The sequence below is a fragment of the Salvelinus fontinalis genome, chromosome 26 (assembly GCF_029448725.1).
Source record: "Salvelinus fontinalis isolate EN_2023a chromosome 26, ASM2944872v1, whole genome shotgun sequence".
In the NCBI taxonomy this organism is placed as follows: domain Eukaryota; kingdom Metazoa; phylum Chordata; class Actinopteri; order Salmoniformes; family Salmonidae; genus Salvelinus; species Salvelinus fontinalis.
Genome location: NC_074690.1, coordinates 39520931 through 39809288, shown reverse-complemented (window position 1 = coordinate 39809288; position 288358 = coordinate 39520931). Strand labels below are relative to the sequence as shown.

At 44.4% G+C, this 288358-nt stretch overlaps 8 protein-coding genes across 23 annotated transcripts in view; 1 reads left to right on the top strand and 7 right to left on the bottom strand.

Annotated features, from left to right (window-relative positions):
• LOC129824326 (semaphorin-6B-like) overlaps positions 1-10336 on the bottom strand; it is a 55248-nt gene extending 44912 nt beyond the window's left edge. For 2 of the 4 annotated variants that reach the window (XM_055883895.1, XM_055883897.1), the window contains exon 1: positions 10014-10336. Coding sequence is in view for 1 of the 4 variants with exons in the window: in XM_055883894.1 (XP_055739869.1) it covers positions 9499-9501 (3 nt within the window). In the remaining 3 variants the exon portion in view is untranslated. Of the gene's footprint in view, positions 1-9460; positions 9584-10013 lie in introns of those variants that run through there. The other 2 variants (XM_055883894.1, XM_055883896.1) reach the window with 2 other exon arrangements.
• On the top strand, positions 9741-26451 carry LOC129824327 (alpha/beta hydrolase domain-containing protein 17A-like). 5 transcript variants are annotated; one of them, XM_055883902.1, is made up of 6 exons: positions 9741-9843; positions 16917-16994; positions 17108-17502; positions 17969-18163; positions 22584-22763; positions 22983-26451. In XM_055883902.1, the coding sequence occupies exons 3-6, from the start codon at positions 17114-17116 to the stop codon at positions 23206-23208; spliced, it is 990 nt and encodes a 329-aa protein (XP_055739877.1). In that variant the 5' UTR covers positions 9741-9843; positions 16917-16994; positions 17108-17113; the 3' UTR covers positions 23209-26451. The 5 variants fall into 5 exon arrangements, with proteins under 5 accessions (XP_055739877.1, XP_055739876.1, XP_055739875.1 ...); XM_055883901.1 differs by lacking the exon at positions 9741-9843 and adding an exon at positions 15963-16112 and having other exon boundaries at positions 17111-17502; XM_055883900.1 differs by lacking the exon at positions 9741-9843 and adding an exon at positions 15963-16112.
• An 8041-nt stretch (positions 26452-34492) lies between these two features.
• Positions 34493-46835, bottom strand: LOC129824325 (GRAM domain-containing protein 2A-like). Its single transcript, XM_055883892.1, has 13 exons — positions 46629-46835; positions 43876-44037; positions 43701-43761; positions 43459-43531; positions 42991-43094; positions 41466-41555; positions 41294-41359; positions 40983-41081; positions 40621-40702; positions 40408-40488; positions 40072-40171; positions 35374-35484; positions 34493-34959 (listed from the first exon to the last, which is right to left on the bottom strand). Exons 1-13 carry the CDS (start codon positions 46667-46669, stop codon positions 34938-34940), a joined length of 1092 nt encoding a protein of 363 aa, XP_055739867.1. The 5' UTR covers positions 46670-46835; the 3' UTR covers positions 34493-34937.
• An 8847-nt stretch (positions 46836-55682) lies between these two features.
• Positions 55683-162028, bottom strand: LOC129824322 (receptor-type tyrosine-protein phosphatase S-like). Of its 8 annotated transcripts, XM_055883889.1 has the most exons (38): positions 161690-162028; positions 147986-148069; positions 140301-140507; positions 137157-137302; positions 136725-136866; positions 105227-105415; positions 93473-93583; positions 92502-92513; positions 89549-89563; positions 87949-88218; positions 87340-87719; positions 86470-86671; positions 85933-86069; positions 85246-85390; positions 82249-82569; positions 80065-80258; positions 79696-79722; positions 79298-79415; positions 78888-79112; positions 77108-77202; positions 76681-76934; positions 76492-76579; positions 76125-76340; positions 75701-75858; positions 75298-75312; positions 74923-75035; positions 72582-72679; positions 72162-72297; positions 71281-71456; positions 70456-70575; positions 66520-66674; positions 65893-66178; positions 65514-65692; positions 65162-65288; positions 64946-65071; positions 63655-63809; positions 59592-59727; positions 55683-58497 (listed from the first exon to the last, which is right to left on the bottom strand). In XM_055883889.1, the coding sequence occupies exons 3-38, from the start codon at positions 140437-140439 to the stop codon at positions 58429-58431; spliced, it is 5475 nt and encodes a 1824-aa protein (XP_055739864.1). In that variant the 5' UTR covers positions 140440-140507; positions 147986-148069; positions 161690-162028; the 3' UTR covers positions 55683-58428. The 8 variants fall into 8 exon arrangements, with proteins under 8 accessions (XP_055739864.1, XP_055739857.1, XP_055739859.1 ...); XM_055883882.1 differs by lacking the exons at positions 78888-79112; positions 79298-79415; positions 79696-79722; positions 80065-80258; positions 82249-82569 and having other exon boundaries at positions 161690-162023; XM_055883884.1 differs by lacking the exons at positions 78888-79112; positions 79298-79415; positions 79696-79722; positions 80065-80258; positions 82249-82569 and having other exon boundaries at positions 75298-75309; positions 161690-162023.
• On the bottom strand, positions 77196-78881 carry LOC129824324 (receptor-type tyrosine-protein phosphatase S-like). Its single transcript, XM_055883891.1, has one exon. It carries the CDS (start codon positions 78811-78813, stop codon positions 78412-78414), a length of 402 nt encoding a protein of 133 aa, XP_055739866.1. The 5' UTR covers positions 78814-78881; the 3' UTR covers positions 77196-78411.
• An 8566-nt stretch (positions 162029-170594) lies between the features above and the next one.
• Positions 170595-174250, bottom strand: LOC129824321 (protein fem-1 homolog A). The gene has a single exon (XM_055883881.1). The coding sequence runs from the start codon at positions 173998-174000 to the stop codon at positions 172147-172149; it is 1854 nt and encodes a 617-aa protein (XP_055739856.1). The 5' UTR covers positions 174001-174250; the 3' UTR covers positions 170595-172146.
• Positions 174251-175136: 886 nt separating this feature from the next.
• LOC129824320 (CUGBP Elav-like family member 5) lies at positions 175137-227952 on the bottom strand. Of its 2 annotated transcripts, none has more exons than XM_055883879.1 (12): positions 227510-227952; positions 226524-226606; positions 205536-205584; positions 189265-189393; positions 184118-184197; positions 183774-183923; positions 183496-183643; positions 181012-181218; positions 180589-180678; positions 180258-180401; positions 180017-180159; positions 175137-179764 (listed from the first exon to the last, which is right to left on the bottom strand). In XM_055883879.1, the coding sequence occupies exons 1-11, from the start codon at positions 227865-227867 to the stop codon at positions 180032-180034; spliced, it is 1566 nt and encodes a 521-aa protein (XP_055739854.1). In that variant the 5' UTR covers positions 227868-227952; the 3' UTR covers positions 175137-179764; positions 180017-180031. The 2 variants fall into 2 exon arrangements, with proteins under 2 accessions (XP_055739854.1, XP_055739855.1); XM_055883880.1 differs by having other exon boundaries at positions 180595-180678.
• Positions 227953-252050: 24098 nt separating this feature from the next.
• LOC129824319 (C2 calcium-dependent domain-containing protein 4C-like) lies at positions 252051-256590 on the bottom strand. The gene is made up of 2 exons (XM_055883877.1): positions 255638-256590; positions 252051-255508 (listed from the first exon to the last, which is right to left on the bottom strand). The coding sequence occupies exons 1-2, from the start codon at positions 256373-256375 to the stop codon at positions 254939-254941; spliced, it is 1308 nt and encodes a 435-aa protein (XP_055739852.1). The 5' UTR covers positions 256376-256590; the 3' UTR covers positions 252051-254938.
• Positions 256591-288358: the final 31768 nt, after the last annotated feature.

The following is a 288358-nucleotide window of genomic DNA, read 5'->3' as shown; positions in this document are numbered from 1 at the left end:
AAAGGAAAGGATGACTGTAATCCTGAATGGGGATGAGTAAATGACAGGAAGTTAGCTGATGAGAAATAACATGTTTACAATGTGATAAATTGTGCCATTTTAAATCCACTTTAAAAACACAGCCACAGATGAGTCCACTAATGAGTTTGATATTCAGACTTCTACCAGCAAAGGAAGTGGATATGAATAGATTACTGCCTCGCTCTTTTGCGGATTACCAATAATTATGGCTCTGATTCCGCTCCTAGCCTGTCATTCATGAGGTGTTCCATTGTGCTTTGGTCTAAGTGGTCCGTAGCATTATCTAGATTGTAGTGGACACTGAGCAGTTCTCTGAAATCACAGGCTTTTAGGGAACACAACATGTTCCAACTCTATACAACGTCAGTGTCCTGTCAGGTTGACTGAGAGAGATGGAAAGATATACAGGAAGCAAACAATCACCCGACACTATTTCTTTCTGAAATGTTTTCTTTCTTTCTTTCTTTCTTTCTTTCTTTCTTTCTTTCTTTCTTTCTTTCTTTCTTTCTTTCTTTCTTTCTCTCTACTCTCTCATCACACTCTTACAATGCTCTTTCTTTTTCTCTCTACTCTCTCTCTCTCCCTTTCTCCCTTTCTTTCTTTCTTTCTTTCTTTCTTTCTTTCTTTCTTTCTTTCTTTCTTTCTTTCTTTCTTTCTTTCTTTCTTTCTTTCTCTCTACTCTCTCATCACACTCTTACAATGCTCTTTCTTTTTCTCTCTACTCTCTCTCTCTCTCCCTCTCGATCTCTTTCATCACACTCTTCCTTCAAGAGCCCATATGCAGGTTAAAAATCCCTGAATAAAGTGGCGGGGCCTGAGGCGATGGGGGATAAACTGGGATAACTGGGTCACCTTCACCATCAAAGTGTCTACAGTACACTACATTCACTGGTTACATTAATGGACTGACACTGACAATGATAACGGTTGAGTGTTACGGCACAGGTAATGGAGGTAGATGGCGAAAGGGCAGGCAAATTAGTTATGAATGTACTCAGACAAACACACTAACACACACACTAACACACAGATATAAGCATAGAAATCAATGAGATAAGGTCTTTATCTAATCAAGGAGGGTGTGTTATTGGATACCACAGCCTTCCCTTAAGTGTGTAACTGTCTGGGGGCCAATCCCAGTTAAGGGAATATGGCATTTTCTCTGTTAAATATCCTAATGCACTTTTCAATCTGCAGAGTAATTTATATGCTAATGCCCAGGTTATGTCTGCATTAGATTCCCTGGCAGAGTGCTGAACGTTATCATGGAGAGGGGTGGAGGGAGGAAGGGATAGAGAGAGTGAAAAAGAGAAGAAAGAGAGAGAGAATTTCCCCCTGGGTCTATTATGCTAGTATGTAATTATAAAGAAGCTGGTCAGACCTGGAGAGTAGCCAACCAGAGTGCACCTCTCTCCCCCTCTATCCCTCCCTCACAGGTCCCACTCTCTGGAGGTCCAGTGTTGGGTGAACATGTCTACATGCAACTCCTCTGAAAACTGTCACATATAGAACTAATCAAACTATTCAGCATCTCTGAAATAAACGTTTTGGTAAATAAAAATAAATGGTGTACTTTTAAGAGTTGCTGTCTTTTAGGGGACAGCTGATCTAAAAACAGTTATAAGGAGAGTTGTTCTGATCATCGAGGAGCCCTAGGAGTGGTTAGACAGCCTATCCTAGGTCAGTTGTTAAGACCATAGGAGTGGTAAGACAGCTGATCCAGGTGATGAAGGGGCAGATAAGAGCTAGAAGAGGTCACACAGCCGAGATCTCTATTCTTATTAACATAATACCTTAGCTTCTAATTGCCTTTTTTGCATATTCATCCTCAACTTGGACCGATCTCATGCTCTCTCTCTCTCCCTCCCTGGTTCAAAGGGGTTGGATTAAATGCGAAAGACACATTTCAGTTGAATGCATTCAGTCTTCTCTCTCTCTCCTTCTCTCTCTCTCTCTCCTTCTCTCTCTCTCTCTCTCTCTCTCTCTCTCCCTCCCGACCTCCCTGCAATCCCCCCCCACCCCCTCTCTCAGACAGTACATGTTATTCTGGTCTAACTAATGGGGAGTGTTTAGTAGTACCCTTGGCTTGTCTTTGAGTCCTGAGTGAAATATCTCCCCAAGCAACAGAAAGCCGCAGCCCAAACACACACACATAGGGAGACACACACGCACGAATACACACACACACCCACATAGGCAGACACCCACGCCCACATGCACACCGAACACATGCACATGTTCGACTGCATCGCACACACATTTTATAACTTGGAGCTGGGTCTGCGGCAGATGTGTGTGTTTATTTATAGTGCATTAGGACGCTACAGCCGGATTAGACACACACGCACACGCACAGTACTGAGCTGCAGCAAGGGCAAACGTTAGCTACTACACAGTACTGAGCTGCAGCAAGGGCAAACGTTAGCTACTACACAGTACTGAGCTGCAGCAAGCCCATACGCATTCACAGCACAACACTGGGATGTCGAGAACACAGAGCAGGGGTCATCAACTAGATTTAGCCGTGGGATGATTTTTTTCTTGAGCGAAAGGTCCGGTGGCCGGAACATAATTACAAATAATTTGTAGACCGAAACTTGACCGGAAGAAGCCCAAACAGATATAACACTTGACTAAAATATACCATTCAAACTTTGCTTACATTCTTATACGATCATATACACTGAGCATACAAAACATTAAGAATACCTGCTCTTTCCATGACATAGACGGAACAGGTGAATTCAGTTGAAAGCTACGATCCCTTATTGACGTCCTTTATAATCCACATCAATCAGTGTAGATGAAGGGGAGGAGACAGATTAATGAAGGATTTTTAAGCTTTGGGACAATTGAGACTTGGATTGTGTATGTGTGCCATTCAGAGCATGAATGGGCAAGACAAAAGATTTAAGTGCCTTTGAACGGGGTATGGTAGTAGCTGCCAGGTGCACCGGTTTGAGTGTGTCAAGAACTGCAATGCTGCTGGGTTTTTCACACATCAACAGTTTCCTGTGTCTATTAAGAATGGTCCACCACCCAATGGACATCCAGCCAACTTGACACAACTGTGGGAAGCATTGGTGTCAACATGGGCCAGCATCCCTGTGGAACGCTTTTGACACCTTGTAGCTCAACGGTAACTCAACGGTTCTGTCACGCCCTGACCATAGTTTGCGTTGTTTGTTTCTATGTTTTTTTTGGTCAGGGTGTGATATGAGTGGGCATTCTATGTTGTATGTCTAGTTTGTCTGTTTCTATGTGTTTGGCCTGATATGGTTCTCAATCAGAGGCAGGTGTTTCTCGTTGTCTCTGATTGGGAACCATATTTAGGTAGCCTGTTTTGTATTGTGGGTTGTGGGTGATTGTTCCTGTTTCTGTGTCTTTGTGTATGTCACCATACGGGACGGTTGCGTTTTCGTTTGTTTGTCCACTTATTGTTTAGTAAGTTTATTCAGTGTTCTTCGTTAATAAACGTAACGATGTATTCATATCACGCTGGGCATTGGTCCTCCGATCCTTCTTACTACTCCTCCTCAGATGAGGAGGACGACGAACGTGACAGGTTCCGAATGGTTGGTATACTCAGCTTGTGTATCTCTCTATTAAGTGTGGGAATACTTTAAAACAGATTTCAAAGATGTAAATCACTTGAAGCTAATTTGCCGGTGTTTTTGTCTTTCATGTCCAAAAATGTATTATATAGTGCATTCATGAAAGTATTCACCTATTGACCTTTTCCACATTAAAGCCTTATTCTAAATTCAATTAAATATTTTTTTTTACTCATCAATCTACAGTATACCTATACAGTATAGAACATGGCATAACCTGTGTTTGATTGCTTGTAATTATGATAAATATAGTCTTGCCATAGCAGAGCAGAGATGATTGCTGTACACTAGGACCATATGGGGTCTGTACAGGTATTGCATGTGCACCAGTCTACACGTGTGTAAAGACACACTCAAAACATGTACACACACACACACACACACACACACACACACACACACACACACACACACACACACACACACACACACACACACACACACACACACACACACACACACACACACACACACACAAACAAACACACAAACACACACACACACCCTTTCCACTGAACGTGCTCCCGTCCTCTCTCTCAGATATAATTGTGTTGCTGCTCTACTCCTTTGCATCCCTCTCAATTTTGACTCTCCCCTGATGAAAATACATAATTAAGAGAGAACCTTGGTGTCTGAAACTGGAGGAGAGAGGGAGGAGGAGAGAGGTGGAGAGAGGGAGGAGGAGGGTGGAGGCGAGAGGGAGGAGGAGAGAGGAGTAGAGAGGTAGGAGGAGAGAGGAGGAGAGGGAGATTATCTCCAGCAAAAACAACATCTGAATATAACTAGAATCTCCAGAAGTCAAGACAAAAGACTCTACTGTGCCTCTGTCTGCCAATAAAAAACTCATCCAGCTTTTTCTTTTTGCTACGATGCCTTTTAAATGGCTTTCTTTGGCTTACAGGCTCTGTGAACTCTTTCTCTTGGACGGGTAAAGCAGCAAATGCTTCAACAAAAAGAGTGTACTTCCAAGAAACTCCCAGCTACTCTACATAAGAAGTAAGAAGTCAAGGGGAGCAGACAAACTAGGATTTTGAAAAGGTTGTTTGAGTCAGTGTGAGGCACACAAAGTGGACGGCCGCTTTAATGCAAATGAGCACAAGAGACAAGACACAGACATAGGAATAAACGTCATCTTTCTAGAGGGCAGAAAAGGCAAAGATAAAGTTATCGTATTCCAACTCACAGTATAGCAACAATTGTTCACTGTCTGTATATATTTGCATTATTGTGCTGTAATGGAGTTACAGTAAACTAGATAAGAAAGCAAATAGGCCGTGAAAGTGACCTAAAGGCTACATACTGTAAATCCTAAAACAAAAGTGGTTTACAAAAAGAGTAATCTAACTCTCCTTCCTATGTCTAGAAGTGTTAATAAGAACCTCCCCCTGTTCTATATTAGAGTTCTCACTCCTCTCCTGTCATTTACAGCAGGCCCTACACATCAACTTTGATTTAATATTCAAGTGCAGGTCCTAGATCAGCTGTTCCCAGACTATTCTGGTGCTATGATGACCTGCCACTCTCAAGATGAACACCCAATTTCCCCAGCCACAGCCCATTAAGCCACACCTCAAATAGGACCTAACTGTCACTCATCAATGGGTTCAGACACACCATTTGGGAAGAAGTGCCCTAGATTGATTCCAATCAGAATCTCATCCTGAAAGGATAACAATTTCCCATAAACTCTAGTTAATATGGCAACATGTGGGAAACATGAAAGGGTTCAGCATCAAATATCCACAAAACACATGCTCTGTACACACGCACATGCTCACACGCACACACACACACCCGTCTTGAACCTACGTGCTATTAGGTCCCTGGTTCGTTTTAATACGAGTGTAGCAAAGGCTTCGCTACACTAGGGGATACAGGACTAAGGGATCTGAGAGGCATGTGTTGCAGAAGTGAACACACATGTTAGCATCACTCGACGGTTGTGTGAGACCTCATGCTGGGCATCAGACTCTCTTTATAATGAGCAGAGCTCAGGGGAGACGTTATTGATGAAAGAGGAGCATACAACTTAAAACATAAATACTCAAATACGTTCCTAATGTGTAATAAATCACTGCACAGAGCCTTTTTATCCAAAGCAATATATATAGAAGCACTTATCTATACGTGACCCATGCAGGAATCAGATTCCACCCATTCAGGTCGGTGAACACCAGAGCAAGCAACCTAAATGGAACTGGGCCAAATAGTGTTTTTTTTTCTTTTCGGTGTGAGCTGGTTTGTTTTTGGTACCTCCTCTCCTCACAACAAGATCTACATTCTGATGGGCAGTACAATGGCCTGCCTCCGGGAGGCCAGCACCTCTGCCCTCTTTATGCTGAAGAATGGCTCCCTGACGTCCTTGCTCCCAGGACCCCAGCTGGTATAGGTCACCGAGCAGATGCCTGCACAGCCAGGGCCCTCTGATCCTATAGACCCTGGGGTATACAGAGGCTTCACAGGGTTGCTTTGAGAGTGTTGATGAAGTGCTGAGGAAGTGAAAGACCGGGCTTTCTGGGCGGTGAGGAGGACTTCGGGACACACTCCATACTGCTCCATCGAACAGAAGAACATCAGCATGCACCATATAAGTTATGGAGCCTCAGTAGCCTACATATCCTTTTTGTGTCACATCTGGATATTTCAAACGTGGATCATAAATTCTGATTTACACCTGCACTGCCACATAGTACTATCGGGTTGGGGAAGGTCTAGGAGCTAACACGAGCCTTCAGGTCTCAGGGAAAGCTACTCGTCATGCACGACTGGATCACTGGCCAACCTCTGTTACTCGTGGATTGAACGAGAGCAAACGGAATGTGTGAGAAATCCTCACCTACTCTAGTAGGAAATGGAGGTACTGGACTATAAAAAAGTGCAATTTTATTATTCATGTTTAAATAATGAAGCAGTTTAAATAATTAAGCAGCACTTTTAACTCAACCTCCATTTTCCTCCCAAATAGGCATTTAGGAAGAATAACAAAGGCAAATGGTGTTTACTCATTTTACAGCTAAAAGTGAAACCGCATTTCTCACACTCAATCAATGTTTACCAGTGTAAAAGAAACATGGCTGTGGGAAGATGTTATGGGGTGGGGGTGATGCATTTGCCCAAATTTTTCTCCCTGCGCAGCTGGCGAGTATGTCTGTTTTTATTTATTTATTTCAGAAGTAAACAAGAACAAATAGTTTACAATTGCCATCTTGGTCATAGAGGAACAGAATGAAGAGTCTACAGGTCTGTTACCAAGACTTAATTAGTACATGAACCGGTTGGGCGCCGTCTAAAGAGCGCCTAAGGGAAACACTAGCTGCACATGTTGTTCCTGTAGTGGGGTGAGCACCTGCTCACAGGGCTGCTGTGTGGCTGCCTGTGTCCAAAGCAGGGAAAACAGGGAAACCATTCACACTCCCTTAGACTGCACGCCTCCCCCTCTCTCTTTTTTCATACTCTGCCTCTCCATTTCTATCTCTCGATTCTTTCTACTTTCTGTCTCACTCTCTCCTCCTTGCTCTTACCCTTTTCTCTCCCTCCCTTTTCTCTCTCAGCCCCTCTCCCCCCATCTCTCTCTCTGCACTTCTCTCCATGTCCCTTTACCACCCCCCCCCCTCTCTATGACCAGAGGCGTTTCTTTGCCTTGACAAACTTGGTGTGAACATTACCCAACAAGTAATTCTCCCTCCATGAATTCGCCTATACATGCTGGTCTTTATATAATGCATGGCTAGAATCGTAGAGGTGCAGGTACTTCTGTACCTCCTAGGACCAAGTGATGCTCAAAGTTGTCATTCGCCATGTTGAATCCACACTGAGTTTCGGGCTGAATCGGGAAGAACCAATCACCAACGAAGGGGTGTAGACTTCGGCTACCGAACTTCGGCTTGCCTCGAGAAAAAACGTTGTGTGCACGAATAGCCGGAAAAACCTTTGCCAAATACCAAAACGCACAAAAGCATCACAAAATGTCGGCATAATATATGCACAATTTGTTCGGATGCCTTTAAAGTCCTCTACTGGAACTCGCCTGCCTTGAACATGAAGTGGGAAGTTGAAAACAATAAATGATAAATAACGGGTAAATCAATCTGCCAGCCCCAGAAAGTCCAGCAGTAAGTGAGCAGCGTTGGGTTCTTAAGGAAGCCGCAGTGGGCTGTAAGTCTGATGGACACACACATTGAGAGAGTGGGTGGTGTGTTGGCAGCCCAGGCTTTAGTGTACAGTATATTCAGCCTGCCTGTGGGATTTAGCCCAAATAAGCTCCCTGAAGTTGATCCCTCTTCTCTGAAGCCTCCCTTTGGTCATACTACTTGGCCCTGCTAGAAAGGACATAAATACAACTTTATCTTGTCATAAATGTGATTATAAGCACTAACCTTAACCTTACCCCTAATAAAGACCACAAAGCTCCTCCAATTGTCCATTCAATGTCCCTTCAAGCATGGCCATCTGGTGTCTACTCCTCCTTCTCCTTCACACTTTCAGCTCTATATGGGAATGCTCTGACCCTGCTAACTTCCCTTAGAGACATCAGTGTCACCTCCCACTCACAGTCAGAGATATAGAGTTCAGCAAACCCTGTCACCTCACCTCAAGTTCCAAAGCCATTACATTCCAGCAAGTGTACACAATAAAATACGCAGCAGAATGTCATGTTTTACAAGTCTTACACGAGTCTTGCTAGTCTTACAAGTGTTGGAAAGCACATTGGGTGTGGATACGGTGGGAACATGTGGGTCTGAGCAAGTGTGATGTCAATGATGTTTGTGTATATGTGTTGTATGTACGTGACTGTTAAGTCGTTTCTTGTTTTTGCCTGTGCATGTTGGGTTTTCTTTTGCTGTCGAGGAAAAGCAGCGTGAATAGGTGAAATAAAATAGATATTTTTTAAAGAATGTCATGTTTGCTGCACTCTGTATGCATGTTTTTGCTCCTGCTCCCATCGAAAACCCTACGGACCAATCACAGGCAATCCAGAGGCCATGTGGAATGAACAAGGTAACAACAGGGGGCGGCAGTCTGGGCATACTTGTTTTACTACCAATAAAATGTGTCTAGTTAAAAGTACAGGCCAGTGTTTTACATTATACTACACTTAGACCATAAACCATGGCACTACTGTAATTCCATCACTGAAAGAATAATGAGCCAATCAATGAAGTGACAGAAGTCAAATCACCATGTCTGACCTTTGGTCGAAATCACTGAAAACCTTGAGAAAACATCATTATTCAATGTCACTCTTTCATGCCAATTACTTACCTCAGGTCATTCCCCAGGTTCAGAGTCACACTGTACAAGAATGACCCGAGGAATTAAACAAAACTATCATCATGTGCCTCATGCATATGGGTGAATAAGAGAGCTGTGGTTCCATATAGGATCAGTATGCCTATGTAGACTAGTTGACAACATGATTAAACCCATCCTCTTCACTATATTGTCATCCTTATGATCAGACCTCTTGCTGTGGTTGCATGTTGACATTGAAAGCAGTTATAAACATTTACGATCATATACCAATAGGCCCACATCCAACTAATGGACGACATCAAGTGATGCAAAACATGACAAAATAATACAAAATCAATGAATCCATCATGAAAACAATGATACATTGAATAACACAAAGAACACAGGGCCCAGACAGTAGCAACCCCGGGAGACAGATACGTCAAATGAATATGCCACACGAGTATTTTGTCATTATCAGCATTCAATGGCAGGCAGCTAATTAAACATACATGTATTCAAAGCATGCACATCCAAACCAGCAACATAAGGTGCGGCCGCGACAAAAACGCTTCTACGGTCGAACGCAATACCTGTTCACCATCTTCGCCATACCGCTTAGCTCACTCACCATTGACTGTACGAGACCGACAGGTATGCGGGCTACGTCTGGCTGGGTACCAGGCGTCTTCTCGTAACCTATACCGACCGGGTTTTCTACAACTCTCAAATCAAGACAAAGGGTGAAGCACAGCACCGAGCTCTCTCCGGGGGTCTTGAATCACAATGCCTTGTTGAGAACCGTTATCCCCGCAGCTAGCCTAATATCAAGCCTCTCCATCGCACCTGTCTCTTCATCGAGTGGCTTCTACGCGTAACCGTGGCATCTCCGTTATCTTTCAGAGAATGAGCCCAGACCAGACCGGACCTTTCCAATAAACCTTTCCCGGTTGAACGCGAAATACGGTACATGCAGGTGCAGTGGTTTTTATTGTCTACATTCCAGTGCCTTGGCTGAAAATGTGAATATTTTGCGAGCACCCCTGCAAATCACAAAATTAAAGTAGAATCGGTGTAGACGGGTTAGCAAGCATCACCATCAAATTACAAGAAAGCTTAGGCTACATGTGCAGGCAAAATACTCACCAGTCTTTCAATTCAGTCTTAATTCATTCACACAGTTGTGCAGTCTTTCCAGGACTGTCAGCCGGAGAGAGACAACGGCTCTCCTCCCTGATTTGAGTCGGCACTGGTCAAGCTCTTATCACAGGCTGTATTGCATATATATATTCCTAGACAATACTTGGTTCAGGAAGAACACCAACGCAGAATGTCTCCATAGCCAATAATACATCAAAATAGCAAACCAAGACCGAGACAGAAATATTCACGGCAGGGGCCCATTGCAAAACGACACAGCACCCCACAGTGCATGAATGGGGACGTCCTTGCTCTCTTGCTCTCTTCCTTTCTTACTCGCTCGCGCTCTCTCTCTCTCACACAATTCAATTCAATTCAAATGGCTTTATTGGCATGGGAAACATATGTTAACAATGCCAAAGCAAGTGGAGTAGATAATATACAAAAGTGAAATAAACAATAAAAACGAACAGTAAACATGACACTCACAGAAGTTCCAAAATAATTAAGACATTACAAATGCCATATTATGTATATATACAGTGTTGTAAGGATGTACAACTGGTTAAAGTACAAAAGGGAAAATAAATAAGTAGATATGGGAGTTTATCAAAATCGGGTTTGTTTTCGAATTCTTTGTGGATCTGTGTAATCTGAGGAAAATAGGTGCCTCTAATATGGTCATACATTGGGCAGGAGGTTAGGAAGTGCAACTCATTTTCCACCTCATTTTTTGGGCAGTGTGCACATAGCCTGTCTTCTCTTGAGAGCTATGGTAGCCTTTCTCAATAGCAAGGCTATGCTCACTGAGTCTGTACATAGTCAAAGCTTTCCTTAAGTTTTGGTCAGTCACAGTGGTCAGGTATTCTGACACTGTGTACTCTCTGTTTAGGGCCAAATAGCATTCTAGTTTGCTGTTTTTTTGTTAATTCTTTCCAATGTGTCAAGTAGTTATCATTTAGTTTTCTCATGATTTGGTTGGGTCTAATTTTGTTGCTGTCCTGGAGCTCTGTGGGGTGTGTTTGTGTTTGTGAACTGAGTCCCAGGATCAGCTTACTTATGGGACTCTTCTCCAGGTTCATCTCTCTGTAGGTGATGGCTTTGTTATGGAAGGTTTGGGAATCGCTTCCTTTGAGGTGGTTGTAGAATTTTAACAGTTATTTTCTGGATTTTGATCATTAGCGCGTATGGGCCTAATTCTGCTCTGCATGCATTATTTGGTGTTCTACGGTGTACACAGGGGATATTTTTGCAGAATTCTGCATGCAGAGTCTCATTTTGGTGTTTGTCCCATTTTGTGAATTCTGATTCAAGTATTTTTTGCCAGATCCTAATTGGTATGCCACATTTTATGTTCCTTTTGATGGCATAGACGGCCCTTCTTGCCTTGTCTCTCAGATCGTTCACAGCTTCGTGGAAGTTACCTGTGGCGCTGATGTTGAGGCTAATGTAGTTTTTTGTGCTCTCTCTCTCTCTCTCTCTCTCTCTCTCTCTCTCTCTCTCTCTCTCTCTCTCTCTCCTTCTCTCTCTCTCTCTCTCCTTCTCTCTCTCTCTCTCTCCTTCTCTCTCTCTCTCTCTCCTTCTCTCTCTCTCTCTCTCTCTCTCCTTCTCTCTCTCTCTCTCTCTCTCTCCTTCTCTCTCTCTCTCTCTCTCTCCTTCTCTCTCTCTCTCTCTCTCTCTCTCTCTCTCTCTCTCTCCTTCTCTCTCTCTCTCTCTCCTTCTCTCTCTCTCTCTCTCCTTCTCTCTCTCTCTCTCTCCTTCTCTCTCTCTCTCTCTCCTTCTCTCTCTCTCTCTCTCCTTCTCTCCTTCTCTCTCTCCTTCTCTCTCTCCTTCTCTCTCTCTCTCTCTCTCTCTCTCTCTCTCTCTCTCTCTCCTTCTCTCTCTCTCTCTCTCCTTCTCTCTCTCTCTCTCTCCTTCTCTCTCTCTCTCTCTCCTTCTCTCCTTCTCTCTCTCCTTCTCTCTCTCCTCTCTCTCTCTCTCTCTCCTTCTCTCTCTCTCTCTCTCCTTCTCTCTCTCTCTCTCTCCTTCTCTCTCTCTCTCTCTCCTTCTCTCTCTCTCTCTCTCTCTCTCTCCTTCTCTCTCTCTCTCCTTCTCTCTCTCTCTCTCTCTCTCTCTCTCTCTCTCTCTCCTTCTCTCTCTCTCTCTCTCTCTCTCCTCTCTCTCTCTCTCTCTCTCTCTCTCTCTCTCTCTCTCTCTCTCCTTCTCTCTCTCTCTCTCTCCTTCTCTCTCTCTCTCTCGCTTGCTCTCTCTTTTTCACTCGCACCCATAGAGCTATGTTTTTTTTTCTTGCATATTCAAATCAATCACTTATTTTCATCATGAAAAATCTAACAAACAAAAAAGAATGACAAAATTATTTTTAAAATATATGTTTTTGTCTTTGAACACTGCAGCATATCATTAGGCTAGAAATATGGAACAAACTGCAAATGTCTATTTTGAAGAAAGAATGACATTCAGATTAGGATCCAATAAAAATGTAATCTAATTAAAACATGACATAACCCATGAGGGACAGATCTGCGTGTGAAAATGTCAAAGGTAGGTTAAAACACTGCATAATAAAGGAACCACTGCTGTAGGAATGAACAATGAGAGAGGAAAGATGAGTGTGATCATTTTCCACAGGGAAATAGGTGATGTTGCTGTCATCGACTTCCATGCCATCAGTGGAAGCTGTCAAAAGTAAAGAAATAAGACAAAAGGGGGGGCTGAGTGGCAGATGTTTCCAGAGAAGGATCTCAACAAATAAGAGCAGGGTATCTCTATAATTGTGTACAGTAATTATATGTTCACTCAATCAAATGTGTTATAGCCTATTCATACTATCCTGTGAGGTAGGACAGACAAGGCCAGTGTTGTAAATTATGGTTTTCCTAATGACGTAAATAGTCTTCTCCATCTGTAAAATCTATTGGTATCACATGTTCTAGGTCCATAAACACAGCCAGAGGCAGATGCAGTATAAAAAATAAGCAACGTTTATTGAAGGAATAAAGGTTTAAGTTTGCTTGTTTTACATAGGCTACAGTGAAACACAACACTACGGTAATGACATGAATGTCTGTAGTGCTGCAGTGCTTTCAAAGACTACTAGTTGACCAAGTTCACAACTGAACAAAAACAGACCAAAAACAGTGACAATTAGAACTACCTAATGAAAGACAGAGAAAACAGTTAGTCACATTTAAACATAAACAGTAAATATTTTAGAAATACAAATACATAGCTTAATTGAAAGACAATTACCTCAGTGGAGTAAGGGTTCAATATACTGCTTGGACCCCCCCCCACCCCTCATCAAAATCTCTCCAAATCTGATACCCATCTGATCTTTTCCCTAATGTGTAAACAGCAAAAAAATACATGGAATCTGATCTTTTGACATCCGAAATACAGTACCAGTCAAAAGTTTGGACACACCTATTCATTCAATGGTTTTTCAATATTTTTACTATTTTCTACATTGTAGAATAATAGTGAAGACATTAAAACAATGAAATAACAAATATGGAATCATGTAGTAACCAAAAAAGTGTTAAACAAATCAAAATATATTTAAGATTTTAGATTCTTCAAAGTAGCCACCCTTTGCCTTGATGACAGCTTTTCACACTCTTGGAATTCTCTCAACCAGCTTCACCTGGACTGCTTTCCTAACAGTCTTGAAGGAGTTCCCACATATGCTGAGCACTTGTTGGCTGCTTTTCCTTCATTCTGCGGTCCAATACATCTGAAACCATCTCAATTGGGTTGAGGTCGGGGGATTGTGGAGGCCAGGTCATCTGATGTAGCACTGCATCCCTCTCCTTCTCGGTCAATTAGCCCTTACACAGCCTGGAGGTGTATTTTGGGTCATTGTCCTGTTCAAAACCAATTGATAGTTCCACTAAGTGCAAACTAAATGGGATGGTGTATCGCTGCAGAATTCTGTGGTAGCCATGCTGGTTAAGTGTGCCATGAACTCTAAATAAATCACTGACAGTGTCACTAGCAAAGCACCCCCACACCATCACAACTCCTCCTCTATGCTTCACGGTGGGAACCACACATGCACATCCGTTCACCTACTCTGCGTCTCAAAAAGAAACAGAGGTTGGAACCAAAAATCTCAAATTTTGACTCATCAGACCAAAATACAGATTTCCACCAGTCTAATGTCCATTGCTCATATTTCTTGGCCCAAGCAAGTCTTTTCTTCTTATTTGTGTCCTTTAGTAGTGGTTTCTTTGCAACAATTCAACCATGAAGGCCGGATTCACACAGTCTCCTCTGCACAGTTAATGTTGAGATGTGTCTGTTACTTGAACTCTGTGAAGCATTCATTTGGGCTGGAATTTCTGAGGCTGGTAACTCTAATTAACTTATTCTCTGCAGCAGAGGTAACTCTGGGTCTTCCTTTCCTGTGGCAGTCCTCATGAGAGCCAGTTTCATCATGGCGCTTGATGGTTATTGCAACTGCACTTGAAGAAACGTAAAAAAATATTGAAATGTTTCGCATTGACTAACTTTCATGTCTTAAAGTAATGATGGACTGTCATTTCTCTTTGCTTATTTGAGCTGTTCTTGCCATGATATGAACCAAATATGGCTATCATCTGTATACTACCCCTACCTTGTCACAACACAACTGATGGGCTCAAATGTATTAAGACGGAAATAAATTCCACAAATGAACTTTTATCAAGGCACACCTGTTAATTGAAATGGATTCCAGGTGACTAACTCATGAAGCTGGTTGAGAGAATGCCAAGAGTGTGCAAAGCTGTCATCAAGGTAAAGGGTGGCTACTTTGAAGAATCTCAAATATAAATATATTTGTTTTAAAACTTTTTTGCTTTCTACATGATTCTATATGTTTTTTTAAATAGTTTTGATGTCTTCAATATTATTATACAATGTAGAAAATTGTAAAAAATTAAGTAAAACCCTTGAATGAGTAGGTGTGTCCAAACATTTGACTGGTGCTGTATACCACATCCATACGGATCTCAATCATGATACAATTCTGATGTTCCATATGTAACTTCATGCAGTATGGACACTGACACCGGATTTGTTTTGTTCTGAAGTGTTTTTTGTTTGTTACACATGACCCTTCATTAGTATAACGACCACCCCAAAATGTAAAGGAACAGTGACAGGAAATGAGCGTCTTAAACGGCACTTCAGAGGCTACATCAGTGTGAATGTGCACATTTGATAGTGGGTCGGTCACATATAAAACGGAGTGTTGATAGTCAGAAGAAAAGATTGGATATGGAAAAAACCCAATTGGGTTATTTGGGGTCTCCAACAGACACAGCAAAGCAATGACACCACACACTTCGGGAAAAATGCTCTGATCCACACTCACATTTCTAGATGGGAAACAGCTTTTAAATTTGAAGTCAAAAGCAGATAACTTTTTGTGCACTTTAGCTTACACTAAATATTTTCCTAACCTTAACCTAATTCTCCTAACCTGCTGTGTGTTCTAAACCTGCTACAAAAGTTAATTTTGACAAATACTGAACCCTTCTAGGCAAATAGGGGCAGTTTTATACTTTTTGACCTGTCCCTCTCTAATTAAGGTCCCAGAGGAAACACACTGACCAAACCTAAGGTTCTTACCCTCTCGCTCTCTCTCACACCTAATTCCTAACCCTGACCCTAACTATAACCCCTTACCCGTACACTAACCATAATTCTAACCCTAACTCTAACCCCTGATCTTAAAATAGCCATTATCCTCATGGGGATGTGGGAAAATACCACATTAGGGAAAATATTCCTTGTTTTTCTAACCCCAACAGTCCCACAAGGATAGTAAAACAAGGAAAATTCCCACGCACACACACACGGTATGCTCTTTTCCAGTGCAAATATATAGTATCACAATGTAATCAGTGAAAACGACAAGTTTGTGAAATGTAACATTGTAAGCGCTAAATGAATGCAATGGGCTACGCCCTCTCCTCCGTCACTTCCGGGTCTAGTCGGCCAGGGTTGTGGAAAAAATAAGTAGTAGTCATGATATTTATCTAGCCAATCTACAAATGACAGACACATATCAAATTATACATAGTACATTACCCATGTCAGGGCTCAAGAAGAATTTTCGAGGTATTGTGCAGCTCTTTTTTGATAGACAGGAATATTTTATCTTGTCCGCAAACCCATCGTGAAGAGGTAAATTAACCTTAAGCTAGCTAACGTTAGCTAGCTAATTGATGTTTTGACATAGCTAGCTAGCTTAACCAACTAGCATTAGCTACACCACCTAGCAAGTTATTTACCGATAACTAGCTAACGTTATTGCATTAACATTAGCCACAGATTTAGCTGGCTAAATATCGTCTCGTTTCCCAAGCTATATTTTTCGACAGATAACGTTAACTCTATGTACCGGTAGCTATCTAGCAGGGTTAGCTAGGGTACATCACAATCAATATAGCTAGCTAATTCGCTAGTTAGCTAACGTTAACTAGCTTTAACTATCCTCATTATTGAACATCACTGTTACTGAGTGATTCACCATAATATGCAGTATGATATCGAAGTTAAAGTTACCTAGATATGATCTTTCCTTTCCTGGTAGCTGTGGCTTACTAGTTAACGTGAATACACACAATATGTGAATTTTTAGAACATTGTAAATGAGCTACTATAGTTAGTTAACGTTAGCTTGTGAATTCTGAAATTGTATTGCATTGTTAACTAAATAGTAGCTACGGCTTCCTATGTATGCAAGGCTGGCATACGTCTCAGCCAAGACTGAGGTCAGAACCGTATAACATGTATCCACAGGGTCACTGGTTCAAATCTCAATTTGATTGTCCCACCTTACAGAATAATGTGGTAGTAAGCTAGCCAACTGAGCAGGTCTGTACTCTGTGTTCATTGTACTCTTTTTGCCCACTGATCCAGCCTGGTGAGTGACCTGATCAAGGGGTGTTGGCACCTTTGTGCCATCTCATTCCAAGTCCCTGAGGAACTTTAATACAGGTAGAATATTTTCTCTTCACCATCAGATGCTTCATCCATCAGTGTGTCATATATACGGCTAGGCAAGCTGTTTAGTACACTCACCCCCCACACACTTTCCCCTCTCCCCCCAGTAGAAGATGAACGGCCTGTCCATTAGAGAGCTATGCTGCCTGTTCTGCTGCCCTCCTTGCCCCAGCCGCATTGCAGCCAAGCTGGCCTTCCTCCCTCCAGAGCCCACCTACTCAATGCTGCCAGACCCAGAGGCTACAGCTGCGGCAGCAGCCGGGACCACGCCTGGGGGTGCACCCCCCTCTCTGGGGGCTCCGGGCCTGCGCTCCCGGCTGGGTGGCGGAGGGGGAGACAGAGGAGGGGGAGGAGGAGAGGGCAGGTGGAAGCTCCACCTGACAGAGAGGGCAGAGTTCCAGTACACTCAGAGAGAGCTGGACATGACGGACGTGTTCCTGACAAGGTCTAGCCGGGGGAACAGGGTGGGCTGCATGTACATCCGCTGTGCCCCCAATGCCAGGTGAGTGAGTGAGTGGAGGGGAGGAAGAAAAATGTAGGACAGTGTTAATCAATTGGTGGGCTGTGACATTTCTCTTGTTTATTTTCAAAGAGATGGCATTTGTTTCTCTCTGTGCATAGTGTCTATCCCTAAAAATAGACATCTGTGCAGGTTGTTCTATTTATAGAAATGCATTAAGTATGATAGTGTTCTATTAATTTCTATGGTTCTATTGTACAGTACATCACCCTTCTATTTTACGTTCTCTTAAATTGTACCTTTTTTTCTCCCTCCCTCCCTCCCTCCCTCCCTCCCTCCCTCCCTCCCTCCCTCCCTCCCTCCCTCCCTCCCTCCCTCCCTCCCTCCCTCCCTCACTCCCTCCCCCCATCACCTTCCTCCCTCCCCCCATCACCTTCCTCCCTCCCCCCATCACCTTCCTCCCTCCCCCCATCACCTTCCTCCCTCCCCCCATCTCCTTCTCTCCTAGGTTCACATTGCTATTCTCCCATGGTAATGCAGTAGACTTGGGTCAGATGAGTAGCTTCTACATTGGCCTGGGCACGCGTATCAACTGTAACATCTTCTCCTACGACTACTCTGGCTATGGTGTCAGCACTGGCAAACCCTCAGAGAAGAACCTCTACGCTGACATAGACGCTGCCTGGCACGCCCTACGCTCCCGGTAAACAGCTGTTACACACACACACACACACACACACAAACACACCCGCTCGTCGACTAATCATCAAGACCTTTGATCAGCTGAATTAGGGGTCTTTCACACCGAATTTGTTTGGAATGTTTTTTTTTTCAAACTCTGTTGCGTTTTCCCCCTTAATTTTATTTGTTTGGACTGGTGTGAACACACTACCCGTACTCCGGAGCGCACTAAGCAACACACTGTGGTTTGCTCAAAAAGGGTGGTCTTGGTCCGTTTCAATTCGTACCATGATGCGGTTCGCTGCAGGTGAGAACGCAGTCCGGACCAAACAAAGGAAAGGAACCAGAGTCGCACGGTATTATTGGTTGTTTCACTGCGAGCGTTTGATGAAATGCAGCCTGCAGCATCATGACTTGATATCTCTGAAACATTCTGTGAGAATATGTAGATTAGGGGAGACGGCGACTATAACGGGGATAGGCTATTGAATATAGCCTGTTCACGCCGCAGTTAGAGGGGCTTTTGCGCTGTTTCATCCCGCATGTTTTTTGAAAGACCAAAGCGTAAGTAATATGAAGATTGGGTCTCACAAGTGATGGTTCAGGAAAAACATACAGTGCCTTTGGAAAGTATTCAGAGCCCTTGAGTCTTTCCAAATTTTGTTACGTTACAGCCTTATTCTAAAATGGATGATAACTAAAAATCCTAAGCAATCTACACACAATACCCCATAATGATGAAGCAAAAACAAGTTTTTAGCAGAAATAGAAATACCTTATTTACATAAATATTGGCCCTTCGCTATGAGAATTGAAATTGAGCTCAGGTGCATCTTGTTTCCATTGATCATCTTTGAGATGCTTCTACAACTGGATTGGAGTCCACCTGTGGTAAATTCAATTGATTGGACATGATTTGGAAAGGCACACACCTGTCTATATAAGGTCCCACAGTTGACAGTGCATGTCAGAGCAAAAACCAAGCCATGAGGTTGAAGGAATTGTCCGTAGAGCTCAGAGACAGGATTGTGTCGCGACACAGATCTTGGGAAGGGTACCAAAAAATGTCTGCAGCATTGATGGTCCCCAAGAACACAGTGGCCTCCATTATTCTTAAATGGAAGAAGTTTAGAACCACCAAGACTCTTAATTGAGCTGGTCGCCCGACCAAACTGAGCAATTGGGGGAGAAGGGCCTTGGTCAGGGAGGTGACCAAGAACCCAATGGTCACTCTGACAGAGCTCCAGAGTTCCTCTGTGGAGATGGGAGAACCTTCCAGAAGGACAACCATCTCTGCAGCACTCCACCAATCGGCCCTTTATGGCAGAGTGGCCAGACGGAAACCACTCCTCAGTAAAAGGCACATGACAGTCCGCTTGGAGTTTGCCAAAAGGCATTTAAAGTCTCTCAGACCATGAGAAACAAGATTCTCTGGTCTGATGAAACCAAGATTGAACTATTTGGCCTGAATGCCAAGCGTCACTTCTGGAGGAAACCTGGCACCATCTCTATGGTGGTGGCAGCATCATGTTGTGGGGACATCTTTCAGTGGCAGGGACTGGGAGACTAGTCAGGATCGACTGAAAAATGAACGGAGCAAAGTACAGAGAGATCCTTGACGAACCTGCTCCAGAGCGCTCAGGACCTCAGACTGGGGCGAAGGTTCACCTTCCAACAGGACAACGACCGTAAGCACAGTCAAGACAAGGCAGGAGTGGCTTCGGGACAAGTCTCTGAATGTTCTTGATTTGCCCAGCCAGAGTCCAGATGAACCCAAACAAACATCTCAAGGAGATCTGAAAATAGCTGTGCAGCAACACTCCCCATCTAACCTGACACAAATTGAGAGGATATGCGGAGAAGAATGGGTGAAACTCCCCAAATACACGTGTGCCAAGCTTGTCGCGTCATACCTAAGACTCGAGGCTGTAATCACTGCCAAAGGTGGTTCAACAAAGTACTGAGTAATATTGATATTAGTTTTTTTCTACAACCTGTTTTTTGGTTTGACATTATGGGGTATTGTGTGTAGATTGATCAGAAAAAATGTACGATGTAATCAATTTTAGAATAAGGCTGTAACCTAACAATGTGGAAAAAGTCTGAATAATTTCCGAAGGCACTGTAGATGGATTTAACGTGAGCGTTTTTGTCAAATAAACAAATGACTTGCGTTGACATATGGTTTTGTTTAGGATTTTTTGTTTGGAATTTGGCAATGTGAAATGAACTGGACCAAATGGAAGGCAAAAAATGCAATGTAACAAATAATCAAACTCTGAATCAAACTGTAGCTCAAAATTGTGTGAAACTTCCTTATATAGTGCTGGGCTGAGGCTGCACACACTAGGGCTGACCCCATTTCGTCAACTGGTCGATTGTTTGGTCGATAGGCTGTTGGTCTGAGATTTGAGATTTCTTTCGTCGAGCAGTAGCAAAAAGAAACACTTTTTTTCATGGTGTATAAGACAACTGTCTAATTCTCGTCTGCCTGAGTTAACTAATCCATTGTGGAGGCCGTGGGGATGGCACAGTCCATCACTCTAAGACGTGCTACTGAAGTTGTATATGGTTATGTTACGTAAGAACAATGGTGCAACACAAAAAAATTATAGAATTTTATTACAAATGCGCTTTCTTCCACGTTGGGTAGCGGTCGCTGTCCGCTGTTCTGAAACATCAGTGCGCTGTCGAATTGGCGCCTTTTCCTAGACCATGTTGCTATGCGGATAATAGCGAAGTTACCCAGCATATGGCTGGGTGTTGAGAACGGTGCGGCGGATGCAGCAGCAGAGTTAGGAGAAGAGTAAACAGCCCTTGACTTAATTGTCTAAGAACAGTGAGGAGAGGGGAAACCCCAACTTAATTAGGTCTGTAATCAACAGCCTAACTGTTAAATGTGCCTGGCTTTATAAATTATCATTATATCTACAGAAATCTGACAGATCCTGCTTCTGTTGCCTGTTTGAGTGTTTGTTTTAACAGCCTACTGATCCCGTGAGCACCGAGCCTCACGCAACCACAAGATGTCGGATAAACAATTTCACAAATTTGACTGTTTTTAGTCTTTGCTGTGCTCTAATAAAGGCTTTGCACTTTGTTTTCATTTGAACAGCCTCTCTGGCATTACTTCATTTATTTAGCGTTGTTTACACTGTTCCAAATTGCCAGAAAAACAATATTTATAATAATGATATTTCCTTGATCACCTTATTGTTATTATTACTAGTATGATCATCATTATAATATTAAGTGATGTCATTATCATTAGCGGGCTTATTAGAGCAGCCTTGTATACCCACCATCAAGGTGTAGACCTAAGAGCGCTTCCTGTTTAGGCTTAATGCCATAACTTACTCAGGCCCATATTTCAATACTTATGTAGACTACTGTGTCAATCATTCTTTCGTTCATGACATCACACAGCACAGTCATTCATGATTTGAAATGCAATCGAGCATATTTTTTTTTTAGGTTTCAAATTAAAATGTCAAAGCGATCTTTGAATAATTAGTGTAAACAATAAATATATCGTTCCATGTCGGCGATTGCATTCACAAACGCATGTGTCTGTTTTTAGTCTTTGCTGTAATAAAGGCTTTCCCCCCAAAAAATAACCTTACAACAGACTCTCTGGTACGTTTTTCATTTATTTAGTGTATATATTGTTCTAAACGGTCCATAAATGGTATTGTAATCTAACAGCACTTGTTTGGTACACATCTGACTTCCCCGTTACCTCCTGAGCAACCATACATTCCCCCTGTCCAAGTTTGTCATCTGAGTTTCTGAGCCCGCCACAATCAAATCAATTGCTGTTGGACTCCCTCTATTCATTCATCTGTGTGACTTAATTATTTCATTAAGCAGTGCGCTTAAAGCATCAGACAAGCATATAGTTGATTTGATTAAAACACATAGGATGTGTCTATATATGGAAAAATATACTTACATCTTTCTTCGAACAATCCGATTGGTCGAAATAATGGTTGATGATTCTCGGTCAACCAATATTATTTTTTGTCGGGGACAGCCTTAGCAAGCACTGTGAATACCACAGCCATGTCACCCGTGATACAGGTCAGTATTCGACATCCATCCATGTCTGAGGATGTTAAGAGATGACTTGGGAACTGGCCACTTCAAGTAGGTTTTGCTTGAGCATTGAGGAAGGGGATGGCGGATGGGCGTAAGCATCTGCATTTGATTCCAAATGTTGCAAGTTCGAATCCAGCGATAGAATCTTGTTAAAACCTACCTTAACCCTTACCTTAACCATTTGGAGTTAATGCTTAACCTTAACCCTGACGTTTAAGAAACATGGATGAACGTCTAATTCCGATGTCAGACTGTGAGAGCTTGTTGGAAAAACAAGTAGACCTATTTTGGTTCTCTCTGTATTTGTTTACTCATTTCTCTGTCTCTGTGCATGTGTGTGTCAGGTATGGCATCAGCCCAGAGAACATCATCCTGTATGGGCAGAGTATTGGCACGGTACCCACGGTGGACCTGGCGTCCAGGTTTGAGTGTGCTGCTGTGGTGCTCCACTCCCCTCTCACCTCTGGCATGAGGGTGGCCTTCCCTGACACCAAGAAGACCTACTGCTTTGATGCCTTCCCCAAGTAAGACACACATGCACACAAAAAACCCATTAGAATGCTTCATTTAGATCCAGAACAAAATAAAGTGTCATAAAGGCACACGTGTTTTGGATTAAATAAATATTTGGACTCCTCACCCAAAATCCACATTACAAAACAATCATACACAAATGCAATCGCAGAAACAAGGACAAGGTCTCGTAGACTGCTTACTAACTGATTATAACCGATGTATTGCAGCATAGAGAAGGTGTCTAAGATCCCATCCCCGGTGCTGATCATCCACGGGACGGAGGACGAGGTGATCGACTTCTCCCACGGCCTGGCTCTGTTTGAGCGCTGTCCCAAGGCCGTGGAGCCACTTTGGGTGGAGGGGGCGGGACACAACGACATAGAGCTCTACAGCCAATACCTGGAGAGACTACGACGCTTCATCAACCAAGACCTGGCTGCAGCACACGCCTGAGAGAGGAGGAGAGGGGGTGTGTCTGTGTGTGTTTTAGCTCTGTGTGTGTGTCTGTAAGGAGCTATACAAAGTCATCAACCTACAGTACCTGAAGAGGAGCATCCAGTATGCTGTAAATCTGTGAGTGCGTTGAGAGTATGTGTGTTGACTCATGGAAATGAATGACCTCTTGATCTGGACACGACTGTCCGACTTTGGGTACGTGTTCCTTGAGACTTCCTGAGGCTGAATATGTGTGCGCACCTACAAACTGTCTTCTCTGTGTACATACAAGTAACTGGCGAAATAAAGGAAACATCAACAACGTGTCTTAATAGGGCTTGGGCCGCCAGAACAGCTTCAATGCGCCTTGGCCGAGATTCTACAAGTGTCTGGAACACACAACCACAACCCCTTTTTAAATGTGTTTTGTCCAATATAATATTATTTTTTTTATCCCAGGCCCCGTCCCCGCAGGAGCCCTTTTATCTTTTGATAGGCCGTCATTGTAAATAAGGATTTCTTCTTAACTGACTTGCCTAGTTACATTTAAAAAAACTATGCTTCTTTGAGACCCCTCTTTCAAAGTCACTGAGATCTCATCTTGCTATGGTAGCCAAAATAATGGGCAACTGGGCATTTTTATACAACTCTAAGCATGATGGGATGTTAATTGCTTAATTAACTCAGGAACCACACCTGTGTGGAAGCACCTGCTTTCAAAATACTTTGTATCCCTCGTTTACTAAAGTGTTTCCTTTCTTTTGACAGTTACATTGAATGAATGTATGTATGTACAACTCTGAGTTGAAGATGCTGTCTGTATGGACCTGAGTTGACATCACTCCTCCCTGTGTCTACAGTGGACAGCTGTCTGTCTGCTTTTGTTTGTATTTCTCCCCGTCGCTCTTAAAAGAGACATCTCCCTCTCTGGATTGCTGTCACCAATCCAGAGAGGGAGAGAACTGGCCTTTTGAGAGTCATTTGAGAAATAATAATTTCTCAAATGCCAGTTACTTTCTGTCCGCTTGCTAAGAAGTTAAAACAGACTCGCAGGAGAGAAGACGTTCTCATATTATGAGGAAGTCTTCTCTCCTGTGAGTTTGTGTTTTAACTTCTTAGTTTAAGGTTATGATAACTGAGTGAGGGCAAGGAATGAAGATGTACTGCAGTATTAATCTTACTATTTGTTTGACTATTGCCCGTCCATATTATCCAATGTGTCTGCGGGTAGTGGAGACTTTGATGTCTCCGAAGCCTTAGATGAACATAGATTTGTAGTCACAAACACATCTGGAATCAGGCTAGAGAATACTAGCAACAACAAAAAAAAGTTTGTTTTTGTAAGGAGACCTCTCTGTCTGTCTTGATAGATTGCAAATGTGAATGAAGATCAATCAAGCCTATACAACAAAACAGGTTTGAGGGGTCTTTGGAAAATCTCTTTCGTTTTCATTTTAGAAACAGTCTTCTCTGTAGCTCTTGAGAAGATGGTTCAGTTTACTGTTTTGAGGATGGAGAGAGCAGGACTGATGATCAATTGCAGTGGGTGATATCCGCGAAGCCATCTAAACTGTCATTTTCTGTCAAAGTAACATGTTATTTCACGCGTCTTACATTTTACATCGTACATGTACGAAATGGTTGTTCGGTTTGCTGCTACTTATCTGTATCAAACACAGGACGACAGACCTTTTCTATTCCTGATGGTAAAGAAATTGTGTTATAGCGTCTTATAAATATAACCCTTTTACTGACTTTCTGAGATTTTGAAAGGATTACACATTCCTTAATTCACACTTATCCTCAATCTTTGCTCATGCATTTTCTCTCAAAGTAATAACATTTTATAGTGCAGAGCCACAGATAGACACAGAGTTGGGGCCTGATTCAAGCCTTATCACCGGGGTGCAGCGCTGTAGCGCGGTTGAAATGTGAAGGTCATTTCCCGATTTGAGCCGACATATGCAGCGTTTACCGTGAATGCGGTCTCCGCAAGCGCAGGGACATTACTTGGACGTTTCTATCGCGCTGTAACGCAGGTCTCCGGCACTACGGATTGAGTCGAGCCATTACGCAAACTCTGTTTGAAACGTCGAATCATAAATAGGTTCCATAACATGGATGGAGCCAGCATGAATGCCAGTTTCATGAACTGATGGTATGATATCTGTGGTGTATAGGAGCTCTTCTATGGTGACAGAATTATTCACGTCTGATACAAGCCGTAAACGAGCTTCTCACTGTTAGTGTGGTGCAGGTTCCACCACATCAGTCCACAAACAACCACATGGCACAAGCAAGCATGATAAGCAGGTCTTAAGTTCAGGACTATTGTACAAAGCATCCAAAGTGTAGTTAAATATAATATGTACATATGTGTCTATTTTAGTATTGTTGACTAACTGACCCCCCCCCAGAAAGACCTGAAGCAAGGACTCTAGGAATGATCTAGTCATAGAATACTGCAGTTACTGTCTATAATAGTACCTCTCTATTGAAGGGACAAAGGCTAGTGTATGCTGAACAACACTACAGTCATCCTGGGTGAAAGTGGCACTTTGTATGTGGGCTGTTTTTCCATGATCATTTTGAACAAGGATCTATTCCATTTTCACTGTATGCTGTGTGTCACCCAACCTAAGGTGGTGGAAGTTCCTCAGCCTCCTTTGCCAGGGTTCTAGGCTCACCGGGGTTCTAGACTTGCCAGGGTTCTAGGATGAGACTAGATCTGTTCCGGTTTTCATTATTTTACCCTGGGTGGTTCTTGCAAAGAATGTGTCTGAATATAAGGGGGAATAATTAATACCGTGGTTCATTGAGACTTGAGACTGAATAGAGAATAGTCTCTCTTGACCTTGTGATAATGAAAGTGAGGTAGCGATACCTTGACGACTGTATGCATGTCTATTATTTGTGTTTTGCTGGGCAAATGTTTGGGTGGGGAATATAACTTTGTGTGTGATGCCAGAGGTCAAAGTAGAGCTCAAGGCATTTCATGATATAGTGCTTTTTAAACTGGGGTATTGATTGTTTTTTATTACTGAAACTAAAGTATTGATTTGAGTTTTGTGCTAGAGTTTGGATAGGGAAAAAGCTGGGTGGGGTTAGAACATGTGGGAGTGGTTTATACATGGATATTGTACTTACCTATTCTATGTTTGTTATGATTTGTAATTTTATCTTTTCTTTTTTTGAAATTGAAAATATGTAATGATGTTAACTAATGGGACTGAACCTTGACCTTTTTATTGACAATGAGGGGGGGGGGGGGGGGGGGGGGGGGGGACAATAAAGAACAATTATGTACAAAAATATGAACCTGCGTTGATCATTTGTTGACTCTAGGTTGTAAAAACAAATCACATAATTTGTGAATTAATGTAGTAATTACAGTGCATTGTTCATTAACAAGTACTAGACTGTTCTCTCTGCTGAGTGTGGAACCAACAGATTCTACCCCCAAGCCATACGTCGGCTAAATAGTTAGTGGCGGTAGCTGTTTGGGTAACTCTTTAACTATCTCCATTGACCCTTTTTGCACCAACTTTTTTTGACTCATCACATATGCTGCTGCTACTGTTTATCTATCCTGTTGCCTAGTCACTTTATTCCTAGTTATATGTACAGTTGAAGTCGGAGAGTTACATACACCTTAGCCAAACACATTTAAACCCAGTTTTTCACAATTCCTGACATTTAATCCTAGTAAAAATTCCCTGTTTTAGGTCAGTTAGGATCACCACTTTATTGTAAATCTTGATGGGAAAAACTCATTTTTTTTTTTAGATGCATCCCATCAAAGCCACCACACTGTTAAGGCTGTCGCTTTCCTCATCCTCGGAAGAGGTGAGGAGAGAAGGATCTTCAGACCAAAATGCGGTTTCAGGGAAATAAGCCATCTTTTATTTTATAACAACGAAAACTGATGATGATGGCAACACGAAAACAAACACTTTAACAAACTTACAAAATAACAAAACGACGTAGAACGAAACCTGAACATAAACTCACATCACTAAACGTAAACTCACGGACAGGAACGTTACATCAAAACACACGAACAGCCAAACAGCTCCGAAAGTAAATAACATCGACAACGACGAAGACATCACAGGAGACAATCACCCACAAACAAACAGTGAGAATGCCCTACCTAAATATGACTCTTGATTAGAGGAAAACGCAAACCACCTGCCTCTAATCAAGAGCCATACCAGGCAAACCAAAACCAACATAGAAACAAATAACATAGACTGCCCACCCAAAACTAACGCCCTGACCATAAACACATAAAAACAACATAAAACAGGTCAGGACTGTTACAGTACCCCCCCCTCAAGGTGTGAACACGGGCGCACCAGCACAAAGTCCAGGGGAGGGTCCGGGTGGGCAGTTGACCACGGTGGTGGTTCCGGCTCAGGACGCTGTCCCCACACCACCATAGTCACTCCCCTCTTCTGTCTACCCCTTCCACTGACCACCCTAAAACTACTTTCCCCAAAATAAACAGCCAGCACCGGGACAAGGGGCAGCACCGAGACAAGGGGTAGCACCGGGACAAGGGGTAGCACCGGGACAAGGGGCAGCACCGGGACAAGGGGCAGCACCGGGACAAGGGGCAGCACCGGGACAAGGGGCAGCACCGGGACAAGGGGCAGCACCGGGACAAGGGGCAGCACCGGGACAAGGGGCAGCACCGGGACAAGGGGCAGCACCGGGACAAGGGGCAACACCGGGACAAGGGGCAGATCCCGGCTGAAGGACTCTGGCAGGTCCTGTTTAGACGGCTCTGGCAGGTCCATGCAGGCTGACGGCTCTCGACACTCATGGCAGACTGACGGCTCTCTACGCTCATGGCAGGCTGACGGCTCTCGACACTCAGGGCAGGCTGACGGCTCTCGACGCTCATGGCAGGCTGACGGCTCTCGACGCTCATGGCAGGCTGACGGCTCTGGCTGCTCATGGCTCTCTGACAGCTCTGGCTGCTCATGGCTCTCTGACGGCTCTGGCTGCTCATGGCTCTCTGACGGCTCTGGCTGCTCATGGCTCTCTGACGGCTCTGGCTGCTCATGGCTCTCTGACGGCTCTGGCTGCTCATGGCTCTCTGACGGCTCTGGCTGCTCATGGCTCTCTGACGGCTCTGGCTGCTCATGGCCCTCTGACGGCTCTGGCTGCTCATGGCTCGCTGGCGGCTCTGGCTGCTCATGGCTCGCTGGCGGCTCTGGCTGCTCATGGCTCGCTGGCGGCTCTGGCTGCTCATGGCTCGCTGGCGGCTCTGGCAGATCCTGTCTGGTTGGCGGCTCTGGCAGATCCTGTCTGGTTGGCGGCTCTGGCAGATCCTGTCTGGTTGGCGGCTCTGGCAGATCCTGTCTGGTTGGCGGCTCTGGCAGATCCTGTCTGGCGGGCGGCTCTAGCTGCTCCTGTCTGGTTGGCGGCTCTGGCGGATCCTGTCTGGCTGACGGCTCTAGCGGCTCCTGTCTGGCTGACGGCTCTAGCGGCTCCTGTCTGGCTGACGGCTCTGTAGGCTCATGGCAGACGGGCGGCTTTGCAGGCTCATGGCAGACGGGCGGCTTTGCAGGCTCCTGGCAGACGGATGGCTCAGATGGCGCTGGGGAGACGGATGGCTCAGATGGCGCTGGGGAGACGGATGGCTCAGATGGCGCTGGGGAGACGGATGGCTCTGGCCGGATACGGTACACTGTAGACCTGGTGCGTGGTGCCGGAACTGGAGGCACCGTGCTAATGACAAGCACCTTCCTACTAGTGCGGGGAGCAGGGACAGGGCACACTGTATTCTCAAAGCCTACTCTATCCCTGATGCGTGGTACCGGCACTGGTGACGCCGGGCTGAGGACAAGCACATCAGGATTAGTAGGGGGAGAAGATACAGTTTGTACAGGGCTCTGGAGACGCACTGGTAGCTTAGTGCGTGGGCCCGGAACTGGAGGCACCGGGCTAGATACACGCACTACAGGGAGAGTGCGTGGAGGAGGAACAGGGCTCAGGATACGCACTGGTAGCCTAGTGCGTAGTGTAGACACTGTAGGTACTAGGCTGGGGCGGGGAGGTGGTGCCGGAAATACCGGACCGTGGAGGCGTACTGGCACTCTTGAGCATTGAGCTTGCCCAACCTTACCTGGTTGAATACTCCCGGTTGCCCGACCAGTGCGGGGAGGTGGAATAACCCGCACCGGGCTATGTAGGCGAACCGGGGAAACCATGCGTAAGGCAGGTGCCATGTATGCCGGCCCGAGGAGACGCACTGGAGACCAGACGCGTTGAGCCGGCCTCATGACACCTGGCTCAATACTCAATCTAGCCCTACCAGTGCGGGGAGGTGGAATAACCCGCACTGGGCTATGCACTCGTACAGGAGACACCGTGCGCTCTACTGCGTAACACGGCGCCTGCCCGTACTCCCGCTCTCCACGGTAAGCCTGGGAAGTGGGCGCAGGTCTCCTACCTGCCCTTGGCCCACTACCTCCTAGCCCCCCCCCAAGAAATTTTTGGGAATTACTTACGGGCTTTTTTGGCTTCCGTGCCAGACGCGTTCCCTCATAGCTCCGGTTCCTCTCTCCGGTAGCCTCCGCTCTCCTCAGTGCCTCCAGCTGTTCCCATGGGAGGCGATCTCTACCAGCTAGGATCTCCTCCCATGTGTAGACACCTTTTCCATCCAATAAATCCTCCCATGTCCATTGCTCCTTCTTCTGTCCCTTACTCCGTTTATTTTTCCCTGGCCGCTTGGTCTTAGCGTGGTGGGTGATTCTGTAACGTCTTGTGCTCTCCTCATCCTCAGATGAGGTGAGGAGAGAAGGATCTTCAGACCAAAATGCGGTTTCAGGGAAATAAGCCATCTTTTATTTTATAACAATGAAAACTGATGATGATGGCAACACGAAAACAAACACTTTAACAAACTTACAAAATAACAAAACGACGTAGAACGGAACCTGAACATAAACTCACATCACTAAACGTAAACTCACGGACAGGAACGTTACATCAAAACACACGAACAGCCAAACAGCTCCGAAAGTGAATAACATCGACAACGACGAAGACATCACAGGAGACAATCACCCACAAACAAACAGTGAGAATGCCCTACCTAAATATGACTCTTGATTAGAGGAAAACGCAAACCACCTGCCTCTAATCAAGAGCCATACCAGGCAAACCAAAACCAACATAGAAACAAATAACATAGACTGCCCACCCAAAACTAACGCCCTGACCATAAACACATAAAAACAACATAAAACAGGTCAGGACTGTTACACACACAACACTAAACAATACATAATTGCACTATCATGGTGACACTATAACTGAAACAGTTAATTCAGCCTCATTTACTGCCTTTTTAAAAAAACATAGCTGATATGGCTGACTTGCTTAAACAAATGTGGTTTCTACTGACAACTGAGGTGTACAAACTATGGCATAAGGGAACGACGAGTGGATAAGAGGCAATCTGTCATTTCGATTAAGACAACGAGCGAGCTAGGACGGACGTAATCAATATAACTATTTGTTCAGCACTTTTGAAATGTACAGCGACAGAATTCAGAACATGGGCTGTTCTTACAGTGTTCTCCCAGTACACCAAGTCAGAACTGTAGGATAAATAAAGAGGGCATATAAACAGACAATGAAAGCTCTTTCAATATTCAATGATTGCATTTCTCTAAAACAGGCTATAGGCTAAGTTATGAGTGGGAAAAATACCAAATTATTAGGGTGAGGCACATGGGCTACTAACAGATTACTACACAACATACACTTAGTGTTACTTTCTTAGCTACGGTATACATATCTCCCTGGCATATTAAATAATTTATACAGCAGCATACAATACATTTTTGGACTCACCTTGTTGTGCTGTGCTCACTTGAACAGGAAGGTGGCACAGTGGTCCTTCTTGTGGTAAAATATTCTCTGGCATTCTCTGGATTTATGGTGCTTTCAAGACAACTGGGAACTCTGAAAAAAAGAAGGTCAAATCATCACGTCAGTGATCTTCAGATCGGAGCTCTAGAAAGAGGCCTGAGTTCCCAACTTGGAATTCCGAGTTGGATGACCGTTCAAAACGTATTTTCCCAGTCAGCTATTTTATTATTGAGTTCCCAGCTTTCTTGAACTCACTGAAGTCTGAGATTTCCCAGTTCCGAGTTTCTAGTTGTTTTGAACACGGCAGAAGTCATGCTGGATTAACAGCATGGACAATGTATTCAACCTTTTCTGGCCCATGGCATGTAAATGTTTATCCTTTTAAGCTTGGAAAAGAGACCCTTAAACCCAGACTTGAACCACACACCCAGTCCACTGAATAGCATGCTAGTGATTGCTTTGCAACTCTTGCAGTTAGTCACTAATTCCTTCCAAACACTGAGCCAATCACGATGCAACTAGAGAACATTACCAACCCCAATGCTCTGTATTATCCACTGGATGCCCCACCACCACAGAAAACATTGAGCTACGCTGAAACACCTGCATTTTGGGGCTGCCTTACTCAAGAAAACAAAAACTAGACCATACATTTTACTCATTTAGCAGACACTCTTATCCAGAGCGACTTACAGTAGAGTGCATACATTTTATTACATTTTATATACTGAGACAAGGATATCCCTACCGGCCAAACCCTCCCTAACGACGCTATGCCAATTGTGCGTCGCCCCACGGACCTCCCGGTTGCGGCCGGCTGCGACAGAGCCTGGGCGCGAACCCAGAGACTCTGGTGGCGCAGCTAGCACTGCGATGCAGTGCCCTAGACCACTGCGCCACCTGGGAGGCCCTACCCGGAAGGCCCGCCACCCGGGAGGACCATGTTTGTATGCAGCTTTATTAAGGGTTTTTCTTTATTTTTTAGTATTTTCTACATTGTAGAATATTAGTGAAGACATCAAAACTATGAAATAAGTAGTAACCAAGAAAGTGTTAAACAATATATTTTATATTTGAGATTCTTCAAAGTAGCCACCCTTTGCCTTGATGACAGCTCTGCACACTCTTGGCATTCTCTCAACCAGGTCCATCAGGTAGTCACCTGGAATGCATTTCAATTAACAGGTGTGCCTTCTTAAAAGTTAATTTGTGGAATTTTTTCCTTCTTAATGCATTTGAGCCAATCAGTTGTGTTGTGACAAGGTAGAGGTGTATACAGAAGATAGCCTTTATTGGTAAAAGACCAAGTCCATGTTATGGCAAGAACAGCTCAAATAAGCAAAGAGAAATGACAGTCAATCATTACTTTAAGACATAAAGGTCACTCAATACGGAAAATTTAAAGAACTTTGAAAGTTTCTTCAAGTGCAGTCGCAAAAACCATCAAGAGCTATGATGAAACTGGCTCTCATGAGGACCGCCACAGGAAAGGAAGACCCAGAGTTACCTCTGCTGCAGAGGATAAGTTCATTAGAGTTACCAGCATCAAATTGCAGCCCCAAAAAATGCTTTACAGTTCAAGTAACAGACACATCTCAACATCAACTGTTCAAAGGCGACTGTGTGAATCAGGCCTTCATGGTCAAATTGTTGCAAAGAAACCACTATTAAAAGACACCAATAAAGAAGAGAATTGCTTGGCCAAGAAACATGAGCAATGGACATTATACCGGTGGAAATCTGTCCTTTTGTCTGGTGAGTCCAAATGTGAGATTTTTGGTTCCAACCGCCGTGTCTTTGTGAGACGCAGAGTAGGTGAACGGATGAACTCTGCATGTGTGGTTCCCACCGTGAAGCATGGAGGAGGAGGTATGATGGTGTCGAGGTGCTTTGCTGGTGACACTGTCAGTGATTTACTTAGAATTCCAGGGAACACATAACCAGAATGACTACCACAGCATTCTGCAGCAATACGCCATCCCATCTGGTTTGTGCTTATTGGGACTATAATTTGTTTTTCAACAGGACAATGACCCAACACACCTCCAGGCTGTGTAAGGGCTATTTGACCAAGAAGGAGAATGATGGAGTGCTGCATCAGATGACCTGGCCTCCACAATCACCTGACCTCAACCCAATTGAGATGTTTTGGGATGAGTTGGACCGCAGAGTGAAGGAAAAACAGCCAACAAGTGCTCAGCCAGGAATGAACATTTGTGGCCTGCTGGAGGTCATTTTGCAGGGCTCTGGCAGTGCTCCTCCTTGCACAAAGGCGGAGGTAGCGGTCCTGCTGCTGGGTTGTTGCCCTCCTACGGCCTCCTCCACGTCTCCTGATGTACTGGCCTGTCTCCTGGTAGCGCCTCCATGCTCTGGACACTACGCTGACAGACACAGCAAACCTTCTTGCCACAGCTCGCATTGATGTGCCATCCTGGATGAGCTGCACTACCTGAGCCACTTGTGTGGGTTATAGACTCCGTCTCATGCCACCACTAGAGTGAGAGCACCGCCAGCATTCAAAAGTGACCAAAACATCAGTCAGGAAGCATAGGAACTGAGAAGTGGTCTGTGGTCACCACCTGCAGAATCACTCCTTTATTGGGGGTGTCTTGCTAATTGCCTATAATTTCCACCTTTTGTCTATTCCATTTGCACAACAGCATGTGGAATTTATTGTCAATCAGTGTTGCTTCCTAAGTGGACAGTTTGATTTCACAGAAGTGTGATTGACTTGGAGTTACATTGTGTTGTTTAAGTGTTCCCTTTATTTTTTTGAGCAGTGTACATTATAGCCGCCAACAGACACATTATTGCCTCCAGACAACAGACACCATGTAGGAGGCTATAGCTTCATAAAATGTTTAGGCTTAGTTTGAGAAAATGACGACCAAATAGGACTAACAATAATCATTTATCCATTAGCTAAAGCAAAGCTCTAGGCAACATGCCCTGGCACCTCAGAAAGCCTAGAATCGATTCAAATAGACAGCCGCATAGACATGTTGAAATTTCAGCACCATGGACAGCAATCAGTAGTGTATACTTTGTGAGTGGCTGGCTGGCTGATGCATTCTATTTTATTTTACGAAGGGGAGGGGCGGGGCGGAACTCCGACCTTGCAGGGGTCCAGAGAAACTGCTTTATGCCAGTGATCAATCCATTTTAGTTAATAGGGTGACATTCAAGAACGGTATTAAGAAGAAAACATATATTTTGAATGTTTAGAAGTAGCCTTTTTTCAAATACATGATTTTATAGATTGGAAGTATACTACACTAATAATTGTGTACAGTAGGTTTTATTTGGTTTTGAGGAGAATGTGCCCCCTGCTGGCCTGTATGTGCCACTGATAGTTAGACAAGTTCGATAAAATGATTTGCAAGGAAATTTGAGATTAAAGTAATTGCTGACTTTAATTACTTTAAAGAATAACACAATTTACAGCAAGACAATAAAACAGGCATAACCAGTTGAGCTGAGACAAACAAATAGAGCAGGAAGACAATTTATTTTAGGAGTGGACTGCGACAGCCTGAAATCAAATTCTACAAAATATAGGCTACCAAGAAAAAGATAAAAAGGCATGTTGCTTTGTGTGAAGTCAACACTTTCCACATTTCTGAGAAACACCACTAGGGGGTGCTAGAGTCGTAGATTCTAAGTGATATGTCTCTTCAACAGATCGGGAGGATCGACAAATACATACTGAATATATTAAGAATGGTCCATCTTACGAGTCACAAGACGACGTGAAATTGAGACCCTTTATACAGTAAGTGGATCTGCGTAGTTTGTTGTACTGTGGCTTTGGACAAACAGTCTTGCTCTTTATTCTTCTTGCTGTATGTCTCTGCAGACTACGTTTCCTTGTACCTGTATCTGTGAATGAGGAAGGAGCAGCGAGAGGACACATATTAGTAAAGTGAAGATTCAAATTTCCACAAGGGGTGTTCCTGTAGTTAGGGGTATGTATAATAATAGTGGAGTGAATTCTGGAAAAACAAGTGACATTCCTCCGGGGGCGTTTATCTTCTAACCTCCTGCGATTGCTGCTGCTGATGTACTGTAGACATGATGTCTGAGAACACTCTGTCTACACAACCGGTTTGAGCTAGCTGGCCTTATCCTCATGCATGCATGCTTCACCATAAATAGTTGAATGGTTTTTCATTTGAGAAGTGGCTTCCTTTTTTCATGTAAAAGTTTGGAGTTTTTTTAAGGTGCTTGATAGTATCACAATGGGGAACAGTGATCTGTGGAAAACTACCCCGTGATGCGTGCGTGTTTGCTCACTCTCTGTGGTGTATGGAGAACTCAGGCAGGGCCCCTAGGGAACTCAGCTGCTCCTCCAGCGCTAAGATCCGCAGGCCGATGTACCCTGACGACAGCAGTAGAAACACCACCCTACGCACACACACACACACACACACACACACACACACACACACACACACACACACACACACACACACACACACACACACACACACACACACACACACACACACACACACACACACACACACACACACACACACACACACACACACACTTATGTACTGTACACAAAGCAAAATAACTAAGGAACTGTTTCCTCCCTAATCTTTATTGTTTATACTGTTGAATACTGTTTTATCGCACATGAAAGGTAATCTCTCTACAGTGATAAGTGTGATATAAAATCTAACACAGTCTATATAAATCTATCACCATTAGGTGTAATTCAATATGAATTGATTAATCCCCTGAAAGGCAAATAGAAAATATTGTCAGAGCACAAACACACAATTACATGTATCCTTCACAGTTCACAGGCAACTAATGAAAGAGAAACCAAAGGAGGAAGTTGCAAGGAAAACCTATCTACTATTGGCCTTGGAGGTTGGATAAAATAAAAAGAAGAAGAAACTGGGAGAGGAACCAGACTCTAAAGGGAGAGCCCATTATTTTGTTCACAGTACATACAGTATGAATGAAGTTCACAGTACATACAGTATGAAAGAAGTTCACAGTACATACAGTATGAAAGAAGTTCACAGTACATACAGTATGAATGAAGTTCACAGTACATACAGTATGAATGAAGTTCACAGTACATACAGTATGAATGAAGTTCACAGTACATACAGTATGAATGAAGTTCACAGTACATACAGTATGAAAGAAGTTCACAGTACATACAGTATGAAAGAAGTTCACAGTACATACAGTATGAAAGAAGTTCACAGTACATACAGTATGAAAGAAGTTCACAGTACATACAGTATGAAAGAAGTTCACAGTACATACAGTATGAATGAAGTTCACAGTACATACAGTATTAATGAAGTTCACAGTACATACAGTATGAATGAAGTTCACAGTACATACAGTATGAAAGAAGTTCACAGTACATACAGTATGAAAGAAGCTCACAGTACATACAGTATGACAATCTGGAGAACATATTGTGCTTCGAAAACCAGATCCATCTACATTGCCTTCCTATTCATACACCTTGACTTACTCCACATTTTGTTGTGATACAGCCTTAACTCAAAATTGATTCAATATTAGTTTTTCTCACCCATCTACACACAGTACCCCATAATGACAAAGTGAAAACATGTTTTTAGAAATGTTAGCATATTTATTGAAAATATAATACAGAAATATCTAATTAACATAAGTATTCACGCCCCTGAGTCAATATTTTGTAGAAGCACATTTGGCAGCAATTACAGCTGAGAGTCTTTCTGGGTAAGTCTCTAAGAGCTTTCCACACCTGGATTGTGCAACATTTGCCCAGTATTCTTTTAAACTCTGTCAAATTGGTTGTTGATCATTGCTAGACAACCATTTTCAGGCCTTGCCATAGATTTTCAGGTAGATTTAATTCAAAACAGTAACTCAGCCACTCAGGAACATTCACTGTCTTCTTGGTAAGCAACTCCAGTTTAGATTTGCCCTTGTCTTTTACGTTTTTTATTTAACCTATATTTAACTGAGCAAGTTAGTTAGGAACAAATTCTTATTTACAATAAAGGCTTACCCTAACCCAGATGACGCTGGGCCAAAGATGACGGGAGCTCAAAGATGAATTCATCTCCCAGTGTCTGTTGGAAAGCAGTCTGAACCAGGTTTTCCTTTAGGATTTTGCCTTAGCTCCATTCTGTTTCTGACATTATTTAGAGTGGTACTCAGTAATGTGTTGTATTGGATTTGCCCCAAACGTAACACTTTGTTTTCAGGACTAAAATTGAATTGCTTTGCCACATTTTTTGCAGTATTACTTTAGTGCCTTGCTGCAAACAGGATGCACATTTTGTAATATTGTTTACACTCTGTACAGTTTTTCATTACAGGTTAGTATTGTGGAGTAACTACAATGTTGTTGATCCATCCTAATTTTTCACCTATCACAGCCATTAAACTCTGTAACTGTTTCAAAGTTACCATTGGCCTCCTGGTGAAATTCCTGAATGGTTTCCTTCCTCTCCGGCAACTGAGTTAGGAAGGACGCCTGTATCTTTGACTGGGTTTATTGATACACCATCCAAAGTGTAATTATACTGAACAAAAATATAAATGTAACATGCAACAATTTCATTAATTTGACTGAGTTACAGTTCATGTGAGGAAATCAGTCAATTAAAATAAATGCATTATTTATGGGGCCCTAATCTATGGATTCCACATGAGTGGGAATATAGATATGCATATGTTGGTCACAGACACCTTAAAAAACATGCACCTCCCATTGGGCCTCAGGATTTGGTCACAGTAGTTTTGTGCATTCAAATTGCTATTGAAAAAATGCAATTGTGTTTGTTGTCTCAAGCTTATGCCTGCCCACACCATAACCCCACCGCCACCATGGGGCACTCTGTTGACAACCGCTTGCCACAAGACGCCATACACTGGTCTGCGGTTGTGAGGTTGGTTGGACGTACTGCCAAATTCTCTAAAACGACGTTGGAGGTGGCTTATGGTAGAGAAATTGACATTAAATTCTCTGGCAACAGCTCTGGTGGACATTCCTGCAGTCAGCATGCCATTTGCATGCTCCCTCAACTTGAGACATCTGTGGTGTTGTGTGACAAAACTGCACATTTTAGAGTGGCCTTTTATTGTCCCAAGCACAAGGTGCACCTGTGTAATGATCATGCTGTTTATATCAGCTTCTTGATATGCCACACTTGTCAGTTGGATGGATTATTTTCGCAAAGGAGAAATGCTCACTAACATGGATGTAAATAAAATTGTGCACAACATTTTAGAGAAATAAGCTTTTTGTGCATATGGAAAATGTATTTCAGCTCATGAAACATGGGACCAAGACTTTACATGTTGTGTTAATATTTTTGTTCAGTGTATTAACTTCACCATGCTCAAAGGGATATTCAATGTCTGCTTTTTTACCCACTTACCAATAGGTGCCCTTATTTGCGTGGCATTGGAAAGCTCCCTGGTCTTTGTGGTTGAACCTGTGTTTGAAATTCACTGCTTGACCTAAGGAACCTTACAGATAATTGTATGTGTGGGGTACAGAGATGAGGTAGTCATTCATAAATCATGTTATTGCACACAGAGTGAGTCCATGCAACCTATTATGTGACTTGGTGAGCACATTTGTACATATTTTTACATAACAAAGGGGTTGAATACTTATTGACTCAAGACATTTCAGCTTTACATTTTTTATTCATTTGTAAAAAATGTGAAAAACATAATTCCACTTTGACATTATGGGGTATTGCAATTTAATCCATTGTAAATTCCGGCTGTAACACAACAAAATGTGGAAAGAGTCAAGGGGTGTGAATACATTCTGAAGGTACTGTATCTAACCATCTCTCCAGGAATTAACCTCATATAAACATCAGATGGCTCCTAACCAATCCAGAAAGACAACATACCTAGGCAGACAGACTGTTAGGCAGACACCTGCATTTCCTTGAAAAGGTGATTATATAGCCAAAGGGACCAGGAAATCTGGCCACAATGCGTATACGATGGACAGATAAGAGACCCATTTGAAAATCACGTGTAGACGCACGTCTGGAAATGGACAAAATCAGAACAAAGCACTCATGAGAGCGCTAGATAAATGTAATAAAATCAAATCAAACTGTATTTGTCACATGCGCCGAATACACCACCTTAACGTGAAAAAGCTTACTTACACGCCCTTAGCCAACAATGCAGTTAAGAAAATTAAGAGCTAGCAAAATATTTACTAATTAAACTAAAGTAAAACAACTAAGAATTACACAATAAAATAACAATAACGAGGCTATACAGTGCATTCGGAAAGTATTCAGACCCCTTCCCTTTTTCCACATGTTGTTACGTTACAGTCTTATTCTAAAATTGATTAAATTAAACCATTTCTTCTCAATCGGCACACAATACCCCATAATGACGAAGCAAAAACAGGTTTTTAGAAAGTTTTGCAAATTTGAAAAAAACAAAAAACAGAAACACCTTATTTACATAAGTATTCAGACCCTATGCTATGAAACTTGAAATTGAGCTCAGGTGCATCCTGTTTCCATTGATTATCCTTGAGATATTTTCTACAACTTGATTGGAGTCCACCTGAGGTAAATTCAATTGATTGGACATGATTTTGAAAGGCACACTCCTGTTTATACAAGGTCCCACAGTTGACAATGCATGTCAGAGCAAAAACCAACCATGAGATCGAAGAAATTGTCCGTAGAGCTCAGAGACAGGATTGTGTCGTTGCACAAATCTGGGGAAGGGTACCAAAACATTTCTGTAGCATTGAAAGTCCCCCAAAAACACGTTGGCCTCCATCATTCTTCAATGGAAGAAGTTTAGAACCACCAAGACTCTTCCTAGAGCTGGTCGCCCATCAGCCCTCGTGGCAGTGTGTGGATAAGATAAGAGGTGAGGGAAGGGCTTCAGTATCTAGGTCTAGACATTGAGAGGATGGAGAGGTAGAGAGACGGTGGAGAGAAAGACAGAGAGGTGGATGGTACTCACAGAAACAGATAGATGGAGAGGAGGACGTTGAGGTTGCTCATCTCTCTGATGAGGAGGAGGGATTTAATCCTTTCAGTGACTCTCCAAAAACACGAGTTAGCTGATCCAGAGAAGAAAAAATGGATGAAATGGATTGCTTGCCGTTTGGGGTTTTAGGCTGGGTTTCTGTACAGCACTTTGTGACATCAGCTGATGTAAGAAGGGCTTTATAAATACATTTGATTGATTTGATTGATTATTCAAACATTTAAGTGTGTGTGTGGTATATGTGCACGTGTGTGTGGTTGCACGTATGTGGGTGTGTGTGTTTGTGGTTGTCAGTGTGTGTTTAACTACCCGAGTCTTCCTCCTCTGTGAATGTGAACTGATCGTCCTGGTCTTTGCTGATGCTGCTTCTAGGAGTGGAGCTGTCCCTCCCTGAGGAAGATGAGCATGCATTTATTAATCATTGTTCTATTACAACGTAACATAATATTCTCTTTTATGTCCTCTGTTATTCCTATTTTCCCTCCTTTCTTTCTCCTGTCTCTTCCAGAAACATCCTAATACCTCTGCTGGGCAGGTCAGAGTAGACGGTCTCTTTAGGAAGGCTTTGCTCCATACTGTTCTCCAGGCTAGAGTGGCTGGATATCTGTGGGCAGGGAAGGGTTCAAATGAAAAGGAAATGATGCTTGTGTGTCTGATCATGACAAGCCCACGATTTATCTTAGTGGTGTCTTAATTAATTCCACACAAAATCAAATTGAAAGTGAGTTCTGGAAAGTGAAAGTGAATTCTTTGACATCACTAAGTGCACAGTGCGGATCAACCATGAGGAACCATAGATAGGTGTGTCAACAAAGGACAGACATTTGTCATAACCAGTCAAAGTAGAACTGGGCAGTACATGGTGGGACATGATGGGGTCTTACCGTGTCTATGTCCTGATTCACGTCGTCAACACCGTTCTCTCCTGGCGAGACGTGGGAACTGCTGTTACCATTCTCCCCCTGCTGCTGTGTAAACACAGTCTGACACACAATGCAGTGTGTTAAAGAATATTCATCTTTGGTGAAAAGAGAACAAAGAAAGTAGAGGACAATTGCAGATGATGGATAAGGAGATAGAAATGGGGTGAATAAGACGGGAGAGAGAACGACGGGAGATAGTTATATAGCAAAAGGAAGAGAGAGAGCGAGAGAGCGAGCGAGAGAGAGAGAGGTCAGAGATCATGTGGGCATACCTGTGCACACACAGACTGCAGGATTTTGTAACACACTTGCCGGTTCCGCAAAGACACCAACAAATACTGAAAACATAGACAAAACAGAATAAGGGACTACACAACAACCCACATGCACAGACAAATGCACTCAAACAAAGACTAACAGGGCCACTGTGGGTTTGTTTCCGACCTTGTCTCCATCCGTAGTGTGGATGGAGAGCATAGACAAGGCTGAGTTCTGCTTTTTCACTTCCTTAATGCTGGACACGTGAACCACCACCTACAACAAGAAACAGGTACCACATCAACATCACACAACACAGAAAGAAACAGGTACAATATCAACTTCACACAACACAGAAAGAAACAGGTACCACATCAACTTCACACATAACACAGAAAGAAACAGGTACAACATCAACTTCACACAGAAAGACACAGGTAACACATCAACTTCACACACAACACAGAAAGAAACAGGTACAATATCAACTTCACACATAACACAGAAAGAAACAGGTACCACATCAACTTCACACATAACACAGAAAGAAACAGGTACAACATCAACTTCACACACAACACAGAAAGAAACAGGTACAATATCAACTTCACACAACACAGAAAGAAACAGGTACCACATCAACTTCACACATAACACAGAAAGAAACAGGTACAACATCAACTTCACACACAACACAGAAAGAAACAGGTACAATATCAACTTCACACAACACAGAAAGAAACAGGTACCACATCAACTTCACACACAACACAGAAAGAAACAAGTACAACATCAACTTCACACAGAAAGACACAGGTAACACATCAACTTCACACACAACACAGACCACGTCTGTACATCTACTTCTACTTACAGTGTCCTCCTAATTATTGGAACAGTGATGCCTTTTCTCTTCTTTTGGCTCTATATTCTAAAAGTCTGGATTTGAAATCAAACAATGACTATGACGTTAAAGTGCAGACTGTCACCTTTCATTTGAGGGTATTCTCATCCATTTTTGTTGGAAGCATTTGCTCTTTGTTTTAGTTGTGTTTCAGATAATTCTGTGCCCAACTGTAATTAATGGTAAATAATGTATTGTGTCATTTTGGAGTCACTTTTTTTAATCTTAAATAAGAATAGAATATGTTTCTAAATACTTCAAAATAACTGCATTAATTACGAATAATCCTGAATTAAATTGTGAAACAAAGTTACAGATCCCAAAATAACATACCCCTAAGACGTACTAACCTCTCCCCATTACAAATAAGGGAAGTTAGCATTTTTTTGGAGGGGGGTTGATATTTATGGGTCTGTAACTTTCTCACTCATCAACAAATTTGTAGTGTCACAAGCTTGATGTTGTCATTGTGTACTATGCATATGGCCCCAAATACTTCACTTTTTACTACTTTAATACACATTTAAGTGAATTTGTCCGAATACTGTTGTTCCCTTAAAATGCAGGCACTATGTATGTACAAAAAGTGCTGTAATATCTAAACGGTTAACCCGATCTGGATGAAATACCCTCAAATTGAAGGTGACAGTCTGCACTTTAACCTCATAGTCATTGTTTGGAGTATAGAATATAGAGTATAGAGCCAAAAGAAGAAAAAATTATTCACTGTCCAAATAATTATGGAGGTACTGTATGTTAGCAAACTTGGCGTTTTCCACTCTACTCTACTATATTTGAGCCTCTTACCTTGGTGTCTTTGAGGAGTACGGAGGAGTAGAAACACACATAGTTGACAGACACAAATAGCTTCCCATGATACAACACTTCCTTCTGCAGGGCACAGGTGAACGCTGAAAACACAAGCAGAGAACAGTGCCAAATGAGAGAGACACAGAGAGTTTCTGAATGAAACGTCCCTTTTCCCAGAATACAGTGTGATGTTCTGTATGCCGGCCTAAGCAGCTGAGGGCACATGTTAACATATTGTGCAAAGTGAGTGAATAAGTATTTTAATGTAATTAGTTGTTAGCAAGGAGCACAATGCACAGGTTGTGGAATGAATTATATTGAATGTCCCAATGCATTCATTATTACGTCGACTCCATAAGCAAACATGCAAGACATGAATCCACACGCAGCCCAGACAAACAATCAATGGACAACGACAAGGTCATAAATAAGTTACACACTCCCCATGTACTGATATCAACTCACCATGAGTTAGTTTCTCCTCTGCAGGAATTTCCTCGAAGAGTTTGTGAAAGGTTTTGTTGTACTTCACAAAGCTCTACAAGAGAGAGAGGAAATGGAATGAATCAATCAATCAACCAATTCATGAATCAATCAATCATTCAATCAGGACATATTTCCGAGACAGATCCAAGAACCCAAACAGGTAGTGGAGAAGGAGCAATAGTATCTGCAGGGTGTTGTACTCTACATTTAAATGTGCTTACGTTTTTGGTGATGATGACGCCATCAGGCCGATGGAAGCTCACCTCCTCTATGGTCTGTGACCTGTGTATAGGGAGATCACAATTACACACGCACATATGGACTTCGAGGGTTTCGTTTCCCCCAGTCCGAGTCCTGTTCTAGTCATTGTACTTGCTTTCATAAGTAACCTCTGACCTGAGTGAGTTGTTCCTGTTCAGGCTGCATCCCAGCTCCTGTGTTTCTAGCTGTGCCTCCTCTAGACTGTGGCTTTTCCTCCTCTCTCCACTCTTCTTAGGCCTACTGCGGCTGCCTCTCCTCTGGTCCAGCAGACTACCTCCATCACCATCCTCCAGGGACCTGGAGGAACAGGACACTAAACGGTCATAGAGTGTCGCCACCTGGGTCTGTAAACACTTTCTGTTTAGAGGTCATACTTAGCTATTTGCATATTTACCTAAGGTATAGGTCTTACTTTGTAATTAACATCAAGTTGTGGTTTGAATTTAAATTCACCTACCCATGGGCATAGTTTTGTCTTCTGGTGAAAGCTGCTCTAACAATTTAATACAGAAGCAATTAGGGTTAAGTGCCTTGCTCAAGGGCACACTGACAGATTGTTCACCTAGTTGACTCGGGCATTCGAACCAGCATCATTGTGGTTACTGGCCCAATGCTCTTAACCAATAGGCTACCTGCCACCTGTTACTTACATTCACATCATCTACTTGATACCATCAGACAAGCATAAAGAAGAGTTCAACGGTTGGCAGAGCAGTTCTAGCTCATAGTCGATAAGATAGTCAACAACGCCTTAACGGTTAAATGAGTGGTCTAAAACATATGTGGCATCCAGGTCAAAGGAAGATTTGCTATTATTTGCATTTTAAATGAGCAAAACATGTCCCATGCAAAGTGTGTGTTATAGGATGTTTAAGTTCCCCCACCTGAGGCTGGGAGAAAGAAAACAATGGAAATTGAATATACATGTATCTTTGTTAATCCTGTTCCATCACTATACATTAATTATTGTGCCACTCCTTACAGACAATATAGGCCTAATAGAAACAAAAGCTACTACCTTTACAGCTCAAAAAGTCAAACTTCAATGTGAATGTGCAAATAAAATGCACTAAATCATCACAGAATTAAAGAGTCCTCAAAACAATCTTTATGCAAAAAAGGCTTGAGTATGTACATCTCCACTACAGAAAGCGGATTCACCTCCTCCCGAAAAGACTAGCCTGTCATTTCTGAGTTTGGACAAGGACCAACAAATGTAAGTATTTGTTTGAAACGTGTGCCTTTTATTAGGCTTGTCAAAAATATATTGTCAAGTCATGAATTGGATTAATTATTGATTGAAAATCTATGGTTACGCTATATATATACAAAATAAAGATTATATTAAAACTACAACAAACAAAGCAATAAGATATAATATAAAACAACCTGTTTGTATCTCATAAATGACTAAAGAAATAGAAAGTTGTTAATTTTCACCTAATCTTAAAAAATTACAAATAAATAAAGACAAGGGCCCTGAAGGGTATGGCTGCAACGCATTTTGGTGGAACGTAAACAAAACAGCCTGGTCTGATAGAACAGATGTAACATAGTAAACGAAAATCCAGGACATTGAAATTAATATGATATGTTACATTTGGTATGGTTACATAGGAAGGTTGCTTAATTTTACTGCAGTGGGCTAAATCAGGGTCACAGAGAGTGTTTCTTGGTAGTCTTTAAAAAATCTCACACACATGGTTATGGTCTTAAAATAAATAAGTCACCTGTACCATGTCAGCTATAGATTTGAAAGGTATTATATTATTATATTATATTAAGGTATTATATACATCACAGAAGACTGAAATATAACAAAACCGGTCGACATAAAAACTTCAGATTTTCAGCAGGTTTTTGAAATAATGTTTATTACAAATATTAATAACATTCCACCCAGGAGGCCACTAGGTCATTTGATTGCAGGAAAGGGATTTATTAAGTCAAAAACGAAAGGTGGGTGGTTGGTCGGGGTGGATGGGTTGGCATACAATGCAAACGTCTAGCAACCCAAAGGTTGCTTGTTTGAATCTCATCACGGACAACTTGAGCATTTTAGCTAATAAGCAACTTTGCAACTACTTACTACTTTTTAGCTACTTTGCAACTACTTAGCATGTTAGCTAACCATTCCCCTAACCTTAACCCTTTAAGATAACACCTGACCATAACCCTAACCTTAACCTCAACCCTAACCTTAACTCCTAGTCTAGCTAACATTAGCCACCTAGCTAACGTTAGTGTAAGCCACCTAGCTAATGTTAGCCACAACAAATTGGAATTCTTAACATATCAGACATGTTGCAAATTCATAACATATTAAACAAATTGAAAATCATTACAAACATATCATACAAATTGTAATTTGTAACATATCATACAAAATGGATGATGGACATCCAAAAATGTATATGTTACATACCAATCTTAAACTTATCATACTAATTTTAGTGTCCTGGCTTTTCGTTTACTAAGTTACATCCACCCCTGAGTCCAAATTATAGCAACACACATGTTCCCTTCCTTCCCTCTCTTTCTCTTTCACTTTCTCTTTCTCCACCCAGGTGAATACACCATTCAGATTAACCCACTTGTGAAACTGCAATAAATACAAGCTGAATTGCCCAAACCCCATATGGGTGTGTTCTAATCTATGTGGTATGTACTACTGTATGTTTGAGGACTGTACAGTATTCAATATTGTAATATCCTATTAGAAAATCCAATAAGATTAAGTTAAGGGACATTCCAACTTCCTAATGTAAACATAAACATTGGAGACGGTCTCTACAGCTGGAGTTTAACTGAGCCTGTCAATAACTGTACAGAAACAATGCATAATAATAAATCACTTATTTAAAAAAGTTTGATTGGTTGATACTCACACTGAGCTGTCAAGGGAGAACCTCCGGTGCTTCATGTTCATGGTCTGGAGTGGTTAAATGTCTCACACACTCCCCCACGCACACTCCCACTCCCACTGAGCTCCTCTCCACGCCACCCTTCTGTACTTCACTGACTGTGTCGGTGTGAACCGACTCTCTCACACACACTTAGCCACCAATGTGATGCAGTATACGCCCAGCCTGTCTCTCTAGTGTCCTACCTGGCTTTAGCCCACAGAGAGAAGCAGCTGATAGATGGCTAGAGGCAGAGACAGCCTTCTCCTGTTACCAGCCTATCCTCTTCAAGCTTATTGTTGGCATCATCTATCAATTTCTGGGGGCGGGAATACCATTCAAGCTTAACCAATCAACTTTGGAGGCCCGAGCCTGCTGCGGGTGCTACTTGCACACACCTCTGCTGCTTGTGGAAACTGTTGCTACAGGTGTTGTAACAATCCTACTCCCACCCACAGGTTAGTGCTGGGTAAATCATACACATAATGCATGAATCAAAATACAAACGCAAACACATGTACACACATGTCACGTACACTACACACACTCTCACACACAGCTGTTTGACCCAGTGGGTGTGTAAACTTGGTTTGAGCTTTTTCTAGTTGTCCGTTTGCGTTTTACTCAGTTTGTTCAGAACCCAACGTTACAATGCAGATTCTTAAAAATTGCGGGTGCATTCTTGTTTGATGTTTGATAGAGGCGGATACATGTTTTCCCTGAAAAACACTTTATCATCATGACAAAGACATTTTTGAGTTTGAGGAAATTCAGCCAAAGCTGTATCTGTCTGGCCATGATAATAAATAATGCTCTATAGCAGGGGTTCTTAAACTTGTTCAGCCTGGGACCCAAATGAGAAATGCAGTGTTTTCCTGGGTCCCAAGCTTAGGAAAATATGCAACTATTGTTAAGGCTGTCGCTCTCCTCATCCTCAGACGAGGAGAGGAGAGAAGGATCATCAGACCAAAATGCAGCTTCAGGGAAATAAGCCATCTTTATTATAAATACGACGATGGCAACACGAAACACAAAACACTTTCAAATTTACAAAACAAGAAAACGACGTTGACGAAACCTGAACATAAACTTACATAACTACACGTAAACTCACGGACAGGAAACAGACGACATCGAAACGAAAACGAACAGCCAAACAGTCCCGTATGGTACATAAATCGACACGACACAGGAGACAATCACCCACAAACAAACAGTGAGAACGCCCTACCTAAATATGACTCTTAATTAGAGGAAAACGCAAACCACCTGCCTCTAATCAAGAGCCATACCAGGCAACCCAAAACCAACATAGAAACAGATAACATAGACTGCCCACCCAAAACACATGCCCTGACCATAAACACATAAAAAACAGCATAAAACAGGTCAGGACTGTTACAGAACCCCCCCCTCAAGGTGCGAACGCCGGGCGCACCAGCACAAAGTCCAGGGGAGGGTCTGGGTGGGCAGTTGACCACGGTGGTGGCTCCGGCTCTGGACGCTGTCCCCACACCACCATAGTCACCCAACGCTTCTGTCTACCCCTCCTAATGACCACCCTAAAACTCACATCCCCTAAATAAACATCCAGCACCAGGAGAAGGGGCAGCACCGGGACAAGGGGCAGCACCGGGACAAGGGGCAGCACCGGGACAAGGGGCAGCACCGGGACAAGGGGCAGCACCGGGACAAGGGGCAGCACCAGGATAAAGACCAGCACCGGGATAAGGGGCAGCACCGGGACAAGGGGCAGCACCGGGACAAGGGGCAGCACCGGGACAAGGGGCAGCACCGGGACAAGGGGCAGCACCGGGACAAGGGGCAGCACCGGGACAAGGGGCAGCACCGGGACAAGGGGCAGCACCGGGACAAGGGGCAGCACCGGGACAAGGGGCAGCACCGGGACAAGGGGCAACACCGGGACAAGGGGCAACACCGGGACAAGGGGCAGGTCCCGGCTGATATACTCTGGCAGATCCTGGCTGAGGGACTCTGGCAGGTCTATGCAGGCTGACGGCTCTCGACGCTCATGGCAGGCTGACGGCTCTCGACGCTCATGGCAGGCTGACGGCTCTCGACGCTCATGGCAGGCTGACGGCTCTCGACGCTCATGGCAGGCTGACGGCTCTCGACGCTCATGGCAGGCTGACGGCTCTGGCTGCTCATGGCTCTCTGACGGCTCTGGCTGCTCATGGCTCTCTGACGGCTCTGGCTGCTCATGGCTCTCTGACGGCTCTGGCTGCTCATGGCTCTCTGACGGCTCTGGCTGCTCATGGCTCTCTGACGGCTCTGGCTGCTCATGGCTCTCTGACGGCTCTGGCAGATCCTGTCTGGTTGGCGGCTCTGGCAGATCCTGTCTGGTTGGCGGCTCTGCCAGATCCTGTCTGGTTGGCGGCTCTGGCAGATCCTGTCTGGTTGGCGGCTCTGGCAGATCCTGTCTGGTTGGCGCTCTGGCAGATCCTGTCTGGTTGGCGGCTCTGGCAGATCCTGTCTGGCTGACGGCTCTAGCGGCTCCTGTCTGGCTGACGGCTCTAGCGGCTCCTGTCTGGCGGATGGCTCTGTAGGCTCATGGCAGACGGGCGGCTTTGCAGGCTCAGATGGCGCTGGGGAGACGGATGGCTCTGGCCGGATACGGCGCACTGTAGACCTGGTGCGTGGTGCCGGAACTGGAGGCACCGTGCTAAGGATAAGCACCTTCCTACTAGTGCGGGGAGCAGGGACAGGGCACACTGTACTCTCAAAGCCTACTCTATCCCTGATGCGAGGTACCGGCACTGGTGACACCGGGCTGAGGACAAGCACATCAGGATTAGTAGGGGGAGAAGATACAGTGTGTTCAGGGCTCTGGAGACGCACAGGTGGCTTAGTGCGTGGTGCCGGAACTGGAGGCACCGGGCTAGATACACGCACTACAGGGAGAGTGCGTGGAGGAGGAACAGGGCTCAGGATACGCACTGGTAGCCTAGTGCGTAGTGTAGACACTGTAGGTACTAGGCTGGAGCGGGGAGGTGGTGCCGGAAATACCGGACCGTGGAGGCGTACTGGCACTCTTGAGCATTGAGCCTGCCCAACCTTACCTGGTTGAATACTCCCGGTTGCCCGACCAGTGCGGGGAGGTGGAATAACCCGCACCGGGCTATGTAGGCGAACCGGAGAAACCATGCGTAAGGCAGGTGCCATGTATGCCGGCCCGAGGAGACGCACTGGAGACCAGACGCGTTGAGCCGGCCTCATGACACCTGGCTCAATACCCAATCTAGCCCTCCCAGTGCGGGGAGGTGGAATAACCCGCACTGGGCTATGCACTCGTACAGGAGACACCGTGCGCTCTACTGCGTAACACGGCGCCTGCCCGTACTCCCGCTCTCCACGGTAAGCCTGGGAAGTGGGCGCAGGTCTCCTACCTGCCCTTGGCCCACTACCTCCTAGCCCCCCCCCAAGAAATTTTTGGGAATTACTTACGGGCTTTTTTGGCTTCCGTGCCAGACGCGTTCCCTCATAGCTCCGGTTCCTCTCTCCGGTAGCCTCTGCTCTCCTCAGTGCCTCCAGCTGTTCCCATGGGAGGCGATCCCTACCAGCCAGGATCTCCTCCCAAGTGTAGCAACCCTTTCCGTCCAATACATCGTCCCATGTCCATTGCTCCTTTCTCTCCTGTCCCTTACTCCGTTTAGTTTTCCCTTGCCGCTTGGTCTTAGCGTGGTGGGTGATTCTGTTAAGGCTGTCGCTCTCCTCATCCTCAGACGAGGAGAGGAGAGAAGGATCATCAGACCAAAATGCAGCTTCAGGGAAATAAGCTATCTTTATTATAAATACGACGATGGCAACACGAAACACAAAACACTTTCAAATTTACAAAACAAGAAAACGACGTTGACGAAACCTGAACATAAACTTACATAACTACACGTAAACTCACGGACAGGAAACAGACGACATCGAAACGAAAACGAACAGCCAAACAGTCCCGTATGGTACATAAATCGACACGACACAGGAGACAATCACCCACAAACAAACAGTGAGAACGCCCTACCTAAATATGACTCTTAATTAGAGGAAAACGCAAACCACCTGCCTCTAATCAAGAGCCATACCAGGCAACCCAAAACCAACATAGAAACAGATAACATAGACTGCCCACCCAAAACACATGCCCTGACCATAAACACATAAAAAACAACATAAAACAGGTCAGGACTGTTACAACTATACATAAATATCGGTACATTTCATTGCCCTTAAGCTTAAAACAAATGCAATATAGACAAAAACAAATAACAATGAAATGAAATATCTATATTTTCTGATCTATTATCTAATATCTATTAATGTTTATTTTCCCCCATTAAAAACACTCCTACATATCTGTCTAGGTTGGAACTGTTGCTGTTAAAAATACAATACATAATTTTCATTCTGAACTGGAATAAACTGATTGATCACATCACACAGATGTAGACCAGAAACAAACACACACACACACACAGTAATAATGAGAGCATGTCTATTCTGGGCTCAGATTTTGACAGTACAACACTGAGGTGATGCTCAGCCTTGAAATTGTTTCTGTACTTGTTTTTTAAGTATGTCAGAGTTGAGAACCCTGACTCACACAGGTATGTGGTGCCAAACTGAACCAGAAAATCTACTGCTTTCTCAGTCAGGCAGGAGACCACTTCCTGTGTCACGACTTCCGCCGAAGTCGGTCCCTCTCCTTGTTCGGGCGGCGTTTGGCGGTCGACGTCGCCGGGTCTTCTAGCCATCGCCGATCCACTTTTCATTTTCCATTTGTTTTGTCTTTGTCTTACACACCTGGTTTCAATCACCCAATTACCTGTTCATTATTTAACCCTCTGTTCCCCCATGTTTGGTTGTGATTAATTGTTTGTCTTGTATACGGTCCGTTATTGTGGGCTCGGTATATTGTATTGTATTGTATTTGTGAATACTCTAGTAAATAGGTTGATTACTCATATCTGCTGTCCTGCACCTGACTCTCTACACCAGCTACACACAGGCCGATTACATCCTACTCTAGATGAACAACCCAGAACTGTGTGAGTCTGTTTGCCTCAAAAAGCATCTTGCTTCAATCAGTTTATTCCAGTTAAGAATAAAAATGGTATTTTAACAGCAACAGTTCAAACCTAGACTAGTTTTCAACAATCATTTCTACAGTAAGATGTACAGTGGGCCCGATCATTTTTCATCTTCATCTGTACTGTTACTAGGGTTGCACTATTAGTAGCTAGTTTGATTTGGCGAATGTTACTCTATTAGCTGTGTACACCACGGGATTGTTTGAAAGAGAAACGCACATCTACTACTATGACAGTTAGTTAGTGCTCCCTTATTTCTGCTGATCATCACCTGTTAAAATGACAACAATGCCTCGCTAGCTGATGTACTTTTTAACTGTCGAAACACTGTTTCCTGAAGCATTCTGCAGCGGTTCTGAAAGAACTCCCTGGGTTTACCATCGTTTGTTCGTTATGAGAGACTCATTACTAAGCACATCCCGGCACAAAACACATTGTGGGAGCTCCTCGTTATAAGTTTGTATGAAAGAGAGAGAAACTCATCTCTGTATATGCATTTCATGACAATTGAGCTCAGTCAGAACTTGTTGCTAGCATGAGTTCATTTCATGACAGCGGTGAGTGATGGCTAGTGAGAATGACAAGTCAGTGGCAGACAGAGCATCATCTGCTGCTGAATGACAGCGCTGCATTGTGTGTATTGATCTTCAAGAAAACTGCAGAAAAAAGATCCGGGAAACCGCGAAGCACACGGGCGTCTCCCTCCCACTCGCGCAGCTGCCAAACTGAGCACAGACCGCAGATGCACTTGGCCAAGTCAATTCCAGTAATTCATGAACTAATTATACATTTACTCTGAGACGTCGTGACCCACTTTGCGACAATGTATGGATATAGCCTATATCTTCTTATATATTCCTATATATTATAGGCTATACATTTCAATTCAATGCAGACGTTCTACATCACTCACTAATTCCTTTACAGGACATTTATGTTCCGCTAATATAGACTGGGAAAAAACATCGGGGCTCAATTCAATCCGTATCGCGGAAGATCACCGTTACAGCTTGATTGACATTTTTAGGCCTAGGCTTAGTCCTAGATTCAATCAGATCCAGCATTAACCGTCGATAGCACTGCGTAGCAGAGGTTGAACTGCATTGGAGCTGTCAAATCGGTGAGTAGCTCTTGCATTCATTGTCACAAAATCACACCTGCCCCAGTCACGTTAGAAGTTCAGCGGGAGAAAGTGTAGTCTCTTTAAGCAATAAGGCCTGAGGGGGTGTGGTATATGGCCAATAAACCATAGCTAAGGGCTGTTCTTACATACAACGCGATGCGGAGTGCTAGGACACAGCCCTTAGCCGTGGTATATTGGCCATATATGTTTTGTCATACCCATGGTATATGGTCTGACATATCACGGCTCAAACCACAATGGGTATGACAGAACATGTATTTTTACTCTTCTAATTCCGTTGGTAACCAGTTTATAATCGCAACAAGGCTCATCGGGGGTTTGTGGTACAGTATATGACTAATATACCACGGCTAATGGCTGTAATGGCGTTGCGTTGTGCATAAGAACAGCCCTAAACCTTGGTATATCGACCATATACCACACTTCCTTAGGCCTTATTGTTTAATTACAAACTGTTTACCAACGTAATTAGAAGAGTAAAAATAAATGTTTTGTCACCCATTGGGTACGGTCTGATATACCGTGGCTTTCAGCCAATCAGCAGTTTGGCTCAAACCACCCAGTTTATAAATCAAAATAATGAGGATTTTTCTATCAGCATAAATCAAGGTGTAGATTACATCTCAATTTCCAGTGTTTGAATTTGTAAACGCTGCTGCTTTGGATTTCTCGAAATGGAACTCGGTGCAGCCAAGGGCAATGTCCGCTTTAGGTAGGCTATAAGCTACTACAGGCTACTACAGTTCCACCTCTGGCACTGTCAAAACAACTGCTGTGCTGGTGTCGGCTAGCCCAGATCTGATAGAACCCAAGAAGGCAATGTTCCTGCGTTAGCTGAGACTGCATTCATGGTAAACACTGCATATGTCAGCTCAATTGGAAATGACATGGTTGTTTTGATATGGACTGTATGCAATGCATTAACAATCCCTTTACCCAGTGTTTGACTCGGGCAGAAGCTCAGCTGAGTACCAACACCTCAAATGTTCTACTGCTTGAGCTCCCGTTTCTCTTATAGAATATTAGCGCAAAAGTATTTAGCTTCTGCACCTAAATATAAACAGTACGTACCGGCACCCAAAATTAGTACCGGAACCTATTTCACTCCTACTCAAGGACTGCCTTTACCCCAAGGTACATAGGACTCTATTTAATATGTACTGTATCATTGAAGCGTTACTGATACCTACTAGGTGCCTTGGGGTAAAGGGATTGTTAATGCATTTCATACAGTCCATATCAAAACAACCCTGTTAGCCAGCCTGATGAATAAGCTACAGCGTGAGATATTCATACGTTTATAAGCTTGTAATTAACATATCATCTATACCTCTCCATTCTGTATTAACAAATGATTCTACCACCCTCTGACCAACCAACCCGGTACTTCTACAGACATTCGGTCAACCTGAGAGCATCTCCTACTAACAGAGACAGACAGATTGGGTAGCTGTATACGTTTATATGGCCCCGTTTACTGCGCTGTAGCTGTATGTTTTTGGCGTCAGAGCGCCGAGGTGTAGTGTTACGCCCTCCCTCAGCGGCCTCGCTGTGCGGGCACGTCTGGGGTTGTGAGATACTGTGTTGGGACAGAGGGTTAGGGTTACTGGGCCGGTCACAGCAGAGATCTCCACAAGGAAATGTGACACCTCTGACTGATAGAGTTACATCCAATAGAACATTAGTTTAATGACAACGTGCTTCACTGTAAATGCTTGACCCCAATTGGTTTGCACCATGGACGCAATTGCGCTCACATTTCGCTCACATTTAAACAGATCTTCCCCTGTATATAATATCGTGCACGTTTGAGGGGAAAGATAGTCAAGCAGAGGTTAGGGAGGGATAAGGCGTACATTCGGAGCTGAGCAAAAAGTGCCATAGATTGTATCATCTAGGTGCATCAGAATGAGAGGTGATAGGATCTGCAGCACCTCACAGTGTGTGTGTGTGTGTGTGTGTGTGTGTGTGTGTGTGTGTGTGTGTGTGTGTGTGTGTGTGTGTGTGTGTGTGTGTGTGTGTGTGTGTGTGCGCCCTGCTATTGCGGAAGTTTCCTGTAACTCAAACCCTACTATGGTCAGGGCACACCATTCTTTGTGTCCTATCACTGTATCACACTACACGATAGGGGAGAAGCTTGTGACAATCTCTGTAGTGCATAATGGTATTGCAACTGTGTTTTAGAATTCAGATGACAAATAGACATTTTCCATCCATTACAACATTCCAAAGAAAACCATTTGGTTGGTCCAAATACTAAATACAAGGAAATGTTACACAACCTGAATGTTGAGGGATCGTAGCTAGGAACACTTTCTTGTATAATGATAGATTAGATGGACTTTGACTGGTTAAATGGGAGCCATGTTTAGGCGGCATGTAGCCTACATGTTGGGGCGGCAGGTAGCCTAGTGGTTAGAGTGTTGGGCCAGTAACCGAAAGGTTGCTTGATTGATTCTCCGAGCTGACAATGTAAAAATCTGTCGTTCTGCCCCTGAACAAGGCAGTTAACCCACTGTTCCTAGGCCGTCATTGTAAATAAGATTTTTTTCTTTAACTGACTTGCCTAGTAAAATAAATGGACATTTTCTTTCTAGATAGGTGGTTGGACACCACCTAGTGGATAAAGATACACTTCACACCTTTCTTCTTGAAATGTACCTCATCACAAAGGCTTCCTCCCTTGCTTCTGCTGTGTTACATTCCTATACTTTTACAGTGCATCATTTGCAGCCAGTTGTCAGACAATCACAAACAATGACTGAGGAACCAAATGACTCATTATGCTGTATCTCCAATCATCCTGCTTTTAATACAAAGTCAACATACAATACTATCTACAACCAGGGTTGAAAGAAAATAACAGTTACCAGGTAACAGGATATATGTGATGCCATAGAAACTGGCCCTTACTTGATGTCACATGTTTAGTCTGTGGGTCTTTCATTTCAGGTGTATTTATATTTTAATTATTAACATTTTAAGTCAAACCAGATAAACGTTTGGACCACACTTAAATTGCATTATCCGGATAACTTAATTGTTAAATACTTTCCCCACCATTTGTCCGAAAATGTTATCATATACTCCTTCGATCTATAGTAGCACACTATATTTGAACAGTGTAGCATAGACTTTAAACAACTACTGTACTTTCCTCGACCCGTTTAATCTCTCTATCTATGCCGCCGTATTGGCGATCGGATCGTACCACTTTAACTATGATAATGGGAGCGGGGGGAGTCACTGAACTGAAACTAGGTCTGGCTCTAAGTATCTATCTATGAGGACATCAGTATCAAATAGCACTCTACACAGAGTGCTGTACACATTGTACTAAAGCAAATAAAAAAGACAATTAAAAAAACATTGACGATATCATACAGTAAAATTGGCTTGCCAAGTAAACAACATCTCATTGGTTATATTCGGTTATTTTCCCAAATAAAACTATAAATAAACAAATCAACCAATAGTAAAAAATCAAGTCTTAATAACAGTAACAAAATAGAATGATAATAAATATTTAAAAAATCATATCAAATAAATATTTGACAAAGTCAACAATAACAATAAGGCTCTTTTTTTTGGATAATAAATAATTATGCGTGTTGTACTGCATGTACGCCTTATGCTCAGGCCTATGTACTGGACTATAAAGAACTCTATACGTCAGACGGTATGTACAGTTCAAGTTCATGTACGATAAACCATACTGTGCTCTACAATCACGACGTATCTGGGGAAGCAGATTATAGTACATCAAATGAATAAGAGAAGAGGACAACATCTCAAGGGCTGGTGGGGGGACGTCGGAGTGGACTTGAGGGAAAGCATTGGGTTGTGTCGTTCGTTTTTTTGTTGTCTGCACAATAAGACTACGAGCAGAGAGAAACCGGAGAGAAGCAGTGAAGAGCCACTGTGAGCCGAGGGAGGGACTGAGAGGAAGAGAGTGGGTTGAGTTTGAGTTCAAACCTCTTTCTTCTACTCTCAACCCGTTGGGATTTACATTGTTTAACAAGCAAAGCTCATTTCATCCAAAGCGACTCGCAGTTAACACACATATTCAGTACCGTATACGTAGCCCCAAGCAGGGATTTAACCCACAACCTTAATGCTGTCAGAACCAGGCTCCAACCCACTGAGCCATCAGGACCATTCCAATGTATGGGGACAGAATTCAAATAGGTGTAAGCTACATCATGGCACTCAATGCTTAGCTCAGGTAGATGGGATACAGCCTAAGCAGCAGATAACCAACATGGTGAAACATAAGGCAAAGACACTGAACCACAATGAATAGGATCCTTACAATTATTTCTGCAGAAGCTGGAAATTTACCCCCCCCCCCCCCCCCCCCCAAAAAAAAGACCATTATTTGAAATTCTGTTCATTCATCGAAATGGTCCTCCAAGAAAAATATAGACAACATTCATTTCATACATGGAATCTCCTGAAATGACTGACTGGGGTTGAAATGGAATTGCCTGAACTGTGTTTAACCTTTACTGTCATTAGGTTATGAAATATGATGTCAGCAATAGCAAGTAGGCATGGATGACTAAACTTTAACTTGTAATAATATTGATCCCCACTTGGAGTAGGGTGAAGTTGCCCCCAGACACTGATCAAGGTCAGTTTAGCTTTTTCACCCAAATGGTTTAGGTTACAATTTAAGGAGGGTAAACTGGTTCTAGATCTGTGAGTTTACCGCTCATGTATTGTAAGCTGGATGTACAGATAGTAGGGCACCATTCCTCCTCATCAGAGGTCAAAGTACATTTTCCATCTGCCCAGGAACAGCGTGGTTTCTCTTGGCACTGTGGGTAGGAGAGCCTGGCGTCCAATCACAGACATGCAGCTCAAACCGTCCCTCTAGTCCTACTTTGATGTCTAGGACTAGGTTTAGTCCTCTGTCTAAAACTGTGCTCAGGTTAAGCCAGGACTAGCTGTGGCAGCAACAGACACCAGAATGCAAAACGACAGACACATGAAAACGTTCACCTTTGCACTTTCACCCCTCATACACTTAACCCATAGATAGAAAGGTAATAACATAAAAACCCATTTAGGGTGCAGCAAATATCCAGGCTTTTTGTGTCCTTGTATTTTTTTACACATACATATCATAACTCCTGTTTCTGAAGCAGTTTTGTTTTTCACTGGTTTCGTTTTTGAAATAGCTGACCACAACACACACAGGTATTATAAGTCCTCCACATTTTGAACACTGAGGTAAGAAGAATAAGCAGGATTACACATGTAATAGTCTGTCTCCGACTCCCAACACACCCTTTCCAGGTCTTTCCTGAGAGCGCAGGTTTTCTTTGACATTCATCTAGTTGTTGTTGTTGTTGTTGTTGTTTGTTGCTGATGTTCTTGTATGATTACTCCTTGTTAGTAGTGTCGTCCCTCAGGTGGGATTTAAGGTTCATTGTTTTGTCGTTTTCCAGCCTGCTTCTCTCGTTGGTTGTTCCTTGTTTCTCTGTGGACCTCTATCTGAGCAGAAGGAAGGAGGGATGACAGTTCCTCTCCTCTCTTAGGTTGCATAGTGGTCAAAACTCCCCAGGTACTCCAGGGCAGCCTGGTAGGAGAACTGGTACTCATCCTGAACAAGAAGAAAGAATATAGACAGATTTTTGTCTAGTGCAGTATATTGATAACTGAGATGGACATGTGTAGCTAGTAAGGTGGTCTGCTATCTCTACGAATGAATGGGAAAAAAACATCTAGCAATATCTGTCCATTTCTAGACAAACCATTTTATAATTGGAGAGGTCAGCAAAGTGTCTGTGAAGCCTACCTCCGCCTGCACCATGGCAGGGCGCTGTGTCTGTGAAGCCTACCTCCTGCACCATGTCAGGGTCGCTGTGTCTGTGAAGCCTACCTCCGTCTGCACCATGGCAGGGCGCTGTGTCTGTGAAGCCTACCTCCGTCTGCACCATGGCAGGGCGCTGTGTCTGTGAAGCCTACCTCCGTCTGCACCATGGCAGGGCGTTGTGTCTGTGAAGCCTACCTCCGTCTCCACCATGGCAGGGCATTGTGTCTGTGAAGCCTACCTCCGTCTGCACCATGGCAGGGCATTGTGTCTGTGAAGCCTACCTCCGTCTGCACCATGGCAGGGCGCTGTGTCTGTGAAGCCTACCTCCGTCTGCACCATGGCAGGGCGTTGTGTCTGTGAAGCCTACCTCCGTCTGCACCACGGCAGGGCGCTGTGTCTGTGAAGCCTACCTCCGTCTGCACCATGGCAGGGCGTTGTGTCTGTGAAGCCTACCTCCGTCTGCACCATGGCAGGGCGCTGTGTCTGTGAAGCCTACCTCCTGCACCATGTCAGGGTCGCTGTGTCTGTGAAGCCTACCTCCGTCTGCACCATGGCAGGGCGCTGTGTCTGTGAAGCCTACCTCCGTTTGCACCATGGCAGGGCGCTGTGTCTGTGAAGCCTACCTCCGTCTGCACCATGGCAGGGCATTGTGTCTGTGAAGCCTACCTCCGTCTGCACCATGGCAGGGCGCTGTGTCTGTGAAGCCTACCTCCGTCTGCACCATGGCAGGGCGCTGTATCTGTGAAGCCCTTCTCCGTCTGCACCATGGCAGGGCGTTGTGTCTGTGAAGCCTACCTCCGTCTGCACCATGGCAGGGCGTTGTGTCTGTGAAGCCTACCTCCGTCTGCACCATGGCAGGGCGCTGTGTCTGTGAAGCCTACCTCCGTCTGCACCATGGCAGGGCGTTGTGTCCTCAGCATCTTGACTGTCTGGAAGATGTCCACAGCTCCCTCGTAACGCATCCTCTCCAGAACAATGCTCAGAGTGATGAAGACTCCAGTTCGCCCTACACCCGCACTGCACACACACACACACACACACACACACACACACACACACACACACACACACACACACACACACACACACACACACACACACACACACACACACACACACACACACACACACACACACACGGGTCAAACGAATACCAGCTCTGACCTTACCAATATGACGGCCAGACTAATATTTTGTATTTTATTTCACCTTTATTTAACCAGGTAGGCCAGTTGAGAACAAGTTCTCATTTACAACTGCAACCTGGCCAAGATAAAGCAAAGCAGTGCGACAAAAACAACAACACAGAGTTACACATAAACAAACGTACAGTCAATTACACAGTAGAAAAAGCTATGTACAGTGTGTGCAAATGTAGAAGATTAGGGAGGTAAGGCAATAAATAGGCCACAGACAAAACGGATGGCACTGTGATAGACTACATCCAGTTTGCTGAGTAGAGTGTTAGAGGCTATTTTGTAAATGACATCGCCGAATTCAAGGTTGGATAGGATAGTCAGTTTTACGAGGGTATGTTTGGCAGCATGAGTGAAGGATGCTTTGTTGTGAAATAGGAAGCCAATTTTAGATTCAATTTTGGATTGGAGATGCTTAGTGTGAGTCTGGACGGAGAGTTTACAGTCTAACCAGACACCTAGATATTTGTAGTTGTCCACATATTCTAAGTCAGAACCGTCCAGAGTAGTGATACTAGTCGGGTGTACGGGTGCGGGCAGCAATCAGTTGAAGAGCATGCATTTAGTTTTACTAGTATTTAAAAGCAGTTGGAGGCCACGGAAGGAGTGTTGTATGGCATTGAAGCTCTTTTGGAGGTTTGTTAACACAGTGTCCAAAGAAGGGCCAGATGTATACAGAATGGTGTTGTCTGCGGAGAGGTGGATCAGAGAATCACCAGCAGCAAGAGCGACATCATTGATATATACAGAGAAAAGAGTCGGCCCGAGAACTGAACCCTGTGGCATCCCCATAGAGACTGCCAAAGGTCCGGACAACAGGCCCTCCGATTTGACACACTGAACTCTATCTGAGAAGTAGTTTGTGAACCAGGCGAGGCAGTCATTTGAGAAACCAAGGCTATCGAGTCTGCCGATTAGAATGCAGTGATTGATAGAGTCGAAAGCCTTGGCCAGGTCGATGAAGACGGCTGCACAGTACTGTCTTTTATCGATGGCGGTTATGATATCGTTTAGGACCTTGAGCGTGGATGAGGTGCACCCATGACCAGCTCGGAAACCAGATTGCATAGTGGAGAAGGTTCGGAGGGATTCGAAATGGTCGGTGATCTGTTTGTTAACTTGGCTTTCAAAGATTTTAGAAAGGCAGGATGGATATACAGTTGAAGTCGGAAGTTTCATACACTTAGGTTGGAGTCATTAAAACTTGTTTTTCAACCACTCCACAAATGTCTTGTTAACAAACTATAGTATTGGCAAGTCGGTTATGACATCTACTTTGTGCATGACACAAGTCATTTTTCCAACAATTGTTTGCAGACAGATGATTTCACTTCTAATTCACTGTATCACAATTCCAGTGGGTCAGAAGTTTACATACACTAAGTTGACTGTGCCATTAAATAGCTTGGAAAATTCCAGAAAATTATGTCATGGCTTTAGAAGCTTCTGTTAGGATAATTGACATCATCTGAGTCAATTGGAGGTGTACCTGTGGATGCATTTCAAGGCCTACCTTCAAATTCTGTGCCTCTCTGCTTGACATCATGGTAAAATCAAAAGAAATCAGCCAAGACCTCAGAAAAATAATTGTAGACCTCCACAAGTCTGATTCATCCTTGGGAGCAATTTCCAAATGCCTGAAGGTACCACCTTCATCTGTACAAACAATAGTACGCAAGTATAAACACCATGGGACCACGCAACCGTCATACCGCTCAGGAAGGAGACGCATTCTGTCTCCTAGAGATGAACGTACTTTGGTGCGAAAAGGGCAAATCAATCCCAGAACAACAGCAAAGGAGCTTGTGAAGATGCTGGAGGAAACAGGTACAAAAGTATCTATATCCACAGTAAAAGGAGTCCTATATCGACATAACCTGAAAGGCCGCCCCGCAAGGAAGAAGGCACTGCTTCTCCACACCATCCCAACCGTGAAGCACAGGGGTGGCAGCATCATGTTGTGGAGTTGCTTTGCTGCAGGAGGGACTGGTGCACTTCACAAAACAGATGGCATCATGAGGATGGAAAATTATCTGTATATATTGAAGCAACATCTCAAGACATCAGTCAGGAAGTTCAAGCTTGGTTGCAAATGGGTCTTCCAAATGGACAGTGACCCCAAGCATGCTTCCAAAGTTGTGGCAAAATGGCTTAAGGACAACAAAGTCAAGGTATTGGAGTGGCCATCACAAAGCCCACAAAGCCCTCAACCCTCTAGAAAAAATATGAGCAGAACTGAAAAAGTGTGTGCGAGCAAGGAGGCCTACAAACCTGACTCCGTTCCACAGTTCTGTTAGGAGGAATGGGCCAAAATTCACCCATCTTCCTAAGACAGGATTCAGACATGGCTAGGACATCAGGGTTGGTGGAGTGTGCTAAAGCAGTGAATAAAACAAGCTTAGGGAGGAGGCTTCTGATTTAACATGCATGAAACCAAGGCTTTTACGGTTACAGAAGTCAACAAATGAGAGCACCTGGGGAATAGGAGTGGTGCTGGGGGCTGCAGGGCCTGGGTTAACCTTTACATCCCCAGAGGAACAGAGGAGGAGTAGGATAAGAGTACGGCTAAAGGCTACAAGAACTGGTCGTCCAGTGCGTTCGGAACAGAGAGTAAAAGGAGCAGATTTTTGAGCGTGGTAGAGTAGATTCAAGGAATAATGTACAGACAAGGGTATGGTAGGATGTGAGTACACTGGAGGTAAACCTAGGCCATTGAGTGACGTTGAGAGGTTTTGTCTCTACAGGCACCAGTTAAGCCAGGTGTGGTCACCGCATGTGTGGGGGGTGGGACAAAAGGGCTATCTAAGGCATGTTGGGCAGGGCTGGGAGCTCTACAGTGAAATAAGACAATAATAACTAACCAAAACAGAAGAAAACAAGGCATATTGACATTAGAGAGAGGCATGTGTAGCCGGGTGATCATAGGGTCCAATGAGCAGCAACAGGTGAGTTAGGGAGCCGTTCAGTAGTCGCTAGTACGCTAGGCGAGCTGGAGACACAGCAATTCAGACAGCTAGTGGGACAGGGCTAGCAGATGGGCCTTCGGCGATGTCACAACGGAAGCCACCTCGGACGATTATGTCGGCAGACCAGTCGTGATGGATCAGCGGGGCTCTGTGTCGGCAATAAAGGGTCCTGGCCAATTGGTAAAAGAGGTATTGTAGCCCAATAATTAGCTGGTAGACCTCTTCGGTTAGCCGGGAGATGAGCCTAGCTCGAGGCTAGCTCAAGACTAACTGGTGCTTGCTTTGGGACAGAGGCGTTAGCCAGCAGTAGCCACTCAAATGCAGCTAGCTAGCTGCGATGATCCGATGTAATGGACCAGGGCTTGTGGCAGGAATCCGGTGATGAGGTAGAGAAAAAGCTGTCCGATATGCTCTGGGTTGATATCGCACTGGGCAGACTGGCAGGTATTGACCGAGCTGAAGCTGAATGGTTTCCGAGTTAACGGTGAAGACCGCTAGCAGTGGCTAACTGACTACTAGCTAGTTAGCTGGCTAACTTCTGATGGGGGTTCCGATTCTAAAGTATAAAAATAGCAGATCCGTACAACATTGGGTGAGATTAAAATATATACGAAATATACGGGGGAAAAATGGAAAACGACTATGTACAAGATGGGACAAGAGAAATACACGTCCGTCTGCTACGCCATCTTGGAAAACCTTTATACAGCAGTAATGGGGAATAAGAGATGTGTGAAGTCTATAAGGGCAATGCATTGTTAATCAAAACCTATAGCTATTACCTGCAGTGGACACTGATTGGGCCGTCCTGACCAAACTGCTCCTTGGTTTTGTGCACCTGGCCAATGAAGTCGATGAAGCCCTCTCCAGATTTCGGAACTCCCTGCTCTGGCCAATCAGTGAACTGGAACTGACGAACTGTCCGCGATTGGCCATCCTAATGGGAGAGTGGAAGGAAGAAGAAGTGACATACACCCTTCCTTCCTCCTTATTGTTACCGGTAAACACTGCTCTCTGTACGTGATTGGAAAAGTGAAAGCAAGATTTCCCTCCTACTGCTTTTACCAATCAAACTATTCTACTATCTATTCAGAAAGAGTTATGTTTTCTAGTAAGGTTGCAGGTCTGGTTATGGTTTTTGACCACCTACCCTCCTCATCTTCTCTCCGTCTGATCTATGTGTGTATAAATCCTGTCTGCCTGGCTCTGGAGCCTGTCTGTCTGTAGCCAATTACATATTTTCTCTGCTCAGACAACCTGACTCCACAGAGATCAATACAACATCTGTTAATGGGCCGTCAGGACAGGCTTATCAACGGCACACACGCACGCACGCACGCACGCACGCACGCACGCACGCACGCACGCACGCACGCACGCACACACACACACACACACACACACACACACACACACACACACACACACACACACACACACACACACACACACACACACACACACACACACACACACACACACACACACACACACACACACACACACAGAGGAAGGCAAGCATGCACACACACACACAGGAATGCAAGCATGCACACGCACACACCACACACACAGGAATGCAAGCATGCACACGCACACACCACACACACACACAGGAATGCAAGCATGCGCACGCACACGCACCCGCACTGCACACACACACACCCGCACTGCACACACACACACACACACACACACACACACACACACACACACACACACACACACACACACACACACACACACACACACACACACACACACTCACACACTCACACGTTCAGGGCGTTAGGAGAGGACAGGGTTGACTAGAGTAATCTACGGTGGGTCGATTGAACATGCTAGCTGCCAGGGCCCTCACAAACTCCCCTGATAGATGGACGATAAGGGGGAGAGGTGACTGATTACAATATAAAATACCCTACAAAAGGGATAAGTAATTCACAGTTACATTTACAACACACACACAAGCATGAATAGTCACGCGTCATTAACCTTGACTTGTCTGAAGAGGATAGAGAGTACTGTGGAAATGTTGCACACACAAAAACACTCTCACACACACACACTCACCCTTGCGTCAGTGACTTTGAACTCTCTGAGGATGTACTGGGGCATGTTGTATTCAGCCATGGGATCCACTACAAAGTACTGGTATCTGGCTGAACGCTCCGCAGGCCAGTACTGATGGCACTTCTCCTGTAGAGACACACAAAGGAACAGAGATGGCACGTGTGTGTATGTGTGTGAGTAGGTGGGTGTTGCGTGCATGTGTGTGCGTAACCTTACCCGTCCCATCTCTCTCAGTTTAGTGAGCATGACAACGATGGTAGAGTTGTGTTCCCACAGCATTCTCCAGAAGTCTTCTGTGGTCTCAGCCAGTGGACCCTGGGTGGCGATGTAACCTCTCTGCTGCCTATAACCACACGGACACAATCCTTAATTAATAGACCATAAAGATAAAACTAGCAAGTATAAAATAGCTTATCAGACCTGGTCCTTGTCAAGATGGTGGACAGTTTGTGGCACAGATTCAAACTTCCTAGGGTTTTATATCTATGCAAAAGCAATTTAGTAATGGAACATTGTCTTGAATTGGGATGTCTATTCTACTATTTATATTTCTATGGTTGAGACGTACCTGTATCCATCAATGTAGCTGGCGTTGATGTAGTCTGAGCCCTCCAGGCCTCTGATTGGCTGCAGACAGACACGGGTGGTCTCGTAGGGCATGATGTTGACCAGGCGGTTCTTGAACTTGTTACACGGCAGGTTGGCACTGACGAACCGAGACGTGTGGGCTTTTGTGTTGGCCAGACGCTGAAGGAGAGAGAGGAAAATAGAGAGGGAGAGATACAGAGAGGATTGCTTTTTGAAGCATTGTACTACACCAAAACAAATTTCTGATTGTGAACCTATTTCTGACTGGCATATCGCTGTATTTGAACTATATTTCTACATGTCTCTATTCCATCCATTATATTTCTATGCTACAGTATCCACTGTGTTTATATGTTCACCTTGAACTCCAGCTCCATGCCGGTGACGTGCTCTCCATTCTCCACCTGGCCCAGCTTCTGCATGTAGGAGAACAGGCTCCTGGCCGCCACCTCCGTGTTCCCACAAGCCACTGCTTCCAGCAGCGCCTCGTGGATGAAGCCGTACTGGTCCTCCGTCTGCACCATGTAGTTCCGCTGTGACCTCATCAGGGTCACGTGACCGTAGACGTCAGCCGTGCGCTCGTGTCTGATTCTCTCCAGCATGGCGTCGATCACGATGAAACAGCCGGTGCGGCCCACCCCCGCACTGAGAGAGAGAAATAGGGATGGGGGGAGGGGGGTCTGAGCTATCAGTGGTCATTCGTCAGGACAGCCTGTCATGTATGGGTGGATCCAGGGTGTGTGTGTGTGTGTGTGTGCGTGCGTGTCACAAGTGTGTGGTATATGGTCCCGTGTGGCTCAGTTGGTAGAGCATGGCGCTTGCAACGCCAGGGTTGTGGGTTCGATTCCCACGGGGGGCCAGTACAAAAAAGTATGAATGTATGTACTTGTAAGTCGCTCTGGATAAGAGCGTCTGCTAAATGACTTAAATGTAAATGTAAATGTATATGTGTGTGTGGGTATATGTGTGCTTGTGTGTCCTCCTACCTGCAGTGTGCGATGACAGGACCTGCGTCAGGGGGGTTGCAGGCTTTAACCCTGCGTAGGAAGGCAAGGAACGGGGTGGGGTACTCTGGTACTCCGTGGTCCGGCCAGGCAGTGAACTGGAACTGACGCACCTCCCTCCGTTCACTACTACCACTCTGAGAGAAGGGAGAGGAGAGCATTATTAGTGCCATCGCCATTACTACTGTACGAGACACAGCAGAAGGGAGAGAGGGGTACTTTCAGAAACCAAACAAAAGAATCTGTGTTCTCCCCATGTACTTGATAATTATTATGCTTCCAAACATTACATAACATATGAATTGACATACAGTGTGTTTGGAAAGTATTCGGACTCCTTCCCCTTTTCTACATTTTGTGACGTTACAGCCTTACTCGAAATGGATTAAATACATGTTTTCACTCATCAATCTACGTACAATACCCCATAATGACAAAGAGAAAACACGTTTTTATATTTTTTTGCACATTAAATACAAATAAAAAACATAAAGTCGGAAGTTTACATACACCTTAGCCAAATACATTTGAACTCAGTTTTTCACAATTCCTGACTAATTTAATCCTAGTAAAAATTCCCTGTCTTAGGTCAGTTAGGATCACCACTTTATTTTAAGAATGTGAAATGTCAGAATAATAGTAGAGAATTATTTATTTAAGCTTTTATATCTTTCATCACATTCCCAGTGTGTCAGAAGTTTACATACACTCAATTAGTATTTGGTAGCATTGCCTTTGAATTGTTTAACTTGGGTCAAATGTTTTGGGTAGCCTTCCACAAGCTTCCCACAATAGGATGGGTGAATTTTGGCCCATTCCTCCTGACAGATATGGTGTAACTGAGTCAGGTTTGTAGGCCTCCTTACTCGCACATGCTTTTTCAGTTCTGCCCACAAATGTTCTATAGGATTGAGGTCAGGGCTTTGTGGTGGCCACTCCAATACCTTGAATTTGTTGTCCTTAAGCCATTTTGCCACAATTTTGGAAGTATGCTTGGGGTCATTGTCCATTTGGAAGACCCATTTGCAACCAAGCTTTAACTTCCTGACTGATGTCTTGAGATGTTGCTTCAATATATCCACATAATTTTCCACAATTATGATGCCATCTGTTTTGTGAAGTGCACCAGTCCCTCCTGCAGCAAAGCACCCACACAACATGATGCTGCCACCCCTGTGCTTCACGGTTGGGATGGTGTTCTTCGGCTTTCAAGCGTCTCCCTTTTTCCTCCAAACATAACAATGGTCATTATGGCCAAAAAGTTATATTTTTGTTTCATCAGACCAGAGGACATTTCTCCAAAAAGCATGATCTTTGTGCAGTTGAAAAACGAGTTTTAATGACTCCAACCTAAAAGTATCTAAACTTCTGACTTCAACTGTAAGTATTCAGACCCTTTGCTATGAGACTCGAAATTGAGCTCAAGTGCATCCTGTTTCCATTGATCATCCTTGAGATGTTTCTACAACTTGATTGGAGTTCACCTGTGGTAAATTCAATTGATTGGACATGATTTGGAAAGGCACACACGTGTCTATATAAGATCCCATAGTTGAAGGAGCCTGAAGAACGGAGTGGCCTCGATATTATTCTTTTTTTTTTTTTTTTTTTTTTTTTTTTATCCCATTTTCTCCCCAATTTTCGTGGTATCCAATCGCTAGTAATTACTACCTTGTCTCATTGCTACAACTCCCGTACGGGCTCGGGAGAGACGAAGGTCGAAAGCCATGCGTCCTCCGAAGCACAACCCAACCAGCCGTACTGCTTCTTAACACAGTGCGCCTCCAACCCGGAAGCCAGCCGCACCAATGTGTCGGAGGAAACACCGTGTACCTGGCCCCCTTGGCTGGCGCGCACTGCGCCCGGCCCGCCACAGGAGTCGCTGGAGCGCGATGAGACAAGGATATCCCTACCGGCCAAACCCTCCCTACCCCGGACGACGCTATGCCAATTGTGCGTCGCCGCACGGACCTCCCGGTCGCGGCCGGCTGCGACAGAGCCTGGGCGCGAACCCAGAGACTCTGGTGGCGCAGTTAGCACTGCGATGCAGTGCCCTAGACCACTGCGCCACCCGGGAGGCTCGATATTATTCTTAAATGGAAGAAGTTTCAAACTACCAAGACTCTTCCTAGAGCTGGCCGCCCGGCCAAACTGAGCAATCGGGGGAGAAGGACCTTGGACAGGGAGGTGACCAAGAACCCAATGGTCACTCAGAGCTCCAGAGTTCCTCTGTGGAGATGGGAGAACCTTCCAGAAGGACAACCATCTCTGCAGCACTTCACTAATCAGGCCTTTAATTTAGAGTGGCCAGACGGATGCCACTCCCCAGTAAAAAGCACATGACAGCCTGCTTGGAGTTTGCCAAAAGGCACCTAAAGGACTCTCAGACCATGAGGAACAAGATTGTCTGGTCTGATGAAACCAAGATGAAACTCTTTGGCCTGAATGCCAAGTATCACATCTGGAAGAAACCTGGCACCTTGCCTACGGTGAAGCAAGATGGTGGCAGTATCATGCTGTGGGGATGTTTTTCAGGGGCAGGAACTGGGAGACTAGTCAGGATCAAGGGAAAGATAAATGGAGCAAAGTACAGAGAGATCCTTGATGAAAACCTGCTCCAGAGCGCTCAGGACCTCAGACTGGGGCGAAGGTTCACCTTCCAACAGGACAACGACCCTAAGCACACAGCCAAGACAACACAGGAGTGGCTTCGGGACAAGTCTCTGAATGTCCTTGAGTGGACCAGCCAGAGCCCGGACTTGAACACAATCAAACATCTCTGGAGAGACCTGAAAATAGCTGTGCAGCAACGCTCCTCATCCAACCTGACAGAGTTTGAAAGGATCTGCAGAGAAAAATGGCGGAAACTCCCCATATACAGGTGTGCCAAGCTTGTAGCGTCATACCCAAGAAGACTTGAGGCTGTAATCGCTGCAAAAGGTGCTTCAACGAATTACTGAGTAAAGGGTCTGAATACTTATGTAATGTGATATATCAGTTTTTAGCTTTGTCATTATGGGGTATTTTGAGTAGATTGATGAGGGGAAAAAAACGTTTAAATTCATTTTAGAAAAAGGAAAAAGTCAAGGGGTCTGAATACTTTCCCGAAACCACTGTATGTACTCTATATTCATAACTGATATATTAATAATGTACCTCAAAGCACTTAAAAGTCAACTGGCCTAGTTTCGGTGTGTTTTGAGACACTGCCTGGTGGGGCTCTAGTTCCTAGATTAGTGTGATTCTAACAGTGATAATCTCTCTGTAACAGTGCATCATGACAGGTTCAGGCTGAATTGCTGACTGGATAGAACCAATGCTCCATTAACTGCAGTATAATCACCTTCCCCTTTGCTCTCTGCTGTTTTCTCACAGGGTGACAGTCGAGATTTGAATTCAAATCCCTTTAAATTGTTTCTGGTTCATTAGCTGGCTGAGAGTGTAGAAGTGTCATGGGGCATGACAGTAAATTAATCAAGAGCAAATGGCGCTGGATTTACCAAGATGAACAGAAGAATAGAAAGGGGGGAGTGGGAGAAGATAAACGAGAACAGGGGAGGTGAGGTGGAGTTTGTGTGTGTGTGTGTGTGTTACCCACACACCCATGAGGACAAAGGCTATGTTAAGTTTAGGGGTTCGTTTTATGTTTAGGGTTAGGGGTTAGGTTTAGGTTTTGGGTTAATGTTAGGGACATGGTAAGGGTTAGTGTTATGTTTAGGGTTAGGGGTTAGGTTTAGGTTTTGGGTTAATGTTAGGGACATGGTAAGGGTTAGTGTGTTGTTTAGGGGTTAGGGAAAATCGGATTTGAATTTAAATAAATTGTAGGTCCCACGAAGATAGAAGAACATAACATGGTGTGTGTGCGTGCGTGCATGAGTGCCTGTGCCCGTACGTGCATGCATGTGTGTGTGTACTGACCTTGTGCAGGGAGAAGGTGCGCACGCAGAAGGTGGCCAGTTCCATAGTGTCCAGTAGGGTGACCTGGGTCATCCCATAGGTCTCTGAACCACGGGTCGGCCAGTACTGGTCACACTTCACCTACAGAAGGAAACTTTCATCAGCATCATTGTTATCAAAATCATCCTTGTCAGTAATCTCATCAGCAGCAGCTCATCTTCATCATCGTCTTCAATGTCGACGTTATCATCATCGTCATTGCCATTTTCATTAAAAAAAAATCATCTTCTGATAATCAAAAGAGACTAATCCATTAGCCTAATTGTCTTGACCTACTTAGATATCTAAATATGGCTCTGATGCTAAAATGACTGTCAGTGCCTTTCAATGGATGGCAGCAGATTACAGCTGATGACAGTACCCTATCATCCTCAGCGGATGACTCATGACTGTGGCCTAAAAAGTGCCCTATAGTGGATGATAGCCTTCCAGTAACCTTCAGTGACTTACAGTATTGGATGACACTGAGTAGATGACAGTGCCCTACCGTGGATGACAGAGCCCTTCTGACCTACAGCAGTGAATGACAGTGCCCTTCAATAGTGGATGACATGAGTGACATGACTGCACATTACAATGAATGACAGAGCCCTAGTCCCATTCAAAGCGGCTGAGTGTTGCCCTACAGGACACTCTTTGAAAAGAAGGTGCTACCTGGTACCAAAAAGAGTTCTCCTATGGGGACAAACAAAGAATCCTTATTCTCTAAGTGAGTGGATGAGTGTTGCCCTACAGTAGATAATAACGATGAGTGGATGAGTGTTGCCCTGTCCCTCCCCCTCTCACCCGTGACTTCTCCTCCAGGCGAGTCATCATGACCACGGAGGCTGCTCTCTGTTCCCACACCATCCTCCAGAAGTCCCCGAACGTCTCTGCCAGCGGGCCCTGTGTGGCGATGTAGGCATTCTGCTTCCTGTAGCCGTCAATGTAGTTAGCATTGATGTAGTCACTACCCAGTATACCTGAATATGGAGAAGGAGGAAGAGAGGAGAGTTGTTGAGATTTCTATTCACTTCAATTTCTATTCCGTTTAGTCAAGGACCATGCTTTTTCTGGGTCTGTCCATGTATCTGGGTCTGTTCGTATCTGGGAACAGATGTCGATTTATCAATCAGATTTGTATCTATCAAACAATATCAGACATGTTATTCATCATTTACAATGATTTCATGTCTTACGAGTGAGGCCAACATCTCGGAAGCTGTACACTGTATCCAGAGACGTCATGCCCATAGGGGGAAGAGGGGCACGTGCCCCCTCAGATGAGTCCCGTATAATTTTTTTAAATATATATTTCAAAAAATAATTTTTGGGTTACATTTTTGGTTTTGTTTCTCTTTAATACTACTAGCCACCTAGCAAATTTATGAAGTTGGCTTTAGCTAGCCCAAGATAGGTTCCCAATCGTCTAAGCTCATAACTAGCTACCAATCCATTCCTTTCAATCCTTTACCCAGATTTGACCACCAGTTTGGAGTATACAGACAGCTCAAGAGATATGCTTAGATATGCTTAAAACATATTTTTATATGAAATGAAGCGTAATGAAAAATTCTCCAACTTACAGACTGGGGACCCCCATCCAGAACCCCCCCCCCCCCACGCAGCCATCCTCACATACTTTGTGCCCCCTCACATTTTTGGGGTGCATGACACCCTGACTGTACCTGGACTTGAACCCTCTATTGGAGCGAGGACGACGCGAGTGTGGTCGTAGGCGATGACGTTAGCATAGCGGTTCTTGGGCTTGTTCACCTCCAGGTTGGAGTGCTCCCAGGTAAACTGCTGACCAGGGTCAATGGACTGGAGAGACCAGGAAACAGAGATGAAGAGTTACAGGATTTCCACATCAGTTGCAAGTATTTCTCCTAATTTATAGTTGATGGCACCTAAAATCTAATTGAGAGCACCCATTAAGTAGAATTTATGAAAATGCTATGATGAAGATCAAGGAGTATAGGATAGGATACCATCTTCGTTTGCAAGGGGCAATTGGTACACTTTGAGGAATAACCCTATCCCTAGGCACTGTATAGTATTGTATGTAAGAGTGATGTTCATCCGTTCCTCCATGCTGCATCTCTCACCTCGTACTCCTGAGACAGACGCAGGTTGTCGTTGGCCTTGAGCAGCTCTGTGTGTTCAGCCAGCTCTGTGATGGGGATGGGAGGGTGGCTCATCATACCTACAGGACAGGGACAAGGGTTCAAAGTAGGAGGTCAGACGTCGAGGGTCATTATGAGGGCTCTCTGTGTGACTAAGCGGGGTTCGAACCCAGTTTGTCAGTGCGACTCAAGACTGAGTTAAGCTCCATCCTGTATAGGCATTAGCCTTGGAAGCTTACACAAGACTCAGGGGGCAGACTCAGTGATTTGGAGGACCCAAACAGAGGCCAGTCTAAAGCCCCCACCCCCCTTTTATAGTAAATACATGTAATTTAACTGTAAAAGTATATGCCCTTTTAATGTGCCATGACCCCTGTAGGTATAAACATATATATATATATATATATATATATATATATAAAATAATTATTGGATGAAACATTGAATTTGGCCTTACTGCCATTAGCCCATAGAAACACATTGAAAAACTGATTCATACATGGAAAAACGTAATAAAAAGAAAGTATGTTTTGAAGTTTCTGTCCTATATCTGAGAGATAAAAAGCTAAAAATACAAAAATAAAAATAAAATTACTGTGGAATTACCCATATACCTTTTACATGGAATGTCCTATTCACTTCACATACATTTTTTGTCCCAGTACCATGTTACCTTCAGATGACGGTTGTAGAGCAAAACAAAGAACACCACCGTGTTCGGGAGAGTCTCATCTTTCCATAGAGGGTTCATATTAGTGTGTAGCCCAAACCGTACAGATGTTTTTGTGAGAAGATCAATTTCTGGGATGTCTCCTGGTCTGACAAACACCGCTAAATCTCGGCTACCTTCCACCTGCAGGTTTTGATGGGGATTTTTAAATGTTTTATTATGATGCCTCAAAAAAAGGAAGCCCCTTGGTTATGTGAGTCCTGAGGCAGTTGCCTCTTCTGCATAATGGTAAGTCTACCAGTAACAAGACTGTATAGAGTACACCTACACACACCACTCTGTCATCGCACAAGATTAATTACGGGTTCTTTGTTAGATGGCAAAATACAATTACAGAGTTAAAAAAAACCGCATATTACACAAATAGCACAATGGAGAATCAATATTAATCCACTTAAAAGATACAAAGTCTGCGATTCAGTTGGTTTGGAAATGTTTTCCTTTGATATGGAAATTACTTTTCTGAGCGATTAGGAGCGCAAGCGATGACTCAGAGAAAAAAGCAGAAAAAAAAGACAGAGTGTTAATTAGGCGGAACGGCACCCTGAGTATCTCCACACACACAGTGGGTGGTAATGGTGTGGAGGTCGAGTGTTCGCCCCCATACAATGTAAAACACTGTCAGATGTAGGGGAGAGTGCTATACAATATAATTCAATATCATCATGCACCATGAGCAGTGTTGCAAAATATAGGCCTAATTGTAAGAAAACAATCTGCTGAAGCGCATATCAGACGGATGAATACATTGAACCACACCTGTGTGGCATGAATAATGTTAATATTGCCACAAATAACCTAATTATACAAGATACTGTATATTTTACACAATAACATCCTCCTCATTCTCATCTAAGTTCCTTCTGTGAGGGGGAAGCAGTTTCTCGTAATACAGAGGGTGACAGGAAGTGGCGGAGGCGTAGCCGGGGGATTTAACACCAGAGCAGCTGGAGGTGGGACTCACAGAGGGTGTGGAGGCGGTGTGGGTCTGCCTTGTCTGGCCACGCTAGGAAAAGCGGAGGATCTACACCACGCTTTCTACACAGAAATATAATTATGTTAGCTAAAAGTAACTCTAACTCTCACCTTTCAACTTTTCAAGAACTAATAGGTCATGTAAGTGTTTTTCAGTTCTGACAGTGGTGACACCTCTGTCCTCTCTGGCATGGCTATCTAGCGCCTGCCAGGTGGGACTGTGGGCGGTCGGGCAGACACTGAGACGGTTACAGTGTTTGGGCAGAGTGCCGTGCCGCCCGTTGCACAGGTATGACTCACGGACGATGACTCATCTTAACTGTACTAACCTGGAGGGCAGCCATTTTGATCTCGGAAGGAAATGAAACCCTGGCGGAAGCTTCAGAGGGTTATAAAACCTGACCCTGTGTGGTGTGTTTTCTGTGGTAACTTTTTACACTTGAAATTCACTTTGTTCTTTATTGCAGTTCCTCCCACCATATAAATTCAGAAACTTTTCTTTCTTTTATCAAGAACAAATGTGCTATCGGAAAATGTGTGTGTGTGTGCGTGTGTGTGTGTGTGTGTGTGCGTGTGTGCGTGCGTGGGTGCATGCGTTTGTCTGTGCACAATGCATACCAGGGGTCTGGAAGTTGATGCGTCTCATCTCAACGGGGTCTGTGGGGTGGTGGGCCATCATCTCAGCGTTGCCCAGAAGGCTCTTGGTGCCTGGCTCAGACTCCTTCCTCTTACTGCTCAGGGACCAGGGAGACGGAACACAACAGGACACGCACCAGAGAGAGTAGAGGCGTTAGAGGTCGTGACTGACTAACAGTATTCACCACAATATATTGGTTCCATGAACACAAGTTTTAAATACTTTAGACTGTATTATTTCTATAAATTGCTGCACTGCCAATTAGGCATTTGAATTGACACTGTATCATTTGTCCTTAGAGATCAAAATATGTCACTAACACAATAAACCAACTACTTAGTACGGCCGACACTCACCTGTCTGGCTTGCTGCTTCCGAAACAGGAGCGAGCGAGGGAGTGAATAGTGAAAAGAGGAATGTGATACATTTGTATTCAAAAGCTTGATGGCTGGGTTACTAAAGATGACACATCTCTTTGGCTGGGTCAGTCTAGCTGCCCTTACAATCCTGTCCCTTGTTTCTACGCCTGTTAATAGGCCAGTATACTGTGTAAGCTGAAACAGACACATTTCAATGGCTGTCATGGGATAGAACCATACCATATGTGTTCGCTAGGCATAGCGTGTTAGAATGTTAGCGACGAATAGCATATTATCATGTTTGCTGGTTATAGCAAAGCATGCAAGCTGATATGAGTTATACTTGTTAGAAATACAACCCCTGTGTAAGTTCAGTGCTCCCGTCCCGGGTCTCACTCACTTCTTGTAGAGCAGGATGGCGATGACGATGCAGATGATGAAGACCACGGCCAGGACGGGTCCCACCACCCAGATAAGACCGTCCCCCGCATCCAGGGGCTGGGGGTCTGAGTCAGGGGCTATCACTGGGTCTGTGTAGGGGCTGGCCCCGTACATCTTCTACAATACACAAACAGAGCACATTGAGGAATACATATCGTACTAGGGGAAATGAACATTATTGCCTTTTCATTCTCCATTTGTCGAGTGATAAACTTCATTGTCTTAACAGTGTTGTTCATGGCCATGCCAAAGTAGCTTGTCTTTTGAGAATGAGGGAGAAGACGTGACTCTGTGAGAGAGATACACACTGTCCTACAATACATATATGCAATATGTGCAAAAACAAACAAATCAAAAAAAATCCTAATTGGATTTTCCCGTACCCCTGTGGTGCCGTTGAGTTCCGCCAGGATGAAGAACACGTACTCCTGTCCCGGTTCTAGAGCGCGGTTCTCAAAGCCTCCGTAATCCAGCTGGTCCCCCAGAGTGAAGAAGGCTGGCAGGGTATCCGGGGTGAAGCGGGCGGTGATGTAGGCTCGACGCAGGTCAACCTGTTTTTGCTGTCTAGAGTCCCTCTGTCTTTGACTGATGTCCAACAACTGGGAAGGAGAGGAAGAGAAACAGAGACGCATGTTATTCATACGTTTTTTTAAAATGTAAACATTAAGAAACCAAATCTAAAAGAGCAAAGGTTCTCAGAGAGAGGACCAGCCATGTCATGTGTCCCAAATGTGTTGCCATAGCTCTCACCTCCTCCAGGTCCATCTCGTCTGGGTTCTTGAGATGCCTGATGACCCCCCTCGCCCTCCTCAGTGGAACTACCACCACATACACGTTCCTAGAGGAGACACAACCAGCACCCAGGACATCCCAAAATATCAGCGCAAATTCAAAACACAATTAAAATCAGTAGAAATCCATCCTCTAGGTAGGCCTTACTTGACAGGGCTCCGGTTCTCCAGTGAAGGCAGAATGATGGTGATGGTGGTCTCCGTGTCCCGGGTGTGGTCTATTTCCGGGCGACGGATGCCGATTAGTGGAGACGTCTTGGCTAGGATGCGGTGCCTCAGTCGGCCCATGTTGCCCTCGGGGGAGGTGATCTTGAAGTCATAGTCAGTATCAGGCTGCAGGTTGGGGATCACCGTTTTCCTCAGCCTGGCATCCACCTCTATCTTCTGATGATTATACTCCACCTGGGAGGAATAGGATAGGGGTGTTTTACGGCTAAGATCATACTGCACATACGCTATATAGACACGCAGCGACATACACACACATGCACGCACAATTGTGTTTACACACATACACACACACACACAGATGTTTATGCATGCATGCACACGCGAGCGCACACGCGTACACTCACAGTAAAGTGGTATGGGTAGGGGCTGTCGGGGAACTCCCAGGTCAGCAGAACACTCGTCTTGGTCGCCAGGTTCACTGAGAAGTTCCTCGGGACATCTGATTGGGAGATGGAGAACAGACAAATGATCAGTTGAGGTGTAGACCGCCCTAGTCACATGTCTCAACGGTCCTTAACCCTTTGTGGAGAAGCTCCCAACCCATTCTAGTAGGTTCTATAACAAAGGATCCCAAATTCCTAAAATAAGATGAAGAAGGACATGACAGTGATGTCATACATCTCAACATTCTTTAGGAAGTACGTATATGGGCACTGGGTACCAAATAAGAGTGAATAGAGTTGAAGAATGGAAGAGATAAGAACCGTTGGCTCCTGTGTGCACTGTACCTCCTCTTTACTACGACATCATCCGCCAACTCCTACTTTATCTCATTCTAGCCTAATTCGCTCTGGTAGATTTCCCGGAACAGAACACACAGAATATGTAACTTCGAAATAACTATCTTCTCAAAGGGTTATGGGGTCGCTGTGAAGGGAATGAGGGGAGGTTAGACATACATCATTCTCCTGTAAGATACATATAGACACAGTCAAGGCAGGGTCATCTAGACTGCCCTGTGCCAATCAACCTCTCCACTCCTCCGTTTCCACCCTGCAGACCTGTGAGTGGGTGTCTGTGTGAGTGATGGGGTAGAAGCATGTCTTTAGACTGATCGGAATTCAAGTTAGTGGGAACGATAGACGGAGGTTTGGAGGAGGAGGAGGAGGTGAAGAGGTGGATTGATTGATCAGAATGAGGAGTGGAGGGAGAGAAACAGACCTGAAGAAGGTGTGTGTTTAGTGGTTTAGTGCCTGCTGGGACAAGTCAACAAAGGTTGGAGTATGTTCAGTCAATCCAAAAGGAGATGCTGGATTGACGGATGTAAACGCTTACCTTTAGATACCAACCATGTGTCTAAACTAAAGCCTCGTTCAGCCAATGAGCCAAGACTCAACACTTACCTCACAGTTCACAACCTACCCGGCTTTTCTACTGACTTTTACCTGTGGGTGTGTGAGAGTGTTATCCATACATTCATTCCTGTGGCATTCAGTCCATTTTCCTTGGAGGTGAGGGGTAGGTGAGGGAGGAGGTGGTGGGTGTGGGTGGGTGGAGGAGACTGGGATTTTCCAGTGGACTTTGTAGTTTTCAACCACTCGGTGGATGAAAGTCACTCCTTAGAACTGGCCCAGAGTCAGCTTTGCATTTTGGACTATGATATTCAAGGTTCAGATTAAAGCAAACAAACATGACTCTAGACCAGTGCTTAGAGTGAATAGGGGGGTTTCTCCTGAGCCCTGTGCACAGGCCCCAGGCCAGCCCTACCTGTCTCGAAAGTCAGTGTGCGATACAGCAGCGGGGGACTGAAGGGGCCGGGACCTACGCTGGTGTGAGCACACATCTGCACCTCGTACCCAGTGCTGTGGTTCAGGCCCAGGATGGTGTAGCTGGACTCACTGGCTGGGAGCGTGATCTGGCGAGGAGGGCCAAGAGGGTCAATGCCCATAGGGTCAAGACCCCCCTCTTCCCGGTAAGCTACTGTGTATTCAGTGATCACGCCATTTCGCTCGCTTGGCACAGGGGGTAGCCAGCAGAACTGGAGTGAACAGCAGGTGACATTAATGGATTCCAAGATTTGGGGGTACCCCCTGGGTGGGTACTCGGGCATCTCGAGTTCCTCCCACGCCTTATCTCCATACCCCGACCGGCTTTTGGCAGAAAGAGTAACGACATAGGTCAAACCTGGAATTACGTCTGTGAGAGTGTACGTTCGCTCCCTGGACGAAAACTCCACCATAGTGTCCAGAGTGGCATTCTTCAGCCCAAACTGTAGCCGGTAACCCTGGATCTGAATTTCAGACCCTTTGGCACCTGGACCCGAGTCTGACCCTCTTGAAGGGGGCCCCCATCTCACCACCACGGAGGACTCAGATCCCGGGCGCACTGACAGGGAGGGGGCACCAGGCACTGCAGACAAGAGCAGGAAGGAGAGGCACAAACATGGCAGTTATGCATTGTACGTTTAATACATTCATATACTGTATAATATGTGTAATATGCTATTGTAGCCTGGGTGTATTGTGTGTGTATTATGGGTGTGTGTATTTTTAAGTGATCTTATCCTTTTTTGAGTGTGTGTGTGTGATGCTCACCAATCCCCAGTGTCTGCACCACCCTGGCTTTACTGTGTGTTCCGTCCCCTTTAGTGGTGTAAGCAGCCACAGACACAGAGTAAGAGGTCTCTGGCTTAAGACCCCCCACAATCATCTCCTACAGCGAAACACACACACACTTATTTTTCAGCTAAACCTCTATAAAACCTCTCTCTCTTCTTCCCTCCTTTCTCCGTTCCTGCCTACCCTTTCCTTTCTCGTCCTATCTCCACTAAAACATCAATAAGCATGAACTTACTCTGCCCTATTACTTTTACATAGAGACATGTTACAAACTGGCTGTCTATCAGATAGAAGGCATCTCCTAATGAGGGTTTCATAACTTCCTTATGCAACATAAGGTTCAGTTTAATACTGACAGAATGAGCCATACTCACGTATTCAGTAAAGTCATCCTCCACAAACTGATCCCACGGGAAGACCCGGAGGGGAGAGCGGAGGGGAGAGAAAGAGAGGGAGGAGAGAGAGGAGTGAATGAGTCAAGAGAGGAGATTAGATATAGGAGGAGGAAATAAGAGCGTAGGGGGAAGTGATTTGTACTACAAAGACTCAAAGTGAGATAAATGTAAGGCGAACGATTTGCTTCCCTTTAGCGCTACAAACCTGACGTGATCTGCAGAGGTGTGACAGCTGGCAAAGGTGTAAGTTATCCTTTTAAGTGTGCACTTCACTGTTGCGAAGATACTCCAATTAAATATTTAAAAGAAAATTGGAAGTAAGAATGGTAAGATTAGTGATGACATCACCTGGCTGTCGTCCAATAGCAGGTCTTTGATCCGGGGAAGGGTGCGTGACGAGCCGCTCTCCACGTGAGCATAGTGCACCTGGTAACCACGGATCTGGCCTTGGCGTTGCCTTGCCAACACAGATCGCCAGGTGACCCTGAGGGCCGTGGAGTTGAAGGGCTGGACCTCCACCTGCCGAGGGGCCGCACCCGGGACTGAGGAACACACACAAATCAAATGGTATTGTCACATGCGCCGAATACAACAGGTGTAGACCTTACAGTGACATGCTTACGTAAAAGCCCTTAACCAACAATGCTTTTCTTTCAAAAACAAGGACATTTCTAAGTGAACCCAAACTTTTGAACGGTAGTGTACATGTAGGTAAAGCTAAAGTGACTATGCATAGATAATAAACAGAGAGTAGCAGCAGGGTAAAAGAGGGGTCTGGGTAGCCCTTTAATTAGCTGTTCAGGAGTCTTATGGCTTGGGGGTAGAAGCTGTTAAGAAGCCTTTTGGACCCAGACTTGGCGCTCCGGTACCACTTGCTGTGTGGTAGCAGAAAGAACAGTCTATGACTTGGGTGACTGGAGTCTTTGACAATTTTCAGGGCCTTCCTCTGACACCGCCTGGTATATAGATTCTGGATGGCAGGAAGCTTGGCCCAGTGATGTACTGCGCCGTACATACTACCCTCTGTAGCGCCTTGTGGTCGGATGCCGAGCAGTTGCCATACCAGGCGGTGGTGCAAACAGTCAGGGGACTGCAGCTGCAGCTGTAGAACATTTTGAGGATCTTTTCAGTCTCCTGAGTTGGAATAGGCGTTGTCATACCCTCTTTATGACTGTTTTGGTGTGTTTGGACCATGATAGTTTGTTGGTGATGTGGACGGCAAGGAACTTGAAGCTCTCGACCTGCTCTACTAGAGTATCGTCGATGAGAATGGGGGCGTGTTCGGCCCTTCTTTTCCTGTAGTCCACAATCATAACTTTTGTCTTGATCACATTGAGGGAGAGGTTGTTGTCCTGGCACCACACTGCCAGTGTGATCTCCTCCCTATAGGCTGTCTCTTCATTGTCGGTGATCAGGCCTACCACCGTTGTGTTGTCGGCGGAATTAATGATGGTGTTGGAGTCGTGCTTGGCCACGCAGTCATGGGTGAACAGGGAGTACAGGAGGGGACTAAGCACGCACCCCTGAGGGGCCCCCGTGTTGAGGATCAGCGTGGCAAATGTGTTGTTACTTACCCTTACCACCTGGGGGCGGCCCATCAGGAAGTACAGGATCCAGTTGCAGAGGGAGGTGTTTAATCCCAGGGTCTTTAGCTTAGTGATGAGCTTTGAGGGCACTATGGTGTTGAACGCTGAGCTGTAGTCAATGAATAGTATTCTCACATACATAGGTGTTCCTTTTGTCCAGGTGGGAAAGGGCAGTGTTGAGTGCAATAGAGATTGCATCATCTATGGATCTGTTGGGGTGTTATGCAAATTAGAGTGAGTCTAGGGTTTCTGGGATAATGGTGTTGATGTGAGCCATGACCAGCCTTTCAAAGCACTTCATGACTACAGCGTGAGTGCTACGGGTCGGTAGTCATTTATGCAGGTTACCTTAGTGTTCTTGGGCACAGGGACTATGGTGGTCTGTTGAAACATGTTGGTATTACAGACTCAGTCAGGGACAGGTTGAAAATGTCAGTGAAGACACTTGTCAGTTGGTCAGCGCATGCTCGGAGTACACGTCCTGGTAACCATCTGGCCCTGCGGCCTTGTGAATGTTGACCTGTTTAAAGGTCTTACTCACATTGGCCATGGAGAGCGTGATTACACAGTCATCCGTAACAGCTGATGGTCTCATGCATGTTTCAGTGTTACTTGCCTCGACACGAGCATAGAAGTAATTTCGCTTATCTGGTAGGCTTGTGTCACTGGGCAGCTCGCGGCTGTGCTACCCCTTGTAGCCTTTAATAGTTTGCAAGCCCTGCCACATCCGACGAGCGTCAGAGCTGGTGTAGTATGATTCAATCTCAGTAGTGTATTGACGCTTTGCCTGTTTGATGGTTTGTCTGAGGGCATAGCGGGATTTCTTATAAGGTTCCGGGTTAGAGTTCCTCCTCCGGCGCCATCATCCACACACAACATATAATTACTCTATCAATACATTGATCAGTTGATCAATGTACACACACCCACACACACACATACTCACCGTCGTCGTCCGTACGGCAGAGCAGCGCCGGGCTCTCCGGTCCGGACCCCTCGGTAGTGAAAGCTGCCAGGATAACGCGGTACCAGGTCCACTTTTCTAGCCCCTCCAACACCACTTGCCCCTGCTCTGGGGGGATGGGAGGCCCCTTCACCTCCGGACCCTGACCTTCAACCCTGGCCCCAGACACCACTTGCTGGTAGCGCAGCTCATAGCCAGTCAGCACGCCATTTTGGGTCTCAGTGGGTGGTGGTTTCCAACTTACCCTCAGGGAGGTGGACCTGGGGCTGTCACAGGACACGCCTAGGGGCGCAGCCGATGGCTCTGATTGGACGAGGGGCAGGAAGAGGAAATTTGCAGGGGCAGGGGGAGTAAGGAACGCAGCGAAGAAAGAGAAAGCAAAGAGACAGTGACAGAGAGAGGTTGAAAACACCAAACAAAACAAGAATATAAGAAAATGGTGTAAAAAGGAATTGAAACTAAACCAAGGAAAACTCAACTATAAGGGAAAATAATACAGAACTAAATGAAAAGTGCCTCTAAAGACAAAGAAACATGACTCGGCTAAACAGAGAAACAAAGGCTCCAACACAGAAGACAAAGCCATTATGGAGGCAGAAATAAATGAATAATGTTACCTAGGTAATAAGATAAAGGAGAAGACAGGGGGTATCCATGCAGAGTGGACAACTTAATTACCGCCCAGGAGGATATGCAACTGATACTATGGAAGGCTTTCACTTGTCTTCTCTGACCAATGGCAGCACAGTGATTTATGACTAGCTTAGTGGGGCTGGATAAGGACAGAGCTATACTGTAGGTCAAGGGTTCTTGTACCTTTTCAGCCTGGGAACCAAATGAGAAATCCATTGTTTTCCTGGGATCCTGGAATGTTGAATGAATGATCTGCTTTCTAATTATTAAACGATAGGGAGGATCCATTTCTATAGAAGAAGTCAATTTATATTCTCAGCATCTTAATATTGGCCACATGGAAAATGCATTTTGACATGTCCCTCCTCCGGTTTTAGATTATAAAGACTTTAACTCACATCACCCGCAAAAAATAGCCACGTTTTCACCAACAAGCCCTAGTTACTTTGTTGCTTTGACAAAGTCATTTCTGAAGATGAATTGAATTCATTTTAAGGTCAACCCTGTTACGTGAACTGAACTCTTGTTTTAACACGAATATGAATATATGTATGAATATGAAACCATTCCTTTTTAATTGCACGTCAACACTGTTACCCATAGATAATTATGAAATGTGTTAGAAATGTGTTCAAAAATATATATATATTGTGAATCTTGCGTTCAATTTCCCTCCCTGTGACACACAACAAGCTTCCATTCCCCCTGTCACAAGAGGAGTCATTGCTTACTGCTTTATTGCTTGAAAACGTCAACCCTGTTACGGTCAACCCTGTTACTTTAATTGCCAATATTTCTTTTACATTTTTCTTAATTTAACCTCTTTGAGATGGGAAAACATGTTTTTTCAACATCTGCGTTGCTTCCTGTTTGGGCTTTCAGGCTGGGTTTCTGTATAGCACATTGTGACATCGGCTGATGTAAAAAAGGGCTTTATAAATACATTTTTATTGGTTGATTGATGAACTTGAACGTGCTCTTTATGACAGAACGTAAACATTTGGTGAAATAAATGTATATTTTTACCCTTTTACACCACCTAAAAGTCACTCTATTGGTGGAACGACCCAGATACTGTATAGAGTTCCGCGGTTAATCCTCTATCTTGTTACCAAAGGTTTCTTGACATTATTCTCAGTGGAATGTAATAATTGTGTTGGAACTTTGCCAAACTCTTTATATCTTTTAGTGCTTCTTCAACTGCCCTATCCTCATGTCTTAAAATTAGGTTCAGGGATTTGAAATGTCAAAGAAAAAGGTGGAGAGCAGGGTTCGAGGATACTGAAACGAGAACCAAAAACAAATACTTTCATGAAAGTTGACCTCATGCGACGTCAGAGGAACTAGGAGATAGAACACGAGTAAAGGCACATGACAGAAGAACAGTAAGGAAAAGAGAATAAACAGGCACTGTTTGAGACACTTACCTGTCTCTCCGACTAATAGCACACAGGACCTTCTTACCATGCAACCAGAGACACCACACATCACATTTAACCAAAACATTAAAGGTGCAGAGGGAAAGGTGTGCATTTGACTGGAGTATTTGGGATTTTGACAGGTATGTGAGTCTGACACTTGAGCTGCAGCCTTAGTACCAGTAGCCTGGGGGAATAATCACGATGTGCACCAAAGCCAAGTGGTAGCACGCTAACTGTGCCAAGCTGAGTGTGAAATGCATTCTGCTCCATGAAATAAAATGCATTCAGTCACCTCAACAGCCACCCACGGGTCTAACCTCCGTTTGTAGGTAAGGCACGGAGAAAGATTCTGTTGGTGAATGTACGTCCTATGTAAGTCATATGGTGTACATTTTTTCCCAGGTAACAAATGCATAATTAAATATTAAAAAGGAATATTTTACCTTTAAGGCAGGATACAGACCTACGACCTCCAACACTTACCTCTAATAAAGGCAAAACATATAGAATATCCTCACGACTTTTGACATTTGACCTGTAACAGTGAGCTTCCTGAACTGGAGAAAAAAAGTCCACTTTTGATCAACTTTGAAGGAAAGAAAACCGTATGAAGGAGTGAAGAAAGTTAAAGAGGGGGAAAAAACAGAAAGCGCCGTCCGCTTGGGACTTTTCACTGTGTGAGGAAAAATGAAGGTAAAAACCAAAATGCTGGTGCGCTGGACGTCAGGCACACTCGAAATACATAGGAGATGGATAGGGGGATGGATGAGTGCACAGGATAAATGAGTGGATGAGAGGACAAGATGGATTGGTGTGTAGACGACTCCCAGGGTCCAGTGACTCTGGAGCTGTGTGGGAGACAAGCAGCAGGAGTGCAAACGTTACACAGTGTGTGTTTTGCAGGTGTGACAAAGGGAAAACATACTGGCTTGTGATGTCCTCTGGACCAGCTCGTTGGTGAAGGCTCCGATGCCTTTGTTAGAAATGGCTGCCAGGGAGAAGGAGTACTCTGTGTTAGCCCTCAGACCCTCCACTGTGTACGACGCCCGGGGCCCAAACGTCAACTTCTCCTGTTAGAGAGAGAGAGATGGGGAAGAGAGAACATTAATAAAATAAAGAGAGAAGGGGTAGAGAAAGAAAGAAAGAAAGAAAGAAAGAAAGAAAGAAAGAAAGAAAGAAAGAAAGAAAGAAAGAAAGAAAGAAAGAAAGAAAGGGATTACTCTGGATTATCTGTGTGTATTAAATCAATTTAATAATTGCAGTTCTTTCCTGCAGTCAATGACCAAACACGCCCTCTTTGGCCTCACGGGTGGAATGTTATTAAGATATTTCATAATTAACAAAGATTAATCTGGTGTTTCTTTGTCAAACAGTTTTGTTATATTTCAGACTTCTGTGATGTATATAAAGTGTAATATTGGGAAGCAAACTCCAAATTGATTACATTTCTACATCTGCCATGGTACATCTGTCTTCTTTCTTGTAAGCCAATAACCATGTGTGTGAGGTGTACTTGATTAAGACCACCAAGCATCACTCTGTGTGACCCTGATGTAGTCCACTGCAGTAAAAGGTTCATGAAATGTACTTCGTATGGAAGAAGAAGTCTTACCAGGCTGCCAAACTTGACAGGTTTGTAGAGCAGTTCGTAGTTGACGATGCCCTCCTTGGTGTAGGAAGGTTCCCAGGTGAGCTGTATACTGGTGTCTGTCACCTTTCCCACTTTGAACTTCCCTGGCTGCCCTGGAACTACAGGGGACAAGAGAGCAGAGAGGACAAGAGTTAGAATTCACCTCTCTAGCATTCAGTCAATTAGTAGCTTCTAAACTGTTCAATTAATCCTTTGTTTAAACAGACCAGTCTTATTAAGATGGAAGACTGTTACAAGGGAGCCCTGCAGATCTTTATGTTACTAACCTTAAACATTACTGAAGCACTTTGACATGAACCAGGTCAGAAAATAGTGTACGCACGCACGCACGCACGCACGCACGCACGCGCCTACACACACACACACACACACACACACACACACACACACACACACACACACACACACACACACACACACACACACACACACACACACACACACACACACACACACACACACACACACACACACACACACACACACACACACACACACCTCCGGGCAGAACTTTAACATGGACGGAGTCAGAGAAGGGTCCGTCTCCCACAGAGGTGAAGGCCAGTACTCTGACTGTGTATGTCTCAGAGGGTACCAGGCTCTGGATGGTGGTGATGGTGCTGTCCTGGACGTTATGGATCTGCCACAGACTCATGGGCTGAGATGGGTCCATGGTGTAGTACACCCGGTAACCTTTCACCTGGATGGAGAGAGTGAGGGAGGGTAGGAGAGAGAGAGAGAGCGAGAGCGAGAGAGAGTGACAAAGAGAGGGAAAGGGCGAGAGAGAGAGAGAGAGAGAGAGAGAGAGAGAGAGAGAGAGAGAAAGAGAGAGAGAGAGAGAGAGAGAGAAAGAAAGAAAGAAAGAAAGCGAAAGTTAACCTCTCACGTCTGGTCCATGTTGGTTTGTTTGTGTTTGGAAGCTATTATATATTTTGACATCAATGCACATTCCATTATATTGGACCTATGTTGCTAGCTGAGCTAGATAAACATTGCATTAGCTTCAAGGTTGACATGACCGTTATAATTTAATAACTAGATGACCTTTCAACTGACCTCTACCTAAAGCCTAACCATTATAGTGTGTGATTTAAACTGTAATATGTATGTAGCATCATTTGTATTATCTGTTTATGATGCATTGGCCTCATCTTGTTATTGTGATTATTGTTGCTTATGTTGATTCCATTATTCAGCTTGTTATTTTTAGACTGCCCCGGGAATAGATGTTTATCTAGCTAACTATTGCCTATTGCACCTCAGTGTTCTGAGACGTTCAGTATTGTTTGAGAAGTGGATTACTGTGCATTATCCCATCTGCTCTTAATAAAACAACGGATTAATTCACTAATTTCAATTGTATTTCACCTGTCCGTTGGGCTCCTCCGGTTCTTCCCAGCGGACCATGACAGTGTTCTGGGAGATGATCCTAGCCTGGACGTTCCTGGGGGGGCTAGCCGGGGCCTGTTCCCCTGTCCTGGCCTCTACCCGGGTGGACGAGGGGCCCTGGCCGATGCTGTTGAAGGCCGACACCCTAACCTCGTACTCCGTGTTGGGGTAGAGCCCTCCGATGCTGTACCTGGTGGTGGTGATACCGTCCACCGCCTCATACTTGCTGTCCGGTGTCTTGGCCCGGTACTGGATGATGTAATAGGACACCGGGTCGGGGTTACCGGAGTCCCAGGTGATGGTAACGCTGGTGGCGGTCGTCTCTGTGACGATGGGGGTACCGGGAGGCTTGGGAAGAGCTGTGACGATAGAAGCAGATATTTTTTTAACTGTCTTTAATAATGTCTTAAGGCAGATAGGGGGAGACTAGTGTCCCTTACTCTTGGCGGACACCTGCGAGATCATAGGTGGCCCTAACTATCTAATATACATGTTTAATGTGGCTGTTAGGGTTTTAATGGGAGAGAAGAAAGCCAGCGAGCGGGACACAGTGGAAGCACAGTTAGAAAACTAAAGGATGTCCCTTACTCTTAACTGACACCTGTGCGGTGGCCTCTATAATCCCCAGACTGCTCATAGCCACGCAGGTGTAGTTGGCCGACTCTCTCACTCCGTTGAGCTCCAAAACATTGCGTCCCACCGGCATCTCGTCTTCCGGGGTCAGGTCCTCAATACCCAGCATCCATTTGACATAGGGCATGGGCGAGCCCACCGCCACACAGGTGATGTTGACGCTGCCGCCAGGCATGATCTCATGGTTGGCGGGCAGGATGGAGAAACGAGGGGGCACGCGACGCACTGGGAGAGGAGGAAGACAGGGGGAGGATGGGGAGAGGGGAATGAGGAGGGGGAGAGGGAGGGACAGGAGAGGGCGAGAGAGAGAGGGGGTAAGAAAGATACAGAAAGAGAGAACGAAAGAGAGAGAGAGAAAAAGAGAGAGAGAGAGAGCGAGAAAGAGAGAGAGAGGGGTAACAGAAAGGGTAGAATGATCTTCACTGCTTTTACAGAAGTTCTATAAAGGAATATTTCACGTTTAATCAAAACCACATTGGTAGTTTTGAAAAGGCTAATGATTGCAATTGAAATACACAGATTTCATGTTGAGAGACTGCTGACTATCTCAAGTTACATTTCACCCTGCACATGAAACCTATTGTACGACTCTCATGTCTTAGCCACTGTGCAACAACCCATTGTATATTTCACAAGACATCACTTGCTATTCTGGACACATCACTGTAGATGCCAAGCTAGAACACGCCCTCTTCCCCAATCCCTGTTACAAAACAAGATCTACAATACAAATATTGGAGCTCTGGGCTGCACAAAATACCATTGCCATTTTCTCTGAAGAGCTGAGATGAGCAAAATCAAACTGATGTGAAGACCTAAACTAGAGCTGAACTCGCCCTGCAGTGAAGCTCAAGGCTGCTGACTGAAAAAGAGAAACTTCGCCAGAAACTTGAGTGAGAAACTTCAAAGAGACTTCTGTGCCTCCAGGGTGAGTTCTCCACTGCAGACGAGGGCCCTTTAGATACGTGGCGCTGGCCGAGCCGATCAACAAAACCTGCTCTATCAGTCAGACAACATGCACAGAGTGCTCCTGTTAACTGTAATTGTGCTGAATCTGAATCACTAGCTATCTGTCAGGTCTATCTTATATAAGATGCATCGAGAGATAGAGCTCATGGGTCACATGCATTCCTGGACGACTTTATAGAGTTAACTATGCTCATGAAGAACCCGTGGGAGAAGAGAGAGGGGGAAGAAGTGAGAGAGAGCGAGAGAGAGAGAGAGAGAGAGAGAGAGAGAGAGAGAGAGAGAGGGAGGGAGAGTATTGTCTGGTTCCTCTTCCAGACAATGACAATCAATGTGGCAAATCACAGCCTCATTGTACAACCAGAATACCAGATGAACACAGCAATGTTGGAAATAAATAAGCAATGTAAAGAAAGAGTGGATGATGGAGATATAAATAGGTGTCGTCGCAATTACAAGGGTTAACGCGTTGAACACGGTAAATAAGGAAACATCAAGGCATCCATCATGACAGAGAGAGAAAGAGAGAGAGATAAATAGAAAGAGAGATAGGATGTGCATGCTTTTATTAATAAAAAAAAGTATGCACATTTGTCTGTTGATCCTACACACCAGGGTACAGATGGAAATGTCAGAATGCAGAAGAGAGAGAAAGAAGGGCGGGAGATTAGAAGAGAGGGATGCGGACAGAGAGGGTAAGAGGGGAAGGAGAGGATAAGAAAGGGGGGAAAGGACAGAGGGGGAAGAGGAGAAGAAAGGAGGATGGGGGGGCGGGGGAAGAGAAAACACATGGTGCTCTTGAAACTGCTGTTTGGTTCTTCAAAATCAGGCTTTTATTGGTGGATGTCATAGGAATAGAAAACTAGGTACCTCAAGGCTGCAACACAGAGGACTGAAGTACAAAATAGACAGATAGACAATCAGACAGACAGACCAACGACTCTAGATGGGCAGGAGTGGATGCAAGGTGAGGGCAGACAGACAGACTGACAGACAGACAGACAGACAGTATAAATATTGGCTAGCATCAAGACTCAACACTGTATCTGAATCAGCTGTTTGAATCATGTGTTTGACTCACAATACAGGAATCTCCACTCACTCAGTGGGAGTAAAACAGGGGGAAACAGCCTTTATAGAATCACTGGCCTCAGTCTTCGCCCAAATGATTCTCAGCCGATCCATTTCATGTAAAATAGCCATTTTTAGATCCATTAATAAACTTCACCTAGGGTTGAAATATCTTCTCTAGGTTCCATGAATTTCACAGTATTTCTAGTCTTCCACAGATAGAACGCAAACTATTCACCAAAACCAAATACGAATGAACATTTTGGCATCTTCAAATGATTCAATAGTTCAGTAGACATGACCCCATTTCTCCATAACAGTGCCATACATTTGGAGTGATCCTAGAATACCAACAGATACCCAGAATTGGACACCAAAGTTCAAGACAAAAAAAGAGACATTTGAAAAAAAGATGTATAAAAAAAGAGACATTTGTCAACAAAAAAAAAGAGTCAAAAACAATTTCAACTGTTATAACAGATATCAAATCAAAAAGCAGGCAGGCAGGCAGATTCTCTCCAGAGCAAGAACGAGACAGAGACAAACAGGGACAGAGTGACCAGCATGCAGCAGATAAGAGCAACTATCCATACAATCCAGCTTTACCTTTTATATGACAAGACAAAACTCTTAGAGTACGTGTATAATGTTGCCTTTTACGTGTAGTGTACTTATCTAACGACAGCATTTTGCCTAGAAGTTCACTTAAAGTTTGGAGACTGGTCTACAATGTGTCCAATTCAATCTGAAGAAGAGCACATCGATATTTACAGTACGTCAAGTAGGAAAGTAGACTACATCCAGCACTGCAGGTATTAATACAAGAAGACAGTACAATATTCAAGCGCATGCTGAACAGAGAGCATCTGAGATTAGGACAGGCACAAATGATTAACCCTATTCCATTATGTCACCGTGGATAGGGGGGCTTCAATAGTATGTATCATAAACACTAACAGACGTCTATGTGGATGTAGCATCACTAAAACAATGTCGTATTTCATATAACGGAATATACAGTTCATTCGCAAAGGATTCAGATAAAAGATGTATCTCTGGTCAGAATGCTGATGGAAACGCGTATCTCCTAGAAGCTCCGAGTTGTGTTAATAGCGTAGCCTACTATATAGTCCAGGGTGATAGCTGCAATGCAATGATGTATTCTAGTTCCCTCCAGCATCAATAACAGGCTTTCCCACAGGGGACAGTTGATCAGGTTGTGAGACCATAGCAGACGGTGACTGGGAGCTGGGATACTGTTTCAGTAGCACAGCACACTACAGCCCAGTTGGCATTTTCACAAGGTAATCCAGCCTCATCTAATATAGAAGTGGAGAGCTGTTTCATTAATGTGTGCATTGTATGAATGTATATATGGATATAGAGGTGGGTAAATCTTTCATTTCAACTGCCGATCAATGGAGGTCATCAGATCGTTTCATAAGCACGGCAAATGCGCTGTATAGCAGCTGAATAACCATATCATTACATAGGATCTCTGTGTGAATAACACTATACTGGGCATGGACATGATCCACTGAAAGAAACGTTTATGTTTTGTGCAATTAAATACTATTGTACATTTTGTTTACCTGCATATAAACACATATAAACACAGATAATGTACATAAAGAAGTACTGTGGTTGTGTTGTGTCAACCTTTGCTGACCAAACAAGTGTGCAAATAATTATAAGTTACTTTTGTGGCTTACTTCTGTGGCTCTTTAAATGCCACTTAAATAAAGCCTTATTTGACTGCTTCATTTCCCCTAGGGGGATATGAATACCACTCAACCAATCAGAAAACAAGCTACACTGAGTAGGCAAACAAACAGTAGCAGACCAAGAGGACACACAGAGACACAGACACACACTGGCAATGTGACACACAACATGCCGCAAGTGCAGAAGCACGGCAGTGACATAACACAAGCCCACACAGACAGAACAGTACAGCACGGCCGACACAAGACAAGGGACAAGACAATACGGAAATCAATCAATTCAACATACACAAGCACGCGCACACACAAACAAACAGAGCCGCGCACACACAGAGTTACACGGTCAGGGTACAAGGCATGCAAGCGCTGCCACCGCTCTCCCGCCATGCGTAGACAGCCTCCTTTGAATTTCCAATTCCTGGGTCTCCATGGCAACAAGACACTTTCCATGCAGAGAATGTCGCGCGCACGGATGGAAGCAATAACAACGGTCTGCAAACAAGGCCTCACAATGCAATCAATGCAAACGGCTGTGTAGGCAGGTGGCCTCGTTAGAGAGCTCAGGTAAAAGTCTTCGGTCAAAGAAATGTGTTCATCAAATCCAATTTGACACGAGGGTTATTCATCCCTCTGCTCTAGCCGGTTTCAGACCGGTTTTCTCTCTCCTCACTTTAGGAATTCTCCTAACTTTAGGAGTAAATGTGTTATAGAAAGGAAGTAGCGAAGGAAAATAAATGACGCACCAACCTTCTCGTAGCTCTGGGGGATGTAAGGGGGTTGATGTAGAACACAATGACGTGAGGGGGAGAGAGAGAACGGGGAAACACAGAGAGAGTAAAAATGGCCAGCTCAAAGCCTCACTCGCACGCACGCACACACACACACACACACACACACACACACACACACACACACACACACACACACACACACACACACACACACACACACACACACACACACACACACACACACACACTGGTTCTCACAGAACCACAGAACCCACTTAAAATGGAGAATCAGGAACTTCGAATTCAAGGGCTCAAGAGCTTAGAACAGCGAGTCTAGAACCCATAAAACTGAATCCAGAGGTCCCGGTCTCCCTTACCTCAGTCGAGGAACCTAGAATAGGGGTCTTAAACTTCTGGAGGGCCACAGTTTCTGCATTCTTTTTCGTATCTGATTTAGACTTGAGAAACCAATTGTATTCCCTGGCCAATCAGTGCATTAAAGTGGAAGATAGAAGCATAAACCCCGTGGCCCTCAATTTACAATAAAATAAAGAGGGATAGGACAATAGTGATGTCATACTGTAGCAAAGGCCCCCGAATTACACAGTGCAATAATACTTCCTGAAGAATCTGGTCATGTATGACGTCATTGGCCTATCCCTCTTCGTCTACGTCCATTCAGTGGCAGTTATTATAAAATAGAGCACCTTGACGCAACACTGGTGAAAACCCAGTTTAGTCTTGAATATTACCAATCTTAGGTCACCAACTGGTGTTTCACTTGGTGGTTAGGTTTGGTTGTGTTTGGTTAGTAGATGCCAATAGGAAGAAAATAAACAACAAAACAACATGTAAACAAACTAGCACTTAACACCTTGCTACATGTATAGTATAATAGTGACGGCTGTTACATGTGTGTTTGTTAAAGTGGTGTGTGTGTTATAACGCATGTGTGTGAGAGATCTTACACCCGGGGTCAGTTCCTACCTCGCACATACAGGTTGGCTGGGGAAGAGTAGCGTACGCCCTGAGAGTTAGTGGCCACACACTCATACTTCCCCTGGTCGGTCTCTTCACTGTTCTCGATCTGCAGGGCACCTGAAAGACAAAGAGAGAGAGATAGATAGAGCGATTGAGAGAGAGAAAGACAGAGAGAGATAGATGGAGGAGAGAGAGAGAGAAAGAGGAAAAAGAGACATTACAATGGGTTAATTATTGATTCATTCATAAATGAAATGTATTTTTACTCATCAACCCTCGTGCATCACCTAAAACTGATTAAAACTACCATTTAAAATGAGGGATTTTCCATTACTGGTTCATTTCTGCCATGAAAAATCCATGTTCCCCCACAGCAAGCTAAATGAGAGTAGTTAACGATGCACTATAGGAGTCCCTGGGGCACATCTGAAGTCAAACAGAGGACTCAACATGGCAACACTTTAAATCCCCATTTAGCCTTCTCCCCCCCCCTCTGTTTCTCTGCACAATTCACTGAGGTGTATAGCAGCGTTGTACATTATTATGCCCGGCTCCTAAACCATGTTATTATGGCACATTATTATTATTCTTCCATTCGTTTTCTCCTGGAGCATGGTCTGCGGTAAACCCTTCACAATGCTTACAAGGCCCTTATCACAAACTGTGTGTGTTTGAAATGGGGCTAGGGGCTTGGGGCGGAACCACACACAAGAGTGTGCACAAGCAAATAAATCTGCACGCACACGCCAACCACCCCCACCGGACACACACACCTTATCAGAAAAAGTGTGTTAGACATGGAGACAGAGGAGGGACCACAAAAGCAGGGGATTACTTAAGTCTACCGCACAGTGGGGAAAATGAAACAAGACAACGACAAAACAACTCTCTCAGAAACACGCACGCACGCACACACACACACACACACACACACACACACACACACACACACACACACACACACACACACACACACACACACACACACACACACACACACACACACACACACACACACACACACACACACACGCATGCACACACACACACACACACTCAGCTGCTTTCAGACTCACAAAGGCTCATAGCAGTGTGACGGAAAAGCGTACTACAGAATATGACAATAACACAGTGTGGATATGGTACGGTGGGTCTTTCTGTGTAAGACCTGTAACTGTGTATCCGTGTAGAGAGGGGAAGAAAACAAGGAACTAGGTGAGTCACTGAGACACAGTTGCAGATATGCTGTTCAACAACTTGGCTCAGAGGACGGAATACTTAAAATATATATTTTACTTCTGGACAGTGCAGGGGCGGTTCCAGGCATAAGTGACATTGGCGGTCACTTAGGGGCAACCGGTGGTTGTTGTCCTTGATGATATTTTTGGCCTTCCTGTGACATCAGGTGCTGTAGGTGTCCTGGAGGGCAGGTAGTTTGCTCCTGGTGATGCGTTGTGCAGACCGCACCACTCTCTGGAGAGCCCTGCGGTTGTGGGCGGTGCAGTTGCCTTACCAGGTGGTGACGCATCCCGGCAGGATGCTCTCAATTGTGCATTCTTACATAGGTATTCCTCTTGTCCAGATGGGATAGGGCAGTGTACAGTGTGATAGCGATTGCATCGTCTGTGGACCTATTGGGGCGGTAAGCAAATTGGAGTGGGTCTAGGGTGTCAGGTAGGGTGGAGGTGATATGATCCTTGACTAGTCTCTTAAATCACTTCATGATGACAGAAGTGAGTGCTACGGGGCGATAGTCATTTAGTTCAGTTACCTTTGCATTCTTGGGTACAGGAACAATGGTGGCCATCTTTAAGCATGTGGGGACAGCAGACTGGGATAGGGAGAGATTGAATATGTCCGTAAACACACCAGCCAGCTGGTCTGCGCATGCTCTGAGGACGCGGTTAGGGATGCCATCTGCGCCGGCAGCCTTGCGAGGCACTGTGTTATCCTCAAAGCAGGCAAAGAATGTGTTTAGCTTGTCTGGAAGCAAGACATCTGTGTCTCCGACGTGGCTGGTTTTCCTTTTGTAGCCCATGATTGTCTGTAGACCCTGCCACATATGTCTCGTGTCTGAGCCGTTGAATTGCGACTCCACTTTGTCTCTATACTGATGTTTTGCCTGTTTGACTGCCTTGCAGAGGGAATGACTACACTGTTTGTACTCTGCCATATTCCCAGTCATCTTGCCATGTTTAAATGTGATGGTTCGCACTTTCAGTTTTGCGCAAATGCTGCCATCAGTCCACTGTTTCTGATTAGGGTAGGTTTTAATAGTCACAGTGGGTACAACATCTCATATACACTTCTTGATGAAATCAGTAACCGTCTCAGTGTACACGTCAATATTATTCTCGGAAGCTACCCGGAACATATCCCAGTCCGCATGATCAAAACAATCTTGAAGCATGGATTCCGATTTGTCAGACCAGCGTTGAGTAGTTCTTAGCACAGGTACTTCCTGTTTGAGTTTCTGCCTATAGGAAGGGAGGGGCAAAATTTAGTCGTGGTCAGATTTGCTGAAAGGAGGGTGGGGGAGGTCCTTGTCTGAATAACAATGGTTGAGTATTTTTCCAGCGCGAGAACTACAGTCAATATGCTGATAGAATTTAGGTAGCTTTTTCCTCAAATTTGCTTTGTTAAATCCCCAGCTACAATAAATGCAGCCTCAGGATATATGGTTTCCAGTTTGCATAAAGTCCAGTGAAGTTCCTTGAGGGCCGCCGTGGTATCGGCTTGAGGGGGGGATATACGAGGCTGTGACAATAACCGAAGAGAATTCTCTTGGGAGATAATACGGTCGGCATTTGATTGTGCGGTATGCTAGGTCGGGTGAACAAAAGGACTTGAGTTCCTGTATGTTATTACAATTAAACCATGAGTCGGTAATCATGAAACACACACCTCCGCCCTTCTACTATCGGCGCAATGAACTGAGAATCCAGATGGCTGGACCGACTCTGACAGTATATCCCGAGAGAGCCATGTTTCTGTGAAACAGTGTGTTACAATCGCTGATGTCTCTCTGGAAAGAAATCCTTGCCCTGATCTCGTCAACTTTGTTATCCAGGGACTGAACATTAGTGAGTAATATACTCGGAAGCAGTGGGTGGTGTGCGCGCCTCCTAAGTCGGACTAGAAGACCGCTTCGAGTCCCTCTTTTTCGCAGGCGTTGTTTTGGATCTGCCTCTGGAATCAGTTCAATTGCCATGGGTGGTGCGAACAAAGGATCTGCTTCGGGAATGTCGTATTCCTGGTCGTAGTGCTGGTGAGTTACCGCCGCTCTGATATCCAATAGTTCTTCCCGGCTGTATGTAATAACACATAACATTTTCTGGGCTAACAATGTAATAAGAAATAACAAAAAACTGCAAAGTTTCCTATGAACTAGAAGCGAGGCAGCCCTCTTTGTCTGTGCCATCTTTTAGGATATGTAAGTTATAGCAGTTCTAGCATGAGGTAACATGTGGAAAGTGGGCATTCATCACTGGTATTCATGTGAGAAGGTGGATGTGAACCCTGGTCTTTTGCTTGTAGAGTAGAGTTAACATGGACTCAAGTCAACATTTTTTAAAGTTAAATTTAAATCAACTTATTTCAATTCAGAATAGGGCCTAGGGAGAATATTTTTCTGTGAAATTCCACCTTTATTTGTTTCTGTCCTTTATTTAGACAGATTAGAAACAGGAGGAGACAGATGAAAGTGTGACTTGAACCCCCGACTGCTGGGGTAGTAAGATGACACATTTCTTTTGAATTTTCCCCACTGAAGCAGACAGTCAACCATATCAGAAGACACATGTTTAAAGTCAAAATGTGAACTACAAACATTGTGTGGCCAAACTGTTCAGAATTCAGGTGGAGAGAGGGCATTCGTGGCAGGTCATGTCCTCTAGGAAACTCTATGGTCAAGTTAAAAAAGAACAGGCATGTTTCAGGTCTTCACGAACCCAGATAGGTGAGAGCACACCAAACGCTCAGAAGAAACTCTACAAAACAATCCAAGAAAGTAAATGTCAATGAATACGTGCGTACACATATGTTATCACATTGTAGCATTTCGGATGCTAAATGCTAATAGTCCAAGTCAAACAGCCAATTTGATTCATTGATATGTTTTCTTGACGCTACATGCATAGTCACTGCCAATTTAGCCTGCTCTAGTTTTGACCTTCCACACAACGTTTTTTTAATTTTTTTAACACAATATACTTGCGGTGAAGCCACTCAACAACTACATCACATTAGTCATCTAACAGACTCACATGGAGAGCAACACACAGAGGCAACCACATGTTATTGCATCCCACTTTTGACATTCATATTTATATCTTGTTGCTATATTTGCAAAACTTCATCACATAAGCATTTTGCATATTGCTATTGATATGTTTAATAATTGTATATGTATATTGTAACTAATATTATAGAATGTGATAACGTAATTATGCATTCATGTATTCATATCATTATTCCTTGTTAATATTTTCTATTTCTTTGTCTCCCTGCAGAAAAACAAACATACATACTAAGTTACCCACCGGCTGGCCAATCCTAACAAGAATTATAGACTAATGCCAACTGTGAATCATATCATCGGACTTACTTTTATACCTTGATTTAACTTGGCAAGTCAGTTAAGAACAAATTCTTATTTACAATGACGGCCTCGGAACAGTGGGTTAACTGCCTTGTTCAGGGGCAGAACGACAGATTTTTACCTTGTCAGCTCGGGGATTCGATCTAGCAACCTTTCGGTTACTGGTCCAACACTCTAACCACTAGGCTACCTGCCGCCCCGTATTGTGCTTCAATCCATCTGAACAACCTTCCATGCCATGTATCATCATCTGAATATAAAGACTCAGGTCAGAGACATTAGCATAATGGCTAATGGATCGCATTGAGTCCTGGGCTAAACTTTGTATAAGTGCTACTGCTAACATTAGCAGTCATTGCCTGTATCTTTTCCCATAAAATAGAAATATAATGCCATATTTCCGTTGATTTTGAAAAATATTAATATGATTAATACCTCACAGATCTTTGAATTGTCTTACTTTATCAATATAAAAGTGTGAAAGAACTGTTCATGTTTTGTTGTAATTTGAAAATGTGCAAAGAAAATTTTAACATTTGAAGCTTCAAAATCATGTCTTGAAAAAGTAATTATTATCCTGAACAAACGTATTCATTTATATTTTCACAAAACAATCTTTTCTCGTGTCCTTTGTTTAAGCATAATACTGCTCATAACTAAACACACCATATAATAGCAGGGAATATACAAAAAGAGAAGGGATCTAATTCTGCACGACACAGGTTTGGAAAAAGCATCATAGTGTTTAAGAGCTTTAGAGAAAGAGGAAAGGACACCAGAAGAGAAGTAACACTGTTTCCAACCTTTTCCGGGTTAATGCTCCCAGTCTCAGGCAAGGTGTCGCCCAACTTCATTATGTGGCGTTCCAACACACCATGTCACATTTCAGAACACCCCGGGATGAATGTTTCAATAATCTGTCCCAAAACCCTCATAACCATGTGTTTCAATACTGCAGCAAATGTAAGGTTTCATCTTCGTTAAGGTAGTGGCAGCTCAGTTGCCACTAGTTTTAGTGTTACAAAGCACTTCATTTTAACAGGGTAGAGACAGACGGACATACAGTCTGTCAAGACAGCGCAGGAGAGGTGTGATTGATCCAGACACTGTGTGTATGTGGGAGAGAGAGAGAAGGGGGGGAGAGAGAGAGAGACAAAGAGAAAGTGAGAGAGGGAGAGAGAGAGAGAAGAAGGCAAAAGAAGCACAATTGAAATGGATAAAAAACACAACAAAAAAAGATCACAGATGACAACTGGTTTGATGCAGATTGTAAAATTATAAGGAAAAAACTTAGAACACTATCCAACCAAAAGCACAGAGACCCAAATAATGGTGAATTACGCCTTCATTACTGTGAGACTTTAAAACTCTATAAACGTACACTCAGAACCAAAAAAGCACAGTACAACAGCAAGCAGCTGACACTAACTGAGGAGTCCATAAACACAAACAACTTCTGGCAAAATTGGAAAAAAAAAAAAAAATCTAAACAAGAGGAATTAGCGATACAAAATGGTGACATATGGACAACCCATTTTAAAACACTCTACAACACCGTTCAAATTGAAACAAACGCAGAACAACGCCAAAAAAGCATGCGGACCTGATGGCATCCTAAATGAGATGCTCAAACTCACTAGTGCAAAATTTAAATTGGCTATATTAAAATTGATCCTGAGTGTAGGTTATTTCCCTGACATCTGGAATCAAGGACTCATAACCCCAATCTTTAAGAACGGAGACAAATTTGACCCTAACAATTACAGAGGCATTTGTGTGAACAGTAACCTGGGGAAGGTTTTCTGTAGTATTTTCAATGTAAGAGTTCTAAACTTCCTTAATAAGCACAATGTCTTGAGTAAAAGCCAAATTGGATTTATACCAAAACATCGCACAACTGATCATATTTACACCCTGTCCACCAAAATAATACCAAAATATACGCTTGCTTTATCGACTTCCAAAAAGCATTTGATTCTATTTGGCATACAGGACTGTTCTACAAAGTTATTGAAAGTGGTGTAGGGGGTAAAACATATGACATAATTAAATCAATGTATACTGGCAATACGTGCAGCATTAAAACTGGCAAGAAAATAACAGAATTCTTTAAGGGTTGCAATCTGAGCCCTGCACTCTTCAATATTTACATTAACGAATTGGCCACTATTCTAGAAAAATCCTCAGCCCCTGGTGTTAGTCTCCACAATTTAGAGGTTAAATGCCTGCTCTTCGCAGATGACCTATGCCTGCTGTCACCCACAGCACCTGGGCCCTGGCAGTAAAACCCCAAAAATACTAAAATAATGATTTTCCAGAGAAGATCCAGATCTCAGGGAATTAGACCAAAGTTCTCAATTGGTACAAAATATATAGAGTACTGCACACACTACAATTACTTAGGTTTAAAAATAAGCTAAACTGGACACCTTCATGAGGCAGTGAAGGAACTGAGAGTGAAAGCACGCAGGACATTCTACCCCATTAAAAAGCTAATTCAAATTGAAATAAATATTAAAATTTGGCTAAAACTAATTGAATATGTCATTGAACCAATTGCACTTTATGGCAGCGAGGTGTGGGGTCCACATGCAAAACAAGATTTCATCAAATGGGACACACACCCCATTGAAACCCTGCATGCAGAATTCTGTAAGATTCTCCTACATGTCCAGAGGAAAAATATAAACAATGCATGCAGGGCAGAATTAGGCCAATATCCACTAGTAAAACACTATTTAAAAAAGAGCAATTAAGTTTTGGAAACATCTAAAATACAGTGACCCCCTCTCATATCATTACCAAGCCCTGCAATGCCAAGAGCTGAGCAAAGAAAATAGTCCCCTCATCCAGCTGGTCCTGGGGCTGAGTTCACAAACCTGTTCTACTAACACACTGAAGCCTCAGGACCAGAACATCCAATCAATCAGAATAAACCAAATTACAACACAGTCAAAACAAAACTACATAGCTTATTGGGAAACACAAGCACAAACACAAGGCAAAATGCAGTGCTATCTGGCCCTAAATCGACAGTACACTGAGGCTAAATATTTGAACATGGTTACTGATCAAAACCTTAGAAAAACCTTGACGACGTACAGGCTCAGTGAGCACAGCCTTGCCATTGAGAAGGGTAGACACAGGAAAACCTGTCTCCCTGTAGAGGAAAGGCTGTGCAACCACTGCACAACAGCCGAACCTGAGACAGAGCTGCATTTCCTGACAAAATTTAAAAAATATAAAACAATTAGAGAGTGTCATTTTCCCAAATTTGAAACCCTTATTCAAGGTTTTAAAGACTATGAGTGTGTGTGTCTGCGTTTCAGGATCTGTTGTTTCAAAGCGAGTGCTGTAGAGTACTCTCTATCTTCCTCCCTTTCTCCTTCTTTTTTCTCTTTCCCCTGCTCTCCTGCTTGGTTGTTGCACAGATAAGTTATGCCTGTTTTGCGCCGAGCTCTGCTTTGTTCCATGGGGACGGGAGAGCGAGGAGAGAGAACGAGAGAGGGAGGAGGGACGTGAGAGAGAGTTCTGCCTCGTTTGCCTTTCATGTGTCTGCAGGAGAGAGAAGCAAAGAGGTCAGCTGCAGCTAGCAGAGCGGCGAGAGAGCGGGCTCAATAAACACAAACACACGCAGGAATGTACGCGGGAACGTACACACATACATTCCCTAACAAGACAACTCCCCATAGTTTCCAGATTGGTACTGTAACTTCAGCCTCTCTAGATTAGTTGTTGTCCAGGTGTAGATACACTACTCCTGTGGAGGAGTCTCTCTCTCATATGTCTCTCATATCTCTCTCTCTCATATCTCTCTCTCTCTCATATCTCTCTCTCTCTCATATCTCTCATATCTCTCACTCTCATATATCTCATATCTCTCACTCTCATATCTCTCATAACTCTCATATCTCTCATATCTCTCATATCTCTCACTCTCATATCTCATATCTCTCATATCTCTCACTCTCTCATATCTCTCTCTCTCTCTCTATGTCTCTCATGTCTCTCATGTCTCTCTCTCTCTCAATTCAATTCAATTCAATTCAATTTGCTTTATTGGCATGACATAACAATGTACATATTGCCAAAGCTTACTTTGGATATTTACAATATAAAAATAAATAAAAATGAGAATCAAAATTGTCAACGGGACAACAGTAACAACAATAACCAAGGGTCAAAATAACCATAACAATAACAATAAGCATACAGTAGAGGACATGTGCAGGTTGATTGGTCTGTCAGACACTGTCCCTCAACTTATGGAAGGCAGCAATGTCGTGCGCTGCCAACCCACAGCTCGCTGCATCCTCCCCTAACAGGATGGGTAGCCTACTCTCATCAGAGAGGTCTTTCACAGATGGAAACCAACTGAAAATGTAACATGTTTCATGTTAAACTGTAGTTAGTTTGTATCCTGTTTAGTGAATGATTACTGTGAGTATTAACGGAGTTCAGGCCATGAAACTGTGTGTTTGCTCATTTAGAAAGTTTGACCTAATCAGATAAGAGGAAATTGCCTAGGATCAGAGAGCAGGGTCAGGCCCAGAACCGAAGATGGACGGGCTAAACAAAGATGTATAGCTGGGCAGCTGACGCCTACATGGGAAGAGTATAAAATGTGTTGTGAACTTTCTAAATGGATGCACTCAGCTGACTGTATCCTTGGTATTAAGCACTTGAAACTTCTCTTGAGCTTTTGGTCTCAATTCCTTATTGCAAAGAGGTTTCATTAGCATTTTTAACAAAACATTTTCACACACACACACACACACACACACACACACACACACACACACACACACACACACACACACAAACACACACACACACACACACACACACACACACACACACACACACACACACACACACACACACACACACACACACACACACACACACACACAGATTGAAAGAAACGCACAGAGACAGATAACAACATAAATGGGAGTGGTTAAGAATGGTAAGCTATACAGGAAACTAGGGTAGACAAGCCCTGAATATGATTATTTGACTACTCCACGTGTTCACTAAGCTAAGCTGTGTGGTTACAACGATTTAGCTACTCCTAATCTAAAGTGAAATTGGAGGTGGTCTCCAGATTTTATAGAGTTAATCATGTGCTTTCAGTGTCCCTCTCCCATGCCCAAAATTAAATAGGAGAGATGTCTGTCCATCATTACTAATCCGAGAAAAACTTAAAGGTTCACCCCTAAACCAAAGTTTGTTTGGTAATTTCACATGTCAAAAGTGGTCTAATGTCAAACTGAGTCCATATTGCACACCATATGTTGTGTGGATCTCACTTCGTACATTAGGGGCAATTCTGTAGGCCTCAAACCCAAATGAATGAGGAGGATTGGCCTGCAGAGTTCTCCTAATGCGTACGGCAGGACCTACACAACAGATGGTTGTCGAAAATGTACACCACTTTTGAGTTATGAAGACTCTTGACAAACTTTGACTCTTGGACCAGATGCCTCACTACACCTCCTTAGGAGATGATGAATGGATGGATGTGTGTGTGTGTGTGTGTGTGTGTGTGTGTGTGTGGACACTGGAGGGAAGAGAGGGATCAGGGAAAGAGAGAGGGGCCGTAGAGAAGCAGAGAGGGATCTTCAGTGTCTTCAAGGGACTACAATGCAGAGGTTCTCAAAGTTGTTTACTTTTTGACCCATTAAATCAACAAAACCATGTTTCTAGTCACAGCCGTCTCTAGTCAGTTTCTGTGACCCCAAAAGGACTGACTGTGACACATCAGTGGGTCCTGATCCACCATTTGGGAAAGACTGCTTTAACGGTGTAGTGACCGTAAGTAGTCTGAGAGACATACAATAAAAGGGTATGTGCATGGCTATGGTTACAGTAATACTTACTGAGGGCTGTTGACGATTATGGAGAAAAACAAAAAGGACACAAGAAGCAGGTGAGGGATGTGTTATTACCATGTTCTCCATGTGGAATTACCATGTTCTCCATGTGTTATTACCATGTTCTCCATGTGGAATTACCATGTTCTCCATGTGGAATTACCATGTTCTCCATTTGGATTTACCATGTTCTCCATGTGGAATTACCATGTTCTCCATGTGTTATTACCATGTTCTCCATGTGGAATTACCATGTTCTCCATGTGGAATTACCATGTTCTCCATTTGGATTTACCATGTTCTCCATGTGGAATTACCATGTTCTCCATGTGGAATTACCATGTTCTCCATTTGGATTTACCATGTTCTCCATGTGGAATTACCTTGCTTTACACTCTGGTTACATGTGCATAATGCTGTACTACACTACCCATAGTTCTGTGTCTATGATTAAATATTGTTCTGTGTCTACCAACCTGGCATCTATAATTTCTAATACATCATGTTCTTTATGGCAAAAATACTTGGATTAGTGTTTAATAGCCTTTTTGTATAAGTCATATAAGTGCATGTGTACATATCTTTCTCTGCAGACAGCAGGTTATTCATACCATAGTATCCCTTTGCAGAGTAAAAAATGACACAAAACAAACAAACACAAAAAGGCAGAATGGAAAGATCGGGAAGTAAGACAAACTGAAAGACCACAGTCAAACCAGCTTGACATAGAGATGTCAGGACAGGGGAACTGAATGTAGAAAACTAAAGAATCCCTTTTTGTCCTGTCACCCTCCCTCCTCCTTTCTCTCATGTGCCTCCGGAAAGTATTCAGACACCTTCCCTTTTTCCATTTCAGTTTTTTACTTTTAATACATTTGCAATAATTTCAAAAAAACAGTTTTTGCTTTGTCATTATGAGGTATTGTGTGTAGATTGATGAGGGAAAAAATCGATTTAATGCATTTTAGAATAAGGCTGTAACGTAACAAAATATGGAAAAAGTTAAGGGGTCTGCATACATTCCGAATGCACTGTTTGCCAGACATGCATAGATAATACGTCTGGCCTCTCCAGAAACATATATAAAAGGACATTGAACATGAAGAGGGCTTCAAGGAGTGTGCTATGTACATCAGTTCAGATCTAGCTTACTCTGTAGTAGTCCATTGAGAGTTTTTGCAGAAGAACAAACCCCCCCAAAGACATAATGAAGAATCCCATGATTCATATCACTACTGTATTCCTCACCCCTTTCTTTCCCTCCCTCTCTCCCTTCCATCTCACCTGAGCGTAGTTGTTTGATGCGTCCCAGGCTGGACCTGGGTTCTACAGGTAGGAAATCTTTGAACCAGGAGATCTCTGGGTCTGGGATGCCGCTGGCAGCACACAGCATGGTGGCCGTCCTGGTCCTCTCCACCACTTTCAGCTGGGGTCCCATGTCGATGCTGGGGAAACCAAACGGCAACAGATCCTCTGGAGGGTTAGGAATGGGGGAAGGGTGGGATGGAAAGAGGGGAGAAGAGATATTGTTAAGTCCCTTTGATGGCAAGTCATTTTAATTTGTCTCATAAGACAGTTCCACGGAGAATGTGAATTAGAACCATGGAAGGTTGGATGTCTGGTACCAACATGAAAGATAGATTGCAGAACCCCAGTATATCATGCCTTGGTTTGATCAATGTGGTTAACACAAACCTACTACACATAAGCAGTGCTGAGTGTTATGACACCATTCTCTCCATCTAAAATCATTTGGAGTCTCCTCAGAAACACCACATCACACCACACCCACAGATGGTGGCGAGACTCCCAAGCACACTTCAAACTACAATCCCTCTTGATGAATGGTTTCTCTTCGCTAGTCTAGCTGGCTGGTGGTCACTAGATTAGGTCAACTGTGTTGGCAAACAAACAACTGATCCAGTAGGCCTTCAGTCACTAAGCCTGAAATGTCGCTGGTTTGAATCCCCGAGCCGACTTGGTAAAACATTTTTGTGAGGTGCCCTTGAGCAAGGCACTTAAACCTAATTGCTCCTGTAAGTCACTCTGGATAAGAGCGTCTGCTAAATGACTAAAATGTAAAATACCTGGAGCCTGGCCAGCTCATTGCTCCTACATGGCCTGTTGACACACATACATGTATTCCTGTGTTGTTCAGTTGGTAAGGCCAAGGTCATCGGATTCAATTCCCGCAGGGAACATATACACAACCTACGGTAAAATGTACACGCTCACTGTACTGTTAGTCGTTTTTGGAAAAGCCTCTACTAAGTGGCACATATTAAGATGATAGATCATATCCACAGTACAGACAGTGGGCTACCCCCTCCTCCGCTCCTTCCCCAGAGGCCTGGGCAGGTAGAAGGTAGTAGTGTCAGCTCTAATAGCTATGCACAGAAAACACTGGTATCCTCCGTGTTTCTCTGTGCCGTGAGGTGTATAGTAATTATAGCTCTAATAACTATGCACAGGGTTCCTTCTCAGATACAGCAATGTCAATTAGGCAGTCAGATAGCAGGGAGAGGTAGGGCACAGGGGGTAATAACGACTTGTTAGCAGGCTAATTATTAGTGTACAAACGATTAGGAGGAAAGACGTCTGTGACTGTGTCCGACTGCGTTGGGGCTTTGTGTTATTGCCAATGTGTGTGTTCGTGCTAATTTCTATCAAGGTATGGGGAGAAATACACAATGGGACACAATTTGCCCACACACAGATGCATAAGACAGGGCACACACACACACACACACACACACACACACACACACACACACACACACACACACACACACACACACACACACACACACACACACACACACACACACACACACACACACACACTTTCTCTGGTGAATTGGCTTCAGCGCTCTTTGACTGCAGTCCAGATGGCCAGCCACATAATCATCCTTCCATCAGCCCTCCCTCGTTCCTTTCTTCCCCCCTCCTCCTTTCTCTCCCCGTCTCCTCCACCTGACACCCTTCTCCTGCACACACACACACACACACACACACACACACACACACACACACACACACACACACACACACACACACACACACACACACACACACACACACACACACACACACACACACACACACACACACACACACACACACACACACACACACACACACACGTCCATCATGCTAGATATCACTTTTCTCTCCCTTCTGAGATCATTTGTCACCATGACAACCAATGGAGTGTCAAACAGATCCCACTGAACTGGGCTCAGTTCAAATGTGAGTTTCTAACTAATGCAGAGTTTCTAACTAATGCTTTCTAACAAATGTAACTATGGGCAAAACAGTCTGATTTAATACCAGGAATATGATCAAGCTGTTATTTCTTATCTCAACGGTTCCCCCTGCCAGCCATCCAGTAGTGTGTCACTGTAACATCTGTCTTCACCTGACTGTATCGCCTTCTCCTCAGAGATAGTCTGCAGAGACTGTCAGATAGGCCCAACTCAGGAGAAAAGAACAGGAGGAGACAGAAATAGGATGAAGAGAAGAGATGAGAATGGACGAGAGGAGGACTGAGGAGATGGGCAGGTGTGGAAGTAAGAGAGGGGGAGAGGAGGGAAAGGAGTGGGAAGAGAGGAGACAGGGGAATAGAGGGATGGGGAGGGGAATAGAACATGAGAAAAATAAATGAGACGAGACCCAAGTAGACTCAGTAAAAATCATTTCCACGTCAGATGCCCTGTCACCACCATTGTCTGGGTTCTGACTATATGCTGGCCAGCTGTCCAGAGGACACCCGTTTGAGGGGGGATGCAAAACGAGCCGCAACACCCCCGGCTCTATCTGATCAATACTAATAACCTGGCTGAATGGACACTAGCGATACCTCCATCGACAGGAGGGAGAAAATTATAGAAAGGAGAGAGAAAGGGATTGAATGGCAGGTCGGGAGGCAAGGCCCTCCGAGGAGGAAAAGAGAGAGAGAGGCAGAAAGTGTGGAAGGGGGAGGGGTTGAGAGAAAGAGAGGGAGAGAGGGAGAGAGAGAGGCTCACAGGGGTGAGGGAGAGAAAGGAAGAGAGAAAAAGTGTAACATTTGAAATGTTATACTACATTTTTAACAGCTAATAATATAATATTTTAAATGTCCTTATTCTCTTCAAACATTTTGTCTGTAATGTTTACTCTTAATGTCCGATTGTTTTTGTCTTTCTTTTGTTTAATTCGCTTTGTTGGCTTTTGTCGTTTTTTCGTTCGTTTTTTCCCACTTGCTTTGTAAACACGTTTCGCATGCCAATAAAGCCCCTTTGAATTGAATTGAGAATGAGATAGGCATACAGGGGGCTTTCCATCACCTCAGGGTCTATTCTGCTGGCTGCTTGCTGCTGCATGGTGTAACTGATTGTTTATGAGACCAGACCACTGCAGTAGAGCACAGAGACAGAGCTTTTATGTATTCCTCTCTGCTCGCTGTCATTAGATGTACAGCATATGAGCTCTCCACATTATACATGGGTGTCACGCCTACTCCCGCTCCTCCCCTCCAGCGCTCGACGTCTCCGGAATACTAACCACCGGTCCTGGATCCATCATTACGCACACCTGGCATCAATCATTATGCGCACCTGCACATCGTCATGAGGCACACCTGGACTCCATTACCTAACTTATTACCTCCCCTATATCTGGCACTCCCTTAGGTTCCTTCCCCAGTCAGTATTATTTATGTGTTTCATGTATATATGCTACTCGTGTTTGTTATATTGTTCCATGTTCCGTTTATTATTAAAGTCACCACCTGCACTTGCTTTCCGACTCCAAGCGTATACGTTACAATGTGGGAGAGTTTATGCACAGTACAGTGTGTGCCTAAATACGCAGTGCCAGAAAGTATTCACACCCCTTGACTTTTGACAAATTTTGTTGTGTTACACATTTTTTTAAGATTAATGAAAAGTTAAACACTAATATACCTTGATTAGATAAGTCTTCACCCCCCTGTTAGAAACAACTTTGGCAACACCTTTGGGTAGGTCTCATAAGAGCTTTGCACACCTCTATTGTGAATACTTTTCTAGTTACAGTATTTCCTTTATAACTTTTTTAATGACATCACAAAATAACAACCGAAATTACATTATTATTCTATAGATCGCCTCTGACCATTCCCCACATTCTATGTTAAAAATATTGTTCCAGTATTGACTTTAGAACATGTAGAGCTTTGGCGAGAAAACGTCTGTGTAGACAAAGGCACATTCCTGTGTGAATTTGGAGAGGGAGATAGCTGATTTACAACAGGGTGTGAACTGTCAATTCCCCACCAGCTACCCTTTCCCCCTCTGCGGGGGAGAGGGGTCTGGCCAAAATCAGCCACTGCAGAGCTGATCCGACCCATCTGGATCCTCACAGGACAGTCATGACACCTTCTTAATGCATTTGAGCCAATCAATTGTGTTGTGACAAGGTAGGGGTGGTAAACAGAAGACAGGCCTATTTGGTAAAAGACCAAGTCCATATTATGGCAAGAACAGCTCAAATAAGCAAAGAGAAACGACAGTCTATCATTACTTTAAGACATGAAGGTCAGTCAATCCGGAAAATGTCAAGATTTTTGAAAGTATCTTCAAGTGCAGTTGCAAAAACCATCAAGCGTTATGATGAAACTGGCTCTCATGAGGACCGCCACAGGAAAGGAAGACCCAGAGTTACCTCTGCTGCAGAGGATAAGTTCCTTAGAGTTCAATGCACCTCAGATTGCAGCCAAAATAAATGCTTCACAGAGTTCAAGTAACAGACACATCTCAACAACAACTGTTCACAGGAGACTGCGTGAATCAGGCCTTCATTGTCGAATTGCTGCAAAGAAACCACAAATAACTTCTACTTCCACACGATCCGGGAGCACCCCCATCAGTAAAAAAGCTGACTAGCATAGCCTAGCATATCGTCACAAGTAAATACTAGCATCTAAATATCATTAAATCACAAGTCCAAGACACCAGATGAAAGATACACATCTTGTGAATCCAGCCATCATTTCTGATTTTTAAAATGTTTTACAGGGAAGACACAATATGTAAATCTATTAGCTAACCACGTTAGCAAAAGACAACTTTTTTTACTCCACCATTTTTTTCCTGCATAGTTAGCTATCACAAATTCGACCAAATAAAGATATAAATAGCCACTAACCAAGAAACAACTTCATCAGATGACAGTCTGATAACATATTTATTGTATAGCATATGTTTTGTTAGAAAAATGTGCATATTTCAGGTATAAATCATAGTTTACCATTGCAGCCACCATCACAACTCTCACCAAAGCGACTAGAATAACTACAGAGAGCAACGTGAATTACCTAAATACTCATCATAAAACATTTCTGAAAAATACACAGCGTACAGCAAATGAAAGACAAAGATCTTGTGAATCCAGCCAATATTTCAGATTTTTTAAGTGTTTTACAGCGAAAACACAATATAGCATTATATTAGCTTACTACAATAGTCAACCACACAACAGCATTGATTCAAGCCAAAAATAGCGATAACGTATAAACCAGCAAAAGATATACATTTTTTCACTAACCTTCTCAAACGTCTTCACATGACAGTCCTATAACATCATATTACACAATACATATAGAGTTTGTTCGAAAAAGTGCATATTTAGCGGCACAAATCGTGGTTAAACAATATGAATAGTAGCCAAAATGCAAACAAAATGTCGGGAGAAATCTTGGGAGAGGCACCTATTCTAATCGATAACTAATCATAAACTTGACAAAAAAATACAGGTTGGACAGCAAATGAAAGATACATTAGTTCTTAATGCAATCGCTGTGTTAGATTTTTAAAATTAACGTTACTACAACATACAGCGTGCGTTAAAGCGAGACCGCACCTAGATTATTGGCAGAATATGTGTTCTACATTTTTCAATAGAACAACGATTTAACATCATATATAGTTCTTACTTTTTGATGAACTCCCATCAGAATCTTGGGCAAGGTGTCCTTAGTCCAAAAGAATCGTTGCTTGGTTGTAGATTGTCCTCTTCAACGTTCGAATTAGCAGTAAACATTCGCCATGTGGCAAAGACGTGTCCGACTCACTAAAACGCAGGACAAATAAATATCCGAAAATCGCAGTATACCGATATAAACTGAAATAACTTGGTTTAATATAACAACATTATGATGTCTTTAACACCTATATCAAATAAAAACAGAGCCGGATATATCTAAGGCCTATAACCGGAGCGTTCTAGAACCACAGCCAGAGTTCCTTTCTGCGTCAGGGCGAAGAGGAGAAAGGGGGAACCTCACGTTGCCAGGCCATTTATAACCTCTCAGTTCTGCCTAGCAACTCCATTTCAATTCTCACTATTCACTGACACCCAGGGGAAGACGTATGCAGTGCATCTCAACCAATAGAAGACAGGCAGATATATAAACAGATCTCAGAACAGCAAGCAGATTTCAGCATTCTCACATCCTCATAGGAAAATTGCTCTAAGTCCAGTTCTGTTTTACTCACAGATATAATTCAAACAGTTGTAGAAACTAGATAGTGTTTTCTATCCAATAGTAATAATAATATGCATATTGTACGAGCAAGAATTGAGTACGAGGCAGTTTAATTTGGGAACGAAATTATTACAAAGTGCCAACAGCACCCCCTATTGAGAAAAGGATAAAGGACTCCAATAATAAGATGAGACTTGCTTGGGCCAAGAAACACGAGCAATGGACATTAGACTGTTGAAATCTGTCCTTTGGTCTGGTGAGCACAAACTTTTGATTTTTGGTTCTTTGTGAGACGCAGAGTAGGTGAACGGATGATCTCTGCATGTTTGGTTCCCACCATGAAGCATGGATGGGGAGGTGTGATGGTGTGGGGGTGCTTTGCTGGTGACACTGTCAGGGATTTATTTAGAATTCAAGGCACACATAACCAGAATGACTACCACAGCATTCTCCAGTGATACGCCATCCCATCTGGTTTGCGCTTAGTGGGACTATCATTTGTTTTTCAAAAGGACAATGACCCAACACACCTCCAGGATGTGTCAGGGCTATTCGTGGTGCACCAGTTAGTTAATTGTTACATGATTCATTTAATCGGGTAACAATTAAACATAGTTTGTTGATTAGATAAATAACAGTCATCAGATTAATGAAAGTAATGTCATGACACGGGAAAGAAATTCCACAAATTAACTTTTAAAAAGGCACATTTGCTAATTGAAATGCATTGCAGGTGCATTCGAAAGATCCGATGACAGACGCTTGGCATTCAGGCCAAAGAGTTCAATCTTGGTTTTATCAGACCAGAGTCTGATAGTCTGAGAGTCTTTAGGTGAATTTTGGCAAACTCCAAGCGGGCTGTCATGTGCCTTTTACTGAGGAGTGGCTTCCGTCTGGCCACTCTACCATAAAGGCCTAATTGGTGTAGTGCTGCAGAGATGGTTGTCCTCCTGGAAGGTTCTCCCATCTCCACAGAGGAACTCTGGAGCTCTGTCAGTGACCATCGGGTTCTTGGTCACTTCCCTGACTAAGGCCCTTCTCCCCCGATTGCTCAGTTTGGCCAGGTGGCCAGCTCTAGGAAGAGTCTTGCTGGTTCCAAACCTCTTTAATTTAGGAATGATAGAGGCCACTGTTTTTGGGGACCTTCAATGCTGCAGAAATGTTTTGGTGCCTCGACATAATCCTATCTCGGAGCTCTACGGACAATTCCTTTGACATCATGGGTTGGTTTTTGCTCTGACAGGTGAGTGCCTTTCAGAAACATGTCCAATCAATTGAATTTACTACAGGTGGACTCCAATCAAATTGTCACGCCCTGGCCTTAGTATTCGTTGTTTTCTTTATTATTTTAGTTAGGTCAGGGTGTGACATGGGGAATGTTTATGTTTTGTTGGTTTTGGGTGTTGTTTATGGTAAAGGGGTTGTGTATAGGATATGGGTTTGTGTGGAGTACATGTTTCTAGTGTTGTCTATGTATGTTTAGTTGTCTAGGAGAGTCTATGGTTACCTGAATGAGTTCCCAATTAGAGACAGCTGATTTCGGTTGTCTCTGATTGGGAGCCTTATTTAGGGTAGCCATAGGCTCTCATTGGTTGTGGGTAATTGTCTATGTAGAACGTTTGTAGCCTGTATGTATGTGCACAACGTTTGTAGCTTCACGGTCGTTTTGTTGTTTTGTTAGTTTGTATAGAGTTTTGTGTCGTGTTCATCTTCGTGGTGTTAATAAAAGAAGATGGCTTATTTTCCAACTGATGCATTTTGGTCCGTCAATCCGCCACACGATCGTGACAGAATTACCCACCATAGGACCAAGCGGCATGGAAGGCGGCAACAGGACCTACCTACACAGGATTTCTGGAGATGGGAGGAAATTCTAGACGGGAGAGGACCCTGGTCACAGCCAGGGGAATATCACTGCCCCAAGGCAGAGATAGAGGCAGCACGGCGACACGGGAGGAAGCCCAAGAGACAGCAAAAAAATTTTTTTGGAGGGGGGCACTTGGAGCAGTCGGCGAAGTTGAGGGGTGAGTCTGAGTGTGTCGAGGAGTTATTGGACAGATTGGAGGAGAGTGAACGAAGGGGAGATTATGAGACATTCGAAGAGTTGTTGACGAAATTGGAGGAGAGTGAAGAGAGAGAGCTGTTGGTTTGGCAGAGTATGCAATGCATTCTTCCTGAGGAGCGTATTAGCTGTCCGATGCCACCTGTGTCAGTTCCTCGTACTCAGCCTGAAACTCGTGTTAAAGTTCCGGAAGATTTGATGCCGGCTATACACACCAGGTCTCCAGTACACCTTCACAACCCGGTGTGTCCTGTTCCTACTTTTTGCACTCATCCTGAGATGCATGTCCCCAGCCCTGTACCACTAGTTCCGGCACCAAGCACTAGGTCTAAGGTGCGTCTCCAGAGCCCTTTACGCACTGTTCCTGCTCCCCGCACTAGCTTTGAGGTGCGTGTTTCCAGCCCATTACCACCAGTGCCTACACCACGCATCAAGCTTCCTGGGTGTTTCCAGAGCCCTGTTGTTCCTCCACGTACTAGCCCTGTGGTGCGTGTCTCCAGCACATTACCACCAGTGCCTACACCACGCACCAAGCCCTCTGTGTGTTTCCAGAGTCCTGTACGCACTGTTCCTTCTCCCCGTACTCGCCCTGATGTGCGGGTCCTCAGCCCGGTACCACCAGTACCGGTACCACGCACAAGGCCTATAGTACGCCTTGAGAGTCCAGTGTGCCCTGTTGCTGCTCCCCGCATTAGCCCTGAGATGCGTGTCCCCAGTCCGGTACCACCAGTTCCGGCCCCACGCACTAGGCCTAATGTGCGTCCCCAGGGTCCAGTATGCCCTGTTCCTGCTCCCCGCACTAGCCCTGAGATGCGTGTCCCCAGCCCGGTACCACCAGTTCCGGCACCATGCACTAGGCCTAATGTGCGCTCCCAGGGTCCAGTATGCCCTGTTCCTTCTCCCCGCACTAACCCTGAGATGCGTGTCCCCAGCCCGGTGCCACCAGTCCCGGCACCACGCACCAGGCCTACAGTGTGCCTCAGCCGGCAGGAGTCTGCCGTCTGCACAGCGATGACTGAACTGCCCGTCTCCCCAGCGCCATCTGAGCCATCCGTCTCCCCAGCGCCATCTGAGCCATCCGTCTCCCCAGCGCCATCTGAGCCATCCGTCTCCCCAGCGCCATCTGAGCCATCCGTCTGCCATGAGCCTGCAAAGCCGCCCGTCTGCCATGAGCCTGCAAAGCCGCCCGTCTGCCATGAGCCTACTGAGCCGTCCGCCAGACAGGAGCCGCTAGAGCCGCCAGCCAGACAGGAGCCGCTAGAGCCGTCCGTCAGACAGGATCTGCCAGAGCCGCCAACCAGACAGGATCTGCCAGAGCCGCCAACCAGACAGGATCTGCCAGAGCCGCCAACCAGACAGGATCTGCCAGAGTCGCTAACCAGACAGGAGCAGCCAGAGCAGTCAGCCAGCCATGAGCAGCCAGATCCGTCAGCTAGCCATGAGCAGCCAGATCCGTCAGCTAGCCATGAGCAGCCAGATCCGTCAGCTAGCCATGAGCAGCCAGATCCGTCAGCTAGCCATGAGCAGCCAGATCCGTCAGCTAGCCATGAGCAGCCAGATCCGTCAGCTAGCCATGAGCAGCCAGATCCGTCAGCCAGCCATGGGCCATCCCTCAGTCCGGAGCTGCAGTCCCTCAGTCCGGAGCTGCAGTCCCTCAGTCCGGAGCTGCAGTCCCTCAGTCCGGAGCTGCCATTCTTCAGTCCGGAGCTGCCCCTTATCCTGGTGCTGCCCCTTATCCTGGTGCTGCCCCTTATCCTGGTGCTGCCCCTTATCCTGGTGCTGCCCCTTACCCTGGTACTGCCCCTGACCCTGGTACTGCCCCTTACCCTGGTACTGCCCCTGACCCTGGTACTGCCCCTTACCCTGGTACTGCCCCTTAGTCCAGAACTGCCCCTTAATGCAATGGGGTTAATGTGGAGAGGGGTCATTTTGAAGAAGCTAAGGAGGTGGTTAGGGACTGTGGTGAAGTGGGGACCACGACCAGAGCCGGAGCCGCCACCGTGGAGGGAAGCCCACCCAGACCCTCCCCTAGACTGTGTATGGTGCGCCCGGAGTTCGCGCCTCAAGGGGGGGGGGGTTATGTCACGCCCTGGCCTTAGTATTCGTTGTTTTCTTTATTATTTTAGTTAGGTCAGGGTGTGACATGGGGAATGTTTATGTTTTGTTGGTTTTGGGTGTTGTTTATGGTAAAGGGGTTGTGTATAGGATATGGGTTTGTGTGGAGTACATGTTTCTAGTGTTGTCTATGTATGTTTAGTTGTCTAGGAGAGTCTATGGTTACCTGAATGAGTTCCCAATTAGAGACAGCTGATTTCGGTTGTCTCTGATTGGGAGCCTTATTTAGGGTAGCCATAGGCTCTCATTGGTTGTGGGTAATTGTCTATGTAGAACGTTTGTAGCCTGTATGTATGTGCACAACGTTTGTAGCTTCACGGTCGTTTTGTTGTTTTGTTAGTTTGTATAGAGTTTTGTGTCGTGTTCATCTTCGTGGTGTTAATAAAAGAAGATGGCTTATTTTCCAACTGCTGCATTTTGGTCCGTCAATCCGCCACACGATCGTGACACAAATTGTAGAAACATCTCAAGGATGGTCAGTGCAAACAGGATGCACCTGAGCTAAATTTCGTGTCTCATAATTAAGGGTCTGAATAATTATGTAAACAAGGTATTTCTGGTTTGTATTTTAAATAAATGTCTAAAAACCTGTTTTCACTTTGTCATTATGGGGTACAGTGTGTAGATTGATGGTTTCTTATTTTTATTTCATCTATTTTAGAATAGGCTGTAACGTAACAAAATGTGGAAAAAGGGAAGGGGTCTGAATACTTTCCAAATGCACTGTAGCTCCATTCTTGTGTATTTAATTTTTATCCTTTTGTGTTACTATTTTATTTGTATCTTTAAACTGCATTGTCTAGGGCTCATAAGCAAGAATTTCCCAGTATAGTTTACACCAGTTGTATTTGGCGCAAAAATAAGAATTCTTGCGTTCTAACTAACCGCTATTCAAATTGCTCTGAACAAATTAAGGGAATCGTTCACAAACATTGGCCCATTCTAACATCCGATGACAGTATCGGTAATGTGTTTTCGGACCCTCCCTTGGTCGTATTCTCGCGGGGCAGAAATCTCAGAGAACAATTGGTAAACTCTGATTTACCACCCCAAGATATCCCTGCACAACGTGTATTTGCGCCTCTACCGGATGGAAACTACAAGTGTAATGGCTGTGTTCAATGCAATGGCACTTCTAAATGTAGATCCTTCAAACACCCCCAAACAGGGAAACAGATCCCAATTAAAGGTGTTATCACGTGCACCACTAAGGCAGTTTAACTTTATAACTTGTCTTTGTGGTTAAAATGATGTGTGTAAAACAAAGCGCGAATTAAAAAGTACAAATCTCGGAGAATCGTAGCACCATTAGGTGCAAAAACTTGACTTACCCAGTTGCGGCCCACTTTTTGGAAACAAACCACTCGATTTCGTCCCTACGTTATATCGGCATTGAACAGGTCACCCTCCCTAGGAGAGGGGGGTGACCTCGACAATTTATTGTTAAAACGAGAGGCTGCCTGGATCTTTAATTTAAAGACCCTTGCTTCCTTCGGTCTCAACGTAGACTTTGATTTGAGCCATTCTTGTGATTATTGTGATTTTGCTATTGCAAACGTTTGTAGGCCGATGTAGCCAAATTGCAACTATGATCATATGCTATCCATTCATGTTTTTGGTATGTTCTTTTTTTTTTACATCAGAGAATTAACCAATGATATCAGGCCACACCCGGCCATGATTACAGACACCTGTGTGTGTCCTTTGACACTATATAAACGAGTCACCCCCCAGTGTTTGTCATTATACCCTGATGAAGACGGCTTGTCTGTCGAAACGTTGGATATTAGGTTATTCAATTATTGCATCTGAGCTCCTAGAGTGTGTGGCTGTCCTTGAAAATACTTATTTTCCACCATAATTTGCAAATTAATTAATTAAAAATCCTACAATGTGATTTTCTGGATTTTTTTTCTCATTTTGTCTGTCATAGTTGAAGTGTACCTATGATGAAAATTACAGGCCTCTCTCATCTTTTTAAGTGGGAGAACTTGCACAATTGGTGGCTGACTAAATACTTTTTTGCCCCACTGTATCTATCATCTATCATCTATCATCTATCATTCTATCATTCTATCATGTAAATTACACCGAATTCCATGAAATGCGTTTATCAAAGACAAAAAAATGTGCAGACCTTGCTAAAAGATTTTCCCCATGTGTGGAAATCCTAAAAACACGTCTGCTCAAAAGTGCAAATGCGATTATAGGTGCATGCAATGGAGATATTATAGAAATTATAGAAGAAACCTCACCTACTGTACCTCCCGCCATGATATGAGAGCACCTTGGTCATAATTTATACCAATGCATAATTCATCAGACACACACACTCCTCAATTCAATGTCTATTCCACGTTGGTTCAATGTCATTTCATTGAAATGACATGAAAACAACGTTGATTCAACCAGTGGGCTGCCACCGCCGGTTATTTTTCACCCAATGCCTGTTAGAATAAAAATGTATAGGACACTAGAACATTTCAGCGATTTTTCTGCCCTTAGGGCAGAGGGCCTCCCGAGTGGCGCAGCAGTCTAAGGCACTGCATCCCAGTGCTAGAGGAGTCCCTACAGACCCTGGTTCGATCACGGGTTGTATCACAACTGGCTATGATCGGGAGTCCCATAGGGCGACGCACAATTGGCCCAGCGTCGTCCGGGTAAGGGGAGGGTTTGGCCAGGGGGCTTTACTTGGCACACCTTGTGGCGGGCTGGGGGCATGCAGGCTGACCTTGCTCGTCAGGTGAACAGTGTTTCCTCTGACACATTGGTGCGGCTGGCTTCTGGGTTAAACGGGCAGGTGTTAAGAAGCACGGTTTGGCGGGTCATGTTTTGGAGGACGCATGACTTTACCTTCGCCTCCAGAGCCCATTGGGGAGTTGTTGCGATGAGACAGGATCAAAATTAGGGGTAAAAAAACAATAATAATAAAGAAACCCTTGGGTGGCCTGCCTAAGCGTTGTTTCGTGATGCATAAAAAAAATCTAGATATACAATTTTTAGGGTTGAAATACATTTTCTGGATTGAAAAATGCTTTCAGTGTAAACTTAAATGACTAAAACCAAATATAAAGTATGTAGAAAAGATAATGGACCTGTTATGCTGATGAAGGAGGACCCAAAAGCGACGTAATAGAAACAGAGTCTTTATTCCAGTCTTAGACAAAAACGATACTCCTGATATATCTAAGGTAAAAACAAAACAGGAAAACTGAAATCCTCTCGTCAGTAGAGATGAACGACTGGAGACGCGACCACTAGACACCTGCTCACATGCAGCATCTGATGAAAGCAAAAACACGACAGGGCGGAACAAGGACACTGAACAGCAAACATCAAACAAGAATCCGACAAGGACTGAAGCGGAAAACAGAGGAAGAAATAGGAACTCTAATGAGGGCAAAAATAGGGGACAGGTGTGAAAGAGTAAATGAGGTCGTTAGGAGAATGAGAAACAGCTGGGAGCAGGAACGGAACGATAGAGAGAGAGCGGGAGAGGGAGAAAGGGAGGAGGAGAGAGAAGGATAGAAAAGAGGGAAAGAACCTAATAAGACCAGCAGAGGGAAGCACAGGGACAAGACATGATGATCAAAAACATGACAGTACCCCCCCACTCACCGAGCGCCTCCTGGCGCACTCGAGGAGGAACCCTGGCGGCAACGAAGGAAATCATCAATCAACGAACGGTCCAGCACATCCCGAGATGGAACCCAACTCCTCTCCTCAGGACCGTAACCCTCCCAATCCACTAAATACTGGTGACCACGTCCCCGAGAACGCATGTCCATGATCTTCCGTACCTTGTAAATAGGTGCGCCCTCGACAAGGACGGGAGGGGGGGAGGGAAGACGAACGGGAGCGCGAAGAAAAGGCTTGACACAAGAGACATGGAAGACAGGGTGGACGCGACGAAGATGTCGCGGAAGAAGCAGTCGCACAGCGACAGGATTGACGACCTGAGAGACACGGAACGGACCAATGAACCGCGGAGTCAACTTGCGAGAAGCTGTCGTAAGGGGAAGGTTACGAGTGGAAAGCCACACTCTCTGACCGCGACAATACCTAGGACTCTTAATCCTACGTTTATTGGCGGCTCTCACAGTCTGCGCCCTGTAACGGCAAAGTGCAGACCTGACCCTCCTCCAAGTGCGCTCACAACGTTGGACAAAAGCCTGAGCGGAGGGAACGCTGGACTCGGCGAGCTGGGACGAGAACAGAGGAGGCTGGTAACCAAGACTACTCTGAAACGGAGATAGCCCGGTAGCAGACGAAGGAAGCGAGTTGTGAGCGTACTCAGCCCAGGGGAGCTGTTCTGCCCAAGATGCAGGGTTTCGAAACGAAAGGCTGCGTAAAATGCGACCAATCGACTGATTGGCCCTTTCTGCTTGACCGTTAGACTGGGGATGAAATCCGGAAGAGAGACTGACGGAAGCACCAATCAAACGACAGAACTCCCTCCAAAACTGTGACGTGAATTGCGGACCTCTGTCTGAAACGGCGTCTAACGGGAGGCCATGAATTCTGAACACATTCTCAATGATGATTTGTGCCGTCTCCTTAGCGGAAGGAAGCTTAGCGAGGGGAATGAAATGTGCCGCCTTAGAGAACCTATCGATAACCGTAAGAATCACAGTCTTCCCCGCAGACGAAGGCAGACCGGTAATAAAGTCTAAGGCGATGTGAGACCATGGTCGAGAAGGAATGGGAAGCGGTCTGAGACGACCGGCAGGAGGAGAGTTACCTGACTTAGTCTGCGCGCAGTCCGAACAAGCAGCCACGAAACGGCGCGTGTCCCGCTCCTGAGTAGGCCACCAAAACCGCTGGCGAATAGAAGCAAGCGTACCCCGAACGCCGGGGTGGCCAGCTAACTTGGCAGAATGAGCCCACTGAAGAACAGCCAGACGAGTAGAGACAGGAACAAACAGAAGGTTACTAGGACAAGCGCGCGGCGACGCAGTGTGAGTGAGTGCTTGCTTTACCTGTCTCTCAATTCCCCAGACAGTCAACCCGACAACACGCCCTTCAGGAAGAATCCCCTCGGGGTCGGTAGAAACCACAGAAGAACTAAAGAGACGGGATAAGGCATCAGGCTTGGTGTTCTTATTCCCCGGGCGATAGGAAATCACGAACTCGAAACGAGCGAAAAACAACGCCCAACGAGCTTGACGTGCATTAAGTCGTTTGGCAGAACGGATGTACTCAAGGTTCTTATGGTCAGTCCAAACGACAAAAGGAACGGTCGCCCCCTCCAACCAGTGTCGCCATTCGCCTATGGCTAAGCGGATAGCGAGCAGTTCGCGGTTACCCACATCATAGTTGCGTTCCGATGGCGACAGGCGATGAGAAAAGTAAGCGCAAGGATGAACCTTATCGTCAGACTGGAAGCGCTGGGACAGAATGGCTCCCACGCCCACCTCTGAAGCGTCAACCTCGACAATGAATTGTTTAGTGACGTCAGGAGTAACAAGGATAGGGGCGGATGTAAAACGCTTCTTGAGGAGATCAAAAGCTCCCTGGGCGGAACCGGACCACTTAAAGCAAGTCTTGACAGAAGTCAGAGCTGTGAGAGGGGCAGCCACTTGACCGAAATTACGAATGAAACGCCGATAGAAATTAGCGAAACCGAGAAAGCGCTGCAACTCGACACGTGACTTAGGAACAGGCCAATCGCTGACAGCCTGGACCTTAGCGGGATCCATCTGAATGCCTTCAGCGGAAATAACAGAACCGAGAAAAGTGACAGAGGAGACATGAAAGGCGCACTTCTCAGCCTTCACGTAGAGACAATTCTCTAAAAGGCGCTGGAGTACACGTCGAACGTGCTGAACATGAATCTCGAGTGACGGTGAAAAAATCAGGATATCGTCAAGGTAAACGAAAACAAAGATGTTCAGCATGTCTCTCAGTACATCATTAACTAATGCCTGAAAGACAGCTGGAGCATTAGAGAGACCGAACGGCAGAACCCGGTATTCAAAATGCCCTAACGGAGTGTTAAACGCCGTTTTCCACTCGTCCCCCTCTCTGATGCGTACGAGATGGTAAGCGTTACGAAGGTCCAACTTAGTAAAGAACCTGGCTCCCTGCAGCATCTCGAAGGCTGACGACATAAGGGGAAGCGGATAACGATTCTTAACCGTTATGTCATTCAGCCCTCGATAATCCACGCAGGGGCGCAGAGTACCGTCCTTCTTCTTAACAAAGAAAAACCCCGCTCCGGCGGGAGAGGAAGAAGGCACCACAGTACCGGCGTCGAGAGAAACAGACAGATAATCCTCGAGAGCCTTACGTTCGGGAGCCGACAGAGAGAATAGTCTACCCCGAGGAGGAGTGGTCCCCGGAAGGAGATCAATACAACAATCATACGACCGGTGAGGAGGAAGAGAGCTGGCTCTGGACCGACTGAAGACCGTGCGTAGATCATGATATTCCTCCGGCACTCCTGTCAAATCACCAGGTTCCTCCTGAGTAGAGGGGACAGAAGAAACAGGAGGTATAGCAGACATTAAACACTTCACATGACAAGAAACATTCCAGGATAGGATAGAATTACTAGACCAATTAATAGAAGGATTATGACATACTAGCCAGGGATGACCCAAAACAACAGGTGTAAAAGGTGAACGAAAAATCAAAAAGGAAATGGTCTCACTGTGGTTACCAGATACTGTGAGGGTTAAAGGTAGTGTCTCACATCTGATACTGGGGAGAGAACTACCATCTAAGGCGAACATGGGCGTGGGCCTCCCTAACTGTCTGAGAGGAATCTCATGTTTCCGAGCCCATGCTTCGTCCATAAAACAACCCTCAGCCCCAGAGTCTATCAAGGCACTGCAGGAAGCAGCCGAACCGGTCCAGCGTAGATGGACCGACAAGGTAGTACAGGATCTTGATGGAGAGACCTGAGTAGTAGCGCTCACCAGTAGCCCTCCGCTTACTGATGAGCTCTGGCTTTTACTGGACATGATATGACAAAATGTCCAGCAGAACCGCAATAGAGACAAAGGCGGTTGGTGATTCTCCGTTCCCTCTCCTTAGTCGAGATGCGAATACCTCCCAGCTGCATGGGCTCAGTCTCTGAGCTGATGGGAGAAGATGGTTGAGATGCGGAGAGGGGAAACACCGTTAACGCGAGCTCTCTTCCACGAGCTCGGTGACGAAGATCTACCCGTCGTTCTATGCGGATGGCGAGTGCAATCAAAGAGTCCACGCTGGAAGGAACCTCCCGGGAGAGAATCTCATCCTTAACCTCAGCGTGAAGTCCCTCCAAAAAACGAGCGAGCAACGCCGGCTCGTTCCAGTCACTGGATGCAGCAAGAGTGCGAAACTCTATAGAGTAATCCGTTATGGATCGATCACCTTGACATAGGGAAGCCAGGACCCTGGAAGCCTCCTTCCCAAAAACAGAACGATCAAAAACGCGTATCATCTCCTCCTTAAAGTTCTGATAAACGTTAGAACACTCAGCCCTTGCCTCCCAGATAGCTGTGCCCCACTCCCGAGCCCGACCAGTCAGGAGCGATATGACGTAAGCGATCCGAGCTCTCTCTCCTGAGTATGTGTTGGGCTGGAGAGAGAACACAATATCACACTGGGTGAGAAAGGAGCGACACTCAGTGGGCTGCCCAGAGTAACAAGGTGGGTTATTAACCCTAGGTTCCGGAGACTTGGAAGACCAGGAAGTAGCTGGTGGCACGAGACGAAGACTCTGAAACTGTCCTGAGAGATCGGAGACATGAGCGGCCAGGGTCTCAACGGCATGACGAGCAGCAGACAATTCCTGCTCGTGTCTACCGAGCATTTCTCCCTGGATCTCGATGGCAGTCTTGCGAGAATCCGTAGTCGCTGGGTCCATTCTTGGTCGGATTCTTCTGTTATGCTGATGAAGGAGGACCCAAAAGCGACGTAATAGAAACAGAGTCTTTATTCCAGTCTTAGACAAAAACGATACTCCTGATATATCTAAGGTAAAAACAAAACAGGAAAACTGAAATCCTCTCGTCAGTAGAGATGAACGACTGGAGACGCGACCACTAGACACCTGCTCACATGCAGCATCTGATGAAAGCAAAAACACGACAGGGCGGAACAAGGACACTGAACAGCAAACATCAAACAAGAATCCGACAAGGACTGAAGCGGAAAACAGAGGAAGAAATAGGAACTCTAATGAGGGCAAAAATAGGGGACAGGTGTGAAAGAGTAAATGAGGTCGTTAGGAGAATGAGAAACAGCTGGGAGCAGGAACGGAACGATAGAGAGAGAGCGGGAGAGGGAGAAAGGGAGGAGGAGAGAGAAGGATAGAAAAGAGGGAAAGAACCTAATAAGACCAGCAGAGGGAAGCACAGGGACAAGACATGATGATCAAAAACATGACAGGACCTATCACTTTTTTAATAATCTTTGAGAATTAACAATCACCAAAATGAAATCTAAACAGTCAGGTGTATAGAAAATTCCCAATACAATACATTTAACAGTATTGATTTTGTTATTAAGTCGGAGAAAAACAACACAGCATTAGCCGTGGCAAAATGCATTGAATTGCAGGAAATGATCTTTAAAACTGCAAAATGTTCTCTCAGCTACATGGCAGAATACGTCAAATTCCTGGAAATTAGCTATAGCTCTCAGCTACATGGAAAATGTGTACAATTGCAGGAAATTAACTTTAAACGGCAAAAATGTATCTTGGCTCCATGGAGAAATTCTGAGAATTGCAGGAAATTGGCTAAAAAAATGATAAAATTGCACACACAAAAACTAAATAAAAAACATTATGGCCTCGAAAATATTCTCACAAATCCAGCCGACTGCACCCATTGCCACGGCCACCATCATCCAGACAAAAACGTGCATTTTTCAAGGACTTGAAAGTGTGTGTGTGTGTGTATGCGTGTGAAAGCAGTATTTCAGTGAGAAATGACGGGTTAAGACCAATGTTTTTCTCCTAGGGTTCTGTCACGAGGCAAGCAGCTATCATCCTAGTGTTTGCACACGCATGCATGGTGCTACAGCCAGGATATGGCATGCACACGCACGCGCACGCGCACACACACACACACACACACACACACACACACACACACACACACACACACACACACACACACACACACACACACACACACACACACACACACACACACACACACACACCTATACTGTATTTCCCAGAAACAAACCCAGCACCAGAGTTTAGGACCCCTCTATCACCTTCATCTAAAATAAATATCTCACTTAGTTTCAATGGAAAATGAGCCCGCCTAAGAACAAACCTAGGGTAAACCCTGATCCTTCCCCACTTAGGTACGATTTAACTGTCATCTGGGGTAATTCTCTACCTCCTAGTGTCGACATAAAAGAGCCTAAAGAGATTTAGGGAAACACTTTAAATGATAATGTCCCTTTTATGGTAATGGGCCTCGACATGATGCGCTCAGTCTTTACTGTCAGACTGTATATCTATCTGTCTACAAACCCCCCCGCCCGAACTTAGCCCCTACTGCTACAGGTAACACATGCCGACATGCACACATTAATAGCATATTATGTTGCCACATAGGGACTAGGGCTAGGCCACGTTCAATTGAAATCGGTCTGCACACATGACACGTTAGTCTCGTGGAACCAAACAAGTGGCGTCTGTCGCGTGCAAGTTCATAACACAAGCATCTGAATCTCTATAGTATCAATTGAACATTTTGGTGCTTGCCGTCCTGAATGCTGCATCAGGGACCTCTGCATCCCAACAAGGAACACTCTGGGGGAATCACTTTTTACATCACTTTTACCAACACATCTCCTGCACCACAAGAGGCTCTAACACTCTGGAGCACTTATGGGCTACCCACAGAAACGCATACAAGACCGTCCCTCGCCCTCCCTTCGGCAAATCTGGTGCAGAAGTGGTCTGACAAAGCGGACGCTAAGCTACAAGACAGCTTCACTAGCACAGACTGTAATATGTTTCGTGATTCATCCGATAACACTGAAGAGTTCACCACATCAGTCACAGGTTTCAGCAATAAGTGCATCGACGACGTCATCCCCACAGTGACCGTACATACGTACCCAAACCAAAAGCCATGGATTGCAGGCAGTGTCCGCACCGGCCTAAAGGCTAGAGCTACCTCTTTCAAGAAACAGGACACGGACATGGATGCTTACAAGAAAGGCCACTACGACCTCCAACGTCAATATAGGACTAAGATACAATCCTACTACACCGGCTCCGACGCTCGTTGGATGTGGAAGGGTTTGCAGACTGTTACGGATTACAAAAGGAAACCCAGCCGTAAATTGCCCAGTGATGCAAACCTGCCAGATGAGCTGAATGCCTTCTATGCTCGCATCAAGGCAAACAACACTGAGCCAGGCATGAGAGCCCCTCCTGTCCCGGATGACTGTGTGATCTTGCTCTCCGTGGCCGATGCAAGTAAGACTTTTAAACAGGTTAACACTCACAAGGTCGCTGGGACAATTGGAATACCAGGGCACGTTCTCAGAGCATGCGCAGACCAGCTGGCAAGTGTCTTCACAGACATTTTCAACATCTCCTTGTCCCAGTCTATAGACGACCACTGTCCCTGTTATAAGAACTCACAGATAACCTGCCTAAAGAACTATTGTCCCATAGCACTCACATCTGTAACCATGAAATGCATTGAAAGGCTCGTCATGGAGAACATCAACACCATCATCCCAGACATCCTGGACCAACTCCAATTTGAATACCGCCCCAATAGATCCACAGATGACACAATCTTTATTGCACTCCACACTGCACTCTGCCACCTGGACAAGAGGAATACCTATGTGAGAATGCTGTTCATTGACTACAGGTCAAGCTAATCACCAAGCTCGGGACACTGGGACTGAACATCTCCCTCTGCAACTTTCTGACAGGACGCCCCCAGGTACTGAGGGTAGCTAACAACACATGCTGATCCTCAACTCGGGGGCCCCTCAGGGGTGTGTGCTTAGTCCCCTCCTGTACTCCCTGTTCACCCACAACTGCACGACTCCAACACCATCATCAAGTTTGCTGATGACACAAAGATGATAATACAGCCTACACGGAGGAGGTCAGCAAGACAAAGGAGCTGATTGTGGACTACAGGAAACGGAGGAGCAGGTCCATCCACAAAGGCGGGGCTGTGGTGGAGCGGGTCGAGAGCTTCAAGCTCCTTGGTGTCCACATTACTAAGGACTTAACATGGTCCCTTCACACCAGCACAGCCGCGAAGAAGGCGCCTCTTCCCCCTCAGGAGGTTGAAAATAATTGGCAGGGCCCCTCAGATCCTCAAAAAGTTATACAGCTGCACCTTTGAGAGCATCTTGAGCAGCTGCATCACTGTTTGGTGTGGCAACTACACCTCCCTCGATCGCAAGGCGCTACAGGGGCCAAGCTCCATGCCATCCAGGACCTCTGTGTCAGAAGAAGGCCCGGAAAAAAAAGCCGCCCCAGCCACCCAAGCCATAGACTGTTCATTCTGCTACCGCACACCAAGCGATTCCGAAGAGCCATATCTGGGACCAAAAGGCACCTGAACAGCTTCTACCCCCAAGCCATAAGACTGCCGAACAGTTAATCAAACGGCTACACAGACTATTTGCATTGCCCTTTTTTTTGCACTGACTCTCTTACACTGACTCTATGCACACTCACTGGACTCCACCCACCCACCCACTCATACATACTTACACTGACACTCCAACGCACAGAGACACGGACACACACACACACACAGAGACACTTTCACACTGTCCACATACGCCGCTGCTACTCCGTATATTATCTATCCTGATTGAATAGTCACTTTTACCTCTGCCTGAAGTACATTTACTGCACATATTACCTCGATTACCTCATACCTCTGCACATTGACTGTGTACCGGTACTCCGTGCATATAGCCTCGTCATTGTTCTGTATTGTGTTACTATTTTCTATTTTTATTTGCTAATTTGTTTCGTAATTTTAACTCTGCATTGTTGAGAAGTCAGCATTTCATGGGCAAGTCTACACCTGTTGTATCCGGCGCATGGGACAAATACAATTGGATTTGATTCTATTTGATCAGACAGTCTATGTCATAGCATATTTGTCATAGTGGTAGAAAATCATTCTCTAACACCCTTCTTCCTAGACCCTTTTTTCTGAAAATGGGGCAGTGGGAGGTGTTGGTAATCATGGTTTAGCATGCGCGCACACACACACACGCACACGCACACGCACACGCACACACACACACACACACACACACACACACACACACACACACACACATATTACTGCAGTGATGAGAATCTCTCGCCCACCGGAGGTTTAAAACACGCAGAACTGCAGATACTAAAACCTCCCCTAGGCTAGGCACTACAAAACCACAGTGTCCAGAGGGAGAGAGAGGGGGGGGGGGGAATACATATGGAAAGATATGGTATACTGTACTTTGGTAGAGCTAGATAGATGGAGAGAGAGAGTGATGGCGAGAGATGTAGCGAAGGAGAGAGAGAGGGGTGTGAGTGTCTAAATGAGATATCTCCTCTGCCCGACCCCAGTTACCACAGCATGCTACATAAGCTTCCCTCCATTAGCAGCCAGGCTGAGGAGTAGCTCACAACAAGGCTTCTGTAGAGTAAATCTCATAGGGAGACAGAGAGTACTGAGTGGCCAACCATTACAAAAAGATGCTACTCTACATGATCTTATAAAGTCTTATGTAGCTTCATAAGAGAGCTGTAAATGTAACCCATACCCCACCCACCCAGGGACAGATTAAGAAATCATAAACCCTGGGGTTTTATTTATGATATTATCAAAAAAATAAGCCTTTTTTAAAAACACATTTCATGCAATTCTACATCATTTACATGACAGAAGACGTTAGCTGAATATTTTTTAATACCGTACAAATAACCGAAATGAGTGGCTACTCTGATCAATCTGGTCTTGAATTCAAACAAACAATAGCCCAGGCCAATGAATCAACACACAGATTGTACAATATTAGGAGGATATACAGTGCCTTTGGAAAGTATTCAGAGTCCTGGAGTTTTTCCACATTTTGCTAGGTTGGAAAACAAATGATAGTCCCACTAAAAGCAAACCAGATGGGATGGCATATCGCTGCAGAATGCTGGGTTTGCCATGCTGATTAAGTGTGCCTGGAATTCTAAATAAATAACTGCCAGTGTCACCAGTAAAGCACCCCCACACCATCACACCTCCCACTCCATGCTTCACAGTGGGAACCACACATGCGGAGATCATCCGTTCACCCACTCTGCATCTCACAAAGACACTTCTTCTTACTGGTGTCCTTTAGTAGTGGTTTCTTTCACCATCGTTACGCGCACCTGCACGTCATCAGACTCACCTAGACTCCATCACCTCCTTGATTACCTGCCCTATAGAAGTCACTCCCTTTGGTTCCTTCCCCAGGCGTCATTGTTTCTGTTTCAGTTTCCTGTCTGTGCGTTGTTTGTGTTTCTTGTTTTGTTAATTTGTTTATTAAATGATGCACTCCCTGAACTTGCTTCCCGTCCCCCAGCGCACACATTACAGAATGATGCCTCACCAAAGGGAAGCATCAGCGGGTGTTTAAAAAAAAAAATTGTGTTGGAGGTGATGTTGGGTCCGGGTGTCTGAACCGGAGCTACCTGGGAGGCCTCAGCATGTTTTTCAGGTTCCCCTGCCTCAGCTGGCTCGACGGGTTTCCATACCTCAGCTGGCTCGACGGGTTTCCGTGCCTCAGCTGGCTCGACGGGTTTCCGTGCCTCAGCTGGCTCGACGGGTTTCCGTGCCTCAGCTGGCTCGACGGGTTTCCGTGCCTCAGCTGGCTCGACAGGCTGCCATGCCTAGCTGGCTCGACAGCTAGCCATGCCTCAGCTGGCTCGACAGGCTGCCATGCCTCAGCTGGCTCGACAGCTAGCCATGCCTCAGCTGGCTCGACAGCTAGCCATGCCTCAGCTGGCTCGACAGCTAGCCATGCCTCAGCTGGCTCGACAGGCTGCCATGCCTCAGCTGGCTCGACAGCTAGCCATGCCTCAGCTGGCTCGACAGCTAGCCATGCCTCAGCTGGCTCGACAGCTAGCCATGCCTCAGCTGGCTCGACAGCTAGCCATGCCTCAGCTGGCATGCTTCAGCGGGCTCGATAGGCTCCCATGCCTCAGCTGGTGAACATGTTCCCGTGTCTCGACTGAGGCAACCGGGGAGGTCTCAGGTGGGTCGTCAGGCACTCACACCTCAGCTGGGTCGTCAGGTTTCTGCGCCTCAGCTAGGCGACCGGTCCGCTCCGGATCCCCGGGATCGTCCCTTTGGTTGGAGTCCTGCGGCTGGAGCCGAACGCGCCGGGGAGGGGGGTACCATCACGTATGCTCTCTCTGGCGCTCTAGGTCACCATGCTTCCGCCGGACTGACAGGTTTCCCGCGCCTCAGCAGAGGTGACCGGTCCGCTCCTGATCCCCGGGATCGTCATTTTGGATCAGCGTCCTGCGGCTGGGAGGGGTTACTGTCACGTGTGTTCCCTCTCCGGCCTCTAGGTCACCAGGCTGCTCATTATGGCGCACACTTGTCACCATCGTTCGCTACGCGCACCTGCACATCATCAGACTCACCTGGACTCCATCATCTCCTTGATTACCTGCACTATATATGTCACTCCCTTTGGGGCCTTCCCCAGGCGTCATTGTTTCTGTTTCAGTTTCCTGTCTGTGCGTTGTTTGTGTTTCTTGTTTTGTTCCATTATTTATTAAATTATGCACTCCCTGAACTTGCTTCCCGACTCCCAGCTTACAGTCTGTTACTTGAACTCTGTGAAGTATTTATTTGGGCTGCAATCTGAGGTGCAGTTAACTTTAATGAACTTATCCTCTGCAGCAGAGGTAACTCTGGGTCTCTCTTTCCCTGTGGAGGTCCTCATGAGAGCCAGTTCCATCATAGCGCTTGATGGTTTTTGCGACTACACTTGATGAAATGTAAAATTTCTTGACATTTTTCGGATTATCTGTCCTTCATGTCTTAAAGTAATGATGAACTGTCATTTCTCTTTGCTTATTTGAGCTGTTCTCACCATAAAATGGCCTTGGTCTTACCAAATATGGCTATCTTCTGTATACCACCCCTACCTTGTCACAACACAACTGATGGGCTCAAACACATTAAGAAGGAAAGAAATTCCACAAATTATATTTTAACAAGGCACACCTGTTAATTGAAATGCATTCCAGCTGACTACCTCATGAAGCTGGTTGAGAGAATGCCTAGAGTGTGCATGTCACGACTTCCACCGAAGGTGGCTCCTCTCTCTGTTCGGGTGGTGCTCGGCGGTCGTCGTTGCCGGCCTACTAGCTGCCACCGATCCATTTTTCCTTTTCGTTTGTGTCTGACTTTATTGTTTACACCTGTGTCCTATTAGTTGATTTCGGTGGGTTTATTTACCTTCGCTGCCTGCTAGTCTTTGTGTGGAATTGTTTGCTGTGGTTACTTGGTTAGGGGTGCGTGTCTGCACCACAGAGTTTTCTTTCACATGGCAGTTGTACCGTTTTGGTATTGAGTTTAGGAGTAGAGGTTTCTCCTCTGTGTGTAGCGTTTATTTCCCTGTGTGTGGTAACCTCATTTGGACATACCCCCCCCCCCCCCCAATGTTGCTGTTGAGTTGAGACTTCTGAATAAACGATTGTGTTACTGGGACTTCCTTGCTCTCCTGCTCCTGATTCCTGCACCTCCCTCCTTCAAGGAGGCACGTAACAGTGCAAATCTGTCATCAAGGCAAAGGGTGGCTACTTTGAAGAATCTCAAACATAAAATATATTTTGATTTGTGAAACACTTTTTGGGTTACTACATGATTTCATATGTGTTATTTCATAGTTTTGATGTCTTCACTATTTTTCTACAATGTAGAAAATAGTAAAAAATAAAGAAAAACCCTTGAATGAGTAGGTGTTTCCAAACTTTTAACTGGTACTGTACATATATATTTTAAATGCCTCTTGGGCCCAGCCCCTAACTCACACAATTGACCAGTAACATTGATTTATTATGTATTTTATTTTTTTATTTTGTATTAATCAGTTATCCAATAAAGGCACGTGGGCCCCCTACCTCCTCTCCTCCCCCATCTGATGATTAGCAGAGCGGCAGCAGCAGACTGTCTACACTCATTGACAGCAGGATCCTGAGTCCTCCTGTGGTAGGCGGTTGAAGTTAAAAATAATGTATACGTACAAATATGTATTATTATTTCATTATTTAAGTCTATGGTGCAGTCAAGGTCCAGGAGACAGATTGCAAAGTATCATAGAATGTAAGTCTACACCTCTGGCCACATAAGGGGCTTAAGTTGAAATTGAAATTCAGAAATTACACAGCTCTATTGAGGAAAAATAGCTTATGGTTTAATGGCTCACACAAACACACTCATGCGCGCACGCACTCACACGCACGCACGCACGCACGCACACACACACACACACACACACACACACACCCAGAAGGGCTATAGGGTTTATGTAGTAATGTCCCACAGAGTGGGGGGGTTGGGTGTGTTTGTATAGTGATGACAGGCCTATGAACAGATGGACAGGAGGCTATTCCCCAGGCTACCAGCCTTCTGCTGAACACCACAAGCCTGCCAAATCTACCCCTCCTTCCCTCCTCATTATTTTCTTCTATACCTCCTCTCTTCTTTCTCTCCCCTCCGTCTCTCTCCACCCCTTCTCCTGCTGTGTCACTACTACCCCTCCTCCACCACTGAGTCCCCGTCCATCTTTCCCTACATCCTCCTGTACATCTCTCCCTCAATCCCTCTCTTCCTCGTCTTCCCTCCTGCAGAACTGGGTCCCTGTCCAAGCCCAGTTCTAATCCTCTGCTTTCCCATGTAAAAAGGAGTCGTTATCCCATCCATCCCTCTTCTCCATCCCCCTCTCTCTCTCCATCCCTCTCTCCTGTGTTGGGTCTAGGCCCAGTCCACAGCTCCTAGGCTTACAGCCAGGCTTACAGCCAAACGCAGCTACATTAGATTCACACCATCTCCGTCTGGGAAGCGAACAAATTAAGTGATTATGAGAGAGAAGCTGTAGTCTAAATCACATGCTAACTGGTCCTCAACACAGCCAAATCACACTAACTCTCAGGCTAAAAAAGAACAGCTCCTTCTTTCCTGCTATAGAAGGGTGTAAGCAGGGTGTTTGTCACGTCTTGTGTTGAGAGTGATGTGGACAAAGGGAGAGACTGTGTGTGCGCAGGTGTGTGAGTGTGTGTGCAAGATTTGTGTGCTTAAAATAGACAGTACGGTACAGTTTTTTTCAATTGCTAACAAGCATCGGTCAATACTGAAGCCACTTTTTCAAAACGCTTCATTACCAACGTGCATCTCGGCCAAACAGTTCATCTCACCTCCAAAACTCACTCAAAACCACCAAAACACTTCATACATGTCTCAAAATAAGCTTGTTCGACCAGAACACTGGCAACAGTTCTCACTCAGAAAGCATAACTTGTCACTCATAACACACTGACCTACAAAACACTGACAATAGGGAGCATTACATGAATTATGAACTTTTCTCTTTGAAGTTTGAAGGATTTTTCACATGAATCAGTATTTCATTATAGAATAAGAATAGCACCTTTTCACTTTATTGACTGTACTGAAGTAGATGTAACAAGAATAAATCAGAAATGCAGCAATTTGCTTCAATAGCCTTTATTTATTTCTATATCTTTGCATATAGTAATTTACTTGTGAAAAATAAAAAGTTTAAACGAAAAACTAATTCCTGAAATTCCAGGGAGGCAATAATAATTACAAAAAAAACATCAACAACATGTATAGTATAATCACTCATATACTGTACAGTACTGTGAGGGTTCTAGTTCTCATCAACATGTATAGTATAATCACTCATATACTGTACAGTACTGTGAGGGTTCTAGTTCTCATCAACATGTATACTATAATCACTCATACTGTACAGTACTGTGAGGGTTCTAGTTCTCATCAACATGTATACTATAATCACTCATACTGTACAGTACTGTGAGGGTTCTAGTTCTCATCAACATGTATAGTATAATCACTCATATACTGTACAGTACTGTGAGGGTTCTAGTTCTCATCAACATGTATAGTATAATCACTCATACTGTACAGTACTGTGAGGGTTCTTGTTCTCATCAACATGTATAGTATAATCACTCATATACTGTACAGTACTGTGAGGGTTCTAGTTCTCATCAACATGTATAGTATAATCACTCATACTGTACAGTACTGTGAGGGTTCTAGTTCTCATCAACATGTATAGTATAATCACTCATATACTGTACAGTACTGTGAGGGTTCTAGTTCTCATCAACATGTATAGTATAATCACTCATACTGTACAGTACTGTGAGGGTTCTAGTTCTCATCAACATGTATAGTATAATCACTCATATACTGTACAGTACTGTGAGGGTTCTAGTTCTCATCAACATGTATACTATAATCACTCATACTGTACAGTACTGTGAGGGTTCTAGTTCTCATCAACATGTATAGTATAACACTCATATTGTACAGTACTGTGAGGGTTCTAGTTCTCATCAACATGTATAGTATAATCACTCATACTGTACAGTACTGTGAGGGTTCTAGTTCTCATCAACATGTATAATATAATCACTCATACTGTACAGTACTGTGAGGGTTCTAGTTCTCATCAACATGTATAATATAATCACTCATACTGTACAGTACTGTGAGGGTTCTAGTTCTCATCAACATGTATAGTATAATCACTCATACTGTACAGTACTGTGTGGGTTCTAGTTCTCATCAACATGTATAGTATAATCACTCATACTGTACAGTACTGTGAGGGTTCTAGTTCTCATCAACATGTATAGTATAATCACTCATACTGTACAGTACTGTGAGGGTTCTAGTTCTCATCAACATGTGGAGTATAATCACTCACACTGTACAGTACTGTGAGGGTTCTAGTTCTCATCAACATGTATAATATAATCACTCATACTGTACAGTACTGTGAGGGTTCTAGTCCCCATCAACATGTATAATATAATCACTCATACTGTACAGTACTGTGAGGGTTCTAGTTCTCATCAAATTGTATAATATAATCACTCATACTGTACAGTACTGTGAGGGTTCTAGTTCTCATCAACATGTATAGTATAATCACTCATACTGTACAGTACTGTGAGGGTTCTAGTTCTCATCAACATGTATAATATAATCACTCATACTGTACAGTACTGTGAGGGTTCTAGTTCTCATCAACATGTATAATATAATCACTCATACTGTACAGTACTGTGAGGGTTCTAGTTCTCATCAACATGTATAATATAATCACTCATACTGTACAGTACTGTGAGGGTTCTAGTTCCCATCAACATGTATAATATAATCACTCATACTGTACAGTACTGTGAGGGTTCTAGTTCTCATCAACATGTATAATATAATCACTCATACTGTACAGTACTGTGAGGGTTCTAGTTCCCATCAACATGTATAATATAATCACTCATACTGTACAGTACTGTGAGGGTTCTAGTTCTCATCAACATGTATAGTATAATCACTCATATACTGTACAGTACTGTGAGGGTTCTAGTTCTCATCAACATGTATAGTATAATCACTCATACTGTACAGTACTGTGAGGGTTCTAGTTCTCATCAACATGTATAATATAATCACTCATACTGTACAGTACTGTGAGGTTTCTAGTTCTCATCAACATGTATAATATAATCACTCATTCTGTACAGTACTGTGAGGGTTCTAGTTCTCATCAACATGTATAATATAATCACTCATACTGTACAGTACTGTGAGGTACTAGTTCTCATCAACATGTATAGTATAACACTCATACTGTACAGTACTGTGAGGGTTCTAGTTCTCATCAACATGTATAGTATAATCACTCATACTGTACAGTACTGTGAGGGTTCTAGTTCTCATCAACATGTATAGTATAATCACTCATACTGTACAGTACTGTGAGGGTTCTAGTTCTCCCTCTCTCCTGCATTTTGCCACAAGTTCTCATCAACATCACATCGTATGTCTTCTCTGGCGATGCATCTTGGAAAGTATCTTCTGGAATGTCTGATTCCAACCCTGCCACTCTTCTCTCCCCAACAACCTGTCTTCCTTGATCCATGTTTCCAAACTAAATTATTCCGAAGAAGTCCTCTTTTGTCTGTTTGGTAACGAGACTAAAAACAGGACACTTGGGTCTGCTTTCAGCTGAAATTGCAATCAGCTGTGTTTGGAATGATTATATATTCTGCTGAGATTTTCTATATATTTCAATCTGGTTACTGCAGACATGCACGCCATTTGCCATCATTCTGTTTTGAATGTGTTTTTAACAGTTTTGCAAACAGTGTGTTAGCATTTGAAAACACGTGCTGCAAATATATAGTTTTGCAGGTGGCGGATGTACGAATGAGAAAAGAGTTCATGGATTTCGGAGAATGTGATCATTGAATGCATGTTGTGTGAAAGCAATGAAAAATGATTCACAGTTTGGTCCACATACACGTCTGTTTCACTGACTGTAGCCACAAGGCTACTTTGATCAATGCATGTTAGCAATTATACTGTAATGAAGATGGTCATGCAGAGGAACTCAGTCACACATGCACACACAGTCTTGTTTAAATAACCTTGTGGGGACACACAATTTATAACCATTCAAAATCCTATTTTCCCTAACCCTAAACCTTACCCTAACCCTAATTTTAACCTTAACCCCAAAACCGAACCTTAACCATAAACCTAAATCCTAACCCTAAAACTAACCGAAACTCCTAAACCTAATTCTAACCCTAATTCTACTTTAACCCTAAACCCCCTAGAAATAGCATTTGACCTTGTAGGGACTAACAAATGTCCACAGTTGGTAAAATGTTTGTTTGTTTCCTATTCTTATGGACACACACACACACACACACACACACACACACACACACACACACACACACACACACACACACACACACACACACACACACACACACACACACACACACACACACACACACACACACACACACACACACACTCACTCACCTCGTATGATGGCTAGCTTGGCGGTGGTGGCCACCTCTCCCTCACTGTTGCGGGCCACACACTCATAGACGTTTTCATCTCGGGGGGCCCTGAGAGGCTGGATCCTCAGCACGGCCCCCGCTCCATCATCAAACTCTATCGTCTAGGGGAGAGGAGGAGAAAGGGAACAGTCAGGAAACAGCCAGCGGAGAAACAGTCAGGAACAGTTTGGAATGAGGAGGAAAACAAGAGGAGACAGAAACCAAGACAAAGAACCAGGAAGAGACAGAAACCAGGTGAGTAACCAGGAAGGAGACCAATTGGGAACGAAAGGAAAAGGCCAGTATTCAGGGGAATAAAAACAAGAAGAGAAGAGCTGGTACAACAAAACCCCTATAAAATTGCTGATAGACAAATATGATCTTTACAGAGTGGAGAATGGAGTGAGCTCACCTCTATGCGTTGGGAGTTGACCTTCTTGCCCTTCTTGTTCCAGTTGACCATGGGCTTGGGGTCACCTGACGCCTGGCACACGAATGAGGCCACGCCTCCCGACACCCCAATCTGGTCTCCGGGAATCTTGGTAAACTTGGGCGCCGCTGGGATAGACAGACAATTCAAATCAATTAAATATTGTCCTCATAGGGAAATTCTGTAGCCAGGAGTCCAAGACATAATGCAGCTCAGAAAACAAACAACTAATGGATCCATAAACCATTAGATAGACAGACACATCCACATCATTAAACATTATTAGAACGATGGTACTTAAATCATTTTGCTTAATATTTTCCCCATGTAAATTTACATTAAACCTATTTTACATTTTAGCAGATGCTCTTATCCAGAGCAACTTACAGTAAGTGCATCCATTTTTATACTCGGTCCCCCGTGGGAATCGAACCCACAACCCTGGCATTGCAAGCACAACGCTCTACCAACTGATCTACCCAAAGATAGACAGCTCTCACTCAAGAGATGCCAACTAGCCAAAAGCCGTGGACAGGAAGAGAGAGACATGACATCACTGAGTCGTGATGGACATGGTGATTGGCCGCTAAGTACAGTCCACTTCCTGGCTATCATTTAGAGGACATAACCAAGGACTTCCTGTGTGTCATCTATAAAAGATGTGCTTCAGCTTCACAGGAGAAGGTTTTTTCACTACCCTGGGGCACGCTACTCCACTATGCAGCACAGATTGTGAGAACACATGGGTGGGTGCTACACGGGTGTATGAAAAGGTGTCGTGGAAATTCACAGCAGATAATTGGCTTTAATGTATTAATATCACACATACCCTTTTCAGCCTCTGCAGTAAATTACAATGAAACAATGAGACAATTTTGAGTACAAGGATTTAGGGATTGCATTAGTACATACATTTGGCTTTTCATTTATACCCTTCATATTTATAAAGCCCAGTTCTAACTGTTTTACGCAGTTTTAGAACAAAGTTTGCTTGATCTGAACGGTCTAGTTTTAGAAAGTGTCATGTCGGCTGCTAGAGTTTCCAGAATGCAGTAATGCTTATTACTAACAGTGAATAAAAATCTATTTCAGGCACAAAAATTCCATTACATTTCCACTGTGCTAAAATCTTGTCAAGCTACTTCATACGTTTATCTCTCCTCTCTCTCGCACACTGCCTCATACTGTCCCTCCCTCCCTACGTCTCTCTGCCCATCTTAGAATGTCAGACTCTTCTTCGGCAAGCCCAGAGTTCTATCCCTCTGTGTCTGTTACCATGGCAGCCAGCTTAACTCCTCCTCAGTGGAGGAATCAGTTCTATCCACCAGGTCAAAGCCGGCCTGACCCTCACCATAACAACCTCCCTTCCTCCCTCTCTACCGCTCTCCCACCTCCGTCTCTCACTCACTCCATCACTGGTCCAGCTCTGTCTGTGTTGATTCAGTTCTACAATAGAGAGGCAGAGCAGCTGAAGAAGGAAAAAAACACACTGCAATAACTCCCCAAAATCACTGAGAGACAGAAAATCTCTCTGGCTTTTATCCCTCCCCTGCTAACTTCACACTTCAGTGAGTAACAGTCACACAGCAGCCAGCCCACCTCTGAGCTGTGAGGTAAAGTGCCTGAGCAGAAACCGAGAGAAACCTCAACAATACTTTTCGGGGGGGGAGGGGGAAACGGCGTATTATTGGAGCTTTTTTTTACCATACACGTCACACACTCTGTCAGTTGTGAAGTGTTGCACTTGGGAACAGGCAGTACTTTGGGGAGCTGTGAGGGTTGATTTCACATTCAACATTGGTTCACATTTCTGCACTGTCACTTTCAAAGAGATTATTGTGCTATTCCCACTGCACACTAGAACCAATTCTAATTACATGGGTACAACTACCGGCCTCCAGCTGCATTCTGTTCTGGTTAGAGCCTTCGGTTCTGATTCAAACAAGACACACATATTGGTTTTCCTTTCATGAAAAATCCCCCCGAATTTGGTGAGGATAGTCAAGAATGCAGTCCGTCCCTTTAAAGACTGAGTAGCCTTGACTCCTTGACTCCCTGGCTGCCTGTGGGATATAATGATAGACTTAAGACTTACATATATCTGGCCTATCATAATGAAACACCACAGGGCTATGATTATCTAATAGCAGTGCTGGGAAGGTGTAATGTGCAGATGTGCGTCAGTAGGTAGCAAGTGGGTGTCATGATACTATAATCACCCCCACTATGACTGGAGGCTGGAAATTACATTCGTCTGGACAAGTCTGACCAGATCACTCAGGTTCACTGTAAATCCATACCAATTACAGAAGTGGCTTATAACTAGGGTCCAGAGTTTTTCCTGGCCAGGTTACATGGTCAAGAAAAACGCAAGGTCCTAGCCACCAACCAAAACAAATATTAACATCAGTGTAAGAAATATGGTGGTTCAGACTGCTCTTTTTGGGATGTTATTTTCTTTGAGTCACAGCGCAACACTTCGCAATAATACCTCTAGGTAACACACTGTCCTTTAAATTTAGAACTGTAAGACATATCAAGACATGCTTTCATACAGTACCCTCAATGTGATGACTAACTATAGGCTGACATCCCCTCACTGCTCATCAGTGTCAAAAACCATTCATGCTCTTCAGTGCCACATACTTCCGTAGCGTTTTCCGTGCTGCAGTGTTAAAATGAGATGTGTTCTCTGTTCACCTGTCTTGCTGTCGATCCTTAAGACAAGACATCTGTTGACATGCTTTAATGAAGGCGACGATCGGACAAGCGCCGACGTGTGTGTGCTGCTTATTAGTGTGACAAAACCACCTGACAGATCTTGTTAAACACCCATCACCGCAGAAACAGACAGGCAGACACACCTTCACCGGTCCACCTCCAGCCCAACACCACGTCACCACTCACTGCAGCTAGCGTTGACCAACACAACACACTGTTACAGACGCTTGTCAGCATAGAGAGAGGGATAGAGAGAGAGTGAGATAGAGAGATAGGATGCACCGACGGCCATGCAGAAAAACGGACAAACCTACACATAAACAAATCGACCAATTGGAGGACATACTATACAGACACATGAACTAACACACCCACACAAACATACATCTGTAACGTGTTACTTACCTAAGGCGTCAGAGAGGTTAGGCAGGGAAGTGAGCACCAGCAGCAGTGGCAGCAAAAAAGGGGGGTAGAGGCAGAGGCCGTACCCAGGGCGAGGCACCCTGGACTGGGCTACGGTTCCACCCGGACTGGGGGGAACCATGGTAACTCCGGCGACTGGGGATGGAGGTGGGGGTTGGGGGGGGACTTCACTCAACAGGGCTTGGCACTCTGTGGAAAAACAAACAAAGCAATACAAACAAATGTGTTCAAATAAGTACGAGGGAGAGAATATCCTTTTGAAGAACAATAAACAGAGTCGATGATCATACCGGATTTGCTCAGTTGAATAAAAATCACTTTTGACTTTGGATTGACAGGTCAAGCAAGCCTCCGCATGTGTATACAGTAAATACCCATGAATAAAAGGAAGGTGTTGAGCCCGGTACAGACATTGTATTCAGTCTCTCCACCCACTGTTCTTCTAGCCTTTCTACTGGCACAGTCTTTCCCCACTGGCCACAAATAAACATATAAACCACACATAAAACCCTAATATGGAAACACTCCAGCAAAGACGATATTGAAGCAGAAGGGGTGTTTATGCCATCCCGGCACCGTGCAATATTCAATAAGAGCGTAATATCTATAATGTTAGATGGCAAAGGCCCCCTATAATAGACGTCCTGTGGGTAATCCTAGTCCAACCAGGGGGATCAGGCCTGGCTCTTCTTTGCCTGGGGAGGATTTTGTATCCCTGACAGGAGAGGAGACATTCAGCCGAGCTCTGCAGAAGCTCCCCATCCAGGAGTCAATAACTCCTCCAGTCGCATCGATCCCTCCCTCTTTCCTTCTCTACCTCTATTCCTACCTCACCCCCCCCCCCCCCCCAGTGTGGGAACACAGGTGTGAAACCAAATGAGACAGGCTTCTTTGTTTCATCCTGTTCAGAACGGATGGAAGACACACAGAGAGACACAGACACAAGTGCGCACAGACTTATATAGATACATACGGATTAGAGGAACACACACGCTTACGAGTGTGCAGACAAGCACGTGCGCACACATCCTACACTTCCCACAGTTATCTACAGTTTCCCACGTCCAGTGAAAGTGTTGAACGTGGTTCCCTAATACAGGGATTTTCTACCATTTCCGGTCGAGAGTTCCATATTAAAACGTATATGGAATTCTCTAGCTCTTATCTGACACGCTTAAAGGCATTGGAGCCTGGCTCTTTAACCCGTCTGGGCTCTAAATATAACCGGTCTATAAACGTATCTGTCCATCTGACATATTATTCATGGAGCGCTACTTCCCTGCTTCCCCCTCTCTCTTATCTAGGCTTGGAGAGAAGTTCCTAATAGATAGGGAATCGAAGAGCTTTCAGGATCTATTTTTCAATTCAATAACCTAATAGCTACAACCTAATTAGAGATCGTCCAAGTGCCATTCCATCCACCACGATCAAGTCTCCTCTTAAAGAAACTGAATTTATTGGCTAGCATCATCAGCATGATGCAATGGATGATAAGAAGCATGTGGGTCCTGTTGAACTGGGCTGACTCAGTAGGGTAACATTGTAAAAGGGTTGTAGAAAGTCAATGGAATAAATTCCTTCTTGGAAATCTCTCTTTCCCACTATGGTGACTTGATACTGATCTGATTCAATCTTGAGTGGTCTGTCACTCTAATCAAGCCCCTGTTCTGGTCTACCCTTCTCTCATCTCAATTTCTCATCTCACACCTGTCTACTTCTATATCCCCCTTACCCGTCCAACCCATCACCTGTCTCATCCCCGTCTCCCCATCTTGTTCTCCCCGGCTTCACCTTCCCTGTCCCCTGTCTCTTCCTCCCCATCTCCTTCTATTGTATTTAACTGGATATCTATGTCAACCTTTAATCCCTCATTTCCCCACAAGGCTCCCCTGTCTCACCCCTCCCACCCTGTCTCACCCCCCTCCAACTCCCTGTCTCCCCCTCCCCTGCCTCGCCCTCCCTCTTGTATTTAACCTGCTATCAAAACCTTTGATCCTTCTCTTTCCCCACATTACCTGTTCCCCAGCTGCACCAGCTGCCCGGGCTGTGGTCCATTAACACAGTGAAACAAACGGGTTTACTGTGAGTCTGGGAATGGAGAAAACAGTCCCATCTACATACTGTACTGCAGGCCTTGCCAGGAGCGGTCGTAACAGTTGTTAAAGCCGTAAAACTAATCTCATCTCTACTACCCCTGCATTGACCCTGTTGGCTGGGAAGCCATGTCAGATTTTCCTCTGGGTTCTTATGTTCACCCTTCACACATGTCCCTTACTGTACTGTACCTACAGAGAGCATATACTATAGCATACATCACATCTAGAGGGTGTTTGGAGCAGGGCCATATACAGTGCCTTCGGAAAGTATTCAGACCCCTTGCCTTTCTCCGCATTTTGTAACATTACAGTCTTATTCTAAAATGGATTAAATACATTTCAAAAACTCAGCAATTTACACACAATACTCCATAATGACAAAGCGAAAACAGGTTTTTAGAACATTTACAAATGTATTCAAAATAAAAATAAATAAATACCTACTTTACATAAGTATTCAGACCCTTTGCTATGAGACTCGAAATTCAGCTCAAGTGCATCCTGTTTCCATTGATCATCCTTGAGATGTATCTATACCTTGATTGGAGTCCACCTGTGGTAAATTCAATTGATTGGACATTATTTGGAAAGGCACACACCTGTCTATATAAGGTCCCACAGTTGAAAGAGCATGTCAAAAACCAAGCCATGAGGTTGAACGAAATGTCCGTAGCTCTGGGGAAAGGTACCAAATAATTTATGCCGCTATGAAGATCCCCAAGAACACAGTGGCTTCTATAATTCTTAAATGGAAGAAGCTTGGAACCCCCAATACTCTTCCTAGAGCTTGCAGCCAGGCCAAACTGAGCAATCGGGAGAGAACGGTCTTGGTCAGGGAGGTGACCAAGCACCAGATGGTCACTGTGACAGAGCTCTAGAGTTCCTCTGTGGAGATGGGAGAACCTCCCAGAAGGACAACCATCACTGCAGCACTCCACCAATCAGGTGTTTATGGTAGAGTGGCCAGATGGAAGCCACTCCTGAGTAAAAGGCACATGACAGCCCGCTTAGAGTTTGCCAAAAGGCACCTAAAGACTCTCAGACCATGAGAAACAAGATTCTCTGGTCTGATGAAACCAAGATTGAACTCTTTAGCGTGAATGCCAAAAGTCACGCCTGGAAGAAACCTGGCACCATCCCTACAGTGAAGCATAGTGGATGGCAGAATCATGCTGTGGGGATGGTTTTCAGCGTTAGGGACTGGGAGACTAGTCAGGATCAAGGCAAAGATAAACGGAGCAAAGTACAGACAGATCCTTGAGGAATACCTGCTCCAGAGCGCTCACCTTCCAACAGGACAATGACCCTAAGCACACAGCCAAGACAACGCAGGAGTGGCTTCGGGACAAGTCTCTGAATGTCCTTGAGTGGCCCAGCCAGAGCCCGGAATTAAATCTGATCGAACATATCTGGAGACACATGAAAATAGCTGTGCAGCAATGCTCCCCATTCAACCTGACAGAGTTTGGGAGGATCTGCAGAGAAGAATGGGAGAAACACCCCAAATACAGGTGTGCCAAGCTTGTAGCGTCATACCCAAGAGGACTTGAGGCTACCAAAGATGTTTTAACAAAGTACTGAGTAAAGGGTCTGAATACTTATGTAAATGTAATATTTCAGTTTTTTTTTAAATAAATTAGCCAAAAATTCTAAAAACCTGTTTTTGCTTTGTCATTAAGGGGTATTGTGTGTAGATTGATGAGGGAAAAACTATGTAATCAATTTTAGAATAAGCCTGTAATGTTACAAAATGAGAAAAAAGCCTCTGGATCTGAATACTTTCTGAATGCACTATATCACAACAACCGTGTGTGTGTGTGTGTGTGTGTTTGTGTGTGTGTGTGTGTGTGTGCCCGTGTGTGTTTTGGTTGGGAATTGCCAGGAACCTCAAGATACAATTTTATCACAATACTTATGTGCCTATACGATATGTATTGCGATTCTCATGATTCTCACGATTTTATACTGAGCAAAAATATAAATGCAACATGTAAAGTGTCCCATGTTTCATGAGCTGAAATCAAATATCCCAGAAATGTTCCATAAGCACAAAAAGCGTATTTCTCTCAAATCTTTTGCAGAAATTTGTTTACATCCCTGTTAGTGAGCCTTTGTCCGTTGCTAAGATAATCCATCCACCTGACAGATGTGGCGTATCAAGAAGCTGATTAAACAGCATGATCATTACACAGGTGCACCTTGTGCTGAGGACAATAAACGGCCACTCTAAAATGTGCAGTTTTGTCACACAACACAATGCCACAGATGTCTCAAGTTTTGAGGGAGCGTGCAATTGGCATCCCCACAAGAGAAATTGGCATGTCCACAAGAGCCAGAGAATTAATGTTCATTTCACTACCATAAGCCACCTTCAACGTCGTTTTTGGCAGTATGTCCAACCGGCCTCACAACCGCAGCACCTCCACATCCGGCTTCTTCACCTGCAGGATCGTCTGAGACCAGTCACCAGTCACCCAGAAACTGAGGAGTATTTCTGGCTGTAATAAAGCCGTTTTGTGAGGGAAAACAAATTTTGATTGGCTGGGCCTGGACAGTGGGTGGGCCCCTGCCCAGTCATGTGAAATCCATAGATTAGGGCCTAATTTATTTATTTCAATTGACTTATTTCCTTATATGAACTGTAACTCAGTAAAACCGATTAAATTATTGCACGCTGTGTTCATATTTTTGTTCAGTATATACAGTCTGTCTACTGCAGAGGGACAAGACAAAGCCATGAGAAAACAAGTTTTGATCAGTCACGGAAATAAAACTTCTGAAAAGAAAAGGGCTCCCAATTTAAAAATAAACAGGAGAACAAGCTATGAAAGAGTTATATTGCATTAATTATTGCATGAATTATATTGCGGAATTGTCAATACGATATGATATAACGTCAAAAATAATATCCCGATATGTAATTGTATTGATTTCCCCCCCCCATCATTAGTGTTTGTGCACATGCGTATCTGCATGAGTACAGTCATGGCCAAAATTTTTGAGAATGACACAAATATTAATTTTCACAAAGTTTGCTGCTTCAGTGTCTTTAGATATTTTTGTCAGATGTTACTATGGAATACTGAAGTATAATTACAAGCATTTCATAAGTGTCAAAGGCTTTTATTGACAATTACATGAAGTTGATGCAAAGAGTCAATATTTGCAGTGTTGACCCTTCTTTTTCAAGACCTCTGCAATCTGCCCTGGCATGCTGTCAATTAACTTCTGGGCCACATCCTGACTGATGGTAGCCCATTCTTGCATAATCAATGCTTGGAGTTTGTCAGAATTTGTGGGTTTTTGTTTGACCACCTGCCTCTTGAGGATTGACCACAAGTGTTAATTTTAACTAACCTCCAGACAAGCTTCAATGCCATACAACTCTCCTTCCGTGGACTCCAACTGCTCTTAAATGCAAGTAAAACTGTGCACATGCGTGTGCGCATGCTATTCAATCGATCACTGTCTGCACCTGCATGCCCGTCCAGCATCACTACTCTGGACGGCTCTGACTTAGAATACGTGGACAACTACAAATACCTAGGTGTCTGGTTAGACTGTAAACTCTCCTTCCAGACTCACATTAAGCATCTCCAATCCAAAATTAAATCTAGAATCGGCTTCCTATATCGCAACAAAGCATCCTTCACTCATGCTGCCAAACATACCCTCGTAAAACTGACCATCCTACCAATCCTCAACTTTGACGATGTCATCTATAAAATGGCCTCCATCACTCTACTCAACAAATTGGATGCAGTCTATCACAGTGCCATCCGCTTTGTCACCAAAGCCCCATATACTACCCACCACTGCGATCTGTACGCTCTCGTTGGTTGGCCCTCGCTTCATAGTCGTCGCCAAACCCACTGGCTCGAGGTCATCTATAAGTCTTTGCTAGGTAAAGCTCCGCCTTATCTCAGCTCATTGGTCACCATAACAACACCCACCCGTAGCACGCGCTCCAGCAGGGATATCTCACTGGTCACCCCCAATTCAAACTCCTCCTTGGTCGCCTCTCCTTCCAGTTCTCTGCTGCCAATGACTGGAACGAACTGCAAAAATCACTGAAGCTGGAGACTCATATCTCCCTCACTAGCTTTAAGCACCAGCTGTCAGAGCAGCTCACAGATCACTGCACCTGTACATAGCCCATCTGTAAACAGTCCATCTATCTACCTCATCCCCATACTGTATTTATTTATCTTGCTCCTTTGCACCCCAGTATCTCTACTTGCACATTAATCTTCTGCACATCTACCATTCCAGTGTTTAATTGCCATATTGCAATTACTTCGCCACCATGGCCTATTTATTGCCTTTACTCCCTTGTCTTACCTCATTTGCACTCACTCTATATAGACTTTTTGTTTAACTTTTTTCTACTGTATTATTGACTGTATGTCTGTGTTGTTGTATGTGTCGAACTGCTTTGCTTTATCTTGGCCAGGTCGCAGTTGTAAATGAGAACTTGTTCTCAACTAGCCTACCTGGTTAAATAAAGATGAAATAAATACATAAAAAAGTTCTCAATGGGATTAAGGTCTGGGGATTTTCCTGACCATGGACCCAAAATATCGATGTTTTGTTCCCCGAGCCACTTAGTTATCACTTTTGCCTTATGGCAAGGTGCTCCATCATGCTCGAAAGGCATTGTTTGTCACCAAACTGTTCCTGGATGGTTGGTCTCGGAGGATGTGTTGGTACCATTCTTTATTCTTGGGTGTGTTCTAAGGCAAAATTGTGAGTGAGCCCACTCCCTTGGCTGAGAATCAACCCCACACATGAATGGTTTCAGGGTGTCCCTGATGTTTTTCCTGGAGAGAAGTGGCTTCTTTGCTGCCCTTCTTGACACCAGGCCATCCTCCAAAAGTCTTCGCCTCACTGTGCGTGCAGATGCACTCACACCTGCCTGCTGCCATTCCTGAGCAAGCTCTGTACTGGTGGTGCCCCGATCCCGCAGCTGAAACAACTTAGGAGACGGTCCTGGCGCTTGCTGGACTTTTTTGGGCGCCCTGAAGCGTCCTTCACAACAATTGAACCGCTCTTCTTGAAGTTCTTGATGATCCGATAAATGGTTGATTTAGGTGCAATCTTTCTGGCAGCAATATCCTTGCCTGTGAAGCCCTTTTTGTGCAAAGCAATGATGACGGCATGTGTTTCCTTGCAGGTAACCATGATTGACAGAGGAAGATGATTCCAAGCACCACCCTCCTTTTGAAGCTTCCAGTCTGTTATTTGAACTCAATCAGCATGACAGAGTGATCCCCAGCCTTGTCCTCATCAACACTCACACCTATGTTAACGAGAGAGTCACTGACATGATGTCAGCTGGTCCTTTTGTGGCAGGGCTGAAATGCAGTGGAAATGTTTTTTGGGGGATTCAGTTCATTTGCATGGCAAAGAGGGACTTTGCAATTAATTGCAATTCATCTGATCACTCTTCATAACATTCTGGAGTATATGCAAATTTCCATCATACAAACTGAGGGAGCAGACTTTGTGAAAATTAATATTTGTGTCATTCTCAAAACTTTTGGCCACGACTGTATGTGTGTGTGTCCTTACCTCTGTGTGTTTTCTACAGCCCTGACTGAGGCTGAGGCATCATGGCCTGCTCTGTGGAATCCTCAGTGTGACCATCCAGCGGACCTGCAACAACACAGGAAGGAGGGAATGAGTCAACATGACCTGCGGGTATGTGTGACTTCACAACGACACACACACAGACAGTCAGACAGACACACAGACACATTCACGCACGCACGCACACACGAACACATGCGCACACAGAGACACCCACACACACACACACAGAGACACCCCCACACACACCCCCACACACACACCCCCACACACACACACACACACACACACACACACACACACACACACACACACACACACACACACACACACACACACACACACACACACACACACACACACACACACACACACACACACACACACAGCCTTTGTGTGAGCCCCACCCCGGTTAGTGTTAAGTTATCTTCAGTTTGCCAGACATGGAGTATACCTCGTGGGGAATCTAAAGACCAAATCAAGGGAAATTACTCTATTATGATTCTAAGCATCAACACATTGAACTGAGGAAAACAACCCTTTCCCGTTCCACTGTGGGTGAGATAACATGTTTTGTTTGTATCACCTCCCCCTCCCTCTTACCCAGCATGCTTTTCACCACAGTCGGGCTGAGGCAGCCTCTACGGGCCCTGTCTCCATGACAACAAAGCAGCCAGTGAGATCTGAGATCACAGGCAGGATCGGTTTCCTTGGGTAGGTTTACAGCCCATCAGTAGCTGGGAGATAGTTAGCTACAGCAGTTAATAGCTACAGGATAGTCTCTTTAGACCAATACAGTTGAACAGATTGCTGAGTTTAGTGACAGAATATAAGGATACACAAAACCACACATATACAGTAGTACGCATGCACACACACAATGTTGGAGGGTGCTTCTCTTTCATTAGAGATTTCATATTGTAGTATGTATACAGTACACATATTGTGAAACTATTCATTCATATACACACATGTATAGTTCCATACAATACAAATCATTTTTATCACAGGAAATGTGTATTTGTTGGCTATAGAAGCTCCTTTGGTGGTGGAGCAGGCTGTTGGAGCAGCACGATCTACATGACCCAAGACCCTGTTGGCAAAGAGACAGTCATTCATGCACACGCACACACACACACACACACACACACACACACACACACACACACACACACACACACACACACACACACACACACACACACACACACACACACACACACACACACACACACACACACACACACACACGTAGGCAGGCAGGCACGCACGCACGCACGCACACACACCCACACCACACACACACACTCCCTGACACACTCAGGGAAAGCAAAGCAAAGCACAACATTCACTTTCTCTCTCCCTAACACACACACACACACACACACACACACACACACACACACACACACACACACACACACACACACACACACACACACACACACACACACACACACACACACACACACACACACACACACACACACACACACACACACACACACACACACACACACACACACACACACACACACAGAGAGAGGAGGAGCCAGGGATGAGAGTGGCGCAGGATGAGGCACGGCTTACGGCAGGCGGGTGCTGCTGCATCAGCCTCGGTTACGTTTTTAGCAGGAGAGCTGCTGTCTTTATGTTCCTGTGATCCCCACTTGACAAGTCATCCAAGCCCTTTCTGACAAAACGACATAACCGTCAGTCTCCTAGTACAAGCACTGTTCACTTTGCTGCATACCAATGAAGCTACAGACCAGGGTGCCTGAACAAACCGTCGATATTAACGTTCCTTCCCACTGAGTTATATAGCAGTATTTAGAAATCCGAAGTATTAGCTATTCCCACTGGCAATAACATATTAGTTCGACGTACTAATACCAGTTCTTACAGGAAGGAATGTTTTGGGAATGAGGAACGTTATCAACCTCAAACATTCGGAACCAGAAGCCGTCAAGAGATTACCCCATTTACTCATGTTAAGCTACGAGCCAGGATGAGTGATCCTCAAATCATACTTCCGAGAATGAATATGGGGAGAAAAAAAACAAGTTCCCTCACAACCGTAGGGAACTTAAGCTTGGCTTGTGGTGGATGCTGCATTTAGTGATCGTCCCTCCCTGGGGTTTGATGAGGCGGAATGGGCATTGTAGGGCTTAGAACGACTGTGTGTTATACTTCCTGAGTGACTTTGTGTGCGTGCAAGTGTGTGCGTGCACGCGTGTATGCTATACGCCTCGTTTTTCTTCAACCAATTTCAGAATTCGATTTCCTGTCAACCACTTAAGTCACCATAACAGGAGCCTTTAGACCTCCTTGCCTGAGGCTGAGCTCAGCAGTGGCTGTAGCTGTGTTGTCAAAAACTGTACAAACTGTACTCTCTTGGCTGCATTCTCAAGGTATACTCATAGTACCTGTACATGCCTCCTCTTATTGCCCAGTGAAAGAGGGACTCGAACCAGGGACCTTATCCATATCAGACCCAAACATCCCACACAAACCCACCAAAGGGTTTAACCTGATTTGCATAGGTGGTGTAGTCAAGTGCTTAGTGCAGCGATGTGGTCACTGGTCACAATACCTCCAAAGGAGTGGTGCACTGTACTGTACTGTACTGTAAGCCTACTCAGCTAAAAGGGGACACAGAAGAACGAGTGACATGTGCTCATTGACAGTGTGTGCCCTCAGAATGAAGCTAACAGATGGACTGGCAGGAAAACTTATCACCAAATGGTATTAAAGTACATATAGGCCGGATTACAAGAGCGGAAGGGAAACAATTTATTCACACGCAACCAGGCCTTATATGCAGAATAGGCAAAAACCGCAATATGGCTGTTCAATTGAAGTGGTGGCCTTATGGCAGACTGTAGCATATAATGCAGATTGGATAAATATGACTTTCCAATCAAACGGATTGGTCCAGAATATGATGGTGACCTTGTGGCGTCTGTTGCCGTGGTAACCTAGGTTTGGTCATTCCCGGATGATCCCTTTTTAACCTTTTAACATCACAGTGAAGAGGGAAGATGATATGCTGTTAGGAGGACAGATTTTAGGATGAATGAGATGAGTTATTGTACTCAAAGTGATCCCAGATAGAGGTTAGCTGCTGGTGCCTTTTAGGTCAAGGCTCCCAACAGGGTTAGTCGGTCCTTGGTAAAACAAAAAAAAAATATATATACAGTGCCTTGCAAAAGTATTCATCCCACTTGGCGTTTTTCCTATTTTGTTGCATTACAACCTGTCATTTAAAAGTATTTTTATTTGGATTTCATGTAATGGACTTACACAAAATAGTCCAAATTGGTGAAGTGAAATGACAAAATTCGTACAAATAAATAAAAAACGGAAAAGTGGTGCGTGCATATGTATTCCCTTTGCTACGAAGCCCCTAAATAAGATCTGGTGCAACCAAATGACCTACAGAAGTCACATCATTTGTTAAATAAAGTCCACCTGTGTGCAATCTAAGTGTCACATGATCTGTCACATGATCTCAGTATATATACACCTGTTCTGAAAGGCCTCAGAGTCTGCAACACCACTAAGCAAGGGGCACCATCAAGCAAGTGGCACTATGAAGACCAAGGAGCTCTCCAAACAGGTCAGGGAATAAGTTGTGGAGAAGTACAGATCAGGGTTGGGTTATAAAAAAAGACCAAAACTTTGAACATCCCACGGAGCACCATTAAATCCATTATTAAAAAATAGAAAAAATATGGCCTCACAACAAACCTGCCAAGAGAGGGGCGCACACCAAAACTCACAGACCAGGCAAAGAGGGCATTAATCAGAGAGGCAACAAAGAGACCAAAGATAACCCTGAAGGAGCTGCAAAGCTCCACAGCGGAGATTGGAGTATCTGTCCATAGGACCACTTTAAGCCGTACACTCCATAGAGCTGGGCTTTATGGAAGAGTGGCCAGAAAAAAGCCATTGCTTAAAGAAAAAAATAAGCATACACGTTTGGTGTTTGCCAAAATGCATGTGGAATGGATATGGAAGACTCCCCAAACATATGGAAGAAGGTACTCTGGTCAGATGAGACAGAAATGTAGCTCTTTAGCCATCAAGGAAGACGCTATGTCTGGTGCAAACCCAACACCACTCATCATCCCCACAGTGAAGCATGGTGGTGGCAGCATCATGCTGTGGGGATGTTTTTCATAGACGGGGCCTGGGAAACTGGTCAGAATTGAAGGAATGATGGATTGTGCTAAATACAGGGAAATTCTTGAGGGAACCCTGTTTCAGTCTTCCAGAGATTTGATACTGAGATGAGGTTCACCTTCCAGCAGGACAATGGCCCTAAGCATACTGCTAAAGCAACACTTGAGTGGTTTAAGGGGAAACGTTTTTATGTCTTAGAATGGCCTAGTCAAAGCCCAGACCTCAATCCAATTGAGAATCTGTGGTATGACTTAAAGCTTGCTGTACACCAGCGGAACCTCTCCAACTTGAGGGAGCTGGAGCAGTTTTGCCTTGAAGAATGGGCAAAAACCCCAGTGGCTAGATGTGCCAAGCTTATATAGACATACCCCAAGAGATTTGCAGCTGTAATTGCTGCAAAAGGTGCTCTACAAAGTATTGACTTTGGGGGGTCAATAGTTGTGCACGCTCAATTTTTCATTTTTTTGTTCTTATTTCTTGTTTGTTTCACACAAAAAAATATTTTGCATCTTCAAAGTGGTAGGCACGTTGTGTAAATCAAATTACACAAATCCCCCCAAAATCTATTTTGATTCCAGGTTGTAAGGCGAACAAAATATGAAAAAATTGAAGGGGGTGAAAACTTTCACAAGCCACTGTATATATATATATAAATACAGTATGTACACACTGCTGGTGGGTGGCCAAAAACTGCCATTAGCTTTAGGTGGGCCACACCTGAAAATCGTTCGGGAACCATTGCTGTTTTCAACATGCTTAACGGAAATGGACCTGAAATGTTCTCACAATTGTAAAGAGAAGTTTCTAATCACATACAGCTGTGCATGAACAATAATCATTACCACAACATTCACATTCACACATAGGCGTATCCATACACACACACCCACACTAAAACACACTCTCGCCGACAGAGAGAGATTATGCTAATTCCTATGACTAAACATAACTTTCTTGGGGGATAAACAGCTTTAACAGAGAGAAACAGGCAAATCTCCCCCACCGACAACCAGAGACACACTGCAGTCCTGTCAACCTCCACATCCCTGCTATCTCTATCACTAAAACAGGCCCTTGGTCTGTCTAACTCTGTCTGTCTGTTCATTGGCTCATTAAGCAGCCTGATGGCTGAGACCTTGTCAGCTCGTGGGTCAATTACCATATCTGAGCCTGCCAGATACCTCCATACAAGCTGGGTGCAGTAGGTACAGTACCTACTGTATGTTCTGCATATCTAGCTACATGCAACTCATGCAGGTGATCATTTATTATGCAGTATTCGTACTGCCAGAAACCTGGATCCATGCTGGAGGCAGCAGAGTACACAGAGCACAATTAAATAGAATACAGTATGTAGTACATACTGGATTCTAGATACGACTGGCTACATGCAGTTCATGAGGATGGTGATCTGTTTGGCAGTACTCCTACTGACTCAATGAGTAAGAGTAGTCAGATAGACTAGTGAAAAATAGTGTATTTTAATAACATGTTTATGCAATATTCTGGTATGTTTGTGATAATAGATGTATCCATCTATCAATCCACCCCCCACACATCACTCACTCTCTCTGGTTTCCACCAGTTACCACAGCCACAAAGTCAAAATGGCTATGTCGTAGAAATGTAATTTAAGGTTAGGGTTAGGCACAAGGTTAGCAGTGTGGTCAAGGTTAGGGTTAAGGTTAGGTTTAAAATCACATTTTAAGAAGATAAATGGTTGAAATAGGCAGGGTTTATGACTTTGTGGCTGTGGTAACTAGTGACGAACCCTCTCTCTCTCCCTCCATGTTTTTAATAACCAAGATGGCACCGGGCCCTGTCTCTCTCTGTCTCTGTCCCTCTCTCTATCATTGCCTCCCTCCCACCCGCGCCCTCCATTTTAGTTTTACAGTAGAGGCTCAGTCAGTTCTGTTCTGTTCTGCCTGTCTGTCGTGTCTCTCAGGGGAGTTAATAAGATGTCCAGGCTGAGCTGAGCGGCCGCCATACTCCTCAGAGCTCTCGTCTACATCCCAAATGGCACTCTATTGCCTATGTAGTGCACTACCGTTGACCAAAGCTCTATGGGCCCTTGTCAAAATGTCAAAAGTAGTGCATTATATAGGGAATAGGGTGCCATTTGTGAAGCAGGCCTCCCCTCATTCCTGAGCAAATGAACGATTAAAAACCCATCAAGCGAGCCACGCAGTGAAACCTGAGATGCTTCTGACGGGAGCAACAGCAGCCAATGGAGGAGGGGAGAAGAGATGGAAGAAAGAACAATAGAAGCTCCCTGACGACAGAGACAGCCTTGATCATCTTCACTCACTTTCATGTCATTATTAGAGACACATCTCAAGCTTTTCAGGAAGATGAGGACTATTTATCAGATAGGCACTGCAATAACCGAAAAGTCACTGGGTTAAATGAGGAAGACACATTTCGGTTGAATGCATTCAGCTGTGCAACTGACTAGGTATCCCCCTTTCCTTTATTTGCAATGTGTAGGCAGAGCCTACTTCATTCATTAGTGCTTTTGGCCCCTGCTGTCCAGATCATGCAGGCTAGATTTAGATTATTCTAATTGTAAAACCTCTGTCATCGATATTCTGTGTATTAATTCCTTGGTATAACATGTGTATGTTTCCCCAGCTCCGTCCCTCCTGAGTACACACACTGTCATGGTGACATACACTGTCATGGCGACACCTGGCTAGGCCTGGTCACATGATCCCTGTCCTCTCCTCTGAGATCTAATTATCCCTGGCGCTGCTGGCTACATGGTCTCGCATAAATTAACAACCACACTGATGTCATTGTCGCCTGGTCCCAGATCTGTTTGTGCACTTGCCAACTCCATTGCTGTCATTGTCAAGGCAAACATGAGAGCAGGAGCAGACTGGCACCCAGGCTAACATCATTGTAACCGCAGGAAAAAATTATAATAATACATAGATACTCATTAGAGGTGCACTAAAGTGTATGATTATATTTAGATACCATGTGTTTGATGTATTTGACACCATTCCAGTCATTTCGCTCCAGCCATTCCCACGAGCCCGTTCTCCCCAATTAAGGTGCCACCAACTTCCTGTGTCATGCACCCATCTTGAGCAATTCTACTAGTAACGAGCCCTTCATTGCATTGGTTCCTGATAGAGATGAGAGATTTGTGACGCCAAAATGAGTTTTGCCTTGAGGGACAGAAAAGATGTGAATCGAATTGAAAGCCAAAGTAATGACGTAGAAAAACAGACATTGTGCTCGATGGTTCTGTCCTGTCTGTCAGTGAGAGGGAGACTGAGAGAGTGTTTGTGTGTGTGTGTGTGTGTGTGCGTGTGTGCATGAGTGTGTTTTTGCAGCCGCGCAAGTGTGGGTTGCGTGCATGTCCGTGCTCTCTGTTGTTAGTGTGTGTGTGTCCTTGCCGCTGTGCGTGTGCAGTGTGTGCGTGTCCGTGCGCACTTGTGGGCAAGTGTGTGTGTGTCTGTGACAAATTAAAGAGCTGCCAAAGATAACAGACTGACAAATCGCCCCCGTCCTCACAACGGCCAGACATCTCAGCCAGCCTGGTGCATACCAACTACCATCAGACTGAATAATGGTTATCATACTGTCTTTTTATGACACACTAAAATGGTTCACAAAAATGGAACGCTCCGACATACAGTGAATCACATACATAAAGCAGGCAGGCAGACATCGAGGTATTCAAGTACTGTTCGAGTGACCTAAGCGACTTTGAGCGTGGTACGATCGCCGGTGCCAGGCACGCCGGATCCAGTATCTCAGAAACGTCCGCCCTCCTGGGCACGACAGTGTCTAGGGTTTCTCAAGAGTGGTGCGACAAACAAAAATCCAATCCAGTCTCAGTCCCGTGGGCGAAAACAGTTTGTTGATGAGAGAGGTCGAAGGAGAATGGCAAGAATCGTGCGAGCTAACATGGGGGGGCGACAAACAGAAAGATAATGGCGCAGTACAACAGTGTTGTGCAGAACAGCATCTCGGGAACTCAAACATCGTTGGTCCTTGTCACGGATGGGCTATTGCTGCAGACAAGCACAATGGGTTCCACTCCTAACAGCTAAAATCAAGAAGAAGGGGCTCCAGTGGGCACGCCATCACCAACACTGGACAATTAAGGAGTGGAAAAGCATCGCCTCGTCCAACGAATCCCGGTTCCTGTTGCATCATACTGATGGCAGAGTCAGGATTTGGCGTAAGCAGCATGAGTCCATGGACCCATCCTGCCTGGTGTCAACGGTACAGGCTGTTGGCGGTGGTGTACCGCCATCGAATCTGCAGCAACTGCGTGATGCCATCCCGTCAGCATGGTCCAACATCCCCGTGGAACTTTTCCGACTTGTAGAATCCTTGCCCCAAAGAATTCAGGCTGTTCTGGAGGTAAAGGGGGGTTCCAACCCAGTAGTAGATGGGTGTACCTAATAAACTTGTTGGTGAGTGTATACATAATTACACAGTTATAAGCTTCCTATTCCATCTGTAGCTTATGGCTGCCTGAATAAATAATTAACTTAGGTTATTTAAGAACTCATAATGGTAAAATAGGAATTAGGAACTCAATGTTATTCGTTTACTAATTAATAAGTGCTTATAGCATACTATATTTTGATGATTATGTAAAACATGTATGTGTATTAATATGTAGTTGTAATAAGCCTATATACTATCATTGTAGCCTATAACAATGTTGGAACAGATTTGTTTCATTTGGTTTTGTATTCAGTTAGCACAGTTCTTATTCATTCTTAAGATCTCATTTTAGAAGTGATGTTCTCTACCCTGACACTTGTTTAAACCATGCCGGATGGAATTACCACGTTTTCACCCGTGTTTGAAAATATCAATTCATAATCGCAATATCTGGCCCCCACCACTCTTGCAGGACCCAAATCGTCTCCATCCTTCTGACCTGTAGTCGTGAGAGGTGATGTTATGCAAATAGAGTCATAACCTTTGAAATCTGCCCAGCCCACACAGATAGGGATATGAAATAATCATGTACAGACAGACCATAGTAGACAGCAGTAGCCATAATCCATAGCTGATAGTGACACAGTTGAGGTCAAAGCATTAACATGGACAGATTTCATCAAAACAAGTCATTACTGTCTGGATACTGATTAATTTTCTCTTTTCTTCTAGGTCTCGGCAGCCATCCAGGAGACATTAATGAGTTTACTAGCCTTACTCTTGAGCCAAAAAGGGATTCTCAATCAGAAAGAGGATTTTCTTTTCTTTGTACAACGGAAATAGCCTTGTTCTACAGCCCAAAACCAAAGAAGCTTATTCTCTTTCCCAAAACTGCCCTTGCCCAAAACAACAGGCAAATTCATCAGCATTCTTTAGAACGTTCTAGAATATTCTTGCCAACCACAGCCTTCATTCCACGTCTGATGAGACAGTCTGCAAGTTTCTATCATGTCAGCCATCTTGTCACTCAATCTCCCTGCCCTTTATAACTTCTGCCACTCGGTGACACAGCAGCAACAGCACCTCAGTGCAACCACTTCGCCACTTCCACTTTAGAGCGTTTCACAGTGGCTTGCAAATCAACACATTAACATATACATTGCTTCTTCAACAGAGCTAGAATAAAGATCTGATAGGAAGAATATTGCAAAATGAAAAATCCTAATGTAACAGTAGATAGGGAAAGAGGAGAGATGGTAGAACGGAGAGGAGAGGGAGAAAGGGGAGAGAGGAAAATGAGAGGGAGGAGAAAAAAGGAGAGGGGAGGTGGAAGTGATAGAAAGAGGAGAGAGGGGAGAGAGAAATAACAGGAGAGGAGAGAAGACAGGAGAAAAACATGAATGAAAGAACATGAAAGGACAGGGTGGAGAGGAGAGGAGAGGAGGAAAAAAACAGAGAGAGAAAGGTAGATAAAAGAGAGAGAAATGGGATAGAGAGGTAAAGGAGAGGTATATCGAAGCAGTGTGCATTATTCATCTGTGTTGACACATCACAATCTCTGATTCATCTGGTGAAGGGCATCAATCAAGTCCCAACCCATCTGACAGCTTTCACTCATCCACAGTACACTTCAGACGCCACACTCCTCTACTCATTCTCTCCTCTGTTCTCCTCTCCTCTCTTCTAATCTACCAAGGAGGTCCTGTAGAGCTGTGTAAAAACTAAAAAAGTATTGTTTGGTGTGCTTATAAACCCCATTTTTGGATGAAGTATAGAGGTTCTGAGCATATAAACTACGTCTAAGGTTCTGGTCGCTGGATCTGACTGGAAACAAACCTGCAAACTATTTGCTCCGTGTACAGGAGAACTGACTGCAGTGCTGTTGGATTAACCCACATGGCAGTGGGCATTGTGATACACACTACCGTTCAAAAGTTTGGGGTCACTTAGAAATGTTCCTGTTTTTGAAAGAAAAGCTAATTTTTTGGTCCATTAAAATAACATAAAATTGATCCGAAATACAGTGTCGGCATGGTTAATGTTGTAAATGACTATTGTAGCTGGAAACGGCAGATTTTTTATGGAATATCTACATAGGCGTACAGAGGCGCATTATCAGCAGCCATCACTCCTGTGTTCCAATGGTACGTTGTGTTATCTAATCCAAGTTTATCATTTTAAAAGGCTAATTGATCATTAGAAAAACCATTTTGCAATTACGTTAGCACAGCTGAAAACTGTTGTTATGATTAAAGAAGCAATAAAACTGTCCTTCTTTAGACTAGTTGAGTATCTGGGGCATCAGCATTTGTGGGTTCGTTTGCAGGCTCAAAATGGCCAGAAACAAAGAACTTTCTTCTGAAACTCGTCAGTCTATTCTGGTTCTGAGAAATGAAGGCTATTCCATGCGAGAAATTGCCAAGAAACTGAAGATCTCGTACAATGCTGTGTACTACTCCCCTCACAGAACAGTGCAAACTGGCACTAACCAGAGTAGAAAGAGGAGTGGGAGGACCCGGTGCACAACTGAGCAAGAGGACAAGTACATTAGAGTGTCTAGTTTGAGAAAGACACCTCACAAGTCCTCAACTGGCAGCTTCATTAAATAGTACCCGCAAAACACAAGTCTCAACAGTGAAGAGGCAACTCCGGGATGTGGCCTTCTAGGCAGAGTTGTAAAGAAAAAGCCATATCTCAGACTGGCCAATAAAAATAAAAGATTAAGATGGGCAAAAGAACACAGACACTGGACAGAGGAACTCTGCCTAGAAGGCCAGCATCCTGGAGTTGCCTCTTCACTGTTGAGACTTGTGTTTTGCGGGTACTATTTAATGAAGCTGCCAGTCCATTAAAAATCTGCCGTGTCCAGCTACAATAGTCATTTACAACATTAACAATGTCTACACTGTGTTTCTGATCAATTTGATGTGATTTTAATGGACCCCAAAAAATGTTGCTTTTCTTTCAAAAACAAGGACATTTCTAAGTGACTCCAAAACTTTTGAACGGTAGTGTAATATGCCAAGAGCATGATTGCTACAATATTGAAAGATGCAACAAAAGATTCCTCTGAGTCTGGATGGTACTGGGGATAAACTGTTTAACAGACAAGTAACATCTTATTATAGCCTTTTGACTCACGCACCCTCACGCTGGTGCCCCTGACATGCACAAGGCCTGGGGTGGCAGATAACCAGGAACATGGGCCTCTGACTAACCAGCAGCAGCCCACAGGACTTAAAGACACAACATGAGGAGGAAGAATAGAAATAGAAGCGTGTGCTCAGCTGTTTTAAATCAACGCTGCCCGCCAGGATCTGGGGAGACACAGCAGCAGAAAGTGCACTCTGACCTGAAATCCAACTTTCCACAGGGCTCACTCATCACTTCAACGTTGACATGATCTTGATGCGTATCTGACGGAGCTGACGACGACGTGAAAGAGATTGAAGCCAAGTGATGGAGAGAAAACTCAAATTGGAAATGGATTACTGCAAACCCAATCCTATCTGTTTGGTATGTAGCGTGTTGCTTCTCAGGTTTCTTGCACAGGATCGGTTAATATTTTATACTGAGGACTACCGAGAACCAGACCCAAGTTCTTCAGAACCAATCTAAGACCCAGGCCTACCCAGAGGCATTGGTTTCACCAGCTGTATCTGTCTACCCATAAAAAAAGTCACCAAAAACCAATCCGGGAGAGAGATGGTTCATGGGAGAAAGCTCCTACTAGAAGTGCAGTACACAGAGTACTAACATGTAACCTCACTGTAACTGTAAAAATACTTCTCTGTATTGCTGTCGAAGTAACTTTGTGTGTCTGATGATGTCTTCATCTCTTTACAGGGAAATTGTGAAAAAAAGATGGAGAAAAAAAAGCCTAAATATATAGCTGGTCATAGTGTCTCATTTGCCAGATCTAAATATTTAGTAGACATCTATCAGTTTAAAATGAAAATCTAATTCAGAATATGAATGGGTGTGAATTTGAACCAATTAGAGATGTGGAAAGTGGTTGGAATGAACACCAGCCTACATATGATGCCCCTCAAGGGATGAAGAGGCCATCTGTTTTAAGAGAAAGGAAGGGGGGGGAACAATTAAGCCTAAACTTGGATTTGATATGATAGGATCTATCCAAACTGCTGCCTGAAGGCCTGGTGGTTGCATTGTCTGTAAGGAATTAAAACACCAAAAAAAGCATGGTGGCTAGATAAGTATTCAAGGTGCGCTTGTTTTTGTCAATGCAAGCACACCCTGCGAAAATGTGTCAAGGTAAATCGATGCCAGCATTATATTTCAGAGGCATAGATGCTTCCTGAAAGTGTCCTCGCATTTTTCTGGCCTTATATGATTTTTAAATGGGTCAACACATCATATTAACATGTGTTAAAAAATCTGTGAATATTTAATGTTTTTTTCCAACAATGCTAATGGAAGAAGCAGGTGCCTAATAGGCGAAGCGACCCAATAGTCTGTAGAGTAATCTAAATAGACTATCCGCCCCGCCACCTGGTGTCATGTCATCGCCCGATTTATGGCAATTGGGTGAACTGACGCTCGAGATATGCCTATAAAGGACAACAACAAAAAACTAGCATAATATAGGCGCGATTGGTTATTAAGAATAAATAAAGAATACATACGATGACAGACGTGCCGAAAGCACCGGCTGGTGTCAAAACAAACTGATGATGAACAAAGGGGTGACATATCGCCAACCAGCGAGGGGTCCCTTATAAAGCCTCTCTGGTGAACAATGAGGCGCAGGAGAGAAGCTGGGTGGCAAGAAGGCTTGGTACCGCCGACGACAACCTGCAAATGATATTATTCCCAACCAGAAAACCCAAGCTCAACAGTTGCATGCAAAGTCTAAAGTAACCCAAAACATAGTATTATTGTTTGAAGGAGAAATGATCCAAATTGACCCATATGTTTAAAATAGAGTCTGTAAACAGCAGCCGAGCACACGACAGCCAAACTGCCTACCGAGCAATACCGATCAGGGCGCGGTGTTTAATAATACATAAAGGAAACGAATCCCTCGTGCATATGGCAAAACAACCTATTTTTAATCGATTTCATATTTACCTTTATGGAGAAAGTGAGTGCTCCGTCTTGTTTTTGATCGGATAAATGAATGTGCATGGACTTGCAGCTGGCAGCTTCCCTTTAACCCCCGACAGAAATAATAATCCCATTTGACAGGAGAGATCCTCTGAAAGGTTAGATTTTTCGGCAGTGAACGCATGCATCGCCGGCGTCCTCGGCTGTCCTCTCGCCTTGCAGGACCACTATTCTGCGCCCGTGTTTGGGGGGACCATCTCCGGTCGAGCGGCTTTAGACACTGCTCGTTGTCAATTGATACTCACTGTCTTCCTCCTCAATGCCCTTCCTCCCTCTCCCCCCTCTCTCCTGTTCGCTCTCTCACACACGGATGAGCTCCCCCTCCCTCCCATCGTGACGTGATGGAGTCAAAATCTCCAATAGCAACCGCATCCCCCTCATCACCCAAACCTTTTTGTCATCTCAGTGGACCGCTGACTGGTGCTAAAGAGATGGCTGCTGTTGCTGAGGAAGCCTGTCTACTGTAACTTGTATGTTAGAGTGAGCTCTACATGTCATGAGGGACTAGATGAGATTATATAATAATGAGAACAAGGGAGATATTCAGAATTTAATTTAAGAATCATTAGGGTTCCATTCATTGGAGTAGCATTCAAACTGTCTCATTAGAACAACTCACCTCTCCAATGAAAATCATCCGCATGTCGTTTCTTTTTTTTGTTGCAAAAGTAGGTCCTTTTGAACTATGAAAATATGCATAGAAGTAGCCTAAGTGTTTTTATAGAATTTAATATTCAGAGTCAGATATATAACAGTCAAACCTATAAACATATTGCCCTCGTAAAAAAGGAGAATAAGTGTTGTCTCGTCTTGACACTGGGCCAGAGGAGACGCAGAGAACCAGGTGGATGTTGAAGCTCTTGAGGGAGGCGAAATCTCGTTAACCCAGAAATAAAGTCTCATGTAATTGGTCAGCTGCTCGATTAAGTTCTGGGTCCATACTTGTTGAGAAAATGGATCAAGATATGCTAGATCGAGGAACTGGGACCGGAACGAGGAGCTTCACACTCTCTATCTTTGCAAATTATGGGCTGAATGTCCCCTCCTCTTCCGAAATTCGAGAGACGCTAACACCTGCGAAATTGTAATTTGTCCAAACAACCAGAGACGAAAAACCCAAACACCGGAATTTACTGCTGCTCGTTAGCCCACGCATCCCATTCCTTCCCGACAGATTATACGATACCAGGCTTGTTTATGTAGATCTATCCACTAGAGGGAGCGCAAAACTTTCCCGACTTTAGCTGTTTACACGCATACAAACACGCACACAACCTTTCAGTTCATGATATGAGTGAGATGCGGAGCACACACACATATTCAAACCTGCATGCCCTGACACAGAATCAACCCAACTAACACACACCTTGTCTTTTCTCCATCATCTAAGCATAATCTGCTTTCACCAGACCAATTATTTGTGTTTATCTCTTCACCTAACCATAATGTATCCATGTAGTCTCTTTAATGTCAGGGGTAGAAGGTAATTAGATGAAGAGGCGTTTAGGGGAGCCATTGCCAATGCCATATTGCTATCTATCCAGTTCCTTCAGGTCTGCTAACACAGCAAGGTTGGGGGCTAGTGGAGGTGGTAGGGGCTATGGCAGGTGGTACCGGGTTGGTTTTTGGACCAGGTCTCTTGTCTGGCATGACTGAATATGACCATCTGAGCTGCTCTCGAACAAAGGAGGCTAAGCTGTATTTCCTTTGTTACTGCTGACACCTTGTGGGTGAAAAGAGAAGTACCACTGTAGTTACATCAGCTTTCCATATTGTCTTACATTAGTCAGTAGTGCTGTACGTTCATAACGTATACAGTATAATGAATCAAATGAATGCCATTCTAACACATGTAATAGAGAAACGTGTCTGCTCTATATATAATGTACGAAGTGTATACCTATTGCCTATAAACAGAAAGGTTTAATCAGAGGTCTGATATGGGTTGTTCCACGAAATGAGTGCCTTTTGCATCCCTATTTTAAGTAGAAATTGTGCACCAATATTACTTTTAAAAGCCTGTTATATTAATTGAAGTCGTATTTAATATAGACCACAAGCAAAATTCAATATTTTTGATTATTGTGGCAAAGACAAAAGTGGTCTGTGTGCTCTCTGCGACTAGGAATACTTTAGCCCAATTAACGTCAAGTTTTCTCCAAGTTTTCACCATCACTACCCACATTTCTATGCACAGTTTTTATGCGAGTAAAGTATTTTTTTGTATTTTATTCCACATCCCCATATGCTGCTGTCAAGGCAGAAGCTACTCTTCATGCAGTCCAATCACAATTACATTCAATAAAACAATATATAACACATTATTACACACTACTCTACCATAACATATCTACAATACAAAAACAATACAGCAAAATAACAATATTTAAAATGTATGTGTGTGCAGTGGAGGAAAAAGTACCAAATTGTCATACTTGAGTAAAAGTATAGGTTCTTTAATAGAAAGTTACTCAGGTAAAAGTGAAAGTCACCCAGTAAAATACTACTTGAGTAAAAGTCTAAAAGCATTTGTTTCTAAATATACTTAAGTATCAAAAGTAAATGTAATTGCTCAAATATACTTAAGTATCAAAAGTAAAAGTATAAATCATTTAAAATTCCTTATATTAAGCAAACCAGACTGCGCCATTTTCATGTTTTGAAAATGTATGGACAGCCACGGGCACACTCCAATACTCAGACATCATTTACCTAAGATGCCTTTGTGTTTAGTGAGTCCACCATATAAGAGGCAGTAGGGATGACCACTTGTTCTCTTGATAAGTGTGTGAATTGGACAATTTTCCTGTCCTGCTAAGCCTTCAAAATGTAACAAGTACTTTTGGATGTCAGGGAAAATGTAAAGAATATAAAAGTACATCATTTTCTTTAGGAATGTAGTGGAGTAAAAGTACAAGTTGTCAAAAATATAAATGTTTGAGTAAAGTAGATACCCAAAAAAGCTACTTAAGTAGTACTTTACACTGCCGTGTGCGTGTAGTGTGTGCTAGCATGTGTTTGTGAATGCTGTGTGTGTGTGTGTGTGTGTGTGTGTGTGTGTGTGTGTGTGTGTGTGTGTGTGTGTGTGTGTGTGTGTGTGTGTGTGTGTGTGTGTGTGTGTGTGTGTGTGTGTGTGTGTGTGTGTGTGTGCCTGCGTGTCTCTTCACAGTCCACGCTGTTCCATAAATTGTAGTTTTATCCGTTTTTTAAATCTGATTTTACTGCTTGACGAAGCTACATGATTTGGAATAGAGTTCCATGTATTCATGGCTTTATGTAGTGCTTTGCATTTCCCGTAGTCTGTTCTGGACTGTGAAGAAACCTCTGGTGGCATGTCTTGTGGGGTATGTATGGGTGTCTGAGCTGTGCGCTGGTCGCTTCAACAGACAGATTGGTGATTTTAGCATGTCAATAACTCTCACAAAGACAAGCAGGCTCCACCCTGAGCCAGGAGAGTTGCTGGCTCTCCGTGTACATTTAAGGGCCAGCCGTGCTGTTCTGTTCTGGGCCAATTGTAATTTGCCTGTGTCCCTCTTTGTGGCACTTGACCATATGACTGGACAGTAGTCCAGGTGTGACAAAACTAGGGACAGAAGTGCCTTTTTTTCATAACAATGTCGAGAAAGCAGAGCTGCACTTTATTATGGACAGACTTCTCCCCATCTTAGCCACCGTTGCAGCAATATGTTTTGACCATCAGTTTACAATCCAGGGTTGCTCCAAGCAGTTCAGTCTCCTCAACTAGATACTTTTCCACGTTATTCATTACATGATTTAGTTGAGGTTTAGGGTTTAGTGAATCCTTTTTCCCAAATACAATGCTTTAAGTTTTTTAAATATTTAGGACCAACTTATTTATTGCCATACTGAAACTCGTTGTTTAAGTGTAGCAATGATTTGACTTGCTGTGGTAGCTGATGTGTACAGTGTTGAGTCATCAGCATACAGTACATAGACACACAGGCTTTACTCAGTGCCAGTGGCAGGTCATTAGTGAAGATTGAATGAAGTAAAGGGTCCTAGGGAATGCCTGATTCTACCTGGATTATGTTGGAGAGACTTCCATTAAAGGACACCCTCTGTGTTCTGTTAGACAGGTAACTCTCGATCCACAATATAGGAGGGGATGTAAAGCCATAACACATACGTTTTTCCAGCATCAGATTATGATCGATAATGTCGAAAGCTGCACCGAAGTCTAACAGAACAGCTCCCATAAGTTTAGCAATTTCTCTAAGCCAATCATCAGTCATTTGTGTAGACTAAGTGCCTCAGGCCTACATTTGGAACACCTTTCCCTATAAGCATGTTGAAAGTCTGTTGTTAATTTAGTTACTGTGAAATAGCATTGTATCTGGTCAAACACCATTTTTTCCAAAAGTTTAGTAAGGGTTGGTAACAGACTGATTGGTCAGCTATTTGAGCCGTGCTTTGCTATTCTTGGGTGGCAGAAGGACTTTTGCATCCCTCCAGACCTGAGGACACACACTTTCCTGTGGGCTTAGATAAAAATCACAACAGCTGTGATGGAAATTGGAAGTTTCGGTGTAATTTTATAAATGCAGACAGATAATTTGTTGGTTCAACATGGTGGGATCTTTTTGTGTCGGTAAAATTAATTATGAGGGAAATGGCGGTGGAAACGCCTTAATGCACAAATATTGATATAATAACCATCATATCGAAGTAAATGTGGAGTCACGCGATGATATGGTGTGTGGTCCTCCAAATACGACTCAGGAAACCATGTAGTTTATTAAGCTACAGATTAAATAAGTTATGAACTTCACAGGGTAGTGAGTGCACAGTGGTGAGCTTGATGCTGCTTTCCAATAAATATAGAGCGTTCTGGTGACATGATGATCAATACTTGACTGCCGTTTGATAAAAACAAATATTCCCGCTTATCCATAATAAACTCATCATGTAGACTAGACCAGCCGTTCGCAAACTTTTTTGGTTACATTACCAACAACTGAATTTTGCTCTTCCCGGTGTACCCCTGAAGTACCCGCTCATGTCTATTTGACCAGTAAGCCTATGGTCTCATAAGTCTTCTCAAGTACCCCCTGTGGATTGACCAAGTACCCCCATGGCTCCCAGTACCCCTGGTTGGGAAGCACTGGGCTAGACAATCTGCACAGTCTACCCACACTATATCTGCACGCTGTTGGCTAGAGCGCAGGTGACAAGACCAGAGTAGGCACATTTTCTATTTCGTTTTTTTTATTTATGAAAAACTATAGGTAGAGTTGAAAATGTGATGAAAACATATTGAACTTTAGATTTGTATTAGGTACATGAAAAACGTCCCGAAAAAGTACATTTTGTGTGCACTACATCATCACGCACAGATTTTTATCCGCAACAAGTCCATTTCGTGGAAACACACCACTGGTGGGAAAATGTGTAAAGCCTTAGTTAATTTGTTTAGCTTAAAAAATAATTTTCTCTAGATATTTCATGTGATGAGTGATTCATTTTAAGGAAAACAAAAAAAAACTGTCCCTAATTTTAAAGTCAACCCTGTTACGTGAACTAACCTCTCGTTTCAACATGGTCAAACTCTTCCTTTAAAACATTTTTTTCCCCAAAAGGAACATTGAATATCTAATAGTCAAATCATTGTAAAATCAGGTGAGCTGCTTAAATATTTTTTGACAATTTTCAGGTGTTTTGTGGTGGAAAACTGAATGGGTTCAAGCAGAACAAGTCAACCCTGTTACCCATAAACAGACAGAACCAACCCTGTCACAGTCAACCATGTTACTTCATTTAGACAATTACTATTGTCATTTTTGAATTAACCTCTTGAGATGGGAAAATGTTTTTTAATAAGATAAACATTCATGACAGAATGTTAAAGTTAGTTACACTATACCCAAAAGGGACTCATATACCGATAGACTTGATGGAATGTATGACAAAATATCAGCCTCTTATCTTTTACTCAAGATGAAGGCCCTCTACAAAACAGTCCCGTCCCACAGCCACTGGTGGAGCGTCAGTCAGGCAAGTGAGACTATCTATAACAGTAACCTTCCAGTCTACTGCTGTTTCCTAAACGGGGTCTGAGCACATATGCACTATGTCCAGTCATAAATCGAAACCCTAGCCCTTCTCCTAAGCCAAAAGGGAGTCAGCAGGTTCGGTGGGAATTCCTTTCCAGATCAGCTCAACTCAGGAGGTGAATGCAAATTCTCAATTCAATAATTCCTTACTGACTGAATTTAACTTGAATATATTGTAACCCTAGGTGTCAGGAATAGGCCTATGGTGGAAACACCTTGCATGCCAGAGAGCTAGCTGCAGGAGAAATTAGCATATTGTTTGCTTCGGATTCCTTTCCTTTCTCTACTTTCTAGGGGTTGACTGGCCCAGATAGGTCTATGGGCAGAGAAGAGCATCAGCTACAGTATCTTGCTTCTACCTGTCCAGTTCCATTTGATCTGCAGACGCCACAGGGGAGCAGGGGGTCAGGGACTGGGGGTTGTTGTTTCAGGCTGGGGTTTATTGACACACCTGTGACCTCTCGAAAGTTCAACTCCATGGCCTCTGACCTTTCAAAGAAAACAGATACTAACTGTGAATTTAACAACAACAATGACCGTTTAACACTGAATAACAATAATAAATCACTAACATGAGGGATAGCCCCATAGCGATTCAACTGTAGGCAGTGGAAGCGCAGAGTAAAACATGGCAATATCATAAATGTGATGATCAATAATCAGAAGTTTTAATAGGCTAATGTGCAGTAGAGTCAAACATAGATATTTTACAAAATTGGTTCAACGAAGGACCAAACTCGTTGGAGTGGTTCCAGGACACTGTCCCTGCCAGTCATCCAGTGACCTGACTGACTGTGTGTATTACCTTAGTGTAAGCCTGTTTACAGGGGAGAGACTGGGGTGAAAGGACCCTAAAATAGCAGGGGAAATGGCCCGGTCTCCACCACTGCCCCGCAGTGACGTTGATTGCACTCTATTTATACTTTAAGAGCTTGGCCCACCGAAAGATCAAGATTTTTACACCTCACGTTCTGTAACCAGAGAGAGAGTAAGAAAGGGAGAACAAAGAGTATGTTCTGTTTGTCACTTAAGGGAAAAAAAATACAAGTAATAAAATATAAGGGATACAGTCTCGTTTTTACTGGAATTTTAGAAACATAATAGAAATATAGAGGTACTTTAACGCCTAAAAGCCACAGGCATTGGACTGCGGTGACAACCAAAATATGACACTCAGGTCATTTGCAAAGTGCTGTGGAAAAGGGGGGGGGGGGGGGGTAAATTTAGTCAGGTGTTATTCCTTACCATGTGACCTGACCAAGGGGAAATGCCTAGGACACCTGGCAATAGACTATACCTAGAGCCCTGATTTTTTTCCTGGCCCGTAGAAATAACCAAACGAGCACGGAAGGCTCAGAGCTCAAACTTGAATCCGCATCAGTTAAAGGCCCAATGCAGCCATTTTTAACTCAATATCAAATCATTTCAGGATAAAAATTAAGTACCTTACTGTGATAGTTTTCAATTAAAACGGTAAAAAATAAACAAAAATAGCTTCTTAGCAAAGAGCAATTTCTCAAGCAAGAATTTAGCTAGGACTATCTGGGAGTAGGGAGGGGAAAACTGAAAATTAACAATTTTTTGCAGAGAGGTTTGGAAATCTTTCTTATTGGTCTAGTAACCAAAACTCCATCCCACCAAAATAGGAAGACATTTCAGGCGGTCTTTTCAAACAGCTCTTAGAGTAAAAGGGCATTATCCTTTTCATAATATTATTCCAACCAGTGTGGGAAATATATAGAAAAAACAGGTAAATCAAGTTTAACTGCACTGGGCCTTTAAGTTTAGGCACCTAGCTTTAATAAGCAAGCTGCATGGGAACCCGTCGAGCAGGGAGGGACAGTGTGTTCTTCCATCACACCTATTTCAATCCATCTAAGGGCCTCCGTAATATGAGTCAGTGTTATTAGTTAGTCCAGCTGTCTGTTACCCTTTCATATACACTCTACCCAGCCGTCTCACAGCAGAGCACTGGGGTGGTGCTAGTCTAGCCAGCCCTGTACATGCTCTACACAGTAGAGACAGGAACACAGTGAGGGTTAAAGGTGAGAGGAGATTACAGTCCACTGCTAATGAACAGCGGCTTGTGGATTGTTCTAACAGTGTGAACTAAGCAGTTATCAGAAGCAATTAAAAATACCATAATTGAATTGGGACTGGAGTACTGTATCGCACTGAGATTTTGCACTCACGTCAGAGTTTGTAACATTAGCCTAACACCTAAAAGACTCCTATGAAAAATAAACCTCTTTTCTCAAAAGCTCAACAGGTACAACACCACCACAGTGACAGACAGAGAAAAGGAGAGGGAAGAGAGACACAAAGGAGATTCAAAGCATTCCCTAGGCAACACACAAACCCACTTGCTGCAGGGACACTGAATTTTATTCAAGTATCTCAACACAGTTCTGTTCTGAAGTTATCATCATCAGTTAAATGAATCAATCAGTTGAGAGAGAGGCTGCAAGAGTCCATAGCCTGGATGTTGCACAGTGACACTTTAGGATTCAGGGAGGTTTTTCAAAGTGCATTCAATCAGGTGTTTTTTTTTTTGTTACATAAGGGACAAACAGAAAAAAAATAAAAGAAAGCATGTATGACACAGGTGTCAAACTCATTCCACGGAGGGCCGAGTGTCTGCGGGTTTTCGTTCCTCCCTTGTACTTGATTGATGAATTAACATCACTAATTAGTTAGGAACTCCCCACACCTGGTTGTCTAGGGCTTTATTGAAAGGAAAAACCAAAAACCTGCAGACACAAGGCCCTCCGTGGAATGAGTTTGACACCCCTGATGTATGATAACACAAAACTGAAATTGTAAAAAAAAAAAAGAAGACTAAAATGCTGGGTGCGATTTGTTCCTCATCCTTATCACCTGCATCTGTGGTTAATCGGATCCCCCCTGGGTTTTGATATCGTCACACTGAGCGACTGCATAGACTCCCAATTGTTCTGCATGGACTGTAGACAGACTAGAATAGATGATCTGATACTGGGATCAACAGAAACATTCACTCAGGAGGAGATGAAGAGCAATCTCCAGCTTTCCTCTCCCACTTTGTCCAAGTTGTCCAGAGGGAGACTTCAAGACATTGACCAGGTTGTAAAACACACACACACACACACACACACACACACACACACACACACACACACACACACACACAGTCTAAAAACACAGAGCTAAAGAAGAGATGAAGGCTAGCCTAAAACAAAACTGTATCCTTATGAGAAAGTCTGCGTTCTACAGCTGTGAGTTGCTCCATTTGTAGTAAGCAAGTTCACTAGGTTCAGGCTAACCTGTAAGATTACACGTTTAGAGAAACGATATAAGGCTGAGTTTTGGCACAAAATGGATTTTCAAACACTCCTTAAAATGTCAAGATATGGGGTGCGGAGGATTAAATAACGCAAAAATGAATTATTTAAAAACAAATACATCGATACCAGGCAGCCAAGCATACAATGTGTACTTTGTTTGTTCAAAGGAGGCTTCTGGATAACCTTGCAAAACAAGACAACAAACAAGCTATCCTATTCACTCTTAAGCCTCTCATGCAGTTAACTGTCAATATTTGATCATGTACTATCAAGTAATACAGCTTCCATTCCCACCTTAAAACTAGCCACCACCCAATACATATATAGGCACTGCCATACTTTCCTTTCTGTGAGGAGTCTTCCTTGCTTATCAAGAGAAACAGGAGAAGAGAAAGCATCAAATCCTAAAATCAAGTCCAAAGTTTTTTTCCCCTCACCTGCAAACAAATAGCAACCTAGCACTTAGAAAGTGTCCATGTCTTAATAACAGATAAGGGCAAATCCACAATAAAAGAGCAATGCTGAGACTCAGATTCTTCACTGTTCTTAAGAGTAAATATGTTCTTATAAAATGTTCTGTGGAAATTGTTAAAAGTATGCCTTGTGCAATTGCGTTATATGGATTGTTTAACTTTGTTATCATAGTTTTTTGTTTGGCATACATTTTAAAAGTGAAAAATCTGAATCTCAGCATCACTCTGTTACCGTGGAATTGCCCATAACCTAAAGAGAGAGCACTGACCGGATGCATCTAGCCACAGTTAAAATGCTCCCAGTCTGTTGTTAGTGTAACGTTTAGAAGCCAGGAGGATTATTGCTGCGATTTGGTCTGAGACGGAGCTAATAGTCTGGTGTTAGAAGGGGTACTGAGAGGGGAAAGGCCATGGGGAAAGGGGGTGGGCTGGGGTATGGTGACAATGAGGGGAGTCAGGTGGGACATGGGTGAGGTGTGGTGAAGGGGGTCATTGTTGGGTGGCTTAGAGGGGTCTGAGGGAGAGTGTGGGGATCTTAAGAGGGGGGGGGGGGGTCAGTGCAGCTCAATGAAGGTCTCCATCTCCTCTGAGATGAGGCCCTTGTAGGGCAGTCTGTGCCTCTCAATGGCGCGCGCCGCCAGGCACTGCAGAGTGACGTAGTTGAGGGGGTAGAGGGCCGGGTGTCCACTGCTCTGATCCTCCAGCAGCTCGTACGCCGTTTTCCTCTGGGCATTGGTGGCATCGAAGTGTGCCCCTGCCCTCACCAACAGCGCCATGATCTCCGGGCAACCGTTGCTGGCAGCGACGTGCAGGGGCGTGTTGTTGTCGCAGTCCCGGGAGTCCACGTCCGCTCCGCACTCCAGCAGCAGCGAGGCCACGGTCTGGGAGGGGAAGCGACCCACAGGGTAGCGGCCCACCGATGTGGTGTCCTTGTCCACAGCCATATGCAGGGGGGTGAAGCCACTCCGTGCCCGCGGGTTCAACTTCAGGAGGCGGTACACCGTCTGCTTCTTCTGGTGCTCCTGCTCCGTGGTGCACTCAAGCTTCTCCAGCAGGAACACCAGGTGGAGGATGATGGACAGGGCCTTGGTGAACTGGGGGGCTTCGGGCGGGCTGTCCCTCTGGGCCACCGCCCTCTCCACTTCCCTCACACTCTTCCCCAACACCCCCATCAGGTCGTGGAAGGTGACGCGAGTGGCCAGTGTACCTTTGGCCCGGTCCTGCAGCACGAAGGAGAAGAGCTCAGCGAAGGACAGGAAGCTGCTGGCCGTCATGGGGCTGAGGGGGTCCAGGTTACTCTGCTGCATGTCCAGGGCGTACTTCCACAGGCTGATGCAGCGTTCAAAGTTACCAGAGTCGGCGTAGACGGCCCCTCTGTAGCGGATGTAGTAGGAGGTGTCGGGGTGCGAGGGCCCCAGGATTCTCTCACGGACCAGCAGGGCCTGCATCCGCATCTCATCGGGGTCTGTGATCAGAGCCTCCAGCTCCTCGGCTGTGCTCACCTCTCGGGCACAGTCGTAGGCAGGGACAGGGGGACCCGGAGGGGGCTTGGCCAGGAGTCCCACCTTGTCAGCGGGTTGTCTCAGCTCCATGGCTCTCCTCCAGTATCTCATAGCCCCCAGGAGGTCTCTCTTCTTATCTACAAAGGTGGCCCCCAGGAGTTCGAGTGCATCAACGCGTTCTTCTCGTGAAGAGCGGGGCTGGTGGGCGAGGTACTCCACAATGTTGGTGTGCCCCGTGACGCTGGCAGCTAGAAGAGGGGTCATGCCATAGCCGTCCCTCTCCATGCGGGCATTACATTTCAGCAGCATCTTCATGATGTCCAGGCTACCGGACTCAGCGCAGTCATGGAGAGCAGTGTTGCCTTTCACACTCTTACGGTTGACATCTGCACCACGCTCCAGGAGGAACTTTGCTATCTCTTTGTGGCCCTTGTAGCAGGAGATCATCAGGCAGGTATGGCCATGGCGGTTGGCTACCTCCATATCGGCTCGGTGTTCCACCAGGTAACGGACAATCTCCAGGTGACCATCGAAGCAGGCAGCGCGTAAGGGCGTTGAGTTGGTCAGCGTAGTGTTGTTGACAGAGGCACCGTGTTTGAGAAGTGTGCGGACGACAGGGAGGTGACCAGCCGCCGAAGCCGCCCATAGCGGGGGAGCCCCTTCAATCGTCTCGCCGTCAAAGTTCACCGAGCCTCCTAGTTCCACGTTAGCTTTGCAATGTTCAAGCAAATAGTCCACAACCTCTAAGTGTCCGTGTCGAGAAGCAATGAGGAGAGGTGTGCCTCCCTGCGTTTTCTCCTCGGCGAGAGCTTCCAACTCCTCCGGACTTTTGTTGCTCAGCAACTTCTGGATAAGTTTCAGCTTACCATCTCTGGCCGCGTTGAAAACCGCCGTCGTGATATCCATTTTAACGTATTTCGTCTCTCTCACTGGCCATCAACCCCCTAGCTACGTTTTTAGCAAAACAGGGAAGGGACAGTCTTTTCAAAATAAGAAAATAAACCCTGTCCGTAGTTCGGTTTCTCCCTGGCATTTTTCTGCCATTTTAAGGCTGCTGTCAAGATGGCGTTTGTGTTGTTTGACAGCTCTATGTTGACAATTTACGCTTAGCATCTTGGTTACTGTAGTCTTTAAGAAATCCTTTCACTATGGATGAAATGGCACTTTCTTTCTGATTATGAATATAATTCCCATGAGGCATTTCGTACACGTGAACTCAGCAATAGTTGAAACGGGAAGAGTAGTTTTTAGGCGAACGTGTGTTCCATTCACTGGAATGCAATACTAGCTTGTAGTTAAACGTATTTAAACTACAATCCCCAACCACCCCGAAACACAATGCGCAGGATCAACGCAAACCTCAAAACTAAAGTGGCAACACTTCTAATCTTACTGAAATATGAATGGTACTGTATTTCTGTTGCCTGGCTTTTAAGCATAACACCCTTCCCATATCTACACTGATACAAAACATATTTCAATAGAGTGAAAATAGTATCTTGTTCCGTCTGTCAGCGAGTATGAGGGTGTGCATTAGGCCCCCACAGATCATTCCCAAATACTTGTTTTTGTTAATTAACCATGACATGCAAATACAAAAAAATATATATTTACAAATATATACCATCAATGCACGACACTAATGAAAAGCAGCGTGGCATGGTTTGGCTCTAATTTAATGATGAGTGGGTAGTAGATCCCTAGGCGGCACTATAGTCCATTTAAATCAAATAACTGGTGCCTGTGTGACATATATACTGTAGGTTGTTGGCTATTACCAGACTTATCCAGTCTGCGCATGCAGTGCAAAACAAGTTATGGGAAAAAAATATGTTCTTATGTTTTTCAAGTTGTGCTATAACTGTGCCATAATAATCCCATAACATACTTTATTTTATGTTGAGAAATTGGTGCCACTGGCCCGTTGTAATGTAATGCATTGTAAACTGGTAGATAGTAAACAGCAGAGGGCAGCAAAAACACATTTATTCACAGCTGGGGTTAATGATCACTGCAGAAAGGATTTTGAGATGAGATTAAGGTACTATTAGAATATTTTATTGTAAAATTGAAAAAGGAGAAAGAGAAAAAAAGTCCCAGTAAGCAATCTGTATCATTGATATCTGAAGAAAAAAAATACATGAAATAAAAATAAATATCATAATAATGATAGGTAATAATAAATAGAAGGACACATTTGATTAAATATGACCTAATAAATAAGTAAATAAATTAAACCATATGAAAATTGTAATTGTCAAAGCAGCAAGTATAGGAGAGACATGGGCAGGATAAGAGAGCTGTGGTTTCTCAGACATCATCATGTCCACCTTTTCTACCCTCAGCATTACCCACAAGTGTCCTTGTCCCTGTCTCTCAATCGACTATACATTTTGTATATTGTGCTAAGAAACCACTGACGTTAGACACCATCTTCAAATGTCAACCCCACCCACTGACAGTATCTCCATAAACACCCCCTCTCCATCCCTCTTCCCCTCCTCGCCCCGTTACCTGAAAAGATTTGTGTGCTGACAAGATTATGAAATAAAACAGATCTCCTATTTACATCAAGCTATATTGTATTTTCCCACTGCATTCAAAACATAGTACATGATCATACGGCGTCCTTCATAAGAATGTCATGACCCCCTACTCCCTCCCGTCATCCAAGCCTCCAGTTGAGCAGTACGAATGGACGAAGGTGGATTTTGGCAGTAAACACATGAAAATCCATCATCTTAAAATGAAAATTGAGGTCTTGTTTTTAAAAAAGATTTATACACATCACCTTATAGAGGTAGTGCAGTAGGAATGTTAAGTATACATGTACCCACTGAGAACAGACATCAGTTAAACGTCAAGTTTGGATTTACATTTAGTTGAGTTGTCAACAAACATGAATTCAACCTGAAATCAACAAAAAAGATCACCATGTCATTGGATTTGGGATAAAGGTTGGGTGAAAAAAAGACAAGATTCACCTCACGTTGATGACTTTCTCCAAATCCAATCAGTTCTTCACGTTGATTCAATATCATCACATTTAATTTTGGGGGGTGAAATGACGTGGAAACAACGTTGATTCAACCATTTTTTGCCCAGTGGGTAGTCATTTGATAGAAAGTAACATGGCTTCATTCAGGTAATTGTTAATAAATGTATATAGAAAAAGCACAGTAAACTATCTTTATGTCCCCCAACCCCTGAAAAAGCATATAACCCCAGAACCTGAATAGAACATAGAAATATACAAGTACATTTACAACCAGCTGCTTGGCAATAATAGCATTCGTTTAGCCTTTAGGCTACTGCTTTATGTTTACAGGACAAGCAAAGGTCAAAGGACTTGTCAGGTTACTGTAGTGCACGGCTTGTCTCTTAGTGCAACTAGGACTATTGCTGTTACCTCAGGATCTGAATCAAACATAAGACTGACTGTCTTCCTGCACCAGTCGCAGGCCAAGCTCTGCTTGCCATAGAAATATAATCCCGAGAAGGCTTAAAGCCTGTCAGACCATAGCAATTTGACAAATTACAAATTCTCGATATCTAGGCTGCGAACAGTGGTGAGAGGCTGCTGGTCAGTAAACATTTCACAGAGGCATCATCAAAACCAACATTGCTGTCTTCACAGTCGACATAGGAATTTATCTGCATTCCTATAGAGAAGTTATAATGTCCAGTTCAACTGACAAGTGATTGAAATGGAGTTGACCCTTGACTCTAATCAAAATGCCACTTTCTTCCTTTGAATACATATTTGTGAGAGGAAACGACATGCAGATAAAATAGAATAGGCTGGCAGTTAGCTAATGATAAGTAGGCTAGATTTAGGCAATGATTAAAATCCATGAAAATAAATACAAATGTGCATTGGTCTATCCATATTTCTGGTTGGTTTAGGATTCTGTGCACAGTGAATAAACTAATGTCGATTAAACTAAAATAGCTACTTCATATTTATCGCTCGGCTGCCAACTGGCCAGGAATGTTACAAGATAATTAAATGTACATATTAGAATTCATAGAACGATTAAACATTACTTGGCAACTTCACTTATATGAGGGTCAGGAATGGTCTGTAAGTAATATAGGCAGTAACATTCACTAGGAGTTAGTGAAAATATGGTTCACTATTGAATATGTGATGACCAAAAAATGAAGGAAAAAGATGGAAAACATCCCTTCCTTCCCTCCCTCCATCCTTGAGTGTCTCTTGGAATCATCCTCCAATGTATTCTAGAGTGTGTTTTGATGTTCCTCCATTGGTTTCTTGTGTTCCCTGAGGGAGGTACTGTGACAGAATTCCCAACCTGTCCTGCACAGCACAAAGAATGACTTGTGCTCAACATTTGACCTTGTATAGCTCTTTAAAAGCAGATTTGAAGTCTACTCCCAGTAAAGTAGTCTCCACTCCCTCTCTTCATACTGAATAAAACATTCACCCAAATGCAAGCGAGAGGGGACTGCAGGCACCTCCTTAAAATGTAATGGAGTCAGACTCAAATGGATCAGAAGGCTTTCTACTCTAACTCTGCACCGCTCTGTGCTGCTGACGATGACGCCTCCCCTCACAAGATAACTGGCTGGATTCAACCAGTCTTTTCCATCAAAACGGCACACATCTACGTGAGGGGAGGCTTTCTAGCATGAGCATCTATGTGAGAGGAGTCTGACTTACTTTAGAAAAGCTAGTCCTGTTTTATGAGTGTGAATAGTACTGCAATGCAGGCTCAAATTGATATGAGCCATATAGTTATATATGTTGAAAAAAAAAAGTCACAGTGAAGTTAGACAATGATAAAATAGCTTGAGCCATAAACAAATTCTAACCTGTGCCATACAGATGTAGGATCTTAATTTCATCACCCTGTTGCAGGAGAACCTTCCTGCAATGCGGTACATTTGAGGTTTAAAAAGGCTTCTGAAGTTTGTCATTTCTACTTTGAAATTTCAGACTTGGTTTTCCCTTACTAAAAATGTTATCAACCTCTACAAAAATGTCCATTAATTACAGTATAATCCACATAATAATTAAAATGTCCTGTTGCTGCAGGACTATTTTCCTGCTGTAGAAAACTGGCTCAAATTAAGATCCTACATCTGTACTAGTGTTTTTTTGTGTTATGGTAAGTTAAAGGAGTTTTTCCGGAGCATTTGACCTGACCAGAAAATACTCCTGGCCCTAGTTAAAATAATCCCTGAAATGTAAATACACAAATACTTTCTTTGTCAACAGACTCAATGAACGAAGCAATCTATCCTGCTAAATCTACTGGCTAATCAAAGTGGACACACAGGTCTTAGATCAGCTGGCCCTCCCCAAATTGTAACTTTTACCATTAACCACCTTAACCAGAAAACTGACTTAAGATCAGTTTCTATGGACAATCTCATCCGAACATTAGGCACACCTGACTCGAGACCTTTTAACCCCTGAGCCGAGAACTGTAGTAAGCTTCTGAAACGGAATGTGAGCCAATAGCCTTTGCTTTATAGGCAGAATAGAATGAAGTAGGATGACATAGCCCCTTTAGCATTTTCTTCCTAATGCTTAAGGTTAGTATTTGGGCAAAGTGAGCTAATCCTACATCTGTGCCTATGGGCAACTTTGAATAGAATGGAGGCTCAGAGTGGTTGCTGCACAGAGGGAGACAAAACTAAAAGTTCAAGGGTCAAACTGAGTGCCCAAAGAGAAAGTGTAGCCTATCAGTAAAAGGATGATAAAAGGTGGCTTTCAAACAAACAAACAAACACTTCATAATGTATTCCATCCCACAGATAGAGCTCGGGGCAACATTCTTCCTCACTAACCTCTCAAACTGAATTCTACATGATCCCATTTTACATTTACATACTCCTTAGTAGTCAGCAGTACACTGATGGTGAATAATCCAATGCCGACCTGAAGTACTTCTCTGTCACTGTTATGTGTACTAAACTAAAGGTAGAATACTGCATTTAAGTATTTAATGATTGTTAGTTTGTACTAGACTAAACATTATACTGTATTGTATTATATGATTGTTAGTATTTTGTACAAGACTGTTAAAGAGAAAAACATTTGGTCCTCAGATCCCAAGGGGGTGCAGTTTGCTCGGTTGCTATGGAAACTTGAGAAAGAGCAGGTTCAGGACTCACAGAGAAAGAAATCTTTTTTTCCAGATATACTTAGAATCCTCAGATCAAGTTTGAACCCTCATTTGTCCATTACATGGTAGGAAAAACCTGAAGTCTCTTTTTGTTCACTAGACTCCTCTTTGAGTTCATCATAAATCCATATTATTTTTAACAATGTTTCTTAGTCTGTCTGTGGTGTTCTTCTTCACTCTCAAGTCTCCAAAGATTCTAAATAGTTTTTTTTGTGTGTTTGTATCTTTAAAAAAGTTTTCTGTTTGTTTTGAATGTCTTGTTCTATCCTATGCATCATCCCATTGCTCTCTCATCTGTGATGCCAAACCTTCACTGGTGCAGAGCTGTGAGTCCTCCTCTGCCAGTCAGATATGATTGAAGATAAAAAGAGATGTCTTCCCAACTCCCATATGAAGTCTATTTTCCATTGTTTTAAAAACAGAATCACTTTTTTGTTTTTTCCTTTCACAAAATGTCTTATTCAACACAAAATGTCTTATTCAATCAAAGACGTCCTCCATACCTCTGATTAAACCTATGGGGGAAGAGAAAGGAAGAGGGGGAAAGTGGAAAGAAGAGGGACGAGAAATACAGATCATGAGAAAGGGAGGGGAATGGAAGAGAGGGAAAGAGAAACACTGGAACCTGACTCGAGAGACTACTGTGAAGTATAACTTTGCTATGCAGTTTTTGATCAATGTAAGGCAGCTAAAATCAGGGTGAAACAGCATCGATAACAACACTAGTAACTTCATTATATTATGTATAATAGTGGACAGTATCTTACCTGTGCTGGGGGGTGTCAGTAGGGGCGGCTGGCGTCTTTGGGACGTTTGAGTTGCACCTTGAGTCTCTTCATACCAATCTGGAAACCATTCATGGCTTGGATGGCAGCCTGGGCACTGCCCGGGTTATCAAAGCTCACAAAGCCTGCATACATACAGACACAGACAGATGCTCGGAATGGTCAGTGGTAGTGTCAATCAGCTAGGTGCTTGTTTTGATTGTTTAGAAGTGGTGTCACTCACCGAAACACTTGCTCTGATTGGTCGCTCTGTCCATGAATACCTTGGAGGAGATAACATTGCCGAAGGGCAGGAACATCTGCATCAGTTCGTTATCGCCAAACTCCTGGGGCAGGTGGTAGATGAACAGATTACAGCCCTCTGGTCCTGGAATACAGACACACACAGACAGACACACAGGCACACAGACACACACAGTTGGAGGCACTGACGCTAGTATCATGATGGTGCAGTCCATTTTTAATACACACAAAATCACAATGATGACGACACTCATGATGTTGTTGACAATGATGATCATGATGATGAAGAATTAGTAAATATAGTTCCTCACCCTCACCTTCCCTCTGCTGTTGGCCAATGACCTGAGGGTGTTGTGAAAGTGACTGACCTAGAGGGGTGAGTGTAGTTGCTGGGTAGATGGCTACAGAGGAGAGAAAGTGTGAGGGAGACAGAGACCGAGAGAGAGAGAAGAGAGAGAAGTAAATGACAAAAGAGGAGAGAGAGAGAGAGAGAGAGAGAGAGAGAGAGAGAGAGAGAGAGAGAGAGAAGAGAAGTAAATGACAAAAGAGGAGAGAGAGAAAGGGAGAGAGAGAGGAGAGAGCGATAGACAGGCATGAAGGGGGATGAAGTGAAAAAGAAAAGAGAGTGGGGATTGAGTTGATAATATTTCATCAGTCACATTCAACAGACTCTGGTGAAGACCTGGAGGTATCAAGGTCAGGGTTAGAGATCAGAGATGTGTAGTGTACTGTACCTGTGTATTGCTGTACCCCAGTAAAGGCCTGTTGCAGTGTGTCTGCAGCAGTAGGGCTCTGGGTGGAGTAGGTCGGCAGGCCATTGGTGTAGAGGGTCTCTAGAGGGTGCCCGTTAGCCTGGTGGGTGAGGCCGGTGTACCCGTTCATCATTGGGGCCACCAGGCTGGTCAGGGAGGAGGGCAGGGCGGATGGAGGAGAGCTCAGACCTGCAGGGGGGAAATGAAAATTCACTACACCGGAGACAAAAATGTTCACTGCACGGCACAAGGATTGGACTTAATGTGCATGAGAGAGAAAGGGAGAGAGAGGGATATACAGAATAGAGAGAAAGAGAGTGTGCATGTGTGTGTGTGTGTGTGTGTGTGTGTGTGTGTGTGTGTGTGTGTGTGTGTGTGGGTGTGTGTGTGTGTGTGTGTGTAACAGCAGGTATCTCAAAGCTCACATGGTGATAAAATCACTCTGCGATGTCAGAATGGCAACACAATGATATGCTGCTGTAAGACAGAGCAACCCGGCTCTGCTCACTAAGGCAGCAGCAGGGGCATTTCACTGTGCTCACTGCTCACTGCCTTATCTACAGCTGGGACAAATAAAGACATTCTCCCACAGTGAAATGGATTGGATGTTTGTCTGTCCTAAACTGATACAGCCTCGGGACGGCTAGGGCCTTCAATTTGCATTGTAATTCGCCTGCACGATTCTGTGTACAGTATTTGTGATAGGATAGTCTTTAGCGATGTGTGTGTAAGAGAGAGGGAAAGACAGAGTGAGAGCAATACAGTAGAGTATAGGGAGGAAGGGACAGAGAGAGAGAATGATAGAAAGCGTTAACGAGATACAGTATCTGTTCATTAATGGACTATAAAACATGATACACTTTCAAGGACCACAGAGATTCCCCCACAGTAATACGAACCATGTGATCTATAAAACCAGACTCCAATTTGGCGCAATACACACACAGAGAGAGACAGAGAGACAGAGAGACAGAGAGACAGAGAGACAGAGAGACAGAGAGACAGAGAGAGAGAGAGAGAGAGAGAGAGAGAGAGAGAGAGAGAGAGAGAGAGAGAGAGAGAGAGAGAGAGAGAGAGAGACTGTAACAACCATAGTAGAATACATTTCACTAAAGGTCTTTTCCTGTACATAGTTTATAGACCACATTGTCTGCTGGTTCCCAGAAACTGATTTAAACCTAGAAACCAGGTGTGAACACTCTCTCAAGCAATTCATTGATCACAACTGACTTGAGGGAGAAATGTCAAACTGTCACACCTGATCTGTTTCACCTGTCCTCGTTGTTATTCTCCACCCCCTCCAGATGTCGCTTGTTTTCCCCAGTGTATTTATCCCTGTGTTTCCTGTCTCTCTGTGCCAGTTTGTCTGGTATGTTCCAAGTCAACCAGCGGTTTTCCCTGTTCTCCTGCTTTTTGCTTTCTCCTTTTTTTCCAGTCCTCCCGGTTTTGACCCTTGCCTGTTTCTGGACTCTGTACCCGCCTGCCTGACCATTCAGCCTGCCTTGACCACGAGCCTGTCTGCCACTCTGTACCCGCCTGCCTGACCATTCTGCCTGCCTTGACCACGAGCCTGTCTGCCACTCTGCCTGCCTGACCATTCTGCCTGCCTTGACCACAAGCCTGTCTGCCACTCTGTACCTCCTGGACTCTGATCTGGTTTTGACCTTTCACCTGTCCACGACCATTCTCTTGCCTACTCCTTTTGTATTAATAAACATTGTAAGACTCCAACCATCTGCATCTGGGCCTCGCCTTGTGCCATGATACAAACATCTACAGTAGACTAAGTAAGAATACAAAGGCAGTCTGTCTATAATGTGTCTCCAGTGCAGAATTACACTGTATTGATTCTGTGGGATCAACGGTGAATTGTAAAACTACTAGGGTTTGGCGGTATCTAGATTTTTATACCGTTTCTGTGTCTTACTAGGGTTTACGGTATTACTGGAAGTGCACACAAGGGGCCATTTTTTTAAAGCAACAGGGATCTTGATTCAGGAGGGGATTGAATGCCTCTGCTGTAACCAAGATGCTTGGTCTTGACATCGAGCCACTTAGCAGCCAGTTAGCAAACCACAAGCATAGCTGGACCCCTGAGCTGGGTATCACTTATTTGACACATCTTAGATTTCTTATAGTTATGAGCAGTGGCATGGCACGCACCCCCCAACCCCTAATTTTGTATAATATTTTTTTAAATATACGGTATAAACGGTATATCGCCCAAGCCTAAAAACTACCCCCAGTCAGAGCGATAGATCCCAGGACTGTGAAGTGAAATGTGATATCACACATTTCCAAGACTCATATGTAACTGACCCGGTATTGAACCCAGGTTGTCTGAGCACCTCGAGACTCTTAGCCCACCGAGCTACAGCCTAGCACTAGCTCTGGGAGCTAACATGAGTTTCCAGGTCTCCCACCTTACTCGTCACGCATATTGCTGATTTATCCGACATGACTGACCTGACACGAGATTGAGGGGGTTGGGCGGCAGACCGTTCATTGCTAGCGCCCCCAACTGGTGGATCTGGGCGGAGGGGAAGGAGAGGCTGGGGGCTAGGTAGCCCCCCTGAGACACGGCCATCACCGCTGCCTGCTGCTGCTGCATCAACTGATAGGGATAGGAGGTGGATCGGGGGAAGAAGGGGGAGAGAGGGAGGGAGAAGTGGAATGAAAGCAAGCTGTCAGTGAGGCGTCAGAGTGACCAATACCAAATTGCGTGTGTGTGTGTATGTGCTTACGGCGTGTGCATAGCTACTGTAGCTGCTGAACGTAGGTAGGGCGACAGAGGGGTTGAAGATGCCAAACTGTCCAGCCATCTGCTGCATGCGCCGTATGGTCCTCTCCTTATCTGTGTCTGCAAACTTCACCACGAGGCTGGACGACGCTCCCTAGAGAGAGGAACACAGCATGGATCAGTGTGTGTGTGTGTGTGTGTGTGTGTGTGTGTGTGTGTGTGTGTGTGTGTGTGTGTGTGTGTGTGTGTGTGTGTGTGTGTGTTTGTGTGTGTGTGTGTGTGTGTGTGTGTGTGTGTGTGTGTGTGTGTGTGTGTGTGTGTGTGTGTGTTTGCGTGTATTGTACTTACCGGCATGGTCTGACTCCCATGCAGGGAACTGATGGCAGACTGCGCTTCAGAATGAGTAGAGAACTTCACAAATGCACAACCTAGAGAGAGCGAGAGCAAGATAAATCAAATAATTACAATCAGACAACCTAAGAAAATGAACAACAATGACAAATGGTTTGATGAAGAATGCAAAAACCTAAGAAAGAAATTGAGAAACCTGTCTAACCAAAAACATAGAGACACAGAAAACCTGAGCCTTACGCCTTCACTATGGTGAATCACTAAAACTATACAGAAATACGTAGTTATCTATCCAAAACAGAGATCTATAGATAAGACACTTCTCCAATCTTTTTGGCTCTATAACAAAGAACAAACAGCAAAAACATATACATGATCAAATGCTAATCTTAGAACTGACTATTAAAGACTACCACAACTCACTGGATTCTCCAATTACATTGAATGAACTACAGGACAAAATACAAACCCTCCAACCCAAAAAGGTGTGTGGTATTGATGGTATCCTAAATTAAATGATAAAATATACAGACAACAAATTCCAATTGGCTATACTTTTAAAAACTTTTTTCATCCTCAACTCTGGCATCTTCCCCAATATTTGGAACCAAGGAGTGATCACCCCAATCCATAAAAGTGGAGACAAATTTGACCCAAATAACTACCGTGGGATACGCGTCAACAGCAACCTTGGGAAAATCCTCTGCATTATCATTAACAGCAGACTCGTACATTTCCTCAGTGACAACAATGTACTGAGCAAATGTCAAATTGGCTTTTTACCAAATGACCATACGATAGACCTCGTATTCACCCTGCGCTCCCTAATTGACAAACAAACAAACCAAAATAAAGGCAAAGTCTTCTCATACTTTGTAAATTTCAAAAAAGCTTTTGACTCAATTTGGCATGAGGGTCTGCTTTACAAATTGATGGAAAGCGGTGTTGGGGCAAAAACATATGACATTATAAAATCCATGTACAAAAACTACAAGTTTGCAGTTAAAATTGGCAGAAAACACACACATTTCTTTCCACAGGGACGTGGGGTGAGACAGGGATGCAGCTTGAGTTCCACCCTCTTCAACATATATATCAACGAATTGGCAGGACACTAGAACAGTCTGCAGCACCCGGCCTCATCCTACTAGAATCTGAAGTCAAATGTCTACTGTTTTCTGATGATCTGGTGCTTCTGTCCCCAACCAAAGACAGCCTACAGCAGCACCTAGATCTTCTGCACAAATTCTATCAGACCCGGGCCCTGACAGTAAATCTCAGTAAGACAAAATAATTGTTTTCCAAAAAAGGTCCAGCTGCCAGGACGACAAATACAAATTCCATCTAGACACTATTGCCCTAGAGCACACAAAAAACTATACATACCCCGGCTTAAACATCAGCGCCACAGGTAACTTCCACAAAGCTGTGAACGATCTGAGATAGAAGGCAAGAAGGGCCTATGCCATCAAAAGGAACATCAAATTTGACATACCAATTCGGATCTGGCTAAAAATAATTAAATCAGTTATAGAACACATTGCCCTTTATGGTTGTTCTGGGGTCTGCTCACCAACCAAGAATTCACAAAATGGGACAAACACCAAATTGAGACTGCATGCAGAATTCTGCAAAAATATCATCTGTGTACAATGTAAAACACCAAATAATGCTTACAGAGCAGAATTAGGCCGATACTCGCTAATGATCAAAATCCACAAAAGAGCCAATGAATTCTACAACCACATAAAAGGAAACGATTCCCAAACCTTCCATAGCAAAGCCATCACCTACAAAGAGATGAACCTGGACAGGAGTCCCCTAAGCAAGCTAGTCCTGGGGCTCTGTTCACAAACACAAACAGAGCCCCAGGACAGCAACATAATTAGACCCAACCAAATCATGAGAAAACAAAAATAGAATAATTTGACACATTGGAAAGTATTAACAAGAAACACAGCAAACTAAAATTCTATTTGTCCCTAAACAGACAGTACACAGTGGCAGAATACCTGACCACTGTGACTGACAAAATTAAGGAAAGCTTTGATTATGTACAGACTCAGTGAGCATAGCCCTGCTATTGAGAGAGGCCTCCGACCTGGCTCTCAAGAGAAGACAGGCTATGCGCACACCGCCCAGAAAATGAGGTGGAATCTAAGCCTGCACTTCCTAACCTCCTGCCAAATGTACAGTGGCTTGTGAAAGTATTCACCCCCTTCACATTTTCCTAATTTGTCACCTTAAAACCTGGAATTAAAATAGATTTTTGGGGGGTGTTGTATCATTTGATTTACACAACATGCCTACCACTTTGAAGATGCAAAATATTTTTTATTGTGAAACAAACAAGAAATAAGACAAAAAAAATGAAAACTTGAGCATGCATAACTATTCATTCTCCCAAAGTCAATACTTTGTAGAGCCACCTTTTGTAGCAATTACAGCTGTAAGTGTCTTGGGGTATGTCTCTATGAGCCTGGCACATCTAGCCACTGGGGTTTTTGCCCATTCTTTAAGGCAAAACTGCTTCAGCTCCCTCAAGTTGGATGGGTTCCGCTGGTGTACAGCAAGCTTTAAGTCATACCACAGATTCTCAATTGGATTGAGGTCTGGGCTTTGACTAGGCCATTCCAAGACATTTAAATGTTTCCCCTTAAACCACTCAAGTGTTGCTTTAGCAGTATGCTTAGGGTCTTGTCCTCTGGAAGACTGAAACAGATTTCCCTCAAAAATGTCCCTGTATTTAGCGCCATCCATCATTCCTTCAATTCTGACCAGTTTCTCAGTCCCTGCTGTTCTCGGGGTGATGGGAGGTGTTGGGTTTGTGCCAGACATAGCATTTTCCTTGATGGCCAAAAAGCTCAATTTTAGTTTCATAGTTTCATATGAGTACATTCTTCCATATGTTTGGGGAGTCCCCCACATGCCTTTTGGTGAACACCAAACATGTTTGCTTATTTTTTTCTTTAAGCAACGGCTTTTTTCTGGCCACTCTTCCGTTAAGCCAGCTCTGTGGAGTGTACGCCTTAAAGTGGTCCTATGGACAGATACTCCAATCTCTGCTGTGGAGCTTTGCAGCTCCTTCAGGGTTATCTTTGTTCTTTTTGTTGCCTCTTTGCCTGGTCGGTGAGTTTTGGTGGGCGGCCCTCTCTTGACAGATTTATTGTGGTGCCATATTCTTTCAACTTTTTAATAATGGATTTAATGCTGCTCCGTGGGATGTTCAAACCCTGATCTGTACTTCTCCACAACTTTTTCCCTGACCTGTTTGGAGAGCTCCTTGGTCTTCATAGGCCGCTTGCTTGTTGGTGCCCCTTGCTTAGCGATGTTGCAGACTCTGGGTCTTTCAAAACAGGTGTATATATACTGAGACCATGTGACAGATCATGTGACACTTAGATTGCACACAGGTGGACTTGATTGATCTAATTATGTGACTTCTGAAGGTAATTGCTTGCACCACATCTTATTTAGGGGCTTCATAGCAAAGGGGGTGAATACATACACTATACACATACTATTGTATATGCACCCACCACTTTTCTTTTTCTTTTCTTTTTTTAAACAAGTCATTTTTTAAATTTCACTTCACCAATTTGGACTATTTTGTGTATGTCCATTACATGACATCCAAATAAAAATTATTTTAAATTACAGGTTGTAACGCAACAAAATAGGAAAAACGCCAAGGAGGGTGAATACTTTTGCCAGGCACTCTATGACCATATTAGAGACACATATTTCCCTCAGATTACACAGACCCACAAAGAATTCTAAAACAAATCCAATTTTGTTTAACTCCCATATCTATTGAGTGAAATACCACAGTGTGTCATCACAGCAGCTAGATGTATGACCTATTGGCCTTTTGTACTTTAACTCTTTGCACATCATTATCACACTGTCCAGTATATAGCCATAATATGACATTTGAAATATCTCTTTTCCTTTGTAACTTTGTGAGTGTAATACTGTTCTTTTTGTTATTGTTCATTTCACTTTGGTTTATTTTATATTTAACTTGCTTTGGCAATGAAAACATATGTTTCCCATGCCAATAAAGCTCTTTGAATTGAGAGAGAAAGAAAGAAAGAGAGCGAGCAAGAGAGAGAGAGGGACAGAGAAAGACAGAGGGGTTAGTGGGAGGGAGAGAGATGGGGTAGGAGAAATTGCACATCGTTACAACACTGTATATATACATAATACATACATAATATATACATAATGTGACATTTGTAATGTCTTTATTATTTTGGAACTTCTGTGAGTGTAATGTTTACTGTTCATTTTTATTGTTTATTTCTCTTTTGTATATTATAACTACTTCACTTGCTGTGGCAATGTTAACATATGTTTCCCATTACAATAAAGCCCCTTGAATTGAATTGAATTGAGAGAGAAGGAAGTTGAGAGAGTCTGTATAGCTGTCTCGCTTTCCTCTCAAAACGAGTGTCGTATTCACACTCTTTTCTTTTCCTCACTCACATTTTTCGCTTCTTTGAGCGATAGTGTCTTCACAGTCCTGACTACAATATTGCTGTGGTATGTGACCAGTGTGTGTGTGCTCTCATGCGATGCCTGTCAGGTATATATCTCAGTGTGGTGTGTGAAATGACTTCTGTCACTGCAGAGTCAAGCCATTGTGTCAGCTGTCACACAGACGGAACATCACTCTGACCTGGGAGATGCAGGTATGACACATCGGGAGAATGTGTGTGTGTGTGTGTGTGTGTGTGTGTGTGTGTGTGTGTGTGTGTGTGTGTGTGTGTGTGTGTGTGTGTGTGTGTGTGTGTGTGTGTGTGTGTGTGTGTGTGTGTGTGTGTGCGCGTGTGTGTGTGTATACAGGCAGAACAACATCATTGTGACATGAGAGACAGGTATGAGACAGACAGAAAATGGAATATGTAAAACATTTCTGTCCTGGAATACATCGGCAGATCATCCGAGTCTATCAATAAGATTGGTGTCAGACTGACTACAAAATGTTGCTAGAATGATGGATGAAGAGAAAGTATTTCGTCCTTTTGTGCATATTCAACCCAACAACCCTAGCTAATGCCATGGAATCTACTAGAGTATCCCCTACAAGTGTGTTTGAAAGCGATAAAGTAAGAGAGAATAAGAAAGAAAGGTTCATATACCTTTGCTGTTTCCGTCAGGACCTCTTAGTACGGTGCACTCATCGATGGCGCCGTAGGGCTCAAATAGGCGGTACACATCCTCCTCTGTCTGCTGCTTGTTCAGCATCCCCACAAACAGCTTCCTGTCCTCTGGAGGGACAAGAGGAAGAGCCGTATGGTCAGAGGCACAGCCCAAAAATACTGTAGTCTGTACTGTCAACAAGGACATGAGAAATGAAGAGAGAGAAGGAAATGAGACTAGGAGAAAGAGTGAGTGTTTGCTCTATCCCAGCAGCACCCAGAGTTGTCTCTGCCAAGACAGCTCTGTGTAAAGGTTCATACCGTAACTGGGCTATAGGCTAGAGGACTGTACCATAGCCTGCTTTGATACACACATACTAACCCCACATATGCATACACACAATGCAGAGGACTAGGCACACAGACATGAATTTACTTTCATATGTAATCAGTGGATAAACCCAACATTAGGCCTAGAGCATTTGTCATGTGCGGGGGTGGCAGACACGTGTGTGTGTTGGGGGTCAGAAGGGGTGAGGGCTATGTGTGTGTGGTAAAAGGGGGCGGTGGGAGTTGGTGTGTGTGTGTGTGTGTGTTCTGGGTTCTGAATACGGCGACATGAAAGCGGAGGCCTGCTGTGCTTTGTGTTTTTTTGATGACTTCAGGGATCCGTGTTATCAGACCAACAGAAAGTGGTGGGCTGGCACATTAAAGTTTGAAGCGCGAACAAGCTCACACACACACAAACACACACACACACACACACACACACACACACACACACAATAGTGTGACATCATCCGCCCCCTCACGCCACTGCTGCGATCAGCACGCCTGCTGACTTCATTGAACACATAAATCAGACAAACCGATAAGTAAATATTCACAAACCGAAGACAGAGAGAGAAATTGACACACACATACGCTGGTTGTGGCAAGTGTTGCATCAGGAGTGTGAAACACACAAATACACCCAGAGCAAGGCGTTGCATCAGTAATGTAAATCACACGGAGGGTCTATGGGGGCAAGAGTGATTAGATGAGAGTAGAGAGCTACTGGAGCCTAGACTCTTCTACAGCGTGATTACCAAACTCTATAGGAGAATTCGTTTCTCTCTCTTCCACTTTCACTCTCTATCTCTCTCTTTGTGGTAATATCTCTATCTGTATTGGTCACTCCTTTCTCTATATCACTCTTCTATTTATCCCATACTCTCTTTCTCTCTTTCTCTCTCTCTCTCTCCCTCTCTTCCTCTGTCCCTGACTTTCTCTATTTCCCTGCATCCCTTCCTCTCTCTCTATCATAAACATATGCGGTAGATAGGATAATGCCCCTCGTCACTCCACTGCAATCATTAGCTGCTTCTCATCAATTCATTCATTAAACGCTTTACTAGTAAATCCTGGCCCTAGGGGCTCAGGGCCGTGTGTGTGTGTGTGTGTGTGTGTGTGTGTGTGTGTGTGTGTGTGTGTGTGTGTGTGTGTGTGTGTGTGTGTGTGTGTGTGTGTGTGTGTGTGTGTGTGTGTGTGTGTGTGTGTGTGTGTGTGTGCGTGTGTGTGTGTGTGCATAAGTGCGTAAGTGCGTGCGTGCATGCGTATGTGTGCATGCGTGTAGGCAAGTGTGTGTGTGTTCTCATCTGCTCTGTCCTAGAAACTAAAAACAGACTGTGAAATGCTCCTCTCCCCCACCAGAGCTCAGAGCGCATCAGAGAGCATCAGACGAGTGTAGAGAACAGGATGAAAGATTCATACGCACAATTCAAGTCAGATCATCCTCTCACCCCTCCCCCTATCTCCACACTGACACACACACACACACACACACACACACACACACACACACACACACACACACACACACACACACACACACACACACACACACACACACACACACACACACACACACACACACACACACACACACACACACACACACACACACACACACACACACACACACACACACACTGCTGACCCCAAAAGCACAATTCGAGCGAGATCTTCCATTTTCCAGCCCAGCTCATATTCACATCACCCCTCTTCCTTTTCCTTACAAAGCCTCCCCCTTCCCACACACACACACCGCTCTCTCTCCCCGAACCTCTTTTTATCCTCCCCCACCCCCGCAGTAGCAGTGCACACTTAGCTAACTCCAATCTCCCATCTCAGACTCTAGCATCTCATTTAGTGTTGGCACATTCGGTCTCAGCGTGTGACTGTGTATGTTTGTGTATGTGTGTGTGTGTGTGTGTGTCTGTGCGTGTGTGTGTCTGTGTGCATGCATGTGTGCTTTCATCTCCACACAGGGCTTAGGGCCATCTGGTATCAGTGCTGAGGCCAGGGAGATGAGTCCCTGTTCCAAAGGCCTGGGAGAAACTGATAGCGATGGAGCAGAGAGGGAACGTAACCGGAGCAGAAGAGAGGAGAAGAGGAGCTTCCAAAGGCCTAACCACCATGAATCTCTCATCTCTCTCATCTCTCCTACAATATCTGGGTCTGGTATTAAGTATAACTATTGGCCTAACTAGTGTGATGAGTAAGCTTGGGAGAATCTCAACTGCATTTCCTTGATTACTTGCGTCCTCTCTCCTCACCTCCTTCTCAAAATCCATTGGATGATAAGGTCAGAGGTCCCTCCCCTCTGACCTTTTCATCTAATGGGAATCAGGAGAGGAACAAGGAAATGCAGTTGAGATTCTCCCCTTGTCTGAGATCTGTCTATGTTAGCTCCCAGAGCAAACGCCTAGGCTTCTGCTCAGTGGACTAATGCATGCGTTCAGTACAGGCGGGCAAGGCAGTTAGGTGCTGTCATGATGGACATGGATACTCATGTACTGAATAATTAAGGACTAGCTTGTGCTAAATCAGAACCTATGCGTCAAATTCTCTGCCAAACAAAATCAGGCAAAACATCTGAAAAATCATTATGAAAAGTAACGAAATACATCAGAAATTTGAGTTGCAGACAGTGCTTGCTTAGATGTCTTTAAAGCAACAAACTTCACTCCCACTCCAAATGCCATTACTGACCATTTCCATAAATTTCTCCTAGGTTCAAAGGTGTTTTAGTGTTTGAAGTGTGTATGGGGTGTGGGGGAGACATCAAAGAGAGATGGGGATGCTGTGTGTGTGTTTGTGTGTGTGTGTGTGTGTGTGTGTTTGCGCGCGTGTATGCGTATGTGTGTGTGCGCGTGTACACGCACGCGTGTTTGCGTACGTGTGTTACTGTGCACGTATGTGTGTGTACGTATGTGTGTTCTGGCCTTAGGCTGGTTGGTATCTAAGGACGGTGGTGTAGCAGTAAACACCTTGCCCTCCATCTCTCTGACGGTGTGGAGCAACAGCAGTCTGTCTGCTGCCTTCGGGTGTTATCATAACATTTGAACTTCTTGGGGTAAAATAAGTTAGAAAGCTATGAAACAAGTTAAAAGTGACTTTGTGTTGGTGGAGGACAAGTTGTACATGCAAAACAGGTGCCTTTGCTGTGATAATGTTCATATCACTATTGTAAGTAGTTCTCTGGATGATATTGGCACACATGATGTAAAACAACCATCAAAGGCCTATGCGGTACTGATACACAGCCGAATCCTATGGAATATCCTATTCCCCTTCCATCTGGTGTTACGCTCACATTTTAATGCATACTAGAACTTTACATATACAGTACAGTGCCTTCGGGAAAGTATTCGTACCCTTTGACTTACTCCACACTTTGTTGTATTACAGTGTGAATTCAAAATGGATTCAATAGTTTCTTTCTTCTCACCCATCTACACACAACACCCCATAATTGTCACGCCCTGACCTTAGAGAGCCTTTTTATGTCTCTATTTGGTTTGGTCAGGGTGTGATTTGGGTGGGCATTCTATGTTCTTTATTTCTAGGTCTTGTATTTCTTTGTTTCTGGCCGAGTGTGGTTCCCAATCAGAGGCAGCTGTCTATCGTTGTCTCTGATTGGGGATCATACTTAGGCAGCCCTTTTCCCTCCTTCTGTGTGGGATCTTGTTCTTTGTTTGTGTGCAGGGAGTTTGCACATCGAAGCTGTTCGGTCGTTGTTATTCTTTATGGTTTAGTCCTTTCTAAGTTTCACTTTGTTATTAAATTATGTGGAACTCAAAGAACGCTGCGCATTGGTCTCTTCCGACGACGACACCCGTTACAATAATCACGAAGTGAAAACATATTTTAAGACATTTTTGCTAATTTGTTGAAAATGAAATACAGAAATATCTAATTTACATAAGTAATCATACCCAGGGATGCCCCTGAGTCAATACATGTTAGAATCACCTTAATCAGCGATTACAGCTGTGAGTTTTTCTGGGTAAGTCTCTAAGAGCTTTACACACCAGGATTGTACAATATTTGCACATCAATCTTTTTTAAATTAAGTTGGTTGTTGAACATTGCTAGACAGCCATTTCTAAGTCCTGCCATAGATCTTCAAGATGATTTAAGTCAAAACTGTAAGTAGGCCACTTAGGAACATTAAACGTCGTCTTGGTAAACAACTCCAGTGTATATTTCGCCTTGTGTTTTAGGTTATTGTCCTGCTGAAAGGTGAATTTGTCTCCCGGTGTCTTTAGAAAGCAGACTGAACCAGGTTTTCCTCTAGGATTTTGCCTGTGCTTAGTTCTATTCCGTTTCTTTTTATACAAAAAACTCCCTAGTCCTTGCCGATGACAAGCATACCCATAACATGATGCAGCCACCACCATGCTAGAAAATATGATGAGCGGTACTCAGTGATGTGTTGTGTTGGATTTACCCCAAACATAATGCTTTCCATTGCCCCCCCCCCCCCCCCCCCCCCCATCCACCCACATTTTTACACTGCTGCTACTCTCTGTTTATCATCCATGCATCGTCACTTTACCTCTACCTACATGTACATATTACCTCAATTACCTTGACAAACCTGTGCCCCCGCACATTGACTCTGTACCTGTACCCCCTGTATATAGCCACGCTACTGTTTATTTTATTGTTGCTCCTTAATTATTTGTTATTTTTACTTTTTACATTTTTACATTTTTAATTTTTAATTGTTATTTATTTTTTTACTTCAGTTTACTTTAGAAAGTACTTTCTTAACACTTTTTTCCGTTTTTTCTTAATTTCACTGTAAGTTCTACATCTTTTGTATTCGGCGCATGTGACAAATACAATTTGATTTGATTTTGATTTGATTCAGGACAAAAAGTAAAGTTTTTGCCACATTTTTGGCAGTTTTACTTTAGTGCCATTTTGCTAACAGCATGCATATTTGGGAATATTTGTATTATGTACAGTCTTCCTTCTTTTCCCTCTGTCATTTAGTTCAGTATTGTGGAGTAACTACAATGTTGTTGACACGGCCTCAGTTTTCTCCTATTACAGGCATTAAACTCTGTAACCGTTTTAAAGTAACCATTGGCCTCGTTGAAATCCCTGAGCGATTTCCTTCCTCTCCGGCAACTGAGTTAGGAAGGACGCCAGTATCTTCGTAGTGACTGGGTGTATTGATGCACCATCCAAAGTGTAATTAATAACTTTACCATGCTCAAAGGGATATTCCATGTCAGTTGTTTTTTTTATACTCGTCTACCAATAAGTGCCCTTCTTTACGAGGCATTGGAAAACTTCCTTGGTCTTTGTGGTTGAATCTGTGTTTGAGATTTACTGCTAGACTGAGGGACCTTATAGATAATTGTATGCATTGGATACAGAGATGAGGTAGTCATAAAAAAACAATGTTAAATATAATTTTTGCACACAGAATGATTTCATGCAACTTATTATGTGACTCATTAATAAAACTATTACTCCTGAACTTGCCACAACAAAGGGGTTTACATTTTTTTTTAGTTTTTTTTTTTACAATCGCTAGGACCCATTTCTCAATACTTAGGTCACTTTTTCAAAACTCTTCACACAGTTCTCCTAACCAACTTTCAGCTTGGCACAGCAGTTAATTTCATTTCATCCAAAATGCACTAAAACTACCAAAACACTTCATACACGTCTCAAATCAACTCATTCTTCCATAACACTAGCAAAGGTTGTCACCCAACAAGCACACGTTGTCACTCATAAAACAATGACCTAAAACAACACTAACAACAGGTAGCATTACACAATGTATTCTAATGTAAAATGTCCGTCCAAAACAAGAATGACACCTCTCTACTGTTTAGAATTCACTGCAGCATATGTTACAGGAATGAATTAGACATGATGCAATATGCTTCAATATTTTTGTCATTTTTTGGCATTTGGCATTGATTCTAAAATACAAGGATCTGTATATACACCATCTACTGATACAGATACAGTAGCAATGATAGTCAACCCTGTCTTCTGCATTTGGCCACAGGTTCTCATCCACATCACATCTTATGTCAATAGACCTAGGAAAGAACCTTTTGGCATGTCTCGTCCATCCCTGGCAATCTTCTGCAGATGTGTCCAGGCATCCAGCATGCATTGCGTCCAGGAGGGACATTTGATCATGTGGATGGTGGTCATAAACCTTCCACCTCCATGAGGAAAATAATTCCTCTGTGGGGTTGAGGAATGGAGAGTCAGGTGGGAGGGAAAGTGACACCATCCTGGGATGGGCTGCAAACCACTCTGTGACTGCACGGGACTGGTGAAATGACACATTGTCCCACACAATTACAAACGTTGGCTGATTTCGCCTCACTGCAACCCTTTCGTCACCTGGCACAACCCTTCCATAGAGGTCGTCCAGGAATGAAATGAGACGCTCGGTGTTGTATGGCCCAATTAGCGGTTTGTGTAACAGCAATCCATCATAGGACATTGCTTCACATATTGTGATGTTGGCACCCCTCTGGCCCGGGACATCCACTGTGGCTCTTTTCCCTATCACATTCCTTCCTCGCTGCCGTGTTTTGGCCAAGTTGAAACCAGCCTCATCCACAAAGATGAATATGTTGGGTGTTTGCCTGGCTTCAATCTCCATGATTCTCTCAAATAAATCTACAAGGAAACATGAGTTAGGCTATTACGGTAGTTTACATTATACCTAAAAACATGCCATTATGTGCCTCTGCCCTGTTTGGTTTTGTTCAAAACCAGTTCTGTATTTTATAGTCATCTTTCCTGGACATATTGATCCTGAGCTGCTTGACTCATTCAGAGTTCCTCTCAAAGGGGACAGTGTACAACTGCTTCATCCTGACGTGATGTTGTTTCAGGACTCTAGAAATAGTTGTTATGTTTACATTGTGAATATTTCAAAATGTAATGTTGTCTGCCAACACTCTGTCCCGAATCTCTGTGAGTTTTATGCCATTGTTTCTGATGACCATATCAACGATTGCAGTTTCCTGCACAGCAGAGAAAATCCTACCTCTCCCGCCTGCGGGAGGTAACCGTTGGGTTCTAAGCAGAAATACAATTACACACAAGTGGGTTTGGAGGCTTTGCTCAATTTACTTGTGTAATGTGCAGTTCAGTCAGATGTCCTTTCAGAATGCACATCTTACCTGTTGTTTTGCCTGAAATTTCTCACAATAGATGCCACGGTTGAGCGTTGCAGATTTGGCTGCACTCTCAGACCAGCCTCTCTCGTTGATAGACCATGATTTATTACATGATCAATTATAGCAGCCCTAATCTCATCTGAGACTACAGCTCTTGATCTTCCTCCCAGTCTTCTTCCACCACGCAGACATACTCCTCTCCCTCTCCCTCTCCCAGCCACTCTTCTTCCTCTGTCAGCCACTTCTCTATCTCTGGCTGGGTCCATGGTAACATTACAGTACAGCATTATTCCTAAGGTGTCCCCTTCTGTATAGATGGTAATGAAATTGAAAGACTAACACCTGGGTAGGTTTTCAACTACAATGGGAATCAGCTGTGGTTTGTGTAATTGTTTTGATAGTATTTCATTTTTTAGATTTGGAATATATTTCAATACATATTACTGTAGAAATGTAGCAAATTGCTGCTGTCTTATTCAATTTTGTGTTATGTTATGTTTTGAACTTAAGTGTAACAGTTTTGAAAAGTGTATGTAAACATGTGCAAATTGGCCTGTAGGTACATTTGGTGGTGGTTGTGTCTGAGTGAGAAAAGAATTCATGAAATTTGACAGACGTCTGTTGTTGTCATCTACAGTGTATGCATAGGGACCTCGATAACTCTATAACTCTAACAATAACTCCTACATGTACATACTACCTCAACTAACCGGTGCCCTCGCACATTGACTCTGTACCGGTGCCCCCCTGTATATAGTCTCGCTATTGTTGTTTTACTGCTACTCTTGTTACTTTTATCTCTTTTTCTTGTCCATATTTTTTGAAACTGCATTGTTGGTTGGGGGCTAATACAATTTGATTTGATGTAGTCATTGAATGCATTTGTCAGGTTCTGACCATAGTTCTTGCGTGTTTTGCTTGTTTTAGTGTTGGTCAGGACGTGATCTGGGTGGGCATTCTATGTTGTGTGTCTAGTTTGTCTGTTTCTATGTTTGGCCTAATATGGTTCCCAATCAGAAGCAGGTGTTTTGTGTTGTCTCTGATTGGGAATCATATTTAGGTGGCTTGTTTTGTGTTGGGGATTGTGGGTGGTTGTTTCCTGTCTTTGTGTTTTCTCTGCACCAGCTAGGGCTGTATCGGTTTGGCACATTTTGTAATTGTTAAGTGTTCACTGTTTTCGTCTATTAAACATGTTGAGCACTGGCTACGCTGCGTGTTGGTCCGATCCCTGCTACACCTTCTCTTCTCTTGAAGAGAAGGAAGGCTGCCGTTACAGCATTTTGTGCCAAAGCAATGAAAAATGATTCACAGTTTAGCCCACATAGACTGCTGTTGTGTTCACTGTGTGAAGAGTTTTGAAAAAGTGAAAGTATTGAGAAATGGGTCCTAGAGATTGTAAAAAAATAAACAAAAAAAATAAAAAACGAAAAATAAAAAGTCATATTTATTGACTCAAGACCTTTAAACTTTTCATTTTTGATTCATTTCTAATAATTTCTAAAAACATAATTCCACTGACATTATGGGGTACTGTGTGTAGCTCGGTGACACAGCATCTCAGTTGAATCCTTTTTAGGCTGTAACACAACATGTGGAAAAAGTCAACAGATGTGAATGATTTCTGAAGGCAATGTTTTTAATGTCACATTGTAACCAATCATTTCCCCAAGCGAATTAATCAAGTACAACTATATCCAACACAGAGATAGCTGCGTTCATACACACGCATCTCATCATTTTTGACATGGATGGTGTCAGTGGTGTGGTGCTATTTTTTTGGGGTGAGGGAGTGCAATTAAAAAAGAAAAAAAAAATTATATTATCATTACTCAATCAAAGTTTGTACTGACAGATTAAATATCATTATAAAATAGGTGCATAAAATGCATCCTCTAATTGCAACGTCTGCCTATGCCCACGCGTCTTCTGTGTTCTATATTTAACATCGTAAACGTTCTATTTTTAATACCCTCAAACACCAAAATAGGCCATTATCACTTTCAATCAGACATGACGATTCTTCACGTTTTACCCGTGAAATGTCCAAACTGTATGCGAACTAATAGCCTTTCTTCTAGGTCTATTTGGTTTCAATCAAAGCAGAGCCTGCAGTGCGCGCTGTTCACCTTTGGCCGCATGACGAAATAAATGGGATTATTCAGCTTCAGATGAGAAATAACTGCGGAGGTGTTTTTGGTGTAACATATTATAGGCCTACTACGCTACAGTAGGCTGTTATGGGTCTGTTATGTAAAATACAAATTATTCATTAGCCTATGTATCTTGCGAGAAATTGATTCCGCTGTGCTCTAACTTTACTAAACGAGCACCATTGTGAGAAGTGCTAATCGACTATTTGTAAAAACAATAGTAAGTGATGAGTAGGACTATTAGGCGGATACAACATCTGGATGTGGATTATTTGAAGCGATTCGAGCGCCCTTTGAATCATGGTGCTGAAAGGACAACGCCATAACCAAGTGGTCACATATCGTTCTGGGTTCAACTGCGCAAGAAGGGTCCGTGGAGATTTTTTTCCATGCCGTCCCTAGGAGGGGTGCGTCACTTGAGTGGTTTGAGTCACTGACGTGATCTTCCTGTCTGGGTTGGCGCCCCCCCCTTGCTGTCCCCAGTCCACCTGGCCGTGCTGCTGCTCCAGTTTCAACTGTTCTGCCTGCGGATATGGAACCCTGACCTGTTACCCGGACGTGCTACCTGTCCCAGACCGGCTGTTTTCAACTCTCTAGAGACAGCAGGAGCGGTAAAGATACTGTTAATGATCGGCTATGAAAAGCCAACTGACATTTACTCCTGAGGTGCTGACTTGTTGCACCCTCGACAACTATTGTGATTATTATTATTTGACCATGTTGGTCATTTATGAACATTTGAACATCTTGGCCATGTTCTGATATAATCTCCACCCGGAACAGCCAGAAGAGGACTGGCCACCCCTCATAGCCTGGTTCCTCCCTAGGTTTCTTCCTAGGTATTGGCCTTTCTAGGGAGTTTTTCCTAGCCACCGTGCTTCTACACCTGCATTGCTTGCTGTTTGGGGTTTTAGGCTGGGTTTCTGTACAGCACTTTGAGATATCAGCTGATGTAAGAAGGGCTATATGAATACATTTGATTTGATTTCATGAACATCAAGGAAGACACGGTGAATTTGGATGCTAGATCTGGTTGGCGTGATCAGTTTGTCTGCATATACAATAGAGGCGGTACGTTTCTGTAAACTAAGCACTCAGACAGTAGGGCGAGTTCAAATGCGTATTGTAAGAGCCCCAAGTCCATGACAAAATGTTTTGAGGACACACGTTTTAGCAATCCCTGGTAGAGTTTACCGTCTGTCTGTTCTTGTTACGTCGGATTTGGCCCGCTCAAAGTGGTCGGCAAAGTGGTCGGCAAAGTGGTCAAGCCTCCGACCAACGGGCCTCTGCACACATGCCAACAGACAGTTATTCATCATTCGTGCCACCGCCAGAGAGAACGACAGGGAGGAAAACACCATTTACCTACCTATAGGCTGCTATAGCCTACATATGTATTTAGTTTGTCATTTTATAATTTGAATGGAATTTTAGTGGTACTTAAATATCATTTATTTTGAATTTATCTGTGTTTTCTCAAATTGAAAAAGGTGAGGGAGCAACGCACTACATCCATGGACGGTGGAGGAGGTGATTTACCTCTCAACCACAGGGGTGCGTCTCTTACTTATTCCCCCTGACACCTGGAGAACCCCTCACTACGATCAAAGGTTCCACCCGGGTGTATACACTCCCTTTAAAAGAGATTAGAAAGGTGCAGGGTTAGGGATATACTGTATCTGTTCATATGAATATCTTTCCTGAGGGGGAGTGATAGAGAATAAGGCAGTATATGGTGAGGTTACAAATAAGGCTGCAATGTGTGGCTTTGTGCGCACACGCGCACACTCACACACATTCACACACTCACTTGTGCAGGCACGCATTGTCAGGGAAAGGGTAGGCTATAGTACACAGAACAATGGGTGTGTGTAACCCACACATAGAGATTAATGAGTATATGGGCAACATGATTGTAACATGAAAACGAGACTACAGCAAATTAGAATTTGGCCCAAAGATCTACAATAAATTTGCCTGGCTACCCAGACTCCTACCCAAACGCTATGCCACGCCCACCGACGTGACTTTCTTCAAACCTCAGAGCAACAGATTGGAAGAATTGAGTCGTCAAGCAAACAAGAAATGTGAGGTTCCCCGACAGTGTGGAGATATAATCCAACTTGAAATACAAAGGTCCTGTGGGGGAGATATTTCTTTAGATTCATCTCATAGCAGCAGTCTAATGGATGCATTTGTGCGCATATCCACCATTGGCGTTCATAGATAAAGACCCATGATGGCTGAATGGTTGCTGTACTACAGTAACCTCTGGAAGCATCTAGACAGTGTATGTATCCTGCTGCCTCCCCAGGGTCTCTCCAGTGTTCAGGTATAGATAATCACAGTCTACGAGCTCAGAGGAGAGGAGAACAGCTCAGTGCATCGACCTATATTCATCTGTTCTGCTCCTCTCTTCCCCTAAGCCCTGCTACTGTGGACTCGATGTTCCAGCACCAAAGAGAGAAGAGACAGACCCCCCCCCTACACACAGAGAGAGAGAGAGAGAGAGAGAGAGAGAGACAAATTCAGGCACATATACACACAGAATAGTGCATACTGAAGCACAAGGCAGAAATGAATGAATACACACACACACGCATGTGCACACACGCAAGCATGCACGCACAAACCCACACACACCACACACACACACACACACACACATATTCCTTCAGCTACAAGGTTTGTGCCACACACCATGTGTGTGTGTCCATTCCCACATGAAAAAAATACGACCGTTTACTAAAGAATACAACACTACTTACTGTAGAATTCTATAATTAACTGTAGTATACCGTGGAATACTTTACTACACACTGTAGTGATCCTTGATCCTTGAATGTTGTAGTATACCGCTAAAAACACTATAGTAAATACTACAGTAATGTCAGCAAAAACACTACAGTCCGCTAAAACACTCGCAATTTGTGCCACCCATAATTGAGAAACTTACATGCCAAGTATTGACTAAATATTGTGTTTCCTATCCGTTCAGACCCCAGTCCTACCGACATACAGGCAGTAGCGGTGCGTGGGTAAAATCACTGGGGAAGCCAGTAATTGCGTTGTTTGCTCTATAACCTGTTAATTCATACGCCTTGCGACCGTGATATACAGGCCTAAAGGCAACGAAAACAATAAGACACAGTGGCAGAATAAATTCAACCAAACCTTTCATTTATCACAAAACCTGATAGCAACATCTGTCCAGTGAAGTTCACAAAGCATATTGCATGTACAGTAACAGACAGTTACATGACCGAAAGCCTGGTCAAGCAGGTTAATGCTTCCTACATGTTCGGACCACTAAACAACTATTGATTTAGAACCAAAGAGTGTTATTGCAAGTCGCAAGGAAAACAGGTGCTGCCGCTATCCCAGCACCATTTCAACTTCAACATTTCAACATCATCAAATCACCTCTGCTTAGTCTGATACAGTGACAACTAAAAGATACCAAAAACAGTTTAGTCCAATCAACTTAAGCTAAATATGATGTGGCTGTCCATGGTTCTGATTTCTGGATGCGTGTGTGCGTGTTCAGGCAAGTAGAAAAACATGTTGACTCACCCTCAGCCATCCTCCTCTCTTTCATCACTCTATCATACAGTACATGCTTTTGTTTTTTGTTGTCCTAGGCTACCTAGCTAAAATGCTTGCTCGCTAGGCTAATTTCCATTCATGGGCAATGTTAGCTAGTTAACATTAGCCTTCTACATCTGGTTATCGTACATATTGAACTTCCATCCACTCAGGCCAGGGGCACAACAATGTATGAATTAATGCTTGGATCAGAATCGCCGTCATAATCATTAGTCCAAATAAGTAGTCCAAATTAAGTAGTCTAATTTAGGACAGGGCAAATTTTAACTAGCTGGCTAGCTAGCCACCGGAGAACAACAACACAACGAGATGCAACAATTTAAAAAAATTCTGTCAATGACATATGCTCTCAATCGGATTTGATAGGGGGGAAGCCAAATCCAAGCTGGCTTCCCTTGACACTTTTTTTTGGTGCGCCAGGACCATTCACAGTTGAGCTCACTCAGTTTAGCTCAAAGCTGATTGGAAAATGTTGTATACTTTTTTGTCAATGGAGGCCAGATGCTCGCTGGGTTCCCTTGCCTTCAATGCACTGTTTTGCTCGCTCGGATGCTTTCTCATTAACAGATACAGTAAGCCTCTTGCGAATTGAAAGAGATTCATGAAACACAGAGAGACGAAAGATAAATGACTGTTTAAAAAATATATATATTGGTGCTTTTTTTGGAAAAGCCTCACTTCCCTTGGCATCTATGAATACACACCACTGCCTACAGGTTATGGAACATTTGGTATTTGAGTATTTCTCCAGTATGTTTCCTGAATGAGAAAACCTCCACTTATATGTCAAAGATAATAAAATAAGAAATGATAGCAAATACTACAGTAATGTCTGCAAATACACTACCTTAATTACTATAGTATATGCTACAGTTTTCATGTACTACAGTATTCAAACTATAGTTACTATACATGTCCCGTTTGGCTCAGTTGGTAGATCGTGGTGCTTGCAATGCCAGGGTTGTGGGTTTGATTCCCATGCACTCACTACTGTAAGTTGCTCTGGATAAGCCCATCTGCTAAATGACTAAAATGTAAAGTCTGCATAAATACTACAGTATACTGCAATCTGTAAAAACATTAAATACTACAGTTTTCCTTTACTATAGTTAACTGTAAATACTACAATATACTACAGGAAATGCCATTAAATCTTGGAAATCGGCACAAAATGATGCATGTGGGTGTGTGTGTGTGTATGCATACGCTTGCGAATGGGCATGTGTGTGTATGTGTGTGCTTGTGTGTGTGTCTAACATAAGCTGGGATTCGGAAGGCCCCCTTGCCCAGAATAGCCTCTCTTATTTGGGAAAGCAGAAGTGATGTTGTAATGCTGGATAACTGTCGGATGGAACGAGAGCGAGAAAGAGAGAGATGGAGCGAGGGAGGGAGGGTTAGGAGGGAGAGAGAGAGAGAGCAAAATGGAGAGAAAGCAAAAGAGAGGAGAGGCAGAGACAAAGGAAAACATCAATACACAGCAAGAGAGAGAGAGAGAGAGAGAGAGAGAGAGAGAGAGAGAGAGAGAGAGTAAAAAGAGACAGTGTAAGACGAAGAGAGAAGGGAGAGATGGACGGAGGAGAGGGTATAGGTTACATAACAGTGTCTAGACACCAATAGCAGTTCATAGGGCTTGTCGGAGGCAGAGTTAATTAGCTAGCTTGATTGCTTGAGGACTGCTCTCTTCATAAATCCAGGAGAGGTTGATTATCTCCTTCTAATTCTTCTCTTTCATCTTCCCCTCTTTCCTGAAGCTTCTCGATCCTAAGCCGCATTGTGTGTGCGAGTGTGTGTATCCGTGCATGCATGTGTGTGTGTGTTTATTTCCAGATAGGATTTGCATGCTAATGGATTTTCTTTCGGGGTGACAAACCTCTTCATAAAAACAGCCAACTGTGGTTGGTTGGGATTCACATGAACTATTCTAAATGCAGGAGCCCGGACACCTTGTAGCTCTGTAGGACCAGTTCCGGTGACCACTGTGGTAAGCTGTTGATACTGAGTGTTTAGCTACAGTTATTCTGAAACTCTCTCTCTCGCGGCTGAGGGAAGCAGCTGTTGCCCCTGACAACCTGTCTCTGGGCTCTGATAGGATGTGGAGCTGTGGCTGTGGAGCTGTCCATGAAGCTGAACGACCTATCATCTTCTAACAGTCGACTCCACTGACTATCATTGTTATGCCATAAATATACAGATACAGACCTGAATCAGGCTAGCATTGCTAACATGTTCCACTCACTGCTGGCCCGTATTCACAAAGTGTCTCAGAGTAGGAGTACTGATCTAGGATCCGTTTTGCCTTTAAGACAATAATGAAAATGCTTATATAGACAGGGTGGATCTGATCATATATCACTCCTACTCTGAGACACTTTGTGAATAAATACAAGCTCTGGATTGAATAGTATTGTGTGGTGGGAGTGCACACAGACCAGAGACATGAATCAATTTGAGAGAAAACCAGTGTTCGTTTTATGATCGTAATAAAATGCCAGTTCATCCACAGAGACCACCAATGACCGCAGTGTGGGGATTCCTTTATAATCAATATGTACAATTGAAAGAGAGACTATAGGGAGAGGTATAGGACATGGTGTACTGTAGGTTCGGTAATATTTCTTTCAACAAACAAAATCAGCGCTGCGGGCGGTAACACACACGTATGCACACGCACACGCACACACACACACCCAGCAGAAAGAAAGGCCTGCTGTAAGTGAAACTAGGGCAGAAAATCGACTGTTGGGTAGGGGCCAAGAACAGCAGAGACAGAGACACTATTATCAGCTAATGTGGTGGACTGGGTTAGAGAACATTTACATAGTTACAACCCTGCCTCCTGACAACGCACGCACGCACGCACACAGGAACACTAAAGCCAGGGTAGAATAAGAAAGAGGAAGAATAAGGATAAGCTTCACAGATAGAACATGAAGAGGGGAAAGGGACAGAAATGGAAGGTCATGTAATAAGAGAGAAATGAGAGAGAGAAAGAGAGATAAGGAAAGTAAAAGATAAGTACCTCCACGACACTCACTGTCAGCTGGTTTCACTTGGATGGGACGAGTCATCTGCAGAGAAAGGGAGAGGGCAGAGTGAGAGGAGAAAGAACGAAAGAGATGCAGAGAGAGATGGTTCACCTCATGCATCATTATATTTTGTAACTTTATTTAACGAGGCAAGTCATTTAAGAACAAATTCTTATTTACAATGACAGCTTGTGTCTGTCCTTTCTGTCTTCTTCTCTCTTTTATTCATCTCTCCATTCCTCCACTAGATTGATAGGGACCAACCACTACCTCAATATAAACCTTCCCCTAACGTATCTCAGATTCCTAGACATGGAAGTGAGCATGGAGAAAATGTTGACATAGTAAAACGTAGGAGGACCCCGGGCGATAAAGGTTTCTCTGTAGAACACGTCAGGTTTGTTCTTTCACACTGTTAAATCACACACAACCATGTTATTCTTCCTAGTTATGGTCACATGGAGTCAAGTAGGGTTAAGTGGATTGTACATACTCATACAGAATACTGTCAGGTTTCTGTGAGAACTGGTAGAGTGGGGAGAGAACCTTGTCTGCTGACAGAGAGAGAGAGAGAGAGAGAGAGAGAGAGAGCGAGAGAGAGAGAGAGAGAGAGAGAGAGAGAGAGAGAGAGAGAGTGTGTGTGTCTCTGTGTCTGTGTGTGGGTGTGAGCTTGTGTGTGCATGAAAAAGCACTTGTGCGCATGTCTGTGTGTGTGTTGGCATGAAAATGACACGGCTGTCACAAGAGATTCCACAGTCAGGCATCTCTGCCATAAGAACATGCCAAGCCGTGATATGCAGTGAAATCTTCGAACTGAGGAAAAAGTAGGGCCTTATATAATCGGTTCTATTTTTTGCCTGATTCCTTACATTTTTCCCCCCTAATTCCATTTTCTTCGTTTTGTTATTCCAGGTTTCAGTTTTTCCCAATTTTTGGGGGGGTTTTCCCCCTCAGAATGACACTTTATTGTCATAATATAAGCATCATCGCTAACAGCTACATAAAGTGGTAGACAAACACGCACATAGACAGGGACATTCCTGTGAATCACTGATGCATTTTGTTAATGTTTTATGATAATCTTGGGCAGATTACTGAATTGTCGAATAAATGCATTTCGTTGATGTCCTACTAAGTTCAATACATTTTTGAATATTGTTCAATTCCGTTTTAATGTCTGGATTCCGTGATTCCGTCCATGTTCTCTGTAACGCCGATTTTATTGGGGCCTACTCCACCCTTCCATAACACAGCACACTACCCCTCCACCCTTCCATAACACTGCACACTACCCCTCCACCCTTACATAACACATTACACTACCCCTCCACCCATCCATAACACAGCACACTACTCCTCCACCCATCCATAACACAGCACACTACCCCTCCACCCTTCCATAACACAGCACACTACTCCTCCACCCATCCATAACACATTACACTACCCCTCCACCCTTCCATAACACATTACACTACTCCTCCACCCTTCCATAACACAGCACACTACCCCTCCACCCTTCCATAACACTGCACACTACCCCTCCACCCTTACATAACACATTACATTACCCCTCCACCCATCCATAACACAGCACACTACCCCTCCACCCTTCCATAAGACAGCACACTACCCCTCCACTCTTCCATAACACAGCACACTACCCCTCCACCCTTCCATAACACAGCACACTACCCCTCCACCCTTCCATAAGACAGCACACTACCCCTCCACTCTTCCATAACACAGCACACTACCCCTCCACCCTTCCATAACACAGCACACTACCCCTCCACCCCTCCACCCATCCATAACACAGCACACTACCCCTCCACTCTTCCATAACACAGCACACTACCCCTCCACCCTTCCATAACACAGCACACTACCCCTCCACTCTTCCATAACACAGCACACTACCCCTCCACCCTTCCATAACACAGCACACTACCCCTCCACCCCTCCACCCATCCATAACACAGCACACTACCCCTCCACCCTTCCATAACACAGCACACTACCCCTCCACCCTTACATAACACAGCACACTACCCCTCCACCCTTACATAACACAGCACACTACCCCTCCACCCTTACATAACACAGCACACTACCCCTCCACCCATCCATAACACAGCACACTACCCCTCCACCCTTACATAACACAGCACACTACCCCTCCACCCTTACATAACACAGCACACTACCCCTCCACCCTTACATAACACAGCACACTACCCCTCCACCCCTCCACCCTTCCATAACACTGCACACTACGCCTCCACCCTTCCATAACACTGCACACTACCCCTCCACCCTTCCATAACACAGCACACTACCCCTCCACCCTTACATAACACAGCACACTACCCCTCCACCCATCCATAATACAGCACACTACCCCTCCACCCTTATATAACACAGCACACTACCCCTCCACCCTTCCATAACACAGCACACTCCACCTCCACCCTTCCATAACACAGCTCACTCCACCTCCACCCTTCCATAACACAGCTCACTACCCCTCCACCCTTCCATAACACTGCACACTAGCCCTCCACCCTTACATAACACAGCACACTCCACCTCCACCCTTACATAACACAGCACACTCCACCTCCACCCTTACATACCACCTCCAACCTTACATAACACAGCACACTACCCCTCCACCCTTACATAACACAGCACACTAGCCCTCCACCCTTACATAACACAGCACACTAGCCCTCCACCCTTACATAACACAGCACACTCCACCTCCACCCTTACATACCACCTCCACCCTTCCATAACACAGCACACTAGCCCTCCACCCTTACATAACACAGCACACTACCCCTCCACCCTTAAATAACACAGCACACTCCACCTACACCCTTACATACCACCTCCACCCTTCCATAACACAGCACACTAGCCCTCCACCCTTACATAACACAGCACACTACCCCTCCACCCTTACATAACACAGCTCACTACCCCTCCACCCTTACATAACACAGCTCACTACCCCTCCACCCTGACATAACATAGCACACTCCCTCTCCACCCTTACATAATATAGCACACTCCCTCTCCACCCTTAAATAACACAGCACACTCCACCTACACCCTTACATACCACCTCCACCCTTCCATAACACAGCACACTAGCCCTCCACCCTTACATAACACAGCACACTAGCCCTCCACCCTTACATAACACAGCACACTACCCCTCCACCCTTCCATAACACAGCACACTACCCCTCCACCCATCCATAACACAGCACACTACCCCTCCACTCTTACATAACACAGCACACTACCTCTCCACCCTTCCATAACACAGCACACTACCCCTCCACCCATCCATAACACAGCACACTACCCCTCCACCCATCCATAACACAGCACACTACCCCTCCACTCTTACATAACACAGCACACTACCCCTCCACCCTTCCATAACACAGCACACTACCTCTCCACCAATCCACCCTTCCATAACACTGCACACTACGCCTCCACCCTTCCATAACACTGCACACTACCCCTCCACCCTTACATAACACAGCACACTCCACCTCCACCCTTACATACCACCTCCACCCTTACATAACACAGCACACTACCCCCCCACCCTTACATAATACAGCACACTACCCCTCCACCCTTACATAACACAGCACACTAGCCCTCCACCCTTACATAACACAGCACACTCCACCTCCACCCTTACATACCACCTCCACCCTTACATAACACAGCACACTAGCCCTCCACCCTTACATAACACAGCACACTACCCCCCCACCCTTACAAAATACAGCACACTACCCCTCCACCCTTCCATAACACAGCACACTACCCCTCCACCCTTCCATAAGACAGCACACTACCCCTCCACTCTTCCATAACACAGCACACTACCCCTCCACCCTTCCATAACACAGCACACTACCCCTCCACCCCTCCACCCATCCATAACACAGCACACTACCCCTCCACTCTTCCATAACACAGCACACTACCCCTCCACCCTTCCATAACACAGCACACTACCCCTCCACTCTTCCATAACACAGCACACTACCCCTCCACCCTTCCATAACACAGCACACTACCCCTCCACCCCTCCACCCATCCATAACACAGCACACTACCCCTCCACCCTTCCATAACACAGCACACTACCCCTCCACCCTTACATAACACAGCACACTACCCCTCCACCCTTACATAACACAGCACACTACCCCTCCACCCTTACATAACACAGCACACTACCCCTCCACCCATCCATAACACAGCACACTACCCCTCCACCCTTACATAACACAGCACACTACCCCTCCACCCTTACATAACACAGCACACTACCCCTCCACCCTTACATAACACAGCACACTACCCCTCCACCCCTCCACCCTTCCATAACACTGCACACTACGCCTCCACCCTTCCATAACACTGCACACTACCCCTCCACCCTTCCATAACACAGCACACTACCCCTCCACCCTTACATAACACAGCACACTACCCCTCCACCCATCCATAATACAGCACACTACCCCTCCACCCTTATATAACACAGCACACTACCCCTCCACCCTTCCATAACACAGCACACTCCACCTCCACCCTTCCATAACACAGCTCACTCCACCTCCACCCTTCCATAACACAGCTCACTACCCCTCCACCCTTCCATAACACTGCACACTAGCCCTCCACCCTTACATAACACAGCACACTCCACCTCCACCCTTACATAACACAGCACACTCCACCTCCACCCTTACATACCACCTCCAACCTTACATAACACAGCACACTACCCCTCCACCCTTACATAACACAGCACACTAGCCCTCCACCCTTACATAACACAGCACACTAGCCCTCCACCCTTACATAACACAGCACACTCCACCTCCACCCTTACATACCACCTCCACCCTTCCATAACACAGCACACTAGCCCTCCACCCTTACATAACACAGCACACTACCCCTCCACCCTTAAATAACACAGCACACTCCACCTACACCCTTACATACCACCTCCACCCTTCCATAACACAGCACACTAGCCCTCCACCCTTACATAACACAGCACACTACCCCTCCACCCTTACATAACACAGCTCACTACCCCTCCACCCTTACATAACACAGCTCACTACCCCTCCACCCTGACATAACATAGCACACTCCCTCTCCACCCTTACATAATATAGCACACTCCCTCTCCACCCTTAAATAACACAGCACACTCCACCTACACCCTTACATACCACCTCCACCCTTCCATAACACAGCACACTAGCCCTCCACCCTTACATAACACAGCACACTAGCCCTCCACCCTTACATAACACAGCACACTACCCCTCCACCCTTCCATAACACAGCACACTACCCCTCCACCCATCCATAACACAGCACACTACCCCTCCACTCTTACATAACACAGCACACTACCTCTCCACCCTTCCATAACACAGCACACTACCCCTCCACCCATCCATAACACAGCACACTACCCCTCCACCCATCCATAACACAGCACACTACCCCTCCACTCTTACATAACACAGCACACTACCCCTCCACCCTTCCATAACACAGCACACTACCTCTCCACCAATCCACCCTTCCATAACACTGCACACTACGCCTCCACCCTTCCATAACACTGCACACTACCCCTCCACCCTTACATAACACAGCACACTCCACCTCCACCCTTACATACCACCTCCACCCTTACATAACACAGCACACTACCCCCCCACCCTTACATAATACAGCACACTACCCCTCCACCCTTACATAACACAGCACACTAGCCCTCCACCCTTACATAACACAGCACACTCCACCTCCACCCTTACATACCACCTCCACCCTTACATAACACAGCACACTAGCCCTCCACCCTTACATAACACAGCACACTACCCCCCCACCCTTACAAAATACAGCACACTACCCCTCCACCCTTACATAACACAGCACACTACCCCTCCACCCATCCAAAACACAGATCACTACCCCTCCACCCTCCATAACACAGCACACTACCCCTCCACCCTTACATAACACAGCACACTACCCCTCCACCCTTCCATAACACAGCACACTACCCCTCCACTCTTCCATAACACAGCACACTACCCCTCCACCCTTACATAACACAGCACACTACCCCTCCACCCATCCATAACACAGCACACTACCCCTCCACTCTTCCATAACACAGCACACTACCCCTCCACTCTTCCATAACACAGCACACTACCCCTCCACCCTTCCATAACACAGCACACTACCCCTCCACCCTTCCATAACACAGCACACTACCCCTCCACCCTTCCATAACACAGCACACTACCCCTCCACCCTTCCATAACACAGCACACTACCCCTCCACCCTTCCATAACACAGCACACTACCCCTCCACCCTTCCATAACACAGCACACTACCCCTCCACCCTTCCATAACACAGCACACTACCCCTCCACCCTTCCATAACACAGCACACTACCCCTCCACCCTTCCATAACACAGCACACTACCCCTCCACCCTTACATAACACTGCACACTACCCCTCCACCCTTCCATAAGACAGCACACTACCCCTCCACTCTTCCATAACACAGCACACTACCCCTCCACCCATCCACCCTTCCATAACACAGCACACTACCCCTCCACCCTTACATAACACAGCACACTACCCCTCCACCCCTCCACCCTTCCATAACACAGCACACTACCCCTCCACCCTTACATAACACAGCACACTACCCCTCCACCCATCCACCCTTCCATAACACAGCACACTACCCCTCCACCCTTACATAACACAGCACACTACCCCTCCACCCCTCCACCCTTCCATAACACAGCACACTACCCCTCCACCCTTCCATAACACAGCACACTACCCCTCCACCCTTCCATAACACTGCACACTAGCCCTCCACCCTTACATAACACAGCACACTACCCCTCCACCCATCCATAACACAGCACACTACCTCTCCACCCTTACATAACACAGCACACTAGCCCTCCACCCTTACATAACACAGCACACTACCCCTCCACTCTTACATAACACAGCTCACTACCCCTCCACCCCTCCACCCTTCCATAACACAGCACACTACCCCTCCACTCTTCCATAACACAGCACACTACCCCTCCACCCTTCCATAACACAGCACACTACCTCTCCACCCTTACATAACACAGCACACTACCCCTCCACCCATCCATAACACAGCACACTACCATTCCACCCTTACATAACACAGCACACTACCCCTCCACCCATCCATAACACAGCACACTACCTCTCCACCCTTACATAACACAGCACACTACCCCTCCACCCTTCCATAACACAGCACACTAGCCCTCCACCCTTACATAACACAGCACACTCCACCTCCACCCTTACATACCACCTCCTCCCTTCCATAACACAGCACACTAGCCCTCCACCCTTACATAACACAGCACACTCCACCTCCACCCTTACATACCACCTCCACCCTTACATAACACAGCACACTACCCCTCCACCCTTACATAACACAGCTCACTACCCCTCCACCCTTACATAACATAGCACACTCCCTCTCCACCCTTACATAACACAGCACACTACCCCTCCACCCTTACATAACACAGCACACTACCCCTCCACCCTTACATAACACAGCTCACTACCCCTCCACTAGAGCCATATAAAATCAGTTATATTTTTTGCCTGATTCCGTTTACTTTTTCCCCAAATTCCGTTTTTTTCTGTTTTGTTAATCCAGGTTTCAATTTTCATTTCTGTTTCATTCTTTCGCCTTTAAAATCCCACTTTATTACTAGAAGAAAAAAAAACATTTGATCTATAATAAATAAAATAATTCTATCTTAATTAATGTCTGGATTCAGTGATTCCGACCGGGATTTTATTCGGCCCTACAAATGGAAACAGCGGTTGTAAAACCGTACATACAGACACCACAAGAGTTTTGGTGGCACCTTCATTGGTGAGGACGGGCTCATGGTAATGGTAAGAGTGTTATAGGTGGAATGATATCAAAAGCATCAAACACATTCCATTTACCCCGTTCCAGGCATTATTATGAGCCGTCCTCCCCTCAGCAGCCTCCACTGGTAGACACACACACATCACACACATTACACCGTACAGACACACAGCACAGCCCTTAGATACCAACTAGCCTCAGGTGACGACACACACATGAACGCACACACACACTTTGTATTGTCTTCTATGTGTTGACTCTCAAAAAGGGTAGCTGTTTGCTAACTAAAACAAATGGGAAACCATGCAAGTAAAGAAACCTGGAATTTAACATATTTCTGCATCCCAGGCTGCATGTAGTAGCAGTTTGTTTAACTGTGAGCAGCCTATTGCAAACACAGTTGTTGTGAGGCTGATCTACAGCCCTTTGGGGACTTAATATTTCTGGTTTAACTTGGTTAAATAATAGATGTGGGCTGACTCTTCCAGCGAGGGATCTGCTGCCGCTGCCGGACTTCGGGGAGTGTTCTCCTAGCGAGATAAAACGCTCTCACAGGAAGATATAGAGTACATTAATACACAAGCTCTCTGCGGAAGACTAAACATGCCTGTGTGTAAGTGTGCCCTACTATGACGTCTTGATGTGTGCTTGGAAAGCACCTCTCTCTACTAGGAAACATGGACTAGATAGATAATGTGTTGCATCTCAGAACGCACTGTAGCAGTTAAAACCAATGACGACAGGCAGTGTAGACAGCCATATACTGCAGTTGGACACAGTCAGAGGGAGAAAGAAGGAAGAGAAAGAGAGGCATAGGGGAGTGACAGGAAGAAAGAGTAAGAGAGAAACAGAGTGGAGGGCCAAACATGTGAGATGAGAGACTCAGCAATGACAGAGAAGGTCATGGTCAGCAACCTGAGGGAAGAGTGACTGTCACCACCCGCACGAATACACACACACAAACATATCTGGTGCAAAATATAAGTAGTGTATTTGACTTGAGACTGGAGTTTGGACATACAGTACCAGTCAAAAGTTTGGACACACCTGCTCATTCAATGGTTTTTCAATTTTTTTACTATTTTCTACATTGTAGAATAATACAGTTTTTTTCAATTGTTTAAGCACAATTTTGAAAACAGGGCCCGGTTTGTCAAAACACTACACACAATTAGCACAACCCTACACCAAAGTAGCACAGCACTTCAGATCATTTGCAAAATGGAACACTTTTGTCAAAACTATACACGACTTCATAAAAATAATATTTTGTTACCATACGAAACACACATTTCATATGACTTCAATCTTTTTGAACCAGTTACACACTGCTGTTGCTAACCTAAAACACTTTTAGTCTAATTGTTAGTGATTAGAGTACTGTAAATGAAGTACACAGAGAAAGTGGAACTATACAAACACTACACAAGACCAATGCTGCAGACTGAGGAAAATATAATTTATTTCTCTCCATATACCCAAATCAGTCAACATGTCAACATGGAGAATCACAACAAAACATGTCCCAGTTTTCATGCTACTACAGTAGTGTGCATAACACTGTTAGCTCAGCAAACAGACAAACGTAAAATACTGTATCCAGTACAGGTTACAATTACAGTAAATAACAACAACAAACAAAAAATAATCTGAAAAAAACTGACAATATTGTACAGAAAATACTACAGTAAACACACTATACATTATCTCTTCGCCTAGCTGGATCTGGCCAGAGAATTTCATCAACATCACAAGCAATATCGTCATTAGCAAGACAACGCGGGAAGAACCGTCTTGAATGTCGAATCCATCCTTGCACAGCTGCGGCGTCGACTTGGTCACAGGCGTCCTCCATGGCCTGAATGAGGGGTCCCTGAGCCTGGGGCTGGAGATCGTAAACCTTCCACCGCCATGCAGAGAAAAACTCTTCGATAGGGTTTAGAAACGGAGAGTATGGTGGAAGGTATAGTACTGTCAACTGTGGATGGTGTTGAAACCAGTTCTGGACCAAAGCAGAGCGGTGGAATGACACATTGTCCCAGATTACCGTGTATTGCATCTGGTGCATTTCATCACCTGCTGTGACGATGTGGCGCAATCGGTCCAAAAATGTGAGAATGTGAGGTGTGTTGTAAGGGCCCATTTTGGCATGACGGAGGACAACCCCATGCTGTGAAATGGCAGCGCAAAGGGTGATGTTACCCCCACGTTGCTCTGGGACATTGATTATAGCCCTGTGGCCAATGATATTTCTGCCTCTCCTTCTTGCTTTTGTGAGGTTGAACCCTGCCTCATCAATATATATGAATTCATGCAGGATTTCCTCAGCATCCATCTGCAAAACTCCCTGAAATACAGTGAAAGACAAGATTGTGTCGTTCAGGATAGGTCTAGTATACAGTCAATGTAAAAAAGTCATGTGTGCAGTATGCAACATCACAGTGCTAAAGTGAACAATACAAACCTCCACATACTCATGTCGCAACCGTTTGACCCTCTCTGAATTCCGCTCAAAAGGCACTCGATAAAGTTGTTTCATTTGAACCTGATGTCTTTTCAGGATGCGTGCCAGTGTTGACTGAGAGACCCGATGGACATTATTGAAAATGGCATGGTCACCGATAATGTTGGCTTGTAGTTCTGAGCCTGATAGCATTATTGGCCAAAACCATGTTTATTATCTCTCTCTTGTTCTTGCGTGAATATGGGCCCCCATCCTCCTTGTCGTTCCCGACCCTCAATCCTATGTAGAGAATAATACATGTAACTTACTGTACAATGTCACAGGAAGGGGTATCACAAGTGCTGATATGGTCCATACAATAAGCGGCTGATTACTGTAACTGTAGACAGATCTTTTACCTGTTTTCCTGTCGAAAAGTCCTTATGACAGATGCCACTGTATATCTGCTAAGATTTGGCTGAACTCTCAGTCCAGCCTCCCTCAGCGTCAATCCGTGGTTCACAACATGGTCCACTAGTGTTGCACGAATGTCATTTGATAAGTTTGGTCCTCTTCTTCTTTGTGCATGTTCTCCTCCTGCTTCAGGTCTTCCTCGACCTCTGACTCGGCCTCTGCCTCCTTCTCCTTCTCTGTGTACTCCTCCTCTCACCGTCACTCTTCTTCTGACTCCTTCCATTTTGGTTGAAAGCAGGTGAACCTACCTGCTGCATTTTTATAGTGCTTAAACCTGATTGGTGTGTCTACAATTTAGCGATCATGTGTTTGTGCACCTGATGGCTGTGTTTAACAGATTGGCTCATTGGTGTGGTAATTTGACAGTCAGTGCTTTGGAATTGCAAGGAAGTGACATCATGATATGCTTCTGTGTCTGATGTATACAAGTGTGTTTAATGTTTTGCAAATCACTGTGTGTAATGTTTTGACAATGTGCTTACAGTTGTGCAAATCTAGCCTTGTGTTTTGCTCCTTGAGTGTAAGGTTTTGCTAATTGTGGGACAAGTTACATTTTAGTGCGTAAGCAATCGTAAAAAACTGTAAAGTCATCAAAACTATGAAATAACACATGAGGAATCATATAGTAACCAAAAAAGTGTTAAACAAATGAAAGTATATTTTATATTTGAGATTCTTCAAAGTAGCCCCCCTTTGCCTTGAAGACAGCTTTGCACACTCTTGGCATTCTCAAATCAAATCAAATTGTATTTGTCACATACACATGGTTAGCAGATGTTAATGCGAGTGTAGCGAAATGCTTGTGCTTCTAGTTCCGACAATGCAGTAATAACCAACAAGTAATCTAACCTAACAATTCCACAACTACTACCTTCTACAAAGGGATAAAGAATATGTACATAAAGATATATGAATGAGTGATGGTACAGAACGGCATAGGCAAGATGCAGTAGATGGTATAGAGTACAGTATATACATATGAGATGAGTAATGTAGGGTATGTAAACATAAAGTGGCATAGTTTAAAGTGGCTAGTGATACATGTATTACATAAAGATGGCAAGATGCAGTAGATGATATAGAGTACAGTATATACATATACATATGAGATGAGTAATGTAGGGTATGTAAACATTCTATTAAGTGGCATTGTTTAAAGTGGCTAGTGGTACATTTTTACATAATTTCCATCAATTCCCATTATTAAAGTGGCTGGAGTTGAGGCAGTATGTTGGCAGCGGCCGCTAAATGTTAGTGGTGGCTGTTTAACAGTCTGATGGCCTTGAGATAGAAGCTGTTTTTCAGTCTCTCGGTCCCTGCTTTGATGCACCTGTACTGACCTCGCCTTCTGGATGATAGCGGGGTGAACAGGCAGTGGCTTGGGTGGTTGTTGTCCTTGATGATCTTTATGGCCTTCCTGTGACATCGGGTGGTGTAGGTGTCCTGGAGGGCAGGTAGTTTGCCCCCGGTGATGCGTTGTGCAGACCTCACTACCCTCTGGAGAGCCTTACGGTTGTGGGCGGAGCAGTTGCCGTACCAGGCGGTGATACAGCCCGACAGGATGCTCTCGATTGTGCATCTGTAGAAGTTTGTGAGTGCTTTTGGTGACAAGCCGAATTTCTTCAGCCTCCTGAGGTTGAAGAGGCGCAGCTGCGCCTTCTTCACAACACTGTCTGTGTGGGTGGACCAATTCAGTTTGTCCGTGATGTGTACACCGAGGAACTTAAAACTTTCCACCTTCTCCACTACTGACCCGTCGATGTGGATAGGGGGGTGCTCCCTCTGCTGTTTCCTGAAGTCCACAATCATCTCCTTTGTTTTGTTGACGTTGAGTGTGAGGTTATTTTCCTGACACCACACTCCGAGGGCCCTCACCTCCTCCCTGTAGGCCGTCCCGTCTCGGTAATCAAGCCTACTACTTTAGTGTCATCCGCAAACTTGATGATTGAGTTGGAGGCGTGCATGGCCACGCAGTCATGGGTGAACAGGGAGTACAGGAGAGGGCTCAGAACGAACCCTTGTGGGGCCCCAGTGTTGAGGATCAGCGGGGTGGAGATGTTGTTACCTACCCTCACCACTTGGGGGGCGGCCCGTCAGGAAGTCCAGGACCCAGTTGCACAGGGCGGGGTCGAGACCCAGGGTCTCGAGCTTGATGACAAGTTTAGAGGGTACTATGGTGTTAAATGCTGAGCTGTAGTCGATGAACAGCATTCTCACATAGGTATTCCTCTTGTCCAGATGGGTTCGGGCAGTGTGCAGTGTGGTTGCGATTGCGTCGTCTGTGGACCTATTGGGTCGGTAAGCAAATTGGAGTGGGTCTAGGGTGTCCGGTAGGGTGGAGGTGATATGGTCCTTGACTAGTCTCTCAAAGCACTTCATGATGACGGAAGTGAGTGCTACGGGGCGGTAGTCGTTTAGCTCAGTTACCTTAGCTTTCTTGGGAACAGGAACAATGGTTGCCCTCTTGAAGCATGTCTGGGATAAGGATTGATTGAATATGTCCGTAAACACATCAGCCAGCTGGTCTGCGCATGCTCTGAGGACGCGGCTGGGAAGGTCGTCTGGGCCTGCAGCCTTGCGAGGGTTAACACGTTTAAATGTTTTACTCACCTCGGCTGCAGTGAAGGAGAGCCCGCAGGTTTTGGTAGCGGGCCGTGTCAGTGGCACTGTATTGTCCTCAAAGCAAGCAAAAAAGTTATTAAGCCTGTCTGGGAGCAAGACATCCTGGTCCGCGACGGGGCTGGTTTTCTTTTTGTAATCCGTGATTGACTGTAGACCCTGCCACATACCTCTTGTGTCTGAGCTGTTGAATTGCGACTCTATTTTGTCTCTGTACTGGGACTTAGCTAGTTTGATTGCCTTGCGGAGAGAATAGCTACACTGTTTGTATTCGGTCATGTTTCCGGTCACCTTGCCCTGGTTAAAAGCAGTGGTTCGCGCTTTCAGTTTCACGCGAATGCTGCCGTCAAACCATGTTTCTGGTTTGGGAATATTTTAATCGTTGCTGTAGGTACGACATCGTCAATGCACTTTCTAATGAACTCGCTCACCGAATCAGCATATTCGTCAATGTTGTTGTTGGACGCAATGCGGAACATATTCCAATCCGCGTGATCGAAGCAGTCTTGAAGCGTGGAATCAGATTGGTCGGACCAGCGTTGAACAGACCTGAGCGAGGGAGCTTGTTGTTTTAGTTTCTGTTTGTAGGCTGGAAGCAACAAAATGGAGTCGTGGTCAGCTTTTCCGAAAGGAGGGCGGGGGAGGGCCTTATATGCGTCGCGGAAGTTAGTATAACAATGATCCAAGGTTTTACCAGCCCTGGTAGCACAATCGATATGCTGATAGAATTTAGGGAGTTTTGTTTTCAGATTGGCCTTGTTAAAATCCCCAGCTACGATGAATGCAGCCTCAGGGTGTGTGGTTTCCAGTTTACAAAGAGTCAGATAAAGTTTGTTCAGGGCCATCGTTGTGTCTGCTTGGGGGGGGGGGGGGAATATATACGGCTGTGATTATAATCGAAGAGAATTCTCTTGGTAGATAATGCGGTCGACATTTGATTGTGAGGAGTTCTAGATCAGGTGAACAGAATGACTTGAGTTCCTGTATGTTGTTATGATCACACCACGTCTCGTTAATCATAAGGCATACCCCCACGCCCCTCTCTTACCAGAAAGATGTATGTTTCTGTCGGTGCGATGCGTGAAGAAACCAGCTGGCTGCACCGACTCCGTTAGCGTCTCTTGAGTTAGCCATGTTTCCGTGAAGCAGAGAACGTTACAATCTCTTATGTCTCTCTGGAATGTTACACTTGCTCGGATTTCATCAACCTTATTGTCAAGAGACTGGACATTGGCGAGTAGTATGCTAGGGAGTGGAGCGCGATGTGCCCGTCTCCGAAGCCTGACCAGGAGACAGCTACGTTTGCCCCTTTTATGGCTTCGCATAGGGTCGCCGGCTGGGATCAGATCCATTGTATTGGGTGGAAGGCAAAACACTGGATCCGTTTCGGGAAAGTCATATTCCTGGTTGGAACGATGGTGAGTTGACGTTGCTCTTATATTCAGTAGTTCTTCCCGACTGTATGTAATGAAACCTAAGATTACCTGGGGTACCAATGTAAGGAATAACACATAAAAAAACAAAATACTGCATATTTTCCAAGGAACGTGAAGCGAGGCGGCCATCTTAGTCGGCGCCGGAAGTGTGTAGGTTCTCTCAACCAGCTTCATGAGGAATGATTTTCCAACCGTGTTGAAGGAGTTCCCACATATGCTGAGCACTTTTTGGCTGCTTTTCCTTCCCTCTGTCGTTCAACTCATCCCAAACCATCTCAATTGGGTTGAGGTCATGTGATTGTGGAGGCCATGTTATCTGATGCAGCACCCCCACTCTCCTTCTTGGTTAAATAGCCCTTACACAGCCTGGAGGTGTGTTTTGGGTCATTGTCCTGTTGAAAAACAAATGATAGTCCCACTAAGCTCAAACCAGATGGGATGGCGTATCGCTGCAGAATGCTGTGGAAGCCATGCTGGTTAAGTGTGTCTTGAATTCTAAATAAATGCCTGACAGTGTAACCAGCAAAGCAGCCCCACACCATCACACCTCCTCCTCCATGCTTCACTGTGGGAACCACACATGCGGAGATCATCCGTTCACCTACTCTGCATCTCACAAAGGCACGGCAGTTGGAACCACAAATCTCACATTTTGACTCATCAGAACAAAGGGCAGATTTCCACCGGTCAAATGTCCATTGCTCATGTTTCTTGGCCCAAGAAGGTCTCTTCTTCTTATTAGTGTCCTTTTGTCGTGGTTTCTTTGCAGCAATTCGACCATGAAGGCCTGATTCATGCAGTCTCCTCTGAACAGTTGATGTTGAGATGTTTTTGTTACTTGAACTCTGTGAAGCATTTTTTGGGGCTGCAGTTTGATGCTGGTAACTCTAAAGAACTGATCCTCTGCAGCAGAGGTAACTCTTCTTTTCCTGTGGCGGTCCTCATGAGAGCCAGTTTCATCATTGCGCTTGATGGTTTTTGCGACTGCACTTGAAGAAACTTGACATTTTACGGATTGACTGACCTTCATGTCTTAAAGTAATGATGGACTGTTGTTTCTCTTTGCTTATTTGAGCTGTTATTGACATAATATGGACTTGGTCTTATACTAAATAGGACTTTATCTGTATACCACCCTTACCATGTCACAACACAACTGCTTGGCTCAAACACATTAAGAAGGAAAGAAATACCACAAATGAACTTTTAACAAGGCACACCTATTAATTTAATTGCATTCCAGGTGACTACCTCATGAAGCTGGTTGAGAGAATGCCAAGAGTGTGCAAAGCTGTCATCAGGGCAACGGGTGGCTACTTTGAAGAATCTCAAATATATTTTGTTTAACACTTTTTTAGTTACCACATGATTCTATGTGTTATTTCATAGTTTTGATATCTTCACTATGATTCTACAATGTAGAAAATAGTAAGCATAAAGAAAAACCCTTGAATGAGTAGGTGTGTCCAAACTTTTGACTGTTACTGTACATATACAATGTTGTGCACTTATCATGAGTTTACTGTGCTGTAAAAGCGCAGAGTAACAGAGGGATTCTGAGGTAGAACCCATTTAACACACACACACACACACACACACACACACACACACACACACACACACACACACACACACACACACACACACACACACACACACACACACACACACACACACACACACGCACACACGCACACACACATAGAGTATATCCCTGTGTCATCACCTGTGTCTTCCTGGAATGATTTCGTCAGAGTAAGGATCACCATGTGGAACAACACTACAACACTATCTAATCTGTTTCTGTGCACTGGACTAATGAGAGCACAAGTTGCAAGGGGAGCGTAAATCACAATGGTACCGCTCATGGGGCTCTACTATAGCCTAGTGGCCTGGCTCAGGTTGTGAATCCATCAATGTGAGGCAGAAATGTCACGGCCAAGCGCATAATAGATTGTAAACAATGTATCAACAATACACAAGCATTCGCTAAGACACAGACACAGAATTTCTGGTGGCACATTGTTCATATGAATCTGTGTGTACTGTATGTGTGTGTTTGTGTGTCTGTGCATGTGTGTGCGTTAATCTTCATACAAAACCTTATCCGCTGTTTTGAGAAGGCTCTTTGAAATGATACCTCCCCTCGTCTATCTATGCCATAAAATAAAAATCTCTTTAAAAAAACTTCCCCATGCCTTTTCATTGGCGAAACATGGACGTCAATCGTCACACTAAGTACTTGTTTTAATGGCAGTCTGTCTGTCTAACCTACACCCCACCAAATCTATTATTAAGCCTAATTAATTTTGCATTACAACATCGCAGATGAATAATAGATCAGAAGTGAGGGATAAGAGAGAGAGGGGAGGGGGAGAGGGAGAGACATGCAGAGAGACATGCAGCTGCACAGTGCAAGCAGCCAATTATTTCTGATGAAGCTGTCACTCCTCCAGTAAAAGGAGAGAAGGGTGAGAAAGAAAGAGAGGGATGTGAGAGGAAGGGAAACGGCAATTAGAGACGAGTGAAAACCTCCTCTGCGCGCGCGCGCACACACACACACACACACACACACACACACACACACACACACACACACACACACACACACACACACACACACACACACACACACACACACACACACACACACACACACACACACACACAAACACGAAAGAGAGAGCTAGGATTCAAAAGAAAGAGTGGGGTGAGAAATAACTAGATAAACCATTAGAGGGAGGGAGAGAGACAGTGAGAGAGAGAACGAGAGAGAGGCAGGGAGAGAAAGATATAGTAAGACAGAAAGAGAGAGGAAGACACAGAGAGACAGGCAGACAGAGAGAGTGAGAGACAGGGGAAAGAGAGAGCGACAGGGGGAGAGGAGAGTGGCTTTAATATGGGTTAGTAGGCATGAGAAGAGCAAGCTGTTATTTTCCATTTCACACTGCTTTGGGGGGTTGGCCCTGTTATAGTATTTTATTCGACACATTCAAACTTCCCATCTTGTATGTAGGCTAAATGTCTGAAACTCAGTGAGTGAGTAAGTGAGTCTGTGAATCCCTAACCACACCCTTGCCCCTACCAACTCGCTCGGAGTGCCCTCCATTGTCAAGTGTTTCTGACGAAACTCCGAGGTGGACTTCCAGAGAGGGGAAATGGGATCAATAAACCCATCAACTTCGGGACACACTCCTGACTTGAAAGATTCCCTTTTAAATAATAAAACAAGCACAAAATTCAAATGAACAAATCCCCCTCGCAGTTTTACCATATATAGTCACAGTTAGACATTTCATTTGGGAGATGTTTTATCTGTTTACATGTATCAAGTCTCGATATCAGACATAAATAAATGCACGTGGAATATAATAAGGCACGCCTCCATTCTTTTGTATAAAATTGCGCAAATTCCTAACATATCGCAGTGCGCGTCGAGATAGCGCTTCTCTCTAAAGCCTGATGCCTTGCTGGCTCAGTCGAAGTGGCTATCTGAGGGTCTAATTAGCCCCTACACCCTCAATAGTTTTCACTCCCTGTGCTATGGGACACTTGTGCAACTGGCAGAGGCGTGTGTGAACGCAAATGGAGGGCCGAGGGGCAAGGGGAAGGGGTGAATAAGGATTCAGCCACAGAGTGGGCTGTCTCTCTGTCTCCTTCCTTTGCTTCTCCACCTCCCTCTCCCATCTTTCGCTCTCTCTCACTATGGATCGATTTCAGTGTATTTGAATTCTTTAATTTAGAATTTTATATTAGGATATAGAATTTGAACATTGTATTTTTGAATTTGTAATGCCCAATTTTTATCACTTAATGTCCCTGACGTGACAACTACATGGAGCTATAATCCATCTAGCCACAACCGTACTGTAGAAGCCATCAGTCCTGAGAAACCATCGGTATCACAACCCCTGGACACTTGAAACTAACACGTTTACCGTAAAACTAAGACATGTCCAATGAACACGTCTTCCTGTTCCTCATCACATCAGCATGGCTCACCGAACCACGCTCTTCTGATGAGTAACCTTGTAGGATCTTGAAGACTTAGTATTAGTGTAGCAGATGGGGATGGTGTGAAACTCACTCCTCAGCCTGATGTGTCGCCCCTTGCACAATTGAAGAAGGCCTTTTTTAATAGCAGGAGGGGTTTGGAATGCCTCAGGAGTGTGGTCACGTGTGTTTTTGAGGGAGAAGTCCTGAGTTCCAATCTCCAAACGAGCTGAATCAGGGGGAAGCGGTACTCGCTAAGCAGGCAGCGGGACATCCTTTACAACGATGCCACTGGACTCAGATCTGATGTTGCGCTGGTTCAACCACTGGGGTCGCTGTGAAGTGAGTTTGGGGGGGGGGGGGGGGGGGGGGGGGTGACAACGTGTCGTCCTTTACCTGAACTTATCCCTATGCTTTGTCTAAGTGGGCTAACACAGTCTTGTGACATGTAGGAGACCTTTTTTTTGTGACACTCCCATCTAACATGTCCTGCGTGGCCTGTGAAATATTAGGAGAACCGAAGACAAGAGTCCATGTTCCAGAGAGTCTTGGCTTTCCTGAATAATAACTTATACCCAACATGGTTCAAATGCTAGAGCCAAATTAATAGGAAGAAAATATATTCAACATGCCACATTGGCTTCAGAAACTGCTAGAAGCTTCTGTTTACCACAGTGAGAGTTTGATTCTATCTGTTCTCCTCTACTTTTCCTGGCTGGCAAAGTACCAGGATGTTGTCTCTGGTTTTGAATCTGAATTTAGAGAACTGAAATTGAAAACGGAATCTGAATTCATCTGAGAAGTTGAATATCCAAAGAGTTGATAAACTTGAAATTGAGGTTTTTAAATGTGATACACAGACATGAATGCAATATCTACCAAATTAATATATAAATGTTTGCTTTGAATATTTAATTAAATTGATATTGAATTGTTAAACAGAATGTAATATTAATTCAATACAGTTTCAAATCATGAAATACAAGTTCAATTTATGAATTAAGTAATTCAATATGTGCATTACACATTAAAAAAATAAATAAATAAATAATGGAATTCAAATGCTCTCTGTATGTGTAGTGGGCTGGAAAGAAGAGGAGCAGAATTCGATTATTTTATGTAACGGAATGCTGCACTCTACACTGCTGCCACTTGGCATTGACCTACAATGAATCCAGACAAACAAACACACACACACACACACACACACACACACACACACACACACACACACACACACACACACACACACACACACACACACACACACACACACACACACACACACACACACACACACACACACACACACACACACACACACACACACACACACACACACACACAGGCACATACGTAAAAATGCAGGAACAACACACACACAAACAACACGCACACCCATATCCCTCCCTTTCATCTCACTCCCTCTCTCTTTCCTTTCTGCCTCTCCCTTCAGATCTTACTTTCTCGTCTGCTTTCTCTCTCTTTCTGTTTCTATCTGCCTCACTCTATGTCTGCTTTCTCTCTCTCTTTCTGTCTCTATCTGCCTCACTCTGTCTGCTTTCTCTCTCTTTCTGTCTCTATCTGCCTCACTCTTCAGTTTCCTTTCTCTCACGCTCCATCTCTCTCTCTCTCTCTCTCTCTCTCTCTCTCTCTCTCTCTCTCTCTCTCTATCTCTCTCATTCCTGCCCCTGCCCCTGCTATTCCTGCTCATACATGGCTCACAGAGTGAACAGTCTCAAGCTATCTACATGGCTCTGTTTACTGCTGTTTGTACAGTACATTCTCTTTCTCTCTTTTACTCCCCCCCTCTCTCTCACTCCTTTCTGTCTCTCTCTCACTCTCCTCTCTCTCATTCTCCCCAATCCTAAAGGAATTGGCAACTCTCCCCCAGATGTTTTTGGGGAAAAGCTTTCATACCATCTTTCATTCTATACAGCATGAGGGTGGTGGAGTACTCACCCCAGGTAGGGTTTTCTGCTCATGCAATGCATTCTGGGCTTTGATGGCAGAATCCCGGGCACAGTAGGTGAGAAACGCACAACCTGTCAATCAAAACAGATCAACAAGGGTTAGTCACACACACACACACTTTTTTATTTATCTATTTATTTTATTTAACCTTTATTTAACTATGCACCCTTGCTTGCAAACACACTCTCTCTCTCTCTCTCTCTCTCTCGCTCTGTCTCTCTCACACACACACACACACATGCTTGCTCACTCGCACACACTGGTATGTACACACACACACACACACACACACACACACACACACACACACACACACACACACACACACACACACACACACACACACACACACACACACACACACACACACACACACACACACACACACACACACACACACACACACACACACACACATGAAGGACACATAGCCTAATCCTGTTGATCATGTATGTGTAGCCTACCAATGTGATGCAAAGACATGAATGTTTTTTTTTTAAATACAGATTTTTCGAAAATAACCATTGAGATGCTTTTGATTTTTTTGCCAAATATTCTAAATGTTTGTTTGCGTCACGACACACTGCGATGGCGAGAGGATAAACTGTAGGGTATGCGCGCACCTGGCGCAAAACTGTTCATTAAGAATAATTAGGGCAAGAAAAAAAGTGTTGGGATGCTACAGTAGCCCTTCTAGCAAAAAAATGTAGCTGATATTTACCGAATATCCCACGTTATTCTACAAGTCACATGGGGTTTTTAGTAGGAGCCAACAAGGTGCATTCGCTAACAGACAATATTGCTAGAACAGACATCATAAGAGAGAATAGATGATGATGAGAGACACTATCTATCACAAAAAGGTACAAACATGGAATGACTATTGCGTTTCAAACAGATGATAATTACAGTAATTACAATGTAACGACCAACTGTAGCCTAAGAGGAGGCGCAGACCCGACATAAAACGCTACCTTTATGCATGCCTGTGTATCGGTCCTTCAGAACAGACAGTTCGTGGATTTTCCCAAACTGTTCAAAGAGAGGTTTCAGGTCTTTTTCCTCGAGGTTCCGCGGAATCTGTCCAATGAAGAGCTTGATGGCGTCCTGGTCTTTCATGGCGCCGCAGTCCGTGTGCATGGAGACAGTTTCGGGTCCGTTCATGGGTTTTGGAACCGGGATGTGCGCGAGCTGATTCTGATGAGGGATAAGTAGGAGCGGCTGCTGTAGAAGCGGCTGCTGTAGAAGCAGGTTGACGGGGGCGGGATGAGTCGGCTGGGGATGATGCTGCTGCTGATCCCTTCTGCTTTCACTTTGCGTAAATCTGGCCATGCTGAGCGGGGAGCAGGTTGGAGGAGAGTGACAACACACACACTGAGACACACACACACACTCGTGCTGAGATGGAGAGAGGATGCACTCAGATGGAAAGGACACGGGCTTGAAGATAATCGTTGGTTCTTGAGCGACACCTCCAGGAGATGATGGTATACTGACTCAAGGATACATGTACACTACATGGCCAAAAGTTTGTGGACACCTGCTCGTCGAACATCTCATTCCAAAATCATGGGCATTACAAGGGAGCTGGTCCCCCTTTGCTGCTATAACAGCCTCCACTCCTCTGGGGAGGTTTTTCCACTACATGTTGGAACATTGCTGCTGGGACTTGCTTCCATTCAGCCACAAGAGCATTAGTGAAATTGGGCACTGATGTTGGGTGATTAGGCCTGGCTCACAGTCGGCGTTCCAATTCATCCCAAAGTTGTTAGATGGGGTTGAGGTCAGGGCTCTGTGCAGGCCAGTCAAGTTCTTCCACACCAATCTCGACAACCATTTCTGTATGGACCGCGCCACTTGGGAGCCCAGGATTGTCATGATGAAACAGGAAAGGGCCTTCCCCAAACTGCCACAAAGTTGGAAGCCCAGAATCATCTAGAAAGTCATCGTATACAGTAGCATTAAAATGTCCCTTCACTGGAACTAAGGGGCCTAGGCCATACCATGAAAAACAGCCGCAGACAATTAATCCCCCTTCCACCTTATTTTACAGTCGACGCTATGCATTGGGGCATGTAGCGTCCTCCTGGCATCCGCCAAACCCAGATTCTTCTCTTGGCTTGCCAGGCGGTGAAGCGTGATTCATCATTCCAGAGAACACATTTCCACTGCTCCAGAGTCCAATGGCAGCAAGCGTTACACCAGTCCAGCCCACGCTTGGCATTGCACATGATATTAGGCTTGTGTGCGGCTGCTCGGCCATGGAAACCCATTTCATGAAGCTCCCAATGAACCGTTCTTGTGCTGACGTTGCTTCCAGGGACAATTTTTACGCTGTATGTGTTTCAGCACTCTGCAGGCCCATTCTGTGAGCTTTTGTGGCTTACCACTTTGATGCTGAGCCGTTGTTGCTCCTAGACGTTTCCACTTCACAATAACAGCACTTAGAGTTGACCGGAGCAGCTTTAGCAGGGCCGACATTTTCCCAACTGACTTGTTGGAAAGGTGGCATCCTATGACGGTGCCATGTTGAAAGTCACTGAGCTTTTCAGTTAGGCCATTCTACTGCCAATGTTTATCTATGGAGGTTGTAAAGGGTGTGGCTGAAATAGCCGACTACACTAATTTGAAGGGGGGTCCACATACTTTTGTATATGTAGTGTAGCATAGTAAACGTAAATCCTGGACCCTCCAATTATACTGAACAAAAATATAAACGTAACATGCAACATTTTCAAAGATTTTACTGAGTTACAGTTCCTATAAGGAAACCAGTCAATTCAAAATAAAAAAATGATGCCCTAATCTATGGATTTCACATGACTGGGCAGGGGAGCAGCCATTGGTGGGCCTGGGAGGGCATAGGCCCACCCACTTGGCAGCCAGGCTCATCCTCTGGAGAGCCAGGCCCAGCCAATAAGAATGACTTGTTCCCTGCAAAAGGGCCTTATTACAGACAGAAATACTCCTCAGCACATATTTTTGTTGAGTGTAGTATGATATGTATTAATTTGTGGATGTCCATCATCCATCATCCATATGTTACGAATTACAATTCGTATGACATGTTACGAATTTCAATTTCTTGTGGCTAACGGGATTTACAGTTTTACCCATTTCATTATTGTGACTTATTTAGAAAAACACTTTATTGATATGAATCTATTGTTCTTTTCATTTTAGTCTTTTGTTTTTTGGTGTGAAATATACCAAGAAGTGTTACCCTCACCCATCAGTGGTAGCTTAATGGGGGGTAAGAAAAGAGAGAAAGGAAACTACAGATCTAATTTGATCACCCTGTTGCAGGATAATTTCTTTGCAATGCAGGACATTTTTAAATTGGTTTAAAAAGTATTCTGAAGGGTGTAATTCCCACTTTGAAATTTCAGACTTGATTTTCCATTATGAAAAATGTACAGAAATGTCCATTAATTATAATCCACATAATAATTCACATTTCCTGTTGCTGCAGGATTATTTTCCCGCTGTAGCAAACTGGCTCAAATTAAGATCCTAGATCTGTATGTACATGCAGTATATGTCCGATAGCTGCAAAGCAGTAACCAGAATTGGTGGTTATTGAGTGACACTTTGAGGTGGGTATTTGGAGTTGCACTTGTGATTAAAATTACTACAGTATACGAAGGCAATTCGGTAACAGTATACTATATTATCGGAAACTATGTAGTATAACTCTACTAACTATGCAGTATAACTCTACTAACTATGCAGTATACAGAGCTTCCACCCGCCAGTCCTTCCATTGTCTAATTTCCTTCAACACCACTGATCTCAGAAGACTTGAGAGATATGAGTGTCTTGATTAATCCTACAGCACCCCCCCCCCCCCAAATAAAATAAATAAATAATAGTAAAAAGAAAAACAACAACATCCTTTCCTTCTTTGTACTAACACTTGTCTTTTCCTACTTGCACGGACTTCGCTGATAACTACTTTGAGGAAAAATGTACTTACTAAACTGTGATATGTGGTTGACTCTCACAAACTATCTTAAGATGAATGCACTAACTGTAAGTCGCTCTGGATAAGAGGGTGTGCTGACAAAAATGTAAAATGTAAAATGTAAATACGGTGCCTTTTTTCACATTTTATTGTGTTACAAAGTGGGATTAAGATTTATTTCGTTGTCATTTCTGTCAACAATCTACACAAAATACTCTGTAATGTCAAAGAGGAAGAAAAATGTACAACAACAAAAAAAGTTGATAAAAATTAAATAACTAAAATATAGTTGTTGCATAAGTATTCATAAGTATTTTCTCCCTGAGTCAATACATGTTAGAAACACCTTTGGCTTCAATTAGAGCTGTGAGTCTTCTTGGGTAAGTCTATAAGAGCTTTGCACACCGGGATTGTCCAACATCGCCCATTATTTTTCTCAAAATTCTTCAAGCTTTTTCAAGATGTTGGGGGATCATGGCTACAGCTATTTTCAAGTCTTGCCAAAGCTTTAAGTCAAGCAAATTTAAGGCAAAACTGTTACTTGGCCACTCAGGAACATTCATTGTCTTCTTGGTAAGCAACTCCAGAGTAGATTTTGTGTTGTAGGTTATTGTCTTGCTGAAATGTGAATTCCTCTCCATTCTCTGTTGGAAAGCAGACTGAAGCAGGTTTTCCTCTAAGATTTTTCCTCTGCTTAGCTCCATTCAGTTTATTTTTTATCCTGGAAAAACTCCCCAGTATTTGCAGATGTCAAGCCAACCCATACCATGATGCATCTACCACCATCCTTGAAAGTAAGTAGGCAGTTACTCAGTGATGTGTTGGATTTGCATTCAGGTCAAAAAGTGTATTCCTTTGCTGTGTTTGTTTTTGCATTATTACTTTAGTGAATTGTTGCAAACAAGGTGCATGTTATGGAAAAGTGTTATTCCCCATTATTGTGGAGTCACTAGAATGTTGTTGATCCATCCTCAGTTTTCTCCCATCACTGAACTTGAACTCTGCAGCTGTTTTCAAATCACCAATGGCCTCATAGCAACATCCCTGAGCAGTTTCATTCCTGACCTGCAGCTCAGTTCAGAAGGTCAACTATATATTTGATGTGTCCGAGGGGTTTAACACATAATCCACAGCATAATTATTAGCTCGACACAGAGATGTTCTGTGTGAAATCATAAGGTTTTTTAATGACTAACCATTCCTCTGTCCCCCATATATACAACATCAATAAGGTATTTCAGCCAAGTAATGAATTTCAAACACATATTCAACTACAACGACCAGGGAGATTTTCGAAACCGTAATAAAAAAAAGTGCAGTAATTGGTAGATGGGCAACAATAACAAATCAGACATTGAATGAGTTCATGTAATTTATTATGTGATTTGTTAAGTCAAATTTTGTTCCTGAACTAATTTAGGCTTGCCTTAACAAAGGGCTATATATATCTGAACGGCTATATTTTAGTTATGATTTTTTTTAAATATGTGTGTTCTATGCTCCAAATGCACACAAATGTCTTCTTTCGCCAACAGCAATCATCGTTCAAGCGGCCCAGCTCTGTAGAAGAATGAGTCTGATAAGACTTTCCCTCCCACATGTATCCTTACCTTTCCATCAACCCACCCTCCAACCCTTCCTCACTCACTCTCATTCCCTTCCTTCCTTCCTTCCTTCCTTCCTTCCTTCCTTCCTTCCTTCCTTCCTTCCTTCCTTCCTTCCTTCCTTCCTTCCTTCCTTCCTTCCTTCCTTCCTTCCTTCCTTCCTTCCTTCCCTCCCGTCAGTCAAGTTACAGATAATAAGGTACAGTCACTCCCTAAAGTTTCAGTGACAGTTGAAGCATAGCTTGATGGAACTACACAACAGATGGTGTGGGAAATGAACACATCTGGACATTAGCCCAGCTGGTTGCTGTAAGGTTGTGAAAACATTCTGAAAATGTCTGTTTTGTGTGTGTAGGCTACCAATAAAGTTTCAGGAACGTTTCAAAACGTTTTGCAATGTTCCAGGTTGCATTGATACTAGACAACGTTACCAATTAGCAACATTTTGCAACCTAATACAATGTAGTAGAAAGTTACCAAAATGGTCTGTGCAAGCTGGGAGGCTACTTCTGATGTCTGAATATGTAGCTAGCTTTACTTTTGGGAGTGAAATATTCCTTAAATGCCTACTCCACTCTCCACCCACCTTGCTCCAACTTGCGTTCATATCCATTTTGGTTCCAAACCAGACATGTGGGTTGGAAACTCTGTCATTCAGAATCTCACACCTCTTAGATATCATCCTTACCAACTTGCCCTCTAAATACACCTCTGCTGTCTTCAACCAGCATCTCAGCGATTAGTGCCTCATTGCCTGCGTCCGTAATGGGTCTGCGGTCAAATGACCACCCCTCATCACTGTCAAAAGCTCCCTAAAACACTTCAGCGAGCAGGCCTTTCTAATCAACATGGCCAAGGTATCCTGGAAGGACATTGACCTCATCCCATCAGTAGAGGATGCCTGATTGCTCTTTAAAAGTGTTTCCTTGCCATCTTAAATAAGCATGCCCCATTCATAAAATGGAGAACTGAGAACAGATACAGCCCTTGGTTCACCCCAGACTTCACTGCCCTTGACCAGCCTAAAAACATCTTGTGGCATTCTCCATTAGCATCGAATAGCCCCCGTGATATGCAACGTTTCAGGGAAGTTAGGAACCAATTTACTCAGTCAGTTAGGAAAGCTAAGGTTCACTTTTTCAAACAGAAATTTGCATCCTGTAGCACTAACTCCAAAAAGTTTTGGGACACTGTAAAGTCCATGGAGAATAAGAGCACCTCCTTCCATCTGCCCACTGCACTGAGACAATAAATCTACGATAATTGATCATTTCAATAAACATTTTTCTACGGCTGGCCATGCTTTCTACCTGGCTACCCCTACCTACCCCGGCCAACAGCTCAGTACCCCCTGCAGCATCTTGCCCAAGCCTCCCCCACTTCTCCTTCACCCAAATCCAGACAGCTGACGTTCTGAAAGAGCTGCAAAATCTGGATCCCTACAATTCAGCTAGACAATCTGGACCCTCTCTTTCTAAAATTATCAGCCGAAATTGTTGCAACCCCTATTACTAGCCTGTTCAACCTCTCCTTCGTATCATCTGAGATCCCCAAAGATTGGAAAGCTGCCGCGGTCATCCCCCTCTTCAAAGGGGGAGACACTCTAGAACCAAACTGTTATAGACCAATATCCATCCTGCCCTGCCTTTGCAAAATCTTTGAAAGCCAAGTTAACAAACACAGAGTTATGTGTAACTCTGTGTTGTTGTTTTTGTCGCACTGCTTTGCTTTATCTTGGCCAGGTCGCAGTTGTAAATGAGAACTTGTCTCAACTGGCCTACCTGATTAAATAAATGGGAAATTTATATATATATATATATATATATATATATATATATACATATATATATATACAGTGGGGCAAAAAAGTATTTAGTCAGCCACCAATTGTGCAAGTTCTCTCACTTAAAAAGATGAGAGAGGCCTGTAATTTGCATCATAATGTCATATGGTCAGATGAAACCAAAATATAACTTTTTGGTAAAAACTCAACTCGTCGTGTTTGGAGGACAAAGAATGCTGAGTTGCATCCAAAGAACACCATACCTACTGTGAAGCATGGGGGTGGAAACATCATGCTTTGGGGCTGTTTTTCTGCAAAGGGACCAGGACGACTGATCCGTGTAAAGGACAGAATGAATGGGGCCATGTATCGTGAGATTTTGAGTGAAAACCTCCTTCCATCAGCAAGGGCATTGAAGATGAAACGTGGCTGGGTCTTTCAGCATGACAATGATCCCAAACACACTGCCCGGGCAATGAAGGAGTGGCTTCGGAAGAAGCATTTCAAGGTCCTGGAGTGGCCTAGACAGTCTCCAGATCTCAACCCCATAGAAAATCTTTGGAGGGAGTTGAAAGTCCATGTTGCCCAGCAACAGCCCCAAAACATCACTGCTCTAGAGGAGATCTGCATTGAGGAATGGGCCAAAATACCAGCAACAGTGTGTGAAAACCTTGTGAAGACTCACAGAAAACGTTTGACCTCTGTCCTTGCCAACAAAGGGTATATAACAAAGTATTGCGATAAACTTTTGTTATTGACCAAATACTTATTTTCCACCCTAATTTGCAAATAAATTCATTAAAAATCCGTGATATGTGATATTCTGGATTTTTTTTCTAATTTTGTCTGTCATAGTTGAAGTGTACCCATGATGAAAATTACAGGCCTCTCTCATCTTTTTAAGTGGGAGAACTTGCACAATTGGTGGCAGACTAAATACTTTTTTGCACCACTGTATATATATATATATATATATATATATATATATATATATATATATATTAAAACACTTAAGGGCCTTGTTCTCCTCATTGACACCAGGTGACTGCTACTGGTGTTTGGGGCCACCCCAGCTAACAACAAACTTTCCCCACACCTTTAGAGAATGTTCCCTTAAGAGTCTCACTTGGTCATTACCTAAAGTTTTCATAGGAATGTTCCAGTCATGTGCAAGGACTGTTTCCAAGAAACAATTCCCTTTAATGTCACACAGAACTTACCCAGAACGTGGTTACCATGTTCTCAGAATATTATATATTAATGTTCTAGACACCTTTAATTGGAATGTTGAAAGAACGTTCCTTTGTCCAGTTTTCTGAGTGTTAGGCGAATGTTCCATCAACGTCACACAGAACATGGTTGTCATGTTTTCAGAATATAAGATATTAATCTTCTAGACACGTTTCATGGGAACGTTGCAAGAACATTCCGGTGTCCAGTTTTCTGAGGGTTAGGAGAATATTCCATCAACGTCACACAGAACATGGTTGCCATGTTCTCAGAATACAAGATATTCAAGTTCTAGACATGTTTTAAGAACATTCCTGTGTGTCAGTCATCAAATCGAATAAAACTTTATTTGTCACATGCCCCGAATACAACAAGTGTAGACTGGTGAAACAAGTGTAGACTGTGAAATGCTTACTACCAAGCCTTTAACCAACAGGGCAAGAAGAAGAAAATATTTACCAAGTAGACTAAAATATAAAGTAATAATAAAAAGTAACACAATAAGAATGACAATAACGAGGTTATTTACAGGGGGCACTGGTACCGAGTCAGTGTGCGGGGGTACAGGCTAGTTGAGGTAGTCTGTACATGTAGGTGGAGGCGAAGTGACTATGCATAGGTAACAAACAAACAGCGAGTAGCAGCAGTGTACAAAAGGGAGGGGGTGTCAATGTAAATTGTCCCGTGGCGATTTTATGAACTGTTTAGCAGTCTTACGGCTTAGGGGTAGAAGCTGTTGAGGAGCCATTTGGTCCTAGACTTGGCGCTCCCGTACCGCAGCAGAGAAAACAGTCTATAACTTGGGTGACTGGAGTCTTCTGACAATTTTATAGGCTTTCATCTGACACCGCCTATTATATAGGTCCTGGATGGCAGGGAGCTTGGCCCCAGTGATGTACTGGGCCGTTTGCACTAGCCTCTGTTGCACCTTATGGTCAGATGCCGAGCAGTTGCCATACCAGGCGGTGATGGAACCGGTCAGGATGCTCTCGATGGTGCAGCTGTAGAACTTTTTGAGGATCTGGGGACCCATGCCAAATCTTTTCAGTCTCCTGAGGGGGAAAAGGTCTTGTTGTGCCCTCTTCACAAATGTATTGGTATGTTTGGACCTTAATAGTTTGTCTGTTGGCAAGGATAGAAACACACAAACAATGCTTTTCACATGCAGTAATAATTATTATTTTTCAACATGTCCTCGTCTGAGATTTGAACTCACAACCACTTGGTTCACAGCATTCTGGTCGTCCTGCTACGCCACCATGTAGAGTTTGTGAACAACATCAGTTAATGGTGAGAGAATAGTGAGTTTGGTTTGATTGACTTATCTCAGCAATTTGTAGGGGGAATGCTGTGAACAAAATTGTTGTGAGTTTGAATCCCAAGACATGTTGAATAACATTGACTTTATTTATGAACATGCACCATGTAATCATGTCTGTCAAATGTAAGTTGAAAACGTTGTGAGTGTCCCTGACCTTGCCAACAGACAACGAACTGTGACTGGATCAGGGGTTCACCAATCAGAGCAACCGTAGCAAGGGGTGACGCTTAATTAAGCTTTATTGTGGGTGAGAACGTTTCATTGGGACCATCAAGCGACGTCCGGACAACAGATACACAGGAATGTTCTTGCAGCGTCCCCATGGAACATGTCTAGAACATGTTCGGTGTATGTTCTGTGTATATTTGGTGTGATGTTGAGGGAATATTCTCCTCACCCTCAGAAAATTGAACACAGGAGTGTTCTTGCAATGTTCATGTGAAATATGCATAGAAAATGAGTTTCTTATACGGAGACTGGTAACCATGGTCTGCGTATGTTTGGTGCAGTGGCGACCCTTCATTCAGGGCAGGTGGGACAAAGCCTGTTTTGCATGTTATTCTGGCATTCATTTGTGTCACATATCAGTTTGCAAACAATGTAAAAAATATATAATTTTCCTTGAGTTAACCCTTTTATGCATGAGTTCCAAACATCTCTAATGGTCGCCCAAGCGTGAGTTTTTTTTATCTGCGTGATGTTAGTGTTCTCTCCATTCCAGAATGTGATTGTTACACAACAGTACATTTAATCCGCGCTGCCCTCAAACCAAGGCACGCATCCTGTTTTTATTCATAGGCTATTTTCAACTTGTCAATTTCAAATGATTTTCTAACAAGTTTTTTATTTTCTAAGAACAGTTTGAATTGTGGTGTGTTCCGCCTCATTCATTCACATAAAAGTAGTCATTTTTACTTTTGCGGACCAATTAATCTCTTAGACATTTCTGACCCGGACAAAATTCCCCAAGCACTTCCCATTTTTTTGTGAAAAGCTACACATAAACATGTTTTTTTCTTGAGTAAGGTAACTCCAAAATGCAGGTGCTCCAGTCTAGCTCAGTGCGTTCTGTGGTGGATGGGCAGCCAGTGATAGCACAGAGTTTAGGCGTTGGTAATCTTCTCTAGTTGCGCCGTGATTGGCTCAGTGTTCTGTCACTTATCTGAACATTACATCACCACAGAATCTACAGGGAGAGCTAGGCAGTTCAAGCCCCCTTGGGTGATGCCATAGATTTACAGTAGAAGTGCCCATCCAAGAAGGCTCAAGGTCATTGGCCACAGATAAAATTAGGTCAATTCACGTTATATCTAGCGTAGCTTTGACTGCACTGATCATGCCAATGCCATACTTACCAAATCTTTGCTAGTGAGCAAGATAAGCAGTCATCATCATGAATCACGTCGACATTCTAGTGGCAAATCATTTTCAATCATTCTCATATGAAGAGAAATGTACAGATAAAACATATCGGTGCTCATCGGCCATTGGACATAAACATTACACAACAAGTCGGAGATCGCAAATTTCACAATGAGTGGTTTTCGGAAGGAATCAGTGGCTAACTGCAAGTATTGCAAAGCATCGACTATTTTTGCTTCCCCTGACTGCCATACGGTGGAGAGGGTGTGTGTTCCAAATCTGAGTTGAAGGATTTGAAACATCTGTCTGGAAGGGTCACTTTTCCAAGCTTAAAATAATAAAACGTCCACATGCAACAGAAACAGACCGGAAATGTTTGAATACAATGGCCATGCTGGCAATCCAACATGACTTCATCCAGAGAATGCCAGACTTTGACGACAAAGTTTGACCATGAGGACCGTTGCACCACCTTCCTGTTGTAGTGAGCACAGCACAACAGCGAGTCCAAAAATGTATTGTATGCTGCTGCGTAAATGATGTAACAGCAACTACATTTCGATTAACAACTACATTTGCCAAACAACTGTAGAATTTTGTAGAATAACCACAATTCCATGTGTTCCACATGTGAGCACTTGCAGCATATAGCCTATGCTACTAAGCAGACTAATAACATAATAAAATGTGAAATATGCTTATATATTTCATCTGTTTTGAAAAACATTGCACTGCTATGAAGATTTTTACTGTAGGAGCATTTCGTTTGAAGAGACAATTCTGTTGACTGCTTGGAGGGGGTGACTAAGGCGAGTATTGCCTGCGACCTCCGGAGGTGGTACTCGAAACGTGAGAATTTTGCAGCTTTAAATTAGGCATACTATGCATTGTCTAGCCGCGGGTCACCTCGATACCTCTAACCTGTTTTATTTATTCTCTATTATTATCAACAAAGTAATTTATCAAAGACACGTGTAACTAATATAATTTATTGTTCGAAGATGGAGCTTCATTCACATTGCTTCAACATCGTTTGGTTGATTTCACCAACAAGTACCTCTTAGATGTGGTTCTGAACCTGTTCAGACCGACATTTTGATGTACAAAGCGCTCTGTGAATGGCATAGGGTCCCGTGCTTTATAGTGCCCGAAAGTCCTATTTGTGGTCTCCCCCCCGCTCCCACTCTCTTAGCAGAGCTGACTCGAAGTGTCAGGTTTCAGCCCCCACATTTGCATAGGGCGTGATGTGTCACATTTTCTTGCCAATCCAGACAAAGGAACGATTTCCTGTGCCTGTGAAAGTCACAGCTCCACTTGCATATGAAACGGGAGAGTCTAGAGGAAGCAACAATAGTAATTTCATCTCGCTCTGCTATTCTCAGCTGGTCATGAAAAAATATATATAATAATTAACCTCTCTGGAGAAGTGAGTTTGTCACGCCCTGGCCTTAGTATTCTTTGTTTTCTTTATTATTTTAGTTAGGTCAGGGTGTGACATGGGGAATGTTTGTGTTTTGTTTCGTTTTTGGTGGTTATATGGAAAAGGGGGGTGTTGGGTTTAGTTTATGGGTTTGTGTTGAGTGAATGTTTCTAGGTATGTCTATGGTTGAGTGAATGTTCTAGGTATGTCTATGGTTGCCTGAGTGGTTCCCAATTAGAGACAGATGTCTTTCATTTGTCTCTGATTGGGAGCCATATTTTAGGCGGCCATAGGCATCATGTTTTTGTCGGGTCATTGTCTAGGTCTGTGTCTGTATCTAGGTTGCATGTTTGCATTTCGTTCGGTTCTAGATTCACGGTCGTCTATTTGTTGTTTTGCTTCGTTCGTTTTCTCCTAAATAAAGAGAAGATGTCTTTGTTACATGCTGCGCCTTGGTCCTCTCTCTCTCCCATGGTCAATCGTGACAGAGTTGGTATGAACCAATCCAGATATGAGCATCGCCAACTGGTAGTTATATCAGACAGACTCAAAGAGACAGACTGACAGAGAGAGAAACAGAGCTAGAGAGACGGAGATAGATACTGAGACATTCCCGTGCAGATTTTTTTACTTGACTGAGTTCAACCAATGAAAGCTCCCCCACCCCCAAGTGCAATCTTTCAGCCATTTCGGGGAGGTATAATAACAGATCTGCTGTCATCTCTCTCCCCGATGAGACCTTTAATACCTGCTATTTGACTCCTGGTGAAAAGGAAACGAAAGTTTGAAAAAAATGTAAATGGATGCTCGAAAGCACTGAGAAACAATGCAGAACATATGAGATGTAACGGATGTGAAATGGCTAGCTAGCGGGTATGCGCTAGTAGCATTTCAGTCAGTTACGTCACTTGCTCTGAGACTTTAAGTAGGGTTTCCCCTTGCTCTGCCGTGGCCTTTGTGGAGCGATGGGTAACGCTGCTTCGTGGGCGACCGTTGTTGATGTGTGCAGAGGGTCCCTGGTTCGCGCCCGCGTCGGGGCGAGGGGACGCCCTAAAGTTATACTGTTACATTGGTGCCGTGACCCGGATCACTGGTTGCTGCGGAAAAGGAGGAGGTTGAAAGGGGGGTGAGTGTAACGGATGTGAAATGGCTAGCTAGCGGGTATGCGCTAGTAGCATTTCAGTCAGTTACGTCACTTGCTCTGAGACTTTAAGTAGGGTTTCCCCTTGCTCTGCCGTGGCCTTTGTAGAGCGATGGGTAACGCTGCTTCGTGGGCGACCGTTGTTGATGTGTGCAGAGGGTCCCTGGTTCGCGCCCGTGTCGGGGCGAGGGGACGCCCTAAAGTTATACTGTTACAGAGACACGCTGCAAAAAGCCTTGTTTCTTACAACCAATTTAGATACTGTTAGATAAGAACGAAAGATGGTTCAATTAAAACGGCGATAGATGGTATATTAACCACATTGGAAACAATCGTGCATCTATCTTTGCGCATAGTGCATCTAATAAAGCATCTAGTGCTGATCTAGGATCAGTTTATCCTCTTAGATGATAATAAATACGAGTATGTGGACAGGGGGGACCTGATCCTAGATTAGCACTCTGACGGAGACGCTTTATGAATACAGGCCCTGGTCATTTAGCAGTTGGTCTTTGTTTGCTGAGCTCATTGTCACAAAATATGTTGAGAGAAAACAGAATCTAGCTACAGTATCACTGAAAGGGATCATTTTAGTTTAAGCTTTTTAATGGGCATTCCAACATGTCACACAAACACCAATCATATTAAAATTCAATTTGGATGAATCACACATTAACTAAGGATTCTGATTCTGTACTTCTCCTGCAACAGGTTATACAATTAAGATACATATCACTACGATACAGATGTAGTAACACAGCTACATGTACTGTATAATACAATATTTATGAAGTGAATCAATAAAGATATCAGGAGAAGTGACAGTTCAGCAACACAACATAAAGAGGGAGATATCTTACCGATTGACAGCAGTAGTAAAGCTAAGGTGACGATAGAATTCAATCAAATCTACTTTGTGGAAAAACACACTAGGGTTGAATGGTGGGAACCTGGTTACAGAGATTTACAGGGATTTACTGCCCAAAACCACTCCCTTTTCCCGGGGTAAATAACTGAGAAATCGGTAAGTTATAATAAATTATTTACAGTACCAGTCAAAAGGACACACCTACTCATTCAAGGGTTTTTATTTATTTGTACTATTTTCTACATTGTAGAATAATAGTGAAGACATCAAAATGATGAAATAACACATATGGAATCATGTAGTAACCAAAAAAGGGTTAAACAAATCAAAATAGATTTTAGATTTGACATTCTTCAAAGGAGTCACCCTTTGCCTTGATGATGGCTTTGCACACTTTTGGCATTCTCTCAACAAGCTTCATGAGGTAGTCACTTGGATTTGCCTTCTGATAAGCTGTCGTTATGGACGACATATATCTCCGGCTTTGATTTTATTTGATACATGTGACAATATCATCGTAAAGTATGTTTTTTCAATATAGTTTTATTAGATTATTGAAATTTATTCGGGACATTAGGCGTGTTGCGTTGTGTGCCTTTGTTCAGGAAGGAGAGCTTAGCGCCACTTTGCTAGCTTTCCGTGCTAATTGACTGGAGAAGAGGACATTCTAAATCCAAACAACGATTGTTCCCGACAAAGGACCCCTTGTACAACATTCTGATGAAAGATCATCAAAAGTAGGACCCATTTTATGATGCTATTTCATATATCTGTCGAACATGTGAAATAGTCGTTTGCGCCCAGAGTTTGGGCACTCTCTCGCTATACCTAAGCTGGATGTCGTAATGAAGTTATTTTTAGAATTCTAACACGGCGATTGCATTAAGAACTAGTGTATCTATCATTTCCTATGCAACATGTATTTTCTAGTAACGTTTATGAATACCGTAATTGCTGGACTATTAAGCGCACCTGAATATAAGCCGCACCCACTGAATTTTTTTTATTTTTTTATTTTGTACATAAATAAGCCGCACGTGTCTATAAGCCGCAGGTGCCTACCGGTACATTGAAGTGTACATTGAACTTTACACAGCCTTTAAACGAAACACGGCTTGTAACAAAAATAAATAGGCTTTAACGAAACACGGCTTGTAACAAAAATAAATAGGCTTTAACGAAACAGGCTTGTAACATTTTTTTTTTTTTTAAATAGCAGTAAACAATAGCCTACCAAGAAAGTCCTTGGTCACTGTCTTCCTCCTGTGCACTGAAACCACTGAAGTCATCTCCTTTGGTGTCGGAGTTGAATAGCCTCAGAATTGCTTCATCCGATATTGGATCGTTTTCATTGCGCTCTCCTCACTTTCATCCGGAGGCAAACTCATCCAAGCCTCATTTTCTAGTTCGGGCCATCTGCTTTTCTTTCCTCTGAAAACTTTTGTTGTCTTTTTGCACTAAGTCAGTTTCTCACGCTGCTGTTTCCAACGTCTTATCATCGACTCATTAAGGCTCCCGTGCAGCAGCACTATTTCCTTTTCCAACAGCCAGATCGATCGCCTTCAAATTGAAAGCTGCATCATATGCATTTCTCCGTGTCTTTGCCATGATGAGGGTGACAAAATGACTACCGTAATCAGAATGATGGAAAGTTTGAGCGCGCTCGATTTACGTCACATTATGTGACGGTGCTCAGTTTTTTGGCGGCATGAATTTGTGAAAGCGGGAAAAATCCATAAATTAGCCGCGTCATTGTATAAAGCGCAAGGTTCATAGCGTGGGAAAAAAGTAGCGGCTTATAGTCCGGAAATTACGGTAGTTATTTGGTCAGAATAGTTGGAGTGTCATAAAAATATCCGCACATTCTGGGAAAAAGATGCTACGTTAGCACAATGTATAACCACTGATTTCAGCTCTAAATATGCACATTTTCGAACAAAACATAAGTGTATGTATAACCTGATGTTATAGGACTGTCATCTGATGAAGGTTATCAAGGTTAGTGAAAATTAATATCTTTTGCTGGTTTATTCCCTATCGCTAACGTGCCTATTGCTATCGCTAACGTGCCTTGATGAATGAATGCGGTAGTGTGGTAGGCTATTGTAGTAAGCTAATATAATGGCATATTGTGTTTTCGCTGTAAAACAGTTAAAAAATCAGAAATATTGGCTGGATTCACAAGATGTTTGTTTTTCATTTGCTGTACACCATCGATTTTTCAGAAATGTTTTATGATGAGTATTTAGGTATTTGCCGTTGGTGTCTGTAATTACTCTGGCTGCTTCGGTTCTATTTCTGACGGTAGCTGTGATGGTAGCTGCAATGTAAAACGTGTTCGTTGGTTTGTGTTATTTCGTGTTTCTCACTTTGTTTGTGGTGAAGCATTTGTTTTAGAGTAGCGTCGTGTTTTCACCCATGTGGGGAATTAAATTTGGAACGCTACTCTGAACTCTCTGTCTCCTGCGTGTGACTCCTTTCATCCACGACACCCCGGGCATTACAGAATCCCGCACCAATCTTATCGGAATGGAGTCAGCAGGAGCAACGGAAAACCCACTCCCATCTATGGAGGAACGGGTGCTACATCACACTACCGTACTCCATCGCATCGGTTCCGCCATGGATCAAATGATGGAGAGAATGGACCGATGGGAGAGGAGTGTTCTCCTCTCTCCACCTGCAGTCTCTCCAGCTCAGGATTCCTCCTCTCCTCTCTCACCATCCTCCGGCTCCAGCGCTCTCCGTCTTGTGCTCCCGAGGGAGTATGATGGAGCGGCAGTGGGATGTCAGGGGTTCTTGTTACAACTAGAACTGTACCTAGCAACCGTGAGACCGACTCCCTCGGGAGCGGAGAGGGTGAGTGTCCTCATCTCCTGCCTAACGGGTCGTGCTCTGGAGTGGGCTAACGCTGTCTGGAATGGCCCAAATTCAGCGAAGGAGCACTACCCCGAATTTTCGGGAGAGCGGCTGGTTCATCTCAGGCAGGAGAAGAGGAGCGCCCAGGATTACGCGTTGGAGTTTCGGACCTTGGCCTGGGTGGAACAACAGGGCCCTTATCGATCACTACAGATGTAGTCTTCGGGAAGGATGTCCGCAGGGAGCTAGCGTGCCAGGACGAAGCTCTCTCCCTGGATGAGCTTATTGATATGTCCATCCGGCTGGACAATCTGCTGGCTTCCCGCGGCCGTTCGGAGAGGGTCCTGTGCGTTCCACCACCCAGCACCCCTGCACCCATTCCCATGGAGTTGGGAGGAGCCGTGCCGAGGGGTACCGGAGGAGGAGGCTCCCCCTGCACCAGCTGTGGTCGGAGAGGACACACGGCCGATCGGTGCTGGGGGGGTCCATCTGGGGGTCGAGATGGCAGGCGGAACATTTCTCGGTTACCTCAGGTGAGTAAGCACCAGACTCACCCAGAACCCCCCGTTTGTCATATGTTTGTCTTAATTTTTTTTCTTAAGTTTTCCCCTCTTCCCAGCATAAGGCACTAGTCGATTCAGGTGCAGCTGGGAACTTTATGGATCGCGGACTCGCCATCAAGCTAGGCGTTCCGCTTGTGCCGATAGATTCTCCTTTTCCCGTGCACTCCCTAGATAGCCGGCCATTAGGGTCAGGTTTGGTCCGGGAGGCCACGGTTCCACTGGACATGGTGACGCAGGGGGCTCATAAGGAACGTATAAGTTTTTACATTATCGATTCGCCTGCATTTCCAGTGGTACTGGGGATTCCCTGGCTGGCTAGTCACAATCCTACTATTTCGTGGAAACAGGGGGTTCTCCAGGGGTGGTCAGAGGAGTGTTCTGGAAGGTGTCTGGGAGTTTCCATCGGTGCCACGTCGGTGGAGAGTCCAGACCAGGTGTCCACGGTTCGCATTCCCCCCGAGTATGCCGATTTGGCAATCGCTTTTAGTAAAAAGAAAGCGACTAAATTACCACCTTATCGACCGGGTAGGGATTGTGCGATAGATCTCCAGGTAAACGCTGCGCTTCCCAAGAGTCACGTGTACCCTTTGTCCCAAGAGGAAACGGTGGCTATGGAGACATATGTCACTGAGTCTCTGGGACAGGGGTACATTCGGTCCACCATCTCACCTGTCTCCTCGAGTTTCTTTTTTGTGAAGAAAAGGGAGGGAGGTTTGCATCCGTGTATTGATTATAGAGGTCTAAATGCCGTCACAGTGGGGTTTAGCTACTCACTACCTCTAATTGCTACGGCAATGGAATCATTTCACAGAGCGCAGTTCTTCACAAAACTGGATCTCAGGAGCGCGTACAGTCTGGTGCGTATTCGGAAGGGAGACGAGTGGAAAACCACATTTAGTACCACATCGGGCCATTATGAGTACTTTGTCATGCCATATGGGTTAAAGAATGCTCCCGCCGTTTTCCAATCCTTTGTAGACGATATTCTCAGGGACCTGCACGGGCAGGGAGTGGTTGTTTATATCGATGACATTCTGATCTACTCAGCCACTCATGCCGCGCATGTGTCTCTAGTACGCAAAGTGCTTGGTAGACTGCTGGAGCATGACCTATATGTCAAGGCTGAGAAGTGTGTGTTCTCCAAACGAGCCGTCTCCTTTCTGGGTTATCGCATTTCCACCTCGGGGGTGGTGATGGAGGATAAGGCCGTGCGTAATTGGCCGACTCCGACCACGGTAAAAGAGGTGCAGCGGTTTTTGGGTTTTGCCAACTACTACCGGAGGTTTATCCAGGGTTTTGGCCAGGTAGCAGCTCCCATTACCTCACTGCTGAAGGGGGGTCCGGTGCGTTTGCAGTGGTCAGCAAAAGCGGACGGAGCTTTTAACAGGTTGAAGGCGCTGTTCACAGATGCGCCCGTGTTGGGGTGCACGCGTCCGAGGCTGGAGTAGGTGCCGTGCTATCACAGCACTCGGGTACGCCACCAAAACTCCACCCCTGCGCTTTTTTCTCTAAGAAGCTCAGCCCAGCGGAGCGTAACTATGATGTGGGGGACCGGGAGTTGTTAGCGGTGGTCAGTGCTCTGAAGGTGTGGAGACACTGGCTTGAGGGGGCTAAGCACCCTTTTCTCACCTGGACCGACCACCAGAATCTGAAGTATATTCGGGCAGCTAGGAGACTGAACCCACGTCAGGCAAGGTGGGCCATGTTCTTCACCCGATTCCAGTTTACTCTATCGTACAGACCGGGCTCCCAAAACATAAAGGCGGATGCACTGTACCGTTGATTTGACACGGAGGATCGGCCCACCGAACCTACCCACATCCTTCCCGCCTCAAGGCTTATAGCACCAGTGGTGTGGGAAGTGGACTCGGACATCGAGTTAAGGGCGGAACCCGCTCCTCCTCAGTGTCCGGCGGGGCGGAAGTACGTGCCGCTTGGTGTTCGGGACAAATTGATTCGGTGGGCTCACGTCCTACCCTCCTCGGGTCACCCTGGGGTGAAGAGGACAGTGGGGAGCCTTCGGGGGAGGTATTGGTGGCCTACTTTGGCTAAGGACGTTGGGTTTTATGTCTCTTCCTGTTCGGTATGCGCTCAGAGTAAGGCTCCTAGGCACTTTCCTAGAGGGAAGTTACAACCCCTCCCCGTTCCACAACGGCCTTGGTCACATCTATCTGTAGATTTCCTGACCGACCTTCCCCCGTCTCAAGGGAATACTACGGTGCTGGTGATTGTGGATCGGTTTTCTAAGTCCTGCCGTCTCCTTCCGTTGCCCGGTATCCCTACAGCCCTGCAGACTGCGGAGGCATTATTCACCCACGTCTTCCGGCACTACGGGGTGCCGGAGGACATCGTTTCTGATCGGGGCCCCCAGTTCACGTCCAGAGTATGGAGGGCGTTTATGGAGCGTTTGGGGGTCTCGGTCAGCCTTACCTCCGGTTATCACCCTGAGAGTAATGGGCAGGTGGAGAGAGTGAACCAGGAGGTGGGTAGGTTTCTGCGGTCGTATTGCCAGGACCGGCCAGGGGAGTGGGCGAGATACATCCCTTGGGCCGAAATGGCCCAGAACTCTCTACGCCACTCCTCTACTAACATGTCCCCCTTTCAGTGTGTATTGGGGTACCAGCCGGTCCTGGCACCATGGCATCCAAGCCAGACCGAGGCTCCTGCAGTGGAGGAATGGGTGCAGCGCTCCAAGGAGACATGGAGGGCCGTCCAGGAATCACTTCAACAAGCTAGTGGACGGCAGAAGAGGAGTGCTGACCGCCACCGCAGTGAGGCCCCCGTGTTTGTACCGGGGGACAGGGTCTGGCTCTCGACCTGAAACCTGCCCCTCCGCTTGCCCTGCCGGAAGCTGGGTGCGCAGTGTGTAGGGCCCTTCAAAGTCCTGAGGAGAATAAACGAGGTGTGTTATCGATTACAACTCCCTTCCTATTATCGTATTAACCCCTCGTTTCATGTGTCTCTCCTCAGGCCGGTGGTAGCTGGTCCCCTGCAGGACGGTGAGGTACCGGAGGTCCCTCCTCCCCCTCTCGACATCGAGGGGTCCCCGGCGTATAGGATACGAGCCATTCTGGACTCAAGACGCCGGGTGAGGGGCCTGCAGTACCTCGTAGACTGGGAGGGGTACGGTCCGGAGGAGAGGTGCTGGGTCCCTCATACATCCGGTTTGGAGAGAGCGGTCGCATTTGCATTCGCTCCGCAGGTAGTATAACTTTTCATTACATTTCATTACATTTCATTATAGTACAACGGTTTGATTTGTCTAACCTTAGCAATTTCTTCTTAGCTAGCTACATAGCCGTCTGTGTATCAAAGATAATTGCGTAATTATCGTATTTCGTCGTCTATCGTAGTCCACACTGCTATCTGCCCAGCAGCTAGCCAGCTAGCAAACGTCCACCGTCTACCGAATAGTAGTATAACTTTTCATTACATTTCATTATAGTACAACGGTTTGATTTTCATTTTCATTACAGTACAACGGTTTGATCTTAGCTAGCTACATAGCCGTCTTTGTATCAAACATAATTGTGTAGTTATTGAGGTTCGCTAGCCAGCTATTTTCGTCCTAACGTAACGCAACGTAGCCAACACTGCTAGCTAGCCAGCTAGCCACCGAATAGCAGCATTGTAGAAACGAGTGCATTACAACGGAACGACTTGATTAGTGTAGTGTTAGCTGGCTACACAGTTGTCTTTGCTATCTTTGATTTGTTTGATCTTAGCTAGCTACTTAGCTGGCTACATAGCCGTCTTTGTATCAAAGATAATTGTGTAGTTATCGAGGTTCGCTGAGGTTCGCTAGCCAGGTATTCTCGTCCTAACGTAACGTAACGTAGTCAACCCTGCTAGCTAGCCAGCTAGCCACCGATTAGCAGCACTGTAGAAACGATTACATTACAACGGAACGACTTGATTTGTGTAGTGTTAGCTAGCTATATAGTTTTCTTTGCTATCTTTGTATCAAAGATAGTTGTGTAGCTTTGAGTAATTATCGGTTAGCTAGCCAGCTATTTTCGCCTGCCGCGCTGCCGTCCTCCTACCTAGCCAACACTGCTAGCTAACACTGCTAGCTAGCCAACTTCTACCGAATAGCAGCACTGTAGAAACTTACATTACAACGGAACGACTTGATTAGCGTAGTGTTAGCTAGTTGTCTTTGCTGTCCTTGTATCCATGATAATTGTGTAGTTTAGAGAAATTTAGAGAAATTGTCGAGGTTACCTAGCCAGCTTCACTTTCAACAACGCAGCCACTGCTAGCCAGGCTACTTCACCAGCCAGCAGTACTATATCATTTTAGTCAATAAGATCTTTTATTTTATTTTTTTTTGCAACGTAAGCTTAACTTTCTGAACATTCGAGACGTGTAGTCCACTTGTCATTCTAATCTCCTTTGCATTAGCGTAGCCTCTTCTGTAGCCTGTCAACTATGTGTCTGTCTATCCCTGTTCTCTCCTCTCTGCACAGACCATACAAACGCTTCACACCGCGTGGCCGCGCCCACCCTAACCTGGTGGTCCCAGCCCGCTCGACCCACGTGGAGTTCCAGGTCTCCGGTAGCCTCTGGAACTGCCGATCTGCGGCCAACAAGGCAGAGCTCATCTCAGCCTATGCGTCCCTCCAGTCCCTCGACTTCTTGGCACTGACGGAAACATGGCTCACCACAGATAACACTGCTACTCCTACTGCTCTCTCTTCGTCTGCCCACGTGTTCTCGCACACCCCGAGAGCTTCTGGTCAGCGGGGTGGTGGCACCGGGATCCTCATCTCTCCCAAGTGGTCATTCTCTCTTTCTCCCCTTACCCATCTGTCTATCGCCTCCTTTGAATTCCATGCTGTCACAGTTACCAGCCCTTTCAAGCTTAACATCCTTATCATTTATCGCCCTCCAGGTTCCCTTGGAGAGTTCATCAATGAGCTTGATGCCTTGATAAGCTCCTTTCCTGAGGACGGCTCACCTCTCACAGTTCTGGGTGACTTTAACCTCCCCATGTCTACCTTTAACTCATTCCTCTCTGCCTCCTTCTTTCCACTCCTCTCCTCTTTTGACCTCACCCTCTCACCTTCCCCCCCTACTCACAAGGCAGGCAATACGCTTGACCTCATCTTTACTAGATGCTGTTCTTCCACTAACCTCATTGCAACTCCCCTCCAAGTCTCCGACCACTACCTTGTATCCTTTTCCCTCTCGCTCTCATCCAACACTTCCCACACTGCCCCTACTCGGATGGTATCGCGCCGTCCCAACCTTCGCTCTCTCTCCCCCGCTACTCTCTCCTCTTCCATCCTATCATCTCTTCCCTCTGCCCAAACCTTCTCCAACCTATCTCCTGATTCTGCCTCCTCAACCCTCCTCTCCTCCCTTTCTGCATCCTTTGACTCTCTATGTCCCCTATCCTCCAGGCCGGCTCGGTCCTCCCCTCCCGCTCCGTGGCTCGACGACTCATTGCGAGCTCACAGAACAGGGCTCCGGGCAGCCGAGCGGAAATGGAGGAAAACTCGCCTCCCTGCGGACCTGGCATCCTTTCACTCCCTCCTCTCTACATTTTCCTCTTCTGTCTCTGCTGCTAAAGCCACTTTCTACCACTCTAAATTCCAAGCATCTGCCTCTAACCCTAGGAAGCTCTTTGCCACCTTCTCCTCCCTCCTGAATCCTCCTCCCCCTCCCCCCCCCTCCTCCCTCTCTGCAGACGACTTCGTCAACCATTTCGAAAAGAAGGTCGACGACATCCGATCCTCGTTTGCTAAGTCAAACGACACCGCTGGTTCTGCTCACACTGCCCTACCCTGTGCTCTGACCTCCTTCTCCCCTCTCTCTCCAGATGAAATCTCGCGTCTTGTGACGGCCGGCCGCCCAACAACCTGCCCGCTTGACCCTATCCCCTCCTCTCTTCTCCAGACCATTTCCGGAGACCTTCTCCCTTACCTCACCTCGCTCATCAACTCATCCTTGACCGCTGGCTACGTCCCTTCCGTCTTCAAGAGAGCGAGAGTTGCACCCCTTCTGAAAAAACCTACACTCGATCCCTCCGATGTCAACAACTACAGACCAGTATCCCTTCTTTCTTTTCTCTCCAAAACTCTTGAACGTGCCGTCCTTGGCCAGCTCTCCTGCTATCTCTCTCAGAATGACCTTCTTGATCCAAATCAGTCAGGTTTCAAGACTAGTCACTCAACTGAGACTGCTCTTCTCTGTATCACGGAGGCGCTCCACACTGCTAAAGCTAACTCTCTCTCCTCTGCTCTCATCCTTCTAGACCTATCGGCTGCCTTCGATACTGTGAACCATCAGATCCTCCTCTCCACCCTCTCCGAGTTGGGCATCTCCGGCGCGGCCCACGCTTGGATTGCGTCCTACCTGACAGGTCGCTCCTACCAGGTGGCGTGGCGAGAATCTGTCTCCTCACCACGCGCTCTCACCACTGGTGTCCCCCAGGGCTCTGTTCTAGGCCCTCTCCTATTCTCGCTATACACCAAGTCACTTGGCTCTGTCATAACCTCACATGGTCTCTCCTATCATTGCTATGCAGACGACACACAATTAATCTTCTCCTTTCCCCCTTCTGATGACCAGGTGGCGAATCGCATTTCTGCATGTCTGGCAGACATATCAGTGTGGATGACGGATCACCACCTCAAGCTGAACCTCGGCAAGATGGAGCTGCTCTTCCTCCCGGGGAAGGACTGCCCGTTCCATGATCTCGCCATCACGGTTGACAACTCCATTGTGTCCTCCTCCCAGAGCGCTAAGAACCTTGGCGTGATCCTGGACAACACCCTGTCGTTCTCAACTAACATCAAGGCGGTGGCCCGTTCCTGTAGGTTCATGCTCTACAACATCCGCAGAGTACGACCCTGCCTCACACAGGAAGCGGCGCAGGTCCTAATCCAGGCACTTGTCATCTCCCGTCTGGATTACTGCAACTCGCTGTTGGCTGGGCTCCCTGCCTGTGCCATTAAACCCCTACAACTCATCCAGAACGCCGCAGCCCGTCTGGTGTTCAACCTTCCCAAGTTCTCTCACGTCACCCCGCTCCTCCGCTCTCTCCACTGGCTTCCAGTTGAAGCTCGCATCCGCTACAAGACCATGGTGCTTGCCTACGGAGCTGTGAGGGGAACGGCACCTCAGTACCTTCAGGCTCTGATCAGGCCCTACACCCAAACAAGGGCACTGCGTTCATCCACCTCTGGCCTGCTCGCCTCCCTACCACTGAGGAAGTACAGTTCCCGCTCAGCCCAGTCAAAACTGTTCGCTGCTCTGGCACCCCAATGGTGGAACAAACTCCCTCACGACGCCAGGACAGCGGAGTCAATCACCACCTTCCGGAGACACCTGAAACCCCACCTCTTCAAGGAATACCTAGGATAGGATAAAGCAATCCTTCTGCCCCCCCCCCCCCTTAAAAGATTTAGATGCACTCGCAGGGCGATCCGGATGGAGGCGATGGAAATCCCTCAACATCGATGGATCCAGAATGTCCCCTACCGGTAAGCATCATAATTCATTGGACAGTGACCATTTTTTTGTGATTTTGGTTCTGATATGGGATGAGTAATGCAAGATATGTAAACATTATTAAAGTGGCATTATTAAAGGGACTGTGGCCAATCATTTCAAGTCTGTATGTAGGCAGCAGCCTCTGTGTTAGTGACGGATGTTTAACTGCCTGTTGGCCTTGAGATAAAAGCAATTTTTTGTCTCTCTGTCCTAGCTTTGATGCACCTGTACTGACCTCACCTTCTGGATAGTAGCGGGGTGAACAGGCTGTGGCTCGGGTGGTTGTTGTCCTTGATGATCTTTTGGCCTTCCTGTGACAACAGGTGCTGTAGGTGTCCTGGAGAGCAGGTAGTTTGCCCCCAGTGATCCATTGTGCACACCGCACCACCCTCTGGAGAGCCCGGTAGGATGCTCTTAATTGTGCATCTGTAAAAGTTTGTGAGGGTTTCAGGTAACAAGCCAACTTTCTTCAGCCTCCTGAGGTTTCCTGAAGTCCACGATCATCTCCTTTGTTTTGTTGACTTTGATTGAGAGGTTGTTTTCCTGACAGCACACTCCGAGTGCCCTCACCTCCTCCCTATAAGCTATCTTGTCATTGATGGTGATCAAGCCTACTACTGTTGTGTTGTCTGCAAACTTCATGATTGAGTTGGAGGCATGCATGGCCACGCAGTCATGGGTGAACAGAGTACAGGAGGGGGCTGAGCACGCACCCTTGTGGGACCCTAGTGTTGAGGATCAGCGAAGTGGAGATGTTGTTTCCTACCTTCACCACCTGGGGGCGGCCCGTCAGTAAATCCAGGAGCCAATTGCACGGGGCTGGCAGCCTTGCGAGGGTTAATGTCTTACTCACTTCAGCCTCGGAGAAGGAGAGGGAGAGCCCGCAGTCCTTGGTAGCGGGCCGCGTTGTTGATACTGTATTATCTTCAAAGCGGGAAAAGGTGTTTAGGTTGTCTTGAAGCAAGACGTCGGTGTCCGTGACGTGGCTGGTTTTCTTTTTGTAGTCCGTGATTTCCTGTAGACCCTGCCACATACCCTGCCACATAAGTAAAGAGAAACGACAGTCCATCGTTACTTTAAGACATGAAGGTCAGTCAATCCAGAAAATGTCAAGACACATCTCCACATCAACTGTTCTGAAGAGACAGCGTGAATCAGGCCTTCATTGTCGAATTGCTGAAAAGAAACCACTACTAAAGAACACCAAGAAGAAGAAGAGACTTGCTTGGTCCAAGTCACACAATCAATTTGTTTAACACTTTTTTGGTTACTATATGATTCCATATGTGTTATTTCATAGTTATGTCTTCACTATTATTCTACAATGGAGAAAATAGTAAAGAAAAACCCTTGAATGAGTTGGTGTATCCAAAGTTTTGACTGGTACTGTAAATGAATGGAGTGGAGTGAAATAGAATTGTTAAATTACTGTATATGCGATGTCTAAATCTGGCTTCTCTACGGCCTCTGCATGATTAATCAACGCTCAGGGTAGGGACATACTGTACCGCCCATCTCAGTATGGAGCGTAGTTCACAATGTATGTAGACCTAGCATCTATCTTATCATGGTAACCTTTTTTATTATGACAGGTAGGTCTACATTTCAAAACTCTTCTTCACACCGGTTTCACCATTTATTTTTTAATCTGTACTTTGTCTTTCACTTATTTTCTTTGGTGCGAGTAAACAAAACCTAAAAAAAGCAATGTCATGGTTTAAACGATGTGTGTAATTCAAGTCCATATAACACAGTATAATACAGTACAGTAATACAGTTCAAACTCAAAAAGATTAGCTTCTGAAACTAGTTTCATTTATTTACCTAAGAGAGCATTTAGCTAGCTACATCTATGGGCTTTTATGGTTTTCTGTCGTCCGTAAGGTGCAGTAGCCTGTATGTATTGGATAATGGCACAATCATTTAGGCTTTTGGACTTGGGCGTTTTAAATGTTGTTTATGTAGGGTTCATAACATGTATTTAATACATGACTCAGGCTCAGGTAGCATTAGGTTTGAATTTTCATGTTGATCAAAGCTATAATCAAATCCAGACATACTGTATTTATATGCTGTCACACCCTGGCCTCTGTTATATTGATTTTCTTTATTAGTTTAGTTAGGTCAGGGTGTGACATGTTTGTTGTGACATGTGTTTGTATTGTATAGGGGGTTTTGTTGAGTGTATGGGGTTGGGTTTAGTATAGTTGTCTAGGCAAGTCTATGGTTGCCTGAATGGTTCTCAATCAGAGACAGCTGTCATTCATTGTCTCTGATTGGGAGCCATATTTAAGGCAGCCATAGACAGTAGGTTTTCGTGGGTAATTGTCTATGTTGAACGTTAGTAGCTTGTGTGTGCACTTTCGTTTATTAGCTTCACGGTCGTTTATTGTTTTGTTAGTTTTGTAAGAGTGTTTCGTTTCGTGTTACGTCTTCGTCTAATAAAAGGAAGATGTATTTCTCTCACGCTGCAACTTGGTCCACTCATTATCCTCAAGACGATCGTGACATATGCTTTATAATGCTTTTGAAATACCGGGTTACCCGGTAGAAAAGGGATTTACTCTCGGGATTGAAGATTTGGAAAACATCAGGAAAATATTCAACCCTAAAACACACACAAACATACACACATCACACACCCCCTCACTCTGATTTGCTACAGTGCTGGGTGTCCAAGGTGACCAATCCAACTAGTTCCACTAAGGGACACAAATTTTAAAAAAGAGCTCCACCTCAGGGTTCGATCTCAGTCAATCCAAACAGAACCCAAAGAAAGCCTGAATCTCTAGATGCCTGGCAGCAGCTCGCTCAGCAGCACCTCCCTCTCCCCCAGCAGCACATCTCTCTTCAGACTGGTTCCCTTGTTCACCACCTTCATCTTCATGGCCAGGCTCTTGACCTGGGCGGCCGGCACCGCGTCAAAGAAGAAGTCCTCGTTGAACATGGGGTTCCTGCTGTTATTGATGATGGTGCTCCTCTGCTTCTGCTGCTTGCCCGGGTTCAGGTACAGAGACACGCAGCAGTTGATGCTCTTCACGTCCGTCTCTTTCTCGTACAGGTCCTCGGCGGCGAGCACTCGGACCCTCAGCCGGGCCGCCTCGGCATCATAGTGAGTACTGAGCCTAAGCGTGCCACCGTTGTTGAGGTTGACTGAGTGCTCACGCTGGAGGAGGTCTGAACTCGCACCCCCGGAGCCGGTCCCCTTGCGTCCGCGGAAGGTAGGGGAGGGAGGGCAGCGCAGGCGGCGGCGCTGCAGGCTGGGGCTGGTGTCGGGTGAGCTGCACTCGTCTGTGGACAGGGATCTGTGGCGTGCCAGGGTATGCTTGGCACGAGACACCTGAGAAGGAGAAAAAATCTGTGAAGGGAAGGGATGGTTATATAATATATCATATAGGGCCATATACATGAAATTCGGAGCTAAATGTGTTTTAAAAACATGTAATTAAAGTGATCATCCTTAAGTGTTAACATCCTTAATGTTTACCTTAGCCTGTGTCTCCTGTGTGATGGATCGGAGGAGGGAGGCGGAGCGGGTGAGGAGGGGGGAGGTAATGGGGGAGGACTCGGCCGAAGAGCACGTGTCGCTCTCACCCCCGCTGAAGTAGCGGTAGGGGTTGGGGATGGAGGGGGTCAGGTGGTCCCCCCCGCGCGTGTGTCTCTGGGAGCCCGGGGAGGTGTGGGGGCTGCTGGGGTCTCTGTGGAAGATGGACTCCTTGCGGTGGCCGTGGGGGCTCTCCACCAGTGTGGAGAACCCATACGAGGTCTGGGCCTTGTAAGTCAGGGACACGTCTGTCTGGGACTGTGGCTCTGCATTGGTTTTGGGGTCTCCCCCCTCCCCTACCCCGCTCCCCGGATCGTCGGTGCTCTCAATCTGGATGAAGTGGCGGTTAGGGGCCCTCAAAAGGCTGCGGGTGTCCCCGGCAAGACGAGAGAGCAGGCGCGGGCTGCGGGGGTTCAGGTTGCAGCTGCCCTGGGTCTGGCTGCAGATGGTGTGCTCGGAGGCGTAGGGGCGCAGGGTGGAGCGGGGCTGGGGCTCCGGCGTGAGGGACTCTGCCTCTGGGGGGCAGCAGATGAGTTTGTGGGGGATGAAGAAGTCGGGGATCTTACCGGGGGTGATGATGTTGGTGTGGACGGAGACGGGGTCTCTCTGGTTCTGCTGCTTGTCCCCCGCCAAAGCAGAGTGACCACCATGAGAACCACGGAACTTCTCCAGTAGCCACATGCTTCCCCCCAGAGCCTGAAGTTAGCTAGCTGCAGACACAGAAGGACAAAACGTGATGATGTCATACAGTCACAGGTAGGTAGGAAATGACATCCCCTTGTGTCAACATGTAATTCATCTGTGCGTACAGAAAGACAAGAGTGGGAGTCAGTTCATAAAGGCAAATGTGGAAAAGTGGGTGGGTCTCAATATTATGAACCCAGCAAACAGGGTAAGTCGAAAACGACATCAGGCAACGTTCTCATTACGTCCATTTAAGGGTTTCGGAGAGACCTTATCCCATTGACGTTCTGAGAACATTCTAGGAGCCGTAAAACATGCATTAACCTCGGGACCATAAGACAATGTTCAGTACAGGTCACGGTTTGGTCTCAGTATAACGCTATATAGTAATAAAGCATTTTGATGTCCATTAGGTAACATTACGAATAGGTTCCTATTTGGTTCTGTTAGGACGTTATCCCTGGGACATTCAATGACCACAATGGGACGTTTCATGCTAGTCAAGGGGACGTCGCGTAATGGTCCAAAGGGAACGTTCCCTGGGGGACTTTTGTGTAGCTCCCTGTAAAAGTTACCAGGACTTCACTGAGGACCATGTCAAGACTTTTTTAGGACGTTCTCAGGACTTTCATTTTACTAGTAATTTGGACGTCGTATGATGGTCCTCTGGGAACATTCTCTGGGGAACATTCTTTTTAAGCTAAGTGGGATGCTTTTCAGCTGAAATAGTGTAAAAAAATTATAATCAATAACCACGTTTCCATCCAACCATTTCATGCTGGTGAATTACCTGACGCATGCAAAAAAGTCAAGACCGGGCTCATGGAAACATGAAATGTCGGTACAATTTTATAAACGCAAACAGACAATTTGTTCGTTCGACATGGTGGGATCTTTTTGTGTCTATAACATTAATTATACGAGAAATGGCGGTGGAAACTCCTTTATGCGCAAATATTTACATAATAATCATCATATCGAAGTTAACTTGAAGTCAAGTGATGATATGTTGTGTGGTCTTCCCACTACGACTCGGGAAAGCATGCACTTTATTAGGCTACAGATAAGTTAGGAACTTCACAGGGTGGTGAATGTGCAAGGTGACGAGCTTGAAGCTCCTTTCCAATAAATATCTAGGATCTTATTCTGATGATCGATGCGTGGCTGCCGTTTGACAATTACAAATAATTCCGCTCTTGTCCATAATGATCTCATAATATAGGTAGCCTACCCGCACTGTATCTGCGAGCTGTTGGCTAAAGCGCATATGCCAAGACCCGAGTGGGCAAATTTGCTATATAAACGCAACAGTTTGTGACAAAACCATCAGTAGCGTTGAAAACGTGATAGAAACCAAATAAACTATTTTTCATTCGGTACATGGGAATTTAACACAAAAGTTATTTTTATGTGCACTACATCATCCCGCACAGCCTTTTATCGGCAAAACGTCCGTTTGATGGAAGAAACATCTGTTGGGAAAATACGCATATTATTTTATGCAGATTTTAGAATATTCGCAAGAAAATGTGTTGCAAATCGGATAGAAACCTAGCTAATGACAAAAGGAATACACTTGACATGATCACCTTTAAAGCTCTGACTTTTCAAGATGAACCCAACTAGGATTTGAACTCACAACCTCTGGAGCACACTGATCTTTCTGCGGTGCCACAGAGTCTAACATTTCAGAAGTCCACTACATACAGTATTTGTTACCTGTAACACATATCTGCACTTAGCAAAAGAGTCACATTGCCACTGCTAACTCCGATATCAGTTCCTCTTCTTATTCTCTCATCATTGATGTGATTTACTTATTTCAGCAATTTGAACCTTTTCTGTTTAGTTGTCTAATGTTTTAATATTAGTATTTTTTAACAGAGTCGAGATTTACTTTGTGTTGCAATACAGCTGATATCAGGCATTGACACAGACATGGTGGTGTAGCAGGAAGATCGGAATGCTATGAATCAAGAGGTTGTGAGTTCAAATCCCAGATGAGGACATATTGGATAATAATTACTGTCTAAACGAACATGCACAATGTAATCATGCATGTCAAAGTGGGTCAAATTAGTAAGTTGAAAACACTATGTTAAAAGCACTGTTTGTGTGGCGGTCACTAGCCAACAGACAAACAGCTGTGAATGGATCGGTAGACAAAAACCTCCGGAGGACCATCGCTGAACGCTCTAAGAAAGTCCTATAAGTATCCTTGGAGATGTCTCTGAAACAAATCAGGAACTAGACAAAATCTCCACAGGACCATGACACAATAGCCAGAGAACATCCTAAAACCTTCCCTGGGGATGTCCCCGGAACTAGACAAAACCTGCACATGACGACACCCTAACAACTTTAGGAGATCATTTCGTAATGTTCTGAGGACTTCCTAACGACTCATTTTTGTTTGCAGGGAAGTGGTGTCATCTCTGCACTAATGTTTGACAGCAACATGGCAAGTCAACCTAATTTGCTATATCACCTGCCACCTTCATCTCAAAACAGGTTGGATCAACAGAGGTGGTGAGGAAGCTAGTTAGACCACGGTTTCCCAAACGCTAGTAAGCTAACATATGGAATTGTTTTAAGATTTTAAGACCCATTAAGTTACAAAAACTTAAATAAAACAAATCACACAATATTGTATTTGGCCTTTCCTATTGCCCATATAAATGCACTGAACACATTCAATAACGGCAAAAAAGTCAGCCAAAAAATAAATCATAAGGAATAAGGTTTGTAAGGGTTCTATATCCTGGAGATTTCAAAATGCTCAGTAATTATTTTTGTATTTTTTGGGACACATATTTAACCCCTTATTTTTGTTGCCACAAATACCTCAGTACTTCCATTCATTTGTATGGGTTACCTTCAGACGAGTCCCGTGGCACTTGTGGGGATCAGATAACACCATGTCCCTGGGAGTCTCATCTTTCCATAGAGTGGGTCAAATTAGTTTCGGAAGCTACATACGTTTTCGTGAGAAGACCGAGTTTCGGGATGTCTCATGGCCAGACAAACACCGCTGTTGCTCGGCCACCTTCCACCACAGATGCGGAAGATATATCTTAAATTGATGGATATTGATGGGGATTTTTGTATTATGTTACGTTACTTAGATCCTTTTAAAACTCGCATAGAATCGCCCCACTGTGGTGGTACACCCAATTCAACCGAATCCGGATTGCAGTAGGCTATTACACAGTAGCATTATTTACATCTTTATCTGTAGTCTAATTAAAATGTTTCGTGCTAATAGGTCCAGGTGGACTAATGAGAACATGATAAGACTTTGATTTTATCCGGTCCTAAATAACAAAACAGTAATAAAACAAAGAATGAAGCATTTAGGTTTATTTGCTATAAATAGTGTAAGTCTCTGAAATACCTTAACATTAAACACATCATGTTTTAAAATAAGTACATTTAGAGTGTTTAGTTTTGAATGTTTTCCCCCTCTAGGCAAGTGTGCGTAAGTGCGCATAACCTATCCAAGAGAGCGGCGTAATGGCCTGTATAGTGCGCATCTCTGTTTAAACGAATGCTTCCACCAAACAAAGAAACATTTGCATATCTAGTGAAAAGTACAGTTGCCTATAAGCCAGGATAAAATGTAACCATTAAGTTTGTAGCCTATTTCACATTGTGCGCCGTTGAACAACTTTTACGCACTAAACAGAATACCCAGATTTAGGCGGGATGGTCGCTGAAAGCAGAATTTGTAAAATAGACACAGACCGACTCACAGTGTCACTGATTAAAAAGCGGAGATGAGCCGACCGGTAGGCTGCAAGACAACCGAAGGACCTGTTGGATCACAGGAACTCACCGTTGGGCTGAAGTGTTTCCCTCCCACTCCTCCCGATAGAAATAGAAAATTGTTCAACTTCACTCACATGCGTCTGTCCCTGTCCCCTTAATACTTTCCGTGAATCGCTTCTCATGGGTTTCCTAACTAACCTACCTTCCGTCAGACAGAGTAACTGTGGGGGAAACAAACAATAATTGGGGCTCTGATGAGTCCATGTCTGGGTTATATATGGACCCTGTCCGCTGCCGCGCTCTCCATGGTGACAAGCCAATGGGAGGTTCCCAGGCTGTCCACGCACCCTCCTCAAAATAGGATCTAACGCCTAATTACGTGTTTTGATTTTAACCGAAGTGCAAATCTTCCTATTTGTCTATAGGAAACGTTCTCATTGTATTTGCAAACATTACCATTAACGGGTTTATCAATTAAATCAAACGGGCCTGACATCAGTGAATCAGATCAGAAATCCTCATGCAGGAGACGTAAAATTGACGGGCATTTCTTCACAGCATATTCTGCTGCATTTGCTGACAAGTGCTTCTGAGGAAGTCGTGTTCCATTTTGCTCCCAGAGCAGATAGACCATAGAAATAGAATTACTGCAAAACCTGGAGTTGATGACATCACCATGTAATCCTTCATTCCCTCTTTGCCAGCAGGGCTCGTGATGGTCTATGGCTGTGATAACTTGATGGATCAGTCCCTTGGTGAAGTTAGAGTGACATGCTGGCTCCTCTATTACAGTAGATTACTCTGTATTGCTGGGCCATTGGGGGAAGGAGATGAGATGGTATATGGGCAGAGTTGCACCATGGAGAGCTGTAAGAGTTTCCCTGGGCTCTGAGGAGACAGACTGTTGCTCAGCTTCCATTGCTGCATCAATAAGTAAATGGGCAATGATGGGGCTGTTAGAGAGAACGTACCTGGCGGTGTAGTCCCTTTGGGCTGTGGGGAAATAAGTGCACTCTATTGTTTGCGATGGCATGTGGAGGATCAGTGGGAGAGTGTTGCTATACATTGCATTCGGAAAGTTTTCAGACCCTTTGACTTTTTCCACACTTTGTGTAACGGCAGCCTTCCTCCTCTTCGTCTGAAGAGGAGGTGTAGCAGGGATCGGACCAAGACGCAGCGTAGCCAGTGCTCAACATGTTTAAGGAAAACGTTGCTCTAAGATAGTTTGAAAATGTTTTAACTTTTTGGAAGTCTCTCTCTTTCTCTTATTGGAAAGGTTAACGTCATTAAAATGAATGTGTGGCCCAAATGTTTATATTTACTTCAATGTTTACCTATTTTTATGCCATAATCTTTTTTCAATTCACTGAACCAAGCATTCATGTATTTTATTTGGGATGGCAAGGTACCGCAGATTTGTAGAAAAACATTTACAGAAGCCTAAGACATTGGGTGGTTTAATTCTACCAAATTTTCAGACATACTATTGGGCTGCAAATTTCAGAGCCCTTTTGTACTGGCTGCGGACTGATCCTACTGGCCCTAGATTACTCTGGATCTAGATCGAGTCTGAATCACGTAAACCTGCTGCACTTTCCTCTGTGTTGTGCTCGTCTCTCCCACTGTCCCTAGGCAAAAGGAGTGTCAACCCAATTGTAAAGCAGTCTCTTAAAATTTGGAATCAGTTCCGTTTAGCCTTAGAGGCTTTCTCTATCAGGTCCAATCAGAACATTTGATTTCCTCCATCTTTAAATGATGGGGCTTTTGGCATCTGGCACTCACTAGGCCTCTCTTCACTGGCCCAATTATTCTTTGACGATACATTTCCCTCTTTTACTCAGCTACAGGAAAAGTTCAGCCTCCCCAATCCCACTTTGCTATCTCCAGACTAGGAACTTTGTTCGATCCAACACCTCTTAATTTCCCAATAGGCCCACGAGTACAGCTATAGAGAGCATTTTTTAGCTAAACAAGCTTCCTAAGGGCGCAATTTCAGATATATACTGTATGAAATCATTAATGACTTACACAACCCTTCTTTGGTGCCTTGGGAAGACTCGATGGGAAAAGGATTTGAGGGAGGGACTTGGGGAAGACAGCTGGGAATCTGTGCTGTACAGGGTGCATTTGTCCTCTTTTAGCACTAGACACAGTCTCATTCAATTCAAGGTGGTTCACTGTATCCATTGGTCCGGAGCGAAACTCTGAAGATTATTCTTTGATTTTGATCCTACCTGTGTTCATTGTAAAACGGAAGCAGCCACACTGTTTCATGTGTTTTGGGACTGTCATAAACTGTCTGGTTTCTGGGAATTCTTATTTAAATGTTTCTATGATATATATGGCACTGTTATAGATCCGTCTCCACTTACAGCACTTTTTGGAGCACTGCCAAGAGGCAGCCCTCTGTCAAGAATTCAGTTGGACACTGTTGCTTAACTCTTCTAGCTAGACGGCTAATACTCCAGAACTGGAAGATGGCGGTTCCCCGATCTTATAACTACTGGGTGAGAGATGTGTTGTGCTCTCTGAAATGAGAATTTTTAAAAATTCAGTACCCGATTGGTGCAGTGGTCTAAGGCACTGCATCTCAGTGCAAGAGGTTTCACTACAGTCCCTGGTTCAAATCTGGGTAATATCACATCTGGCTGTGATTGGGAGTCCCATAGGGCAGCACACAATTTCCACAGTGTCATCTGGATTTGGCCAGGGTAGGCTGTCAACGTAAATGCACATTTGTTCTTAACGGACTTGCCTAGTTACATAAAGGTTAAATATAAAAAATGTAAATACTCTAAACTGTTTATGATACTTGGACTCCATTCCTGTTTTACTTTATAAAATCCACTCTGATGGCATTCTTATTAAAACCGAAATAAATCTGTATTTAACACCCCTGTGATTTGCTGGTTGGAGGAGCATTTATTTTGTGTGTGTTTTGGGGGGAGGTCATTGAGATTGATGCCCATTGATTCTTATTGAATTTGACTTGTGGATGCCTTATTCCTCTTTCCCTGTCAGAGACTAAAATATTAACTTGTTTTGCTCTGTTTGTAAAAAATGTAATGGTAAAAAACAAAGATAAAAACTGAAAATAAGCATTGTAAACTTAAATTTTGGTCTGGTGGATGGTCAGTCTGTGGCCATGACTGACTGTGAATGTGTGAGTGGTTGCATTTCTACACCCCTATCCCACGGCTGTTTACGGGAACAATGTCGAGGTGACCACTCAGTTCCAGTATTAACTACAGATTGCTCTTTAACCTCTGTACCCTTCTTCCCACTGTATTTAACTTGTCTAAATTATGGTATCTTTATACTTATTCTTCATTTTTAATAAAACACATTCTAGTAAAGCATATCATATTATTTATATTGTGTTGTCCTTTTATGTGTGTAAAACTGAATGAACAGAGTTTTCAAAAAAATTACCTTTTCCCCATGGCACATTTTCTGGCTGGCACCCGCAATGCCTTCATTGTTGTTTTCCGCACAAATAATAACTTTGAACATGTGTGCGTTCCTATCAAAGTAAGTGCCTTATTTTCTGTATATTGTGTTGTCGTTTCTACTGTAGCACACCATATGCACTGTATGGAGCATAATGTATTTACTGTTTTATTCACGTTTTCAAGTACTGGTGATAATTCATACATTCCAATTTTTACATAGATTGTAATGGACACATATGATGTGTGTAAAATACTTTTTTGAGGGTTTTTCAAGGTTGATAAGCTAATGCTAAGCTATTTGCCATTATGTTTGTTGACATCATACAATGCATTCTGGTTGTCACGTGTCTGTCAGACCAAAGTTCTTATAACAAAATGAGGTGAAGGAATAGTTCACTTATTGTGCTTTTCAAGACAACTGGTCAAAGATCATTGATGTCAAATCATGACGTCAGTGATCTTCAGTTCAGAAAATTCGGGCTCTAGAATGAACCCAGAGTTCCCGAGTTGGAATGAACCCACTGAAATCTGAGATTTCCGAGTTTCCAGTTCCCAGTTGTTTTGAAAATGGCATCAGATTGTAACTATGGTACCTCAGGGTTGCCAGATCAGACCCACCCTTTACAGGGGTTTTATTTATATTTAGCTCATAAACTTGTTCTGTGTTTTCCCCCATTCATTGATAAATCCCCCATCATAGTAATATTTCCTGCATTATAACCCTCCACGATACCTTTCTCCATTTCTATCCCCCATGGACTTGTTTATTTGCGTTTTATAGTGAATGGCATTCTGGGATGAGAAAGTTTTCGCTAGTCAAACATGAACAAACATGGCTGCCATCATAAAGAATTTAGCTGCTGTTAGCTTAGCTCACACGTATGTCTTTTCTAAACACTATTACATTTTTCTCTTGTGCTCACCAGAGATGTGGTAAATTGTAAACAAGTCTAGCTGTTAGGTCGCTAACTTACGTTTGTTTTTTTCTTCAGCACAACCTGTTATTTAGAAAGGCTTATGGAATACGTTTGGCTGTGGATGTGTTCTGTGTGATGCTTGGACAATGAAGTTCGCATTTATCTACAATAAAAGGATACAGTTGAAGATCTTTATTCCCATCGACACGAAACGTTGTTTAGATGCGTTTCAGACAACAGTGCCGTTTAGACACTTTTGTTGCATCATACGTTCTGTTGCTACTGTTCCAATCACATATCTGCGATGGTACGCTGGAGGGACCACTCCACAATGATCACAAATATGTGATCGTACATGTCAAAGGGTTAATAGAACGTTTCTAGAACGTTTCCTAAGTTCAAACATGGTTACATTTAATTAAAATGTTTAACTGGTTTGACGTTGGGAATGTTCTCAAATACTTCACGGAGCGTTAAAGGCTCAATGCAGCCATTTTTATATCAAAATCAAATCATTTCTGGGTAACAATAAGTATCTTCCCATTAAAATGAACAAAAATAGCTTTTTAGCAAACTAGTTCCCAAGCAAGAATTTTGCTATAGACTGTCTAGGAGTGGTCTGAGTGGGGAGGGGAAGACTGAAAATTAGCTGGTTTTGGCAGATTAACCAATCTGCATGGTGATATCACCATGGAAACCAGAAACTCCCGCTCATGCAAATCTGCTGATTAGAAGGTCCTGTGTGGATTGCATTTTCAACCAGCAAATGTTTTCACACTTTTACAGTGGTAGTTTCATCAGCTGTTGTACAATATGACAAAAAAACAGGAGAAACGATATTTTTACTGTACTGGGCCTTTGAGAAACAGTTCTTCTGTGGGAATTTCAGTAAATCAGCATAACGATTCCTACATGTTTCCTCGTGGTTCTATTTAAAGTCATGTTCTCAAATTGTTCAGGGAACAATAAGAAAACTTTTCATGAAAAGCACCAAACTTTTAGGAACCCAGTTGGTGTCGCAACTGACTGTTGAGAGTTAGAAAAGCGTAATACACAAGGTGCAATTTTGAAAATTGGTTGTGCGTCAGCAGTTTTCCCCTCATGTCAGTTACTGACAGTCACTCAATTAGCCCACGTCAGCAGTGCTCTGCCTACACACAGAGGGGTCCCCGATAAACAGAGGGGGCCCCCGATATTCAGAGGGTTCCTGAACCAAATCTGGCTTCGGGCCCCACACTGCCCATACTCACAAAACATCTCAGAGTAGGAGTGCTGATCTAGACTCAGTTTTGCCTTTTAGATCATAATGAATAATATTACATGGACAGATCCTAGATCAGAACTTTACTCTGAGATGCTTTTTGGATATGGGTCTTGTGTGTCTGGGATGGGGGAGCAGAAGGGTGGAATGAGTAAGTGGCCAAACGTAAAAGCTGCAGGCATATGCCAGAACAGATGTGACTGTCTGACTGGGAAGTAAAGATTGTGTGTATGTACGTGTGTTTTTCTTTCTCTGGTTCTTTGTCTTTCTGTCTTTCTTTTGGTATTTCTCTTTGGTTTCATTGTCCTCGGTTGTCATAATATGATGATGGTAATGTTGATGATTACGGTGATGATGACGTTGCTAATGATGTTTGCTGATGATGATCTAAAAAGGCAAAACTTGTACTTACCCCCTTTTTCCCCATGTTTTTAGATATAGATTTTATGTAACAGGTGTATTAATACACTGAGTACACATCAGAGTAGGCACCGACGACATGCGTGAACGATATGTGCAAGGTGTGTGGGTAGATGGCACTTCCCTAACCATGATAATAATACACACTTCTACCTCTGATTATCGGCATGACAACAGGAAAATTACCAGAGAATTGATAAGCACTGCTTTAGAGGGTAGCATAGCTTTATTGACATCAATGCTACAGGTATAATATCAGGACTTTTGTTCAACTCTGTTTGAAATAAAGATTGTGCAATGTTTTGATCTTGTACACTCTCCCCACTGTGCTTCCCCAAAGGACCAGTGTTTAGCCCTAAACGAGGGCCACTCTGTGGGAGTGTTATTTCTCTATAAATAAATTAAAACAATAAAACATTAGTAACGTTCAGAAAATTTTCTAAGAGTGTTATTTAAAAACATATGCATTCAGCTCTCGGCATCCTCAAAACTCTCGATCCTCTATCTTGTTAAGTGATTAGCCACACCTGATCCGCTCATTGGCCACACCTGATCTTAATGAGTGCTTGTTTCCTTTAAAATGGGGTGTGTTTGATTAGACAAAAATGAACAGCTTTGCATGCATAACAACACCATCCTGGTGGCGCTGTGGACTAATTCCGTGGATAAAGAACAGAAGATTAAAGGTTTGAATCTCACTGATGCATGTGTCACAATAAAACATGTATCTGTTTGCATGGTCGATGCCTAAAGAAATACATTTCCATGTGTCCTATCTGGCCTTGGAGTTCAAAACAGTTAACCCAAAATAATCTAGCAGTGTTATTAAAACATTCAGTGAACATTTTAAAGACGTTATTTAAAAACCTCCACATAACCTATATTTTCCATTCTCAGAGTGTTAATAAAAGCTCTAATTAAAACTTTAAAGGAACCAGAGTGAAACATTCACAGAACCTACCTGCAATCTAAAAAATAAATGTTCCCAGAACAGGCTAAATTTCTACTTCTAGTCTCAGAAGATTGGTCAGGAAATGTATGGCTTCGTTCCCACAACCAATGTGAAATCAAAAACATACATTCCCACAACTTGCAAGGAACCACATGTGCTAGCTGGGTAAGATGCTTTGTTGAATCAAGGTAACCTTTATGTGGCTAATAACAATACCAAATGTTTTTTTTGTTGGTAAAAGTACACTTGCACTTTCTTCATATAGAATATACAGTAATTATATTTTACATACCATTGAATTGATCATGCTAGTTTTTTAATAATATATTGACTTACAGTTATACTGAACTTCGATTTTAGTATATGTCAAATTTATGAGAAATATACATAAAATGTACCTAAAGTGTATTCAGAGAATATTTATTTGGCTCTTTATCAAATATCAAATATAAGTACAAAAAATGTGAAAAAAATTATAATTATAATTTAAAATACATCAATGCTAATACAACAATAATAAAGTGGACATTAAAATGTATTAAACATATTTACATTCGTTACAATTTAGATAAAGTATAATTATCACTGACGTACAGTACTTCTAAACTCAGCAAAAAAAGAAACATCCTCTCACTGTCAACTGCATTTATTTTCAGCAAAATAAACATGTGTAAATATTTGTATGAACATAACAAGATTCAACAACTGAGACATAAACTGAACAAGTTCCACAGACATGTGACTAAAATAAATGGAATAATGTGTCCTTGAACAAACGGGGGTGGGGGGGGGGGGGGGATCAAAAGTAACAGTCAGTATCTAGTGTGGCCACCAGCTGCATTAAGTACTGCAGTGCATCTCCTCCTCCTGGACTGCACCAGATTTGCCAGTTCTTGCTGTGAGATGTTACCCCACTTCCACCAAGGCACCTGCAAGTTCCCGGACATTTTTGGGGTCAATGGATCTAGCCCTCACCCTCTGATCCAACAGGTTCCAGACATGCTCAATGGTATTGAGATCTGGGCTCTTTGCTGGACATGCCAGAACACTGACATTCCTGTCTTGCAGGAAATTAGGCACATAATGAGCAGTATGGCTGGTGGCATTGTCATGCTGACATGCTGACCAGACCGGACACGTCCAGTGCGCAAGCGTCGCAAAATACATTTAGAAATCCATGTTATTCAAATATTGCGCCAACGAGTGTCTGCGACGCCAAGGCCTAAAATAGAAGTCGTTCCTATTTCTGAAGCAGATCGAGCTGAAAGTCCTGCCTCTCCCATCTCCTCATTGGTTTATAGAAGCAGGTACCCACATGCCATCTCCTCATTAGTTATACCCACGTGGGTGACTGAAAGACGAACTTTGTTGCCGGTTGTCGTGGCAATACAATGAAAGTTTAGATGCGATCACCATATAAGTTCAAAGATGAAAAAGCCTGGAAGGAGGAGAGATGACTAGAAACGATTCGGTTGGCCGTTTTATGTGTGAATTAATTGTCGGAGTAGAGGTCCTTGTGCATTTCAGGTAAAATAACAACTCAATGTTTATATCCCAGGACAAATTAGCTAGCAACAACAAGCTAGCTAAATAGGACAAATTAACGTTAGCTAGTAAGTGCAAGCTAGCTAGCTAAATTGCCATACATGTTTAATGCTTTTTGACCTGTCCCCAAATTAATGTCATTGGTTCAGAGTTTGTTTTGATATTTTAACCTGCGTGTCGTGATCGGGTTTGTGTGTGGGGGGGGGGGGGGGGGGCAAAAAAAATTTATGCACGATAGCGCACGACGGCGCACACGCGCAGCCGGTTTGGGTTCCGTGTGAGGGTCATGTCAGGATGATCCTGCAGGAAGGGTACCACATGAGGGAGGAGGATGTCTTCCCTGTAATGCACAGCGTTGAGATTGCCTGCAATGACAACAAGCTCAGTCTGATGATGCTGTGACACACCGCCCCAGACCATGACGTACCCTTCACCTCCAAATCGATCCCGCTCCAGAGTACAGGCTTCGGTATAACGCTCATTCCTTTGACAATAAACGCAAATCCGACCATCCCCCGTGGTGAGACAAAACCACGACTCGTCAGTGAAGAGCACTTTTTGCCAGTCCTGTCTGGTCCAGCGATGGTGGGTTTGTGCCCATAGGTGACGTTGTTGCCGGTGATGTCTGGTGAGGACCTGCCTTTACAACAAGCCTACAAGCCCTCAGTCCAGCCTCTCTCAGCCTACTGCGGACAGTCTGAGCGCTGATAGAGGGATTGTGCGTTACTGGTGTAACTCGGGTAGTTGTTGTTGCCTTCATGTACCTGTGATGTTCAGATGTACCGATCCTGTGCAGGTGTTGTTACACGTGGTCTGCCACTGCGAGGACGATCAGCTGTCCGTCCTGTCTCCCTGTAGCGCTGTCTTAGGCTTCTCACAGTACGGACATTGCAATTTATTGTCCTGGCCACATCTGCAGTCCTCATGCCTCCTTGCAGCATGCCTAAGGTACGTTCACGCAGATCAGCAGGGACCCTGGGCATCTTTCTTTTGGTGCTTTTCAGAGTCAGTGGAAAGGCCTCTTTAGTGTCCTAAGTTTTCCTAACTGTGACCTTAATTGCCTACTGTCTGTAAGCTGTTAGTGTCTTAACGACCGTTCCACACGTGCATGGTCGTTAATTGTTTATGGTTCATTGAACAAGCGTGGGAAACAGTGTTTAAACCCTTTACAATGAAGATCTATTTGGATTTTTACAAATTATTTTTGAAAGACAGGGTCCTGAAAAAGAGACGTTTCTTTTTTTGCTGACCTTATATACTTAAAACGTATTCATGAAGTATATATTTTTTCCACTTGGGGTTCCCATTTGATACTCAAGGGAGCTCTTTGCTTTCAGTTGTGAAACCAACAGTGGTCATACCAAGTATGAGACTGGTCACATAAACGGTACGACATTGCTGTTCTTTTTTGCAAGTCACTCATAACGGCTTTGTGTTTCACTAGAGGTAAGTTCGTCAAAATAAAATCTTATTTTTTACATGTTTTGTAAACAAAAGGTGTAGACTAACAGTGAAATGTTTTGTTACAGGCCCTTCTCAACAATGCAGAGAGAAAAAAAGCAAAAAATAAATAAAAATAATAACACAAGAAATGAATACACAATGAGTTACAATAACTATATACAGAGGGCACCAATACTAAGTTGATGTGCAGGGGTATGAGGTAATTTCGGTAGATACTCTATGTACATATGACCAAAAGTATTTGGAAACCTGCTTGCCGAACATCTAATTCCGAAATCATGGGCATTAATATGGAGTTGGTGCCCCCTTTGCTGCTATAACAGCCTCCACTCTTCTGGGAAGGCTTTCCACTAGATGTTGGAACATTACTGCGGGGACTTGCTTCCATTCAGCCCCAAGAGCATTAGTGAGGTTGGGAAATGACGTTGGGCGACTAGGCCTGGCTCGTAGTCAGAGTTCCAATTATATCCCAAAGGTTTTTGATGGGGTTGAGGTCAGGGCTTTGTGCTGGCCAGTCAAGTTCTTCCACACCGATCTCGACAAACCATTTTTGTGTGGACTTCGCTTTGTGCACGGGGGCATTGTCATGCTGAAACAGGTAAGGGCCTACCCCAAACTGTTTCCACAAAGTTGGAAGCACAGAATCGTCCAGAATTTCATTGTCTGCTGTAGCGTTAAGATTTCCCTTCACTGGAACTAAGGGACCTAGCCTGATCCATGAAAAACATCCCCAGACTATTATTCCTCCTCCACCAAACTACAGTAGGCACAATGCAAAGAGGCAGTTAGCGTTTTCCTGGCATCCGCCATACCCAGATTTGTCTGTCGGACTGCTAGATGGTGAAGCGTGATTCATCACTCCAGAGAACGCGTTTCCACTGCTCCAGAGTGCAATGGCGTCGAGCTTTATACCATTCTAGCCAAGTGCTTGGCATTGCACATGGTGATCTTAGGCTTGTGTGCGGCTGCTCGGCATTCAAACCCATTTCATGAAGCGTCCGATGAACAGTCCTTGTGCTGACGTTGCTTCCAGAGGCAATTTGGACCTCGGTAGTGAGTGTTGCAACCGAGGACAGATGATTTTTACGTGCTACGTGCTTCAGCATTCAGTGGTCCCGTTCTGTGAGCTTGTGTGGCCTACCACTTCGCGGATGAGCTGTTGTTGCTCCTAGACGTTTCCACTTACAATAACAGCACTTACAGTTGACCGGGGCAGCTCTAGCAGGGCAGAAATTTGACGAACTGACTTGTTGGAAAGGTGGAATCCAATGACTGTACCATGTTGAAAGTCACTGAGCTCTTCGGTACTGGCCATTTTATCTGCCAATGTTTGTCTATGGAGATTGCACAGCTGTATGCTTGATTTTATACACCTGTCAGCAACGGGTGTGACTGAAAGAGCCGAATCCACTAATTTCAAGGGGTGTCCACATATTTTTGGTCATGTAGTCTAGGTAGGGATAAAGTGACTAGGCAACAGGATGGATAATAAACAGTAGCAGCAAAAGAGTTGAACCAAAAAGGGTCGACACAGAGAATTTTAACTATATAGCAGTCTTATGGCTGCTATGTAGGGGGTAGAATCTTTTCAGATTCCCGTTTGTTCCAGACTTCCTGCTTCGACACCGCTTGCTGTGCAGTAGCAAAGAGAAAGTCTATGACGTTTGTGGCTGGAGTCTTTGTCAATTTTTAGGGTCTTCCTGTGACACTGCCTGGTATAGAGATCCTGGATGGCAGGGAGCTCGGCCCAGTAATGTACTCGACCGTACGCACTACCCTCTGAAGCGCCTTGTGATCGGATGCCGAGCAGTTGCCATACCAGGAAGTGATGCAGCCAGTCAGGATGCTCTCGATGGTGCAGCTATAGAACCTTTTGAGGATCTGAGGGCCTGTGCCAAATCTTTTCAGCCTCCTGCCTTCTTCATGACTGTGTTGGTGTGTGTAGACCATGATAATTCTTTAGTGATGTGGACACCGAGGAACTTGAAGATTTCGACCCGCTCCACTACAGCCCCGTCGATGTGGATGGGGGCGTGCTCAGCCCTCCGTTTCCTGTAATCCACAATCAGCTCCTGTGTCTTGCTGACGTTGATGTCACTGACCTCTTCACTATAGGCTGTCTCATCATCGTCGTTCACAGTCATGTTCACTGTTTGTCTACGTTATGTCATTGTAACACAGACTGTATCTTGTGTATTTTTCCCCCTCGGTTGCTAAAGAAACAGCTAATAGGGAGCCGAATACAGGAAGGAAAGAACATTTGAGAATGTTCTAAATATTTGATTCATACTATACAAAAAAAAAAGATATATATATGTTTTGGTTGAAGTTAGAGCATTGCTCAGACCTCTCATGACTAATGCACAACAACAGCAATCCATGCAGGTTAACCCTATCCCTGTAGTACACGCACGTACGCACACACAAACACACACAGTTTAGCTGGGTTTAGAACGCAGGGTAATGTAATGGTTACAGAGCTAAACTGCTGCATGCCCTCCAAAGGCACACTGTCTGTTTTAATTGGAGGAAAAGCCGAGATGGAACAAATCTGTTTCTATTTATAATGAGTTCTGTGACTAGAACTCCATGTTCTGCTGTTCCCATTCCGTCCCCCCCCTCCCGCTTTATCCTTCCCTACCTACCTCTCAACCTCCTTATTTCCCTCCCTCTTACCCAACAGTCTGTACAACCACTCAAAGTATACTGTACCTTCATGTCTACCCTTTTTATCTGTCCCTTTCTCACTCCTTCCATATCTCTGCCCCTCTCTCTCTCTCTCTGACTCATGTTGTCTTTCCCTCTGTTTCACGCCACCTTCTCTCTGTACCTCTCCCCCTTTTGTCTGTGTGTCTCCCTCTTCATCTAACTGTATCCTTTTGCTGTATCCTTCCACCTCCCCTCTCTTTCTCGTCTAACTCTTTTCTCACTCAGTGGAAAAATAAAGAAATAACTGTCTCACCATGAAGAGAATAAATAAATCTCATTGGTACAGGACAAGTAGCCAATTAGGGACTGTTTTTCACCTCCTGTTGCTATTTAAAGTCCAGGGGTTTGTGAGGCGACTGCTGCCTCCCACTGAGCACCATAGACTGGAGCTGGGGACAGATGAGAGAAAATGCCTTGATAAAGAACAAAAGAGAAGATAGATCTATGAAATTCTATCATTTGTGTAGTGGCCACATCCATAGATCTCTCTCTCTCTTTTAGATACACACAGATACAGAGCGTTTACACACACAAACGTGCACGCATACCTGTATTTGGGAATGCAGGCGCACACACAGACATGCTTATTTATATTCCTTCATGAAACAAGACTGGCAAAATGCTCCAGAGGTATTTTCTTTCAGGATTCCTCCGGGCGGCCTTTATAAGAAAGCATCTAAATTCAGTCCACTGTATCTACATAAACATAATCCTTAGATTAGCAACCCAGTTGTCTTTTCACTTCAGAAGCACAGGCCATAGGTTACTATCTACACTATATATACACAAAAGTATGTGGACACCCCTTCAAATGAGTGGATTCAGCTATTTCAGCCACACACGTGGCTGACAAGCCTATAAAATTGAGCACGCAGCCATGCAATCTCCATAGACACATATTTGCAGTAGAATGGCCTTACTGAACAGCTCAGCGACCCTCAACGTGACACCATCATAGGATGCCACCTTTCGACTAAGTCAGTTGGTCAAATTTCTGCCCTGCTAAAGCTGCCCCGGTCATCTGTAAGTGCTGTTATTGTGAAGTTGAAACATCTAGGAGCAACAACGGCTCAGCCGCGAATTGGTAGGCCACACAAGCTCACAGAACGGGACCGCCGGGTGTGAAGCGCACAGCGTGTAAAAATCGTCTGTCCTCGGTTGCAAAACTCACTACCGAGTTCCAAATTGTCTCTGGAAGCAACGTCAGTACAAGAACTGTTCACCGGGAGCTACATGAAATGGGTTTCAATGCCGAGCAGCCGCACACAAGCGTAAGATCACCATGCGCAATGCCAAGCGTTGGCTGGAGAGGTGTAAAGCTCAACGCCATTGGACTCTGGTACGGCGGTACTCTGAAACGTGTTCTCTAGATTGATGAATCACACTTCACCATCTGGGAGTCCGACAGACAAATCTGGGTTTGGCGGATACCAGGAAAACGCTACCTGCCTCAATGCATTGTACAAACTGTAAAGTTTGGTAGAGGAGGAATAATGGTCTGCGTTTTTTCATGGTTCTGGCCCCTTAGTTCCTTAGTGAAGGGAAATCTTAATGCTACAGCATACAATGACATTCTAGACGATTCTGTGCTTCCAACTTTGTGGCAACAGTTTGAGGAATGCCCTTTCTTGTTTCAGCATGACAATGCCCCCGTGCACAATGCGAGGTACATAAATGGTTTGTCGTGATCAGTGTGGAAGAAGTTGACGGGCCTGGACAGAGCCCTGACCTCAACCCCATCAAACACCTTTGGGATGAATTGTAATGCCGACTGCGAGCCAAGCCTAATCGCCCAACATCAGTGCCCGACCTCAGTAATGCTATTGTGGCTGAATGAAAGTCCCCACAGTAATGTTCCAACATCTACAGTTGTTGAGCACTTACCAGAAGAATGGAGGTTGTTTTTTTGTTATTTAAAAAAAAAAAATGTTTTATACTTTTGCTAGTGGGTTGTCTTGACTTTAAGCTGCCACATGGGTGAACACTGAGTGTTACTTCCCTGCTCCGGACTCCTTAGTACTATCTCACATCCAGACATCTCCTCTGGGTCCATACTTATTGTGTGTGTTCTCTGTATTTTCTTTGGGCTGTACAGATTTATCACCACAGCTCTGCTAGCACAGCACTGAGCTATCCTTAATTTACTAGTGTGTGTGTATGTGTGTGTGTGTGTGTGTGTGTGTGTGTGTGTGTGTGTGTGTGTGTGTGTGTGTGTGTGTGTGTGTGTGTGTGTGTGTGTACTATATACCTCTGTCTCCTACAGGCCCTTACCAGCTGGACTTATTTTCACATGGCTATAAAGGAGCTATAAACTCTGTCAAGGATGTTTCCCTTCCCTATCAAATACAATTTAGTACAATATCTCCCTTCTCATTGCCTTGGAAAATACTACACCCCATTCAGACATATGAATGCTCTTAATTAAGCAATGTTCATGAAACAATACCATTAATACCATTCGTTAAAGGTACATTTAGTACAGTCTGTGATACCTTCCCTTTATAAGAGACTCCTCATAGACAGGGCTGGATATTGCATTGGAGCAATGGGAGAAGACTATAAACCATTCTAAACCGCCATAAACCATTCTGATCCCTCAACATCTACATGAACAAAATCCCTGCTGCAGTTGCTTTATCCTTGTAAAAATCGATTTAATTCATTCACAGACAAACCAGAGCTCAAGCAGAATACCTGTGAAGTTGAAATATTTAAAGACATTCATACCAACCCGAAAGCTGTACAGAGAAAATATAACTTCTCTGCCTGTCATATACTGTATCCGAGGTTTCAGATGAATGTAATTATCTTTATCTCCCATATCCCCCGTCTAATTTTCCCTCTCTATCCTCCTGTACCTACTTCTCGCTCTCCAGTCGCTGTGTTGATTTGACAGACATAATGAAGTCGTCTCGTTGGTGTCTGTCTTCTCCCTTCGTCTTCTAGGCATCTGTTGCTGTGTGTGTTTCTCCCAGTTATCTCTATTCATGTGTAAGCTTCCCTAATGAGTAAGGACAGAACACTGCATCTATTGTAGCTATGGATTTGTAATCAACACCAGTTCCCTCTTCAATATCTCAAACCATTCTCACACAAAGAATACAGTGAAGTGCGTCTTTCGTTTTCAGTTATTTAAGTGTAGTTTATCACGCAGTTCGGGTAGAGAGCTTTAAGCTTCAGACTACACATCTAATCCACAAAAGGAACGTGACTTCTGAATTGGAATGCAGCCCTAGAGCAAGAACTCCATATATGGGCACAGACTTCATATTCGACCTTAGCCCAGAGCAGGAATTCCATACATGGGCACCGACATTCATATTGGAACGCGGCCCTGGAGTAGAAAGTCCCATATTGGAACGTTGCCTACTAGCAAGGAACTCCATATACCACCCTGCATACCACTGCTGGCTTGCTTCTGAAGCTAAGCAGGGTTGGTCCTGGTCAGTCCCTGGATGGGAGACCAGATGCTGCTGGAAGTGGTGTTGGAGGGCCAGTAGGAGGCACTCTTTCCTCTGGTCTAATAAATATCCCAATGCCCCAGAGCAGTGATTGGGGACACTGCCCTGTGTAGGGTGCCGTCTTTCGGATGGGACGTTAAACGGGTGTCCTGACTCTCTGAGGTCATTAAAGATCCCATGGCACTTATCGTAAGAGTAGGGGTGTTAACCCCGGTGTCCTAGCTAAATTCCCAATCTGGCCCTCAAACCATCATGGTCACCTAATAATCCCCAGTTTACAATTGGCTCATTCATCCCCCTCCTCTCCCCTGTAACTATTCCCCAGGTCGTTGCTGCAAATGAGAATGTGTTCTCAGTCAACTTACCTGGTAAATAAAAAAATTGATCATAGAGCCGTGATCATGCCAATTTGCTCAACTGCATCAAATTCTAATTAGCCACAAGCCCGCCTCACCTACCTGACCTACCCATCATGATGTCTCACTGCCAGGGTTCATTGTCATGGTTCCGTCTTTGGGTTCCCCCGACATGGAGCTCCTGGGCTTTGCCCCATTTACTGCGACCTCTTCCTCTCTCCCCTTCCTCTAGGAGAAATTAATGACAAAGCAAAACATCACTTGGTCACTCCTCTTGCCTTCTCGGCCTCTATCTCCTCTTCCTCCCTCACCGGCCCGGCCTCGCCTCCGGCTGCCTCTGCTCAACCAGGGCCCTTCCTCCTTTCTTGCCGCTGCTGCCTTCTGGCAGTTCCTGGCTCCTCCAGATGAGCCATTCTGGCATCCACACCCTGTCCCATTTGCTTGCCTTAACCTTTCAGAACCAACTTTAGCCCTTTGTGCAAGTCTTATCACTCATTCGATCAACATGGTAATCCTTTGAAAGATGCACCAAACTGGGAAATAAAACCACAATCATGAAAGCAACCCACGAACAAGATGATGCTAAAGATGGTTTAAGATGGCGCTGAAAGATATGGCAGCTCTGCTCCTTAGCAACTTTGCACTATTTTGTTTTTTTGTCTGTTATTTCTTACATTATTAGCCCAGAATTTTTCTTGTGTTATTACATACAGCCGGAAATAACTTTTGGATATCAGAGCGGCGGTAACTCACCAGCATTACGACTAGGAATACGACTTTCCCAAATTAGATCCTTGGTTCGTAACCCCAGGGCAAATGAATTTATTCCAGGGGATGTTCCAAAACACTGCCTGCGGAGAAGAGTTCTTTTGAGTGGACTTCTAGTCCGACTCAGGAGGCGTGCACTCCATCCACCGCTTCAGAGTATATTACTCGCTAACGTTCAGTCTAGATAATAAAGTAGACAAGCTCGGGGGGAGGATCTCCTTCCAGAGAGACATCAGGGGTTGTAAAATACTCTTTCATGGAAACATGGCTCTCTCGGGATATACTGTCCCCATCCATACAGCTAACTGGGTTCTCAGTACATCGCGCAGACAGGAATAAAGAACTCTCCAGGAAGAAGAAAGGCGGGGGTGTTTGTTTCATGATTTACTACTCATGGTGTGATTGTGGTAACATACAGAAACTCAAGTCTTTTTGTCACCTGACCTAGAATACCTCACAATCAAATGCCGACCGTATTACCTCCCAAGAGAATTCACTTCGGTTATAGTAACAGCCGTGTATATTACCCCTCAAGGCAATACCACGACGGTCCTCAAGGAACTACACTGGACTTTATGCCAACTGGAAACCACATATCTTGAGGCAGCATTTATTGTAGCTGGGGATTTTAACAAAGCAAATTTGAGGAAAAGGCTACCGAAGTTCTACCAACACATTGACTGTAGTACTCTCGCTGATAAAATATTGTCCGCTGCTACTCAACTTCGAAGTGCCAACAAGGCCCTCACCTGCCCTCCCTTCGGCCAATCTGATCACGACTCCATTTTGCTCCTTCTTTCCTATAGGCAGAAACTCAGACAGGAAATACCCTCACTAAGGACTATTCAACGATGGTCTGACAATCTCAATCCATGCTTCAAGACTGTTTTGATCACGCGGACTGGGATATGTTCCGGGTAGCCTCAGAATAACATTGACGAATAAACTGATACGGTGCCTTAGTTCAGCAGGAAGTGTATAGGATATGTTGTACCCACTGTGACTATTAAAACCTTCCCAAACCAGAAACCGTGGATAGATGTCAGCATTCGCGCAAAACTGAAAGCACGAAACACCTAATTTAACCATGACAAGGTGACTGGTAATATGGCAGAATACAAACAGTGTAGTTATTCACTTCGTGTAGCCTAAATGTCAGTACAGAGACAAAGTGGAGTCGCAAATAAACGGCTTAGACACGAGACGTACTGTATGTGGCAGGGTCTACAGACAATCACAGATTACAAAGGGAAAACCAGTTATGTCGCGGACACCTACGTCTTGCTACCGGACAAGCTAAACACCTTCTTCGCCCGCTTTGAGGATAACACAGTACCACCGACGCGGTCTGCTACCAAGGACTGTGGGCTCTCCTTCTCCGTGGCCGACGTGAGTAAGACATTTAAGCGTGTTAACAGTCGCAAGGCTGCAGCCCGGACGGCATTCCTAGCTGCATCCTCAGAGCATGGGCAGACCAGCTGGCTGGAGTTCTTACGGACATATTCAATCTCTCCCTATCCCAGTCTACTGTCCCCACTTGCTTCAAGATGTCAACTATTGTTCCTGTACCCAAGAAAGCAAAGGCAACTGAAGTAAATGACTATCACCCCGTAGCACTCACTTCTGTCATCATGAAGTACTTTGAGAGACTACTTAAGAATCATATCACCTCTACCTTACCTGATACCCTAGACCCTCTTCAATTTGCTTACCACCCCAAAAGATCCACAGATGATGCAATTGCCATCGCATTGCACACTGCCCTATCCCATCTGGACAAGATGAATACCTATGTAAGAATGCTGATCATTGACTATAGTTCAGCTTTCAACACCATAGTACCCTCCAAGCTCATCATTAAGCTCGGGGCTCTGGGTCTGAACCTCGCCCTGTGCAACTGGGTCCTGGACTTCCTGACGGGCTGCCACCAGGTGGTGAAGGTAGAAAACAACATCTCCACTATGCTAAACCTCAACACAGAGATCCCACAAGGGTGGATGCTCAGACCCCTCCTGTACTAGCTGTTCACCCATGACTGCGTGACCACACACGACTCCAACTCAATCATGAAGTTTGCAGACGACAACAGTAGTAGGCCTGATTACCAACAATGACGAGATGAGGGCCCCGAGAGAGTGGTGCCAGGAAAATACCCTCTCACTCAATGTCAGCAAAACAAAGGAGCTGATCGTGGAATTCAGGAAACAGCAGAGGGAGCACCCCCCTATCCACATCAACGGGACCGCAGTGGAGAAGGTGGAAAGCTTCAAATTCCTCGGCATACACATCACTGACGATCTGAAATGGTCCACCCACACAGAGTGTGGTGACAAAGACGCAACACCGCATCTTAAACCTCAGGAGGCTGAAGAAATTTGGCCTGGCCGCAAAAAACTCTCAAACTTTTACAGATGCACAATTGAGAGCATCCTGTCGGGCTGTATACATTGCCTGGTACGGCAACCAGAGGGTGGTGAGGTCTGCACAACGGATCACCGGGGGCAAACTATCTGCCCTCCAGGACACCTACAACACCCCATGTCACAGAAGGCCAAAAAGATCATCAAGGACATCAACCACACGTTCCACAGCCTGTTAACCCCGCTATCATCTAGAAGGCGAGGTCAGTACAGGTGCATCAAAGCTGGGACAGAGAGACTGAAAAACAGCTTCTATCTCAAGGCTATCAGTCTTAAATAGCCATCACTACCCGGTCACGCAACCCTGCGCCTTAGAGGCTGCTGCCCTATACATACACGAACATAGACTTGGAATCACTGACCACTTTAATAATGGAACACTAGTCACTTTAATAATGTTTACATACTTCTTTACTCATATATAAATACTGTATTCTATTCTACTGTACTTTAGTCAATGCCACTCCAACATTATTTTTAATTTAACCTTTTATTTAACTAGGCAAGTCAGTTAAGAACAAATTCTTATTTACAATGACGGCCAACCCCGGCCAAACACGGACGACGCTGGGCCAATTGTACGCTGCCCTATGGGACTCCCAATCACGGCCGGATGTGATTCAGTGTTAGAGCTGTCGCTCTCCTCATCCTCAGATGAGGTGAGGAGAGAAGGATCTTCTGACCAAAATGCGGAGTTAGGGAAATAAGCCATTTTTATTACACATACGACGTAGACTAAACAAAACAAAACACTTTCAAAACTACAAAATAAGAAAACGACGTACAACGGAACCTGAACATAAACTTACATGGACAAAACGTAAACTTACGAACAGGAACGAACATCAAAACGAACGAACAGCAAAACAGCTCCAAATGTGAAAAAAACATCGACAACACGATAGACATCACAGGAGACAATCACCCACAAACACACAGTGATAATGCCCTACCTAAATATGACTCTTGATTAGAGGAAAATGCAAACCACCTGCCTCTAATCAAGAGCCATACCAGGCAAACCAAAACCAACATAGAAACGAATAACATAGACTGCCCACCCAAAACACATGCCCTGACCATAAACACATAAAAACAACATAAAACAGGTCAGGACTGTTACAGTACCCCCCCCTCAAGATGCGCACGCCGGGCGCACAAGCACAAAGTCCAGGGGAGGGTCCGGGTGGGCAGTTGACCACGGTGGTGGTTCCGGCTCAGGACGCTGTCCCCTTACCACCTTAGTCACTCCCCTCTTCTGTCTACCCCTTCTAATGACCACCCTAAAACCACTTTCCCCTAAATAAACGGCCAACACCAGAACAAGGGGCAGCACCGGGACAAGGGGCAGCACCGGGACAAGGGGCAGCACCGGGACAAGGGGCAGCACCAGGATAAGGACCAGCACCGGAATAAGGGGCAGCACCGGGACAAGGGGCAGCACCGGGACAAGGGGCAGCACCGGGACAAGGGGCAGCACCGGGACAAGGGGCAGCACCGGGATAAGGGGCAGCACCGGGACAAGGGGCAGCACCGGGACAAGGGGCAGCACCGGGACAAGGGGCAGCACCGGGATAAGGGGCAGCACCGGGACAAGGGGCAGCACCGGGACAAGGGGCAGCACCGGGACAAGGGGCAACACCGGGACAAGGGGCAGATCCCGGCTGAAGGACTCTAGCAGGTCCTGTTTGGACGGCTCTGGCAGGTCCATGCTGGCTGACGGCTCTCTACGCTCATGGCAGGCTGACGGCTCTTGACGCTCATGGCAGGCTGACGGCTCTCGACGCTCATGGCAGGCTGACGGCTCTTGACGCTCATGGCAGGCTGACGGCTCTCGACGCTCATGGCGCTCTGACGGCTCTGGCTGCTCATGGCTCACTGACGGCTCTGGCTGCTCATGGCTCACTGACGGCTCTGGCTGCTCATGGCTCTTTGACGGCTCTGGCTGCTCATGGCTCACTGACGGCTCTGGCTGCTCATGGCTCGCTGGCGGCTCTGGCAGATCCTGTCTGGTTGGCGGCTCTGGCAGATCCTGTCTGGTTGGCGGCTCTGGCAGATCCTGTCTGGTTGGCGGCTCTGGCAGATCCTGTCTGGTTGGCGGCTCTGGCAGATCCTGTCTGGTTGGCGGCTCTGGCAGATCCTGTCTGGTTGGCGGCTCTGGCAGATCCTGTCTGGCTGACGGCTCTAGCGGCTCCTGTCTGGCTGACGGCTCTAGCGGCTCCTGTCTGGCGGATGGCTCTGTAGGCTCATGGCAGACGGGCGGCTTTGCAGGCTCATGGCAGACGGGCGGCTTTGCAGGCTCATGGCAGACGGATGGCTCAGACGGCGCTGGGGAGACGGATGGCTCAGATGGCGCTGGAGAGACGGATGGCTCAGATGGCGCTGGGGAGACGGATGGCTCAGATGGCGCTGGGGAGACGGATGGCTCAGATGGCGCTGGGGAGACGGATGGCTCAGATGGCGCTGGGGAGACAGATAGCTCTGTAGGGAGGAGAAGGAGAGACAGCCTGGTGCGTGGTGCCGGAACTGGAGGCACCGGGCTAATGATAAGCACCTTCCTACTAGTGCGTGGAGCAGGGACAGGGCACACTGAACTCTCAAAGCGTACTCTATACCTGGTGCGTGGTACCGGCACTGGTGGCACCTGGCTGAGGGCACGCACCTCAGGACTAGTACGGGGAGAAGTGACAGTGTGTACAGGAATTAGGAGACGCACAGGTGGCTTAGTGCGTGGGGCCGGAACTGGAGGCACTGAACTGGATACACGCACTATAGGGAGAGTGCGTGGAGGAGGAACAGGGCTCTGGAAATGCACTGGTAGCCTAGTGCGTAATGTAGGCACTGTAGGTACTAGGCTGGGGCGGGGAGGTGGCGCCGGAAATACCGGACCGTGCAGGCGTACTGGCTCTCTTGAGCATTGAGCCTGCCCAACCTTACCTGGTTGAATGCTCCCGGTCGCCCTGCCAGTGCGGCGAGGTGGAATAGCCCGCACTGGGCTATGCAGGCGAACCGGGGAAACCATGCGTAAGGAAGGTGCCATGTATGCCGGCCCGAGGAGACGCACTGGAGACCAGACGCGTTGAGCCGGCCTCATGACACCTGGCTCAGTGCCCAATCTAGCCCTACCAGTGCGGGGAGGTGGAATAACCCGCACCGGGCTATGCACACGTACAGGAGACACCGTGCGCTCTACTGCGTAACACGGTGTCTGCCCGTACTCCCGCTCTCCACGGTTAGCCTGGGAAGTGGGCGCAGGTCTCCTACCTGACTTCGCCACTCTCCTACCGCTTCGTCGTGCTGCCTCCATTCGCCGGTATCCCTCCTCGCACTGCGCCAGAGAATCCCAGGCGGGCTCCGGCACTCTCCCTGGGTTGATCGCCCACCTGTCGATCTCCTCCCACGTAGTGTAGCCCAGATCCTTAGTAGATTCCTTCTCCTGCCTCCGAGCTAGCTCCTCATATCGCCGCCTCTCTGCTCTCGCTGCTTCCAATTCAGCTTTAGGGCGGCGATATTCTCCTGGTTGAGTCCATGGTCCTCTACCATCCAAAATCTCCTCCCAAGTCCAGAAATTCCTGTTGCTCCGTCGAGCATTCCCATACCGCTTGGTCACTGTTTGTTGGTGGGTGATTCTGTTACGACCGTGTGGCGGATTGACGGACCAAAATGCAGCAGTTGGAAAATAAGCCATTTTTATTACACATACGACGTAGACTAAACAAAACAAAACACTTTCAAAACTACAAAATAAGAAAACGACGTACAACGGAACCTGAACATAAACTTACATGGACAAAACGTAAACTTACGAACAGGAACGAACATCAAAACGAACGAACAGCAAAACAGCTCCAAATGTGAAAAAAACATCGACAACACGATAGACATCACAGGAGACAATCACCCACAAACACACAGTGATAATGCCCTACCTAAATATGACTCTTGATTAGAGGAAAATGCAAACCACCTGCCTCTAATCAAGAGCCATACCAGGCAAACCAAAACCAACATAGAAACGAATAACATAGACTGCCCACCCAAAACACATGCCCTGACCATAAACACATAAAAACAACATAAAACAGGTCAGGACTGTTACATTCAGCCTGGATTCAATCCAGGGACTGTAGTGTTGCCTCTTGCACTGAGATGCAGTGCCTTAGACCTCTGTGCCACTCGGGAGGCCAAAACATTGCTAGATCTAATATTTATATATTTCTTAATTCCATTTTACTTGTATATTTGTGTGTATTGTTGTAAATTGTTTGAGATACTTTTGCACTGTTATATACTACTGCACTGTTGGAGCTAGGAACACAAGCATTTCGCTACACCCGCAATAACATCTGCTAAATATGTATATGTGTCCAATACAATTTGATTTGATTTGACAGACAGCGCTAATTCCAGAGGACGTTGTGCATATTCACTGGCTCCTGTAAGAACTACCATAAGATAACTAAGATACCTCTCTCTCCACTTCTACCATTCTCTGGGGTATCTAGTCCAGCACAACACCAGTCAACAATTGGGGGTTTACCCTACCAGGAAGGGGGGTTCAGCACAACCTCGGTCCAGGATTGAGGGGTTGGACTTCCTTGCACTACCTTATTGCCTCTTCCACCCCCTACAGCTAATTTCACCTCCTTTGTGCCAAATGCGCCATCGATGTCCTCCACTCTAGTGCATGTCTACAAGCAAAAACTTCAACCAGATCGAGTGGATGACTCAGCTTATTCACCGTAGTGCAACTTGGCCAGTCCAACTTGGCACCCTCCTGGAGCTCTGGCACTTTGCCTGAACCAAACCCTGGACCTCCTGGCCTTCCTCGCGTCTAGGTTCTCTTCTTGCAGCCTGCTATAAAGGCCCAGATGGACCCGAGTGTTGTGGAAATTCACCACCATGTTGTGGAAATTCTTCCACAGGGACACTTGAAGTCAATCTTAAATTAATCGTTTATTGTCAAACTCGATGCACCATAGTGAACGTTTGTCAGAATCCCTGCGGGTGCAGTCCCAGCAGTTATCTTATATTCGGCCATACACAGACAAGTTATATTTGCATGATTTTTCATAATTAACCTGTCTAGGATGAGCGTGCCGCTAGCGGCACACCCCCCCCACCCCCACTGAAAAGGCAGAGCCGCGAAATTCAAAAAAAATATTTTTTTAAAATATTTAACTTTCACACATTAAAGTCCAATACAGCTAATGAAAGACACAGATCTTGTGAATCCAGTCAACATGTCCGATTTTTAAAATGTTTTACAGGGAAGACACAATATGTAAAGATGTACATCTATTACCTAAAAACACATTAGCATAATCCACCATCTTTTATTTGTCCACCAACACCAGTAGCTATCACCAATTCGGCTAAACTAAGATATTTATAGCCCCTAACCAACAAAAAAACTCATCAGATGACAGTCTGATAACATATTTATGGTATGGGATAGGTTTTGTTAGAAAAAAGTGCATATTTCAGGTAGATTGCATAGGTTACAATTGCACCCACCGTCACAAATGGACTAGAATAATTACAATGAGCAACGTGTTTACCTAACTACTAATCATCAAACATTTCATAAAAATACACAGCATACACTAATCGAAAGACACAGATCCTGTGAATACAGACAATATTTCAGATTTTCTAAGTGTCTTACAGCGAAAACACAATAAATCGTTATATTAGCATAGCACATAGCACATAGCAGCCCAGCATTGATTCTAGCCAAAGTGAGCGATAAAAGTCAACATCGCCAAAATATATTAATTTTTTCACTAACCTTCTCAGAATTCTTCCGATGACACTCCTGTAACATCATATTACACAATCCATGTAGAGTTTGATCGAAAATGTTTATATTTAGCCACCAAAATCATGGTTAGACAATGTGAAATGTAGCTCAGCTGGTCAGAAAATGTCCTTGCGCCACTTAGACAGTGATCTACTCTTATACATAAATACTCATAAAAGTGACTAAAAAATATAGGGTGGACAGGGATTGATAGACAATTTAATTCTTAATACAATTGCGGAATTACATTTTTTAAATTATCCTTACTTTTCAATACAGTTTGCGCCAAGCGAAGCTACGTCAAAAAACATGGCGTCCTAAGCCACTAACATTTTTCGACAGAAACACGATTTATCATAATAAAAATGTCCTACTTTGAGCTGTTCTTCCATCAGTATCTTGGGCAAAGGATCCTTTCTTGGGAGTAATCGTCTTTTGGTGGAAAGCTGTCCTCTTGCCATGTGGAAATGCCAACTGCGTTCGGGATGGACTGAAAAGCGTGCCCAGCTATTCACAGCGTTTCAAAAATAAATGTCCCAAAATCGCACTAAACGGATATAAATTGCTATAAAACGCTTTAAATTAACTACCTTATGATGTTTTTAACTCCTATAACGAGTAAAAAGATGACCGGAGAAATATAACAGGCTAAACTAACGCTTGGAACAGGAGCGGGTCGGTGTCCTCCACGCGCGTTACGCACCAAGAAAAGACTTGCTAGCTACAGGGTTTTTTAATTTATAGTGCCTGTGAACGCGCAATCGACCCCATTGAAATCGTCATCACGTAAAGGCATCCAGGGGAAGACGTAAGCAGTGTCCGTATAGTCATAGCAATAACAGTGCCCTTTTAACTGACTCCAGAACAGTGGCCAACATTTCTGAAATCTTACTCCATGTCAGGGAAATTGCTGTAGAATGGGCTCTGTTCCACTTAGAGACAAAATTTCAACTCCTATAGAAACTATAGACTGTTTTCTATCCAATAATAATAATAATATGCATATTGTACGATCAAGGATTTTGTGGGAAGCCGTTTCAAAAATTACACGATTAGCATAAATAGTCACAACAGCGCCCCCATCCTCAACAGGTTAATCATTACTGGTTCATAACATGTGACCTTGAAACTGAGATATCTTTGTTCTCAAAACAAGGTCTGGGCGTACTGCCAAATTGTAGATACTGATAAGTGAGGATTCATTAAATCAGTCACATGCATGAACACATAAATTTGTTATTAGAACAAAACATGAATAGAACACAAAAATTAATTATAAGAAAAGCAGATGTATAAAATTTCCATCACAAGAGTTTCACATGGCCTTGCCCACACGTGCCTCGCCACGCTGAGACAGGACAGAGCCTCCCACTTCCACCGTACGGCCATTGCGTGGCCTTCCTAACACGTCTCGCAACACAGAGATTGAGCAGAGACTCTACATCATAGCCATCACATGGCCTACCCTACATGGTTCTCGCCCCCGCCGAGATGGAAGAGATCCTAGCGTTCCACCAGGGCAGCCTTCCCCACGTGTTTCGCCCACCCCAGGATGGCGCTGAACCACCTGCATGTGCCCATCTTTCCTCTGAACGTCCAGCATGTGCCCATCTTTTCCCGAGCAGTTAGGACCAAGCTCCCACGCAGTGACTCAACTTAGACCCGACTAGTGGTGACTTGGCCTTAAACCAGTGACGACTGTCTCTCTTTCCTGCATAATTCAATATGCTAGCTACAACAGCAAATGTCAGATAGCTATTGCTCGTACTGAGAGATTCGTTTCTTTTGAGGTTGGTTGGGTTTGTTAGGTTTAAAAAAAATAATCACTGTTTTCAACAACAAAAACATTAATGCACTATGCATTGGTTTGAATGCTGTAACACAACAACAAGTCCCATGATAGTAGTGACTGCCCATTACTGCTTTTCACTTATTAACCATTTATTCACATTACTTTAATAAAATATTTCAGTTGTGTATATCACATTTGTTTGAGGCCTATTTGATTACTTTATTTCATTCCAAGTTATCTCATCTCCGAAGAGCTGCTGCCTATGATGTCTGACAAAATCACTATCTTAGTAGTTCTTCAAAGAAAATAAGGCAAACTTTATGACTGCTGAATACCAACTAACAATCTTAGATCATGTATTTTCAAGGTAGATACCTCAAGAAGCAGCTGCTCTCGATAATGTGTTCTTCTGTCTCTTCTCTCCGTCTCAGACCGCACAAGTAAACTCGTAATGGATTATGGTCGTTGTAGTTTAATAACCACATTTTCTGTGCTAAACTACAGTATGTAGAATATTGGCCTTTTGGAAACTACAACTCCCTACTACATCACACAATTCGGGCTTGTCCTGATTTATCTCTCGAAAAACTGCGCTCAACATTGTACGCCTAACAATGACAAGCCACCGGGGATTGACAATCTGGATGGAAAATTACTGACGATAATAGTGGACGATATTGCCACTCCTGTTTGCCACATCTTCAATTTAAGCCTACTACAAAATGTGTGCTCTCAGGCCTGGAGGGAAGCTAAAGGCAAGAATAGTAAAGCTCAAATAGCTGACAAATCAGCCTGTTACCAACCCTTAGTAAACTTCTGGAAAAAATTGTGCTTGACCAGATACAATGCTATTTCACAGTAAACAAATTGAAAACAGACTTTCAGCACGCAT

Coding starts and splice junctions, on each gene's coding strand:
- LOC129824327 (XM_055883902.1), top strand. CDS start 17,114: ATGAACGGCCTGTCCATTAGAGAGCTATGCTGCCTGTTCTGCTGCCCT. Junction 18,164..22,583: donor TGGCACGCCCTACGCTCCCG/GTAAACAGCTGT, acceptor TGTGTGTGTCAG/GTATGGCATCAGCCCAGAGA. Junction 22,764..22,982: donor TGCTTTGATGCCTTCCCCAA/GTAAGACACACA, acceptor GATGTATTGCAG/CATAGAGAAGGTGTCTAAGA.
- LOC129824325 (XM_055883892.1), bottom strand. CDS start 46,669: ATGAACATGAAGCACCGGAGGTTCTCCCTTGACAGCTCAGT. Junction 41,360..41,465: donor ACACTACGGATGGAGACAAG/GTCGGAAACAAA, acceptor CTATGTTTTCAG/TATTTGTTGGTGTCTTTGCG. Junction 40,489..40,620: donor CTCTGACCTGCCCAGCAGAG/GTATTAGGATGT, acceptor CATCTTCCTCAG/GGAGGGACAGCTCCACTCCT.
- LOC129824324 (XM_055883891.1), bottom strand. CDS start 78,813: ATGCCCGAGTACCCACCCAGGGGGTACCCCCAAATCTTGGAATCCATT.
- LOC129824322 (XM_055883889.1), bottom strand. CDS start 140,439: ATGGTTCCCCCCAGTCCGGGTGGAACCGTAGCCCAGTCCAGGGTGCCT. Junction 80,259..82,248: donor CTGCCGTACGGACGACGACG/GTGAGTATGTGT, acceptor TGTGTTCCTCAG/TCCCGGGTGCGGCCCCTCGG. Junction 58,498..59,591: donor CTGCCATGGTGCAGACGGAG/GTAGGCTTCACA, acceptor CTTCTTGTTCAG/GATGAGTACCAGTTCTCCTA.
- LOC129824321 (XM_055883881.1), bottom strand. CDS start 174,000: ATGGATATCACGACGGCGGTTTTCAACGCGGCCAGAGATGGTAAGCTG.
- LOC129824320 (XM_055883879.1), bottom strand. CDS start 227,867: ATGGCCAGATTTACGCAAAGTGAAAGCAGAAGGGATCAGCAGCAGCAT. Junction 205,585..226,523: donor AGCAGAAAACCCTACCTGGG/GTGAGTACTCCA, acceptor CTTTCTCTGCAG/ATGACTCGTCCCATCCAAGT. Junction 180,402..180,588: donor ACAGCAGAGGGAAGGTGAGG/GTGAGGAACTAT, acceptor TCTGTATTCCAG/GACCAGAGGGCTGTAATCTG.
- LOC129824319 (XM_055883877.1), bottom strand. CDS start 256,375: ATGTGGCTACTGGAGAAGTTCCGTGGTTCTCATGGTGGTCACTCTGCT. Junction 255,509..255,637: donor CACAGGAGACACAGGCTAAG/GTAAACATTAAG, acceptor TTCCCTTCACAG/ATTTTTTCTCCTTCTCAGGT.